We start from the raw sequence: 288,358 nt of genomic DNA on the forward strand, positions 1-288,358 counted from the left end.
CAAATAATTCTTATTTCCTCGTTTAATAAAATTATTTATTTTTCTTATAACATTTTGAGTTAAATTAACCACTGTAAGGCCTGCCACTTTCGGACCTGCTGCAGTCAAACAAAAAAGTTTCGCCATTGAAACAATAAAATTATGAAGTAAAAGTACGCAAATAATAAGGGCCATAAAAATATTGAAGCGTTTAGCAACTCACCGTATACACCCACACATGTGCGCACACTCAGGCGCGGACCAGAGTCGAAATTTGATTTCTTCCGAGCTGCAGCAAACACCTGCCGCCAGGCGAAGCATGAAAAGCAAACAGGCGAAGTTAAATTGCAAAGAAGCTAGCGAAAGCAAAGAAGCGCGAGTTGTGGGCAGCTGCGAGGCACTTCTATACACGTGCAAGTGTGGGTGTACCTAAGCATGTGTGGGCGCAAAAAATAAAGAAAAACAGCGAAATTTATGCTCTCACAAAAGTTTGGCGACTGCACCCAAGGGGCTTTTTAGCGTTTGCCAGTTTGGTAGGGGCGCCTAAGCAAAGCGTTGCAAATTAGGCGCCAGTTGGGTGATTAGTGCAAAAGCCGGTTGCTAGGGATCCGCGGTGGGTTATGTGCGGATACAAGGCGAAGGGAATTTCATGCGCAGACAGGCTGCAGCCAGTGTGTAAGCAGGCACTTGCAGCACTGATTGTTAGACTCAAGTTTGTTTGCGTTTTTATGCTTTGTTCCCCAGCGTCAGCGTGATTTTCACTTTTTACTTTACTCTCCTGTCAATAATCACACTTTTTATATTCGCGTAAAAGTTGTCATTGTATATACTTTGCCACTTTTTTATTTTTTAACTTCTTAAATGAAAATTTGAGGTCCACTGATTGACGATATGAAATGTTACATGTAGAAGATCGGAGCTGGCGCAATACTAGGACGCATTTCACCCATTTTCGCCACTAAACTACAGTATACCTAAGAAAATGTTGTTCAATTTACTGAGGTTTCACAATCATCATAAAATATATATTGGGACTTAGGAAGGTACAATCTTATTCATTTGTAGTACTAGACCTCACTAGACTTAGAATTTTAATAATTTGAGATATTTTCACAATAAAACCAGATATGAACTCGGAGCTCATGTTCGGTATCTATGGGCTTGGAAAGAGATAGTCTGATTTTAACCACATTTAGATGATATTCGCCGCCCCTTAAGAGCGTTATTCTTATTTATCTATTATACGGTGAAAGATTTAGATGGAATTTACAGTTTGTGTGCCTTTTATCTATTCTTGCTTCTTTTAAAAAATTATATGATATATAAAATGTTGCGTCTTATTAATTTTTTATTTTATTTTATTAAATGATTAACTATACTAAAAGAAAAATAAAAATTTTTGGTAGATAAAAATGTACTGCTTTTTTTCTAGGCAGCATATCGTACCAAGGAAATGGCGCGGAATATGTCTGCCGGTGGAAATTATCGTATTAATTATAATAAACCTTCAGAATATTTTTAGAGAATACAATTATACAATTTCTTAATATTGTACACTTCTGAGAAGGTTTTGTTGATCTTCCTATTACCGCAGTAACCTGCTTAACCACCACTGCGTATTAGTAACATAACAATCGAAATTGATTCGTTTCGATATTTAAATGTGTAAATGCCGATTTTAAACATTATTATATATTTGAAAAATAAATACAACTACTGGTGGCAACAACGCTCAGACAACAAGGATTATGTGGACCACTTTGGTGAACCAGTGTAGGAGTAGATTTTCCACAATTTGAGAAATGCCACGCGATTTCCATCCTGCACTCAACTTTGATATACTGCAAATGGATATGGCAAACCAAATCCAATTCCATTGTGGGCAGCCTCGGGCTAAAAAAGTATTCCACAAATACTGATGCTGTTTTTATTGCTTTGCCAAGCAGTAGTGGCGTAATAAATGGCACAATCGGAAGAAAATCACGCTTGTGTGTACACCAATACACCAATACACCAATACACCTAAACGCTTGAACTCGAATGAACAACACAAATCGTCTGTCACAAGCGCCATTTACTTTGCGAATGCAAACGCCACTGGTGCATACACACTGCGCACATCTTTGGATACATATTTATATTGTAAATGTATATTATATGTATTGGTGGTTGAAGAGTGATGTTATGCAAGTGTTCTCATGTTCTCTTTGCGTTGATATAATGTCATAAAATATTTAAAAGTTAAATATTCAGCTTTCATTCTATAAAATATAATATTTTAACTGATAGAAGAGGTCTAGCAGATGACATAACATATAATTAAATGAGATTCAAGTCTCTAGAAGCTAAACTCGCTATATTATTGATAAAATGTTATTAAAAATATAGAAGGTTAAGGTCAGTCAAGGCTTTGAAGTCAATCTATTTACCTATTTATTACGAGTTTAATGGTGATATAAAAATATCAACGAATATTTGAGAATGTAATCACATATAATGCCAACATCGTGCTAATAACAAGCTATGTATATATACCATTCAGCGTAAGATGGGAAACTGCGTAGATAAGTACGAATCCGTTCACCTTTTCATTGACATTTTTACAACCTAAATGAGTGTCCTTCCGTCATTGCCCTGTCTAGTCAAATGTTCTGTTATATCTTATTAATATTAAACGAATTGAATTTAGTATTGAATAAATAGCGAGGGAACATTTAAATCTCCCAGCATTATGGAAAAGCAATTGCATTTGTGAACCACGCATTGCAAAATAAAAATCGCCTAATTATCTGCAGTGAAACATTCAACAAGACAATAAAATCCTCAAATTGAAACTTGAGATTTCACTCTGACCTCCGAAGAGGTCCAAATATACAAGGTAGATACAAAGTTTCAGTGATAGCGCTTGGAATATTTTGGATTATTGGAGGGACCTACCTTCGTACCTCAGTTCTTTGTAGTGTTAGTGCGGATTGCTAACCAATACATTTATTTAGATTTACTAATATTTTTTATTTAATTTAAATTAGTAAATGCCTGATCTAGTTAAGCTAAATGCAACTTAAAAATAGTTCTGTTCTAATATTGAACTGACTTGTTAGACTTGTGGTTCATCGTATTTAAAAAGTAGTTTACAACTAGTTCACATTACAACAGTTTCCGTACAAGCATACATAAATTTGCAATTGCCAACATGTACTCATCTAAACAAACATACAGGAATCCAAAAATTTTCAGTTTGCTTTAGTTTGCGTTTCCAATCACCGGCCGTGTGATATATGCCAGCGATAGCTCTTTCGACTACCCACTCACTCACACACACATACCGACTCATTTGGGAGTATGTCGGTGGGATAGAGCGGCTGTTGCGTTGGCTCCAGGCGGTACGAAGTAATTCGAATGCATTTTCCATAGAGCAACATAGCTATATGATAAAATATTACGACCACCGAATCAAACAAATCTGTGTGCATTGCAGCAACAACAATAACCGACTCAGATAACAAAAGTTATCCCGTTACAGGCAAGTGAACAAAATGTATTTTAAAAGTAAAAGTGATGGAGTCAAGAGAATATTCAAAATTTGTTGGCGAATTTCAGCAGCAGCGCATCAAATACCATTTCCTTGTAAGCTGCCAGAGGCTGGACGTTTCTACGAACATAAGAAAGCCATTGCAGCAGTAGAAGGCGAAATAGAAAGGAAGAAGGATGAAGGTGTAGAATATGAGTGTAATAATGTTATGGTATATTATAGAATATTATGGTAATAAAATGAGAACTAATGTTGAATAGAGAATTTCAGTGACAAAAAATCGAGAAATTTTGTAATATTAATGCTATTATTGTAATAGATTATTTAGATATATTCAGTATTTATTGTATTATATTGTATTATAATTCATTATTTGCGATTTGAACTAAGTACATATGTATTAAGAGGTAAAATTGATTATTTCATATTCTGTAACTCAAATACATTGGACATTCCTACGTAAAATAGTCCTGAATAAAATTTTCAGTAAATCTGCCAAATAAATGTCTTAGTTTATTTGTTCTTGTACACTTGTTTGCAAGTTTCCTTTATTTATTCGCGTCACAATATTAATTTGAAGTCGTTTAGCTTTAAGCAACCTCGCTGAATACAGAAAAAGAAATCGTCGGTATATAAAAAGCTTTACATTTACTCCCAAATCAATTTCCACCCATACTCATAGATGTCAAGAAAATATTATATACCGAATTTCATTAAAATCGGTTGAGTAGTTCCTGAGATATGGTTTGTGACCCATAAATCTACGATGCCACGCCCATTTTCAACTTGGAAAAAAATCTGAGTGCAGCTTCCATCTGCCATTTCTTATGTAAAATTGGATGTTTCAGACGTTTACGAGATAATACAAAAAACCTATTGGGGGCGTGGCCATGCCCACTTTCTCCAAAAAATTACATCCAAATATGCCCCTTCCCAGTGCGATCCTTTGTTTCAAATTTTATAGCTTTATTTATGGCTTAGTTATGACACTTTATGTGTTTTCGGTTTCCATTTTGTGGGCGTGGCAGTGGTTCGATTTTGCGAGAGTATAAAAATTAATAATAAATTAAATTAAATTGAATAAAGAATGATCGAATTCGGACGGGTCGAATATGACTTTAGGCCATTCAACAGTGAGAGAATAACTTAAATATCTTAAGAGAACAGATAAATACATATATTAATAAAGTTAAATGCCCATTTATGATATGTTAATGTAACACCAACAAAAGAATCGATACATAACCAAGGACTTTACGGAATAAAATTTAAAGATACTTGACAACAAAACATGAAATTCGAACCACATTTTTTTATTTTTTCTCAAAATCTCAAGACCAAATGGACGGACTCGTTCTAACACTTGAATAAACATATTTAATATATATAATTTCGAGGGGCCACCATAAGGATTATATTTACAAAGCTAAATATTTTAAGCTAAACCCCACTCTGTTCATGAGTTCCGAATTAGATGTGGCAAAGGTTTCAGCACAAATTATATCAATAAATGTATGTGTGTATGAAAACATTTCGAGTATGTAAAATGTCTTCTACGCTGCAGTATTTTTGGGCCATAAACAGCTTAATGCTTGCCTGTTAAATTTTCTGGTCACCGAGATGACTCCAGTTTTATACAGTTGCCACACACAGCTACACCAAATATTCACAGCTTTGGCTTGAGTATAGCATATATGTATATGTACCTGTTTTTCCTTGAGTATGTGCATTTATAATTCCCTTGAGCTTCAGTACATACACATATGCACTCACATTTTATGTGTTGTCCATTTATTACATGCATGCCACCATTTTTAGTACCCTGTACAGTCTTATATGCTCGCAGGTTGGCATATATATGCACCATTATTTGGCGTGGCTGTTTTCTGCTTAAATACGCAAATGTCATTCCGGGCACTTAAGTGATTCCCAAATGCGCAACGCATCCACAAAGTATGAGAGAGTGTGTACGCTTGCCTTCCTTCACACCATATTCATCCAAATGTACTCGTATTTTGTTGCTTCTAATAATTTCTTAACCCGGCTTATGTGTGTCCATTTGTATGCATATAATTATGTACTTCCCAACAGCTGTCTAAGCTGGCAGCCCCAAGCAACGCTCCGAGGTCGTTCCTGTCGGCGCTAATACCGGCTGGCGATGCCGCAGCAAGACCAGCCATTAACAGCCGCAAGTAAGATTTGCTCCTGCCTAACAATACCCGTACAGTGGTCACTACGCTACATACATAGATATATTTGTACATACATTTATAGATTCGCCAACACTTACAAACATCCACACACATACGCCCTGACAATAACAACAATGCAGTAATCATGCTCCTTTACACTTGACTTTGTTGCGGCTGCTGCGTGCGTGTGGCATTGTTGTTTGTTGTTGTTGTTGTTGTTGCTATGGTGGTCCGTCAATCTGTATGTTGTTCGTAGCATGTATGCTCTCAATTTCTTAGTTCGTTAAGTCACAAACGTTTTGATAAATTACTAGGCATTATGCTGTCCATTGCCCCGTTGGCCACATTGGCCGCCGTCTGGCATATGTCTCGAGGCGTAAATTGTAGCTACTGCTGTACTGTGGGACAGCAATTGCGAAAATGTGCTGAATTTTTTATGAACACCGTTCAGTTTAAAGACGCTTGCAATAGCACAAATTACTTCTAATCTAAAATATTTAGACTTAATAGAAAGAGTAAAACTTTCTATCGGCGAACTTAAGGAATATTTATTAAGACGCTTATCATGCCAATTCAGATTAGTGGTTTATAATAGTCAAGAATAACGGTATCATAAGAGTTGGTTGTTCACGTGTTCAGCAATGAATGAAAATGGTAGGGCAGCTTTCTTGGCAGAGGACTCATTTTTCGTGTTTACGGGTCTTACATAAAAGCAAACAATTCCAGCAGAGTGCCCATTAGGACCAAAGAGAGCGGCACTGTGTTCCTTAGCATGGGTTTCTCATGTGTCGCTTTTGATTCGTACTTGAAGTGTTACGAATTAAATGCTGAAGGAGTCATAGTGCAAAAGTCGTGGGGGTTTGATGATAAAGCAGGAGAAACACTTTAAGGGGTTAGGGGTAGTCAGAGACACGAAGAAATGAGAATTTGCAGTAATTTTTTTGCTATTAAATCATGTTATTTTACAAATGTAATAATATGGCATTATTATACAATGTTTTGACTTAAAGTCACGAAAATTTGAAAAAAAAATTTATAATTTCCAAAGTTATAGCTGTCTGTGTTGATCCAGTTTCAAAAAAAACATAAGGCCTTGGGGATTCGTCTAAAATCAATCGGATAAAAAATTAGTTTTATAAATAGATAATCCTGGGCCTGAACTAATTTTTTTTGTTTTTTAAATTAACAAAATGACGGTCTCAGGAATATTTTTTCAAGATTTTCGGGATTGGTCTTAAAAATCGAAATTTTTGAAAAAAAAAATCTTTGGTACAGGCCTGAGTTTATTATGCATTCTAAAAGCTGTAGAAATTTCATTAAAATCTACCGAGCGGTTTTCGAGTTACGGTTGTCACCAGTTCAGAAAACATAGTTTTGAGAAAAAAGCATTTAAAGTTTCACACTAGCATGTTGGAGTGCCTTAACGCTCGTTATTACGAATATTTTTCGAATAACTCCAAACGCAATTATCAGATAAACTTAAAATTTTTAGAGTTTGTTTTTAAGATATTACACTTAACGAAAATAAAACGAAACGAAACAAGTAAAGAAGGGCTAAGTTCGGGTGTAACCGAACATTTTATACCCTCGCAATTTATTTATTTAACTTTATTTATATTATATAATACACAATTTGACCCACATATTCGTCATATATTAGGTTAGAAGCACCGAGGTCCTCGTGTTCGATTAATGGGGCCTTGAAAACCAATGGTCCGATTTCGGCGATTTTTAGAATGGGGCTGCCACACTATTAACATAGTATTTATGCAAAGCTCTGCACCGATATCTTCACTAGTGCTTACTTTATATATTGTAAAGTAAACGATTCAGATCGTCTTCAAAGTTCTGGTATATCGGAAGTAGGCGTGGTTGTGAAGCGATTTGGCCTATTTTCACAACATATCATTGGCATGTAAGGAAACTATTACAAACCAAATTTCATTGAAATCGGAATCGAGTAGTTCCTGAGATATGGTTTTTGACCCATAAGTGGGTGACGCCACGCCCATTTTTCATTATGTAAAAAAAATCTGAGTGTAGGTTTCATCAGCCATTTCCTATGTGAAATTTAGTGTTTCTGATGTTTTTGGTTATTGAGTTAACCCACTTTTAGGAATTTTCAACCTAACCTTTGTATGGGACGGGGTCGTGGTTATTATCCGATTTCTTTCATTTTTGGACTGTATAAGGAAATGGCTAAAAAAACGACTGCAGAAAGTTTGGTTTATATAGCTCTATTGGTTTGCGAGATATATACAAAAAACCTATTTGGGGGCGGGGCCACGCCCACTTCCCCAAAAAAATTACATCCAAATATGCCCCTTCATAGTGCAATTCTTCATACCATAGTTTATTTCCACAGCTTTATTTATGGCTTAGTTATGGCACTTTATGTATTTTCGATTTTCGCCATTTTGTGGGCGTGGCAGTGGTCCCAATTTGCTCATTTTCGAAAGCAACCTTCCTATGGTGCCAAGAAATAAGTGTGCCAAGTTTCATCAAGATATCTTAATTTTTACTCAAGTTACAACTTGCACAGACGGACGGACAGACAGACATTCGGATTTGAACTCCACTCTTCAACCTGATCACTTTGATATACATAACCCTATATCTAACGCGTTTAGTTTATGAAAATAGTTAAATTTATTCCTAAATCCAGTTCCCAATTAATACACTGTTGCTCACACTCACTAAAGTCTCATGAAGTGGTCGTAATTATATCTAAGCGCTTAACACATAAGCGCATAAGCGCTACATATACAAGCTGACACTCGCACACGCACACAAATACAGCGAAGCCACAATTGTTTGCATGAGCGCCAAATTGAGCTATAGAACTTAACGGTTGTTGGTGTGAATAAGCAGCTAACTGCGGCATAAGTGCGAGCAAATTAATCATCGCTTTGATTTAGTGCGGGGCATAAGTGCCACTTAGATGATAGATCTACATACATATATAAATATTTATACATACACAAGTGTACATATGTGGGCTGCAGGCTGTTTGTGGTGCAAAGCCTTAAAGTGAGTGCAACACCTCGTTTCGCGTAAAGCAACGTTAAGATTTGTTAATTGCCAACACTCACGACCAATCGCAGATAATCAAATGGCCGAACTGGGCAGATAGGCAGATAGTCAGACAGCGCGGCAGGCAAATTAAATAAATTAATGGAATTCATATGCTGGTCATTAGCATGCTAATATACACATATGCTTGCATACTTTTAGGCGCACATACAAAGGAACCAATTACTCACAATAATTGTGCGCAATGCGATTCATTAGGGGGCAATACACGCTCACACATATGGCATATGACACATATATGCAGACACACACACGTACAATTATATACACTCGAGTGAAATATTTGCTGCTTTTCGTACACTCTCCGCTCACTGCTTCATGTTCGCAGCCAACTTCAGGTCAATAAATAAAGCCAGCCAATACCACTTAACGGTGCTGCAACACAGGCACAATTGAGGAATTTTCTCAAAAGACTTCTTAACTCTTGCAACGCATTTAACCGCAGCCCCAACGGATGCCCGTTAGTCTTTGCTGCAACTTTTCATGCCATACCGCATGCCAAGCGTCGGTTCACCCCTGCTACTGCTGCTGCTGTTGCTTTCGCTAATATTGTTGTTGTTAGCTGTGCTTTTACAGAAAACTAACGAGTTATGCCATTGCCAATACCAAAAACTGCCAGACAAACAAAACGTTCGACCGCCACTGCTACTAGTGAGATTACAAATCACCAACAGATGAACTAACACCGACACAGTGAATATATGCCACATACACACATGCAGAGGAGGGAGAGGGAGAATGGAAGCACTGGCGCAGAATATTTATGTGTACTCGAGTGCTGTTGGTAAGAAAAATTGTGAATGAAAAACGGATATTTTGTGCAGCAAGAGAATTTGCCAAGATTGCCGTACACCGTTGCCTACACACCGGCGCACATGGCAGCGCAGCTTGTGAGCAGCTCTAGGTGGCACAAGCACTCGGCGCCTGGCAGTGCAATGGCAAGCCATTAGGACAAATGACCACACCGGGCGCTCACTTGCAACAACCGCAGTGCGAGCAATGCAATTTGTTCTTTGTACGACCATTGTCCGTGCGCCGAGCCACGCCAACTGCAGAGACGCCCACCTACTTGGGTATGTATTTAGTTAAAGGTACCGAACACACGCTCTCAGTACACATGTTATTACTACTTCGACTTGCGTAAATTTAATACTTTTTTCCCTGCCTTCCGCAAGCCATTGTAATCATGCTTAGTTATTGTAAAATTGAGAAAAATCCCAACGACAACAGCAGCAACAACATTGCAGTGACCAACTTAACATGCCAGCGAAATACATTTGCAACGTTATTGTGGCCGGAGTGCAAACAAAATGGACAGTTAGTGAAATTGAACCGCCAGCCAGCACAAAGGCAGAACGAACGCACGTTAAATGGGTCGAAATGGAATCCGCTTCGCAACCGCAGCAATAGAAAGAGAAAGAGTTGCAACCTCGGTCAGTTTACTACTAATGCAAGATTAAAGATAGTTGCACGAAGTGAAAAAACAAAACTAAGACTTGCCGGAATGCTGTGCCCGAACGAAAATGAGAGGAAAACCGGCAGACTTAACTCGGTGTGTACGTGACAAAAATACCGCATCGCTAAGCCCACAGCCAACGACTAACTAAGTGACTCAACTGTTGCAGAACGTAGCGAAAGTGAAACTGCATAAAGTGCGGTCAAATTGTTGGGGAAAGTGATTGGAAAATCACAAAAGTGTTTTCGAAGAAAATTGCGCTTTGAGCAGCAGTTGGAGCTGTTATTAAAGTGCTTCTCCTTATTAGTGCGCTTGTTAGTGGCCCTTTGGTCAAATTCTCCTTTTTAAAGCCGTAAATGGATGGATTAGGGAATGCGCATCATGTATTTATGTTCAATTACGTTCGTACCTTAGTTATAATTAGGTTTCAAGTAAGGACACTCAAGGTCATACATATGTGTTGGTTTTCTTATTTCGTAAGTAAAATATTTCCGTTCTTCAAATAGAGATAACGATGGTATTTAAGGTCGAAGAGCTTGCAAGGAAAGGCAATCTAGTTTCACTATTACTGGAATGAGAATATGTTGAAGGAGTCCTCTTGAGATTTACTATTGCATGGACGACCTTCCCGTAAACTTGGAAAGCCTTGATTAATCAATAGTACTTACGCAGTTACGAGTATTTTTGGCTTAAGCTAAAACGTAAAAGGTCTAGCAAACTCTTCGCCTTCAAGACATCCATGGTGGAAGTTTCCTCATTTGTTGGGGGGTTTAACTAGTCATTATCTAATCTATGGTTCGCTGTTTTAGTTGGTATAATCATCTCAAAACTTCCTTCTTAATCGTGAAGGTTGAAAAATATTGTATCTGACAGCTTCATACATCCAAATAAACTAACAGAAATACATAGCAAATAAAGCTCTTAAGCAGATTCGTAATGAGTTCAAGGCGCTTAGGACCTAAAGTCAACCTTATAGTAATACAAATATTTATATGGTACTTCACAAAAAACGAATTACACGATCGATTCTATCGACGAAATGATTCGGAACACATTCGGATACAGACACACTGTATAGATTAAAATAAATAGCCGAAAGGCATCGTCATCCTATTCAGTTTTTCATATCTGCTCCCATATTTAATTGCCTTAAGACCAACAAAAGGGATTGGTATATTTGCGTTATTGTCTATCCAATTAAAACAGTTGTAAGCTTTGAATAACCCAATTCAACTTTGAGTTACTATGCTTGTTTAGGATTGCACTAAACACTCAAATGAAACACGATTTAAATTATTCACAAATTTATTAGGTACGCTCTAAGTACCATGCGATCACCTGAATATGTAGCTGAATTATGAACAATCAAAAAGGATGATATTATGCTTAAGCTATGCTTATATAGAAAAATGAGGTGTAAGAAAATAAACATAAGTAATAAGGTTGTTCTTGTAAACGGCGTAATGGCATGACCCAAGCAACGGAAGAATGGTGTCAAAGAATGAATGCCAAGGCATAAGCAGATCACCTGATAATAGTGATGCCAGATTGCGCACAGTAAAACCCAGATTAATTAAACTTAGTTCTAATATTTAACACTGCTATTTCTCTATTTGCGCTCAGAGAGCATCTTCTCCTATTCTATGCATTTCTTTCTGTTCATATGCTATATGGTATACTCTTTATTATTAGTACCGATGAGTAATATTTCTTTCTTTGTCTCACAAGATAATTAATTTCCTAAATAATACATACAATAGAACAGAAAATAGTTTGGGATGCTCATTCCTTACAATAGTAATTCAATAGTGTACTATTTAAATAAACCAATAGTATGACTTGTGAACTCCCTAACTATATTTTTCGTATCATGAAGCTCTTCGCTTACACGGTTTTAGCCGAGTCCACAACAGCGCGCCACGCATCTCTTCTTTTGGCATTTTGGCGCCAATTGGTAATACCAAGTGAAGACAGGTCCTTCTCCACCTGGTCCTTCCATCGAAGTGGAGGGCTCCCTCTTCCTCGGCTTCCACCAGTGGGTACTGCATCGAACACTTTCAGAGCTGGAGCACTTTCGTCCATTCGAACAGCGTAGTCGCTGGACTATGTCAATGTCGTCGAATGACATATACAGCTCATCATTCCTCTTCTGCGGTATTCGCCATTGGCAATGTTTAAGAGAGCATAAATCTTCCGCAAAACCGTTCTCTCCAAAACTCCTAGTGCCGTCTCATCGGATGTTGACATCGTCCACGCTTCTGCACCATAAAGTAGGACGGGAATAATGAGAGACTTGTCGAGTTTGGTTTTTGTTCGTCGAGAGAGAACTTTTCTTTTCAATTGCCTACTCAGTCCAAACTAGCACCGTTGGCAAGAGTGATTCTGCGTTGGAAGTTCACATGGGAAGTTTGGGTGCTTGGCCACGGCGGAATTCCAGTAAAACGTAAGGCTGATGAACTGTCAAAGCTAGGAATGTCATTATTAACTACAGTATATTGGGAACAAGTAGAAGCACTACTTATGCTCTTGTGATTTTCTACTGAACATTTAGGCATCAACCCAGCTGGGCAAGCGCTGGTCAGTCGCAAGGTCTTTCTGACGCAAGGAAAATCGTAAGATGCCTGGGGAGCTTTTCGCACTCAGTAATGTTTTCTTAGTATTAGGGGTCATTGTCCCATTAAAAATTGTAGTGGGTGCTAGCTGCAGAAGTTGCCTGGAAGCAGACGAGGTGGAATCATATCAACACTTTCCTATGGATTGCCTCGCTTATGCGAGATCGATACTCAAATTCATTAGATCTACGGAATCTATGGTTATTCGGAAGGAGTAGTTAAGGAAGCGCATTTAGAGTAGGCTGTAACGGTGGAAAATTTAAAATTTTAATGACGAATTGAGTTGTTACAACGCAAACGAAACAAAAAAAGAAGACTTTACCTCAATATTATTGGTGAATGAAGATTGAACTGTATTGAAAACGAACAGCTTGACAACTGATTGCTAACTGCAAAAGAGCCATAGTCTATACGAAACGTCAATAATGCTCATAACAATTGCTAAGCCACTTGAAGGTGCTTAGATAGAAGTGATGAGAAATTTTTTGCTACCTTAACCGACACCTTCACCTACACAGAAACCCAATATAGGACGCAGTATTGTTACGATTATACAGGATGACCAAGACAATATGACGCAATCAATATGCTTTCGCCGCAACGCCGCGTACGTTTGTACTACGGAACAGTGGTGTCGGAGAATTTAAATATTCTTCTAAAGTTCACGCAAATTTAATTTTTCACTTGAACAGTTCAACTCAAATGTACGTTATTTGGAGCTTTAGGTCAATTTAAGGCAATACATTGCAACATAAATGAAAGCTAGTTTATTAGTTCATGGTTAAAGTTACAACCATCTTGGTCAGTCACAGCGCACTGTGCCGCACACGCTAACAACGGCGCTTTCCTGACTATCGTCAGCAGCGAATTTCCACATTTTTGTTTGCTTCCGTCGCGCTGCGCGCAACTTCGGTAATCATACTGAGCATTGCACACAATGACAACAGCAGCAACAACAACAAGAACTTGAATAGTACATCTTGCAATATGAAGCAGACGCCACAGCCGCACAAATGGCGACTTGCAACGTTGCTTTGTTGCAACTTGCAGCATAGCGAGCATATTGCCAACAATGTTTGCGGTTGGCGAAGGCCAGGGCGAGGAGCAAGGAGGTGGCAGCGAGGCGACAGCGTGGCGCGCAGTTGGGAAGCGACATTCACGCTGCATTCACTTAGCCAAAGTGGCGTTACCACCAGTGTGTCTCGTGTTAGATAGAAGCATGTGAGTGTGTGTGCCTTGCAATTGCGCAGCCACGCTTCGGAAACGGAAGTAATTTCCGTCCAACTAATGTAAGCGACCATTGTTGAAGTGTCGTCGCAACGACGTAGAAACGTGGCATGTCGAAGATTACGTATTCAAAAAGTGGCGTTTGGAGTGAAAGCGGATTCGCGATGAGTGAGTGACGCAGCGACGGCCCGTTAGCAGCAGTCCGCGCGCGCCCACTTTCTGGCACTTTCAGACAATGCGCGTGAAATCATCTTTCATTTACCGTCGTTACAACTTACTTGACCCGTCCGTTAGTTTATGGTAGTGTGCGTGGAGATTTGCTGCGTCACAGTGTGTGCTAAGCCGCAGCCGACGCTGTTTACCGTATTGTCAAGGCGAACGTTGCTGATTGTAAGTGTCTGTGCGGTCGGGAGCTGCAACGTTTTACGCTTATACTTTTCTAGTGAAAGTTGCGTGCGGAGCATTTGCGAATCTGCGGTTAGTTTGCTCATTTCGCTTAAATGAAATATTGAAACTTAGTATTTGTATTCGGTGGACGAAGTGGGCATAATGCTTTAAAGTCACTATACTTACAGTATGTTTAGCACTGAAGAAAGAGGGTATTTAAGTCTTACATAAGCTCCCTTTTATATCAACCAATATCATACCATATGCGTCTTATATCTTTTATCTATAAACAATTTGGTATGCAAATATCTTTGCTGCTATTTCAATAGTCAATTATTGGCATATCAAATCTAAGGAAAATCTTAAATATAAATCTTAAATCTTAATACAATATTTCATTGTCCGGAGAAGAACAATCTTGCCAACTCATCGGAAGTGTACAGTCAACAGTCAAGTCCTAAACACAACATTAAGTGTACTATAGATCCAGACTCCAACAAAAAAGAGACACAAAATTTAAATGGAAGCACTGCCTTCGCCAGGTTACCTGTTTTTGAGAGCATACCACCTATATAGTTAACCAAAAAATTAGCCACCTCATAGACAAATTGAGACTACTTGTGGTGTTGTATACTGGGTACTTCGGAATGAGGTGTGACGTATAACTTTCTCTGATGTTGAGAGAATTAGTAAAATCAAACCGAAAAGAAGCTGCTATCTAGAGTTATTAAAGTCAATATTTTTCATCTTCCATTTTCCGGCAATCATCGAGTTTAATTCATCAAGAATTCATTAAATATCTTAGAAATGGTCCATTAAATCGGTTCAATATCTAAAAAAGCGTTACTAAAAAGTTAATAGTAAAGAAAAATATATCTAGTAGTACGTACTAGCCTATTTGAACAGCTGGTAGAGTGTGCTCGATTCGCTACTCTCTAACTTTTTGTTGAGTAGAAAACAACTTTCGTGAGACTAAGTGTTCGAAATTTTCGTCGATGTCCACATTTTAGTTGAAATTGCTAAAGCTATTCTCTAACTTGTGATTATGAGGCAATGATTTCATTAAATTTTAATTAATATTAGTAAAATATGTAGTTTGAACACAAACTATTACTAAAATATTTAATTTTCTTTTATGAAACGTATAACAGAGAAAATCCTGAAAGTTGAAATGACTCTCCTTATAGGAACGATAGTGATATTTATTTTGATTCCATTTTAAATATATTTAATGAAAAGTTATTGCCTTAATTAAGTTATCTGTCAAACGTACGCTGCCCATTTATCTCATAAAGAATGCGGCACTAAAATTTAGTATATCTTTTTTTCAACTCGTTGAATCTTGGCCTGGCAACAACTTCTCCCATAACCAATAAAACCAAGTGAGTATCAATTAAGTATCGGTTTTTATTGTTGGTAAAATGTACAACTGTTTTATTTATATAAGAAATTCATAAATGTAAATATAGTAATTAACAGTTGAAACCGAGTGAATGCCAGATACTATAATATATTAAAAATCATTAATTTTATAATTTAAAATAATTCTCTTAGAAACCTAAACGTTTTAAATATATTTTATTTATTGAAAAAACTTAATGAATATAATAATATAAGACTTAATGCATGAAGCTTTACTTCCTAACTTAAACTATATTTTGAGCATTTGTTGTGTGAAATTTTAATTAAAGTACTGTAAATAGTATTTATTTAAATGTAAAACTAGATATGATTGTTGATGTCTAACTTAAATAATTACGGTTATATAATAATGGAAAATCAGCAATTAAAAAATTTAAAATGTAAATTATATAATTTCATCATAACACTTAATTACAATGTCTTTCGTGACGTTGTCAAGACTCTTTTCGCTTTGTGCTTAAATCTTAAAATCATTTTAAGCCTAACTAACCAACACTTAGGGTAATACTTGTTTAAATTTATTTTCAATTAGTGCTAAGATGATTACTTTGCTGATGCTTGGTGATAAAGTATTCGTGGCTCACGGCTACAAATTTCATTTGCCTGCCTTTGCTGATTTGAAATCACCACGAAATGCAAATGTAAGCGTGTATGGAAAGTAACATTACTTTTTTCTGGTCTCAATGTAAATCTTTGTGGAACATCTTGCTTATAAAGCAAAATAGACTTGTGTTGGATTGGGTTGCCAAGTTATATTCTACAAATATTTAGGCGCATTCTGAGACAAAGCGACACTTAAGATGCTTTTGCATGAAATCTGTGAAAATTAGTGGACTTCTTTTTGCTATTTTTTATTTCAAATAAGTAAATGTTTAGCAGAAGTTCTAAATAATAATATTTGTTTTGTATTTCAATGACTATAGAGGCACATATATTAAAACAAGAAATCGAAATATTTATGGACACCCCTAATGTGCTTACAAGCTACATACAAGTGGTACATATATATGTATGAATGTCGTTGAGTGCATTTTACATATTATATATACATATATATAAATTACATTACATATATACTTAAGTTACTAACCCTATATATATAAGTATTCGTTTCGTTAGTTTCGCAAATTTATTATATTACTTGCTTTAATTTGCTAAATACATTGTTTTTTGTTAGTATCACATTTTGAATGTGTCGCCGCTACTTACAGCCTAATAATTAGCATTAGCTTACACACTATCACTTAAACATAACAAATGCATGTATTACACACTAAATATTTAATCTTAATCTCTCTTATCAAGTAAATGAAACGTTTGCCGCACGCTTCCGCGCCTAATTCTATGCTTCATTAGGTTTTCACATAATTTTTTCTATTCGCATACATAAACCGTTACAGATTCGTAAACAAAATCTGTTATTGAAATTTATTTTTTTACTTCACGCGCTTCTTAGCAGAAACGATTATCATTGATGCATACATTTAGGAGCTACCAAAATGTTTAATATTTAATGACGGTAGTATACATTTAGGCGCAAAATAAATATGTAATGGTAAATTATCGAAATTATTGGATTGAAAATTATTTTGTATTTTTAAATTAGAAATGGAATTTCTGATTACTGACTTTACGATATTTAATTGGACACCGGAAATAAGAAATGCATATATGCAAAGCTGAGTGCAGGAGAAGAAGCAGAGCATTAAATGAAGCAAGCATAACGTGCCAATTTCTTTTTGACAACCACCATTGTATTGCAACTGCTGCTGTTGTTTGATTTTTTTTTTCCACCATTAAAACATTAAAATTCAGCGGAAAGCGAACCATATCGCATTGAGTGCGCTCAAGCACTGACTATGTTGCTGCGTATGTGTGCGCTCATGTAAGGCAGCAATCTTCTACCAGCGTCTATGTATGATTGTAATACTGTAAACTGTTTTTTCCGGTGTTTAGAGGTATCTTCGCATATGCGTATTCATATGATAGCGCGAGCGGAATTGATTCATCTCTTGTAATCGCGCAATATCCGCACTTAAATCAATGGAAATGGCTCAATTACATTCGAGCGCAGAAATGCTCTCTGCATATGAAGTTGCGCCATCTGTATATAATGCATCAGTGTAGGCAAACATATGTATGCTAAGTTCGGCATTGCAATTCCCCTCAAGGTATATACATATGTACTACATGTACACGTTCTAGCTCGCTGGAAGATGGGACGAGGAATAGTTTAAAGAAATTCTTTAAATCGGCGGTGAGATGGGCTGAGTCGTACGTTTCGATATTTACTAAACTTTGGAAGCCCAAGTTCAGTATAATTTGTACCATGGATCTGATTCGAAATTCTGGGAGGCTATGTTAAACTATCTGGCGGCGTCAGTTCGTAGAATTGCCATATCTAGATAACACAAAATTCTCTCTAGATCCACTCTAAAGTTAGTCAAACAAAACGAAATCCTCGCTGGATATTTACATATATCGATGGATGTTGACTTATTATTCCCGACAACAAATGCGTGAAAATGGTTTTTATGGTCGCTGTTAAACTGGGAATCAAATTATTCACTTTTTGCAGCATAAGATCCATGGACGCCTACCGTCCGAAAAAGAAGTTATGGAGTCACCATTCAGAGCTTCAGATATGATACCTACTGACTTTTTTTTGTGGAATTATTTTAAATACAAAGTAGTCATGATATATCCTCGGACCACGGACGATCACGTCGCTAAAAATAGGTTCTTGATATATTTCTAGAAATTTGACGAAAAAGGGGAACCCAGCTAGTCCTAGTTGAGGATTATAAAGTTCGATATGTTATGCTCTTGGTTGCGACCCGTAATGAATTAATAAAACGGCGGCTGGACAAATGCGAATATTAAGGGCTTTGTTAAAGAAAACAAAGACTAATACATAGATTATCTCTGGTATTCGATAAAAAATATGTATTTTTATGTATACGAAGATTATTATGAAATATTATGTCAGTGGATATAGAGGCTTAAATAAGTGACCGAATTCTCCCAGTCCGACAGTATGCAATATGATATCGGTATTGAGTTAACTTCGGCTAAAATAACTATGTAAATAATTATAGAGCGAGTTAGAATGCAATAATTTTATTGATAGTTGAAGTCGCCATTGTCCGTGTAGGTTTTAGGTACGAACCAAACATCCGAATGTTTATTTCGAATCTCGGTAAAGTGTTTAGCAGAGTCTGAAAACGAGACTAAGAGTAACGTGGTCTCTAGGTCCAAAGTTAGATATAGTCTAAGTTCAGTCTGGAGGTGCATACCAGTATATGAAGTATTTTAAAATATCCAAATCAAATCGTTTCTGCTTACCACACGCATGTTTCATTTTATACACTTTTATTTGTATGTTTCTTAAAATAGTTATCGCTTAAGGTTTTCGAATGATAAAAAAATTTAACTCCGTTCCGCTACACTTGGAGTTGTGTACATATTGGTAGAGAGCACTTATGTGTGCGTCGTAGTTGTAAACGCCACGTGCTTTCCTCTTTCTATCGTTCTCCCCGTTTTCGCAGTCAATGGCGAGTACGCTAATGCCGTCGCCATCGCCAACGGTGTGTTGACATTTTTATTTGTGGCTGTTGCGGTGGCTGAGGCGCTTACAACATCAATGCCCGTCGGTCAGTTCACACTGATCAGCGGTTCGATTGTGGTCAACTGCAGTTGCTGCGGTTGTTGCAGTTGTTGTTCGGTTTTATAATGCGTTGGCGGTGTGGGCAGCACCACAACGATTGCCTCCGATGGCAGATTATTATGCGCTGGCGACATGGTTGACGCAGCACCCGCGGCCGATGGTGCGCCGGGTGGTATGACGGTGGCGGCTGCGGCTACTGCAGCCATGGCGGTGGCAGTATTATTGCCGCTACAACTGCTGTAAGCCAGACTGTTCAGTACGCTATTTGCTGTGGTTGGTGGTGGCGGTGGTAGGTGTGATGGTGGCTCTTTGGTTGGCGGTGGTGGCGCCGGTGGCAATACCAGTTCATCAATGGTGCAGACGCGATCGTCAATGGGAAATTTGAAGTTGATCTCATTAGTGGGCGTGGTAGGGGTCTTAGCGTGTTCAGGAGGGCTGCCGCCATTCACGCCATTTCCGTTGCTCACTTCCAAACCTTTCTCGATGCATTTGCCGCTCTCACCTAAAGAGTGGTTAGAAAAGAAAACCATATCATTAATGCGTTGTAGGTAGATCCACTATAGTTACTGTAGGCAGTGTATACCAAAAGATCTCAATCTTCTTCAAGGTCTTCGTTAATAATACAAATTACGTGAGTTGCAAGACGGAGCTCCAGTATACCTATAATTAAATTCAGGAGCTCAGTTGGTATCTGGTATTATTCGTTCTCCAAACCTACTTCACAATCGCACTTAAAAGTGTCAGATAACTAGTGCCCTAAATACCTTTACCTAACTCTCGAAAGAATCCTGTGTTGGTTGGGGTCAAATTCAGCGATGCTCACAAAGAAAGCACAGTATTTTTGGGAAATGTTAGTCTGATATAGGAGAAGAAAAGGACATATTATAATTAATTTTTAACAATAAATTTGTGAAGATTCGCATAAGTATAAGTTAATTTAAAAAAAACCTTGTCGTTTAAAAACTGGCTTGGTTCATCGGAAAAAAATCACAGCTGACTTTATGGTAGAGTGTTAGATAAGCTATCAACAAAATTATCGAAATAAAAATCAAAACGAAAGACTACTTTTGAACTTTGACAGCTCTGATACAAGAAATAGTGAAAATCGCTTAATAGCCTTTTGGCACAGGAGTTAATCGTTCAATTAATCGGTCTTTGCTCGATTAAAGCGCTGATTTAGATCGATTTACAATTTGAAGTATATAAAAAAACGATTGGAAATATTTCTAGAAGACTTTCATTTGAGTAAGTAAAGGGGGTTTCAATAAGAGCGCTAAAAAATGTGCTACAAAAACGGTTTTGGGACATCAATGAAATTCTTTATTCCTGAAAACTATATTCGATGACATTATGTATGGAACTCGATTTCATTTGTATGGCCACCACGGGCACGCTTGACATGCGTGTGGACGCTGAACCCAAACATAAGTCGGAAGTTCGTCAATCGTCGCTGGCTTGTTGGCTTTGAACATAAACTTGACCTAGCCATTCACAGTAACGTGACGGTCTTGATCATCACGGAAGAAGTACGGCCCAATGACGCCGCCGGCTCATAAACCGCACCAAACCGTATTTTTTTCGGGATTCAATGGTGACGATGCATCACGAACATGCGACGATTCTGGTTGTCAAGCGGCTTCTGTTCTTGCGTCAATTCGATCCTGTAAGGATGTGGACAAAATCCTTCCGTAAAATTCGCCACAACGACGTCACAGAGATGCCCAACGCTTGAGAACGACGTGTGAGAGACTGATTTGGTTCTTCCTCAATTGATGCGCTACTGGCAGCAATATTCTCGACACTACGTGCACTTCTTTGTCTCACTGGAAACATTTTGAGAACATTTTATTCTGTGCCTGTGGATTAAAATTTTTCCACTGGACTCAATTGTTGATCTGATAGGACGACCATGAATTGACGACCATAAATTGGACGTAGCGCTCTTAAAATTGAGGCCACTGACTCCGAATTTCGGAAGTACATTTTAATAATTTCGACTCGTTGTTGGCTCGTATCTCTTTGCATGATGAAATGGCAAACCTTACTGAAGACAAATGTCAAAAGAGCGATTTATTTTAAACAGGTGGCAACTTGCTTTTAAATATTTAAAAATGTAATACAGTGGAACTTCTCTAACTCAAATCCCCATAATCCACAAAAAATTAAAATTGAAATTTGTATGAAATTTGACTTCTATTGTCAATTTAAAAGTTCCGAGTTATGGAGAACTTCGAGTGCTTCTATACTTCTAGTACTTCGAGTTAAGGAAGTTCCACTGTATTTCTTAAACCTTTTATTTCTATTGTATTTCTTTCTTACTAATGTTTTGCAACAAAAATCAAAATTAAGCCCTTTAAAATATGCAGCTTCATAATAAAGGTGTGTTCAAATATATACTAAGTTCAAATATTATTCAAATATTATTCAAATATCTTTTATGTGTTACGCATACACAATACACAATATACATAAATACATATGTATATGTTTGTACATATGTTTGCATCAAAAAGGCATTTCCTAGTTTGTAATATTTTTTATTTTTTTTTTTTTGCCACAACACAATACAGGCGCAAAGCAAACTTTCCAGCTGACTAAAACATCATACAAGCACGTTTGTTTTGTCGTTTACTTGTTTGCTTTTAATTTCTTCACAGATCGTATTTTATGTTTTTGTTTTGCACTTTTTGCTGTTACTGCTTTGCGCTGCCGAATACAGTAACTCTATTTATCGAATCGCACCCCCCACCAAAAGGGAAACAAATGGAAAGAAAGTCTGTTCAAAGTTTTTCAAAAGTTCGCTTCCGTTCTGCCGCTGGCGCTGCGTCTGCCGCAGTTTCCCCACTTTGCTTTGGTGTTGGTGTCGATAACGGTTTGTGTGTCCCAAGTATATGTCTGTATGTGACCTTTGGCTGTTTTTCGGCAATTCTACAACTATCATTACCGTTAATATTATTATTGGGGCAATGGTTTTCTGGTGTTGTTGTTTTTATTCATTTCTACTTTTTTATGGATGTGCTGTAAGTTAGTGCGCTCCACAGGATTGCTTTTACAGTTTGAAAAATGGCGATAGCTGCTTTCCGGCTCTCTGTACGCTGCAACACAGCAGGCCATAAAGGAAAACGATATCGTTAACGTGGCAAAGCGGAAACGCGAAACAACAAACCAACTTTCATACACTGTTGCATTGTGTGGAGTGATGCTTTCAAAGTTGAAGCAGCGGAAGAAATTTGATTTTGGCAATTACGAGTGCTTAAATGATGGCTTTGCTTAGGTATAAAAGTACGAGTACGCGTATGGTTAGTAAAATGTCGAAATTAATTTTCATTTTTACGGTTTTTTGTTTTTGTAATATATATTATTATTATATTATTTCGAAGCTTTATGTGCTCTGTAACCGATCATGTTTGGTACAGAGAGTCAAAAGAGAAAAACAAGTGAAATTATTGCACTTTACCACTTAATGAACGGTTAAATCGAGAAATATTAACGAAATTTTTTTTTAATTTATAAAAGCTTTAACTCTCTGAAATATAACTCTATGCGGAAGTTGCTTATAAGGACGACTTATATGTGAATCAGTTTAAAAACTTCAGCCCATTTAGTAGTGCCAGAAAAAATCGCGAGAACGATACGTATTGAATATATCGTAACGTTGAGATTGTAATGGTTAATAAGCTCAAAGAGGCAGATGTTCATAGCTGTTGGAACAGCAGTAAATCTCAAAAGGAGATCGCTGTGCATAAAAATATCAAATAATCACAAAATGATTTTGAATAATCTTTAAATGCAGCTGAGCAACAAAACTGACACTATAAAGATGTGTAACATGTTGGACATAGTTTCTTACGCATCCATATTCTCCGTATCTGTCGGTCATTTGCCTATCCCCAAAACCTCAAGGGAATTTTCACATATCGTGATATTAACTGAAATGCATAGTAAAATTGATTCTTAAAAAAAGGTCAACGATCTTTTTATTATGACCAGTCCTTCACAATCACTTTATATATATGTTATTAGAATATATTGGGAATCATATATCGTTACATATTGTGTTAAAACTGAGGAAATCTTTTAAGTTCTTAACCTAGATCACATATAACCACTGGTGATATGTCGGATAAAATAAGAGACAATTATTTCAGGATAGACCAAAATAGGTCTTAAAAATCACTCAATATGAAACCTGATTTGCGACGAATATTTCTGTATTTTATAAAATATTTTAAAAGAGATTATCAGTTCGTTATTAATTTTCGTAAACAACTGGTTATACTTAATACTATACAGTGGGGAGCAGAAATTACTTGGTGTTTCGGTTTTTCAGTACATCAGGCGTGTGGTAAAAAAATGTCGCTCTGTGTGATTTCTTTATCAAAGCATGCCATGTTATCCCCTTAAAGTAGAACACGATCTGCAAAATTTTCTTACATTTTCTTTTATTATTATTACACAAATTCGCTCCTTTCTTTAATATTGTTCCTTAAATTTCTCTTCAATTGTGACCAGCAATTTAGAGAACTCTGTCTATACTACTATTATAAAAAGGAAAGGTTTGTATGGATGTTTGTAATGAATAAACTCAAAAACTACTGCGCCGATTTCAAAAATTCTTTCACCATTGGAAAGCTACATTCTTCCCTGATTATGGATCCTTATTAAAACTTAACTAATGTAATTCTAGGTGTAAAAAAGTGCACTAAAAAGTATTTCGTCGCATGCGCTGTGGAAACTTTTGATGACAGAACGAAAGCATGTTCTACAATGTTAAATAACATATCAATATCGCGACAACATTTTAATAAAAAACAAGTAAGGAAAGGTTAAGTTCGGGTGCAACCGATTTATTGCTATATTTTTATTAAGAAAACACACAATTTGACCCATATATTCGGCATAAAGATATTTCACATATTAACCGATTTATAAGCTATTAAGACCATATAGTTAGGTATTCTCATATATTCATATATAAGGGAAGTTATGACCCGATTTTAACCTTTTCTGGTACAGAGACACACTATTAGAAGAAAAATATTACCTCTGAATTAAATTAAGATACCTGAGAGATTTACCGAAATTTTCGATAAAAAGTTACCATGGGGCACAGAGTTTTTCATATTCGATATCCGTGGCATTGAAAAGTTATAGTTCGATTTCGACAATTTTTTTCACAAGTGATGCCACAGATCATATATAGTATTTGTGTAAAGTTTTATTTCGCTATCTTCATTGGTTCCTTATGTATATATTTATTATACCTTTATTTATACTTTGGTATTAATCATTATCAAAATAATGACTTCATATATAAGACGGATTTAATACCAATATATTACTTTTTGAATTTTTCAGTTATTTGAAAAATGTCGCGTCACAGTAATAAGCGATGTAGCCATCACTGGGGTACGAGAGAGGAGTTAATGTCAAGAAATAATGTCCATTCGTGCGAAGCCGGTAGTAATACATAACGGCAATGCTGCTTATTGTAATTTTATCGTCGAGGTAACGGGTGATTTTTTTGAGGTTAGGATTTTCATGCATTAGTATTTGACAGATCACTTGGGATTTCAGACATGGTGTCAAAGAGAAAGATGCTCAGTATGCTTTGACATTTCATCATGAATAGACTTACTAACGAGCAACGCTTGCAAATCATTGAATTTTATTACCAAAATCAGTGTTCGGTTCGAAATGTGAAATCCGCTTTTTTATCGACAAATTTTGTTCAGCGATGAGGCTCATTTCTGGTTGAATGGCTACGTAAATAAGCAAAATTGCCGCATTTGGGGTGAAGAGCAACCAGAAGCCGTTCAAGAACTGCCCATGCATCCCGAAAAATGCACTGTTTGGTGTGGTTTGTACGCTGGTGGAATCATTGGACCGTATTTTTTCAAAGATGCTGTTGGACGCAACGTTACGGTGAATGGCGATCGCTATCGTTCGATGCTAACAAACTTTTTGTTGCCAAAAATGGAAGAACTGAACTTGGTTGACATGTGGTTTCAACAAGATGGCGCTACATGCCACACAGCTCGCGATTCTATGGCCATTTTGAGGGAAAACTTCGGAGAACAATTCATCTCAAGAAATGGACCCGTAAGTTGGCCACCAAGATCATGCGATTTAACGCCTTTAGACTATTTTTTGTGGGGCTACGTCAAGTCTAAAGTCTACAGAAATAAGCCAGCAACTATTCCAGCTTTGGAAGACAACATTTCCGAAGAAATTCGGGCTATTCCGGCCGAAATGCTCGAAAAAGTTGCCCAAAATTGGACTTTCCGAATGGACCACCTAAGACGCAGCCGCGGTCAACATTTAAATGAAATTATCTTCAAAAAGTAAATGTCATGAACCAATCTAACGTTTCAAATAAAGAACCGATGAGATTTTGCAAATTTTATGCGTTTTTTTTTTTAAAAAAGTTATCAAGCTCTTAAAAAATCACCCTTTATAAGCAATCGCTTCTAATTGGTTATAACCTATAACCAATAATAATTGGTCAATGGACTTGTATATAAATATAAGAGTCATATATGGCATTGAAACCATTTATTTGGGAGCGCTCTTCCTAATAGTATCACCATTTACCAACAAAATTGTGACCCTAAGATTTCAGAAGAAATTACTTAACGACATATAGCGCCCAAATTTAATCTAGAATTTTTAGTTATTCCTAATGGAAATTTTGTGACAAAACCTAAAAAACTTTGGTTGTGACAATTACATTTTTATAGCACGTTAATTGGTCAAAAGATTTAGAAAGTATTCAGCGTAACAAAGGACTATTAACTAAGTGTTAAAATAAGTGTATAAATAAATTAATATTAGATATAAGGAAGTGAAAATAAAAAGTCGACTAAATCTCATTTTTTTATATTTCTTTAAAATCTATTACAGAGAAACCTCTCCCAACGTAAACCACTATTAGGGGGACACCACCCTTGAGCGGACATTGTTTCATGCCCAAGTTAAGTTTTTTGAACAAATTACTCCCTTATAAGCGGATACCTCTCCCGGGTGGACAAAAATCGCTATAATTGGTTATGAAGTAAAACGAAGAATTTTTATATATTCCTAACTATATCTTTTATGATGTTACAAGCACTAAAAATTATGCTCCCCACCTTACTCTACAGTCTGGAGAGAGGCTCTAGTGGAACTTAACACTTGTCAATAATATTACTTACTATATTGACAGGAATTAAAGAAAGAGTTGGGTTATTGTTTTATATTTTCCTAGTAAAATTCTGGACAACTGCTGGTATTGCTAAAAATTCACTTTGCGTAATGAGCTCTGCTAAATCTGCAGAGCGCCATGCAAATCTTCAACAGCGCCAAGCACAAAATGAATTTCTATTTGCACTCATCCATCATAATTGCAGCAGCAGATCAAGTAAATATTTGCTAATTTAATAGCTGCATAATTTGGTGGCACTTCATTATTTGCGCTATCTTATACAAATATTTACCGAGTTGATTTTTAATGCAGCTATTACGATGAACTCCGTATGTATGTAGCCAACAGTGCTTTCATTAAAACTTCACTTTCGTGCGCTTGTGGAAGGGGATTTCACAGCATCCCGCCATGGCCGCTCATTAATTAAGTGCACATATTTTTCGCTTTTCTTCACTTCCGTTCTCCCAAGTGGCACTCGAGTTCATTTTCGTTTATGTTTTAACTGAACATTTTCACTTTCTCTTCAATGCGTCTTTTTAGCAATTTAAATTTTTTCTTCACACTTTTCGCGGTCTCCAGCCTTAAGCGCGAACTTACCCGTTTTCCCCGGCCACGCAACGTAGAAAGTTAATAAGCCATGCTGTTTGCAAATTACGATGAAGGCTTGACTTCTGCGTAGCCCCTGAGCCTGTGGTTCCATGCCCAAAGGGTTAGTGGAAGGCTGGGTTGAGTGGCAGCGAGATATGCTAAGAAGGGGCAGCGTTGCGTGTTCGTATTTCTTTTAGATTTTTCACATTTCCCACACACTTTTCGCTTCCGGCCGGCGCTACTGCTCAGACCTTAGGGCGTTGAATTCAACACCTACTTCGTTTGGCGGTTTGGAATGACTCAGTGAGGTTTGTGCTAAGTTTTTTTTCTTTCAACAAGTTGACTTGAACATACTTTTTAGGAGCGTTTTTTATTTGTGTTTTACGCGCACATTTTCTTAATTTGCACTTTTCGCCTTTCTTGCCTCTTTTCGTGCAACATTTAAATTAATTGGATCTAGTTTATTGCTTGCTCTTGGGGTTACTGTTTTTTTAACATCAGGTTTTGCACCTTCGCACATTTTATGCGCTTTTAATTTTTTTTTATTATTTTTAGTGCGCGCTCTTTAAATTAATTTAAAACTTTTTTATTTGATGGCAAAGTGTACAATTTAATTGGAAATAGTGCTTTTGGTGTTCTTTTCGTATATTTACTGTTATAATCGCTTGGCAATCGCATTAAATGGACAAGCCTTAAAAGCTTAGTAAACTTGTAAGCTTTAAATCTCTGCTCATTACCGCCATAATTCGGGAACAACATAATAGTTTACAATCTCTCTTCTTGTCATTCTTCTTTTTCGGTTTACATATTTTTAGGCAGCAACACATTTTGCTAGGTTGTCACCATGGAAAATTGTGAAGCAGCATGTTTACAGTAGCTGAAACTACCCATCATCCCCACTAAGCTTTTGTTATTTACTTTTTCTCCAAGCGCAAATATTGAAAGCTCATATTTTCACCTATTTTTTCCGAAACCAATCTCTTTGCTTCGTCTCGCTAGCAATGCTAGATAATGAAGTATTTACGGTATACGGTAGTTAGTTTACTTCAATTTCAAATTTAGTAAGTAAGTGGGGCTTTGGTATACATTTGTATGAAGCCACTCATTATTCTCTCTCTTCATGCCCTCTGAGTCAACAAAGTAGAATTATAGAAAAGCAGCTTTTCTCACACTAAAGAAATGATAAAGTATATTACATGATTAACTTATTATTTTCACCGTATAGTGGGGATATGCCCAAATATGCATTATTTTGATATTTTAACACGTAATGTAATTGATTCCAACTTATTTTCGACTTTCGAGCATCGGTATCAACGATCTTTATTTCTATAAGTTTCATAACATATTAAGATCCTTCGTGAATTATGCAATCTTCGCGGCTCAGAGCGACCCAGTGAAATCCTTAACGTTACGGATCGAGCTGTTACGAAAGTCATCCTTTGTGGCGGCAACTATTCTTTCTGATTTCTTCCTTTTAAGTATTTCGACATTTTTCTTTAAAAGTTGCAGGTCGTAACAAAGTCGTAAAGAACATTAATACTTTGAATACGTTTGGATGCTAGGTATAGTTTTAAACAAGATATGATCTAGAGCGGAAAATATAAGAATACTTCATACAGATTTCCAGAGTTTAACATCTCCTCTTTCCGGTTGAAAATATCTAATATCTGAACAGACCTGACATTGAAACTAAAATATTCGAACTTGTGCCTTTCCGCTGTAATCTCTACATAGAATAAAAAACATATCAAAAACATATTCCGTACTTGAAAACCAAATCCAAAAAATGCCTTCATTGAGTAACAATCAAGGTAAAGTATCTCTTGAAAAAAAAAACAACTTCTCGGTTAATGCGTGAATCCATCCATTATCTGTAGGGTTTAACACACTGTGTTTAATTCTAAAATTATACAGTTGTTTGATTCATTTATACTTCCTAAAACAGAAATTTATTTTGTTACTTGATTATTACAAGTACTCGACACTTATCATTCTCACTAAATCGTATAGCATTAATACAGAATTCGCTTTTCACTCCCATTCGCTACTCACCTCCGTTCAGTCGATCCTCACGTGTATAGTAACGTGCTCGTCGTTTGGAAAAACAAACAGCCATAGCCAGTATAATGACAACAATTAAAACCAATATGATGCCACCAAGTATGGCGAGAGTATTAAGGCCACCTAAAAGTAAAGAAGCGAAGGGTGGAAATGGTAAGTACATGAAGGAAAGGAGAACGAAAATAGTGTGTAATAAGAAAAGTACAAAAAGCAAGTGATTATACTCATTATGGTAAAAACAGTAAGGTAACAAAGACCAAAGTGAGCTCGTTGTAGGACAGCGTAAACCACAGATTGGGGTTGTCTGTTTGCATTTCACTCGAATACTGCATGATTTGTTAAATTATTAATTGTTGATGTGTAATCTACTTGATGGCAATACTTTAAGAAGGTTATTTTAATTCAAAGAGCATTTAAAAATTAAGGAGATCTGGCTGTTTCTTTTGTTTCAATTTTGGAAATTTTACAGAAAAGAATCTGGAATCTTTTAAAGATACTGAATTTCATACAAAAATTCTATATAAGAAAATACAATTGAAATTCTTGAAATAATTTAATGGAAAGTACTGGACCGTCTACAACCTCTCAGAAGAGAAGTCAATCTAGTTATAGTTCTAGTCCGGTAATTGGATAAAATATTGTAATCTTTACCAATTGTGTTGTAATCAGTATTTAATATATTGTAATCATTCTATAATGTGAAGTAATAATTACATGAATGCTTGTAATCATTCTCACTCTCTATATTTTAATAATTATATCGCTAACATCCGATCATTCTGACTTACCTCGCTCAAGAAAATTGTGCGAAGTACTGGCTGCATTCTGCTCCTCATCGGTTATGTAGTCCAAGCAATCATGGAGCTTTGATATGTCCAAATCGGTGATTTCAGAGCCACGCAAGGGTTTTGGTAAAAAGCAAATCGGATATGTCTCCCATTTCCACTGGAGCTGCAGCGAAATAATAGTAAATGCATAAATATATACAAACTCATCGATGTTCGATAAAAAAGAAGCACATAAATTCGAAATTAAAATAGAAATTTGCAACAAATCACAGTTGTGATTGCAACAAATGCAAAACCAAATGCCACTAAATTTTTTTCCAGCGCGCGTTTTGGCAGTGGCAACTATTTGCATACAAATGCAGCCGAAATTGCGGGTAAATTTAGCGAAAGCAAAACGCAAAAATAACAATAAATGCATTTCGGAAAGTCGCACCAGCACCGCGATCATGGTGACTGCATTGGCAACAAATTCTTTTGTTTTTGTTCTTGTAAGCTTGTTGAATGTGCAAAGCTCAGCATTTTTTGCATTTGCTTTTTGAGGTCAAACTGTCTGGGGTGCTACTCACATGCTGCACGACATTTATTAATTTTCCCATGTGACACTCGTCGCATATCAGCGGGTTGTTGTCCAGTCGAACGTTGCGTATGCGCTGAATGCGCATCACTGTGTCCTCGTTGATCCCATACAATTGGTTGCGCGACAAGTCCAGAAACTGTTGTTGATGTTCATTAATTGTTGCGTACGATTGGTGTAATTAGAAATAGAGAAAAAAGAAAAAAATTTTATAATATAAGTTTAGAGAAGAGTATATGCAAAAACATTTTAATAATCTATAGAATATAATTCACTAATTATGCAGTATTTATTCAGTATTTATTTAGTCATTTTAATTTATTACATAATAGTTTATAACATAGTATACAAGTTACTATTACAGCCAAGAAATGGTCTGTCAAATATCAGTAGCCTCTCAATCAATTTTCAGATCGCTCTCTTCACATCGTAGTGCACTTATAACATTATTAAGTTTTACCGAAGAGATTTTCACATAAAAAGAAAAGCAAAGCTATCCACCAAAAGAGAATCTACGGAAACTGCATTTATGGAATGGAAATGGTGGTATAAGAAAGAAATAGGCTAGAACAGAAATTATCCTATTTAAACTTGAAATAATTACCACTATTTTTGAAACAAAGCGGCACAATCTGTGCCAATTACCGTGGGATAAGCCTCCTTAACATTGCTTTTAAGGTTCTATCGAGCGTACTGTGTGAAATACTAAAGCCCACCGTCAACAAACTGATCCACAACTGATCAGATATTCACCATGCGCCAAATCTTGGAGAAGACCCGTGAAAAGAGGATCGACACACACCATCTCTTTGTCGACTTTAAAACTGCTTTCGACAGCACGAAAAGGAGCTGCCTTTATGCCGCGATGTCTCAGTTTGGTATCCCCGCAAAACTAATACGGCTATGTAAGCTGACGTTGAGCAACACCAAAAGCTCCATCAGGATCGGGAAGGACCTCTCCGAGCCGTTCGATACCAAACGAGGCTTCAGACTATCGTGTGACTTCTTTAACTTGATGCTGGAAAAAATTATACTAGCCGCAGAGCTAAATAGAGAAGGTACAATCTTCACATAGTGTACAGCTGCTGGCGTACGCCGATGATATTGATATCATTGGAAAACTACGCGCCGTTAGTTCTGCTTTTTCCTACCTGGATAAGGAAGGGAAGCGAATGGGTCAGGAGGTGAATGAGGACAAAACGAAATATCTCCTTCAGTCATAACTTCGAAGTCGTAGATAGACAGCATCACCAACACCAACAATGTCAGCTTCGAAATCCAGCGCAGAATCACTCTTGTCAACAGGTGCTACTATGGACTGAGTAGGCAATTGAAAAGTAAAGTCCTCTCTCGACGAACCAAAGTCAAACTCTACAAGTCGCTTATCATTCCCGTCCTGCTTTATGGTGCAAAAGCATGAACGATGTCAGCATCTGATGAAACGGCATGAGAAGTTTTCTAGAGAAAGGTTTTGCGCAAGATTTATGGTCCTTTGAACATTGGCAACAACGAATAACGCAGACGATGGAACGATGAGCTGTATGAGATATTCGACGCTATAAACATAGTTCAGCAATTAAAAGATAACACCTACGCTGGCTAGACTGGCTAGATCATGTGGTTTGAATGGATTAAAACACTTCAGCGTGGAAAGTGTTCTATGCAGTACCCGCCGGAGGAAGCCGAGGAAGGGGCAGGCCTCCACTCCGTTGGACGGACCAGATTGAGAGCGACCCGGTTAAACTTGCGATCACCAACTCGGCTATAACCAGCTAAACGGTTCCTACGCCAGTCACATACATACATACATTTTTGAAACAGAAAATATGTATAATGTTCGAAAGCATTCTTGGAGTCATACAAGGTTTGCTTATTAAGCTTATTACTGGAGTTGTGTGAGATTCTTCGTGAAGTTATTAAATGAGAGAAGTTATTGGGTTGGGAAGAACTTCACCTCTATTTATACACTTTTTAATAAACAAGTCAGCCTAAATATCATCTAAATGAGTTTACGAAATAATTAAGAAGGGATGAGGAGTGAAGCTTGAAAGTCAAATACTTCCTAGAAAAAATAAGTTTGGTTCAATCTCTGCCGAGAGTTATACAGGGTTATGAAATGGCAAACCAAAATTAAGTATAAATCATGTAACAGCTGTCAAAAAGACAAACTCCGAGAAAAATATTGCCTCATTAAAAACCGCAAACAAAAAGAATACAATAAATACAACCTTTATATTGCGTCACCTGTGGAGAACACCAATGGAGTAAATATACCGCTGATACTCACTCATTTGATGAGTACTCATAGACTAAACTTGTTCACGGGAACTTCATAACCAAATAACTATATTTGCTTTAAAATTGTTAATACCTTAACTCTTGCAATTTATGCGAAAACTTTTGAAACGACATAAAATTCCTGTGAAATCAATAGTAGTGAATATGAGTATTGCGTGGCTATGACATGACAGAAATTTCTGCAAATATGCCAAACAAAAATTCTACAAGTACATAAATATAGTTGGACTTGCGAGTTTAATTCTGATTTCATTCTACATTTCATTTCAGCCAGCAGCAACCGCAACCATTATTTCCCGGAAGGAGACGCCCGCCTGGAGCGCTGCGGCCGAATATTTGTGTGAAATGCGTGATTGCTGGATACCATATAAATAAATATATTGGTGAGTGAATGCAAATGTTGGGAAGAATTTTATATTTTTAATTTTGAATTTATATGCAACTTTATAGGATTTCATAATATTTCTTCACTAATACGGGTATGGATGGGAAATTAATTTATGGACATAAATATGTGTTTATAGTTAAACCATTTTTGGGAAATTGTGCGATTTTTTAATCCCTTATTTAACTTAAATTCGAAAAATTTGAAATCATAATTACTAGTTAAGTGTAATTTAATGGAGCACATTTTTATTTTAAAATATATTTTATACATGATTTTTTGGAATTCAGTTCATTGAGTGTATTTTGCGTAATATTTTCGAATTAAATTCTTAAATTAATTTTTTGATCAATTAAACTATTAATTCTCAGCGCGATCATTGTTGTACTTACTGGACATTGTCCAATGGGTACCCATTCGATGAGACTTGGGATCGTGGCAGATGCAAGTTGCCAAACCTGTATAGAGGAAGGCGAGGTGGAATCATTTAAGCATTTCCTTCTTCATTGTCCAGCTTTTGCCAGACTGAGGTTGAAACACCATGGAAGGCCCTTTTTCCGCGATCCTACCGAATTGGCTAGAATCGATATTAGCCGTCTTAAGAAATTTGTAACGGATTCCAAGCGTTTTGCTGAATCTTAAAGGTCCAGAGGGAGTTTTATTGGTACCACAATGGACAGCGCCGGGCTGACTAAGTGAGATCTTCTGTTTTCGCAGAGATCTGTCTACAAACCTAAACTAACCTAACTAAAGACAAATTTAATCAGGTGGCAACTTGAATTCTTATGTACAATTAGGGACATATAATCGGTTCACAACCACGCCTACTTCCTATATACCAGAACTTTGAAGTCGATTTGAATCGGTCTCTTTACAATATATAGTGTTAGCATTAATGAAGATATCGGAACAGAATAGCGTGGCATCGCCTTTCTAAATATCACCGAAATCGGACCATAATTCTTTAAGGCCCCATATATCGAACATGCGGACCTCAGAGCTTCTAATAAATTTTTTTTATAAGTAAGTCTCTCAGATATTTTGAAGAAATTCAGAGGGCATATTTTTCTTATAATAATATATCTCCATGCAAAAAATGTGTGAAATCGGGTCATAACTTCCCCTAGCTCCCATATAACTAATATTAGGGTTTTCAAACTTCCAATGGACTTTATGCCATATACATATGTATTGCCGAATATGTGGGTCCAACTGTATGTTATATTAATAAAATTAAATAAATAAATTGCGAGAGTATAAAATATTCCGTAACTTAGCCCTCCCTTACTTGTTGAAAACTGGTTTCTACAAATATTTCGTGAATATTTTTGTTAATATTTTATATAGATATTTTATGAAGAATCTCTCAGAAAACCTTAAAAAGAGAGTTAAGGAGGCATATTTTTTTATTTCAGACATCTTACTGTTCCGAGGAAAGTTTATACTCTCATATTTCTTAATGACCACTTGGCAGGTCGGGGCTTCTCAACTCGGTCGAGCCAAAGTATTCATAAAACATATAAGATATTATAAGTATCAATTCTTTGAACGTATTTATGAAATTAACCTCAGTTCACAGTGTACTTCCATGAAAAATTGAGGTTCACAATTCACAATTCACTGGAAAATATGAAGACACCCACTAAAATAGTGCGCCCTACCCACTGTTACCGCATTGTTAATGTTATCATAAAGAGACGAGTGATAATCGAAAATTCCCAAACAACAACAATAAATACATGCGAAAATGTGCACTTCCAAATGTTCGGACAGATGCCAACACGCAAGGTTGAATGTGTGACAACAATGTAGTTTACACTTGCATGTTGCAAAATTTTGTGGGTGGCATGTTGCATGTCTGTTATATTATTTTTATATCTCGCCACACTTGTTATTGCTTTTGCATGCATGCAACGACTGACGCACGCTGCTGCTGCTGCTCGTAATGTAGGTCTGTAGTTTGTTGGGTCGGTCGTCATCGTCGTTTGGGTTGCAGAGCAATTTGTAGCAGACGAGCGATGACGAATTTTTGTTCGTTTTTCTCCAAATTTTTTCTCGGTTTATATCTGTTTCATGTTTGTTGTTTTTCTATTTTACTTTTCATTTCTATTCATTTTAAGCGCTAACGCTTTGGACTTGCCAGCTTGCATGCCACATACAAATTTGTGTTCGGTTTTATCGCTGTGCTAACATTTGGACATTGTTGTTGGTTAGTGTTATATCACTTTTTACGGCCATGACAGACTTGACACACACACAATCGCACACTTGCAACACAATAGTTGCACAAATAAAGCACACACACAGACATTCAATTCAATTCTATTTCGGTTTAGGCACCTCCACGCTCAACTAGCCAGTGGCCGCAAAACTTTTGTTTCAACTTATTTCTATAAATTTGTTCGGATTTCGCTCTCGCACTCACCTCCAGCTCTCGGCACGGATCGATTACTTGCAGCGACATATTGTCCAAATGATTGCCGGATATGTTGAGATAGCGCAGCTGCTTGAACGGCACCAGCAGTCCCATCGGCAGCACTCCCATATCGGCTACGGAGAGATGTGTCAGCTGTGGTATGACCTGAAAATAGCAAGACAACAACAACAACAAGAATAAGAGCAACATAGATATAAATTAAATTCCGTAAGTGATAGCAATGAGCAGAGCATAGTGTGGTAATCGAATTTTGAGTAGTTGAGCAGGAAGTTGGGAATGTTTTATTGCAAGTTTTTATGTTGTTATTGTTGTGGCAAAGTTAAAGTTTTTATAGTTACGGTACTTAAACTGTGCAAACATAATATTTACGCATAGATAGTTGAAATAATTGCCAACCGAGATTAAATGTGATTACTTTAAAAGATTATGTGGTCTTGAATGTTTTGTACAATACAATGTGAGCAAATTGATATTTTTAAACGTAAGAGACAGCGTAATAAACCTGACAATTTTAATTATTTCGGGAAATAGGCGGTTGGGCATGATTACGAACTTTTCTGGATTTAATATGGGCAATATTTGGAGATAACAATTTCAATATCGATTTCTTTATTGAAATCATACTCTATATTCATCAGAGTGAGATGATTAAGATGATGACATTTTTAATACGTTTTATAGTTAAAATGAGAGGAAAGCAAATGCACAAGGCAATTTCTACATTTTGGGAAACACAATTTGGGTATTATTGAATAAAAGTTTATAAAATTGCAGTTACAGAGGGTCTTGTTTCTTGCTGTCAATAACAGTAGCCACATCTGCTTTCAGCAGTTCAGCGAACTGCACTAGTTCTCGACCTAGGTTGTTCTCCAAATCGTCTTCGTAACCACTGACCATACTTGAGACATTTTCCAACATCTGTTCTGTTTAAAGGGTTTAGCCAAAAACACCAGTAATTTTATGATATATGTAGTTCAATACGTTTCGTTTATAGCAGAACGTTGTCCAGGTGAGCGATTCTTAATGAGTTGGTCAGCCTCTGAGTTAGTCAGTCTAACGTTCCATGTCCAAGAACTTAACGAATCTTTCCACTGGTTCAGATGGTAGAATATAGCGCACTACCAGAGTCAGTTGGTCTACATGCGATATATCTGGAGTAGAATCCAATGAAACTGGGTAGTATTTGTATCTCTTAATTTCGCAAATAAATTGATATAGTACTTAATGTAATAAGATGAATGAATTTCTCACGTCAAAGCGTTAAATTGGACTATTAATTCTAACAAGCCTAAATAATTCCCATTGTGGGGGACCTAACGATTTCAGTACTACCCAGAAACACAAGACCTCGTTCAGCAAAAAGCTTTATCACTGTAATGATTCGTTTCAGGAGTAGCCTTAAATTTTTACGAAAAATTGATATTTTTATGGTCGGGCAGATGTTGTACCCGGTCACCAGTCGCGGGGCCTGCAGCGTTTGCTACTCTGGCTACATGGCGAATAATCCGGCACTGGTGTGTCCAATGATATCGATATTATATAGAAGATTATACCTTCTCTATTAAGTTCTGCCGCACGTATCATTTTTTCCAGCAATAGATTGAAAAAGTCGCATGATAGTGAGTTACCCGGTCTGAAACCTCTTTTGGTAGCGAACGGCAAGGAGATTTCCTTCCTGTTCCTGATGGAGCTTTTGTTTGCTTCAGTTTATACAGTTTTGCGGGGATACCAAATTCAGACATAGCGGCATAGATGCAGCTCCTTTTCGTGCGAACGGCCAGCTTTAAAATCAATGAAAAGGTATTGTGTATCGATTATTTTCTCTCAGTTTTTTCCAAGATTTGGCACATGGTGAATAGCTGGTCAATTGTAGATTTTCCAGGTCTAAAGCCACACTGATAAAGTTCAATGAGTTCGTTGACGGTGGGCTTTAGTCTTTCATACAGTACACTCGATAGAACCTTATTTGTGATATTGCTCATCCCACGGGAATTGGCGCATACTCTGAGGTGTCCATTTTTGTGGATTGGTCCATTTTTGTACCTTATTTGAATAGCTCGGTCGGCAATATATCGACCCCCACCGCTGAAAACATGTGTTGATCGATGACTGAAAAGTTAAAAGCTGTTTGAATTTATTACGAAAAACTAAGCAAGCCAAGCACCCCTTCCTTGTCCGTAAAAATGCGATGCGAGTGTAAATCCAAATGTTTCCTAGTTAGACCTAATAGTCAAAAGTGTAAAATTCCACAAACAGAGAGGCAGTAATTCCTAGGCAGGATTTGTACTTTTCAGAACATAAATACTAATCCATATACGCAAACATTAAAAGGGGGGGGGTTAACTTTTTTTTATTTATTTTTTTTCTGAACCATCAACATCTCCAGAATATTGTGTGAAAGTTTTAGGTCATTCGGCGGAAAACTAACGAAGTTACAGCAGGTTGATTAACGGTACCTCCAGCTACCTGCGCTGAGTGTACAAAACTTTGAATTGATTTTACCAAATATGCCATTTTTAAAGTCGGTGACCAGCCTACAGAAAAAACTACTGCATAGATGGTTTTGAAATTTTGAACAAATATTCTACATATATATAGCTCTCGAATGACGTCAACTTTTTCCAAAAATTTTAATTACTATCAATTTTACAATAACAAATAGGTCGATTTTTCGTACCATAAATTGAAAAATTTAAAAAAAACTCGACGTCAATTGAAAGATAAACTAATAAACTAAAGAAAGCATTTTGATTTTTTGGTTTCGGATGATCCAGTGATGCTGTAGGCTGATCACCGCGCAACAACTTTTTTCGAGGTTCCTGTTTCTTGATTATCATTTGAAGAACCTTATTAGAATAAATATATTAATAACCTGAGCATAAGTACGCATTTAGTTCTGAAATCCATCTTTCGACATAAGAATTATTTGTCTATTGGATCGCATATTGTTTCTAAAAAAGGTTAGGAATCCATGAATAAAAACTATCAAAGCTATAGCGTTGGACTTAAACTAATTTAAATATTTTTTTTTGTAATTTTTATTGCAAATATTTAAAGCTCCTCAAAATACATTCCGCTAATATTCAACTGTTAATTGTCTCTCTATGCTCCCCATCTATACACCTCTAAATTCTCATACGTCCGTCAATCAACTACAACCAGTTGGTTAATTCAAAATCGTTTCCACATTTCTGTGTTCATGAGATATTTGTTGGTATCCCACTCACCTCGAACGTTTCTCGCATGTCATGCAAATTCATCTGCACATTGCCGCTAATATTCAACGTTTGCAAATTGCTCAGTCGGCGCACTGATTGTGGCTCCAGTCGCACCAGCTTGTTGTATGACAAATCCAGGAACGTCAAATTACCCAAATGTTTAAACGAGTCATTGGGCACTTTCGCCAGCCGATTGTACGACAAGTCTGTAAATAGGAAATATGAAGTGCGACAGTAGTGTTGCAGGCTTTTAGGCGCACTAGCGCACAATTGCGCACAACGCATTGTTGTATTGTAAACAAACTTACCCAAATGTTGCAGAACCTTTTGATTGCGAAACAGCTCGTCAACAACGACTGACAGTTGATTGCCGTCAAGTAGGACTTTGGTGAGATTTTTGACGTCGCGAAACTCGTCCTTGTCGAGGAATTTGAACTGAAATGGGAGGAAAAATTGCCAAAGCATGGTTGGAAAATTCAAATGACGGTCAATAATTCACAATGAAATGATGTTTGCCAACATTAAAGGAATTCAGTGGAATTCAAGCAAAAACGAAAGAAAGTCAATAGTCATTGTCTGCAAGGGGAGTAATGACTCGCAACCAAAAGCGATGACTTGCGAAAGTCAACATAACAATGAGTTTAAGGTATGGCTTTGTGAGTTCATAAAAATCATACACAGACACAGACACACACTGATGCAAATGATTACGTTCTTAAATTTTCCACGCTTACCTCATTACGTCCCAGATCCAGTTCTTGCAACATCGGCAATAAGTTATACAACTGCGGATTGATTTTCTTCAATTGACAATTACGGCATTTGAAAATGCGCAGCTCCTGTGGATGGCAAAAAATAAAAACAATGGATGAACACACGGTGAGAGCAATAGAAAGTAAAATGAAACATTTGCTTGAATTGGTTTTTCATTTGCGTTTAACGTTAATGTGTCGCATGTGTGCTTTTTAGAAAGCAATTCGGCAAATTTCTTCGAACTCAAATGACAGTAGAAGAATTATAAAAACAGCTTACCGGCAAATCGAGAAATACATCCGGCGGCAGATCTTGTAACGGATTTCCGCTCAGATCCAGATATTTCAATTTGTTGAGCAGGAAAAATGTGCGCGGAACCAATTCCAGTATTGAATTATCAGCCAAATTGAGTCGCTTGAGTTCCTGGAAATGCAAGAAAAATAAATTGTATCAAAATATCCGGAGAGATCTTTGTTAAATTTAGAAAGTATTTCTCAAAAAGAAATAAATTAATAAAAATAATATTATTTATCAATATTTATAATTACGGCTTGGACTTCTGGAGACGTAGTAGATAACATACGCTTACAAAGAATCTTCAATAATATTTGATTATCGAAAGAGTTAGGTCTAGTATATCCAGGATATGAGTGAGTGTAATACTCAATTTTTTTAAGGTATCTATCTTAAGGCTGATATAAATATAATAAATATAATCGCCAAGCGCTGATACTGCTTAATGCAAAGTCTCTTGGTCCTCTCAATGAGTCCAATTGGGGGATAAACTATGTATTTCAAAGGATCGTTTTGAGGACCCCTCTACCAAACCAAAGGCGGCTGGCATGCAGCATCCGATTGCGACGCTTAAGGCAGAAGCGGATTGTCATGGCCAGCATTGGGGCAACTCGTTAATCGACATTTCCGCCTTCGGTCTGAACAAGTTGTTCGATGATGAGAGGGACGAAAGCAACCCCAGTGCAGAACTAGCGAAACTGTAGAAAAGTCAGGGAAATGAAGTTTCTCCAGATTAACGTGTAGCATACAAACGCCGCTTCAGTAGAGTTATTGCTCTGTATGGTACGCGACGGAGTTGATGTCGTCCTTCTAATTCTAATTTCTGATTTCAGACTGGAAGGCTCCAGGGGTCCATTCTTTTTCTCCTTTCAAAGGTACATCCGGTTTAGTCTGGACGAAACGCGTCTACCCAGCAAATTGTATAGAAATTTTAGGAACACAAACTGGAACCTTTACTCCAAAAGGCTCCGACTAGTGTGTAGGGCCCTGAAAACCGGCCGCTTCGACTTTGTTCGAGGCTATGGATTACCACCATGTCGCCGAGCCTAGCCCTGGCGGTCTTTTCTCCGCTCTTATATGTACATTCAAGAGAGATTTGGGAGGGTAGGAGGTAGGAGCCGCTGGAAGAGAGGCGCGTTGATATTTTTTACGAATGTGTCGAAATTAGTGGGGAAGGTTGGGAGCTGAATTTATTTTGGAATGTCCCGCCTTTGCTAGATCTAGGCAAACGTTTTTGGGGTAAGCAACCTCTTCAGATTTGTAATGTTCTTAATAGTCTAGGTGTGCTTCCTTTTGGGGAACAAATGTCGAACATAACCTAACCTAAATAATTTGAGCTCTAAAAATGAAATTTAAAGCTAAAAGCTTAAATCTAAGCAGAATTAACAAACTGGTGAAGTAATTTGTTATCCTTCTCTTACGATGCATATATGTATGTATATACTTAAGCCCTCGTTAGCCTTCGCTTAGAAAACTATTTTCTTGTCTACAGGAAAGATGAAATTTTCGCTTTTTGTTAAGCTATAATTTGTGACCGCAATTTATATTTCCCGAAAGCTTTCTTTATACTCAAGATTTCACACAAAATTTTCGAAATGGTAGGTGGCTCATAAATTTCAGTTTAGTTTCCTTTGCTTTGCGCTCATTCATCAAACACTCTATCCTTATTAATCCATAGTAATCGCTAATAAATATCTTTCGAACTATAAATGCGGGAACTCTGTAAAATATTGTAAGCGGAAGCTTTGCCATCGAAGACAAATTAAAAAAAGTAGAGATGAGGCAGACAATTTTCGACTCGCTATTCATTTTACGAGAACGGGGCACTAGAAAATCTTGGAGCAGTGCAAGTATGCACTTACTTACTAAGTGCGGGTCAGCGCAAACAATGCGATGGCGAATAAGAACTGTGCAGGAAATGGAAAGGTGGAAAGAAAGTAGATAACTGATTTTTTGGGGTATATGAACCACAGAGTATATTTGTAAAGAATGATTTTAAGTTACAGCAGATTTACTCATATCAGTAAGTCACTAAGTATATCAAGGAGAGTAATTGAAAATATTTTTTAAGAATAAAATTTCCTACAAGGATACAACTGACCGTACGACCAGTGCTGAGCGCACGGCTAAGAGCAGCTGCATGCTGAATGTTGAGTACCGTTAACTAGATGCAGAGCGAAGAAACATAATGTGTACATTGCAGCGTGCAATACAAGAACAACGCGAAACGGAGGGAAAAGCAAACACAGAATGCATGAGTAAGGAAATAAAACAAAATAACACGCGAAATTTATTACCGCCCACGTTCGGGTGATAAAAAACCGGTGAATAAGACAGCAGCGGGCGATGGGGTAAGGCGGCAAAGCAAGATGGGCATTATTGGCAGTTTAAACGAAACGAACGTAAATACAAGCTTAAAGCCAGCACAGTGCAGTGGAGGCGGACGCTGGCTTTCGGTTGCTAAGCGCTGATTGAATCCGCATAAAACATACATACATACATAGTATACCCGCAGTCAAGTCACCGGCCAATCGCCTTGGCTGTGCCATGCGATAATTACATTAAGTTGGAATTTACGCATTTTCCATCCGCATTCTGATGAATTTTTAAGTGAATGCTCAAGGCAAAACAAAAAGAAAATATATTCGAGAGGCAATCACAGCGCAGCGCAAATTAAACATTAAACGGTTGGTTTGCTTGGCCAGCTGATTGACTTTCTCTTTATGGCATATTCTACGCTCTCAAGGTTGTTAAGATGTTTACAATATTTGTTGTTGTTATTTGATACTTACAGTTAAATGATCAAACGTTGTGCTGGATATGTTTAGTATCTTATTCTTGGACAAGTCCAACTCGTGCAAATAATTCTGTCCTCGGAAGTTGTTGCGATTTACATTTGTGATGTTGTTTCTTGAAAAATCTGTGTGGAAAAATAAAATAATGTTTATTTGATTAATTTAAGTTTATTTTATTTATGGATTTCAATACTTAAATTATGCTGTAAATTTACATTTTAAAATTTATGATGAATTTTTACGCCCCATATTGTAACTTTTCCGCCTTAATTTTAGAAAATTTCATTCATTTACTTATTGTTGAATATATGCTTAAATTTATTGCCTCTAAGCGAATGAAAAGGTTTTTGTTAAATGCAAATTCCAATTCCAATGAAGTACAACATTTTAGACAAATTTGTTCCATGGAGGATGGTTTAAAAGTTCCGATGGTATTTTGTATTTGTCAAATTCTCATAAAATTTCTTAAGGGCTAAGAGGCAACTAAAGGGTGATTCATTTCGAGGTTCCCTTCTTTTTCAAGAATAAAACACATACAATTCCAATTTCGTTGGGAATGTTTATTATCATTCGAAAAAGCATTCTTTGGTATTTGTTTTTTAACCATTATCTCTATCAAATATTGACCGCGGTTACGTCTCAGATCCATTGAGTCTAATTTTCACTGACTCGTTTGAGCATTTCGACTGGTAACTGGTGAATGACGCGCGTATTTTTTTGCTTCAAGGCCGGAATCGAAGTGGGATTGTCCGCATAGACTTTACATTGTACATATCTCCACAGGAAAATGTCTAACCATGTGATATCACATGATCTTGGTGGCCAATCGATTAGCCCCAAAATGTGAAATTATCTGCTCACCGAAGTGTTCTCTCAATAAATCCATTGATTAATGCGATGTGTGGGAAGTGGCGCCATCTTGTTGAAACCAAATGTCGCCGAGATCACGAGCTTCAATTTCAGGCATCAAATAGTGGATTACTGTGGCGCGATAACGGTCGCCATTGACGTTAACGTTCTCACCGGCATCATGTTTGAAGAAATATGGTCAAATGATTCCCCCGGCCCACAAACCACACCAAACCGTTGTTTTTATACTCTCGCAACCTGTTGCACAGAGTATAATAGTTTTGTTCACATAACGGTTGTTTGTGTCACTAAGAAATATAAGAGTTAGATATGGGGTAATATATGGGGTTATATATATATAAATGTACAGGATGACGAGTGGATTTGAAATCCGGATGTCTGTCCGTCCGTATGTCCGTGCAAACGATAACTTGAGTAAAAATTAAGATATCTTAATGAAACTTGGAACACATGTTCCTTGGCAGCCTGAGGAGGTTGCTTTCGAAATCGGTCCACTGCCACGCCCACAAAATGGTGGAAACCAAAAACCTATACAGTGTCATAACTAAGCCATATATAATGTTATGAAAATGAAATTTGGAACATTGGATCCCATTAAGGAGGGGCACATGTAGATGTAATTTTTTTTGGAAAAGTGGGCGTGACCCGCCCCCAAATAGGTTTTTGTATATAACTCGCAAACCAATAAAGCTATATAAACCAAACTTTCTGCAGTCGTTTATTTCAGCCATTTCATACAGTCCAAAAATGAAAGAAATTGGATAATAACCACGCCCACCTCCCATACAAAGGTTAGATTGAAAGTACGTTAACTCACTAACGAAAAATGTCAGAAACACCAAATTTTACATAAGAAATGGCAGAAGGAAGCTGCACTGAGATTTTTTTACAAAATGGAAAATGGGTGTGGCATCGCCCACTTATGGGTCAAAAACCATATCTCAAAAACTACTCAACAGATTTCAATGAAATTCGGTATATAACACTTTCTTGACACCCTGATGACACTGGTGGAATATGGGCGAAATCGGTTCACAACTACGTCTACTTCCCATATAACCCAATTTTGAATTCTTTTGATTCGTTCACTTTATAATACATATATACATTAGGAACAAATGAAGATAGCGGAATAAAACATTACACAAGTACTGTATTTGAGCTGTGACATCACTTGTGAAAAAATTGTCAAAATCGAACCATGACTTTTCAAGGCCCCTGATATCGATCATGAAGAACTCAGTGCCTAAGGGTAATTTTTCACCGAAAATATGGTAAATCCCTCAGATATTTTTATGTAATTCATTCCCTCTGAATTTTTTTCTTATAACAGTTTCTCTCTGTACCTGAAATGGTAAAAATCGGGTCATAACTTCCCCCAGATCCCATATACCTAATATTCTATTTATGATGATTTTCGTTATTATATTGAACTTTTTACCGAATATATGGGTCGAATTGTGTTATCTTTATAAAATTACGTCAATAAATTGCGAGAGTATAAAATGTTCGGTTACACCCGAACTTAGCCCTTCTTTACTTGTTTCTGAATAAAATGATAGCTCTTGAATCTCTTCAGATTGCTCTTCGTCCTAAATGCGGGTATGTAATCCCATTGATTTGGAACTTTTCAAGATCCCATAGAGCGAAGCGATGTCGCTTGAAAAGGTCGAGCGGTTTCAGTTCTTGCACAAGCTGTTGTTTGGACACTGCCAATCTAAGATCTCGACATAATATGCGCAAAGTCGTTCCATACGTCAGTTCGAGTAGCTGCGGTCAATTCGATTGAATATTGTCCAATAATATCGTTCACTAATAATTTCAGCAAGCTTAATGCTATGCATTGTTAATACTTTAATTAAGCTTCGAATAGATTGAAGTAACAAATAATTAAATGAAAATATAAATTATTTGAATTTTAACAATGATTGCATATATACATATAAAGCGACAAACAGCGAAACAATTTCAATGCTTGTGAGCTAAGAAAAAACTGAATGAGATAAATACTAGAAAATAACTACTGCGTTTTCACTATTTTTAAGTTTCCAGTAAATTCGTTGATTTCACTCACTGCTATCGAGTCCGCATTCTCAATCTTATGCGCTTTCAAAGCGAAGTCAGGTACACAAACTGCCAAAGTGCACTTTACAAAACACAGAAATTCGCTTATTTCATTACCGAAATGACTTTTGACTTGATTTAACTGAACTCTTTTTCACGACATTGAATCGCTAACTTACTGTGCCATCTTCCGCCACATACTCACCAACATACTACAAACAAGCCGAGTATTGAATGTTGCTCATACGCCGCGTTGCCCCGTCGCCGTACTCGCTATTCTCGCCGTACAAATGGTGAATGACATAAACCCTTTATTTGTTTAAAACTTATACACATGTGACTGCAACGCCCACAGCGACAAATGTATTTACGGCGCATGCAGTCAGCAAAGCTGGCGGCGGTAGGGGTGCGGGTGTGATATACAATTCCATTTTTTTTCGCCGCTCAGCTGCTGAATTTTCACTTTTGCTGACACAGACAAAGGCAATCATTTTGAATTCCATTAAATGCGTACAATAACTGTAAAAACGATGCGCACTTTCGGCCATATAATCTTTTATTTATCTTCCTTTTCGGTATTTCCACGTTTTTTATGCCGAAAACAACGGTGTTTTCCTTGTCTATTTAGCGGTTTTATTTTTAAAATTTCATTGCTCTTTTTACTACGGCTTGTGCCTTTATCTGCTGTTGGAAGTTCGTCGTTTTATTTTTTTTTTGACAGGCAAACGTGGTGATATTAAATTTAAATTGCTGCAGTTTTAAAATGAATGCAACGACTGTGATTTTTAAAGCGAAATGCTCTAGCAGATGACAAAAAATGTCGTTAGCTGACCTTTGCAAATATTATGATGAGAAAGTCGGGTTCGTTGCATACTCTGGACTGAACAAAGGACTGAAATTGAGATATGCTGCAGTACTTTATACTTCACATAATAATCTTATATACGTATGTATATTAGAAAGTAGGATTAACATTGTTCCGGAAGCACCGCTTTGGACAGCGACATAAATATTTAAATCAAAATGTAATTTAAAATACCTACTAAGCCGATGAAGAACGCGTTAAAATTAATTATATTGTGTTGAAAACTTCGCCAATAGAATGTAGTAAAATATAATTATATTTCACTTTTACTTAGATAATTTATTTAGATTTTTTATTGACAATAATTGTACATATTATATAATAGTATTAATCGTGTTTTTTTAAAAAAGCTCTTTGTCTTTATTTTCTTATGATTGCTAAACTCAACCAAGTCCTATTTAACATAATTTCCAGACAATGAAAAAAACTAAATAATATTATTAACTTAGTAGAAGGAAACATATATATAGGTTTTATCCTAATGGATCTAATTTGGTAGAACATAACATTTCTTTCTCCATCCGTCTACCAAACTCGGCTAGCATCTTTCAAGAATAGAGAAGGTCTGTGAAGCTCTATTGGCTACAACAACGATTAATTCCAGCATAATACATAAGTTCAAAAAGGCACTGAAGTCACTAGAAGACAATTACCAACTTTACTTGATCTGGGTTCCCGGCCACAGAAACATTTTCGGTAACGAATAAACAGATGAATTGGCAGAAGCAGGAGCCTTTCTAGATGAACCCGAAGCAGAGTTAACACCATGCCCGGTAGGATCGATCAGGAGAAAGCTCAGCACACAATTTAAACAATTAGCTAAGTACAGGTGGAAAAATTCCACCAATTGTAAAATAACGAAACAGATATGGCCAAAATATGATAGAAGAACTCGGTTCTTATTAAATAAGTCCAGGAAAAGTATTTTCAGATTTACAGCTACTATATCGGCGCATTGGTCATTTGGAGAACATGCAATGAAAATGGGCATACCCCATAATAACATTTGTCGAGGCTGTGAACTAGAAGGGAATAAGGAAACAATTTTCAACATTATATGTGAATGCCCAGACTTAACGCAGATCCGACACAGGATATTTGGAATCCATCATGTATCAAACTTTGAATGGATGTCTACTAAAAAGATATCGGACATAAGTAGCATAATCTAAATCATAAAATGGTTTAACGGAACCATTCTCCAGATTTTTATGATGGTGTTCTAAAAAAAGCTAAATTTTAATCCATGATTTTTCCAATATGAGGTAAATCGACCACATAATTATGCTGTCAATAAGGTGTGTGAAATTGCTTAAGAAACACATCTTTTTGGCATTGTCATATCGAGATCTACAATGAGTCAAATTGGAGTCATATATAATTGCTGAGTAAAGAGCAATGTTTCATTCCAAAGCAATTATCAAGGATGTTAGACACAAGTCAGTAAAATCTGTAGAAACACAAAAAACCTTGTTCGAGGATACACAATTAACAGATAGGCACACAAGATAGTAGAAACGAGGAACAAATTGAAATAACCTCAGAACATTGTCTGTTTGGTTATCCAATTGAACTATAGGGATCATGATTGCTGAAGCGAATATTGCCATAAATAACTTATCTTATCCATACTATATAGCCAAGTTGTCATAAAACTTTGCTAAAGAACAGCATTGAACCTTCGAGGATTCCACCACACATTAAATTGAAAATTAATGTAACGTTTACAATGTATGTGTATGTGATTGGCGTTGCAACCGTTTAGCCGGTTATAGCCGAATCGACGATAGTGCGCCATCTCTCTCTCTCCTTCGCAGTTCGGCGCCTTCCCCTTCCTCGGCTTCCTCCGGCGGGTACTGCATCGAACACTTTCAGGGCTGGAGTGTTTTCGTAAATTCGGACAACATGACCTAGCCAGCGTAGCCGCTGTCTTTTTATTCGCTGAACTATGTCAATGTCGTCGTATAACTCGTACAGCTCAGCGTTCCATCGCCTGTGGTATTCGCCGTTGCCAATGTTCTTAGGACCATAAATCTTGCGCAAAATTTTCCTCTCGAAAACTCCTAGTGTCGTCTCATCTGATGTTGACATCGTCCAAGCTTCTGCACCGTAAAGCAGGACGGGAATGATAAGCGACTTGTAGAGCTTGATTTTGGTTCGTCGAGAGAGGACTTTACTGTTCAATTGCCTACTCAGTCCAAAGTAGCATCTGTTGGCAAGAGATATTCTGCGCTGGATTTCGAGGCTGACATTGTTCGTGTTGTTGATGCTGGTTCCCAGGTATACGAAATTATCTACGACCTCGAAGTTATGACTGTCAACCAAGGAGCCAAGACGCGAATGCGCCGACTGTTTGCTTGATGACAGGAGATATTTCGTCTTGTCCTCATTCACCTCCAGACCCATTCGCTTCGCCTCCTTATCCATGCGGGAAAAAGCAGAACAAACGGCGCGGTTGTTGCTTCCGATGATATCAATATCATCGGCGTACGCCAGGAGCTGTACACTCTTGTAGAAGATTGTACCTTCTCGGTTTAGCTCTGCAGCTCTTATAATTTTTTCCAGCATCAGGTTAAAGAAGTCGCACGATAGTGAGTCACCTTGTCTGAAACCTCGTTTGGTATCGAACGGCTCGGAGAGGTCCTTCCCAATCATGACGGAGCTTTTGGTGTTGCTCAACGTCAACTTACACAGCCGTATTAGTTTTGCGGGGATACCAAATTCAGACATCGCGGCGTAAAGGCAGCTCCTTTTCGTGCTGTCGAAAGCAGCTTTAAAGTCGACAAATAGATGGTGTGTGTCGATCCTTTTTTCACGGGTCTTCTCCAAGATTTGGCGCATGGTGAATATCTGGTCAGTTGTTGATTTTCCAGGTCTAAAGCCACACTGATAAGGTCCAATCAGTTTGTTGACGGTGGGCTTTAGTCTTTCACACAGTAGTTTACAATGAGCAAGCAATAATTTGGGCTTCATTCAATGGATCGGTGGTAGTATGAGCTTACTCTTCGGAACGGCTTCATTCCGTTGGAGATACTGGGGGTTTTAAATTCCAACTACGCTCTTTATGCGAATATAGGTCGAAATCTCTATCACTAAAACTCATCGTCCATTTTCGAAATTTCGTAACCTTCTACATCTAATGCTTTGTTCATGGTTGACGAACCAGATGATCTATTTAATTTGTACATATGTATATTATATTTACATATATTGACGACACAAAATTCAAACGATAAGGTATCTATTATTTCGTCACTTCTAGGTCCAACGAGTATGTGGCATAACAAAGTGAAGTTTGTAATGAATGTAACTATATATTGCTGTCGTTGAAGCGTAAAGTTAAGTCACTTCTAATAAATACTATAATTATTTTGTGACAAATGTTAATCAAATCGATACATATTTCATACATATACATATAGAGATTTTTATGTAAATATCTTAAACAATGATTTATGTCTCATATTAAAGTCACAAGTTTTTCTTTGGGAAGTGAAACATGTATTCACAAGCAATTTCTCATAACGAAAGCTTACATTTTAACTAATTTCGGAATGTTTAACATTCGTATCATGCCCTGCAGTAACCAGCAGTAGCTATGGCACTTCGTAAAACATTTCTTATTAACACCGTAATCTCTTCGCAATTATTGCCGCACAATGTAAAAAGACAAAATGGAATACAATTCACACAACCAAGCACTTCTTTTGATTTCCGTTATTTCGATTTCGCTCTTATTTCCCTTCTTAGGCTATTAAACTGGCATTGCCTTTGCGTTGAGAGGAAACTCGTTAATTTTACGATATTAAATGCGATTGTAAAACGCCTTTCGTGTGAATTCAATAAGCTACCTCAGCGCTGACCCAAAACCGTCTCACCAGCACTACATATGAACAGTGGACCTGCTGCAAGTTTCTTTTAAATTTCTCTCCTTTTTCGGCTACATTTTGCACAACGGTCGTCATTTATTTAATGATTATTTTATGCAATCTTCCAATTTCACTTATTCACAATTTTCGCGTCTCGTGTCTCTGTGTGCCCAGCGTTGCTTTATGTGTTTTTCTTTATTTGTCGGCTTGTAAAAATTGAATCCTTGTAATCGCTGTCACTACATAAAGTTCATACGGTGTGTCCTTTTCTGTGGTGGTCGATTTTATGCGAAAACTATGTGTCTGCCTGTATGTGTGTGCTTGGCCATTTGCGTTTTCACTTAACTGTTGTAAGCGTTTGTTGTTGTTTTCTGTGTAAATTGATTTTGTTTTCATTTTTGGTACTTTTGATTGATTGTTGGCATTGTGCGCGCGTAAAACCCGATTTCTTACTTACGGATTTTATTTAAATTTTTTACATTCACGGCGTTAGCATTTATTGATACGAGCATTTCGCACATTCACAGTTACTTCAGCTTAATCCGTCGTATGTGCGCTTTGTTTTATTTTATAGATACACCCGCAATTTTACACCCATTTTTATCGTTTTTATCCAGTACAGTACTCACCCAGTATGCGCAGTTTTACTAAACCCCAGAAGCATTCGGAACCCATTGATGGGATTTGTGAGTCGGTGATGCGCAGCACCTCGAGATCCATGTACTTCTTGAAGAACTGGCTGATGGTGAGCGTGTTGCCTGGGCCTTTGATGATAATGACACGCACATCCTTGTCGATCTGGCTCACTGGTATAGCGCTTAGGCCACCTGCAACGAAAAAGAGTTACAAAATATGAGTTTGTTGTTGTAAATTGAGTTTATTTTTTGTTATTGCAAATTGATTTATTATTATCCATTACATGTGTGTTGTTTATAAAGCGGATAAAAATCCTCTGCTAATGAATGTTGGTGTGCGGCAGGTCATTTGTATTTTTACGATTTGGCAATAAGCGCAAAATTGGTATTGGTTGAGTATTTACGAGTTCAAAAGGTAGCAGGTGATTGTGGGTTAAACCCTTTACTTTCAAAGGGCTTATTGAAATGCATGAGTGTTAAAAATTTATGCCACTTTGCCTCAACGGTATTAGTAGTTCACATGTTTGTGGATGATATTTGATAAAAACCTATGATAATTTGTAACCTTTTGCTATGAATAAGGAAAGGCTCTTTCTGAAGCCTTCCGTGCGGATAAATAAATAGCAAACAACCAATCAAAAAGCGCAGTCTCCTTTCTCTGGTTAGTGATTGAATGCTTTTAAGGATAGCGTATTAATGTCTAGTTGAATTTTATAATTTGTAGCATGTTTGGGAGCCACTGTTATGGGATATGTGCTTACATTGAAGTCGAGGCAAAATGGAAAGTTATAGAATTTTCTTTTATAATATTTGTTGCCACACGGTCTATCCCACGTCCAAAATTAAGTAGTTTCATAATACAGATAACTTTAAAATAATACCGGCTTTAATGTTTGAGTTATGTACACTTGCTTTACAATTCCCTTTTGTAATTTTTTTGAATGAAACAGAAATAATTTATTTTTAATACATTTTCAGAGCTTTCTGAGCATGTCAGGTGGTTGAGTGATTACTTGCGACCGAAAATGTGTCTCGAGCTCATGTATGTCCGGTCATTACTAGCTTACCTCGTCTCCCAAATAACACTACCAACAACGTTCAGGTCAGTTAATGTACATCTTTTTAATAAGATTAGACATTCAAGCAATTGAACAGTTAACCAGGCTAGATAGTTTGTTGGGATTTGAAATTTTATACGAGTACACATGTCCCTTGGGACCATGAAAGGGTTGCTTGCTTGATGGGCAAATTCGGACCATTGCCACGCCCACAAAATGGCGAAAACCGAAAACACATACGGTCATAACTAAGCCATAAATAAAGTTATAAAAGTAAAATTTGGTACAAAGGATCGTCCTAATAAGAGCCATATTTGGATGTAATTTTTTTGGGGAAGTGGGCGTCGTCCCGCCCTCAAATAGGGTTTTTGTATATATCTCGCAAACCCATAAAACTGTATAAACCAAACTATGGATGTGACCTCAAATAGAGCAGACATGTTAAGACAGCTCGAAGAGCATGGGGAAAATAAGTCCTCATATTTGGAAGCGAATGAGACGTGTATGTCCAGACCTTTGGAAGCGCATGGAGAGATTTTGTTAACACAATTGGAAATGAATGAGGTGTCCTCAAAGTTGAAAGAGGACGAGTCGATGGAGGGGACCTTAAAAATGTCATCGACAAAAGATTTTGATATGAAGGAACCAAAATCTTAAGATGAAGCTCCAGTTCTGAAACGGCCAAAGAAAGAAGAAACGGCTGCAGTGGAACAGTTTTATGTTGGCTGGTTGCTTATATCGGGTATGGAAAAATAAAGAAGAACAAATCTCTTTCTTGGTTGGTCGGAAAGAAAGATTACATAAAGTTCGCAATGAGATGAACAAAGGTCCCAACCGAGAATTCTTAAGAATCAGGAAACCTTTAGTACCTCTGATGATCGACAAAAAAGGCTTTAATTTCCCAGAAAATACATAATATGGAGTGACGCGTCAAAACACAATAATTTTTGTACGGTTTTTTTGCGATTTTTTAATATAAAAGAAATAATAGATTTAATTAAGTTTTTTCCAAAAAGCAACATGTACGTCAACTTTTTATACTCTCGCAACAAAAGTTGCTAAGAGAGTATTATAGTTTTGTCCACACAACGGTTGTTTGTAAGTCCCAAAACTAAAGGAGTTAGATATAGGGTTATATATACCAAAGTGATCAGGGTGACGAGTAAAGTTCAAATCCGGATGTATGTCTGTCCGTCCGTCTGTCCGTCGTGCAAGCTGTAACTTGAGTAGAAATTGAGATATCTTAATGAAACTTGGAAGGTTAAGTTCGAAGATGGGCGGAATCGGACCACTGCCACGCCCACAAAAGGGCGATAACCAAAAACACATAAAGACTATAACTAAGCCATAAATGAAGTTATGAAAATAAAATTTGGAACATAGGATCGCATTAGAGAGGGGCACATTTGAATGTAATTTTTTTGGAAAAGTGGGCGTGACCCCGCCTCCAAATAGGTTTTTTGTATATATCTTGCAAACCAATAAAGCTATATAAACCACACTTTCTGCAGTCGTTTCTTTTAGCCGTTTCCTTATACAGTCCAAAAATGAAAGAAATCGGATAATAACCACGCCCACCTCCAATACAAAGGTTAGGTTGAAAATTACTAAATTTGCGTTAATCCACTAACGAGAAACGTCAGAAACACCAAATTTTACATAAGAAATGGCAGAAGGAAGCTGCACTGAGATTTTTTTACAACTACGCCTACTTCCCATATAACTCAATTTTGAATCCCTCTGATTCGTTCACTTTATAATGTATACATAAGGAACCGATAAAGATAGCGAAATAAAACTTTACACAAATACTGTATTTGAGCTGTGACATCACTTGTGGAAAAATTGTCAAAATCGAACCTTGACTTTTCAAGGCCCCTGATATCAAACATGAAGAACTCAGTGCTTAAGGGTAATTTTTCATCGAAAACATGGGTAAATCTCTAAATAAATTGCAAGAATATAAAATGTTCGGTTGCACCCGAACTTAGCCTTTCCTTACTTGTTTTTTCTACTGTTTATATATATATATGTATAAGGAAATTAAAAGGCGTTGGCAGCCTTAGACCTTTTAGCTCCTTCAAACATTGCTTAAAACAATGGATACTAGAGGAAAACCTCAGGACTTGGAACATGTCCAACTTGTGGGGTAGTATTGACTGTGGGCAGATTAAATAGCTTCTACTTCTAGGAAATAAGCCGTATCATTAGCCACTTACCTCCAGATCCCACTTATACAAACATAGTATGGTAGAATCGGTCTAATGTAGGCCAAGTGCGGACGATAATGAGGCTAGAACGTTACCTTCGTATGGAGCCTGTTAACCCGTTCATGCCCAATGTTGGCAACATTATACTTACCGGCTTCTAACTCTCGCCATTTAAATTTTTTTAATCAGCGGTTTGTCAATTATGCAGACTTATGTGAGTTTTTGATTAATTGATTAATTTGAGTTAAGACTAATTTATATATTTCTCCGAAAAAAATGTTAGCTCCGTCCATTTTAATTCGGGCATGAGAGGGTTAAGAAAGGGAGAGTATCCTTTCTTGCTGGCTCTTGGAAAAACTTAAGAATCAAGTAGTTAAATGTCACATAACAGGGGACAGGGGATTCATTGTTGTATACCATTGTTGTTGCTCTGCATACGATAGAAATACAGTTTTCACATACAAACAAATGTATTACACACTGTACCAATTGTCTTCTGCACCGTATTTCAAACTTTTGGAGGGCTCCAAAGCATAATCAGTAAAACGACCGAACCCATAAATTCACCAAACCATCCCTTTTTGACACCTAACATAACAAGTCGATGAACTAAAAACACACTTTGCTAACGTTACAGCTCTGCTGCAACAATGCAGCAACTTCACTTCGAGCGGTTGTCGAGTACTCGTTATATGCGAGCTTTAGCATAAATCTAAACTTGTATGCAGATTAATTTAGAAGCCTGCGCCAGTCTCAGTACGAAGACAGCGCGCGGAGCATTATGCCGCTGCTAAGCGACCCTGGAAAAAATGATGAAACAAAAACAATTCCAGTTTTTTTAGTTTTTCCAAATCTTACATTTGTAGACAACCGTATAGAATCAGACGCTTTAGTTGCAACTGTGGCAAGTGTAGTTTTATTTAAGAGGTTTTTTGATTTTTGCTTTGTTTTCGGCGCGTTGGCATACATATGCGCGCATAACGGTTGATTTTACACACAACAAAGTGGTGCTGTTTTGGCACACCGACACGCCTATGCTGCTGCATGTTGCCACCGACGATGTTTGCATTTTTAAGTCCTTGCAAAATTCATTTTTTAACGCACACAGTGCTAAGCACTGGTTGTTAGGGTTGTTATGAACTGCATACACGCATATTTAAGCGTAACGGTATGCATATGAATGCCATGCGTAGAAGCTGAAATATACGAAATTCATGCTTGCAGTTTCATTTTACGTTTTACGTTTTGCATTCACGTTCTCGTTCTCGTTCTCAATTTTCATTTTTGCATTTTTAATTTCGACTTTTATTTTTTTCCAATTTTTTTCGATTTTTGCTTCGTTGCAATTTATCGCTGGCAACAATTTCCGCTCATGATTTTTATGCGAAATTCTCCGTAGTTGCTGCCACGCCCGCTTTTCAGCTGCCGCTGTATGCTGCCGTTACACGGATTCTCCGTTGGCTGCAAAGTATTAATGTAGATTGTAGAGTTTCTCTCGCCGCGCGCTTCGCCATTTGCATTGTCAGAACGCCTTTCAACGTGCCGTCACTTTCGTGCAGGGTGGAGAGGCGGAGCGGTGAGCGGCGTTTCATTGTGGCTGAAATTATGTACTGTTTACTTTTGTTGTGCAAAACAAAGCGAGTTTGCAATTTGTGCGTTTCATCAGTCGCACGTTGCCAGCATAATCTCTTGTAATACTCGCAACGTCTTCTGCTGTGCCATTGTATTATCGCATTTAAAAGTTTTCGTTTATTACAGCAAGGACAATGCTGATCTGAGCTGACTGAGGCCACTCGAGTGTGTGTAGCGGTGTGAATGCGAAATTACCCACCATCCACCATTGTAACGGTAAAAATCTACTTATAATATGAATTTAGTGTTGAACATGCACCTCATTTCTCTTAAAAAAAAAAAATAAATAAATATTGCAACTGCTACTCACCCTTGGTACAAATCACCTGCCGGCGATTGTGCTCATCTACGTTGCACGTGCACTCCGCCGGGCAGTTTTGGCCGGTGCCTGTCAGCACGGGCATGGCCAGCAGGCAAATCACGAACCACTGCAGCAGCATCTGGAATGAAAAGCAAGGAAAAAAGACTTTGGATCAGCATGAGTTGGAATTTCATAAAAACGAAGTTGCAGCAACAATTTGTATAGAATAATATTAAACTAAAATTATGTGTGAAATTCCTAATGAGCGGTGAAAAATGTTTTCATCAAATAGAAAATACAGTAGAACTTCCCTTACTCGAATCACCATACCAAAAACTTCGAGTTGGAAAGATTTCCGAATTACGAATGGTAATTTGTATGAAATTTTGACTTTTATTGCCAACTCAAGAGTTCAAGTTATGGATGTTCAACTGTATATGTATATCTTAAAAGAAAATGCATCCCATGAATTTGGTTGAATTCTGTCACAAAATTATATATATAAAAGGTTGACAGAGTATGTTAATCAAATGACATAAATTAAGTTTCGAAACCACAGAACTTTAACAGTTAAATTAAGCAATAATCCATAATAATATTGCTTATAATAAGAGAAAATAGCCACTAAATCCCCATATGACTTATGAGAGTGGCAAAATAATTGCATTTAAAATAACGAAAGTAGTCATTCATCATGACAATCACTATGTTTATGAAGGTTTTCTGCAAATTTATATGTAGATACTCCATCCAACCTTCTTCTATAAATAAGTCATTGGTTTTAAATTACAAAGCGTGCTTTCGGTGTGCGTGTCAACGGCAAATTAATTTCCCCAAAGCAATGCATCTAAATCAAAATGCGTTTCGTATAAATTTGTATGTATCAATTTAAGTTTCGGTTCATTATAAATACTGTGGGAAACTGAATGAATTATAAATGGTTTTCTACGCAGCACAAACAAATATTTAGTCTGACTTTGTGAATTTACACAGAAGATTGTCCATTGACAAATCTCATGAAATGTGACAATACGAGGTTTTTACAACTTTCATGCGTTTGTGTGAGCAAAGTGAGGCCTTTTCATTTTTAGAGATATATGGCGAACACAATCAGATAGGATATATCCGAACCGCCTTTTGGACGACGCTCTTCGTGAACACTTTTGTTGTTTGGTTGCATTTTCAAGATTTCACACAAATAATGAGATGTAAACAAACGACTATTTAGAAGACCTCAAAGCTTCACACCATCGAACCGATATCGAAATGTTCATGTCAATATAAATGTCTCACTTCTCAAATACTCTAGTATTTAAACGCAGTTCTCACGAATTAGTTTCAGACATTGAGCAAATCTGGTCTCGATCGATCGACCATTTTAATTTTTTTTTAACTATTGAAGTAGATATCTAAACTCAATTTCAAGTAAACCTTTTAAACACGTTTGCAGTTTTTATACTCTCGCACCAAAAGTTGCTAAGAGAGTATTATAGTTTTGTTCACATAACGGTTGTTTGTATGTAAGTCATAAAACGAAACTAGTTAAATATAGGGTTATATATATAAAAATTATCAGGATGACGAGACGAGTTGAAATCCGGATGTCGAGTCGTTAGCTGTTCGGATAGTTAAATAGTAATATATATTTTTTGCTGAAAAAATTAAAATAGTAAAAACTATAATGTTTATACTAATTGTAGATATTAATAAGTTATTTAATATATAAATAGAATATACATTTGTTCTATCATCGATAGTGTCTTTCTAATGTTTTCTAGCAAAACATATAGCCTATGTTACTCGGGGTGAATGTAGTTTTCCAATGGGGAAAGAATTTTTGAAATTCGTCACAGTAGTTTTCGAGTTTATTCTATACAAACATACATACAAATCTTTCCTCTTTATAATAGTCGTATAGATATGCTGATTTTCGTTATTCTATTAAACTTTATGCCGAATTTATGGGTAAAGTCGTATGTTATCTTAATAAAATTTCTTCAATAAATTGCGAGAGTATAAAATGTTCGGTTGCATCCGAACTGAGCCTTAACTTACTTGTTGATATTGTTTCGAACAGATGTGGCTTCAGTTTTCGAAACAAATTATCAGCAAAGGGATATCCATTTTTTTACATTTTACATTTCATCTCGTCTGTTTATTTTTGCACTTATGGCCAAGCACAATCAGTCGAGATCTGCTTTCATTTCTACACATCCTTTTGTACGTTCTGATTTCCAAATGGCTGCTGCGTAAATTAAGCTCAAATTAAGCCATTAGGCATTGGAAACTTTATCAAAAGCTCGGTTGAGCCTTTCCGGTGAGCAGCGTCGACAGCAGGACCTAAACACAAGCAACCGAATACGAACAAAACAGCTAACAACTAAAAGCCAGCAATCAACTGCCAAATGCCACTAACAAATACAACAGCAACAACAAGAACAAGTGTGCAACAAATCAGCAAACTCAATCGACTTGCAAACCCGCACTGACTGACTGTGTGACTGCCTGACTGAGAAAACGAACAAGCGCTTGCTGAACTATACTTTGCATAAAGAGCTTCTTCACTCCAACGGTGGTGCGGTGGAGGTGGTGCCAAAGTGCAGAGAACTGATATTAAGGAAGACATGGTGTGTTGGTGGTGAAAAAGAAATTTGCTTAAATGTTATCGGTATCAACTTTCAACACTGAGCAGCACTTAAGCAGCTACTGCGACGATGATGACGACGCTGGCGTCAAAGTCAAAGCAGAGCGACGGTGACAATGGCAGTGCGGAAGTAGACTCGGATTAGAAGACTGCCTGTCACTGAGTTGGCTAAGTGACTTTTTGTTGTTGGTGTTGCTGAAGGCACAAGTGAACATGTATGGACGTCGGTGTATTTGGGCGGGGTAAATGGTAATGATGAAATTGAACAGTTTAGCGGAAAAACACCAACTGCAGAGTGGCATGTGGCATGTGGCGAATTCGGCAGCAAAGTATTGAATGGTTTGTTGTGAATAGTGAATGGAGAATGGTGAATGGCAAGCAATGAATGCCGTTAACTGAACATACATAGTATGTAGCAAGAGCGTATGTTTTTTTTCTAAAAGCAACGAATAGGCGGGTAGAATGTGTATTGCATAAAAGCCGATGGGCTGTTTGCTGTTGGCAGTGTGGTAGGTCCATTTGAAATAGGATATGTTAGTCAATTACACGTGCCATTGCCTCCTTTGATGCGTGCACGCCACTCAAAGGTTAAGTTCATGTGCACTGCGCGTGTGTGTATGTGTATGTTTGGCAGGCAAGCTGCTGCTGCATGTAATCGAATATAATAAATCAAATAAAGCGGCTTGTCGTGTGGCAGTGAAGTGTACTTTGTGTTAAAGACCACGAAAAGTTGACCGCAAACCGACGTTGCACGTAAAAACAGCAAACTTAGTTGCAATCACACACTTACAAATGTACATAAGCACTTATTGTAAGAGAGCGATGAAGAGAGGTGTTACTTTAAAGCGAGTAGAGGTAATGGTTGATTGTTTCAGAATATTATTTGAAATGTGCACTGTTGATGGATTGTGAATATGGAAGTATTTCTGGAAATATAATATTACTGTATCCGCTGGAACACTGAACTGAGAGCATTTTTATGGCAAAGCTAATTGAAGGAATCGGGTCTCCAATGTTACGCTCTGGCCGAGAAGTGAATAATCAGCTCCTATACTAGAACCTAGAATATTATCAGATATCTCATTTGAAATAAGTATCGTAAGCCATAGTTGCGATAATTTACAGTTAGTTAACTCAACTAGTTTAATGATCTCTTTTGCGGACTTAATTATATACAAATACCAACGAAGATGTACCAAAATGAGTATTAATGCAATCCTTAGATCTCAAAGAAACAAAGCTAAAAACGAGGGATTAAAGATCCAATAACGTAATCGATTCATTATCTGATTTTAAGTATAGGTAATAATTCCAAAACATATTTTTTGAGTGAATGAAACCTTTACAATTCTATTACAGTGAAGCAGGGCTAAACTATAAGTTATTTATGATCATAATTATCCACTACTACTGCCACACCAATACCATTTTAAATTTCCAAAAATCTCAGTACACATGAGTTCAGTACACATCTCTATACTGTAGTCTTTCCAAATAAACTCAGACACACCTCTATGAGTTAATGAAAATAAGCGACTGCAACAATTGATGAATGACTAAATATGGATTTATGTATGCACTCAGTTTCTAAGTACCCCATACATACATAGGTTACTGAGAGATACAGAGTATATTTGTTGTGTTTGCAATTAGCAGTACGAAGAAGCTATAAAAGCTTAGCCTGTGCTCTGAACGAGTGCCAACCCCATTAAAAGCATAATACTAGAACATACGCAAATTTCACTCTTGAGTAGATGGAAACATATGAATGCCCGGAAATGTTAATGCATTTGAGCTAACCGCTGCTCGGTTTATGCAATTAGATCGTTCAATGCTCGGAATTTATAAACAACCAAATACTCAGGTGGATACTACCAAAGATGTATGGAAAGTATTGAATTTCGTCGAGACAATATTAAGCTGATAGAAAGGTGTATTTACTGGATAATGGGGATATCTTCATTAAACTTCGTCCAGTCAGTTTCCAAATGAAACTCCTTCGGGAAGAGATTACGGGAGAGGTAGAGCGAACGAAAGACCAAATTATGGTATTTTAGGTCAAAATAACTTAATATCAAATAGTCATCAAGCCGGTAAAGTGCAATAGAGGAATACGCATTTCTTCCACTAAGGAGACACACAAAATCTTCTCATCAAATAGAGAAGAGTTAGGCTAAGATTTTACCGGAGAGTTGATTTGAAATGATTTGAGATTTCAAGGATTACATCTAAAAAGTTGTCGTAAATTGGCTTTCATAAAATCCTTTGTCGTAAAACTATCCCGGACTCAAAAAGTCTCCAAATGTTCATTTTCTAAATAATATACATATGTAATTTGGAGAAACGTATATGAAAACGATAGTCAACTTCTTTTTACGGATTTACTGAATTTATTCAGACCATACTCTTGCTGCTAAAATGTTTGATCTATAAAGAAGTCAAATTAAGGACTAGGTAGAATCCGTCAAAAGTGGAGCAGGAGCAATTAAGTTCACGCAAAATATATAAAACTTTCATTTATACTCATTATTGAAAACTCTGGTCAACGAACAAGCAACCAGTTATCCATTCGTGGAGACACGATAACTGGAGGGTAATTCAAAGGTCATAATATTTCCAAAAAGGTCATTAAAATGAGAATTGTAACCATATTATTACATAATTGGCAAGTATTGTATAATATAAAATGTATTTTCTTTCGAACCAAAATATGGATTAAATGTACCTTTCTGTATGCCCCATAATATTGAAAGCCACGAAAGAAAATCAGCAGCGAAATATTTAAACATAATTTGTGTATTTTATTTATATAATTTGCGCTGCTATTCTGGTCTTTCTTTTTCCAATGCCGAGTACTGCAATAAATGCCCACACAGCATTTGCACTGAGCCGGGAAATTAGTTTTCGAGCACAATTTCTGTGCTTTGTTTTGTTTTTGTTTCTTTTCTTTTTTTTAGAAATTAGGCCAATTTAAATTTACCCCAACCCGCCTTTCATCCACTCAACAAGCTGGGTATATTTTACACAGAGCTTTATTGTTGTTGTTGTTGCAGTCATTGATGCGCATTTATGTAAATACCCGGCAACTTGTTCCTCATTTTGTTATTGTGAATTATATCCAATTTATTATTTGCAATAATATTTCGAGCGTAAATGTAATTTATCAATTTATAGTCCGCCAACCGACGCTATTCAAAAAGTGAAGCAGCGTAATATTCAATATACCGTTATTACGCCGACGGTCCAACATTTGCCGCACTTTACCATTACCCTTTCTGGTCGCCGGCTACGCTTGGGGCGTAGCACCATTATTGGTATGCCTGCACTGGCCGGCGCTTGTTGTTCGCTACTTGATCGCTGGGGTAGTTAAGTGGTTTGGGGCAGGTGCCGCCTGTTATTCCCATTCGTGCGGCTCGTGCTGCTCACTTCAGCGGAAAACTGTAATTGCCAATAAATGTGTTCATGAATTTTAATGTCGGCTATATTTCGGCAAAATGCTGAGAGCACCGTTAAAGGATAAGCATAATTCATTTGAAGGTTGCATTCTGTTTCGACTATACCGTTATTTATTTAGCCATATATTCTTCGCTATGAAAGTTTGATATCTTTTACACAATGAGCAAATAATCTAAGGTATTCTAACTTTAGTATTTGCACCAAGGGCCGGGGAAGTTAGCATTCCAGGGGATTTAAATAATTTTAATAGAATGCTCTTGAATTATACAAATTGTGAAAAAGCTGGAGAAATATTTCAGTTTGTATTGTTTATTTATTAGATGATTCTATATCATTTCTATTCTATTCAAATCTTAATTGATCAATTAGCTATTACAACAACAGTGTGATTGAGTTGAAAGTTGCTCTCTTATATGCTGTCTTTTTAAACATTATATTTTCGGCACAGATTTCGTTTTGGATCAGATTTGTCTCATATAGCCATATAATCTAAAGTAATAGCTTTTTCGCACAGGAGCTAATTGATCAATTAACCGGCTTCTGTTTTGATTTTAATCGAGTTGAAATTGAAATTGAAAAGCAAAACCGAAAATGTATGACTGCTGATCGTTTATCGTGTAGCCGGCAGTTCGAAGGGCAAAAACTGGTTTCTCAATTAATGTTTTAATTGATCAAATAATTTGACGAAAAGGCTATAAGGGAAACCGATGTCCGATTTTTTCCATTTCAAAGGTGTTTCTCCAATAATTGAATGATGATATTCACTTAAAATTTTTGAACAGACCCGTATTCCTCTGTTTAACCAAAATTGTGTTTCTGTTACTGTTTTTGAGACAATTTCGTTTTTTTAGTAGTTTTGAACATAACTGTATATGACAGGCCGATTTACCCTTATTTCCAATCTTTATTATACTTTTCCCACGGAAATTTTGGACCCAGTTTTAGCACCATTAATAAAGTTATTCATGTGCGTTGATGAATACAAATAATATTTGATACGACGCCTCTCTGCTCGATTCGTCATTATAACTTAAAATTAGACGAATCATAAACCGCTTTAAACCCAAGACCGCCTATGCGAACACAAATTTTGTAGATCTGCACTAACTTGGACAAGCCAATCAAACAACTCAATTGCACTTAATATTATTTATATGAGAGCATACATATGGCAATATTGCACATCTATTCGCCACTCATATGGAAACAATAAAAATGCTATCATCATAGATGAACGTCAGTAAAACATATTAAAGGTTTTAAAACAGCTTTCAGTCACGTGCGCGCCATATTCGATTTCATTGATGATTTGTGTTGTAATGCCGCCGGCAATATGTCAAATTAATCGCTATGAATTTGAATTTTAAGTAATTGGATTTGCACGGCTCTTCCACAATCAATTGGTGTACAAAATAGAAACGATAAATAAATAAATAAATTATGAGTGTTTGTTAATTGATTGGCTTTGCACGTTACACTGTGGGCTCAACGAACGTGTTGAAAATAAAATTTATTTATAATTCAAGCAATAAAATCGATTGAAAATATCTTTTAAGCTGCTTGTATTTTTAATGTAAAATTGTAATTAAATTTAAAGCAACTCAACGAGAGCCTCAAAACTAGAATGCCCGTAACTTATTTGTTTTTGTTGTAACGTCGTGGTGGGTCAGTGTCACAATTTCTCGCGTCACCCTCGCACTTTACTGCACTAAATCTTCCGCCGCATTTCTACGTTGGTCTGGGGAATCTAAAGTGTTGTAATCGTCGTGTCTTTCCCTTTGACCTTGTGCTGGGACAAGTGCTTGCAAATTGCCGCGCGATGGAGGAGATGTGCTCGTTTTTCTTGGCTGCTAAAACAATCGTGCTGCCATGTAGGGAAAATATAGAGCAACAAAGGAAGCTTTCGAAACCGTTTAAAAAAAAGCGAATAAAAGCGCTAAGTAAAATATTTTAGAATAAATCTTAAAGTAAGCAGATGAGTGAAAATATATTCGCTTTAAACCCTTGGTGTTTGATCGGGGATAGGGTTAGTAATCTTACTCTTATAATATGTTAATTTAACTTGGGTTAACTTAACTTAACTTAGTTTAATTTAACTTCAGTTGCTTCAACTTAACTTAACCTAGTTAAACATAACTTAACTTAAATTAGTTTAACATGACTTGTCTTAACTGAACATATCTCTACTTTACTTAATTTAACTTAATTGAATATGTCGTTACATAAGTAATGTTTTTTTTGACTTTTTTTTAATTTTTCCAATCTTCTTTACATATTTTAGGACATACTTTCAAATATTCCTGCAGACATCATTCACTTGATATGCTCCAACACTTTAGCCCTCTAAATAGATACAAACCCGCATAAATAGTGAAAGGTAGAAACCGTATTACAACAATTTTGCTAGTTATCTCTTTAGTTATATGCCAACACCAAACGACACATAGCAGCACACGGAAACGCGCATGGAAATAACCGCTTTAATGGCAATCTCTGCGGCTTAAAAGTAGAGCATAATAATGTGTGCGCTCGCGCTGAATTTTTCAATATCACAGCAGGTTGCAAGTTTGCACTTTCAAGCCGTGTGGCATGTGAGTGTATGTGTGCGTCTGACGCATACGATGCCACTTACATACAAAAGTGACATTACATGGCACATTACATACGCTTTCAATACAAATATTTAAGCAGGCATAGCAGACACATGCATATGGCTACGCTTGGAGCAGTTAAGTGTGCCTTCTTCCAACGCACGTATACTCGCAACAACGCGCCCGAATTCGAGCACGTACTATTTAAGTAATCGCTACAAACGCTTTCCACACCAGAAACAAAGTAAACACGCGTTCACTAGAAGCGGCGCGCAAACGATGCTGTCTGACCGACCAGACGCAATATATTGCCGAAAGGTTGTAAGGCAGCTGCGCAGCGAGTCAAGCAGCGAAATTACACGGCCATCTTCTCGCCTACTTTGACTTTAGCTGCTTATCTCACTTGTGTCTGCTCGCATGCAGTGGTGACTGGAATAGTTGTGCTCATCGCTGCCGCTCAGTCTACAGATGTGTCTACTTGTCGCGCGTTCTTCGCTGCGGAGCTATTGTATCATGTGTGTACTAAATAAGTATACATATGTATGTATGTAAATATGTACTATATATAAACAAATATGTATGTATGAGCTTGGCGTATTGATAAAACGAGAATTTGTTGTCGCACGTGTTGATGTTAGGGTTTGTGAAGAAGCTTCTTTTAAATTCCAGTAAAGACCGCACGTTTTCAATGGGTTGCCGTCAAAATAATTGACAGAGCATAATTTTGTAAAGCTACAATAGCGAGACTAATGAAACTATTTGTTAAATGGTATTAAATATTTCAGCGTTGTTGGGAATAATTCGAATAAAAATGTGATTGTTAACACCATCATTAGTGTTAAAATAAATTCTACTGGGGTTTAAACGAGTATGATATTGCAATTACATCGTTTTCGTTAAAGTCTCTTTTTTGTCTAATTTAATTCAAATTGATTCCAAAATGCTCATGCCATGCATGATTCCAAACTTAGTACTGCTCACTGAGCTGTTTGGAACACAAAACTAGTAACCCTACTCCAACAACAACCCTTTGTATAAGCTAGCTAATATGGAAAGTAAACTAAAAATCTATTTTTAATTACTTCAAGATCCAAGCACAAACCCTCCACAACCTCCACAGCATCAATTCCGTTATCAAACTACAATGGCCCGTCTAGTGCTTAAAACTATTTAGATTATAAATATTTGATTTCAGAAATTGTTTAAATGCGAATTTCTGTTGATAAACCACCGTCATTCCCATCCTCTGCAGCAAAACAAATTTAAATTTTATTGAAAATGTCAGCTTAATGACATAATTCTGTAGTACTCAACGGAAACTTTTTTGATGTGTTTTAACTTTTCCATAATCCATTCAATAAAAGTAAGTGCAAAATAAAATCGTATACCGAATAGAGTACAACAAAAGAGCACACGTGGAAAAAAGTGGAAGAGAAAAAAGCAAAAACATTGAACTACACTGAACTTTTCCTATTAATTAAGCAAAGCAGTAGCCTTGAGAAGAGTCAGCGATGGTACGGGCTCAACTGCGTGCACAATTTTATATCCGTTACCACATGGTTGCATAGTCCAATGCAAATGTATGTGTGTGAATCAAAAACGGTTACGGTAAGTACGAATAACTGAGCAAAAAATATGTAATGCTATGTCAAGGCCGTAATACATTCTAAGGTACTTTTAAGTATTTCATTAATAATTCATTAGCACGAATATAATTGCAAATAAAACCGTCTAAGTGGCGGAATTTAAGTGGAATTTTTGCGATTTTTTTATGTCAAAAATTTAATTATTAAAAAACTACTCCGAAGTGGTTGGTGCAAGAACTTAACCTGAAGAAATGGAATCACTGAAAAGTTAGCACACGAAGTCCGACCTCTACCACTTCTTTTAGGCAAGACGTCTAACACTCTTGTTATAGAGAAACTGTTCAAATCTGAATAACTGAAAACCGATCACTACTGTCGAAGATGTCTAGAATCTGACGAAATTAGTCCTCTCGGTTTACTTGTAATTTTGATTTGGCGGTCTTCAGATCAAGACATTAAGCAACTATCAGTTCTAAATATCTAGTCAGTAACACCAAAATCTGATTTTAGAGATAAGCAGCCACCTAATATGAAAGATTCAACGGTCTCCGCTACCTCTAAGACTGTTATTCTGTTTCTCACAATACAAAAGTTCAAATCATCGATTCTACCAAAAAAAAAAAAAAACAATCAGTAAGACATGTCTAAGTCGGGTGAAACCGAACATGTTATACTTTCACAACTAATTTATTTAATTTTATCAAGATACAATTTGACCCATAAATTCATTGGAATAAGAAAAATCGCTTATATATGGAAGTTGCCATAATTTGTGGATCGAGTTCTCTCATTTCCGACAACAAACTTCAGTATATTCAACATTATACATTCACACAATTTTGTTGAAAGAACTTACCATAGTGTATTCAACAAAGTGAACTAAGTATATGACATTTAATCCTTTTTTTCCCGAATTCGACATGTTTGTTGCCATTGATTTAACCCTTACATTTATTCAAAAATTCTAATTTTTAAATTCAAAAGTAAACGAATTTCAAACCAAAAAAAATATTTTTTAAATGAATATAAGAAAATGCCGAATACTTTCTGCTTATGCAAAACAACTCATGGAAGCAATTTACTAATGTTTTGTGCTCCAACTGGCAAATTGCAAACAATTTTATCAATATATATTATATTGTTCAAGATAAAAAAGACGGGTTAATGTAAACAAATACATGAATTGTTTACTATTTTATTGTCAAAACCGGGTATGTCAAATACTTAGTTCACTTTGTTGAATACACTTTGGAACTTACATATTGATCGATATGTATACTATACTAAAATTTTGAAAATTAAAAATTTTGAAATTATATAAGGTTTATGGTGACTTGCGGAACTATTGAACTGATTTAGTAAATTTGTAGCACCAGGGTACATTATCAACGGCATGAGACGATTATGTATTTGAATTGCATTGAGATATATCATAAATTTACTGATATTTACGGTAAAATGTACAGTTCAGTTCAAAATGGTTTTATATGGAGAGTAGGTAAGATTGTCAACCGATTGAAATATCATAATACAGCTTTACTGGTTTGTGATATATAGTATGTATGTGCATTACATACAACAGTTGGGGGAAGAATACTATTATACTCTGAGCAACATGTTGCGAGAGCATAAAAATGAATTAATTAACTTTGATAAGCGACAGACCCTTATCAGTGAAAATGGTCACAAAGTACAAAAGTTCAATTAATAAAATATCAATTAAAAAATTTAAAATCCTTGAATTTGATATTTAATTCGCTACTAAATAACTGGACGCGGAGACGTTTGAAAGACAAATCGGTTTTTTTTTATTTTTATTTTTTGGTATTAATCGCCAAGTGTCTCAAAGAGCATTAGGTGAGGTTAAAATTTTTATTTCATTATGTTATGAAATAATTCCAGGAATAATAATATGAACATATGTATATATGTTTTCATGATGCTGAGAGCCCGGTTGGTGGTGATGGTCCGATTTGGAATATGTGTACCAATCAAGTTTGTTAAAGAGGTAATTTCAATTGAATCCCGAATAAAAATTAAAATGCTATATTTTCAACAATTTGTAGCAAACCATACGCACTCCAATGTGAAGTGAAATCATGCTACAATAGCAGCAGTAGTGAAAGTTTCGGAAAACTTTGCACAAATTCCCTTTAAGCATTTTATTTAAACCGACGTCAATGCGGTCTTTCTGAATTTGCAACTAAATTATATTCTATGTTGCCAAATGTTCAGTGGTAAGCAAGCGATAACAGTTATTTACGTACATATATGTAAACAACATAAACATGAACACAGCCACCTTCACACAAAGCGGAAATTCAATCTGCACATCCGGTTGGCCGTTTCGAAATTTCGAACCTTATGCAAATATCTACCGGTGCGTGGCAACGCACCGCACTCTACATTTGCGCATCGTTCCCCCGAAATAACGCCGGAGTGGCCCTACTTACGAACGTTGCTTGGTTCTCTTGTGCGTTTGATTGTGGGAGCACTCACTCTGTTGTGAAATCCTTTTAATATTCTCAACACTTATTTTTGGGGATTTTCATTTGGCGTTCGTTGCGTAAAACTTTATAAAAGTTATGTTTTTTTCTTTTAGTTTGTTTCTTTTATGGTTTTGTTTTCTTTTCTTTTGTATCAGTTGGGCCAACTTGTGACGCTACCAAGCCAACGCACTACGAATTACCAAAATGTATGCAAGTATGTACGTCTATGGTGAATGAACGCCTTGATTTGACCCTTTATTAGCCAAGAGTAGGTGTAAAGTTTTAAAGAAATATTGAATTTTCCACTGAGGCTGCCAAATTGGCACCATACCAAGATTTTCCCGTTTTTTCCCTATTGCTTGTCCTTCTGTTAGTTAGCCTTTGTTAGCAAGACAAAGTATTCAGTTTCATTTCGTTGAGAATGCAAATTTGCTACTACTTTCAATTAAGTCTCCAACGTCGGGAGAATCAGTGTTGAGCAACAGAATTCGCTTCAAATCGTATAATGTTTTGTGCTTGATGTAGCAAATATGACATTGACTCATTGTCGCATTGTAACATTTCACAATTGCATTGAGCATATCAGCTACAGCTGAAGATAGTAGCAATCAAAAAGATCTTTCATAAGGTCAGAGTAAGTAATTATCGCGCTTTGTTATGGAAAATGACGCTACGCTGCCTTCGTTGTCATCAAAACAAATATATTTTGTGTATAATAATCCTATAGATTACATATAAAGTAACAATATATTGATAATATAATATAAAATAAAGGGTGCTTTTTTAAGCTTTGGTTCTGAAGAAGACATAAAACACGCAAACAATTGAAAGTTTATGGTCAATAATTTAGCTTCATTATAAATATAAGGGTTTGCCAATAATTTTTTTTCTGAGAATAATTTCGGGCAAGTAACCGCCGAGGCTGGGTCGAATAATTTCCCGCCGAGAGGTCAAATTTTTGACCTCTTTTTGCAGCAATTCGAGTCGTATGTCAGCAATAAACGTTGCTTCTGAGTAAGTGTGCTCATTATGGCAAATAGCAAACCAAATTGAGTAAAAATCAAGTAACAGCTGCCAAAAAGACCAACTCCTAAAAAAATGTATTGTTTAATTGAAAATCACATAAATACAAGTAAGGAAAGGCTAATTTCGTGTGCAGCCGAATATTTGATACTCTCGCAACTTATTGCTATATTTTTATTAAGATAACACACAATTTGACTCATATATTAGGCATAAAGTCCAATACAATAACGAAAATCATCATATATAGTACATAGGTTGAGGTAATTCCTGAACCGATTTCACTCATTTTTACCACCAACATACACTATTAGAAGAAAAAGATTTCCTCTGAATTAAATTAAGATATCTAAGAGATTTACCGATATTTTCGGTGAAAAATTAGCCTAAGGCACTGAGTTCTTCATATTTGATATCCGGAGGATTGAAAAGTTATAGTCCGATTTCAACAATTTTTTCGCAAGTGATGCCAAAGATCATATATCGTATTTGTGTAAAGTTTTATTCAGTTATCGTCATTGGTTCCTTATGTACATATTATAAAGCGAAGGAATGAGAGGAATTCAAAATTGAGTTAGATGAGAAGTAGTCGTGATTGTGAACCGATTTCTCCCATTATCCACACGTGTCTTCAGAAAATGCTATATACCGAATTTCATTGAAATCGGTTGAATAGTTACTGAGATATGGTTTTGGACCCATAAGTGGGGACGCGACTCCCATTTACCATTTTGTAAAAAAATCTTAGTGCAACTTGTTTCTGCCATTTCTCCTGTAAAAGTTCTTCATCGATATCTTCACTAGTGCTTAATTTATATATTGTAAAGTAAAATATTCAGATCGTCTTCAAAGTTCTGGTATGTAGGAAGTAGGCGTGGTTGTTAACCGATTTCATCCATTTTCCTCACGTGTCATCAGGGTGTCAAGAAAATATTATATACCGAATTTCATTAAAATCGGTTGAGTAGTTCCTGAGATATGGTTTTTGGCCCAGAAGTCTGCGATGACACGCCCGTTTTCCATTTTGTAAAAAAATCTGAATGCATCTTCCTTCTTCTATTTCTTCTGTACAACCTAAACTTTGAATGGAAAGTGGGCGTGGTTATTATTCGATTTCTACTATTTTCATGATATGTGGTGGGGTACGTAAACAACTGCAGAAAGTTTGGTGTATATAATAGGTCTACAACTTTGCTTCCGCCGTTTTTTTTGTAAATTTAAAGCTTTTCACTTTTCACTTAGGACAGCTTCACCATACGTATCCGAAAGCATTCGATGAGCCTCAGCCGCACTTTTCTTGGAATTAAAAAAAGAAAACCAAAATTTCCCGCAAATGTCGAGAATTCGGCTCAAAAAGTGACATTTTCAGTTGAGAATAAGTTTGTGATGTAAACAGATCTCTACAAAATTTTGTTGGGTTAATGTTGACACAAATGCCCAAGATCGATATAAAAAACAAAATCGATTTAATCGACCAATGCTTGACCCTAGAGACATCTATTGGAAAACGGCGGAAGCCAAGTTGTAGACCTAATAGCTTTATTGGTTTGCGAGATATATACAAAAAATATTTCGAGGCGTGGCCACGCCCTCTTCCTCAAAAGAATTATATCCAAATATGCCCCTTACTAGGGCGATCCTTTATTCCAAATTTTCTTTTATAACTTTATTTATGGCTTAATTATGACACTTTATGGGTTTTCAATTTAGCCATTTTGTGGGCCAATGGACCGATTTTGCCCATCTTCAAAAGCAACCCTTTCACAGTCCCAAGGAACATGTGTATTTCGTCAATATATCTCAATTTTTACTCAAGTTATCCGTTGCACGGACGGACGGACGGACGGACAGACAAGTATTCGGATTTTGACTCGTGACTTACAAACAGCCGTTATGTGAACAAAACTATACTACTCTCAGTCACATTTGTTGCGAGAGTAAAAACACCCTGTATATCGACAGCTAGGAAATATTTTAGATTACACATACAACCATACATTAACATATTTTAATGACGTTCACTAATTTATAATCAACAACCTTTTAACCTATGAATGACAATTTAGCGTTTCACAGTACTCACATACAGTTAGGGTCTTCACAAGTTGTCATAACGCCTTTTAAATTAATAAAATCATAAACTTCTACACTGATTTAAATAATTTGTTTATGGGTTGCTTATATGAGTTATATTGTTCATTTTTATTTAACTTGAAAGTTTTGTTTTAAATTTCTATATTTCGTATTGTTCAATGATAATTTCGGAAAAATAAGTATGTTCTTATTAGATAACATTGTCGCTATATCTGCTTACAATAAAAAAAACAGTTACTGGTCTCACCGTCATAGAAATTGTAGTAATTTATTTACGCCCTGCGATCAAAGGTGTTTTCCGTTAACAAGTATGCTCGACCAAGTGTCTTCAATGCACAATCCGTAGATATATTCTCACATGATCCTGTGGCATACGTTTCGCACCCTCTTCGCTTTTCACAAATGACATACAAAGGGTTATTGCATGGATAATCATACATATAAGATTCTTTAAAAACATCAAGCAACAGACAATTTTGTTCTTTGCTATTGTCTGGTTCTCCGGCAGCGTATTTCGTGTAAAGCAATGGTCGTCCAGTGCTGAGCGACACGTATGTGCCTTCTTCTGCCAAATCGTTGCCACTAATCCAGTAATCTGTGTTATTGAGATTATTTGCATGTAAATAGACATGTAAGCCCTTCAGTTCGGTTTCAGAATCGATTGTGACCAAGTCACCATTAAATGTTCGACAGTAGTTTGCGGCCGCGTACCAATTCATCTAAAACGTTCCAAATATTAAAGTAAAATGCAATAGGACACATGCCAAGTACTCAGTCATAGTTACCTTTACTGCACTAAATATTATGTAGTACTTTTCACCAATTTTCGTAAAGAGGTCAGTATCTAAAACCGCACAAATAAAAATTAGTGATCATATTTCAGCTGGAAGACGATAAAACTCACCACCATATTTTAGAGGGTTTGATAAGACACTCGTAAGGCACAATATCAAAATAAAAGTCTTTGTTTTCAGCATAATGAGTCTGCTTTCCTTCTGAAGAGAACTGTAAGTGTGAACTCAACGCGATGCACCGAAAAACTAAATTCTTTCTTGAGTTGCTAAATGCAAATATTGCATTACGAATATATTGTATTTATACCTAGACGACCGCTGTGACAAAGTGAGTTTGCATCCATGTTCGCAACGATAATCTGTCGACTCCGAAAAACGCTTTATCAGTGATATTGTCAAAAAACTGGCTTTTAACCTTTCGAAACAAACAAAAATAAATAAATCTATACTACCAAGCGTCTTATTCCTCATGGGTCCGAAATGTCAGTGCTCAATGCTTCTGTTACATTCCAAGCTTTGACGAAGATAGGGCTGTACCTGAACCCGAAGACAAGTCTTTGAAGATGACAGCAGTCAGAAATTGTTTTCTTAAAGCCCTTAGAGACGATCAAATAATCACGTCAAGCATTGCATATGTGTGGGTAATGTTCACTTGTGTTTTGCCCGAAAACGTTCAAATAAACTTGTCAAGCATGATTTTATATTTGCTCTGAGTGTGTTCGGTTTTCATGTAAACATCGGATGGTGATATGCTTTTATTGGCATTTGCTGGAATTATATGTATTTAAAAAATATAATTTTTTTTAAAACAAATTCTTATCGCGTCCTCTTCTCATCCCGATTACTATATGCTTAATTTTTATTGTCTCATAATGCTAGCATTGCTGCGTTCAATATACCGATATATGCATTTTATTTCGTCCGCGCATCTGTCCATGTTGAACGTCAGAAGGCAAATGTGCTTTTTTCGTCAAGCTTGAGTGGGGACGATCAAATGATATAATGTGAAAATAGTCCAAATCGGATCACAACCATGCCTACTTCCCACATACCAGAACTTTGAATTCCATCTGAATCGCTTACTTTACAATACATAAAGTAAACACTAGTGAAATACTGCATTTAAAGAGTGGCATCGCAATTCTAAAAATCGTCGAAATCGGTCCATAAGTTTTCAAGACCCTATATATCGACCTCAGTGGTGGACCCCAGTTCTGCTAACAATTTTTTTACCGAAAATATAGGTAAGTCTCTCAGATATTTTGAAGAAATTCAGAGGACATTTTTTGCTTATAATAATATGTCTCCGTGCGAAAAATGGGTGAAATCGGGTCATAACTTCCCCTATCTCCCATATACCTAATATAAGGGCTTTGAAACTTTCAATGGTCTTTCTACCATATATGTATATGCCGAATTGTGGATCAAATTGTTTATGATCTGTGCAATATTTCGAAAAGATTTCTGAAGAAAAAGAAAAAAACAACAAACACATGAAAACAAGAGAACATGAAAATTTTCATTAGCTCTGCTGTGCTACCGCTACGCCAGAGCATAGCGCAGAATTAAATTTTTTGCTCCCGCTCCAGCTATAGTTTTTTACATAACAAAACTCGGAGCAGAGTAGAGCACATACTTTTACATTGTTATGCTAAGACTATGCAGTGGCTCTCGACAAAGTGAGAGCGGTAGCAAGAGTAAAATGAAATGCTATGAGAGTAGCGAAGTTTTTCAAACGCTGCGCAGAACCTTTCTCTCGCAAACCCCAAGAGTCGTCTTATCGAATGTTGCCATCGTCTAAGTTTCAGCGCCACACATCAGGACGGGAATAATGAGCGACTTATAGAGTTTGATTTTGGTTCGTCGAGAGAGGACTTTACTTTTCAATTGCCTACTCAGTCCAAAGTAGCAGCTGTTGACAAGAGTGATTAGACGAAACTATCTACAACTTCAAAGTTAGTTAAGTTAAGTCAGTTTGCATAACACTTTTAAATATTCTTCGTTCGCGATCACACTATACGCTAAACAGATTTATGCAAGAAATACCGAAAACTTTGAATATACTTAAAAGTATTGCACTGCAGTTTTATATTTCGTATTGTTTTATGGTAATAACAGAAGAATAAGTAAAAAGCTTTGGTGGTACTAAATCTGCGTTCTACATGAAGATTTACAAAAACAAGTAATGTTCTCACCGTCATAGAAATTAATGTACTTTATTTACGCTCTGCAATCAAAGGTGTTTCCCATTCGCAAATATGCTCGACCAAGTGTCTTCAATGCACAATCCGTAGACATGTTCTCACATGATCCTGTGGTATACGTTGCGGACACTCTTTGTTTTTCACAAATGACATAATTCATTCCACTGCAATCATAATCACGCATATAAGAGTCTGTAGTAACTTCAAGATATAGACAATTCTGTTCTTTCTGATTGTCCGGCTGTCCGGCTGTCCGGCAGCGAACTTAGTGTAAATCATTGGTCGTCCAGTGCTGAGCGACATATATTTGCCTTCTTCTGCCAAATCGTTGCCACTAATCCAGTAATCTCTCTTTATGAGATTATTTGCATTTAAATAGGCATGTAAGTCCTTCAGTTCGGTTTCAGAATCGATTGTGACCAAGTCACCATTAAATGTTCGACAGAAGTTTGCGGCCGCGAACCAGTTCATCTAATACGTTTCAGATATTAACGCAAAATGCAATCAAACACATGCCAAGAACTCATTTATAGTTACCGTTACTGCACTAAATATTATGTAGTACTTTTCACCAATTTTCGTAAACGCGTGAGTATCTAAAATCGCACAAATAAAAATTAGCGATCATATTTCAGCTGAAAGACGAGAGAACTCACCATCAATTGGAAGGTTTGATAAGACACCCGTAAGGCACAATAACAAAATAAAATTCTTTGTTTTCAGCATAATGAGTCTGCTTTCCTTCGGCTGAGAACTGTAAGTGCGAACTCAACGTGATGCGTCGGAAAACTAAATTCTTTCTTGAGTTGCTAAATGCAAGTATTGCATATATAATACTAATATATGTATATATTGTATTTATACCTAGACGCCGCTTTGGCAAAGTGAGTTTGCATGCATGTTTACAGCGATAATCTGTCGTTTCCCGTAAAATGCTTTATCAATGAAGAGCTAAGTTCGAGTTTAATCGTATAATTTATATTTTTTATTGTGTATTTGACATAAAGCCCACTAGAATATTGAAAATCATTATTTATAGTATATTTTGTTTTATAGTGGGTTGTGGTCATTCCTGGAACGATTTCACTAATTTTCATCCCCAAGATTCACTTTATTTTGCATATTAACCGGTATATATGGTATAATATGTATGTTTGAATATCTTAGTATTAGGTATATTAGAACTAGGGTAATTAATTACGCGAGCCATTATCCATTTTTAGCACAGATACACAATATTATGTGGCAACGTTTTTCTTTGAATTTCAAGAAAATATCTGAGATATTTAATGATATTTTCGGTATCCGTAGGTACTGTGGTGCTGATGTTATTTGGGACCATCAGAAGGTCTTAGATAAGTAAATGCCATATAAAGTTGTATTCTGATATTCTCATTGGTGCCGGTTTTATGTATTGTAAAGTAAACGAATCAGAAGGAATTGAAAATTATGTTAATATTGTGCACAAAATTGGAATGAAATAGGTCGACTAGTTCCTGAGGTATGGCTTATGACCCTGAAGTGGGCGGCTCCCGTGTAAAAAACTATGTAGATGTATGGATAAAAATTACTCGCTTGTTATTCTTTAGTTGATTGCGCCAGTTCGCTTGCTTTATACCAGTTGTTTGTTCGATTCGGTAGTTTTCTAGTGAGAACTCGCATAATCGTTGTTGACGCTGAATATAGATTGAATTCAATTAGCGTTTCCTTAAATGTATCAGTTTGTAATGTTTCTAAATGTAAAGAAAGCTGAGCTTCATATAAATTTTCTTAAATCTGAGTATATAATGCAGAAATGATTTAATTTAAGAGGTCTACTTAGCAAATCCACAGCACAACTCCTGTATTATTGCATTAAAAACTCACGCTGGTAATATAATTAAAGGGCATAAAGACTAAAGCGAAAGTAGCAAAAGAAATGAAGTTGAGGAACTTGAGAAAAAATAATTAATGCGAAACATTTGTTAAACATTTTCAATGACAATTTTAATTAAGAGGAAGCCTTACACCCAGCTCCTGAACAAATATTTCGACACACACCCACCGTAGAATACACACATGTGTTTAACACTTGGCTGAGCAATAATACAGGCGTCACATATTTCCAAAAAGCCAGTAAATGAGTGTGGAGCACATGAACACGTGGACACACAACACTTGCACGCTCGTTAATAACGCATGTTCCTACTGCCTGTATGTATGTCGGAACATAGGCACTCTCTCCACGTGTGGCCTCTACGCCAATATGTCTGCAGTGTAGCGCTGCCATTAAGAATCTTCTTCTTATTTAAGCAACATCCACTCCGACGATGCCGACAAGAAACGAGCCTGCCACAAACAATATGCCACTTTCCCCCATCATCCGGCTCAGTACGCCGTAGACACTCATGAAATCTTGCACCACCTACGTTGCCGCCAACCGCTCACTCCGTGTAGGAGCATTGCCAGCAAGCGTTGTAACGCAGAAAATAACGACACGTCACTAATTGTTTCCGGTGTTCATTAAGCGTAGCAACAACACCACGGTTGGCAGCAGCAAGCGGCTTCATTCCGCGTGGCAAGTGGCTGCCTGGATTCCGTGCCATACACGCCACAGCGCCGAAGTGCCTCCTCATTTTGAGCAAACCGCAAAAATGAAAATTAAAACAGCTTCAATAGCAGCTTTGAGCTTAAGGATGTGCGGCAGCTGCTGCGGCGACGCCAGCTGTGGCAGTGTGGCACGAGTACCCATACGAATGTGGTGGGCAACTACATATGTACAGTAGTAGCTCTATGTTTTGTGTAGTTGTTGTTGTCTGTGTTAAAAACTCGTCGAACATAACCGCAAGAAGGGCGTTACAATTGCGCCAATGTGGCTAGCTGCGGTTGCGTCTTCATTTTGAAGAGTGCCGCGCTCTGGTCGGCTGCCACCGCCATGTTTTTGCCTTTGTTCGGCAAATGGCGCGCTTGTGATTGCTGTCGTTATTGCATTTATCTTGCGTCCACATTTATCACTCTTCATTATTTTACTTTAATTTAATGTTTTACGCTCAAGTAAAGAGCATAAGAAAGCACAGCGCAGTACGGTTGTAGTTGGGTCTGCAGGCAGCATGTTGCTACATTGTAGGCGACCGGCAATGCAGACAAAGTTCGCTTGCAGTGACCGAGCAGCAGTTGATAAGCGTTATTTCACATCTTATTTCTTTCTTAACTAAATCGCATCTCATTAGGTGGCCAAGTTATGTACTTGTGGACATGGAGCGCGGCTTCTTCGTGCTTCATAAACTGCTAAAAGCTTTTGTACAACTTTTATTGCACGAATGAAATCTGCGCAGGGACAATAATTTAAAAATTTTAACCGAAAGCAATAATTTCCGCAGTAGACCATTTCATTGGATTCTTTTATAAATGTGCATATTAATTAGATATTTAAAATTCTACAGGCTTCTAGTATTTTAAAGACCTTTTAAAATATAAAATTGGCATATCTGATACAGTTTTCTGAAGGTATTGAATACCTATGTTAGGTTAGTCTAGTATGTCTAAGCCAAGCAAAGCCCAGTTTTGGTTCTTATCGCAACCAGATGGAGAGACGACACATAGTTCATAAGAAGTAGCCTTTCTTTAGTACAGGTGTTTTTGATTAACGTTAGTACCTGCCATGACGGCCTAACCTCAACACAACATATCAATATGATGCGTTGATCAGCGCCTTAAGTTTGCTATGTACCTTCAGTACCAATTGCCTAACTCCATACAATATATCCCCAACACAGTCTTCCATTTTCGATCCATCCATAAAGATGCTTAATGTATTGTGTGTAGCTACAATACATTACGTCAACCACATCTTTCCAAGTTTACTTTGAATATTTTTATCAGTTGAAAAGTGGGAGCAAGTATGTTGGTTGTCTGTTTTTACCACTGTAAAAATATATTACCGATATTTTCAACATTATCGTATGGACATCAGTAAGACAAAGATCAGTTAGTACCCGGCTAGAACAACTCGGAAAGGGATTATATTGCTGAGAAGGCTCTTGCGACTACTAAAATACTCGTCGCGATAGAAGGACTGCGTCGATATTATTGTTCTTGAAAGCTTATCAGCTTTAAAACGTAGGCAGTCTGTTTGAATTTTTTCATATCTTTCTCCTAAGAGTATGCTTTGACGTTTAAAATTTAACTTTCGGCGAAAAATTTGCTTAAATTTAAAAACAGTACACAGAAGGTACTTCTTCCTAAGTAAGAGTTTGTAAAACTGTCAGTATTGTTATACTTCCCGCGCAAAAGCAGCGTCGTTAATCCAACGAATACAGCATACATTTATACTCTACTCTTGTATATGAGCCACGCATATGTTTGTGCGCGTCTAACCACCGCTGTTTTCGCCGTCCGCGCTTACTAACAAATGGAAAATTAAATTAAATTTCTGTCAAATGCAACAACTCGTCAATGAAAACAATTGCTTATGCTGCCACTTGCAGAAATCAAACATATTTACAGGTTTCCAGTCGTTTTGGACGACGCCATTTTACCTTTTTTTGGTTTCACTTATGCGAGTAAGTAAATAATATTTGAGTTTCAGTGAAATTAATTTATCATTCATTCATTGCCAAATGTATTTTTCTCTCACCACTCAACATCGACAACGCACGCACAGGCTACTCATATATACCCTCACTCCCACACTTATTTGTATATTTTTATTGACACTTGAAGTCCAAAGAAAGTCAAGAAATGTCGATTATTTCGCGTTTTTTATGTTTTTTCCTTTCATTTATTATTGCCATGGTCGTGCTCGAGTGGCTTGTGTGCTTGACTAGCGCGCAGTGATTGGTAGGTTCGAGTCAGTTAAAAGTGTGCAATTTCATTTAAACATGTTTCTTTACAATTGCCAGTTGTAGTTTGTAGCGTCGGCAAGGTACTCAGTACCCATCCGCAATCCCACTCGCCAAAAATCCCACAGTAAATTTAGCGGCGACATACGATTCACCGGCAAGTACGGCCTAAGCTTTCTTAAAGCTGAGCGGGCCACCCATTTCATTATTGCGATACGGCTCGTACGTGTAAGTCTGGCATTGCTACAGTTTCGCTTGTGGACTTTTGTTTTAGTTCGAATTTTTGACGCTTCTGTCAGCCGCGTATGGAAGGGTTCATGATAAATGAGTTAAAAGTGCCATTATTCGAATTTCTTTGAATCATGGTTGTTGTTGTTAACTCTTCGCTGCTTGTTTACTTTCGTTGCGCCAATACGCACGCTCTTGGATAAATTATTTCAGCTGATTGATTTTTTTTTCGAAGTTCGAACGAGCGCATCACTGATGAATGCCATAGCAAGGGAAAACAGCATGATTAAGAAAATGAAATGTACTTTATGGAATCAATGTTGACATTTCAGAATATTATATGTGCAGTTAATTATTGAAATGACATTGCTCCATCACTTTTCGTGGTTCATAAGAAGTTGTTGATATTGATAAGTTCAATGATTTCACTGTTCTTGAAGGCTTCGTATATGTAGATGTATATGTATCGATAATCGAGGTACTTTATAATTTTCCGTAAACAATTTCCAACAACTTCTGAAGTATTATTTCTTTATTCGCCAGTGAATAGTCAATATATTTAGTGTGCAATGGTGCTTAGTAAAGCATAAGTTTCACAATTTGAGTGGCTGAATTCGAACTTATGGATGTTTTTTATACTCTCGCAACAAATTTGCTAAGAGAGTATTATAGTTTTATTCACATAATGGTTGTTTGTAACACCCAAAACTAAACGAGTTAGATATAGGGTTATATATACCAAAGATATCAGGACGACGAGGCGGGCGAGTCAAAATCCGAATGTCTACCTGTCCGTCCGTCCATCCGTCTGTGCAAGCTGTAACTTGAGTAAAAATTAAGATATCTTGATAAAACTTGGCATACTTATTTCATGACACCATAGGAAGATTGCTTTCGAAGATGGGCAAAATCGGACCACTGCCACGCCCACAAAATGGCGAAAACCGAAAACACATTAAGTGCCATAACTAATAAAACTATGGAAATAAAATGTGGTACAAAGGATCGCACTATGAGTGCATATTTGCACCAATAGGTTTTTTGTATATATCTCGCAAACCAATAAAGCTAAACAAATCAAACAAATAAACAAACTTTCTGCAGTTGGTTTTATTACCACCACCATCACACACCATGCAAATAGTTGAAACCGGATAATAACCACGCCCACCTCCCATACTAAGGTTAGTTGCAAATTACATTGCGTTAACTCAATGGTTAAGATCGCTTCAAAACCTTTATATAACTTTTTGAATTATTCGATTCTGACATTCCATTCAAAAGATATCACGAGTTAAAAATTTTGAAAAGCCGCTCGGCGGCTAACTATGCGTTGTAGAGTTGTTGGCGTCACCCGGGCACGGGGGTACGGGAGCGGGGTTAAGATCACTCGCGCGGTCGGCTCCCTACTGAATGGTCGTGTGCGGAATTAAAAAAAATTGTCGCTTGATAATAATATAATATAAAAATGAATTGCTGTTCGTTTGTGCCGCAAAAAAACGAGAACGGCCAAACCGATCGGGCTAATTTTAGTCTTGAAATATTCGTGGAAAGCCAGAAAAATATTAGAAAGTCAGTAAATATGGAAAAATTGCGAGGAAGATAATAATAAGAGAATTTTATTCGAGTTGACAAGAAAAATATAAAAAGAGAAAACAAAAAAATAATATTTTGAAGGTTATCATTGCTGCTTTGTGAAAATATTTTTGTTATTGTTCAACTGTATAAGATTGTGTCGATAGCCCAAAACAATTTGTAACAAATAAGGAAAGGCTAAGTTCGGGTCCAACCGAACATTTTATACTCTCGTAATTTATTGATGTAATTTTATTAAGATAACAAATATTTTCACATACATATATATTCGCCATAAAGTCCAATAGAAAATCATCATATATAGTATATGAGGGCTGATGTAATTCCCGAACCAATTTCACTCATTTTCACCACCAAGGTTAACGGGAATAGGGGTACCTGTTAGTAGGCAAACATACGGCACGTTCGGCCTTGAAATTACTCCTAAATTGCAAATGAACGAAACACCAGTCAGCAAAATCGTCAAAAATAGCGTTTTAACGAAAATTTTCCAAATATTCAAGAAGTCGTTGGAGGTACTGCACAGGACTTTAAAAGATCTTGATTGTCGATGAACGTTTTTGGTGAAGCCAGGATTCTGTTAGCAGGTGATTTACGCCAGACTCTTAGAATTATTCCTGGATCAACTGTTACTGACGGGCTAATCGCATCGCTAAAATCATTTAATTTGTGACGACACATAAAGAATCGCTAATTAACAACTAACATATGAGTGTTTTTGCAACAATATCAAATTGCGATTGTAGAAGCAGTTGGCGGTTGACACCTCGATGGATTAATAGCATTTCCAACAGATTTCTGTCACTTCGTTGACTCGAAAGAGAAGTTTTCCTGACATGAAACCTCAATATGATAACCATAAATGACTGATTGAATGACCTATATTGGTGGTAAAAAAAAGATATCGATGATCTTAATGCGACAATTTAGAATTTCGGTTCAAGTTGACACAGCTACAAACCAGGATTACGTAGTCAATTATCCCAAACTATTTAAAATTGCCTGTACTATCACCACTCACTTTACAATTAAAAGTAGTGTGAGTTATCATCATGCTGCGTAACATAAATCAACCTCGAGTAATCAATATCGTCGCCGAAGCCAAGATTGGACCAACTTTATTTAATGTATACCTTAGCCACAACAACGTGTGGCCGGGTCTGCTAGTTTTATAATATATACATAAGGATCAATGAAGATAGCGAAATAAAAGTTTACATAAATACTGTATATGACCCGTGGCATCACTTGTGAAAAAATTGTCGAAATCGGACTATAACTTTTCAATGCCCCGGATATCGAATATGAATGTATGAATATGTCTTATGGCAATTTTTCACAGAAAATATTGGTAAATCTCTCAGATATCTTAATTTAATTCAGAGGAAATCTTTTTCTTCTAATAGTGTGTCTCTGTATCAGAAATGGTTAAAATCGGGTCATAACTTCCCCTAGCTCTCATATAGCCAATTATAGGATTTTGAAAAATACGATGGGATTAATAGCTAATAAATTTAGTAATACATGAAATATCTTAGCCAAATTACATGAGCATATAATCTTAGATGTTGATGATGAAACCAGGCCCACAAAACGGCGATAACCGAAAACTTATCAAAAGCTTTAACTAAGCCTAAGAGTGTAACCGAACATTTTATACTCTCGCAATTTATTTATTTAACTTTATTTATTTGGCCCACATATTCGTCATATATATGGTATAAAGTCCATTAAAAGTTGGAAACCCTAATATTAGGTTAGAAGCACCGAGGTCCTCGTGTTCGATTAATGGGGCCTTGAAAACCTGTGGTCCGATTTCGGCGATTTTTAGAATGGGGCACTATATAGTGTTTCACTATAAACGTAGTATTTGTGCAAAGTTCTCCATCGATATCTTCACTAGTGCTTACTCTATATATTGTAAAGTAAACGATTCAGATCGTCTTCAAAGTTCTGGTATATAGGAAGTAGGCGTGGTTGTGAAGCGATTTCGCCTATTTTCACAACATATCATTGGGATGTAAGGAAACTATTACAAACCAAGATTCATTGAAATCGGTCGAGTAGTTCCTGAGATATGGTTTTTGACCTATAAATGGACGATGCCACGCCAATTTTCCATTTTGTAAAAAAATCTGAGTGCAGCTTCTATCTGCCATTCCTCATGTGAAATTTAGTGTTTCTGGTGTTTTTCGTTACTGAGTTAACTCACTTTTAGTAATTTTCAACCTAACCTTTGTATGGGAGGTGGGCGTGGTTAATATCCGATTCCATTTTGTGGGCGTGGCAGTGGTCCGATTTTACTCATTTTCGAAAGCAACCTTCCTATGGTGCCAAGAAATAATGTGCCAAGTTTCATTAAGATATCTTAATTTTTACTCAAGTTACAGCTTGCACAGACGGACAGGCAGGCATTCGGATTTCAACTCCACTCTTCACCCTGATCACTTTGGTATATATAACCCTATATCTAACTCGTTTAGTTTTGGGTGTTACAAACAACCGTTATGTGAACAAAACTATAATACTCTCTAGCAATTTTGTTGCGAGAGTATAAAAGTAACAGAAACGAAAAACGATATCTCTAACTAAAAATTAAAGATATCGAAACAAAACTTTGCACATATGTATACTGAATTTCTAGTGTGGCATATAATGTCTAAAAATCGGACTAAAACTTTTTAAGGCCCCACAAATCGAACTTGAGGACCTTGGTGCTTGTGCCTAATTTTTTACCAGAATATCGGTAAATCTTTCAGATATTCGAAAGAAATTCATAATTTTTATATAAGAGTGTCAAACATTTTCAAAATCAGCTCAATATTTTCTCAAACTTTCGGTGTACTGTTTATGTCGATTAAAATGTGAGATATCTTGGCAAAATTAATTGGACGTAAAATCTTGGATATAATGTAGCTTGATGGTAAAGATAGTTGAAATCGATCCAGGAATCACCCTATATATACCGTTTTTCGTTATTCTAGCGACTTTATGCCGAATATTCGGTCGAATTCTTCATTAAGGAATCATTGGTAAATTAGTACAATTTCAGTTGCTTTTCCTTTTTTATTACGCATTTACCATTTATACCAAAATTGAGGTTAAATCAATCTTATCGGCTGTCTTGTTTAAAAATTGCGTCTTTAGTTTCATACTTTATAACTCTATCTTAATTAATATGAGGTGTTATCAAATGCTTATTTTTTTATAGAAATCACCGTGCTGATGTCATTCGGTATACGCATACATGCAAACACATTTAACACTTTTTCACCTTTCAACACATATTTAGGATGTCTTTTAATTGAGTTTGTTAACCCAAACAAGCAAACAACCCAGAATGAGTGTCATCAGCTGATTGCGAACCGCTGGTCAATGGAGCTACCACAAAAACCTGCTGTACACGTACACCAAGTGGAAAGCAGAGTGAGAAAGGGGGAGAGAAAACGAAAAAACCGCAAACCCATAAATTATCACCTTCATTGACATTTTGTCATAAATATTAAAACTTGCCACCGTTAGTAGGTGTGTGTTTGTGCGTGACGATATGCGTGCCATCCACATTTGCAGCCACATACATAAATCCCAGCACACCCAATGACCCAATGACAAACGTTTTGCTGAAATAAAAGCGAAATGACATTTTTCATTTTTATGGAATGTCAAAGTTGCACGCACACCCTCCACCACCACTGCGACACCCTTCGACTAGGCAATGATAAATTAGCATAGTGCCCACAGCCTTTCCATTTTGGGGTCAATTGATTGAAATAATAATCAAGGACACGACGCTGCGTTGGGCAGAGGGGGGACAATAAATGCGAACATTTTTCTGTGAAGTGAGTGAGAAGTTTTGTGAGAAATGATTTGTTTGTGCACAAGTAGATCACCGAAGTGCCGCAGGCGAAATGCTGCATTTGAAATCCGCGCACTTTAAAACGACGAAGGCGACGAAAAGCAGCGAAAAACGACGCTTTGCTGAGTTATTAATAACTGGCTTAAAAATTTAAGTGATAAATTAATAGCAAATCTGCGCTCCGGCGAAAGCGTGGAAATTGAAATTATTTCCGGTGACAGTTCAATTTGCAGTCAGCGCTGACAGTCGCGAAATGACATATTAATGCGCTGGCATAAAAGGATTAGACCGGATAATGGAGCGCGATTGCAGAAGTGTAATGCGACAGCGTGCGTCAATGCTGAGGTTATATGTAACTGAATGCCTAATGGACAGCAGTATTGAAGGTTTTTGTAATTTCTTGGCATACACTCATGAAAACTTCAAAAACAATTAATTTGAAAATATTATTTTAAATATTACGTATACGCATCGTAGACAATAGAACTGTCTAATGGAAAGCAGTCTAACATATTTGTAGCAATATATGAAAATGTTGCGTATATGCAGTGTGAAATTATATTGGGGGATAAATAACTTGAGTAAAAAGTGATATTTCCATATTTCGATGAAAAAAGGTCCACAATCGGTCTATGTGTGGCTTATTGGCCTACCAGATTAATCTAACCTAATTATAGTATGTGAATAACAAAACAAAAACTAAAATGTGTGCGTGCTCTACCTTTCCTGAATATTTCTGTGGTACACATAAATTTTTGCTCGTACTTATATTATTTTGTGTCGTTCACTAAGTAATTTCGTATGAAGGACTCTTGTAGCCAATGTGGATAAAATAAAGTCGTTGAGTTTGCTAAAACATTAAATTTCCCTAACGCGTCACAAGCACATGAAACGTCTAGGATTCATTTCGAAGCTTAAGATATGTATGCGTTCCACATGTTCTTACAGAAAGAAATTAGCTTCATCTCATTAACATCTGTGATTTGCTTATCAAATGTCAAAGAAGTGAGCCAATTTTGAAGCGCATTGTTACTGGCGAAGTGAAGCGAAGCGCAAGAGATCTTGGCCTAAAACGGATAAACCAGTTCAAACCACTTCGAAGGCCGATAGTCATTGAAAACAGATTATTTTGTCTGTTTGGTGTGATTTCAACGAGATCGTTTATTTTGATCTTTTGAACGACAATACCAGGATTCATTCTGAAGTGTATGGCTGGACAAAATTAGTGATTCACCCAGAATTAATCAACAGAGTAGGTGTAGTGTTCCATTAGCAGAATGCTGACAGATTTACTGACTTGCCAAAAGCTTTTGCAGCTTGACGGGGATTGCACTAAAACAACGAAATTATCGAAACGCTTTAAGCAAACAAATTCTGATTTTCGAAAAAAAAATTATTTTATTTAAGAAAACATTACCAATATGTGAAATACTGGTATCATTGTACGCAGCTTTCCTTTTGACCTAATCTGGCCTGTGTTAGAAATAGTTTTACGCTAGAAATTTTGTGCTGGCAAATTTTTAGATATTTGAAGGTATTATTTGTCTTATAAAGAAAAATCCAAACACAGCGCATTTCGTCAGCAATTCTCTGAAAATAAATTGTGTGTCCTTCATTATTTAGGTTCACTCTGAATGGACAATGGAGTTAATGAGAAATTTATTCATTGCTTAAATATGTTTCGATATTTCGGAGGTAGCTACTGAGTTGAATATATTCGTGGCACCTACTAGTACATTTCTTCCAATATTATGTCATAATCAAATGTTCTAACTCAGTAAATAATGCGAAAAATATTCAAATTTTGTACATTGTTTTGTAACAATTTCTTCCTTTTTATTGTGCTCCTTCAACGCGCGTATTATTGCAAATACAACAGCAAAGCTCTAAACACGCAACCAGTAGCGAGATATACATTTGTATATAATTGGTTGTATGACATTTGCACTCTTGATATTTCGCCTAGACGCCACACACAACATTAAGTTGAGAATCAATAGTGTTTTTAAAGAAATGTGACACTTTTCAGCGACGCAAAATAGAATCTAAATGTTTATAACTACTCAAATGCAGGCGCAAACTTTTACGCAACTACCAAGTCACAAAAGTTACGTATACGCCGTGGTGTTGCTGGAGCAAAACAACTTTTAGCTTGTGTGTGTGTGTGTGTGGAAAGCGAGCGTGACTTCATTGCTGAAAATTTGGCGACAACAAAATTTTATTAGCAACTTCGCGCATGATATACTCAACTTAGCAACCTTACGCCGGTGCAAGCACACGAACATATACCTACACATATAAAATTGTACTTTAGTGCATATGCACACACGCGTAGTTTTGTTATTTTTATATGCACATATAGCCGTGTATATGCCGTTGCAAAGTTATCGTCGAGTTAAGTTGCCGACTGTCACGCCAAGTTGTTGGCAATAAAAAGTGAATGCAAAAAGTTACAGTCGGTTAGTCAGTCATTCTTGATTGCAATGTCACCACACAAATAAAAGTAAAATCGTTGGTATGGTAAATGTGTGAGGAAGGGACGTCGCCAACGATAAAAACGAATGTAGAATTACTGTGACAGCGCACAGCGCAAAAAAGACACAAACATGACGTGCTAAGTGTGCACGCAGAGAATAAAACAAATTCCAAAGACAAACTGACAATGAAATGAGCAAACAAAAACGAACGCCGTAAACTATCTAGCAAACTAACTGGTTGAAAGCGAAATGCCTTCGCCTTAGAATGAGTATCACAAACTGTTTGTTGGTAACAGTGGCTGAGAAGGTTGTTGAAAGCCTTTTTAGCACAATAAAAAGGCGAATGTAAGAATTTCGTTTAGACTTTCTTTTAAGCGTCTTCATGTTTGAAGATTATATATATTTCCACATACGTATTTCATTATTTTTGTATCGATTAATTAAAATTTAAATATTGTTATTTAATTTAAAATATCATACTAATATCGTCAGCCTATTAGAATTCTTTAGCTTTGAGAACACTCTATGAAATCACAATATTAGTTTCTGAAGGTCTTTTCATGAATTTTATTTTACACTTAACATTAGAGATTTGAGTACATACGTAATATTTAGAGAGCTCTCACGCATAACATTCCACGCAATAATTTTAAAATTACAAATGAAAAATATTAAAATTTTAAACTACAGTATATGGAGATGTGATGCAATGCCTCCAAACAATCAAATCCATGTTAAAGGCTATTGAACTCAAGATCATAGCCAATACTTACACGGCGTTGTACCGGATATCGTCATAGAAGTCAGTTTAGATAAGGAGTTAGATCATTAAAATTGCGATTTCTCACACTTAAGTTGCTTGAGATATCTCTGATAATATGCAATTATAAGTCGAAATTTTTTTTTTTGTGTAAAATTCAGTATGAAATTTATACCATAATATCAATGACAATACTTCCTATAGAAACTTAGCTGTATTCAAACTAAGATGACCACAAATATACTCACAAGTGATTTTTTCCACTTATTTACTTTCCATAATATATTTTAACAGCAATTATTTTTTGTTGCTAAATAATGGCTACTACAAAGCTCTCATAAAATATAAAAATATTGAATATACATATCTAAGAAACACTCAAAAACTGCTTCAACATTGAATGAGTGGTCAATAAAAATACTGGCAAACACACTCAACTGCTGAGATAAATTCTATGCGTGCTTTTATATGTCAGTGTGAATGTTCATGCGTTACAACATTGCTATGGGCCCAACAACAACGGGTTATACACATTTTTAAAACCACTTCCCACAACGTTGCAAAGAAAGCTATTCACAACTACAGTTACAGTCTCTAGTCTAGAGCACACACTCCCAGCTGACTGGCCTGGCTGACTGACATGTGTAGTCAGTAACGCTGGCGCATGCAAGATGGAACGCTGGAATGGTGGTATGGCGTTGTTAGCTGAACAATGTATGCATATCGTCGCAAATAAACGCCACGCAGCCACACACATTTTATAGCGCAATTCAGCGCATTTGCATGTGTGTGCGTGAGTGCGTGGTTGAAGAATTTCTTTACTCGCTGGTTGCAGCGCATCTGCTTTCGCGTTTCATGACTTATTCGATGCTAAGAGCGGATCAGCGGCAAATGGCGACGGCAGCTGGTAACACAGACATACATCTTCGACATCCAACCGAACCATTCGCGCACTTCACTTTATGACTGTTTATTGTTGGTATTGCTCTTGTTGCCCTTTCGTTGCACAAAATGCTCTTTATACGAATATAAAAAACCGAAACAAGTGTGCGCGTGGAGCATATGACTTTGTAAGCACGAATTTGCTATAAACCTTTCATATGCACTTTTCCATACGCCACATACACTCACACACGAAAAAGGGTGTTAGTATGTAGTATAGTCTTTGGAACTTCTGCACTCATGCTGGCTCATATTCGTTGCGCCACCGGAAATTCCTTTTGATTTGTTGACAAACTATACATTCGAAGTATGTTAGATCCGAATATCAGAAACAGTAACGGTGCAACAGTGGTTGCAACAGCTTAGCGACGAGCTAAGCAATACCAACAACAACAAACAGTACGAAAAAGTTGAGAGCGAAAGATATTGAGGAATGGCGAAATATTTGCAGCGCTTGCATCGATGCGCACATTTTCACGTATACATCTATAATTGTTTCGAATCTATAGGGTAAACTTGTAAATTCGGTATATTCAAGGTAAATGTTTTGAAGTTCACATGGTAGTTGCATGCATTTTACCTGATGATTGCCGATTTCATGTAATAATTCATCATCAATGTACGTACACAATTTTAGATACAGCACTTTTTTTTAATTCCTGCTAATCTATAGAGTTTGGAATATTTTTTGGCAAAGAGGTAGATAAATTAATTCAATACTTCAAGTTATAAATGAGATTGCATAAGTAAGGAAGATGTTCGGGTGTAGTCGAATATTTTACATCCACGCACTTTATTTATTTAAATGCATCAGGTACACGGAACATGTATGCCACCATGTGTTTCATTAAGATATCATATTTTAACTCCTTTCGTCATTCTGAACATTTTGATATACATATGTATACCAAATAACCCTATATCTAACTAGTTTAGTATTAGTTTATGTGAACAAACCAAATTTATTCTGTGCAACATGTTGCGAATACAATGGCAACATGTGACAGAGTATATTAGACAACTGAAATTCACAATCATATTGTGTATCTATACTCAATATATTTGACTCAATATAGTTGCCGACAGCCAACCGTATACGACGATACTGTTAATAACCCTTTCGAACGCGATTTGTTTTGTGTGGTTGTAATTTTTTTCTATTGGCACCAAAGATTTTAGAAACAAAATTTCTTTTTGCCACGCCTTTTATTGGGGCGAAACAGAAAGTTGCTTGAGAGCAATATTGGGCCATAGTGGTATACAAAAATTATAAAACGAGGATTTTGATTCCTGAAAAAAATTTTATTTTAATTTTTTGTTGTTGCTAAGCATGGCAAGCACACATATTAAACGGTGATATATTTCACAATTGCTGTCATAAGAACCTCTTCCATCTTTTTCGATATTATTGATAAAGTGTTTGATATTGCAGTAAGACTTAGGTCTACGAACCAAGCCATTTTTAACTGAGGCAATTTTAGAACGCCGTGATAAAATGGAACTCCAATATAGAACATCTTATTTCCTCGTGGTTGCATTTGAGTTCAATACCAAACTTTTGAAGATGAAACAAATTGCTTTGATTCATGATAAGATCAATTGCTTTCTTATCAAAAAAAGGTTAAAATACTCTACTATAGATTTTAGTATTTTGTACAGTAAAATGGAATGATGTTTCCAAATTTTTCCAAAAGTCCAATTTCTATGCACTCAGCGCTTTCAACAATGTCCTTAATAACACCGAAACATAACGTTCATCATCTCCACTGCCTTCATCACTCCAATAATTCCAATCAAACCGAAAAAGTTGTTAACCATCGAGATAAATTTTTCTCTGTTGGACGCATAACTCAAAACAAAAATGTTTATTACTACTACTACTACGGACAAACGTTGCTCACAGACAACTTGTGGGATTGAAAAAATTTCCACTTAATACACAAATCACTAAAAACAAACTTACTTTGTAATAAAATTATTCAATATTTTTCGAACAAATAATTCAAATTGGATCGATTCTAACAAACTTTGCACATTTCCGTTCACAAATTATATATTACATTGCTGCACTACAAGAATAACGGTGAGAAATTTTTTTAACCATATATATTTTATTTCTTATGTAGCCACTTAAATCAAGTAAAAAATTGAACACAGCTATTGCTTAAAATCATCAAACTTGTGATGTTGATCTCAGGCAACATGTACGTATAATATTCGGCTTCAGCAGTAGATACGTGGAATGCACAGAAACCGAGTAATTTCATGAATAACAACGATTTTATATAATGTTATTTGTTTCCTTGTCTTTTTGACTTATTTCACGAATTCTTGCACATGTTTGAGCAGTGATATCAAATAAATATTTCAAATAGTGCTACTCAAAAACGTAAACTGAGTAATGTAAAATTATATGCAGTTATAATTACCGAGATTTCAAGTATACTGAAATAGCCAATCTGAAAATAAAATCTTGTTATAGTAGCGTGTGTAATACGTCAGTAGCTTTATGAAATTGAGGTGTTAGTCTCATAAAATCCATGAGTAGAACATATTATTTCTTAGAAGATAATTATTATCGATTTCTCTTGAAACAACTAAAATTTTGCTTCAGTTTGGTTTCTAGAATTTAATCAACTTTTTTTTATGTGAGAAAAATTAAGTTCTTTTAATTCTTTTTTTAACCTGAGAAATTTCTTTGATGTGAATTAACTCTTTTAATACGCAACTTCTTTTGGGAAACCTCATGACAATATTGAAAAAAATTCACTGTTTTTGCAATTTCACTGAAGTAAACAAGTAAGGAAGGGCTAAGTTCGGACCGAAACCGAACATTTTATACTCTCGCAATTTATTGATGTAATTTTATAAAGATAACACAATTCGACCCATATATTCGATATAAAGTTCAATAGAATAACGAAAATCATCATAAATGGTATATGGGGACTGAGGTAATTCCTAAACCGATTTCACTCGTTTTCACCACCAAGATACAATGTATCGAAGAATTACGCTCACTTAATTTAATATTACTTATAATTAGGTATATGGAATCTGGGGGGAGTTATGAAACTGTTATAAGAAAAAAATTCAGAGGGAATGAATTACATAAAAATATCTGAGGGATTTACCTATATTTTCGGTGAAAAATTACCCTTAGGCACTGAGTTCTTCATGTTCGATATCAGGGGTCTTGAAAAGTCATGGTTCGATTTTGACAATTTTTCCACAAGTGATGTCACAGCTCAAATACAGTATTGGTGTAATGTTTTATTCCGCTATCTTAATTTGTTCCTAATGTATATATGTATTATAAAGTGAACGAATCAAAAGAATTCAAAATTGAGTTATATGGGAAGTAGACATAGTTGTGAACCGATTTTACCCGTGTCATCAGGGTGTCAAGAAAGTGTTATATACCGAATTTCATTGACATCGGTCGAATAGTTCTAGAGATATGGTTTTTGACCCATAAGTGGGCGACGCCACGTCCATTTTCCAATTTATAAAAAATCTAAGTGCAGTTTCCAACTGCCATTTCTTATGTAAAATTTGATGTTTATTACGTTTTTCGTTAGTGAGTTAACACACTTTTAGTAATTTTCAACCTAACCTTTGTGTGGGAGGTGGGCGTGGTTATTATCAGATTTCTTTAATTTTTGGACTGTATAAGGATATGGCTAAAATAAACGACTGCAGAAAGTTTGGTTTATATAGCTCTATTGGTTTGCGAGTTATATACAAAAAACCTATTTGGGGGTGGGGCCACGCCCACTTTTCCAAAAAAATTACATCCAAATGTGCCCCTCCCTATGTTCCAAACTTTACTTATGGCTTAGTTATGACACTGTATAGGTTTTTGGTTTCCGCCATTTTGTGGGCGTGGCAGTGGTCCGATTCTGCTCATTTTCGAAAGCAACCTGCCTATGGTGCCAAGAAATGAGTGTGTCACGTTTCAACAAGATATCTTAATTTTTACTCAAGTTATCGCTTGTACGGACAGACGGATAGACGGACAGACGGACGGACAGACATCCGGATTTCAAATCCACTCGTCATCCTGATCATTGATGTATATATAACCCCATATCTAACTTTTCTATTTCTTGGTGACACAAACAACCGCTATGTGAACAAAACTATTATACTCTGTGCAACAGGTTGCGAGAGTATAAAAATAATTGATACATTTTTTATTTGAATAAATCCATTATACGGAAGTTATTGCACGATTATGAAATCTGTTTGAAACTTGATATAAATTGGTTATGAGAATGAATTCTTTATAAATGAGTTCGTTTTGAAGAATTTGGAATATTGGAAAAATGAAAATTCTGACTGTTATAAAACAACATTAAAGGACAACTTCAGTGGAATAAAGTGCACTATGGAAAATAAAATAAAATTGAAATACATTGTATTAATTTTAATTGTTTGTACCTAAGCATGTTTCCGAATTTATGTTAAGCCACTTAACAGTTAAATAATATAATTGCATACATTTATACAACCTCTGCAATAATCCGTAAACATTTCGATTACAAATGATATTTCATGAAAGTTATTAATGCACAAGAGAAATTCTGGGTGAAACGGGGAAAAACTATATAATTAACTTTGCTCATCTGCATTCATGTAAACACTGCGAACACTGCAGATACTAAAACATGATATTATATATGTTATATACATATATATTTGTGACTTTAATCCGTGTAACAACCAACTCCAGCAGTTGAAGTCATTTGTACAGATTTGCATTTTTAGTTGCTGTTCATTAGCAGTTACGAAAGTCATTAACAATAAATTTAAATTTCACACGATGTTTAATTTTCTGGCAAATTGATTTCTTGCGACAGCGATTTTAAAGCGCTTCTCCGACCTGCTGCCAGAGCCAAGAACACAAAAAAAAAAAACAGAAACACGCACACACAAACGCTTTGTTCTTGCCAAAATAAACACATAAATACATCGGATGAAGTCATGAAAGTGAGAAAATGAGCGTCGGAAAATATATTAAGATAAGCCAACTGGAGCAGCTTATCGCAAGCAAATACCACACAAATCCCTTGTCGGCAATTTGAAACATTTAAAGACTGCGCGTACAGATTTAGTAGCCAAAAAACACAAACGCAGATGAATAGACAAACTGCCACGCTTACAAAAACATATGCATAAGCATGTAAAACACACATAGAAGATAACAACAATAACGACGACGCTTTGTTGCATACATTACTTTTCTCATTCACACTTGAGTCGCCGTTGCTATTCGCAAGGCCCTTTTTTCCTTGCTCTACTGTGTGGCAATCTGGTTTTTTCATTGCGTCCGCTTGCCTTGCGCCTCAAGGGCAGTGCACAGTGTGGCATTTTTGGTTTAGTTTAATAAAAGTTATAAATTTTCTTTCTTATATTTGTATAAACAGTTTATAAAATCTAATTTTACGTTCTCATCGGAACATATAACAGCTCTTGCGATGAAAATTTTACGCATCAATCGCTGCTAGAGATTTGAACGGGTTATTCTCTCAGATGTCTCAATATTAGTGATTTCATGAAAGAGTGTATCCAAGCTATAGAACCGTGAACGGTTTTCAATGGGTCATTATGGCAAATATACTTCCGTTTATGTTCATCATGGTACAAACACAGAGTTTCGAAAGAACCCCTGTTGTACATGTCTTAAATGAAACTCTTCTGCCAAAACGCATTAGCAACAACTGGCTTCACTGAAATATGTATATCTCTCAATTGATAACCTTGCTCTCCTAATATCAAAGCTAAAATCTCTTCCAAATATAAAGTATGCGTTCTTCCAAAAACTTCTTCGAAATTTCATAGATTACGAATGGTTGAAATTTTTTTCCTGAAATCACACACTTTTACTTATTTTCCAAATTTCTTTGCTTTCTTTCTATAGAAATGCAGTGTTCGAAATCGCTTAGTTCGAAGATCACAAAGCATACCAGAAACAATTTGGAGTATAAAGAATATTCAAACAAAAAAAGAATGGAAATCTAGCAGAAATACTTCAGTGAAATACAACAAAAACTCCAAATACCCTAATGAGCGCTTATTATGTTTCAAATGACTATGGTCCCACTGTTAGTTCAAATATGCTTATGCTCAAATACACTTTGTTGACTGAGAAGATAAATATTCTGAAGATTTCTGCGCGTAATAGGTTTATACTAAAACAACTAGAGGTATTAAACGCCCGCATTCTGAGCTGCTGAGTGGAGACCAAAAACGTTATGATCGCTGGTTTCATTTGCTTGAATGCGGCAGTAGTCATAAAATGCGGATTTTGTTTGAGCCATGTCCAATGAAGTACATTCACTTTGCACTTATTTACAAGTATAAATGCCTAGCTATTTATAGATGAGAGCAAGAGAGCATTTCTTAAGAATTATTGCCAAAAAAATGTAGCGGATATAAATATGTATGGTAAATACTGAGAATATGCTTTATTATAAGCGAATATTAGAGTAAAGTTAGAATTTTTTTAACATAAACATTTTGAATGTATGTATATTCGTTCAACTCTTTCATATTGTAGGAGGTTTACTGACGTTGTCCGACTACTCCGTTAAGCTTTTTATAAGCAGAAAAAGCTGTTCATGTTAAAAATCGACTCGAATTTTGGATCCTACAATATTAAAATTAGGAAGGGTAACATATAACACACCCGAACAATGACCGAACGAGACATGTCACGCTCGAAAAATTTATTTTATATCAGCAAACTATATTCTTTATTTATTTTTCATCCAAAATCACTCCTGAATGTAAAAATGTGTATATTTAAATGTGAAATCCAACAAGTGACAAGATAGGTCTAAACGGAATATACTAGTAAGTGAAACTGATAATTGTTCATAGAGAAGAACAAAGAGTTAGGAATCACTCTATAAACAAACAGTACACCTATTGGGATCTGTCTATATCCAAATAGCTCATTTGAATACTTGCCGTCTGTTTTGCTAATTTTCAAACTTTTGCGTTTTGTATAAAGAGTTTAAAATTAAAAAAATATATTACTTTTAATAGATTAGATTAGGTTACGTTAATCTGGTCAATGCACAGTGATTGCGACCATAGGACAAAATTCAAAAATTTCATAACAACAAAAATTTGCGAAAAGTTACCAAATCGTCTCTAAAATGTCCAAGCTTTTTCATGCCAAACCGGTTTTTACTGCAAATCCAACGGGACATTCTAAAAATAGAATGCAAAGCGTGATCAACGGTTCAATTTTGCAGCGAAACTGCGCTAAGTTAGCTTTTTGTGAAAACAAAATTGAATTTCAAAGTGGTCAAACGTTTGCTAGAGAGGCCGATTTTAATTATTTAAAATGAATTTTATTGTTGCAGGTATTTACTTTAATAAATTCATCTTGTGAAATTAATTTTATTGATTTATTATTTGTTGTGTATATTTGATTGATTGTTCTTTTTTAATTTTCATGTTTAAATAGACATTTAGTTATGTTACCCCACGATCCCCCCTTTATGAGTGTTATCAGTGTATTTGTCAATGTTTTAAGGTAATACAAATGTTAGGTGTAGCTGCCGATATTTGCCCATATGTTTATATTCGTGAATAAACCTAAGATGTCGTCTTACTGCCGCTCAAATTTGGTTTGGTAGAACAAAGCATTAAAAACAAAGGCTACGCAGTAGAGGTGAGAAAACTTAACATTTGTATTGGTTACATTTGCAAAAAAATTATTACTTATTGAACTAAATACAATCGTTGTAAGATTTCAATTGTTCAGTGGTTCCGCCATAGGCCAAAAATCAAAAAATCGATCTCTCGATTTGTTGACAAAATGTAAACCGATGGCCTATAAATTGTCCAAACTTCTTATTTTCAAACCGGGTTTTCCCAAAAATCTAACGGTACTTTCTAAAAATAGAGTTAAACGCATGAACAACTGTATTTTTTTAAAGCACATCAGACATTTTTTTTAAATTCGCAGCAACAACGCACTTAAAAATGTTCTGGTAATTGTTCAGGTTAACGAATCAAGATTATTTTTAATGGCTTTTGAAGATAAAGGTATTTATTTTAACCTGTGAAATTAATTAAGACTAACGTGATTTGTATTTTTTGTGAAATTATTGTTTTATATCACCTATTTTTGTAACCTTTTTTCTGCGTCTTCAATATGTTTACATAAAGTTTTTGTTGTGTACCTCCGCGATCCCCCGTTAGATTTACTATAACAACAAATCATTTTCAGCTTGTTTATCGCTTTCTTAAATGTTTTTACAAAGCCTTACTGAAAGTTTTGACGCTCCGACCATGACCATGAGAAGTATTTTTGCGCATGATTGCCATATAATGGCAATTACAGTTCTATGGGAGCTATAGGTCCTAGTAGTCCGATGACCCAATTTTTTTACTATATATTTAAAATAATTTTCTAGATTTTTGGTGAAAATTTCAAAGCTATATCTCAACGGAAAGTATTTATGACCGCACCTTCATATAAGCCGAACCACAGTACAAGTGCAGTGTCGGTGAAGTCCTTGGTGCGAACCGCTCTTTGACGTTCTAACTTAGTGTAGGTGTTCCTAGCGCCCTTCAGGATGAATATGTTTTACCTTATTTACAGGTCCTAGCCGAGATGCTCCAAGTAAGGGTGTTGTGACGCCAGAGATTTTATGTTTTTCTTACATATGTATGAATAAACAAACGAGCGATATCATCATAATTATAAGGATTTCCATAAAAATAACCATTTATAATAACTTATTGTCGGACAAACAACATAAGCATTTCGCTCTCATATGGAATTATAAATAAATCTCCAAACTACTGTAGTATAAAAACTAAGAAATAATAAATCACAAAGCTGCTGCATGCTGTTTTATAATTGAGAAAATAATTAAGTGAAAAATCTCATGCCCCCTGAGCGCATAATCTCAACATGTCATAAAAATAAATAATCTCGAGCTTCACATGCAGTTCATACCATAAATCTATGCTCTCAGCTTTTATATGTGTATGTGTTTATGTCGAAAAAGTCTAACATGTGCAAGAGAGCAGTATCACAACTAAGCCAGACCACCTTGAGAAATGTAGCGTCTCCGGGGAGCCCTGCTGGCGCAAATGTTAAATGTGTTAATAATGTCAATTTATGAAAGCAGAGCCACACAGAGAATGTTTGCGCTGGACTTTGGTGTTGCGCTGCAGCTCCCCACGGGCATTGTCAACAGTTTAAACTCGATTCGAGAGTGGTGGGTCGATTACATACCACGGCTGTGACTGTAAACCACAGAATACTAGGGCAAAGCCGACAGCGCAGGAAACGCAATATTGGGTTTTAGGGCACTTAACAGTATATCTCCAAATGTATGTACATGAGTATATGCGGCAAGGGTCAGGCATGGCAAGTGATTTCGAGCAATAACAACTAAGACAATGAGGACCACAGCGATATAGACAACAATGTCATCAACAGCAGCATTAATAACAACACCAACACACAACAGCACTTGGCAGTCCGGCAAACTTGGTGGCCTTAGCAGAGAGAATATGAGCGTGTGTGTTGCTTTGGCGAGTGCTTAAGTGTTTTTAAAATGAAAAATAATGGAAAATTCGGATTAGCAAAGCTTTACGGCACACATACACACGCGCAAACGCACAGCATGCGAGTATAACGAATGTTGAAATTAATACCTTCGGCGGATTAAAGTCACAGGCGCGCACATGCAGCAGCATCACCTACTCATGAACAGCCATTATTACACACAATTCGACAAGTGTATAATGCGCACACACAAAAAATTACGAGCGTATTTATTAAAGCAGTGATTTTTGCCGCAGCAAGCGCTTGAGTGCTAGATAAATGACTGCTGTCCCATCTGTCTGTCTGTATGTACTATTAATCGTCGCTCCGAATACTCGCCGTCAGCCTTTCCGATTGTTGTTTTATTGACTGTCAGCAGACGCGTTATCTCTGGGTTTAGTTGATAAGCGCTTTCGCTTATGGCTAATATTAATGACAAATGCGTATACATTTATTTGAAGTGTCATAGCGAAGGGGATTTGGCAAAACTGATGCAAGTGGGTTTTGTAAATAAGTAGAATTAACTGAGTTTCTAAATAAACATTACATAAATATGAATTGCCGCAGAGAAGGGCATAGTCGAGTGGATAAAACTATTCTTAATGAGAGGGTGAGATAAAATAAAGTCCGTTGTTCCGTGGTAATCTTAAAACTTTAAGTGTATATTTGTCATGAAAAGCCTTCTTCTAAATATCCTTAGTTGTAGATAAACGGCTTAAAATTTATAGTATTCTACGCTAAGCTAACATGTTGCACAGAATATAATAGTTCTATTCACCAAATGCTTGTTCTTGTGGGTTGCAAATAGGCGAAGTCGGACCACTGCCACGCCCACGAAATGACCATAACCGAAAACCTATACAGTGTAATAACTAACACATAAATAAAGTTATGAAATTTTGTACAGATGGTTCACACTAAGATGGTTCATATTTGGATGAAATTTTTTGAGAAAGTTCATTCATCTCATAAACAACTAAATCTATATAAACCCAACTTACTGGGCTCTTTAGTACTCCATCGTAAGCTATGGAAGTGGCTGAAATCAGATAATAAACACACCCACCCCCATACAAACATTATCTTGAGAACAACTAAAAGTGCGTCAACACACTAACGGAAAACGTCAGAAGCGCTAAATATTGCAGATAATAGCCTTTTCCCACTAGGCTGCACTCAGAGTGCATATCTTAGGAACTATTCGATCAATTTCAATGCAATTTGGCTCATAATATTGCTGGGTTCCTGATGTAACATAATAACGAAATCGGTTTATAATCACTCCAACTTCCCATATAACAAAATATTTATTTCCATTTGATTCGTTCACTTTACAATATATAGATCTAGGATAAAAATTTTGTACAAATACTGCATAGGAGGTAAGACATCGTTTATTTAAACATTTCGAGATAGGACTAAAACTTTTCAAGGTCCTAGATATCAACCGTGAAGCTCCATTGGATAGTTTTTTTTACCGAAAATATCGGAATATATATTTTAGAAACTTTCAAAAAATTCAGATGGAATCTTATAATGGTCTCTGTGCTAAAAATGCGTTATAACTTTCTCTAGCTACTATATACCTATTATTAGGGTTTTGATGTAAAGGTGGGATTTATTCCGTACAAATGGGTTATCTAATATGTGAGATATGTTAGCAAAATTAAGCAAATGTATAAGCTTGGAAGAAATTTAGCTTGGTGGTGAAAATGCATGAAATCGGTTCAGGAATTAAATCAGGTTCCATATAATATATACATCTAATGATTTTCGTTATTATAGTGGACTTTGTGCCAATGATATATGACTCAAATTGTGGGTTATCTTAATAAAATCAAATAAGTAAAGTAAAGAGTATAAAATATAACCCTTCCCTATTTATTTATTTCATTTTAAATAGACCTATTTTACACATATTGCCTTATCAATTACAGTTCCATGAAAAAAATTTAATCTTTGTGTTGTCTAATTACAATCGAAATTATAATCGAAACAACGAAATATTTTTTTTTGTATTTTATTTCCACGGTTGAGTGAAAACGATACGTTGCATAAATAAGCAACAGCTTTGAAAGAATAATTGCTAAAAATAAACATAAATATCAATTGATAAAAGATTGCCGACCTTGCAGAATACAAGAAAATAAATGTTGCAAATATTTTAAAATGAAAAACAATAAAAAATACACACACACAATTCGTGTGCAATAAATTTAAGCTTTGTATACAAATAATAGAAGAATTTAATATAAATATGCCTGTAATTGTGACAAGTGTCCGAACTGGTGTAAATAAATGTCATATATCATTTGAAAGGATGCGCATTTACATTCGAAGAATTATCTATTTCATCGTTATTGTGAGCATTTGTAAATGTGTGCATTTTAGTTTCGCCATCTTCAAGGAAAGACAGCAATGTGTACATGTTTGCACATTGTCTCTTTCAAGTGTGAGTCACTTCCGTGCCAATGTCTTTCAAACTATTTTAATTTATTATGATTTAATTCCTATCAAAACTAGAAAGTAGAAGTGGAAGTAGAATACACAACCTAATACAAGACTATAATAAAGAATGGAACTGAAATATGCTTTCCTGAGCAGCAAGGCGAACATATCCCAATTGGCGAATTGGATAATGTTTTAGTTAATTAAAAAATAATATAATAATTTTCAAAATATGTTTGTAGAAAATATGCACTTTAGATATTCAATTTATGGCAATAAACTTTGGTGACCCAGAAATATAGAATGTCTTTAGTTCAAGACTTAGGCACCTTCTAAAATGAAATGTGAAAATAATTTACCAATAGACCATTAGTTTCTTAAATCACTTTAGTTTCCATATTTAAAAAGTATAGATATAGAGAAGACAGCCATCTAATATAGTCGAACCTTTTTGTTTTCATCATAATCAAACTCTGCTTGCTTAGTCTCAATTTAAAGGAATCTTTACTCTATCTTCTCTTATACAATAATATCTGTTGCTAATTTATTCAATTTCTCATCTACTCAGTAATTCAAAAAGAAAGTCCACTCCAACAGCTTCACTGGACTTTTCACACATGAAGGTTGCCATAACCTGAAACACAGTATGGGAAGAATTGCAATAATAAATTACGGAGAATACATATTTTTAATAGTCAAACACATATAGAGTAGACACCCAGGTATATAAGCACAAACTTTTCCTTTCCACTTACTCTCTTATTACTGTTTTTGTGTTGGTGTGCGGGCATGTATGTGGATTAAAAAGAAATATGAATAAGTTTACGAGCGGATATTCGAGAATATATAGCTGCAGGATGTGGTCAGTTGGGGGAAGCCTAAAAACTTTGGATTATACACTTTTATGCACTTTGCACACAGGCATGCAAATATACAGTTTTAAAGCACATGTGGGTAGTGCGTTGTTGCAGTTGCCCGTAGAGTTGACCTAAGCGAGCTGTTTCATAAATATAAATACTGGTTAAAGTGTACAAGTTGATTTAAGAAAATAGAAGATGGCAAGGATTTTAAACTTAAAAAAATGAAATATTACTTGAACTGCTTACGATTTTGCCAGGCTGTGCTTACACTTGCGCATGGCAAGCTCGCTTGTCTTGCCCGCAGGTGTATGATGCAAGATTTTACAATTTTATACATGCATGTACAATAGTGATGAGCGATATTTCACAACCGGTGATTTTTTCACTGTGATTGAAAAATCACATATAGCAACTGTGATCAATTTTTGTAAGTATCAGTGATTTACAATCGCAATTGCAGTTCAGTAATTTGAGTTTCATCACAGTAGCTATAGAGAAGTTGAGTGCTTTTGTTCGATCACAGTACATATATGAGTTCAGCAATTCTAATTCGATCACTGTAGCAATAGCAGTTCGAAAAGAAGCAATCACTGTTCAGTGATCACAGTAGCAATTTTAGTTGCGATTTCGATAATTTTGGGTACGGTGATTACAAAAACAGTTAAATGTACCCAAAATTTATTAATTAGTTAATTCAGATTACAAAAGCAGGTAAAATTTGGATATTGTTAAAATTAATAAAAATATAAATGTAAAAAAATTAAAAAAAAATGCGGGGTACAAATTCTTATAATTTCTTTTTTTTTTTGTTGTTATCGCAATAGCAATATAAAATCACAGTGATTTAAAAATAGCAATATCGCTCATCACTAATGTACAATGGATATGTGCTATATCTAGTATAGATATGTATGTATATTTTTAGTGTAAATACAAGTATGTCTGTGTTAGTATTAACCAAATACAGTTGCATAAGTCTATAGTCCTGCTAGACAGGTTTTTCTTGTAGCACAACGTCGGATTACCGCTCAACTGTGCATTCGATTGTTTATGCGAAGGCCTAGTAACAATTCGAAATTAGTATTACAAATTTAAATATATTCTATACAGGGTGTTCCTATATAATTATTCAAAATAATTAATTATTAAAAATAAAAAAAAAAAACTTTTTAATTATTCAATAAATTATATAGAAAGATTTTTACAGATGGAATATCTTGTAACTTATATATCAAATGCTTAGGTTGGAAAAACGTTGCTTGTACTTTTTCGTCAATATCAATGAGTTTTTCAAGTAGTATGTTCCAACATGCCACATAGCCCTTGAAATCATCACTCTATCGAGATATATGTGTGGTATTCGAATTATATTGCTGCTTTCCACAGCACGAAAAGGAGCTGCCTTTACGCCGCGATGTCTGAATTTGGTATCCCCGCAAAACTAATACGGCTGTGTAAGTTGACGTTGAGCAACACCAAAAGCTCCGTCATGATTGGGAAGGACCTATCCGAGCCGTTCGATACCAAATGAGGTTTCAGACAAGGTGACTCACTATCGTGCGACTTCTTTAACCTGATGCTGGAAAAAATTATAAGAGCTGCAGAGCTAAACCGAGAAGGTACAATCTTCTACAAGAGTGTACAGCTCCTGGCGTACGCCGATGATATTGATATCATCGGAAGCAACAACCGCGCCGTTTGTTCTGCTTTTTCCCGCATGGATAAGGAGGCGAAGCGAATGGGTCTGGAGGTGAATGAGGACAAGACGAAATATCTCCTGTCATCAAGCAAACAGTCGGCGCATTCGCGTCTTGGCTCCCACGTCACTGTTGACAGTCATAACTTCGAGGTCGTAGATAATTTCGTATACCTGGGAACCAGCATCAACAACACGAACAATGTCAGCCTCGAAATTCAGCGCAGAATAACTCTTGCCAACAGGTGCTACTTTGGACTGAGTAGGCAATTGAACAGTAAAGTCCTCTCTCGACGAACCAAAATCCAGCTCTACAAGTCGCTTATCATTCCCGTCCTGCTTTACGGTGCAGAAGCTTGGACGATGTCAACATCAGATGAGACGACACTAGGAGTTTTCGAGAGGAAAATTTTGCGCAAGATTTATGGTCCTAAGAACATTGGCAACGGCGAATACCGCAGGCGATGGAACGATGAGATGTACGAGTTATACGACGACATTGACATAGTTCAGCGAATAAAAAGACAGCGGCTACGCTGGCTAGGTCATGTTGTCCGAATGGACGAAAACACTCCAGCCCTGAAAGTGTTCGATGCAGTACCCGCCGGAGGAAGCCGAGGAAGGGGAAGACCTCCACTCTGTTGGAGGGACCAGGTGGAGAGCGACCTGGTTACACTTGGGATCTCCAACTGGCGCCGAACTGCGAAGGAGAGAGAGAGATGGCGCACTATCGTCGATTCGGCTATAACCGGCTAAACGGTTGCAACGCCAATCACATACATACATTCGAATTATATTTAAAAAATTGTACTCTTGGATGGCACTTCAAATGATTTTGTCCATTAAAGGAAGTACTTGAAGTCAATACTAGAACTGTTCCAGAGATAAAGAGATGTATTACACTCATCTCATTGGAAGTGAGAGGGCAATGGCAAACGTCAAAGCCTACCAATCTTTGACGGTTGACTGGAATCAGTATGTTCTGACGTTTCGCAATTGGAAACCTTGAACAGCCAGATTGAAATGTTGCTGAAAAATTTACAACATGCCGCCGTATTAATTAACCTTATTTAGTATTGAAAGTTAGAAAACCGTCTGTATTAACATACAATTGTATCGCAAAATCAAATTTAAATAGGTACTTTTTGAATTAAAATTTCAGTATGTAATAATTTTTAACCTGGACTTAAGTTGGACATCCCTTTATCCCTAACTGGTCATTAGGGAACCATCAGCGCTATATTGGCGATATAAGGTGGGATTTGCTCCAAAATTTATGCGAAATTAGAACGTAGAGTTGATCGAACTCGGTGAAAAAAGATCTGAAATTATGTTAAAAAACTAAACAACAGAGAATTTAAAACAAATTGAATAAAAAAATATTTTTGTATTTCGTATGAAAAAAGTGTGCATATTTCCAAAAAGGACCCTCCTAACTTACTACATACATATATATGTTTTTACATATACAGTTATATATACATACATATATTAATTGCAAAATTACACATATGTACATATGCATTCTCACACATATACATACATATGTAATAATTTAACCCGTTGCATTGGCATGCACTGCTGCTTTGTTACAGCATACTTTGTCCTTTAAGCCTTTTTTTCTAAATAAATACACACAAATTGCATAAATAAATGCATGAAATTCATTCGTAAATAAAATAATAGGTAAATAGCATTCAGCAATTTTCTTCTCCATTTTTATTATTTTGCAATATTGGAATGCTTTGCTTTACGGCACTTTTGTTATTTTTATTTTTAATTGCCGTTATTTGCCTTTTTGCTCATTCGCTTCGAAAATATGCCATTTGCATATACTTGTTATTACATAGCTTTACAATAAATAATTGAAGGAAAAACGCTTTATTGACAAATTCATGTTGTGGAATTTTTACAAAAGTAAGTGTCACAAAACTGTGTCTGCATATTTATTTTTAATTTAGAAATTCAATTTAAAATTTTTAACCGTGACATTTTCGCTCTTACATTTAGGCGCTCACGTAAAAATGTGATAATTAACGGATTTATTCGGCAATACACACATACATATGTATATCGAATTAGCTATTATTTGCTGCAAAAAAACTATAATAAAATGGGTATTTAATAACCGGCAGTACTGTCATAATTACATAATTGTTGAATTAATCGCTTAATATTCATTAAAAATTAAGAATTTGCGCAAAATAAAATATTGTCTGTCTGTATTGATCAATATTTTGTGCATATATAATTTTTTTTACTGACTTTAGGTACATTTGACAAAGTAAACCTCTCGATTCCTTTGCAAAAACTGTATATACAGTAATCCCCCCTTAAGTTCCCTTCTTAACATGCAAAACTTTTGCGACACTTAAGCGGAAAAGGCACTTAAATGAATCCCGCTTAAATGCCTCGAGGAACTTACCAAGTTTTTCCCCAAAAACTTCGATGTAATATTATTTCATTTAGAATTAAAAAATACTTATTAATAACAATCAATATGAAAAAACGTTACACATATGTTTTCCTTTTGACAATACTCAGCGCATTCAATGTCAAAAATTTTAAAAAGCACTTAAAAGAGGAAAATTGTAATTCGTATTTGTGGCTAAAATATTACAGGCTCTTAAGGGGGGAATTTTAAGCGGGGATCACAGTACATGCGTTTCAACTTAGATTTCTTCACAAGATTATCTCGTTATCTTAGCAATAGAACTCCATAAGTGATATTTCATGACATCTGTTCAGATTGAATTCAGTCTCATCAGGCGTTCCACAAGGTAGACAATCTGCTCCGATACTGCTCTTGTTATTCATTAATGATATGTACCAACGATGTAAATCTTTTTAAGTAATTCTCTTCAATTATTAAGTAAGGAAGGGATAAGTAACCTAACATTTTATACTCTCGTAATTTATTTAACATTTAATGTTATGAAGACTGCAAACAAATCGTTCCGTATATTCACCATAAATTCACTAGAAAAACGAAAATCATTATACCTAGGAAAAGGGGGAGCTGGGACAATTCCAGAACCGATTTCACTAATTTTCACCACCAGCTTAGAGTATATCCAAATTATACGCTCACTTAATTTTGCTAAGATATCTCAAATATTAACCGATTTATGCGATATAATGTCCACCGGAAGTTTGAAAATACGTATATGAAGTTTATGGGGTGTAGAGGAAATATTGATCCGAAGGTGCCCATTTTTGTCACAGAGGAAACATCTAGAAGAATTTTGAATTTGAATTTCTTGTGAATATCTGAGAGATTGACCGATATTTCCATAAAATATGAGAAAAGCCTTAAGGTCTTCATGCCCGATTACTAGGGTCCTAAAAGGTTATAATCCGATTTTGGTTAAGATTCGATAATATTCAATTTTTTGCGGGCTATCATACACAAGAAATACAGTATTTGTGCAAAGTTTTGTTCTGATATCTTCATTAACGCTTAATTTATGTATTGTAAAGTGAACGAATCAGATGGATTTTAACTCTAGAACATTCGATCTATCAGAAATACCCTTTAGCATCAAAAATAAAAAAAAAAAAACATATTTTAACTTCTTTCTGTAATATCCTAAAAATGTTAAATTTTCTTTTACGTAATTCTAAATCTTAGCTGTTGAAATTTTGTTTCTGATTAAGATCTCGACGCTTAAAAAACTCTAGCCTTACTGACTCGGCTAATTCCGTTGACAGCACCCATTGCGGGAGAGGGGTAATCGTTGGGTTTATTATAAGTCAGTAAGCAATTTGGAAAACGTAATGGATATTACTGATTAGCTTCTTTCTCTTTTCTGGAGTAACTCACTCTTCTCAGGGCCTTTAGTACCCAGAAGTTAATCTGAGAAGCACTGCCGAACTCAAAGTACACTAACGTTCCAAAGCTTCAATACTAATCTTGTTGAAATATAACATACAAACTGATATAAAGTGTTGCAAGTGTCGGCTTCCCTCGGCGGGTACTGCATCGAACACTTTCAGAGCTGGAATGCTTTCATCCATTCGAACAACATGACCTAGCTAGCGTAGCCGCAGTCTTTTTATTCGCTGAACCATGTCAATGTCATCGTATAAATCGTACAGCTCATCGTTCCATCGTCTGCGGTATTCGCCGTTGCCAATGTTTGAGGACCATAAATCTTGCTCAAAATTTTTCTCTCGAAAACTCCTAGTGTCGTCTCATCTGATGCTGACATCGTCCAAGCTTTTGCACCATAAAGCAGGACGGGAATGATAAGCGACTTGTGGAGTTTGATTTTGGTTCGTCGAGAGAGGACTTTACTGTTCAATTGCCTACTCAGTCCAAAGTAGCACCTGTTGGCAAGAGTGATTCTGCGCTGGATTTCGAGGCTGACAGTGTTGGTGTTGTTGATACTGGTTTCCAGGTATACGAAATTATCTACAACTTCAAACTTATGATTGTCAACAGTGACGTGGGAGCCAAGACGCGAGTGCGCCGACTGTTTGCTCGTTGACAGGAGATATTTCGTCTTGTCCTCATTCACCCCCAGACCCATTCGCTTTGCCTCCTTATCCATGCGGGAAAAAGCAGAACAAACGGCGCGATTGTTGCTTCCGATGACATCAATATCATCGGCGTACGCCAGCAGCTGTACACTCTTGTAGAAGATTGTACCTTCTTTATTTAGCTCAGCAGCTCGTATTATTTTTTCCAATAATTCATAATTATATTCACATAATTTAAGACACTAAGTTCTCCGTCATCTTCTTCTAGCTTTTTTTCTCGATGAAAATGCTGCCTCTTTATATTTCAACATTATACAAATGCTGCATTACTTCTTTCCTATTATGCTGTCTGCCTAGTCTTAAATAAATAAAAGCAGAAGTTCCACAAGGTAGTATGTTGGGCCCTCTTCTTTATATTTTATTCACGCATGACCTGCCAGTAATACAGCATGACACAAATAATAAGAAACGCATCCCACAATTCCAAAGCATAATATAAAGGCTAATTGTCAAAGCGCCTTGATATTGTAGATGTGCTGATATAATATTGTAATGAAGAAGTAGTCATGTTAACTTCTAGAGATGGACCACCAAGACGACTCAAACGCGTAAAACCCACCAACTTTTAAATTAGGCAATACTCTCCGAGTAGTTTTGTAATAAGTATACATTTATATCATAATCAAGTTGCATGTTAGTATTTCCTTTGTAACTATTTTTGAACTAGTTGTAAATGTAAAATAAATACAAAAAGTATATTTCCCATAAATTTTCTGTATAAACATATTCTACAAACAGAAATATAAATTTATGAATTGCAATCATTTAAATATGCCATCCTCAACTCGCTTATGAAGGTGTAGAATTTCAATCATTCGCATTTCGCTGTGGCGTGCACTTTTGGCATTTATGCCATTTCCTTTATGATTTTCCACTTTTTTTCGTTTATCAATATACGACCTTTGCAACCTTCATTTGCATATTTTTGTTGCGGGCCACATACATAACAGTATACACATATATAAATTTATGTATGTACATATTATGAAAATGGTGCATGTGTGTGTGTTTGTTGTATGCGCTTGTAATGCACTAAATCGTAGTAAAATGCATAATTACGCTCTCAACGCTCAAAAGCATACTCTCACACACATAGAACACACACACCCATTCACAGCAACACTATAACGCGCTGGCACTTGCAACTTTGGCCCCTCCAGCGCCTCGAGCATAGTTTGGCGCAACGCGCGAACACCTACCAACGCCGCAAAGTATGCAATATTTTTTGCACTTGTGTCGTGCTCTTGATGACACTGCTGCATTTCAGCGTGCCTTCGTTTCGGCATGCCTTCGAGTTGTTCGCGCGCTACTCGTCGTGCGCTTTGCCCGCTGCTGCTATTGGTGCGTTAAGTAGTTTTTGTTGCTGGCGTGTAAGAAAAAGGTCATAAAAGCGTAGCTGATTATGCGAATATGGGTGAGCAAAATAAGACTGCAGGAATCACAAAAAAGCACGCGAATTTGGGTCAAAAACATTTCTGTGCGCAAAGCAGCCTCCGGTCTTTCAAACGCGTCTCGGTATGTGTGCGCTTTTTGCGTATGTTTTAGTAGCTACTTTAAAATTGGCATTTAATACGGGTTTCATACAAAGTTGTTGTACGCTTCGCGTGTGCTGTGAACTCATGCCGATTTAAGTGGAAAAGATGTATATATGTATAATTTTCGAATTAAGTTGATGAGGAAATAATGTGTGCTGAGTTTATATTTTCTTGTGAAAGGTGGATTAATGAAAACATATATAAATTTATATTTTTCATATTTCCCACTATTCATCTAAAGATAATTTTATGGTAAGTTTACTGAATATTTGTCACTCAATCTTCAAATGTATGAATCTAGTTTCTATGCGAGAGTGCCACTGGAATTGTATATATATAAATAATATCTCTATACATTTTAAACCACTGTTTCTTGAGGTATGTCGGATTTTCAATTATGCATGTTTTGATATCAAAAAGTTACAGAAAAAAGTATTTAATACATTTAGTGTATCAAGGGGCACACCTAGTGTGAAATTTCAAAAAAAATAATTTTTTTTTTGTTTCATATTTCGGTTTGTTTCATTTCGGTAGTTTTTGAGTTATAGCAATTTAAAGAGCAGTCGCTCGGTAACAGTGAAAACGATCATTTTATCTTTAAACACGTTTTTCTCGAAACAGCATTTTCCGAATTTGCTGCAGTGATTACTCAAAAACAAATGATCCGATCACTATCGACTATTTTTTTTTGAAAACACCGCATATTGTCAATTTTTGATTTTTCTTTTTTATCGTAGGCCATTGTACAGACAATATTATCTAGTTTAAGCAGAATTTTATTTTTTTAGATTTCATCCACGGAGAAGGCCAGAATTACTACAGCGAAGAACCTTTTTTTCGCGCCGTTGGAGATCGACTATAAGTTAAAAAATATTTAATTTTTTTCTTCAAAAATTTCACTGTATATTCTTGAAACATGTATAAATATATTCTTAAAATTTTGAAATAATTGATAAAATATTTTTTTTTTAATAAAAATTCCCAAAAATCACCTTTTTTTAAACCATTACACTAGGTGTGCCCCTTAAGGGTTTAGTTGTGTTTCAAAAAATAATTCAAATTCAATTTTAATTTCAATATTTTCTTTTTGCCTTCGTTCATTAACTATATTTATCCATGTACTAGCGAAATATATTTGATTTATTGATTTTGGATAAAGCAACCACGGTAAGTCCTGTTTTTGGACACGTCATGGAAAATGAAGTGTCAACGGCTGTAAATAAAAATTTCCCAAAATACCGTTGAAATATGTGTCTTCGAAATGCTTAATTGATTAAATGTAATATATGTCTGTATATATTAAAACAAAATTATACAAATACCAATTTTTTTAGCCTCTGAAACCCACGTAACCCCTTAATAAAACACATAATTAAGTTAAACTCAGCGACGATGCTAAAACTGGGACCTATTTAGGATCATTTGTACTATTAAAACGGTATTAAAATTTTCAATCCATTAATGATACTCTCTAAAATTATTGGAACTTTTCAAACTGAATGTGTGCTACGTTCTCACTTCTTCTTACAAGAAATATAGTTAAAACATTATTAGATCGACTATGGCAATTAACCCTCAGCGAAAGTCACTCAAACTAGTTTTCTTTCAACCGAGAGTGCAAAGAATAATGATTTATAAGGATATATAGTATTGATTATAAGGCAACTAAAGTCTATAATGTTAAAACACTCCAGCATATAGCTTACTATCTGTATCTGACCTCTTGCTGTTAAATAGTCACTTAAGTGAACAATAAGATTGAAAAAACTTCTACTTTCGTTTCTAAGCATAAAAAGTAAAATTTTATCTCTAAACCACTCAGTGAACTGAAATTGTTACAGCATCACCTCATGTGCCTTTTATTGCGCTAAAGCAAACGCAATTTTCAATGAAGCGCCATTCAATAAGCCGCAACGGCGCAATCAACAAATAATCTAATAGCGAATGGTGCTTAAGAAGCAAATGCAAAATAAAATACTGAATAGCGAAAGGAGAATTTCTAATAAATTTCACTCAGCCTGACTGAGCATAAATTATAAAGTTATCCTGCGATTGCACTCATAATTTTACATTTCCTTTGGATGTACAGATCCACATTGTCCCCTTTGACGAACGCCCAAGAATCGCTTTGTGATTTTATGCACATTTGACCTTTTTGCGGATCAGTGAATTTCCGAGCGCACAAGCACATCCAAACAATTATATATGCATGTGTATAAATATTATTAGACATTACTCACTTATGAGCGTTTTAAATTTCATACCTATACATAAGTATATATCGTATGTAAATGAATGAATGTCCTTTACTTGCTTACTTGATATAAGTATTAGTATATATGTGTGTGTGTGTGTTTTAGTTGGGATATGCAACCATTCATTAAATTCAAAGTGAATGCTTTGACAGCCACTGAAGTGTTAAAAGCCAGTAAAAAATTTATATACATACGTTATGTATTACTCGTTACTACTGAAAAACTGCAAGAGCTGTGTGAGTACATGTTTGTATAAAACAGTGGTCCTAAAGGTGGTTTTTAAACATTTCGTAAATTTATGTTTGATGAAGGGACTTAATTTACAATAATTTCGAAAATATTAATATACACAGAATTGAATTAAATTTTGATTATGACAACATTTCACACCAAATTCATTGACAAAGTCATTAACAAAGTTGGTCTATTTCACACAATTTAATTTTTTACAAAGTGATTTTGGACCACCCTATAACGCTATGTACGCTTGTTTGCAGTCAAGTTCACATGATTTCTTGGTTGACAAGTAAATTTGCTAGATTAAAATCCATTATACTTGAGCAAAGCGAAATTCAAGAGAATCACAATTACGATACAAATAAGTGGAAGTGATTTGAAATTGTTAAATAAATAGTGAAAGTCTGTATAGTGAAAAGTAAGTATTGAGACCCTTATGGAAAACACGATGTATGAATGACAAAAATGAAATAATATACCGAATTAATTGCACGCTGAAGTAATAAAAATTACAACGCAGTAAATTTATGACACAATTGTGTAAACAGACAGTTATTAGTATCTTTTCTAAGCAGCATTTGTTTGATATGAAGTCAAATTAAGTTTTGGCACATATACAATTTCAGTTTACATAACCAATTATATTTTGTTATAATTAAAAAGGTAAGAATTTTCGATACAATTCACTTCCTAATCCCTTCAGAATTCTTGTGGTGTAATAGCCTTTTAGCACAGCAAGTTTCATTTAATGTATCGAGAATCCAGTTTTACCCTTCGCACTGCGAGGTACTCCATTAACGATCAGCTATTATACATTTTTGTTTTTGCTGTTCATTTAATATTGTTAAGATTCATCAGCTGTTTATTATTTTATCAATAACAAACAGCCAAATTTACAGCGTGTACCACAACCCGTAGAGTTGCATTCTAGTTTCAACTCGATTTGTATTCGATTAAAAATTAATGTAGTGAAATAAGACTTTTCTTTATATGGTAAATCGATCTAAATCAGCACTTTTATCGAGCAAAGGTCAGTTAATAGATCAATTAACTCCTACGCGAATACGCTATAATGTTCAAAGAGTTCAATTCGCTGAGGCAAATAAAATATGAATGCTCAAATGTACCAATTCGAACAATCAGATTTTTTTAACAGTCAAAAAGGAGAGTTTGTTGTGCAATATAGTTGCATATAGAAAAAAAATTACTTGCATTCGATACCGACGAATTATCTGCATCTCTACAATCAAGGAATATGACCTACTCTTACTAATATTCATTTAAATTTTCTCAGACAAAACCTTGGATGTTTGATTTACCGATTTCTTTATCATAATTTTCGACACTCCCAACTGTACAACTGAACCAAGGCTGCAGGTATGTGCATATGTCTGACCACCTGAATAGTAACGAGTTATATACAGAAATGAAGAAACATAAAACACCACACAACGGTCATCAAAACCACTACGAATGGGCAAAGAGACAAATCACTTTCTAAACTGAAATTGCCCGAATACACGGGTCAAATTGAAAATCAGCAAAACCAGCAGGCAGTCATAAGCCGGTCATGAGTGCCACAACGAAAGAACAACTAACACTTGTTACATATACATCTATGTGGGTATATGGCGCTGAAAGGTCGGACAATGTGCGAATGGTTGAAATCACAGTGTTGCCATCCGCTCCCTGGGGATGTTTAAAAAATTAATATAAGATGAGCAACATTATGTTTCGAATGCGCATACAAACACAAAGGCACATAAAAAGCTGCCATATTTTGGGTCGCCATGCATGTATTTGTTGCTCTCTTTGCTTTAGGAATACTCGTATATACATACATACAAACACTGGCACCCTCAACCGCAGCTGATTGAGCTAGGTCGTGGGTGCGCTTTCCTATGCTTGCTGTCCTTCATGTCCTCAAGCTAGTTTGACCTTTTTTCGTAGACATACATATGCATATGAATGGATATAGACATTAGTGTACTCGTATGTGCTTACCACGTGGTGAACTATTAGTCATTGAACTGGTTTGAGAATAGAATTTGTAAGCATTACTATCGGCCCAGTATTATTGCGATTAATTTGCGGTTAATGTCGAGAAGGGTTTATAGATTATTTTAAAAATTATTTATAATATTTAACGTTGAACTTTTTACTTGATTCATGTTAGTAACTAATCTGCAAGTAAAACACAAACATTGGATATAACTGGAATCTACAACTTGATGATAAATAAAAGAGCATCTATTGAACATACATAGGTATGCCGGTTCCTGAGTATTATTTAAATAAGTATACAGATCATATGATTCATTTACAGGGCCATGTAGAAATAGTTCTAAAGATTATGTATATTAAAGAATAGTATTTTCCACGCAAATCTTCAATCGAGGAAAGGCGGTAGATAATACTTCGAAAAGCTCAGAGGAAGTGACCGAGCTGCTTTAAATTTGTCCGTAGAATGGAATATATCAATTTGTATTAGTCTCTTTGGTAAGCTTCTGAGGCATGAGAACAATATTAATACATAGTAGAACGATATAACTAATGTTTTAGGTAAAAAGGTAAGAAGCTCAGAGCTTTTTCTATTTATATTTACAAGCTTTGTGTTGGTCCTCTTTGGAATATATTTGAAATACAAACCTATAATCATACTAATTTATGTTGTTGGCTGGGTGACCGAAATTGTCGCCTTTCACGAGTCTACAATAGATGTGTATTTATGTGTGCGGAGCAGTATATAACATTTGACAAGTTTCCTCTATACTGTGCTGGCTTGCCTTGGGCGCTTTACGCCTGAGTGGTAAGTACTGAGCATTGCAGAAAGTGTTGTGCATTAACCCACAAACACACACACGCAAGTAGTTTTCCGTTCGTTCATGCATGGGCAGTGTGTAAAGAAAACCATAAAAAGGAGTAGCTGAAAAGTCTAATAAATTCGTAACATTTTCTCGGGGCATTTCTCTGTCGCTCACTCTTTTGGTGCCTTTCTCTAGAATTTCTATTCTATCATAATTTTGCTTCTTCAATAATAAATACCGGTTATGTATATATGACAGTATATATAGTCTTATACATAAATCTTGGCTTGCTGTAATTTTCTCAAATATTTTGCTTGCAATTGTGTGTTGAGCTACAAACCGTCTTCACCTTGTGTACAGTGGCTGTTACCTCGCCTCGAGGTTTTCGTGCTGGCATATGTATGCAAGCTTTTCTTATAATTTTTTTTTTCTCAGCTCACGCTTCTAGCGGTCATAGCAAACACATTATTTGTAACTTGTCCTCCCATCAGTCGGTTGCTTTCTTCTTCAATGTCTTCTTGGTAAGCGTGTGTTTTTTGCTGATGCCAGTTTTCTTTCTCCTTTTGCAGTTAACCTCCGGTCAATTTGTCATGGCATAAATAATGTGCATAATTCCATATATTCAGCTATCTAACATCTGTTTTCTTTGCATTGAAGAGAAAGTATTAAAATATGTGATGAAGATGAAGAAGCGTAGATGTGATGTAAAGAGTTCTTCTTCTTGAAGACTTTAAATTTTAGATTATGCAATAAATTTCGAAATTTGCTTGCTTTAAATTCGTATAGGCTTCTTACATTATTTATGATATATTCAAAAGTCTGTCTAACCAGCACTCACACATAAATAAAATGTCTCACACTCCTTAAACACAAACGTTTGCTCAACACCTTCAATTCCATTTTACCCGAATCGTATGCCAAGTTTTCGGTTTGCTACACACTCTCTCTTTACCGCTGCGAGCATTATTATATACTCGTTCGCCATTTGCGAAGCAACTAGGGCGACCCCAATTCATCTTATATTTTAAAGCACTGATTGCTGCAAAGGTCCCGTCGCACGGCAGCCACAAATTGCCGAACATTTCCACCACAAAGTGCTTACACACATACGTACGCACATGGGTTAACATTTGCATCTCCTTTGCGTGGCAGTGCTGTGTGACAAATTGCCACATTTCAATTCATTATTGCTGCCACAAAACGTTTCTGATTTCCCGCGTTGAGTCGGTCGCTCGCCTCAAAAGCACTCATAATTAAATTCAATAATAACAAGCTGTTAACTCAAATGATAGTATGGTTTATCAGATGATGAGGTTCCTGGGCGGCTTGTCGCTACAGCTAACATATATGGGGTTCCCATTCAAGCTTCAACTGTAGGCAGGTAGCTAAAGCAATTTTTGCTGAATATAAATAATTGTACCAATGAATTTCAATTGCGATATCAACACATATGATACCTTGCTCTCATTATCCAATGCAATATTAAAAGTTTGAAATAATTTATGAATTATTTGGAGCAATATTTTCCGTGGAATCTCGTTTCAAAACTAATTTTTGCTTGTTATGAATAAATAACTTTCGTAAACTAGTCAATGTTTTAATTAGTAAATATTCATGCATAACTGTTTTTCACTTTTTCTGTTTTAATCGATAACGTGTTTCGCAGATTCCATTTCAAACAACTGTTTTCATTTGCAATTGATTTAAACCCGCAGTCAACATGAGAAATTTAATTTATATTAAAATGAGAAACGCTGTGCTTTAATATGTAGTCAATTTGCATTCGGTAGCAGAAAATTGCAAATAATTTTTCAAAATTAAATAATCCCAATACAATACATTTATATTATTCTCAATGTCATAACTTTATCAATTAAAATTTTTCTACTTCAGTACGTGAATATTTCATTATCACAACAAAATTGCTCTGCAGATGCTTAAAAGCGATCTTTGTTTCGTTACATAGTTTATATTGCGTAACACAATTATCAATTTTTATACTGACAAAACAAATGTTGCTAAAGAGAGTATTATAGTTTTGTTCACATAACGGTTGTTTGTAACACCCAAAACTAAACGAGTTAGATATAGGGTTATATATACCAAAGTGATCATGGTGAAGAGTGGAGTTCAAATCCGTTCAAATCCGTTCAAACCGTCCGTCCGTCCGTCCGTCTGTGCAAGCTGTAACTTGAGTAAAAATTAATATATCTTGATGAAACTTGGCACACATATTTCTTGGCACCATAGGAAGGTTGCTTTCGAAAATGAGCAAAATCGGACCACTTCCACGCCCACAAAATGGCGACAACCGAAAACACATAAAGAGCCATAACTAAGCCATAAATAAAGCTATGGAAATAAAATTTGGTATGGAGGATCGCACTATGAAGCGGCATATATGGATGTAATTTTTTTGGGGAAGTGGGCGTGGCCCCGCCCCCTACTAAGTTTTTTGTACATATCTCGCAAACCAATAGAGCTATATAAACCAAACTTTCTGCAGTCGTTTTTTTTACTTTATATATTGTAATGTAAACGATGCAGATCGTCTTCAAAGTTCTGGTATATAGGAAGTAAGTGTGGTTGTGAAGCGATTTGGCCACAACATTTCATTGGGATGTAAGGAAACTATTGCAAACCAAGTTTCATTGAAATCGGTTCAGTAGTTCCTGAGATATGGTTTTTGACCCAAAAGTGGGCAACGCCAAGCCCATTTTCCATTTTGTAAAAAAATCTGAGTGCAGCTTCCATCTGCCATTTGTTATGTGAAATTTAGTGTTTCTGACGTTTTTCGTTAGTGAGTTAACCCACTTTTAGTAATTTTCAACCTAACATTTGTATGGGAGGTGGGCGTGGTTATTATCCGATTTCTTTCAGTTTCGGACTATATTAAGAAGTGGCTAAAAAAACGACTGCGGAAAATTTAGTTTATATAGCTCTATTGGTATATGTATGTACAAAAAACCTATTTGGGGCGGGGCCACGCCCACCTCCCCAAAAAATATTACATCCAAATATGCCCCTTCATAGAGCGATCCTTCACACCAAATTTTATTTCCATAGCTTTATTTATGACTTAGTTATAACATTTTATGTGTTTTCGGTTTACGCCATTTTGTGGGCGTGGCAGTGGTCCGATTTTGCTCATTTTCGAAAGCAACAACCGTTATGTGAACAAAACTATAATAAACTTTGTTGCAAGAGTATAAAAAAAAATTTATTGAACATAGGATATTTTTATGAAATTTCATGGAATAGTTTAATATTGAATAAAAGTCTGATTTTAATTTAGAAATTTTGGTTTCAATTGGTGATTTTAGATTTATTAGAATAATTTCAAATAAATTGGAACATTGGCCTAGGAATAATAGGTCTATATTATGTACATTGATGCATTTTTCCCATATAAGCGACTATAATGAAATTTTCTTAATGTCTATAGGTAGGTAGGAAGAGTGGATGGCAGATGACTCACCTAGGCCTCTAGGAGGCCCATTATGAATCCACCGGGACATGAATCCGCTTACACTAGAATGTCTTCGCGGCTTTTATGAAGTTGAGCAACTCAGTAGACGGCAAGGCCTTTGTTCCAATCAGGCCACATTTGCCTGCTAGTTAAACAAGACATAGGCACCGGGATTCAGCCAATCTATGACCTGCTTATCAATTAAGTGTCTGCAAGTGGCCAACGGCATGTTTACCCCCTTACTGTGATCCAGTTATAATATCTTTATAATATCTTTATAATATCTATAACTCTGATGTTTCTTTCTAGTTGCATATCAGACAAGAAAAGCCATATTTTTATAATAAGCACTTGTTCAATTGGGATGGAATCATATGTAGAAGTTCACGTAATTGAGGAAAGTTTCTGAGGAGGATGGAGTCATATGTAGAAGTTCACGTAAGTGAGGAAAGTTTCTGACTGTCATTTACTTGGGAGTGGCCAGGATCGATTCTTTTGCATCTGGCTCAAGTAGCTCACGACTTTCGGTGTTAGACCAAGTATCCTCTGGGTAGCCAACAGACATCCGGTTGGAGGCAAACTAAAATGAGAAGGCGAATCCCGCTTATGCGGTTGTACGTAGGGCTTGGAACCCACCACATAAAAACGAATAACCAATGAACAGGAAGCAACAGTCTCGGATAAGAAACCCAATTTTGATGACGACCTCTGCAAACGTATGAAGGACTATGATTTAAGGGCATGCACCTGTAATGTCCGGACCCTTAATTGGGAAGGTGCCTCTGCCCAGCTGGTGGTGGGAGAGAGACTCCGTCGTCGAGTCCTGGCATTCACTCCGGTGGATGAACGTCTAGCCACAATCCGCATCAAAGCGAGGTTCTTCAACATATCGCTTATTTGCGCCCACGCCCCAACCAAAACTGATATGCCTTTTGTTATTAATATCCTAACCATGCCAATTTGTGCATTTGCTTGTAGAATTTTTATTTTGGATTTCGATGTTTACTTTGTACATGTTTTGTATATTGGTCGCCATAAATAAATATGTGTGTAGGTCGGTTATCACTTTCGTGTTTTTTCTTAAACGAATTTCAGGAGGCTTTAATTTTATTCCATTTGCGATTAAATTCATATTATTATTTTATTGGTCTCTTATTTGAAGTGAATAGACAACAAATTGTTTGCGTTTTGAGACATACATACATTCCATTGCTTTGGTGTATACTGATGAAAGAAAAATCCTATGTTTCGTAGGAATTCTTGGCAAACTAAAGGGATGTGGTTCAATACTATAATTATGCAAATTGTTTAAAATTAATGAAATATCCCATGGTGTAAATGATAAGACTGGCTCTTGACGTCTGTATCATATACCTTAGTTACGTGATTTAAGAAATCCATGAGTGTAAAATCATACTTTTTGTTCGCCTTCATACGATATAGGGACTCTTTTAAAATTTTTCTTCGATAGTAAAATTTAAAATTTTTTACATATAATGTCCTGGTCGAATAGTTAGATTTATGGAAGGAAATTCGTATGAAATTTTACTCCAAAACGCCATTATCAATTCAAGAGACCGAGTTATGAAGATCTTCGAGTTATAGGAGATCGAGTAATGGGAGTTCAACAGTATAATATTCTCCTCTACTGATAATTACAAAAACAAATGTTCAACACAGTGTTGCAATGAGCTCATAACTGTCAAATATTTATGACACACAATGCTATTTTCGTCACCACTACTCAGAAATGCGAAGCTCACTTCTATACATTTCGCTTTCTAACACCTCTGCTATGCTTTATAGAATGCATCTACAAAAAACAAAAGCAGCACTAAGCATAACGGATCCATGGCAACTCGCTATAAATTTTGATAATTTTGTGTGTTTTACTTTGCCGTAAAAGCGGCAGCTGCAGAACACCAAGCATTATAGTTGTCAAAAAGTAAAAATAAAGACACACAAATGCACTAAAATATGAAGCATTTAAACAAAGTGTCGCATCAAAACTAACAAATCGGTCGAATTACGGCAGCTGTAAACCGCTGTAAACCCTGGCACAATGTATCCACATGCCAACGTGTACTAAATTCACGTGGATATAAATTTCACTACACTTTTTGCGCACTCGCCTTTGTCTAATTCGCCATTTTGGCGCAAACAAAACTCGCAAAACACTCTCAACACTTGTTGTTGTTGTTGTATGGTTTGCGCGCCCTTTGCAACAACGTGCTTTGTTTACGATTCGCACTCAACCGTTAGCGTCGATGCTTTATTACGGCACCTGAGCGCATTGCCGCTTTGTCGTTGTCGTTGTCGTTGGGTCGCCGTTTTGTTGGCGCACATTCACCAAAATTTGCGCAAATTCGTTGAACAAATTTACGCAAGCACGACAACAATAAGAGCGTAATTACAGAAATGTTGCAATATTCAGCGAATTTGCTGCGACACAAATGTGTGTGAAATGTGAATGAGATGTTGTTGTTGTTGTTGTTGGTTATGTCGCCCACTTTCACCGACTAAGTGCAAGGCTTGGCAAGTTTTGTTGGGCAATTAAATGCCTGCTGCCGTTGCATGCCACACCACCATTTCGGTTGGTTGTTGCACACTTTTGGGCGCCGTAAAATAAAAATTCCATGAATTTGTGCAAATGCAATTAAAAAATCGTAAACTTCAGCAAGCGCCATAACCGTTCACTGTAGTCACTGTTCAAGCGCCTGTGGGTATGCAATGCATTCGTCGTTTACACTTTCGTTTGTGTGTGTGAGAGAGAGTTTATTATGAATGTGAGCGCTTATTTATATTTCGATGTGCAGTGCATTAGTGTGGTTTTATCGTAAAATATTAAATGCTCTTGTCATCATTCTGCAGCACTGCTCTCAGCTGTGGCGATATAACAGTTAAAAAATCCAATTAACTTTGTTGCCGAAAAATAGGCTATAAATCGTGTGAAAGGCTTGAAATAAGAAGGTTTAGAGTACTTTAGTCGGTGAGCAGTAAGTGGAAGGGTTACACTTTTTAATAACTTATAAACAGAAAAACGCCAATCTTGCCGTTATAAATTATTAAGCTTTATCAACATTATTTTGATTAGAAAAAAGGTCACTGGGAGAAACAATAAACATATGGAATTTCAAGTATCGAAAGTACTACTTGTGTTGTTGTTAGATATATGTACGTGTTTTATACAATAGCTGCGGTCAACACCAATAACTCAATTTGGTCCTATTGAACTAGAAACTCTTATAAAACCAAAGGTTCGCTCTTTTAGAAACTATCACAATATATTTATGCTCGTCTATAACTAGGAGGTCTGTACATTAAAGATATTAGAGAAAATCTAATACTCGGTTTCCTTAACACATTTACAGACCATTGAACAGCTGCCAGTTAAAATATTTTATGCAAAATAATTTCGGCCGTGTTTTCTATGGTTTGCAAGAATAACAGATCAGTCGGAAATGGTTTACCAGACTATAGATCAAGCTTTTGATCGTGCCGATACTGACTGCTTCGAAGTTAAACCCTGCAATTTTATACAGTACAAAACGCTTTGAAGATATATCGCTGCAAAGTGATATTATTCACGAAAAAATATACGGATTGCGCAAATGAGGAAGAAGAATTTTCGTTTAATGTTAAGTAAGAAATTGTTGATATTGATATGGATCACTAGAGCTTAACACCATTGAATTATCTGGACATCCTGGCAATTTTAAGGGGTCGACTAACTTAACCAGTAGTTAATGTAGTGAATCATATCATATTTATTTATTCAAAAATCGCTCTCGGTTCTGTTAAACAACAATTAACAAAAAGTAAAAAGCCTCAACTGTGCTGGTTTGGGTTGTGATTGAAAAAAAAAACATACAAATAATTGTTTCAATAATATAAACATAATAATATATAATAGATCTCAAGACAACTTAAGGAGCAACTTAAATCTCAAATAAATCGGTGAGTATATTGCATTAAGGAGCTATACCAGAGTGACATTTTCAAAAACTCATTTTTTTTGCTTATTCAATAGTTTTCACTTTCAAAAATTACCTGTGTAAGCCGTAAGGTCGTATCTTGAATAGTTTTTCAATGTCAGCGTTCTAAAATGCGACAAATCGCAGGTATAACCTGCTAAAGTCGAAACTTTAAACGCGTTTTTCTCGAAACGACTTTTATCAACAATGCTGACATCATAACTCAACGAGAAATTGACCGATCGAAATTAAAATTGAGTATTCTTGAATATATTTTCTATACAATGACTCTTCTTGATTTGTTAGAATTTGTGAATTTGGCATTAAAAAGCGACATTTTTTCACTTAAAAAACGATTTTTATTAGCACTACGTCATTTTGTTCATTACTTATATTTTTCAATAATCGTAGTTCATTGTATAGGAAATACCTTCAACTATAATAACATATTTGAAAATTTTTGTTTCAGCTACTCATTCGGCCAGAATCATGTCAGCATTTGGGGAACTTTTATTGACATCTCCGAAGATATACTCCGTTATTTTTCAATATTTTTGTAAAAACAAATCCTAAAATAAGGTAAGTACCAGTACTTACTTTAAAAAAATTCACGAAAATCGCCTAATTTTTCATGGGTTACACTTGTAGTAAAATAGCCCCTTGATATAACACCTGATTAAAGGATTCAGAATTGATTGGTGTCATCTAGATGTAAAATTTCTAGTAACATGTTCTAATAGTTTCGAGATTTGGTTACATTGTTAGTTCTGGAGATATTCTGACTTCAAAACGTTGACTTTACGAATAGAAATTTAAAAAATTATTACAAATATATTGGTAAAATCTAAAAGAAATGACACGGGTCATTCATAAGACAACGTTCTACCTTTTCATAGATAAGCTTTACAAATGATTGTAAATAAACATATCTAACTATTCGCCGCAAACCATCTGCAGACACAAAATTTCATTTTAATTCGGGTTACTTTTAGCACTTGTTTATTTGCAAGCTATAAGCTTCTTTTTATCAATAAAAAGCTAAAAAACATCTAAATATGTAAGTGAAATAAAAATCGGCAGCTGGCCACACATTCAAATCGAGCAAGTCAAGAGAGGCAGGTGCCTCAGAATATGCAGACTATAAAATTTTCAACTTAAAAGATTAAAGGCTGCCCAAAGCGCTTGAGGCGGCAAAGGCTAATAACGCAACGCCAAATATCAGCGAAAAACATAAAAAGCAGAGCGATACTTTTTTTTTATTATAATCAACTTGGTGCACTTTCTCATAAAAGTGTCTGCGACTCTCAGCTCAGCTTAATCAAATACAAATGCTGTTTATGCGCCGAAAAGTATGCTTTACGCTTTTCGGATAAAGTGCGTAATCATGCGCAACCAGCAGTAAGTGGTTCGGTGGCAATCCTTTTGATTAGTGGCATGTGTTTTTATTAACACACACGCACAAACAGACGTGGAGGAATATATTACCAAACACACACATACTATCAAACGTGTATATACGTGAGCTCATCGACGGCTGATAACGCGAATGAGGCGCGACTGTGTGCAGCTGCGTTCATGGAAGCTCGCGACCGCAGCTGTGCGCCGTGCCCTCACGTAAGTGATTGGCAGCCTATGCTCGTAAAATCTAAATTCAATTTAACAAATTTTTGCGGAAGCATTGCGGCGTGACGACTGCAAAATGGTGAAGCGCGGCGTGTGTGTGTGTATGGCACGATATTTAATGTATTGCATATTTTTCTAGGCCAACTGTGTGTTTTTTGTTTCTTTCTACTTCACTGCAGTGCAAAGCTCAACTTAATTGCAGTTTTTTTTAGCTTTTCTGTTGGCACGCCCGATGTGCGGTCCAGCCGCTGTGCGAATATCACTCTTTGAGTAGCACAAATACCAGTTAGTTGCTGCAGCAAATGCTCACAGATTTCCAAGTATTCGATGATAGTTGAATCAATTTCGAGCAATTAAAAGTTTTCAGCATACACTCCCATCTCTCTTTGCTATTCTCTGCTAGCTTTTGCACACAATTCCGTCAGCAAAGTGAAACAAGTGTAAAGCGGAGACAGCTGTAGAGCAAGTTTTTCTTGCCGGTCGTGCAGGAAAAGATGATTACAACTAAGATCTCATTAATTGCGGTTGCTGTACTTTACAGTTACTTTTCGTAAAGTTGATTTTGAAATTGGTATTAATGAAATCGATGCTGCAAAATTGTAATATCAAACTTACCTTATTTCCAATGCGAACTTTGTGTATCTGCAAGAGAGAAAGATATTCATTAGACAAATTTTAAAAGTGTTCCTTTAAAGCTAAGCTTTTTTTATTTAACACTTCTATAGTTGGAAAAAATGAGAGAGATCTTTTAGCTATAATTTATGTAATTATATTACACTTTACAAGACTCGGCTGTGTATTGGACTAAACTAAAAAATTGAGTCATAAGTAAAAAAAAAGTATTCTTCGATTTTCGAAGTTAACCTCCAAAATCGAAATATCAGGTTTCGAAGTGCCAAAAAGTAATTTACAAAATATGCAGATATTAATACAGGATATAGTTACTGAAAATCTAAAATATGGATTTAATCTATATTTTTTTCTTATTTCAATGATATATACAACTTTTCGGCCAAGCTTATATGACAGAAGCTATAAAGGATACAGTATTTTTCGATAATTTGTTTTCCGCAGATCTAACTTCGAAAATCGAAAAATACAGTCGTTTTACTACTTATGACTCAATCTCCGGAAAAATTTAGTTTGATCCCATACCAATTATATTTAATATATAAATAAATTTGGCTATGTTCGTCAATCCGAATAAAAATCCAATCTTGATTATTACATATGAGACATTTACTTCCACATCAGAGCGGCAATACTCGCGCATGTGCCTGGTTGCATCGAAAGATAAGCTAAGATAAGATAAGGACACTCTAGACACACTATTATCACATTGGGAGCTCGCCAAATGCTCGTCAACAACCAGCATTATGTGAAAGATTTAAAGCGCTTTGTCGAAACGTAAGGGTATTTTTGAAACAGTAGGAAACAAAGACCTGCGTACACAGTCTTATCTTAATTTTTTTATATCTCGACCTAGATACCAACGAGAGTTATTATTTCCATATTTTCCAAAGTTTTCGAAAACATTTCTGTAGTACGACCTGTTGATGCAAAATGGACCTCAGTATTGGTGATTTCTTTGACAAGAAATTCTCTTTAGGACTGGCAGAAGGAAATTTATTTAGGGACGAAATCTGAAATAAGGCGTACGATGGGAATGGTCACACCGTTTAAAAATTTTGTAACGGAGCTGGGCATTTTGCTTGTACTTTCCAACTATGCATCCCACTCCTTCAGCCATTCAGGAAAATAATATGATCCGATATTTACATGAAACCAGACTTGGACGCCCTACAAAGGATACTTTGTCCATATACGTCTTTCCGATCGGAGATTAGCCACAAAACTGAAACTCGACTAACTATAAAAACATATGTACACCTGTTTTAATACCTGAAAACTGAGGTCTTACACAAATTAAGAAGAAACACAATTCCTCTCCACAATCAAATTGAATTCTGTGGACGAGAAATTTCATATTTTTCCTCATATGAACGAAACCATATTTACCAATTTTAGAAATTGCAATATTTTGGGAAGCAAAATAAACGTTGCTTTAATATTAAATGAATTTGCATGCTTACAAGCATACCAAAATACATATTTCCAGCTTGCTGACATGTTCTTTCGCATGCAATAAAAACGGAGAACACGAAAAGAGCAATTCAAAAATAAAATACTAATTTCGTATTCCAATTGAATTTCACACACCCATGCCAAGTGTTTGACTGAGTGATTGTGGTAACCAGGAAGTGTGTGCTTCGTCATGATAACGAAAGGATGGCATAAATATGCAAAGGAAGGAGCACTCACGCACACCTCCAGCGGTGGGAGAATTGTTTCGACACACTTGTTTGTCAAACTATGAATTCTGCTGTCAGGCAAAGAATGTTTATGTCACTCATAAATGAGTGACAGTTACAAGACTGCTGTTTAGTCGCTACACTTCGATGTCTCCCTCGCCATTTATTTCCCCCCACTCAAACTACTCGCTATTTTTTGATGGCTTTGCTGATTATGTTCCTATTGGTCTGTTGGTCTGCTGGTCTGCTGGTTTACACCTACTACTATTTTACTCCGGCCAAACTGCGTGATAACTTTGTGTCAGTGGGCAACTTGCGAACAGAGCATATACTGCTTGTGGGAGTATACTAAAGTGAGAAGTTCTCACGCTAGCTACACTTGTCTTTTACAATTGATTTAGTAATAACCAGTCCTCAGTGTAGCGTGTGGAAAAAACGTTGATTATTTAGGTGCCAGTAAAGAAAAATTTGGACAGTGCTGTGATAAATGAGTACGCACGCTGTCGTTTAACAAATTGAAATCGAGCAAACAGGAATAGAAAGTTGTTAGCTTTGTGGCTAGTGAAATTACAATAATTCAAGTGAGAGCAACAAATCAGAGAGCTTCTTAAACAGAAAGCATGATATCGCGTCCATTTAATATGTACTCAAAATTTTAATAATTAATTGTTTTAAGAAAAATACTATTGCATGAAATAATGTTAAACTATTGTATATTGTGCTAGAAAAATACACTTCTAACTACGACTGACCACTGCTTTGCTTTTGTCACTATCTTAATATTCTCTAGAGCTATGTTCTCTCTTAAAAGTAATTATATTTAATTGAGAGCAAAAAGTTTCTTATAAAATTCAAAGCAAATTATCATGTGTACTTGATATGATGACATATTACATTAAAATGCCCTTTGCTTATACCAGTTTATTGTATTTATACCAGTTGTCTGTTCGATGCACCACTATCCCGTTTCCAGCGTAATAGAGATATTTGCTTCGCTATAGATTTTAGTAAATTGAAAATTTGAGTCACATATATCAACTGACTAAAGTTAGCTACCTTGTAATGTATTTACTAATGAAGCTTAAGTCTAAGCTTACTCATACCTACTAAAATCTATCCAGTAGAGATCTCCTATAAAAACACACATATTGAATGTGTTAGAAAAGCACACATTTGTAGCTTCGTATATGTATTATTTGTGTTGCATGCCATCATTGAAGCAAAAAATGAATAAACATTCAAGCATAATTGAACTCGGGCAACAGCTGTTTACACATAGTTATTGTGGTTATTTTCAAAACTGCTGTTGCTACGTTGATGTTGCTGTTGCTGTTGATGTTGATGTTACTGATGCTTGTGTTGATGTTATTGCTGTGGTTTGCACAAGTTTGCAGCCACATTCATGTGTATGATTTACACGCTGCCATATGCACGCTTGTTATGTGTGTTTGCGTGTTGTGTATTTCTGATTGCCCGCCACGTTGTCGATTTGTCTTGACCCTTTCGCCGAAAATGCCAAAAACAGTTGGTGCTGCGGTCGGGTATTATCATCATGTAAGCACTGTATTTCACACACATATTTACATTTGTTTTTATTGATATACATATATATATAGAGTTTCGCTTGACATACGACGTCATCAGAGTTTATGGCACTCATAAATATTTAATGCATCCCTTGTGACAGAACTTCTTTTGACTTCGCCTCATTTAATATTTGCTCGAATGCTATAAACTTCTTCACATGTCTTGAACTCTTTTAGAGCTGCTTTAAGAGGAAAATAAGATACATCTGTAACTTGCTTGAATTTTTATTTTGCTCAGAACTTATGTTTTCATTTATAGCAGGAAAATGAATTTTAGTTTTCAAATTATTAAATTTTTAAATAAATTATACGGATTTCATTTTTGGAAGTGAACAAATTTCAACACTCATAAAATTTCACTGAGCTTCCTCACAACAGTTCTAAATGATCAACATTTTCATATAAAATCCGTTAAAGAGAGGTGAATCGAACGCATTATACCAGCTGTTCAAACAGACTGGTATAAATGAAGTCGCTCACTGAGCTCGGAGGCTTAGCCGAATTTTTTGTTAGTTTAGCGAGTATTTTTTCACACGATACCAAAAGAACTGATCTGCATATGAATCTCTTTAGGGGACTTGTTAGATAATGAATTAGACTTAATCCTGAAAATACTTCGGCATATCAGTTAAAATATATAAGTGAATAAGAGAGGAGATGTAGTGGACTGAATTCACTTAATCATTTACACATTTAAAGGATAATATCTATAACAATGTTTGTTTAGACCAGTTTCTTCTTACTTGATTCCTTGAATTGTTTTAGGCATGTTGCATTTTTGCTTATTATCAATTACAGTAAAAAAGTCGGTCTTGTTATCTTCGTACTACGTAATCCGACATATATACAAAATACAACAAAAATAATTAATTTGCATAATTTAAGTAAATGTATTTCACCATAGTAAAAGAGAAACCTTGTACATTCCATAATGTTTTCACAAAGCATTTCCATATTAAATAACTAAATGCATAGTTAGAATTACTACCATTACATTTTGCTTGCTCACTTTGTTATTCAGAAGTATTCACTACGCTTGTTATTGTATTTTATTATGCATGAAAGCAATACGAAAGTTTGTCCGATAACGCCATCAAATTATTCGCTTTTATTTGCATTCTCTGGCGCTGAGTAACAAACATCGCACCCCACCACCTGCGACATGCTTTAAAAATCATCAACTATTTATCCGGTTCCTGCTTGCTAAGATTATCGCTTTCTACCCACCCACCATTCACTCTATAATTGGTCTCTTTTACTACGCCACTGTGTGAGTACATTCCTAAAAACTTTGTAGATACTTTGGTTTTGGCCACATTGTTGTATGCATGTTGCTCTTTGCGTTAGTAAATTCCTAAATGAGTGGATTTATTTCAGTGAGAACAGTTTTTATTATTAATTAAGATTATGTTTTATGTTATGATTTTCTGAAAAGTTAGTAAAAGGTATTAGGCAAGAGTTACTCACAAGATTAAGGAACTAGTTTAAAATGAATGCCTAAGTTCGGCAGGAAACAATTATTATTGAGATGTGAAGATAACTTTCATATTTTTCGAATTAGGGTCAACTGAAAACACACAGTACGGATATATGTTCCTCTACTTGATTGAGTATTGAAATCAGTAAAATTTTAATTGACTTGACTTCCAAAGCAATGAATGTAGTAACTTGGACTAAAGTGTGGTGTCCAAAACTTTTTTGACCGAAGATTCATGGACCTAATGGATTCATCACCTAACTTAACCGTTTTAAAAAATTATTTCTATTGAGGACTTGTTCCAGAAAACTTTGTAACCACTTAAAATTGTGTTTCACGAACTTGAGTTTCTATATAATTAAATGGTTTTATCTACTTTTCGAAGTTCAAAACAATATGGCTGTTGTTGTTTGAATGCCTTTTTAGCCTCCGCGGCCTTTCTCTCTTCTAGACTCTGGAGCAGCATCCTTTATAAGTTTGGTAGACAAAATTATCCGTAAGGACTTTCGCAAGTTATAATTTAGGGGGGTTGATAGCGGCTCTTAGTGGGGACCCATTTAACATGAACACTAAATCTAACAACAAAAGCAATACAACGAACGAGAACAAAAACGACAGCAGTACATTGGAAGGTGGACGGAAGTCGGAACCGACACCTGGATCCATCCCGGTTTCGGGTGGGAGCATGGCACCTGGGATGACGAAATCGTCCCCTCCCAGATTGCCCAACAGGAATAGCGCGGCCTCTGTCTCCGGGAAAACAAAGGAACATCTGCTAGACTCATGGAGCTTCCACAGGAGCGAAAGGGCCGAAGAGAAACCGGAAAACTCCGGCTAATAAGTTGAAATCGGAGCGACGTCTGGCCACTAAGATTGTGGAGCGTTACGCGGGCAAGCAGGAGGCCCCGTCGTCAGAACATCATGCCGGCACGCTCGAATGTGCCAAGAAAGTGCTAAACGAAGGAGGCGACCAGGTTATGTCAGGGTGGAAGGCAGCCCCAACAGTCAAGAGTTAAAGATCACAGAAGGGAGAATCCTCTCTCGGAACAAGACGAGAACGGGCCCAGCTCCATCGTTTAGTGAAATCACTAAGCTAGCGGGTACGATTGAACTCCGCGTATTCGACCGAAGCAGGGAAGATGGATACATCTCCCGGGACGAATGGAAAAGGGTGGCGGCGGCAATCCGTCGTTTTTATGAAGGTCGTCAGAGGGAACCCTGGACCACCACCAATGTGTGAAAGTGCCGGCTGTCACCACGGAATGCATAAACTGTTAAGGTGTGCCGATGAACGATCGGCAGCGCTTTATAAGGAGGCAGTCTCTCGAGTGGGGGAGGTATAGAAGGGAGCTAAGCTGGAGGCCGTGGATAAGGCAGATCTGCCGCTACGCCCTAAGGCTCGTGTATGGCTGCCTGCCGAACCCTCATCCCCTGGGGAAATCGAGGAGATTATTCAAATGACAAATTATCGATTTCGTTTGTCGATTCTAGTTTATTCTAGCATGTTTGTCACAATATTTAGTAATTGAGATTGAAATAGAAGCATTTCAAAAACTTTTAAATAAATTTGTATCTTATATTCCAAGATCCTTAACAAGCTTTTAAACAAAAAATATTTTGGTATTGAAAATCTATTTGGAAATCTCGTTATGTCGTAAACTTAAAATATTCCTTCTCACTGCACATATTCCATTAACAAATTTACGGCCAGTTATAGAATTACCAACACTTCCAGCATGAAAGTAAAAGAAAATCAAATTTTAAATCGGGTTTCTGCGAAAAGAACCCCGACGAACTAATTATTTATGTAAAAACCAATACTTACATCACATTACTTTACTTTTGAGACAAATACCCCACTGTCCTCAGTTAACAGCTACTCTGCTTCCCTTAGAGAAACCACAAAATTAAAATGTTCAGGCAAAAGTTTACCAAATTAATGCAAACTTACGCACAGCCGCCCAATTCGTGCTGGCCGCCTACAACAACACTGAAAGCCAAACTTTTCGCTGTCTTTGAATTTTGAAAGCAACTTTTTTCTTTAAATTTCTGAGTGACATCAACAGCAGCAGCGGCCTGGAATTTTTGTCACAGCGACTCTTCCCTTTCGCGTCGTTGGCGAGGCCGCGACTAAGCGAAGAATGCGTAACTTTTCGCTGCTGCGCTACTCTCGTGTGCCATAATTTTAACGGTGCGTTGTTTTTTAGTTTGCCAAAAAATCTTCTCATCTCATAATTTTCGCTAATTAACTACCATGCGCGGGTGCGTCCGTGCGCACGTGTGTTTGGGGGTAAATAAGTCAATTTCACGCTGTCTAACTTTAGCCGCGAAGTCGCTGTATCAGTGGCGGTTGGTGGGGTCGGTTGCAAATGCGGATGCCTCCCGGTGGACAACGCTACACATTAGTGCCGCTTTTAACTTTATTTACTGCCTCACCACACGCAAAACAAATCAGCTGCCACTTGCTGCCACGCCCATTGCTGTTTGCAAAGAAAAAATAATATATTTACAGGAAACTTTTATGGTCGGTGAACGCACACAATGCTCTTCGGTCGGAAATGATTTGCACACAGGTACCGCTGTCCCCCACCGACACTACGTTGGTTGGTGCGTACGCAAAGTGCCCATATCAGTTGGACGCATCTTCAGTGGCGGCGAAGTGGCTGCGCTGATGGCAAATGGCCTGCTGATGTATGCACTCATCCGTTACCGCAACTTTTGCACAAAAAAAACAGTTGTGTTGAAAAAAAATTAGTTGCAAATGACCATAAGTCCATAACTAACCGGTGCAACGCTAGTCACCGTTACAGCAATGCATTTATGCGGCACATTGTCAAAGCGGAAGTGACGCGACGGCGCAGAGGGTGCTGGCGAAAAGTTTTCACCGGTACCGGTATTTGTTTGCTATTTGCCAGCATGAGGCAAGGCGGAAATGCTGCGTGTTAAACGAAATATATTTTTATTTTTATATGTAGTGCAGCCGGTTGTTATCAAGTGCCGTTGGAGTTGCTATTGAAAGTGAAACCGCAATGCATCACAGCCCCTATTGCGCACGGCTTCATTCGAATGGAATGCAAGTGCTTTTCGGAGCACACTTTTATCAGATTTCCATTCCTTTGCTGTATGCCTTCCCGACTTCACACGCGCGCCTCGTTACTTTTGCGTTACCTGGTACAAGCTCGCACACCGCTCGCAGCAAAGAGTAGAGGAAAAGTTTGGTAACATTAAAAACGGACTGACCATGTGAACGATTGTCTTTCGTTACGCTTTGTTTTCATACCTTCCTCCCTTCTCTTTCATTTCATTTCCACTATCTTCTTGCCGCTTTGTGTCTGCACCAAACTTTGAGTGTACTAACAGTCGACCTCAGCTGACCTCCCATCCGCTCTGCTCGTGTTTCACTCTACCTTCTTACTCTTCGTTTGTAGCCCCTTTTAGTCTGCTCTAATTTATTGCAAGTGTATGCTGGCCACAAGCCTGCCCGAAGTTAACTTGACGCTAGCATTCTACTGTGTAACTTTTGTGAAAATAACAACAACTTAGTTGCCGGTTGTAGAAACAATGCGCTGCGGCGCGGCGTCATTCCCGGAACTGCCTCAAGGTGCCGCTTGTTGTCATAGCCGCAGTTCTATGCTTACGTAAATGTATATGTTGTGTATCTAATGCTATTGTTCGAATGACTCATTCGGTTGTTTGTAATCATTTGCCTGCTGTTTTTGTTGCTATTTCCTTGATATACATTACCGGATGCCCGACAGGAATTGTTGTTCTGGGTAAACTCATTGTCAGTTGCTTGGCGCTTCTAAACACACACAGTTCAGCTTAATTGGCTGGTAATTGAGCTGGGTGATTTTCACCGCCACTTATTGATGTTTTACTCTAAAATTAACAATATTGTTGGTCGAAATTTATACTTTGCACACATTTAGTTCGCATGAGATGAATGAGGAAGTAAAACAATGAAAGTAGCCCTGGTGATGTAGCCTGAAGCCTTTCATATTAAAATGTTGGGAGGAAATAAAGTAACACACTTTGGCAGCATAATGTGGTATTTAAAAGGAAGAATAAAGGCTTAAATTAAAGCTTTTTTTTAACAATAACCTGATTGATCTGTAAAGTGATGACAGTAGCGATAAAAGCTCATTCCGATTTTCGAATTCCTTTCATGCATATTAAGGACCTCTACAACTGTGTTCCGTCCTCCACAACTGGATCGAGCAGAAGCTTGAGTTTAAGCCTAACAGTTCCAACGGTAGATATTGGTCAAACTATATTTGAATGGTCTCGACTGCAGTCAATAAATTGCATCTTCTACCTTGATAACAGAAGTCAACAAACCTAATATTTCTGAGCTTCGAGCTATTTATAAGTAATGTCCGCTCGCACCTTCTCGCCGCTCATATGTCCACCAAAAATATGAGCATTGAGTAGAAACCATCGAGACGTATTGGTCAAACTTATTGGGACTGCAGTACGGAAGATTTCAGAGTGTTCATGCTAATAATACGAGGACTGCTATATATTTCTGGCCTAATAATGAAAATAGGAATATTTATCAACGAAAATGGTGTTATTATACTCTCGCAACAAATGTTGCTAAATGTTGCTTTGTTCACATAACGGTTGTTTGTAACACCCAAAAGTAAACGAGTTAGATATAGGGTTATATATACCAAAGTGATCAGGGTGAAGAGTGAATCCGAATGTCTGTCTGTCCGTCCGTCTGTGCAAGCTGTAACTTGAGTAAAAATTAAGATATCTTGATGAAACTTGGCACACTTATTTCTTGGCACCATAGGAAGGTTGCTTTGAGCAAAATCGGACCACTACCACGCCCACAAAATGGGGAAAACCGAAAACTCATAAAGTGCCATAACTAAGCAATAAATAAAGCTATGGAAATAAAATTTGGTATGAAGGATCGCACTATGAAGGGGCATATTTGGATGTAATTTTTTTGGGGAAGTGGACGTGGCCCCGCCCCCTACTAAGTTTTTTGTACATATCTCGGAAACCAATAGAGCTATATAAACCAAACTTTCTGCAGTCGTTTTTTTTAGCCACTTTCTAATGCAGTCCAAAAATTAAAGAAATCGGAAAATAACCACGCCCACCTCCCATACAAAAGTTAGGTCGAAAATTACTAAAAGTGGGCAAACTCATTAACGAGAAACGTCAGAAACACTAAATTTCACATAAGAAATGGCAGATGAAAGCTACACTCAGATTTTTTTACAAAATGGAAAATGGGCGTGGCGTCGCCCACTAATGGGTCAAAACCATATCACAGGAAGTACTCGACCGATTGTAATAGTTTGTAATAGTTTCCTTACATCCCAATGATATATTGTGAAAATAGGCCAAATCGCTTCACAACCACGCCTACTTCCTATATACCAGAACTTTGAAGACGATCTGAATCGTTTACTTTACAATATATAAAGTACTAGTGAAGATATCGGTGCAGAACTTTGCACAAATACTATGTTAATAGTGTGGCAGCCATTCTAAAAATCGGCGAAATCGGACCATAGGTTTTTAAAGCCCCATATATCGAACACGAGGACCTCGGTGCTTCTAACCTAATATTATGGTTTCCCACTTTCAATGGACTTTATACAATACAATATATGACGAATATGTGGGTAAAATTGTGTATTATATAATATAAATAAAGTTAAATATATAAATTGCGAGAGTATAAAATGTTCGGTTACTCCCGAACTTAGCCCTTCCTTACTTTTTGTTTTTCAAAATATTCTCCATCAAGATTTATACACTTTTGCATGCGCTCAAACCAATTTTCCAAGCACTTTTTTTTTGAGCGATTGTCAAATTGTGCGGGATCCAACGAGAACAAACCTTTTTTACGGCCAGGTGTTCATGCAATATCGAATGTATGCTGGTGGGAGAAATGCATAGGCATGTCTCTATCTGAAGGTATGTTACATGACGGTCTAGCATTATCAGTTCACGTACGGCATCGATGTTTTCTGGCACAATGGCTGTTTTTGGACGACCTTCACGGAATTCGTCTTTGAGTGAGCGTCGGCCACGATTGAATTCGTTGTACAAGTTTTTCACAGTGCTATAGGATGGTGCTTCATAGCCATACAAAGATTTTAGTTCATCGAGGCACTCTTGTCGCGATAATCCACGTCGAAAATTGTGAAAAATGATCGCACGAAAATGTTCACGAGTTAATGCCATTTTTTGTTCGAGATGAATTTTTAATTCCCTGTAAATAAAACAATTCACGATTAAATTACAAAACGTTCGGATTGATGTTATGCTAACCGTTTCGGGACGATGGGGATGTTTTTATCCCGAAGAAATTCAAAAAATCGTATCTGTCACAATATGGAAACGATTTGGTTCAAAACAGTCCCAAATCATTCACTATACTCTTCTCTACAAAAACAAAAATACCAGCTGTTGGTTGGAGTCATCCGTTTTTTATTAAATGTCATTTTCTTAGACACGTAGTTGCGTAGATGGTATTTGTTTGGAAAAAGCGTAGAAAATAAGTGATTTTTAATTGAATTATAGTTACATTTTGTGCAAATAGTGCTAATCTATTGAAATAAAAAGTTTAGAATAAAGAATAACTTATTTTCCTTATAAGAAGTCAAGGTAAGTTCCGTGGGAAGAAATCATCCCAAATCTGTTTATTTGTGGGATATTATTATACCATACGTACTCATGTACATTATTTTACTTAGAGAATGGAGAGACCACGCAGACTGGGTGTTTCACAAATTCAGAACTTTTTGAATGAATCGAGTGATGAAGATGATCTGTTTGCTGATAGTGGTTCCGCATACAGTCCCAGTGAAAAAATCAACGTTGATTCAGAAGATGACGTAGTGGCGTAGATTTGGCCGACAAAATGGTTACCCTGTATGAACTAGACCGAAAGTCTGCTAACTGGTTGCGAAAAGTTTTCTTTCGACTTATGATGACATGCGCTGTAAATGCTTGGATTATCCATGCGGAAACAAACCATCCACGTCAGAAGAGAGAACCGTTCTTGGGATTCTTGGTAGAGCTATCCGAATGCCTCATCAACGAAGGGAAAAAGAATGCGAAAATTCAGCGCAAAGTTCGAATAGGACCGGTCTCCGCACTGAAGAAAAAAATTAAACAAAATCTGGGAGATCATTTGCCACAAAGAACGAACAAGAGACAACGATGCGTAAATTGTGCTAAACAGGGCAAAGAGAGCCGTACGAATCAGATTTGCATTGCTTGACATTTTGTAAAAAATGTTTTACTCCTTGCCATCAGATATAAATAAAATGTCTTATAAGATAAAATTGAATATATAAACGACAAAATAAAATGAAATCGAGTGAATTTAAGTCTAGAATTTTTATACTCTCGCAACAAAAGTTGCTAAAGAGAGTATTATAGTTTTATTCACATAAAGGTTGTTTGTAACACCCAAAACTAAACGTGTTAGATATAGGGTTATATATACCAAAGTGATCAGGGTGAAGAGTGGAGTTCAAATCCGAATGTCTTTCCGTCCGTCCGTCCGTCCGTCCGTCCGTCTGTGCAAGCTGTAACTTGAGTAAAAATTAAGATATCTTGATGAAACTTGGCACACTTATTTCTTGGAAAGTTGCTTATCCATAGGAAGGTTGCTTTCGAAAATGAGCAAAATCGGACCACTGCCACGCCCACAAAATGGCGAAAACCGAAAACACATAAAGAGCCATAAAATTTGGTATGAAGGATCGCACTATGAAGGGGCATATTTGGATGTTATTTTTTTGGGGAAGTGGGCGTGGCCCCGCCCCCAAATCGGTTTTTTGTATATATTTCGCAAACCAATAGAGCCATATAAACCAAACTTTCTGCAGCCGTTTTTACCCGAACTTACCCTTCCTTACTTGTTATTAATATTTTTGCATACAGATGGATTTGGGATGTTTTTATCCCAGGACAATATCTCCTTTTAGGGATGCGCTAAAAATATATTATCAAATTACTTTTCTTAAAATAGCTATAGGAGACGAATAAACACTTTCCTTTGAGATTGTACGTCACAAAAGTTCCCGTCCCGAAACGGCTAAACAAGTAAGGAAGGGCTAAGTTCGGGTGTAACCGAACATTTTATACTCTCGTAATTTACCCCACATATTGTATTGTATAAAGTCCATTGAAAGTTGGAAACCATAATATTAGGTTAGAAGCACCGAGGTCTTCACTAGTGCTTACTTTATATATTGTAATGTAAACGATTCAGATCGTCTTCAAAGTTCTGGTATAGGCGTGGTTGTGAAGCGATTTGGCCTATTTTCACAACATATCATAAGGATATAAAGAAACTATTACAAACCAAGTTTCATTGAAATCGGTTCAGTAGTTCCTGAGATATGGTTTTTGACCCAAAAGTGGGCAACGCCACGCCCATTTTCCATTTTGTAAAAAAATCTGAGTGCAGCTTCCATCTGCCATTTCTCATCTGAAATTTAGTGTTGCTGACGTTTTTGGTTAGTGAGTTAACCCACTTTTAGTAATTTTCAACCTAACCTTTGTATGGGAGGTGGGCGTGATTATTATCCGATTTCTTTCATTTTTGGACTGTATTAAGAAGTGGCTAAACAACTCGACTGCAGAAAGTTTGGTATAATAGCTCTATTGGTTTGCGAGATATGTACAAAAAACCTATTTGAGGGCGGGGCCACGCCCACCTCCCCAAAAAAATTACATCCAAATATGCTCCTTCATAGTGCGATCCTTCATACCAAATTTTATTTCCATAGCTTTATTTATGGCTTAGTTATGGCACTTTATGTGTTTTCGGTTTTCCCCATTTTGTGGGCGTGGTAGTGGTCCGATTTTGCTCAAAGCAACCTTCCTATGGTGCCAATGCAAATGTCAGATAGCACCTGGCAACACTTGGTGTTGCCTAGGCCAGAAATATATATAGCAGCCCTCGTATAAAGAACCCGGTCCATACTCAATACCTCTTATTTTGTACCACTTATTTTCAAAATAGGTCTCAATGTCAACGGTTACCTCTTTATATTAATTTATCGTTTTGCTGCAATGTTATTAATTTAACGAATAATGTTAGACCTTCAGTTTAGGGATGATATATGTAATAACTTTTGCAAACAATAGAAACATTGTCCGTTTTTATATGACTTGCCAACATAACAAGTTATTGCAACAATACTTAACATAGCAATAGTTGTACCGCAGCCAACTTCAGTGCAGTCCTGCTCAGCGTAAGTCAAAAGTTATTCCTGCAACATGAATGGAGTAAGTTAAAGTTTATTGAGTGACTTAAGGTAATCGCTCATACTAAAAGCGAGTAGTAAGTATCATTTTCATATACCGCAGGCGCTTTATGAATTTGCTGCCAGCAAAATAGTTTGTCAGTTCGCCTGCGACAACGCAACAATGCCAAAGTGACTATAATGGGCAAGTTCGAAATGTAGAAGTTTACCGCGTTTAGTGGGCGATTACTAGCAGCACTGCCAACAAGTAGTGCATAAATACTTTCAGTTTGTTGTTCAACCTAAAGAGGGGGCTTATGTGGCGAGGATGTGAGCTTTGATTGAGTGCGGTCGAGGAATGCATCTAAGCGAAAACTCGGCGCACTCTGCGGCATGGTAATAAAATACTTCGGGCGCGAATGCGAACAATAGTTTGAAAAGTGAACAATAGTAGCGTAAATTCTGCCACAATACAAATAGTAGTTAAATGCACGAGTGCCTGCGTATGCGAAGCACATTACACCTGCAACAAAATAATAGTTGCACTTGTTAGCAACCATTGTGTTCAGAAGAAGGCATATTCAAGTAGTAACATCAAGTAAAAGTATGTTCTGGTAGCAATCTTGAATGTATAAAAAAAATTTGCGTAGAACTATTTGTAGATTTTATGCTTAAACTCCCTAAATTAGAGTACAATATATTATTGGGACTCAAGTGCATCCAGTCATCATTCCACTATTTTGCACTTGAGTGTAGTCACAGAATACCTCTGTGTAATGTATGCATTTGAGCTTCCGTGCTGGACATTTGAAAAACACAAACGCAGCCGTGCGCAACCAACGTTGAATCGTCGCATAAAAGCGGCTAACAAAGCTCTCAACGCGCTCGGTATAAATGACAATCGAAGTAAAGCCACGCAAGCGCCAACGAACAGTGAAAAGTAAATAGCATACGACAAACAATGGCAGCGGCAACAATATCGTTGAACATAATAGCAACAATGGCTACCACATATGTGACAGCAAGTGTAACTCATAGTGAGCATAAAAGCACACAGAATATTAGACTACTACACAACCCAGTAAACATTTGGCATTATGTTCAACTTTAAATGGAATTAATTGCGAGTAATACGATTCTCAAATTACTGGCTGTGAAAACATCTGGTATAACAGATGTAAGCATTATTCGTTGTATTCTACTAATCGAAAAAGCTTTAAAAGCGGACATTTAATGACAGCTGTTCGAATAGACTATCAGCAATTTAGGAGAAATCTTGCTATTCAAATCAAACTTAATATAATTCTATAGTTTTTATTTCATAAAAGTCTAGAAAGATCACAGTAGTTCAAATCTAAGACCTGGATATCTAACATTAGTAAACACAAAATATCTATGCTGTACCTCTTTTTCTGGTGCCCTTGTGTGTTTCAGAGTATCTCTGCCTCATTATCCTCAAGCTCTTGCGGTTCCTTGTTTCATTCGATATTTCTGTGTCCAGATACCAAAATATGTGAGACACCCATTGACTCTATTAAAGTATTTAGCTTCGGTGTAGGCAGATCTCAGAAAATATAATTACTTTAATTATGAGCAAATTGGTGATATTTTTTCCAAGCGTCCGAGCGTCTATTATATCTCGTATATTGACAAAGAAGATGGACGTTTCTATGCGCTGCTGTGAAAATAATATCGAGGAAGAGTTATATTCCTAATGAGAATATTATTACCAAGGTAACCCTTTTAATAGTTATAAAAAGTATGAAATGATGTTGGACTCTGTCTACCGCTGATGAGATATTCCCCTGGTGTATTTTGAGAATATTTGATAAGGTTTTTTAAAAGCTTGATGAAATCTATTTATATATTTTCAAGGTTACATGTTATATCTTCGATTTCCTGAGTCTTCTGTTTCAGTTTTGAAGATAAAATACATTTTTGTTGTTTGATATATTCTTAGTGGTTAAGCCTCGAGTTCCATCCTTAGATATATGTTATAACTAACTTTTATCCCACTACCTGGTCCCTTGGAAATTCGTCTATATTTTTAAAAGTTTTGAAAACACTTCTTTAATGTTCGTTGTGCAGCGACCACACGCTGCATAAGCTCATTGTGCCATACTCAGTAACACTGTCAGTAAATGAAAACAATATAATATGTAACAACAATTACAGAAAATACCGCAGTTAGCAAGCAGTCAACAATCATAATTGCCAATAAATGCCAACAGCAAAGTTTTAACTGCGAAAATTTACTTCCAACATTGTTGTTGTGCGTAACTACTTGTCAAAAGTGACATGCATGTGAGTTGCGAACTCGTGACTGTTGATTTTTTCGCATAAAAATCATGTATCCTTCTATGTAATGAGCGTGATAGTTTATTTAAGTTTATATAGTACCGTGTTTAAAGGGACGCAATATAATTTTGGTATGTAATTCGGCAGTAAGGGACTTAAAGTTTTCAGGTAAATATGATTTGCGATTCTGTTTAAATGGAAATATAGATTATAAATTAAAACCTTGCATCAGAATTCAGAATTTATCGGCTATACCACATCGAGGTCTATTATCCGTTATTGTCTTATATTATTAATACTAAATATTTAATACATTTCCCGTCCAGCCAAATTCAGTTAATCATGAATCTTTCATTTCAAGTCATCAACACAATTTTTGCACTTAGAAAATTATAGTCCACGGAAATGAAAATTTTAAGGTGTCAGTGGTTTGGGATGGTTGACATAACAAATCGGTATACCGATACTTACATTACTAGGAGCAGATGTTAGTATTCAGTTTTCAGCGTCAGTTATACCATTGCTATAGTGAAATTTTTGGAACATTATTTTGAAAGAAGCTTACTATTCTGTAGATTTGACTTTATACACCAATTATTAGTATCAAAGCTAAAAGACTACTTTATACACCATCAATGCCTAATACGAAATTGATTCGCTTCGTGATTTGAGGATATAAATTGGGTAAGAAACTAGAGAAGCTATTGCCAATGTTTCAAAACTCTACGAATCCGTATACACAAATATCTAGACATCGAGGCATCGATAGTTTAAAAAGCATGTAGTTCCCACCTTGCGTAAAGCATGAACTATAATCGTATAATCGTGTAATCATATAAAAGGAATATAGATTATAAAATATTTTTACTCCACTAAAGGAACATTCTCCCTTCAACTCTCTTTAAATCATATCTCCTTTTTCTTTTAACCTTATATCTATTTCGAATGGCTTCTCCTGAGTGGTAAGAGCATTGACAAATGCATATGCTTTAGTTCCTTTTCCGTCAATAATCCTTAGAGTACGCCTATCCATTTGGCCACAAAGGCACGCTCTAATAACACTGCTGCAAATAACGGGTGATTTTTTTGAGGTTAGGATTTTCATGCATTAGTATTTGACAGATCACGTGGGATTTCAGACATGGTGTCAAAGAGAAAGATGCTCAGTATGCTTTGACATTTCATCATGAATAGACTTACTAACGAGCAACGCTTGCAAATCATTGAATTTTATTACCAAAATCAGTGTTCGGTGTTCCGCTTTTTTATCGACAAATTTTGTTCAGCGATGAGGCTCATTTCTGGTTGAATGGCTACGTAAATAAGCAAAATTGCCGCATTTGGGGTGAAGAGCAACCAGAAGCCGTTCAAGAACTGCCCATGCATCCCGAAAAATGCACTGTTTGGTGTGGTTTGTACGCTGGTGGAATCATTGGACCGTATTTTTTCAAAGATGCTGTTGGACGCAACGTTACGGTGAATGGCGATCGCTATCGTTCGATGCTAACAAACTTTTTGTTGCCAAAAATGGAAGAACTGAACTTGGTTGACATGTGGTTTCAACAAGATGGCGCTACATGCCACACAGCTCGCGATTCTATGGCCATTTTGAGGGAAAACTTCGGAGAACAATTCATCTCAAGAAATGGACCCGTAAGTTGGCCACCAAGATCATGCGATTTAACGCCTTTAGACTATTTTTTGTGGGGCTACGTCAAGTCTAAAGTCTACAGAAATAAGCCAGCAACTATTCCAGCTTTGGAAGACAACATTTCCGAAGAAATTCGGGCTATTCCGGCCGAAATGCTCGAAAAAGTTGCCCAAAATTGGACTTTCCGAATGGACCACCTAAGACGCAGCCGCGGTCAACATTTAAATGAAATTATCTTCAAAAAGTAAATGTCATGAACCAATCTAACGTTTCAAATAAAGAACCGATGAGATTTTGCAAATTTTATGCGTTTTTTTTTTTTAAAAAGTTATCAAGCTCTTAAAAAATCACCCTTTATTAAACGAACAATGTATTCCTATGTAATCAAGACTTGGGCTTGTGCAACTTTATGACATTTATTTTATGACGGCGCATATTAGTGCGATTATATGTGGCTGGTGAAATGCTAACATATGCACAGGCCATTAGGTGTAGGTGTGCATTAAACGCAAATTCTTGCCATTTCGCAGCGTAGCTCGCAGACCTTGAACGCGTCGCGTTTCGCTGAGTCAAGCTAGTACAACAAGTGCAACAACTGAACGATACGTGGCTTTTGTGTGTTACTTCGCCTATTATGATATGTATATGAGCAAATTTTCCTATTTCATTTTTTATTTTGTGTGTGTAATTTTAGCATGCCATTGTTCTTGTGTTTGCAACGCTCACTAACTCGCTCGCACGCTCTGTACACTTTTGCCGGCGCAAAGCCGAAATGCAATTTGTGTGCGGTGCATTCACAATGCGATTCAGGTCAGTGCGCGCCGTCTCCGCTTTCCACTACTGACGGCAGCTCAAGCTCGAGCTTAATACAGCTTAGCATAACGATGTTGCCACATTTTAATATATGTATATGTGTAAAGGTATATATGCATGTATGTACTCTGCGCTTTTGTGAAAATTAAGCAATTCTTAATGCAATTCGTACTCGTGGCAAATTTATATGCAGATGTGCTCCTATGTGGATATGCGCGCCCTCAACTCTACCACCGACCGCCTTAATCATTTCCTTCACACGCTCATCCTTTGCCATGCCACTTGTCGTCTCGTGTGTCACTTGTTTGCCAACACAAATACACACACATAGGCGAACGCACGCCTTTCGCCATCTGCAATTTAATACAGTTGTAGGAATATTGCAGCACAGCCGCGGCGAGTGGTGACTGACACGCAAGCACTCATAATGCAATTACAGCGCGGAACAATGATTGTGTGTGAAACCCAAATGTGAACCCAAATATGACAGTTTCAACGACCGCAAGCATATTTGCAAGTAAACTCTGGTTTCATGTGGCAATAATTTGAATTTTTATTTAATTTACAGGTTCTCCTTTTATTTCCGCCCGTGCAATTGTTGGTGTAAAGTTTCAGTTCGCTTGCAGTGCGAGGCTGGCGGAAATGTGTGTGACATTGAGGTCAAGCCAGAGGAGGCTTATGGCTGAAGCGCAGGCAATGTGGCAATTAAAGACAGTCAGCTAGTTGTTGACAATTCGAACATAAAGTGGCACACAAATTTGCGGAATGCAGTGAAGTTGGCGAAGCGCTTTTTAAGTAACCCCGAGTGTACTTGCAATTCGACGAGGCTATAAAAACTGTTGAGAAAGTTTTGAGAGTACTTCAAAATAAACTTTTGCATAAATTTTAAACATTTGGCATAAATGCATAATAATTGGAGTAAGGAGGGATATCATTGTTCGCTTGTGTCAGCCTCTTCTCTTTTGCTGCGAAGTTGTTGAGACTTTCATACGTGTAGTATATCCGGAACATTGTTTAAGGGTTTACAGAAGGATTACAGAATTAAGGGTTTCATTTATTACTTTACAAGAGGTTTAATAATAACTCAACAATTGTAAGAATCTCATTTCAACTGATTTATTGCAAGAGCTCTAATACTAAATAAAGATCTTACTGTGCGATAAGAAAATAAATACTTTATTTATTGAGTATATTTATCCTACGAAAGTAAACTCTTTAATATTCCAGCCCTTATATACGATGAAATATCTGATATATGATTAAATATTGCGTGGAAATTAATAGAAAATCTATACAGTTTGAACTTGATGACTACAATATTTAAAAAGTCCCGAAAAGGAAACCTGAAACCACGGTCACTTGGACAGCTTGGATTACTGCGTCGCAGAGCCTAGTCTTCGTGTTTCCTTCTCTGTCCACATTTCTACGGAACGTAGCCGGTTGAGTTGAGGAGTGGTGACCTTTTTAATGGATGGATGTAAGTTCAGACTAAAACTTGGAAGAGTGGTATTCTGCAAGAAGCTCAGAGCACTACAGCGGTTTTCAAGCGGCTGCCAAGGCTGTCATTAAGGTATCAACTGATTGACTACTTCGAAGACCTACGCCTGTCTGAGGTGATCATTCACTCGATTAGCGGAACGACAATTCTGCCCATATGCTCGCTAACTGTTCGCGAACCAGATAAACTACTCCGAATATATATTAGTTGTCTCAACAAATTGTTGGAAGGTTCTAAGCGCCTTATCTGGTTTTGAGTGTCTATAGCGTTGTGCAAGTGCCTATAATCTAATCTCATGGTTGTGAGAAGGAAAGTATTTCACCTCCTTTTGTATTGCTGAGACTTTTCTCCTTTGAGATAAACTTAGTAAGGGCCTCTTTCTCAAACTCTATAATCATTTACGATACTCCCACATTAAATGGAACTCGTCTTAAAATGAAATCTATACGAAAATAATATTATAGAGTCAAATATTCTAACGGTCTGTGAAACATATAAAACAGTCGTAGTTTGCACGGCAACTCTCTTGATTAACAACTCGTAATGTCAATAATTTCATGCCGTCGGCGTCGATCTAAGAACAAATGACACATTATGTAACCGCGCGCATTTTTTAGACTCTCTTCCCACTTTTAATTTATTTATTTAATGGCAGAAAGTCTTTAAACTCGCTGCATCGTCTAACTTTTCCCGAAGTTAAATTGCTTTCAGTTACAATTTTACTCTCTGTCGCCAAAGCGCCTTTTCTTCCAGCATAATTTCATTCAGCTTTTTCTAATAAACTTGATGAACTCAAAGTGAATTATTCGCATAAAATAAGTAAAAAAAAGAACTTTGCTGCTGAGAAGACTGCAGCATTTTAACGGTAAACTAGCGCACCGCATTTAAAGAGAGACATCGCAACGTGTAATATGGGGTACAGTAGAGCCAATTTGTAGTGCCTTGCACCAAATTCCAAGTTCTACCATTTATTCTGATATCAAGAAAAATTAAATCGACAACGAGTATTAGACGTAAAAAGGAAATTAAAAATTTGATCTAAATACATCAATCAACCCGAGGTGTACACTAAGAGTGTTTAGGATCGAAAACTGATTCTACTTTAAACTGATATTACCTCAAATAACCTAGTAGTAATAAACAAGAGAGGTGTATCCATTCCTAGGAATTATCTTAGAGTTGTCTCATATGCTGTTAGTCGCGCATATTAAACTTACCTGTTATGAGAAAATAAAGGACCATTGAATATAACTCGTGTTACTACATATGATGTAAAACTCTACAATTTTGTTGGTAGAAATGATGATAACCAATTAGAGTCTCAATAACCAATTGGTTTTCCAATAAAAAAATCCTGAAATTTCGAAATTAGGCTCTTATTAACCACTTTATTCTCCAATTTCGTTAAATGCACTACTGTTGGTAGGACGATTCCCAGCATTTACTCATTTATATATACTCTTCCAACGCCAACGGTCCTTATGACTCAAAAACGAAAAAGGGAAATTATTTTCCCGCACTACCTCTACAAGAATCTACAGTTCGTCGTTCATTGTAAAAACATGTTATTCCTGCTAGTTTTTAGACATTTACTACTTTACAACCATATAGTATGCATATAAATTCCAACCAGGATTACTTCTCTGATATATTTTTTTTCAGCGATCATTCTTTTGAGGTATCATTATCTTTTTCGAAAGGTCAATTATCAAGCTTCGGTTATAAGTATAATAATCTCGTATTACTTCAAAATAGACAAAAACAAGTAAGGAAGGGCTAAGTTCGGGTGTAACCGAACATTTTATACTTTCGCAATTTATTTATTTAACTTTATTTATATTATATAATACACAATTTGACCCACATATTCGTCGTATATATTGTATAAAGTCCATTGAAAGTTGGAAACCATAATATTAGGTTAGAAGCACAGAGGTCCTCGTGTTCGATATATGGGGCCTTAAAAACCTATGGTCCGATTTCGGCGATTTTTAGAATGATTTTTATACACTATTAACAGAGTATTTGTGCAAAGTTCTGCACCGATATCTTCACTAGTACTTACTTTATATATTGTAAAGTAAACGATTCAGATTGTTTTCAAAGTTCTGGTATATAGGAAGTAGACGTGCTTGTGAAGCGATTTGGCCTATTTTCTCAATATATCATTGGGATGTAAGGAAATTATTACAAACCAAATTTCATTGAAATCGGTCGAGTAGTTCCTGAGATATGGTTTTTGACCCATAAGTGGGCGACGCCGCGCCCATTTTCCATTTTGAACAAAAAACTGAGTGCAGCTTTCATCTGCCATTTCTTATGTGAAATTTAGTGTTTCTGACGTTTTTCGTTAATGAGTTAACCCACTTTTAGTAATTTTCAACCTAACTTTTGTATGGGAGGTGGGCGTGGTTATGATCCGATTTCTTTCACTTTTGAACTGCATTATGAAGTGGCTAAAACAAAACGACTGCAGAAAGTTTGGTTTATATATCTTTATTGGTTTCCGAGATATGTACAAAAAACTTAGTAGGGGGCGGTGCCACGCCCACTTCCCCAAAAAATTTACATCCAAATATGCCCTTTCATAGTGCGATCCTTCATACCAAATTTTATTTCCATAGCTTTATTTATGGCTTAGTTATGGCACTTTATGTGTTTTCGGTTTTCGCCATTTTGTGGGCGTGGCAGTGGTCCGATTTTGCTCATTTTTGAAAGCAACCTTCCTATGGTGCCAAGAAATAAGTGTGCCAAGTTTCATCAAGATATCTTAATTTTTACTCAAGTTACAGCTTGCACAGACGGACGGACGGACAGACAGACATTCGGATTTGAACTCCACTCTTCACCCTGATCACTTTGGTATATATAACCCTATATCTAACTCGTTTAGTTTTGGGTGTTACAAACAACCGATATGTGAACAAAACTATAATACTCTCTTTAGCAACATTTGTTGCGAGAGTATAATTATTAGTTTGGTTTCAATAACAGTAGTATAATAACTTATAATAATACTTGGGTTAAACTCCCTTTTTTGAAGAAATGTGCGAACTAGCGAACATAGAAGTGTAATATATCTGCTATATAGTCTAATTGTGTTTCTCACGGAGGAACAGTTATAGAACCTAACCTAGGCATTCGGAAAATATAATTCTACTTTGATAAAAACTGTATCTTTTTTGGATTAGTTCATTTGCAATCGGAAGTTCTGTTGCGAACCAGCAATTTTTGGACTAATCCTTTTGTAGAACGAAATGGTTTCGGTTTTCCGAAAGTTAGTTTAGTTTTTCGACTTGTACGATTATAGTCTACTTCTCTGACTCCTTTGCAGTTTACTGCTAGGTAGTTTCAGCTACTGGTCTTACTAAAGCACGCATTTGAGCGAAATATTATGTAGATGAAGTATAACGGCATGCGCTAATAAAGTGGTGGTGTCAATGAGGACGATATGCTTCCGGTTTAAACGTAAAGCGAAAGAGAGCCGACGTTGATAACGATTTAAGTGATGATAATAATTATGCCATTGAAGTTGCTGCTTCTGCTGCCGTTCGCGAATTGATAAAATACTGAGAAGCAGACAGCGATGACAGCCGTGGTAATGCCTGTGTATAATATACGGCCATTTTACTTGACTGAGCAAACGGAATTTTTTACCAAACCTTTAAATAACGTGAGAGAGTGAGCACGTTTGCAAGTGTAAATGAAGCAACTTAAATTGATGGTTGTAAACGTTTTTCTTACATATATGTGTTTATTTGTTGGTGTGGATATATGTACATACATACAGTTAATTATAGTTGCGACACATTAACGAGGACACACATTTCATAATCGAAATTCAGTCCATACAAACATCACATTGATCGAAATTTTATGTGTGCTTACATATGTATATAGAGATAATGAAAAAATATCGTGGTCAAAGGTACGAGAAAATGAGGACCCCAAATGATGAGTTAGAGATTCATATGTCTGTAAATATGAATTTTATCGGGAATATTTAAAGTTTTAAACCGATATAATTTGAAAACCGAAGCATAATGAATAGTCCTGTAAAAGTAGTGGTGCATCTTAAAGGATCCCCAAAGACCACGTAGGCATTCTGGGATAAGGGATTATCCAAAACAGTTTTGTTAAAGTTTACAGCTAAAAATACGTATTTGAATTTCTCTGAAAGTTTTCTTGCTTGGATTAAAATACATTTTTCCAATTTTCTAGAGAATCAATGAAAAATATCTACATTTTACGATTCACCTCATAATGGTGTGCTTGTCAAATATTTGTTGCATACCAGACGGCTGGGAACGCATCAGTACGTGACGATGTCCGTGGCACATCTACTCGGTTGATAAAAGCCAGCTGCTGCTTGTTTTCCAACATTAAACAACTGTGTAGACTTCGTGCTGTCGACACATAAAAAATGGAAAAGAAAGTTTTTCTGCAGTGTTTCGTCTGCGAGTTGAAAAAAAGAACGCCTAAAAGCTCTCAATTAAAAGAACGTGTCGCGACATCAAGCGAATACGAAAATGGCACACACCGTTGTCGGCGACTGCCTTTGAATCACAGCCTCGCAGCCTTTTACCGTCGTTTATGCTTTGCTCTTTATGGTTCCCGGTCGCTCCGATCTCTTCTCTGTGCCGTGCTGTTTACCTATTGTTTTCGCGAAGCATAGGCTTTGTTAGCCGCCTCCGTGAAATGTCTTAATTAGCGTATTTGTTGTTGCTGCTTACTATGTGCAACATTCGGGAGCTACGTTCTCTTTGCACCTTCCTTTTCGCCGTGGCCAAATTTGCGTTTCTTCCGTGTGCGTCTGCATTGCTGACTTATGGAAAAGTTGTGTTTGAGTATTTGCAAGTCTGAAATGTGTGTGTCTCTGTGGTTATAATGAGGTGAGTATGCTAATGCGATTTGGATTTGAGGTTGGAAACAAATTAGCGCATCAAGTGCGTAACGGAAATTGCGGTTTCAGTCTCGAATCTTCTTAGTCGAAAGCAATTTTTCATTGGATTTTGAGAGCACACGACACCGACGAGCTTTATATCGAAAGTTTAATGCGTATATTAATGTAAAGACTTTATGTAGAATACGTGCATGAAAATAACAGTAATATGGCGCCACTATCGCATGTTATTACATATTATATATTTTTGCAGTCGGCTACTGTCAAAAGCCGAATCGGAATCGTTTTGTATTTGGAATGGATAGCTCCGTGGGATAATAAAAGAAGGCTTTAATACTCTTTCTCTGCGATATGGCGACCGTTTCAGGCGGTTCTGCGTGATTATACGTAGGTTTTTATGAAACCACGTGCAGTTGTCTAAAAATAGCTACTACAGAGGATAACGTGACAAAAGTCCACGATCTCGTACTGGCAGATCTGTCAAATATTATGCATAAGATGGGTCCCGTCTTAGCACACTACGAAAAACAAGGGTAACTGTGAGACCACTTCACGCCAATATTTAATACTGTTTAATTGCAGTCCGAATGAGTTTTTGAATCGTGAGAGAACAAGGAACCGCCGAAATGGTGAACTTCATCCGCGAACTGCCCAGAAAACCAAGTCATCCCCAGCGACTTAAAAGGCATAATATGTGATCTGCATATACTTCGAAAGTTCCCTCTTCTAACAACAACACACCGGTTCACACTTCCGTCATCGTCCAAATTGGTTGAATGATGATATAAACTGCTGACTCAACCATATCTTTAGAGTGTAAATCGATCCTTTTATACTTTTAACACATCACTTTTTTCGGTTGCTATTGTTAATTGGTAGCCTCACTATACCAAATAAGTTGCGAACTGTCCATTTTATTGATATTAAAATCACTGACAATTTTAAACAAATATTGAAAATCACTTAAAATAAGAAAGATTAAATATACATATGTATGTATATCTTTTTCGAATATGGTTGTTGAAGTTGATTTGCAGATTGCAGGTGAGCACTTGTCAAAATGTGGAAAAACTAAAATTTCGATTTTGATCAATTCTAACTAAATTCTGAAATTTCCAAAAACAATTACCTATTGATTTAACTGAAAATACATTTGGTTTAAATTGAAAATATAATGCATTTTGCTTTCATATTGCCGCAGTATAGCTACAAAGAATCCACCAAAACCGCGGCTCAGCATGTGGTCAGTCCGTTTTTGCTTATTTTCTTTTTGATTTTGGCACAATATGAAGTTTGTACGCTGCGTTGCCATCACTTTTGCTGCGCACTGATTTGTGGCGGTTGATAAACGAAAGCGGAAATAATAAAAATAGAGGATTTAGCATGCGCAGTGACAGCGTCAAAACCAGTTTTCCTATTATTTTGAATGGTTTTGCAAAAAAGTTAAAATATAGCCAAAATAAAACAGCGCAGTTTGTATTTTGGTTTTTGGTATATTTAACAGCTGCTACCATACAACGTTTGAATGTGAAAATATTGACCCAATTGGTTCGGACCTCGGCATTTGATGACTAGTTTGGAACTGATATTCACACACACACTTATTGATATGTTTGCTTCTATTATAAAGTATATATTCAATTATAGTGTATATATTTCATATATAAAAGCTAGAAAGGGCGATACCAACATCATTGTACTAATATTTCAGTGAGTTCCTCCTCAATTGCTACAAAGCAAACTAATATTTAATTATTTAGCCCTTAAAGCTCATTTACCGGCCGTCATATCCCGGAAAACATATCAGCTCACACACTCAAACCAGTTCACTTCCGCATGAGAGCAATGAGATTGGATCGAATTGATATTTCAACTCGAAATTTGCACCAGTTTCTTCAATACTGGAGATATGCGTGCCAGATCAATAAAATATGGTGTATAGGTAATTATTTTGAGCACGATTATGAAGTTGTGCTTCCGTTTTCATTAATTTTTGTCGCAGTGAATAAAATTTTTTGATCTAGACGTGCCCTGGTTTATTAATTGTTTTCAGACGTCAAAAATTTTATGTTTGATGGAACCAGCTTGTTTGTCATCGCTATCAAGCTTATGACAAGACATCCCCATCGATGATTTTCCACGGTCTTCGTGTACACTCTCAGCTAGGGCTGAGTCGAATACTATCCCACAATGAATGCTGGATCTCAAGATGGCATTCTTTACGGAACGTGAATTTTTGGAATAAAGTTGAACAATTTGTAAACGTCTTTCCATGATGAAATGCTAAACAATACTGAACAAAAATAACATGACAGCTTGACACGACTTACACGACGTAGTCTGTCGAAAAACGGTTATTGAAAAAATTACTTCTACTTGGATCACCCGATACATACATTTAGTCCGATCCTGGTACCAAGTGAATACTAGATGACTATGGCGAATAATTTATTTTTTTCCTCATGCGAAATTTGTGAAAATTGGTCCCCTGACCTTTAAAATCTCGAGAAGTTATGCAACAAAACTGTGTTTATTTGGCCTAAATCAGATCTTTAATCGGATCTTATTTCGCTAAATAAAACCTTCAGAAGTAATGAATTTCTCTGTACTACCCTGTATGTGATTAAAGCTTCAAACATTTGTGTTTACAATTTGCTTCGTGTACAACGCCTAATCCATATCGATAGTTATTGACGTCAACTAACATATGAGAACTAAATAGGGACAAGTATGTGTGCATTCGCACTAATCTATCTTCTCTCTCACTCATTACATTAAAATATATTAATAAGATGTTCACATGTGAGTGTTGCCCACACATCTAATATCAACGGGGGAAATCGACAAGCAACCTATCATCATCAATCAAACGACACCATGTCAGATCACAAAGTTAATAATTTGTTACATATTGTGTCTGCGCGCTTCCTTGATGTGCGAACGCAACGTTTTGTCCTTGTAACTCATTGTAATTAGCAGGATAATGGTAATGATTTAATTAGCGCAACATCCATTGTCACTTTGAGTGTGCCTGACATTTACTGGCTCAACAAACAACAGATAGCAACAACAACAATATGAATATGCACACTCTCATACACAAATGCCTGAATGGCACTGCTCTTTTGTTTATGAGTTGGTGTGCAAGAAAAGTCTTGAATAAATTGCAAATGTTAATTAACCACCTACAGGCAAGCCAACTCTGCGCTCCGTTACTCAACTAAAAGGCTGAAGAGCTCGGAAGCCACACACAGCGCAGGATATATCTGCCACACGAGTATGTTGCATGTGTGTTGCTCACATATGCAAAATATACATGCATACATATGTACAGTTAAGTTTTGCATACTCGCATGCGAGATTACAATTGAATGCACCACAAGCGGCTTTCTGAGAGCAACCGCAGCAGATGCTTCGCTTGAAAGTAATGAGCTTAAGATACACAAATGATAAGTTCACTAATAATGACATACATGACGTCACTATCGCTTGTGTGCTTTCAAGTTTCTCGGCTAACCAATACACTCACAGTTGGCTTAGCAACACACTTCAGCTTTAATTATGGCTTCTTGTAGTGGCGAAATATCGCAGGGCTTAAAATGAAGACTGCATACTGATAAAAACAGCAGGTAATAAGATTACTTATCGAAGGTATAGCATACCGAAGACGTTCACAATATCGAAAGGTTGATTTGATTTGCTGATAATGATGATCCATATATACTTTTGTAGGTTATATAATCTCCCAATGTAATCAACGTATTTTAGTAATACTCTCATGACAAAGCGTATTATTTCAAGTTGTTAGGAAGGCTATCAAATACATAAATCGAAAGAGAAAATGGTACAAACCGCAAATTAATCAAAGCAAAAGACATATCTCAATAATTAATATTTTCTAATGCTCAGCAAATGTGGATGCATGAGCTCAAGATTAAATGTCAAATAAGTTTTATTTGGGTCGCTTTTCATTAAGAATTAATTATTTATATTATTTGGAAAGTTTGTATCGTGTCTATAAAAGTTTTCTATAAAACTCAGATCTAATCAAAAATCCAAAATTTAATTAAATCGAGACAGATATGAAAAGGTCATATTATAAAAATCGTATGCGAAAGTTTTGTGTAAAACATGAGTACATAATCGCTAAAAGCAACAATGAGTTGATTACTCAATCGTAATACTTCGGAATATGATCCAGTGTATGGTTACAAAACAGGGTCCGGCCAATTTTCTTGATAGTTCACTCGACAGTCAACATACTAGGCATGAATATACTGGGATACGCATCTTTCGATTAATAATCTTCCTTGAAAAGGAAAGTCATTATTAGCACATACTTCCAGGATTGAGATGTAGCAACCATGAAGAGACAAAAGAAAATACCAGAGACAATTTCGATGCAAAAGACAATTATTTTACTAAAACCCTATAGAAAAATTGGGTTTCGCAGTCTTCATTGACCTCAATGAAATGGTAGTCCTAATAGATTTTATGCTCTTAATAGTTTCATAATTGTATTAGAGCAGGGAAATCTGATGATTAAGTGGTCTAAATTGTTTGGTTGTGGAGAACCTCACGTCATCATTATGTTGGCACCACAACCGGTTCAGCTGCGTCGATAAGCCTTCATCAATTTTATTGCGCAGAGGTAGAGAGTTCTACATTACAATGTCCCGTGATAGCGCCTGTTTGCATGATTATCGCTGAACTTCATGTCTGATTTGTGGAAATTGAATACCGTATTCAAGATAGGTGATGTCTTTCACCACCTCAAAATTGTAACTGAAATCTTTGTTGTGGCCTCCCAATCCTTGAGATTTTTGATTGATGACAAAATTTCGTCTTTTGGCTCGTTCACTACCTTCTGCTTCACTTCTTTTTCTAAGCTTTAGTATACTACATATTTGGACGATTGTCATTTTACATAGCCGTATAAGTTTTGTAGAGATTCCAAATTCAGCAATGTGGTATAGAGGCGCCTTTTAGTGTTATCGAAAGCAGCTTCGAAGAGGACAATAAGATGGTTCGTGTCGATATGTTTTTCATTTGGTTTTTCCAGGTGTTGGCGTATAGTGAATGGAACCAGCATAAATACCACTAACAATCTTAGCCTTAAGGTCAAGCGCAAATAACTCTTACAATAGGTGCTACATTGGAATCGGAAGGTAGTTAAGAAGCAGGTCCCTTTCTTGATGAACAAAAATTGCGCTTTATAAATCTCTGCTCATTCCCGTCCTATTATACAGCGACGATGACAAACCGAGAAGAAAAGCTGTTTGGAGGATTCGAGAGAATTGTTCTCCGCAAGATCTTTGGTGCGTGAGCGAGAAGTGCCGAAGAAGATGGAAGCATGAACTGTATGGCCTCTACGGCGACACCGACATATTTAAGTGTGTATAAATCCAACGTCAGCGCTGGTTGGATCATCTCGTACGTATGAAAGACGTATCACCAGTGGAAAGCTCCTTCGATACAACACCCTTGGGTGAACAATGGAAGCAAGGGCGCCCACGCCTGCTCTTAGAATGTACATGTTAAGCGATTTCACAAAGGATTGCTGTAATTTGCGAAGTTTTGTATTCTCGGTCCGGACCAACCCACGGTTGTATTGCAAAAAAAAGAGAAGAAGAAGATTAATATACCACCTCGGAAGCTACAGTGATAATGTACAATCAGTTTGTTAACGATGGGCTTCAGTAGTTTACAGAGTACGCTTGATAAGTCCTTATACGCGATTGTGGGAAACCTCTGGAAAATAATAAAATATATCGGAGTCATTTAATTGTTGAACGACTGTGATAAGGCTAGCTCTCAACTAACTCACGACCTAGACTAGTTTATCTCAAGAGCGTGCCCTAAATTCTCGCGCACTTGATAAACATTATTTCATTTCAGTTCCAATTAGCTTTATTTCTTTTGACTCAGTCACTTCTTACAGAATTTCATTTATTTTCCTGTTTACTTTCAGCTGTGCAATTGAGCAGTCGCACGCTTTGAATTACTCGCGAAGTGGCACGCCACATTTCGAATACATACACGTGTGAAGTGCAGCCTGAATGATGTCTGTTCGAAAACGTTTGAGGCAACGGAAATGCGCTGCCGTAAAGGAAATTGTAAGGAAGGAAAAGGAAATAAGCGGAAGCAGGCGTAAACCGGCTACAAGCGCAAATTTTTCAACCGAAATGCATAATGATAACAAGGCTAAAGGGCAAGCAGTGCAAAAACGCTAGCACGCTAGTTAAATAATGAACTGACATAATCACCAGGCAAGAGCACAAGTTTGAACAGGATAAACGGGAGAAAAAAGCATTCAGCGCTGAAGCCGAAAATATGCAGAGCGATATTTCGTAGCTTTAAATGTTTTTTACTTTCAATTTTACGCGTTAGCGCTTTTTGCTGGTTGGTTATTTGCTTAGCACCTTCAGCTTTGCTTTCGTACTGCTAAGCGTTCCGTTTTTGCTGCTTTGCTATTTTATGGCACAATTTGACTCATTATCCTTGCAGCGGCAGCACGATGACATCCACAATACGGCGTCCTTGAGCGGAAGAGCGAGCGACAAGCAAGTTGCTCCAAACGAAATGCTTAATTTTTTGCTACAAAAACATGACAACACATGTGTGTATGTAAGTATCTTTCTATTTACTCTATATATGTATTTATATATATATATATATATATTACTGAGCTTGCTGAAGTGAAAAAGCGCCAACGTCCGCCGGGAGGAAGTGCGCCGGCGACGCGGCAAAACGTGGCTTGTTTCAAGTAATAATAATAAATAAGAAATAGAATAAAAAGCGAAGAGCATGAAATAAATAGAATGCGTGTTGGCAAGCGGAGCAAAATAGAAGCATAAACAAGCGTAGCTTTCACAACGATACACGGTCCTTAAAGGATTTCACAGACGGCATTGCCACTGACTCGACTGTTATACATACTTATGTATGTGTGGGTGTTTATATACGACTGGTAGCGCCTGTGTGTGGGTGTGTCTTTAATTTTTTTTGCAGGTTATTGGCCTATTTGGCGTTTTTGACTGCCTGGCTGTGCCATTCGCGCCGCTCGCTGATGATCTTGATGATTCACAGAATGAAATGAACGCTTAGCACGCTCGCCTACACAATTATGTGCATGCACACACCGCGGATGTCAAGCGAACATATACAATGATAACATATATAGTACAAATCGTATTCTATCACATATAATATTGTGATACATATGTACATATATACTTATGAACAGCCCATAAATAGCAAATCTACAATGTCGTTAGGCGCATTTACGCACAAAATTACCATGAAAATGAAAATAAAAGCGAAATGAAAACGCTTCGCATAAAACGCGCAAAGCAAATAATAAAAATAAAATGCTACATAAGAATGAAAATAAAAATAAAAGTAAAAGTAAGCATCAGAATGGAAATAAACAATTGAAAATCATTGTCAAATAGTAAAATAATAATATAGCAGCAACAACAAGTAAATCATATGTGTGGATAATCACGTGCGAATGTCCTGTGATATAACTCCCATCTTCGTTTTAGGTAGAATAGGTACCTTGACTCAAAGCCTTTGTATATAAAAATTCGTTTGCATCATACTTCTAACTTATTTATGTACTCTTACAAAGCTTTCTCCTTTATATTTACGAAAAGGTTATGTAATAAATGTATTTAAAGTGTCTTTAATCAAAATTTGCTTCAGTATATATTTATATAATAAGTGGGGTTGATTGGACTATTTATAATAACTACAAGAACATTCAGACTGATTACTGAAAAACTGAAGAAAATGTTCCTGATCTGATTTGTCGAATGCATCTCCAAAGAGTAGAAAAACTACTAAAATGTCGAAAGGATTGACTTAAAAAAATTATATAAAACTAAGCACTCAGCAAATACAGGAATTGAAATCTGAATAAAAATGTAAAAGAAGAAGGCAGACGTTACTCTAGTCTATTGGTATCAATTATTTCTTTGTTAGACGATATATTTCGTTATGCACTTTATAACTGTTGACTGTAAAGCACTATGGTCTAACTTAGCTGCCGAAGAAATCTTTGAACATATGCATGAACTGGTACTATCTCCGATATTTTCTTCTTTATATTTTATTGAAAAATCCACCCGGAGAGGTTAAGGAAAATCAAATCTGGAACATATTCTTCATTTTTAGACAACTAGTCCAGCGATTTTTTTTTTTCAAATATTTACAAAGTTTACGGACTGATGTGATGTGAAGATTTGTTTAGTCCCGATAAAAGATAGGCATATAGCAGAGCGATCAACGCAGTCTAACGAAAGCTGGGATCGTGGCAGTCGTGAGCGAGCGAGTTATCATATCGAGTGACATTTCGTTACGTGTCGGGTGGCCGAATCGCCGCACCCAATACGAAACGAATAGAAATTGTATGAAATAAATTATCTAGTGTAGGTCTAAATGGCATTTAAGAATAACATGAAACGTGAAACAAAAAAATAAAAAAGTACTTGAATTGGAATTGATTATATAGAAATATATAGAAATTTATTAAATAAATTACTTTTTAATAGAGTAAGTAAGTCAACAGTGGGCTTCGTTTTAGTGCATTTTATAGCACTGCGATTGGTGGATCATCCTCTTCTTCCTCGCTGGCAATGAACATATCTACCAACTCAGTTAACCTTTCATCTGGAACTACATATACAAAGGTTGAACTGATGTCAACCCTTCTATTGTAACAATTATTACCCTAGCTTGGATGAGTTGTTCTTCTGCTACAGTTACGAGCTTTTCCTTATACGCCATTTCTTTGGTTCGAAGCTTTTCCATTTTTTATGTATTATGCTTTTGATCAGCAAATACCTATTTTTGTATTTAATTAATATTTTTAGGATGACAATTCCTAGTACCCGAGACACACATGTAGTAACAATACTATACAACGTACGAATACCTGATGTTTGTCACCAAAGACCAGCACTATACCATGTGAGCAATGTAGTATTTTGCGGGTAACGATATCAGCATTTTTTTTTGTGGTATTTCACTAAACACAGCTGAAAATAGGTTTGAAACCTAGGAGAGAACGCATATATCAAAGTGTATTCAACAAAGTGAACCAGGTATATGACATTTCATTTTTTTTACCCGAATTCGACATGTTTGTTGCCATTGATTTAACCCATACATTTATTCAAAAATTAAAATTTTGAAATTCAAAAGTAAACAAATTTCAAACCAAAAAAAATATTTTTTAAATGAATAAAGGAAAATGCCGAATACTTTCTGCTTAGGCAAAACAACTCATGGAAGCAATTTACTAAGGTTTGTGCTCCAACTGACAAATTGCAAACAATTTTATCAATATAAATTATATTGTTAAAGTTAAAAAAGACGGGTTAATGTAAACAAATACATGAATTGTTTACTATTTTATTGTCAAAAGCGGGTATGTCAAATACTTAGTTCACTTTGTTGAATACACTTTGGCATATATAAAAGCTTTTCAAAATACTTTGTCAAAATTACTTTTCAAAAAATAAATAAATAAAAAAGAAAATAAGATATTTTTCAAAATTTTTTTTTTCAAAAACGCCAAGCGTTTTGGTTTGTTACACGATATGGAGATATAATTTAACGACTTCTGTGTTTTGTAGAGAAAATACTTCTTTTTGTACTATTTTGCAATAATAAATCTTACTTTCTCCATTTCATAAATGTGTAAATGTTTAAAATTTTTTGAAATATCGAATGTCTATGAAACAAATACTAGTATTTGAGTTTACTACAAATCGATAGTGTGTCAATGTACGTAGTAAACACAATATCATAATACTTTTATTATGGTATTGTTACCACATGTGTGTCTTGGGTATAGTAGTGATCTTACCGTTCGCGTAGATTTTTTTTTACTATACCATTACTATACTAACGAATAGCTCACGTGACATTGTCATTCCTTTGTATAAACGATAACTCGCTATCGAAAGACAAAATTTTAAATTTCGGAAGTGTATCGAATATACACGAGTATCGCGATCTAAAAATAAACCACTGCGATTCGGGCCCAGATCTGTAGAACCGCTGATATGGTAAATATATGTATATAAAGGGATGTACTTCTCTATACAAGCTAATAAAACACAGACAAGGTATTTACCTAATCTAAGCGATTTATTGACAAAAATCATGAGGGGTTTTGCGTTAAGGTGGAATCATAAGTTTGCGATATCTAACTTCACTTTCGATATATTTCTTTAACTTTGTTATTAGCTACTGAAATGTCTAATTTACAAGAATATATATATAATACATATGATATATGTAGTTTAACTTAACTGTTATGTAGCCAGCATGCGTAGTTGTTGTGCGATTTTAATAAATTCCAGCTAACTGCTAACTAACATTGTTCAGAAAACATTACTATATGTTCTACAAAAATATGCGTTATTATAATTATTTCTAATAAACTAATCAAATCAATTCATTTATGCAGATTTTATGTGACTTGATATTATATTTTGCATATCTGTATTCAATTTCACTTCTACCTTTTTTATTTTAATTCATAAATTGCTTTTTGCAATTAAAATGTGAATTTATGCATAATTATATGAAACTAGTATATGTACACGGAAATTTTTTTGTTATAAAATATTCGTAATGCTTTTAATTATCGTCAAAAATGAATAAATAAAGGGTTATTATATAATTAAAGGATTACTGTGATAATACTACGAATAATGAATGCAAATGACGGAGCTATTATTTTTAATTGTCCTAGAGTTGACAAATTGTTAATTACTTACATACATGCATATAAAAAGTTAAACCTCTGTAAATCTGCACAACACAATTTAGAGAAACAGTTTTTAAAATCCTGTGAGTTAAAGTTCAGTATCACGAGTGTCACTAAATAATGTTACTTAAGTCTAGTTACTTACAATTATGCGTAGGTGAAAAATACTTGGTGCTTGGTCAAAATGTACCTGAAAATATAAAAGCATTAAATTAAAATTTCTTGATTATAGATATTAGCATTAGTTAATAAATCTAAATTCACTAACAATTTACCATATAAATAACTACATATATATGTATCTACATATGTCTGCAGATGTATCTCAATTAGTGCTTTATTAAATTCCACCAGATTTCTGCTGACCTTCATTTCATAAGCCACTGCTTTCATTTAGTAAGAAAATCGATAGAACTTTAACAAGCCTAAGTACATACACACGTACGCTGGTAGTCATGAGCACCCACACACATGCATATGCAGTGTGGAGTGTGCTTATATCAAGTGAGTAGCACAAATCAACTCTGAGCGCCTAAATGCATACTAGGCCCGTAGAGGCAATCAGAGCAATCTTTACGCTGATAAGCACTGCCAGCCAGTGCTAGCAGCACTAGATGGATGCTTGAAGTTGCTTCACACATACATATATACAGACTCGGTCCACTCGACTGCATTTGATTAAAAATTCCAATCTATCACATGGCCTGTCAGTGGTAGAAAATTAAATTTTCCAATATTATCAGTAAACCACTCTGGCTGGAATCTCAAGCGGCAGCCAAGGTGTAAATACTAGTTCAGAGGCGTATGTGTTGGTGTTGGTGCTGACATTGGATTAAATGAAGGGATCACCAGCATTTCAAGTGGAATTATGGATATGATTATAGTAATGCTGCTCAAGAGGGAAAAGCCGAAGGACAGAGTGCTCGCAGCTGATGGACTGCAAATATGTGCATATGTTATGCATATATGTATGTATGTATATATATGTATATGTATGTGTCTTGTCTGCACTTGTATTGTTCACTGCAATCACTGAAAGGCTCAGCGCATATCGAAATAGTTGATTCAAATGACATGAAAGTAACGAGATAATCTATGCCGGCTGCCCCACATACATACAAATATATTTATGTAACTAAGTATGTAGGTCAACAGTATTAGAAATATATAGTTGTACATTGGAGAAAATATCAATTTGCAGTAAAGCAGCTTCCGTTGAACTTTCTGCACATTTTAAGAACTATGTTTTTTCTCTGCAAAAAAACCGACACCAGCCACTCACGCATCGAGACACACATAGTTGCCTTGTACCACTAGAAGCTGAGATTAGTAGTGAGTAGAATACCGAGCGAAAGGAATTATGAAATGATACGTCATAACAGAAAAGTGGATTAAGGTCAATATCATAAGTTACCGTCTCCACAAATCTACAAAAGTGCTGCAAGGGGCAGCGGATATGTGTTCATGCGTTTGTTTCTGTGTGTGTGTGTGTGCGTGACCATCACTCGACGACATGAGCTTGAGTAAATTGTTTGTTTTTTTTTTTGCACTAGCCATCTTGTTTTAAAATCTTGCTAGAAATAGTTGTGTACGTCTAATTAATTATTGGATACTGGAAAAAGTTTGAAAAATTCTTAGTGCAACAAATTCATAAGTGAAAGCGGATTATACAAGTCTGAGAAAGTATGAGCACTTTTAAGGATTTTACGGCGTTAGTGCGAAGAAGAAGCATTCAAATAAAGTGAACTCTTGCAATTAAATTTTTTATTTATTTTTTTGTTAAAGAAAAATATAATAAGAAATTGGAACTAAGTAAAAAAGAATTGGAAACCCGAAATATTGCTGTGATGTGTTTCAAATTTGAATGGTGTTCAACCCTTTTAATAAGATACTTTAAATTTAACTCAAATTCCACGTCGGTCGTAGGGACGCACATCGGCTATTTTATTCGTTTCTTTATCCGAATTAAAGTACCATATGCGTAGTTTCAAGGTGTTATAAAAAACATCAGATGAAACATTTTATGGAAGTTTAAAAACTTTAAAGGGAATATGTAAAGGAAAAGAATCTTTTGTTGTAATTGGCAGAAATCACTGAGGTTTTTTCGAATAAAATTACTATTATTTTCACAAAATTGGTTGTACCTCAAGCAAAAGCTAGCTGTTTTGTCTATCTTACTCAAAAATCTCATAATTTTCGAAATTATACGAAACTAGAAATCAATAGAAGCACAGCTCTTTTGGATAGTTTATAAATAGAAGATCTAAATTTGAAGTCTAGAGTTCACGCTTCACGCTCTTCTGATAAAAAAGTGACGTTCCAATCGTCATGAGTTAATAATTATTCTGAGCTTAGAGTTCATCGTCTGCTGAATTTTACGGAAAAATAATCAGTATACAGAGTCTACTTTTAGAACCGATTCATTTGAAAAAAAAAAACTTATTTGGTTTCAATAAAATATTGTTCGTATACATTCCATGATTCTGTTCAAAAGTAAAGAGTTAATAAATTATCCTTTGCCACTCACATTTCTCGTATCAAAAAGCAGCTGCATATTAGTGCCATTATGAAATATCGAAAATAAGTTGCGAAAACTAAGAAAGCGTAAAAAGGTCGCACATTTCCGAAATATTCAAATATTAGCTTCCATTCGAAACTACACACAAGTGCAACCACAAAAGTTTCTGGCTTTTATGCCGCAACAATACGTTGCCAAATTGTGTCAAACGCAACAAAAAAAAAATAACAAGAACGCAAACAAACAGACAGACAAAGAAATAAGAGAAATGAGGAGCAGCAGAAAACAGATTGGCAAAGTCAACTTTGCTGACACCAGACACCGCAAGGAAGTCGGGGATTGTCTGCCTGACGCCCTTTGGTCGCTTTGCATGGATAGTAATTTAATAATTTACTTTTCTTTTGGCCATCGAAATGTGTGGCAACGCCGGGACGACTTTTGCAAACTCACTAACCAATTTTGAGCGCAACTGTTTGTAAAAAAAAGAGCGAAAAAAGGCAAAAAATACGCAACGAAAACATCGAAAAGTTTTTAAATGACAAAATGTTCTTAGCGCAGCAACTTATTCTTATTTCGCCTTCAAATCGAAATTCACGTAGTCTTTTGAGTTGTCGTTGTTGTTGCACAGAAGTGCAGCACAAACAATCGAATTGACACATATTGAGCGTATTTCCGTTTTCCATTCGATTTCCGACCAAAAGTTTCATCTGATATCGCTCTCGTGTCTTCCTTGGCCTTCTCATTCGTGCCACATTATTGCTTTGCATATAGCTTGTTGTTGTTTCGTTTTTGTTTTTGTTGTACTTTGAGAAATTTTCAACTATTTGCCGCTACTTGCTTTTGGGATTTTTTCTGTTTTCTGCATTAGCGTAAAAAGTTTTCTAAACAACGATACTAATGGTCGCAGTGAAATGGAATTTCTTCTGTGCGCCCATTTAAAAACAAAAAACAACAGCAAAAACTAACAAGCAGCGGAGCAGCGGAGCACATAACGTATTCACTCATTTATTTAATTGTACCCTGTAGGAAAATTAAGTAGTTCCAAAAAATCGATTGTACTACAGTTATCAGCATTTTGACTCGTAAAACTTTGACGAGTAGCGAATCGAACAATTAACAACATTTGTCAAACAGGTTTTCTTGTAACTATAGTAGATATGTGTATTGTTTTGTTTTTGGTGGACATATTCTACATTCAATCAAGTAATCTCATCATTCCCAAAAGAGTTTATCCCTTCCCCTTTCGATAGAAAATATATGTATCATTATGGTCATGAGTTATTGCAAGTAATAAATAAATACTTTTTCTTCAATAAAAAACTCGTGATGTCTTCGTGCTAATTTGCCCAGAGTCTGAATAAAACTATCTTAATATCATTGAAGAATATAGTTATACCACTTTAACAAGTTATTCTCAAATTCTCTCCTATCGGATACCACTCGCAACCAATATTATTGTTTAGTTGTAAGTTCTTTGGCAAGAGAGTAGATAAATTGATAATCCAAGAAGGCTTTTATGAACAAGAAGAAGTTCAAAAGTCATAATGCTTCCTGGAAGGATTAGACATTTTATATTAAATACTGAATATTTCAAAATATATATATTTTAATACTAATAAAAAATTAACACCAATTCCACTTATAATGTCCAGTATTCGTGCAGGGTAAAAACGTGTGTGTATATGGAGATACGATTACACCTGTTTGAAATGGAGGGGTGTGCTCTTGATTCTGCGAAACCGACATTTCCAACTGTAAACAGTGTTAGCTGTGTAGTCGAAATGTAGGCTGCATTTGTAATAAGTTTTTATAAATTTGCAGCAGATTAATTTGTTGAATAGAATGAATGAATCGAATTTTTAATTTTGCATTCATTAAGTTTTTTGTTTATTATAAAAAGATATCGGGGAGCTTTTTCATTTGAATTTGTACTTTCGTATGATGAAGATATTGTAACATAACGGCAGTTTACAAGTGCGAATTTAATAATAACGGTAGAAAATTATTCATTACTTTTGGAAAAATAACTTTAAGTAGATAATCTATGATGATTGAAATTTGCCCAAATTTTGTGAATAATTAAAAGAGGATAGAATGGGATGAGGAACGAACACTGAACCAAAGAATTCAACAAGATAGTGTTGGTAAAAATTCTATATGAATCGAACTACCAACAGGCCTATCTCAGAACTTGGGAACCATAGCCTTTTCGTACCGTCAAAATAATTAATCAATTAAAATTATATCGGAGGAACCACTTTTTGCGCTTGTCGCTGTCGGTTAGTCGATAATCGATCAGCTGTTATACATTTTTGTTTTTGCTTTTCATTAGAAGTTTGTAACTTTTATCAAATTTACAGCGTGAACAACAACTCGCAGGCAAAAACGTATATGTAATTACAAATATGTTATATTTAAATTACAAATACGTTCTTTGTCGCAGAGTAGCATTGCCTAGTCAACTCGATTATCATACGATTCATAATTAATGTAGAAAAATTTGATTTTAATTTTGTATGGTAAATCGATCTAAATCAACACTTTAATCGAGCAATTAATTGATCAATTATCTCCTGTGCGAAAAGGCTATTAACTCAATCAACAATGTAAGTATAGCTTCCGATAAACGATAAAGTACACCACGAGGCTTATAGCGTTTTTAGACAGTCAAATAAATTGATCAATTTAAATTTAAATCGAGAAACCCATTTTTGCCGTTTATACTGACGGTTACTCGATAACCGATCAGCTGTTATACATTTTTGTTTTTGCTTTTCATAAGAAGTTGGTAATTTCATCAGCTGATTATTATTTTTCAGCAGCGTCATCTACCGTCTAGTAGTATTAATGCTATTTTATCAAAAAAAAAATCAGCCGATCACAGACAAAGAACGTATATCGCACGTTCTTGTCGCAGAGTTGCTTTTGATTTTCAAGTCGATTTAAATTCAATTTAAAATAAATGGAGATTTTATTTTGTATGGTAAATCGATATCAATAAGCGTTTAAATCGAGCAGAGGCCGGTAAAATGATCAATTTGCTTCTGTCTAAAAACGCTATTATAGCCTTTTCATACAGCCAAATTAATTGATCAATTAAAATTTTGATTGAGAAACCAGTTTTTGCCCTTCACAATCGATTAGCTGTTATAAATTTTTGTTTTTGCTTTTCATAAGAGTTGGTAAGTTTCATCAGCTGATTGCTATTTTAGCTGCGACATCGACCGTCGTGTAGCGTGAACAACAACTCGCAGACAAAGAACGTATATATACAGCGCACGCTCGATAATCTGACCTAATTAAAACCAAGGCAGTTCACATTATCGAAAGTGTTCACATTATGGAATGCTCCAAAATAATAGGATAGTACGTATTTATATATTGGAATTCACATTTTATTCATGTTTTCATTACATATACATTTTTACGTAACACATATTATACAAAATCTAGGTTTTATTTGAAAAAACCTGTCATCCTTTTCTGTATCTTCTGTGTTTCTAAAAGTTGGAGCACAGCTTTCTCTCTTAGACGTCTTAGTACATTTACATCATTTCAATCGACGTCTTCATGACCAGCCCACCTTATCGCCTTGTTGAAAATTTCAACTGCTTCAGTCCGCTTAATTTTCTCCTCTACCTCCGATACGCTGCCTTCATCGGAATCGTCTTCTTCTTCATGCTCGTCATTTTCATTATCATCTTCAATATCTTCGTTCCATTCATGAACGCCTGGTAGCGTTAATTCAGCCTGAAATGGTTAATAAGAAAATCATTTTCAATAACCTGCATATCTTTGTGCGATTCTGCGAAAACGAACAAACTTCAGCATTCAAACTGTTAAGGAGATCGACGGTATTGCTCATCAAGGCTCGAAGTTCAGCTCCCCATTTTTCTTTTAAAACAGCGAGCGGAACACTATCTTCGGGATCGTCATCATCTGCCGTAAAATTTAAAATATTTTCGCAGCAATTAGCTAATGTTACTTCGCTAACACGAATTAGAATTCATTTTTAACAGAAAATCTAAAACGAAACACTCCACGCGAATACAACTGAAGTACTCTACACATTACATGCAATACAAATGAGAGTCTTATTCAACAATTAGGGGATTCCCCAAATTCAGAATTAGCTGAGATCTGTGTAAACTACATTCAAATACTTTAACGTCTTTTGTTCATATTATAGAGCCTTTTGGGTTTATTCACATTATGGAGTAGTCAATGCATAAAAAAGTCTGTTCACATTGTGGGGTGTTCGAACTATAGAGTGTTCACATTAGCCAGCGTGCGCTGTAATTACAAATACTCTCTAATCTTTATTTAATTTGTAATTTTTGAAAAACTTGTTTACAGAATGAATTGTGCTTATCATCAACTGTAAAAAAATTGTTACCAAAAAATTAAAAAAAATCAAATCACGTAAAAAGTATACGTTATCCACGGCAATACTTGTATTTATAAATAAGTGCTTCCACTGAGTAACCAAAAAATAATTGATGTAATAATATCTTTATATCGCAATAGTTGAAAAATAGTTGAAAATAATTGGAAAACTTATTTGGAGCCTTATTTCTTATATTAGAAAGAGGGCCAGTGTAGATCAAGTTAGAATACAATTTTCACAAAACCCAACAATCATGCAAAGTTTCCTAAACATATGGACTAGCTCACTCGACATAATACACATTATATAATATTATATATAAACACTAATTTGTATTTCCTAGAATTTTGTTTTTTTTTAATTTTGTCGCTAGTTAAATTGTTTTACAAATCAAATTGTATAATTATTCTAAGTAATTTCCAACTATGATATTTACAATGCTAAATTACATAATTACTTAATGCCATTAATGTGCTTTTCATGAAACTCCACACACTCACACACATCTTTGTATCTCTTCAACGCAAGTCACTATGTCAATAGTTGAGCTGAGCAGCTAAACAATCACAAACAAGAAAGGAGAAAATGTAAATAATAAATTCGCTTGTCAGTCAGCCAACCAGTTGAAATTCCATGAATAATACGCCGAGAGCATAATAAACTTCTTTTTGCGCCACTATTTCCAACTAGAGCCACCGCATATCATCAAATTTGACTCCCCCAGCAGCAACGAAGCATACATACAGGCGCACGTCTTTTGACGCCCAAACACATACACACTCACACCCCTAAACTAACGACGCTCACTACTCGTATTTCATAAAGTTATGAATTCCGAAAACGTCGTATTTATTAGTATAATTTGCTTTGTTTATTATTGCTGTTGTTTTTGTTGTACTGCGACATTATACTGCATATTAATTATGAACATTAAACAAATTACCGAACATTGAGCCGACATGCTCAGGCAAGGAGATTGGAATCACTATGAATTGAAGAGTAAGGCGGGAGTGTCAACAAAAATGACAACAACTTTTTGGCAAAAGCAAAACGAAAAAAAATCGAAGAAAATACTGAATAATCGAGGCTGCGCAGTGTAAGGGAGCGGCGAGGGTGTTCTGCATTTTGATGAAGCCATTCAGACGGCGAAAACTGGCTAAAAGATCAACATGAAATTACCCTAATGAAATTAATGTTTCACATATTTGCGTAGCGACTGTCTGCGACGCAGAAGTTTTGCTCGCAAAACTTTGACGAAAACATTCGCTCATAATTAGGCGTAAATGCTATTTTATTAACGGTAAATATTATGACGTTATAGGGACGAAATTTTTGCTTCGTATTATTTGCTTGACTAGCCTGAGTGGGTGGCTCAAGACAGCTTATAATTCATTGTGTATCGTAGAAATTATGTGTATTATTTTATTAATTAGAAATAGAAGAAATTTTAGCTGAAAAAATTATGTGTGTTCAAATTCTCACGGGATTTCGGGAGACAAATAATGAAAAATGCAGAAAAATTAGTGGAGATGCCAGTAGACATAATTTATTTCATAATTTAGCAGTGTTATCATAAATAATACCTAAATCCTATCAAATAAACAACTGGCAATAGACTATTGTCATAGCCTGGGCCACTGGGTACTCAAAAAATAATATGCAGTGTTTTCTGCCTGGTATAGAAATCGTAAAAAGTCAACAATGATGAACAAAGCCCCCTCTTAAATAAACTATTTTACAAGATTTACAATTCGATAGCTTTTCATTTAAATTTATCGATATACATATTTATATTCAAATTATCGTCCTTTGTTTTGTACACAGTCAGGAAAAGAGTGCAGCGTGCACATTTAATATGCAGGAGATACTCAGTATGTTTAGTTAAAGATATAAATATATTCTATTTCGGAGAATTGGCCAAAATATACTATGACAGCTATATAATATAACGGTTCAATCATAAAACAATCTCACTCATATTAAATTAAATGTTATTAATTAACACAATCAAATAGTCTTATGGCTTGTGTAGCTTTTACGATAAATATTTTATTTTATATTTTTGTCTATTTGGTAAGAATTCTAAAACGTTATCCTTACTGAAAAAATTTGCACTGAAAATGCATATATGTGTCTTTTTTAGCCAGCCATATAAATTGATCAATTTGAATTTTTATTGAGTAGCCCTTATTTTGCTTTTTATACGGCCGGCTACTTGATAACCGATCAGCTGATATACATATTTGTTTTTGCTTTGCATAAGAAGTTGGTAAGTTTCATCAGCATGCATTCATATTTTTAAGCAGCGACATCTACCGAAGCTTTTTTTATCAAAAAAATCAGCCAATCGCAGACAAAGAACGTATATCGTACGTCTTTGTCGCAGAATTGCATTTGAATTTTAAGTCGATTTAAATTCAATTCAAAATAAATGGAGATTTTATTTTGTATGGTAAATCGGTCTTAGTAAGCATTTAAATTGAGCAGAGGCCGGTAAATTGATGAATTAGCTCCTGTATAAAAACGCTACTATTAGTCAAGGACGTTTTTGACTAATCCGTTGTGGGTTGAGACTTATTTAACTTTCCATTTTTCTACCAATCACATGTCGGCCATGTTTTGACTCATTTTCTCTTGCAGCGCATATAAATACTCTACTTGCATGGCTCCCTATTATACATGGCAACTAAAGTATAGTAGCCTAATTAAGGTAACTAGTCACCATTATTTTGTTTTGCTACCATTCCGATTGGCAATTGTCTAGAGCATATAAGGAATTCTGAAGATGGATAATTAAAAAAATCGTAAATCGTTGTACTCCAAAGCAGTCGTCATATGCAATAAAAGTCCCTTTGAGACTACTATATGTAGGCGACTGACGACTGAATAAAGCAGTCGGCTTCCAGAAATGTAGATGTAGATCCAGAGTTATAAATGTTGAGTTAAGTTCTAGTAATTGAATAGTAAGTCATTCAGAAATTGAAGGAAAGGTTTAAAGTAAACTGGATGACTTGGCGCTTATATCATTTGTCTTCTAATATGAAAAATATAAACTAGTAATTTATTGTCCCACAATAATATGTACTCGTACAGTACGAATTGGGTCACTCGTTGGTAAAACATACATATGTATATCTCCTGATGTTTCGAATTGAATTATGTACATTTGCAGCTTAAGCCTTTCCATTTATACACTAAAGCGCAAAATGTGGCACCTGATTTAGTCCCCAGACCGGCTTTAGAAGCTAGGAAAAGCAGATTTAGAATTTATTTAGCAATTCAGGCTTATTATTTATTTTCTACCGCACATACTAGGTATGTATTTACTTCAATTTGTTTACACTTGCATTTATATTTACTTGCTATTAGAGTAATTCGAAAAATTCAATCTTTATGCCAGATTCAGTCCAGCTAGAGCAGCAAGAGACCCACATTTCTATTTACCGCTATTTCTATTATTTTCATTTTTCCTACAATCATTTTGTGTTCAATTTGTGGCGAAAGAACCTTTATTTGTTTGGCCATTCGTGTGTAAGGTTTTTGTGTAAATATTGTATTATCCAGTCGGCAAAAGCACACAATTGCACTCGAACGTACACTCACACACACACACACTGTGTCAAATGTTTGCATGTTTGTAATACAGTTGTTGGTGTGGAGTGGTGTACTCTATTTAAAGTGTAAAATCCTGGTGAGCAAACGATTTTTGGTCAAAGCCGGCAGCAAGGTAATGGTACTGACAGCATTGACAGTGAGCGCTGAGTATTTAACTTTCGTGTGTGTGTGTCTGCTGCGAGTGTGTGTTGGTGAAATGTCCTAATTCGCCACGAAAATATCGTGAACACTTAAGTAACCATAAAAATACCGAAACATCATGTGGCACCTGCACAAATGTTTGTTCGCATATAGATATGTGTGTGTGCACAAATCTGCTACAGATTTAACCAAAACACGTGTGAATGTACATATATACGAGTATGAGCATCACTACACTTATACGGATGTGTATGGAGTTGTGTGCATTTTTGGGGTAGCAGCATCCCCGTCAAGCGGCCGTCCAAAAATAAATTGTCCTTTACCTTTCACTATTTTCTTTACGATTTCAATGAAATACCAGCACTTTGGCGATTTTATAGTTGTTGCATTCGCTTTTACTGCTTCCACACGCTGCTGTTTACATTTCACTCGCTTGTATACAATTTCTATTGCATGTAAGGCTGTAGATTCGAGTGTATTCCACATATAAAAACACAGGTGTGTGTGTTCTTCAGTTGACTGCATATGCATTTCGCATGAGACACAAAAATCCTTTTAAAACTACAAAACGCTTTCAATTTCTCGCAAATATTTTGTGATTTCGGTGTGCACAAAAGCTCGGTATTTTTCTATAAACAAGGTATATGAAGGGTTTTAAGAATTTTTGATGACATCTGCTAAGCACTATGTTCCGCATTTTAATTATTAAACTCATTTTGAAAAAGCCTTAAGCGGTTCACTACATCCTTGGTGCATGTCGAGCGTAGCAAAATTAACATTTATGGAGAAATTGTGGGTCTCTGCATGGAACGTTAGGCCTCCAACTGCGTTTTCTAAAAGTTTTCGTAGGCAAAATATGATGAATTAATAATACTAATAATTTGTTGGGGAAACTGAATTTTTAATATTACTGGAGCGTGTGCTAAATTGTGATAATTGTGAAGTAAAACTCATATTACTCAAGATTGAATGTAGTAGTTGATAGTAGATGGAGCATAATTTTTTTTTGCATTTCTGTATTAAGTTATAAAATATTTTAGTAAAAACTATAATTTCAGCTACAGCTATGCTCAGATGTACTAAACTTTCATTATGACAGCTGACAGGTTTTCAACTGTTACTCCGTAGACAGAATTCACATTTTTAATGTCAAGCTTCAAAACAGAATCATCGGTCTTTTGTGAAAAATCGCTTAAGTCACACACCCTCGCAATTTTTGATATCTGACCTCTCAAGACGATATAAAAGCTTACTCTAAAACTATTTAGTTACCAGCTGTTTATCAGATATTCATTGGAAAGTGCAAAATATGAATAAAATTATTCGATAGCTATAAGGAGATTAGAAAAGTTCGAAAATCCGTATATTAGGTAAATGGAGGCTAGAAGAATTATTGACCTGATTTTGTCCATTTTTGGCACAGCCGCACACTATTAGAAGGAACACATCGCCTCTGAATATGTTTAGAATATCTGAGAACTTTATGTATATTTTCGCATTGAGGTCTTCATATTCGATATCTGGGGCCTTGAAATGTTATAGTCTGATTTTTGGTAAGGTGCATGATATCGCATTAGAACTAACTATTTGTGCAAAGTTTATTCCGATATCTTCATTGGTGCTTGAATAATGTATTGTAAAATAAAATAATCAGATTGATTATAACATTGTGTTATATGGTAAGAAGGATTGACTTTCAACCAATTTCGTTTATTTTTAAACTTTAACATTAGATGGATTAGGTGCAACATGTTGCTAGAGTATAATGAAGAGGTAACAGTCAGCTCTGAAAGTTATATATTAAGTTGTTAAATGAAAAATAACCCAATTTTCCTTTTTCTATTTAAATATTTGCAATCCATTAGGTCCTGTAGGACCCCCAGCGGTGATCTAGTGGTTGATGACCAGAGTATACTGTGTTTGTGGAGGGAACACTTCTCCAGCCTGCTGAATGGCAGTGAAAGTACAACACCAGGAGATGGCGAACCCGATTCCCCAATCGACGACGATGGAACAGATGTTCCATTGCCCGACCGTGAAGAAATTAGAATAGCAATTACCCGCTTGAAGAACAACAAGGCGGCGGGGGCCGATGGATTGCCGGCCGAGCTATTCAAATACGGCGGCGAAGAGCTGATAAGGTGCATGCATCAGCTTCTTTGCGAAATATGGTCGGAAGAAAGCATGCCCGACGATTGGAATCTCAGTGTACTCTGCCCAATCCACAAAAAGGGAGACCCCACAATCTGCGCCAACTATCGTGGGATAAGCCTCCTTAACATCGCTTATAAGGTTCTATCGAGCGTACTGTGTGAAAGACTAAAGCCCACCGTCAACAAACTGATTGGACCTTATCAGTGTGGCTTTAGACCTGGAAAATCAACAACTGACCAGATATTCACCATGCGCCAAATCTTGGAGAAGACCCGTGAAAAAAGGATCGACACACACCATCTATTTGTCGACTTTAAAGCTGCTTTCGACAGCACGAAAAGGAGCTGCCTTTATGCCGCGATGTCTGAATTTGGTATCCCCGCAAAACTAATACGGCTGTGTAAGTTGACGTTGAGCAACACCAAAAGCTCCGTCAGGATCGGGAAGGACCTCTCCGAGCCGTTCGATACCAAACGAGGTTTCAGACAAGGTGACTCGCTATCGTGCGACTTCTTTAACTTGATGCTGGAGAAAATTATAAGAGCTGCAGAGCTAAATAGAGATGGTACAATCTTCTACAAGAGTGTACAGCTCCTGGCGTTCGCCGATGATATTGATATCATCGGAAACAACACCCGCGCCGTTAGTTCTGCTTTTTCCCGCCTGGATAAGGAAGCGAAGCGAATGGGTCTGGTGGTGAACGAGGACAAGACGAAATATCTCCTGTCATCAAACAAACAGTCAGCGCATTCGCGTCTTGGCTCCCACGTCACTGTTGACAGTCATAACTTTGAAGTTGTAGATAATTTCGTATACCTAGGAACCAACATTAACACTGATAATAATGTCAGCCTTGAAATCCAACGCAGAATCACTCTTGCCAACAGGTGCTACTTTGGACTGAGTAGGCAATTGAACAGTAAAGTCCTCTCTCGACGAACCAAAATCAAGCTCTACAAGTCGCTTATCATTCCCGTCCTGCTTTACGGTGCAGAAGCTTGGACGATGTCAACATCAGATGAGACGACACTAGGAGTTTTCGAGAGGAAAATTTTGCGCAAGATTTATGGTCCTCAGAACATTGGCAACGGCGAATACCGCAGACGATGGAACGATGAGCTGTACGATTTATACGACGACATAGACATAGTCCAGCGAATAAAAAGAAAGCGGCTATGCTGGCTAGGTCATGTTGTTCAAATGGATGAAAGTGGTCCAGCTCTGAAAGTGTTCGATGCGGTACCCGCTGGTGGAAGCCGAGGAAGAGGGAGACCTACACTCCGATGGAAGGACCAGGTGGAGAGGGACCTGTCTTCGCTTGGTATAACCAATTGGCGCCAAACTGCCAGAAGGAGAGATGCGTGGCGCACTGTTGTGGACTCGGCTATAACCGCGTAAGCGGTTTCTACGCCAGTTAAGAAGAAGAAGAATCCATTAATATAGTCTTTCGTAGGTAAATTGTTCATGGAGCATATATAGAATTACCCTTTGGATTTTAGTAAATTTATGTGAGGGCTTAATTATTTGCATTCTCTGTTATAGCCTTTTCGCTCAGCCAAATTAATTTAATAAATTAAGAATATAATTGAGAAACCAATTTAAGCCTTTCGCACTGCCAGCTACTCGATTAACGATTCGATTTTATACATTTTTGTTTTTGCTGTTCATAAGAAGTTGGTAAGTTTCATCAGAGCATATATATTTTGTCCATAACCACAACCAAATTTACAGTGTGGGCAGCAAACAGAGTTGCATTCCATTTACAGCTCGATTTGTATTCGATTAAAAATTAAATTAGACAAGGAAGATTTTTATTTATGTCAAATCGTTTAATTAACTGCTATGCGAAGAGACCATTAATTTGATTATGAGCTAAATTTATCTATACTTGTAAAAATTATATTGATAAACATAGCTATAATTTCTCATTCGATTCCATTAATCCCTTAAATATGTCTGATGGCATAAGTATATCAACATTTCAATTATGCGGAAACGTAAACACTTCAAAGTATACAAGTGAAGTTCGAATTTCGGACAGCATCTGATTTGTTTACTGAAAACCGCACAGGGTGATGTATCAAAAAAACTACTTAAAACAAAAAATAATAATAAAATAAAATTAACTAGAACAAAGACTGCGACTTGACGCTAAATGTGTGCTGCTTCGCTGGAAATGATTTGTTTTGTTCTTATTTATTTATAAGTTTTTTGGCGCTTCGGCTTCCCTCCTTGTGGAAATATCGCATATCAATACTTTATGCGCGAAGCAAAACAAATAAATTTTAATTCTTATTGTAATCGTCGAAAGATTGCACAGCAATTTGACAATTTCAAAGTGCCTCATTCGCAAAGTGCTAAAAAAACCATTGTCTATGTCTGGTGGCGGCTGCAAAAAGTGAAAGCATCGCAATAGTTGCGCGATGGAGATGTTGCCACTGACGGCGGGCGGGATGGTCCTTTGTCGACAGACGCATAAATAAATTGGCCTTTTTCTGTGGCTATTTTTTTGTTTGCGCTCTCTCTTGTTTGTCAGCGGCAGACACATTTCAATATTGTACTTACAAATACATATATAAGCCGGTGTGTGTTTGGCCTTTTGTTTATTCGGCGTGCTTGAATCCTGAAGGGAAATCAACTAGTAACAAAGTACCTTACAAATGGTCAACTGGCTGTCTTTTTTCCGTAATGTACGCTTAGATGTCTGACGAAATGTACAGACACATTCAGACTAGTTCCGTGTAAATACTTACTTATCTACCAAAACTATTTATTCCTAGGAACTAACCAGAAAATTGCCTCTAATACAACACTAACTAATTTGGTTTTAGTCTTCATCCGATTAGTTTGATGTTTCCCTGAATGATTTCATCAATTCGAAACCGTTTAGGCTTTCAACAAAGTTCAACATCAGATGTTCCCAGGAAGAGGAATATGTTCGAATAAATAAATATCCTGGCTCAGATGCCAAACATTCTTACTTTATCGCCTCAATTCTGCATAAGAACCAGAATTATTCGATTATGTGAGAGCTAGTTTATAAAGCGAGATGTAGGTTTCTTACTCCTTTTCAACCAGATTGAGACTAGTTCGACGTTTTCCTACAGGGTACTTACACATGCGTTTGTGAATGTGAATTTATTTACATTTTCAACGATAGCCAGCAGCAAAATACTTTTCTCGCTACATATGTATGTATGTATTTCTTCCTTTGTATTTTTATAGTATTTCTCTGTTCTTCTGTCCTTTATCAATTTGCTTCTACGCAACCCACAATTGATAAGCCAACATTGTTGCCTGACGTCGGGTCGCGGTCACGACGCAACTGAGGCAGAAGCTGCCGCCATCAACAGCGCCCCTTTGTCATTGGCAACATTCGAAAACCGTTGATTTTTCACTACAATTTTCAATTGTTGTAGTTATTGTTGTGGGTGCTTGGCTTGGCAGCAATCAACCGCAATAACCACAGTTATTGTCGCCGCCAACAGTGACAGCTCCGCAACTTGGCAGCAGCAGCGATCGAGGAGCGACCAACAGCGTACCAATGACAGTCATCACTCTGTCAAAGTGACAAATAGGGTCGTTTGCTCCCTGCTCGCCTGCTTGACAATGTCGCAAGCAAACAGCTCGCACATACATATATAAGTACCTACAATAAACCTCACGAGACCACTGAGGCACGTGTATATAAACGGTAAATATGTACAAGTTTTTGTATGAATGAGTGCGTGTTTTTTATTTGAAAAATTATTTTACTGCTAATATTGGTCAGCATATATTTTTTAGCGTAGCATAACGCTCACTTCCCAGTTTTCTTTTTCTTTTCATTCCCCGGCAGCGTGTTTTTTATGGTCTTATATACATACATCGCTTCGTTCGTCAAGCGTGTTGACCCACATTTAATGGTAGATATATCATGTCAAATAATTTTACAACATAATTGGTTGCAGCTTCTCCTTGTAATCGCAGCAACAGGTAAAACATAAAGAAATATAATAAGATACCAACATAAGACCTTCAGAAGCCATATATGTAAGAATAAACAAAAAATTATAGACTTAACGGCAATTTAATTGTTCCTCTGTTTCGAATTTTATATTTGAAGTTTTTTCACATTTTTCGTTGATAAGCAAACTTTAAAGTCTTCCTCACAGTCCTTTAATTGAACCAATTAAAAAATTTCTACATTATAACCTTTTCTCACCGAAGTTAATTGATCAATTAACCGGCCTTTGCTGTGTAAAAAAATGTCTTCAACAGTAAATTGAAAATTAGAGAGTACCATACAAGTGCCAAAAGACTATTAAGATATTAGTTAAATGGAATAATGGGCAATATGACTTGTGAGGGATAATGTCTCCATTCGCTGCCCACTTTTGGTTTATTATTGAGTCTGGTTCAGGTGAGTAATTACAGCGAGAGCTTGAATCACAAGTGATCTCCAGTAGCCACTGATGAGCTTAAATGTGAGGAAATTATAAAGTTTTTTGTTTACTGGTAATATTTTCCATACAAAATATAATATTCAATAATATATGTACTATAATTAACTGTGCATATGTATATATGTAACAATTCGTAAATGTGAATTTCTCTGTCTCATTATTTGTTGTTGTTCCACATTTTGTCAACACAATCTTCAACTTTGTTGTCGACGTGTGTGGCAAGTGCAAGTATTGATTTACATGTTTATTTTGATTGGTGCTGTGATGCTGTCAAATAGGCTCTTGCATAGCCATACATACTTACGCATGTATATTCAAAGCAGAAAAACCAAATAAACATTGAATACATAACGACATGCATGGGTAGTAAACACACGCTTAAACCCTTTAATAGCAGGCATATCACATTTCCTTTAAATGACTTAAAAAAATCAAAAAAATATGAAATGCAAAAAGTAATAAAAGTCGGAAAAAACATTTATTTACAAACTCGAAACCTCTTAGACTGCTGTCGGCGTACGTGGCAATGTCCTCGTGTCGCTTGGAGTCAGCTGAAAAATGTGTGCGCCTGGAACAAATCATCCGTACTGATTTTACATTTCCACTTCATTTGTTTAATATTCGATTTACCCGGGAACGCATATGTCAATATATAATGTGAGTTTGGATTAATAAATATGAGTGGAAATACATATAAGTACAAGTATAAATATGCGTACATTATCTGCTGACAAATTTTTAATGTCAGCATTTAGATTGGATTGAATTTTGTAATTTTCCTATATGGAAAGCGTGCGAATTTATACTACAAGTCTTTTATGTATTCATTTTTATACATATAAAAAATACATATTATATATTATTAAAATGTTTATATATTAATTTAAATTTAGGTGATGGTAAATTAAAATTAGGAACTCTTTCAAGAAACTAAGTCAACAAACCAGTTCATATGGAACAGACAAATATTTCTTGGAACAAATTTGCAACATTAGCAACGAGTGCCAACTCTAGAAATAACCATTCTCAATAACAAGGCAGCTATCATCTTATATTCCAAATGGAATCAGGAATCTAATTAACTCAGACCAAATATAATTTATTGAATTTATGCTGGAATTCATATCATAATATTCCTCTATATATAAGAGAGGTTTATCAATCGTGCAAGTAGTACAGTACTATCAAAAAACCTTGCGTCTGATATCTTTTAATATAGATATTTATATAATAGGTATGTTTATACGCCAAACAATTTATTTTAATTTTCACAATCTATATACAGTGATCCCCGCTTAAGTGCTCCCCTTGCCTTTCCCGCTTAAGTGACAATATTTTGCGGCATCATTGTTTTTTCTCTAAATTTACATATAAAATTCTCCGCTTAATGAAAACATATACAAAGTTTTGTAATGAATTTTTCCATATTTATTGTTATTAATAGGTATTTTTGTTATTAATAGGAAATAAAAGTGACTTTCATTCTAAAAGAAAAAATATTAAATCGAGGCACTTAGCGAGATTCATTTAAGTGACTTTCCCGCTTAAGTGCCTCAAAAGTTTTGCATGTTAAGAAGGGCCACTTAAGCGGTGGTTACTGTATACATATATGCAGCGGTTATTCAGGAGGCCACACGTACCTCTTCAGATATACATTCTTTCATATTTATTTTATTTAATACTTATGCCCTCACATACTTAAAATGCTACATTTGAGTTGCAGATGCAGTCATAAAGCCGTTCAAATTTATTAAAGAAGTTTTTAGATTTCAAGTACACACTTCTGTAGTTTAATACTTGAAAATAACAATTATTTTACTAAACAAATATATTGATATTCATAACTTCTAATTTCACAGTTTAGAAGTAAACATTTGTAATGAAAATTTAAAGTATTAGGGTTGTTCTTAAAACTAGGAGAAAGTCCTTGTGAACAGTTTTCACCACCGGTTAAATATAACATCATTTCCACAGTTATTTTTATCAATATCAAATTGCGTTTAATATTTCCCAGCAACTCCTATATTGAGAGCGTGAGACAGTAAACACATGTATATTTTTACCTTTTAGAACCACCCTATTGTTAATACTCAAAATAATACATTTTATGCGAGAGTTGAAATATATGTAGGAAATACTTATGACTGCATATACATATTTTAAATATATGTACTATAAAAAGTGGCAATTGAGAAATTAAGATGTAACAGTTTGTTAGTTTGCTAACAATTACTCGAGAATATGAAATCAATAAAACTTTGTATGCAGAAAATTTACTTTTTCGTTTTTGATTAATAAATATTCAATATTCCAAAACTGTAAAGAAATACTTGAATAATTTTAATCTCAACAACACAGGGTGTGTCATCTTTTATGTCGATTTGTAAATATAGAAATACTTTTAATTTACTAATCATTTGAGTTACCAAACTATCCTTAAGAAATTCTGATGTAATACTAGCCTATGGTCCACTATAGACATTTTAGGTCGACGACTTTGTCAAAAAAAATTACAGCCAAATGTGCCCCTCCCCAAATGGCTTTGTACCAAATTTGACTTTCATAACTTTATTTATGGGTTAGTTATAACACTTTTTGTGTTTTCGGTTTTCGCCATTTTGTGGGCGTGGCAGTAGACCGATTTTGCCCAGGGTGCCAATGAATATGTGTTCTAAGTTTCATTAAGATATCTCAATTTTTACTCAAGTTATCGCTTACACGGACAGACATCCGGATTTCAACTTCACTCGTCATCCTGATTATTTATATATAAAGGGTGATTTTTTAAGAGCTTGATAACTTTTTAAAAAAAAAAAACGCATAAAATTTGCAAAATCTCATCGGTTCTTTATTTGAAACGTTAGATTGGTTGACATGACATTTACTTTTTGAAGATAATTTCATTTAAATGTTGACCGCGGCTGCGTCTTAGGTGGTCCATTCGGAAAGTCCAATTTTGGGCAACTTTTTCGAGCATTTCGGCCGGAATAGCCCGAATTTCTTCGGAAATGTTGTCTTCCAAAGCTGGAATAGTTGCTGGCTTATTTCTGTAGACTTTAGACTTGACGTAGCCCCACAAAAAATAGTCTAAAGGCGTTAAATCGCATGATCTTGGTGGCCAACTTACGGGTCCATTTCTTGAGATGAATTGTTCTCCGAAGTTTTCCCTCAAAATGGCCATAGAATCGCGAGCTGTGTGGCATGTAGCGCCATCTTGTTGAAACCACATGTCAACCAAGTTCAGTTCTTCCATTTTTGGCAACAAAAAGTTTGTTAGCATCGAACGATAGCGATCGCCATTCACCGTAACGTTGCGTCCAACAGCATCTTTGAAAAAATACGGTCCAATGATTCCACCAGCGTACAAACCACACCAAACAGTGCATTTTTCGGGATGCATGGGCAGTTCTTGAACGGCTTCTGGTTGCTCTTCACCCCAAATGCGGCAATTTTGCTTATTTACGTAGCCATTCAACCAGAAATGAGCCTCATCGCTGAACAAAATTTGTCGATAAAAAATCATTCGAACCGAACACTGATTTTGGTAATAAAATTCAATGATTTGCAAGCGTTGCTCGTTAGTAAGTCTATTCATGATGAAATGTCAAAGCATACTGAGCATCTTTCTCTTTGACACCATGTCTGAAATCCCACGTGATCTGTCAAATACTAATGCATGAAAATCCTAACCTCAAAAAAATCACCCGTTATATTACCCCATATCTAACTCTTTTATTTCTGGGTGATACAAACAAACGTTATGTGAACAAAACTATAATACTCTCTAGCAACTTTGTTGCGAGATTATAAAAATAGTATTCAAAAAACTATTTAAATAAATCATCAGTTTCAGTCAAAATACCTCAAACGTTTTTTATTTATTCCTACCAGCATGACAGATGGCTCATCCTATATTTTCACACTCATAACATTTATATTTTCTGCGAAATAATACTTAATACTCAAGTTGTGTACTTGTTTTGAATTTGCTTATCATATTGCATACGTTGAGATAATCGAATTATTCGAAACTATGCTTGGCATTGAGAAAGTTTTTACACAACAATTTTATATTATTTCAGTCACTTTGTGTATCTTTTTTATAGAAACAAAACTGTAAATTCATTTCAAATTTCAGCATGAAAATTTTCTAATTAGAAAAATAATATGCGGCAAAAGTATGTAGATGTATACAGTTGTAATTATTTTTGAATGGGCAATGCGCCTGTTGATAGGCAAAGGTGGCAGAAAAAGTTTCTTCAGAGTGTCTGCTGATATGACTTTTTCTGCTCATTTTTTAATCAAAGTTACGTGTCAGCTGGGATTCGGTGCCGACAGTCGCACTTTTCTGTAATAATGAAGAGCGTGGCCTTGACATTCAAGTAACATACTTTCTACACACACAGAGGTGAGCAAAATGTCTCATAACATATGCAAAGGCATAACGCCTAAAGTTATGTTTTACTCCTGCTGCCACCTGAATTTTAATATCTTGATTAATTATAACAAGTGTATGTATGTAAGTGAGAAGTTTATACAGAGAAAATCTGTTATAAAATATAGGCAGCTCGCCAACTAAATCAACGCATTTGAAGCGCAGGAAACAGCGCCAAGCGTTTAGGTGTAAATATTTACGCAATAAATTTCCCTACATTCAATTTGCAGACGTTTTTGATTAGAGGATTGCAAGCCAAAGCCTTGTCTACGTCCCGCCAACCACTTTGAAAAGTGTTTCTTATTAGAGTGATAAGGCACTTTCGCATCAGCAGCTTTCAAAAAGCGAAAGCCGAATTGGAAAAATGGCATACGAAGGGCAAGGGAATTCGCGGAAATGTAGTAAAAGAAATTTGCACAAAAAGAAAGTACAGAGTCTTCTGGCAAGCGCTAGACAGCAGGTGACTTGCGCTAACTGAAAGCGACAAGTAGAAAAACACGTACACATATTCACTTTTAAAACTGAATTGGAGAGCGCACTAGTTTAAAAAGCAGAGTCGCTTTACAAACAAACTAAATTGGAGGAATAAAGGTGGCATAAAGAGAGAATAACAAAAATAATGTTTTTTAAGTTTCGATGCTTTGCTCAGTCCCAGTCAACCAATCCGTTAAGAAAGTGATTTTAAATTTAAATTTACTCAAAAATCAATGCTAATTTAGAGCATATAATGAACTACGAGGATAACGAAAAAGAATTACGCAAGAGTAGGTCACGCGCATAAGAATGACCTCACAAAAAGGTTAACATAACAGACTGATACTCACACTCTACTTAAAGTGCATTTGAAATACAGTAACAACACTTTGAATTCCAATTAACAACTTTTGAATATTTCAAGGTCAACAGTTGGCAACAACAAAATGTTTATGAGCAGCAAATAATTAGCATCCAATTACCTTGAAGACAGAATTGTCTTGAGAAAAATAGAACAAGAAAATTAAGCGTACAGAAAACAAGTAAGGAGTGTTTAATTTCTGGCGCAATCGAATATTGTCCACCTTCACAAAAAAAGTAAGCATTGTACACTTTGGTGTAAAGTAATGTCACGAAAACTGAGTATTGTTTAAATTGCCTACAGAAAAAACTGAAAATGAAGAGAAATAAAAATAGTCAAGAGAATTCACTTAATTGTTAGTAAACAAAATTTGTAAATTTTCAGAGCTATCCTTAATAATGAATTTAATCCGATTTTAATGAAAAAAATAATATTCTTTCTTAAAAGCAGCAAAGGCTATAAGGTAATTTACAAATTATATTACAGATATACTATGTGCAAAATGTCACTTTTGAGAGGTAATTATTTATCAGTTGTTTCATCTGGAAGAAATTGTAATCATCCGTCCTCATTACAGAAATTCATTCAATCGTTAAATTAATGACCATTATTCCAGATAGAATTTCTGAACAGCAAAATAAAACCCAGTTTGATAGAAGTCAAGTACTAACTGTGGTGAATTGATTATGATATATTGCTATGCTATTTGTCCTGGATAAATACACGCATTTCATAACACTACCCAATTATAAAGAGTAATCATGAAACGCAAATATCGTGATAGTTTAATAATGTAATGATTATACGAAAGATTTAGTATTTTCTTTAGGGACTAGTGCTGAGCGATATTGCAATTTTTAAATCACTAAAATTTCAGTTACTATTCTAAAATGGCTACTGTGTTCAACCATTAAACTACTGTGATCGAATTAGAATCACTGAACTGCTGCGATCGAACTCAAAGTATTGAACTGGTGTGATCGAACAAGACTGCCATTGTGATTGTAATTCACTGCTGTTTACAAAAATTGATCGCAGTTGCTATTTGCGATTTTTCAATCACAGTGAAAAAATCACCGGTAGTGAAATATTGTTCCTCACTATTAGTGACGCGACGAATTTTCAAAGAGCATGGATCAGTTAAACGAAAAATTAAAGTACTAAATACTCGTATATTGAACGCGATAGCTAAATCCATTTACAAAATTAACAACATTGAAGAAAACACAGACTTACTGCCAATAGTTTAGCCATAAGATATATACTCTGAATTTGCCTAGCCAAAGTGGAAGGAATAATAAGCTCAGGCTAGTTTAAGGAGAATGATTATGATGATAATTTAAACAAGGACCCGAAATGCTTTTGGGCCGAATCTATCTGAGCATATAATTTACAGTTTTAAACTCGTTTGACCATTCCTTCACAAACATATTTTAGGATTTGGTAACTATCATTTACATGAAGAATAAAATTCAGTTTACGGCCCATTGTGATACCAATATATCAAATATTTGCTGCAGATAATTTCACCTATTATCAATATGTGTATTTCCTTTGCGAGATACTCGTTAATGTAAATTATTAAAACCAAAATCTCAATGAATCCTAGAAATAAATGCTGGCATACTCCTTTATTGTTTGGTAGCAAACAGATGCCAGATGTACAAAAATATACTTTTCATAGTTTCTTTTGTTGATTCTGATTTATTTGCAAACTCCACGCATAGTTAGTGTTAAAATATGATTTTCAAATTAAAATGTATCATGTTTCTTCGCTTAGTTGCACCCAAAACTTTGCACATGCCACTATTTATAATACAAAAATCTTCTATATATTTCCTTTTGCTTTCGTATTTTAAAAGACATCATTTATAGTTTACTCTGGGATTGGTATTCATATTTCATTATAACTTTGAAATACTAATTGGACGTTCTTTCGAATGAAATACATACCTAGATATACATACATCTTGTTAACGGAAATAAAGCAGATATTTGTATATACATGGTGTGTGTGTATATATATATCCGTAAACTGAAGTGACGCCATAAATTCATTTCAAATATATAATATTCTCTTTTTTCAACATATATAGAAATAATCTATTTAATAGTTTTTCTCTCCACCATACATATTTCCATCACTGACGACTGATCACTTGTTATTTCCGTTTCTTCGCACAAAACAGACAATGCAATTTGCTTTCAGAAATTCTGCAGATACTTTAACTGGCTTGCCTGCACAGCACAGAGCTTCGTGCATACGCAAACTAGAGACAGAGCACACAAAAGAGCAATTGAATAATAAATGTGTGTGCGCGCCCTAGAATATGCTTCATGTCGCTTTCATAAATCAAATTAACTTACACTTATTTGTAGCGTGCGCGCATTGTAGTATTTATAAAAGCGTTATAAGCGCAAATAGGATTATAAGTGAGGACGAACTTATGGGTTTGCGTGGGCGTTAACCGAAAGAGTGTTTTGCATACCGGTGAGTAGTGAACAGCAGGAGACATCTTAGCGTAGCATGAGAACACTTACAGGCACAGCTATCCATACATATACATATCATATCAGCATATGTAAATATTAACTTGTTTGTAGTAGTTGTGCGCATATTAATCATACAAGCTATTAATCACCAAACAACATTGTAAGTAATTGATGCGCGATGTGCAAACAAAAGGATTCTGTCACCACTGCAGACACGGACGCACCCACTCATTGTGTGCGAGTGTAACATAAACAAATGTCAGTTATAACAATGAATTTGAATGGTGGGCGTAAAAGCATTTTCTTAAATGCAAAGTTGTGTGTCTTCACACATGTGAAATGATATCTGAAAGGATATTGCTGTTCGTGTGTTTGCGCCGGCCTATTCAATACCGAAATAATTTATGTTGAGTGTATCCGCTTTTTGAGCGTCTAGATTCATCCTTAAAAAGACATTGTGACAGCGCACTTTAATGAGGTCACCGACATTCGGCTGAAGAGTTAAATAAGTAATGAGCTTTCAGGTGTGGTTGGGTTGATAAATATATATATTCCATATATGCCATCCATGTTTTAGGCATACATGCATTGTGTGATATTTATGAGAACACTTTATATCGGAAGCATTTGAGTTTATGTTACTCGTGTGAAGATTAATTAATTTTCAAGGCAAAAGACATATTCTTATTACTTTTAGTTGCTGATATTTAAAAGTGTTTTAGAGGAAGCAAATGAGGTATTAATCAAAGAGTTGAAGGAAATAAAATCAAAGAAGAGCGCACTATAAAGAAGTTGTTTTGAATACTGGTATCGAAAATATTATAATAAACGTCTGGTCCTTTGGAAATCATTCAAACTATATAGAAAGTGAAAAGTTTGTACCATATAATTGTGGAACTTTATTTACAGTTTACAATCTCAATCTAATTTTCAGACCTTCTATACTCAAAAAGGTTAAGGTTCACCAGAGCTGACCAAATAGGTGTATGCATGTCAAGTTCCCATGTTTAAAAATTTAATATTTTCCATTTTGAAATATATAATTTCGCCAACAAAATTGCGAAAACCGAAAACGCATATAGTGTCATAACTAAGCTATAAATAAAGTTATAAAATTAGGTACAAAGGATCGCACTACTAAGGGGGATATTTGAATGTAATTTTTTTGGGAAAGGGGGCAGGGCCACGCCCACAACTAGGTTTTTTATATATATCTCGCAAACCAATAAAGCTGTATATAAAGCTATATAAACCAAATTTCTGCAGTCGTTTCCCTTACGTACCCCACCACACACCATGAAAATAGTTGAAATCGGATAATAACCACGCCCACACCAAGGATAGGTTGAAAATTACTACAAGTGGGTTAAGTCACTAACGAAAAACGTCAGAAGCATTAAATTTTGCAGGAGAAATGGCAGAAAGAAGTTGCACTAAGATTTTTTTACAAAATGGTAAATGGGAGTGGCGTCTTCACTTATGGGTCAAAAACCATATCTCAGTAACTATTCAACCGATTTCAATGAAATTCGGTATATAGCATTTTCTTGACACCCTGATGACACGTGTGGAAAATGGGCGAAATCGGTTCACAACCATGATTAAAATCACTCATATATCTTAATTTAATTCAGAGGGAATATGTTTCTTCTAATAGCCTCTGTACCAAAAATGGTTAAAATCGGTTCATAACTTCCCCTAGCTCCCATATACCTTATTATAGGATTATAATATGTGAAATATCTTAGCCAAATGAAAATGAGTGAAATCGGTTCAGGAATTACCAAACCCCTCATTTACTATATATGAAGATTTTCGTTATTCTATTGGACTTTGTGCCGAATATGTGAGTCAAATTGTGTGTTACACAAAAACTATAGCAATAAATTACGAGAGTATAAAATGTTCAGTTGCACCCGAACTTAGCCTTTCTTTACATGTTATTGTATTCACTGTTTGTAATTTTTAGCCGATAATAAGAAGTATTTTAAATGCATTATTCGCATTCAGATTTAAATAAAGAATAATCTTTATATTTTCGGCACACATTCTCTATCACTGTTACTTTGACGTCCAAGCAATTAAGCGCAAATTTTCCGAAGTGTCATGTTGAAAGCAATATCAAGTGCCGGAATTTGGGCTTACAGTTGTCATAAAATCATGCGGCGACGCGCTTAAATATTCTCTTTATTGTCATTGGCTTCGAGTTAAGAAGGCAGTGATGATGACAAAGTGTAATGCAAAATTCATCAAATCAGCCTTCGCAAAAGTGAAAACTGGCAGCCGATGAGCACCCATCGGATGACCAGCAAACCAACAGTTAGGGTGTAAGTAAATTCTCGTGCCTTGTATACTTATTTATTACACCTTCTAACAAAGTACTCGGCATTATTCTATTGGACTTTTACTTATTGGCTTGTTTTTAACAACCTTGGAGCCCGGTGTTTGCTTATTTATGGACCCAAAGTCACTTTTATCTACATGTGGATGTCTTTCATTTGGAGCGTGGAGCAATCTTAACGGCTGACCTAAAATAATTTCAGCCGCTACGCCTTTCTCACTGCATGCTTATTTTAACAATGCATACTTGGCAGCTTTGCTGTTGCTGTATGCATGTTGTTGCTGTTGTTGTGGTTATGCTTTATTTTGTGTTTGTTTGGCTTCTGACAGGATGCTTAAAAATTCCGACAAAACCAGCGCAGGCAGCCGACCGTTCGCCGCACACACTGGAGGTGCCGACTAGGCGCACCTGAGTGAAATATTGCCGTTGTGATGACTTCTGAATTGGGCTAAGCAGGCGTATTTGCTTGCATGTGTACCGTAAAAAATCTCGTATATGCATTGTTTGTTTGTGTTGTTGTGTGCGTTTGTTTAACTACATGAAAGCCCTGCAAACAAATCTGCTTACAAATCTGCCTAATTTTATGCATAAATAATGGCCGGCTTGCTTGTATAAGAGTATGTGTCAGTGCGTTGTTGTATGTGCAACAGACGCAACCCTAAAGTAATCCTTTCTGATTTTATGGCTTGTTAAGAGTGTTGAATTTCAGAAATAGCTGATTTTCGAGTGCTGAAAGCAAAGTTTGCCCAATAGCTATTAAGCTTATAATGGGTTGAATCAATAAATTTAAGCTTGCATTAAGAGGTTAGAGCACTCGAGTGCGTCTTGAAATCAACTAAATTGAAGATCTCTTCTCGGCAAAACTACGAAAAATTTTAAAGCTATTCAGAGGATGCGTTTTTGATCTAAAATAAAATTAAAATTATTTTTAAAATCTAATTTGAAAAATAATATTTTAGATTAATACTGTCCTGTGGGATACTAGGTTTTTAAATGAGAGGAAGTACAAGTTAAGGAAAAAGTAAAATATTGAATATTAATAAAAATAATTAATTGTGCATAAAAAATTAATGAAAATATTAAAAATAAAATAATCGCATTATTATTAAAAAACAATAAAAAAATCTCAATTAATTTGAATTTGAAATATACATTTTTATTTTATTATCTTATGTTGAAAAAAGTATTAATAACTAAAATGTAAATTTATTTAAATTAATTTAATTAATTTGATTATTTGAATTTCATAATATTTTGGAATTTAAACAAATTAAAAATAATAAATAAATAATTGAAAAATTAAATTTTAAATATAAATGTATTATTATTTTGGATAAAATATTAGAATAAAATCAACATAAAAAGGCCCAGGCCTCAATGATAATTTTAATAAATTACAATATTTTTGTGCCCATATTTCTTTTTTGTTATAGATATTTTATTCATTTATTCTTTGTACAAATTTTAGTAAAGAAATTAAACTAATTATTTCACACACAACCTTTTTTATGTATGTATCTGCCCCAACAATTGATAAATAAAAAGTAAAATATTAACGATATAAACTATGTAATAATAATTAAAACATTAAATAAAAATTTATTTAAGAAATAAGATTACAGATTAAATATTAGAATTAAAATATTATATCTAATAATAATAAAATTATTTAAAATTTAAAAATATATATATTTATGAAATGAAAAATAGAAAAACCACTTTAAAATAAATATTAAGCAATTTCTTAAATATTTTCACTTTGAAAAATTTTGTTAAAGAATTAAATTAATTTTAAAAATCAACTAATAAATAAACAGCGGAAATTTCAAAACTTGTAATTAAATTTCTAAAGTTGATTAATAAATAAAGAAATACAATAAGTAGTGTTCATTTATTTTAGCAAACATTTGTTTAAAATTATGAAATGCATGTCTTCTCTGATTATATTAACCTTCACATTACAGGTAAAAGTGAGATTAAGTGATACGCAGCACAGCTCAACACTGTTTTTTTTTTTTAAGATGCAAAACAAGCACCAAATTTCCTTTTTAGAATTAAAAATATATTCCCTGTGTAAACTTCAGTAAAGAAAATTACCAATTATTTCGCACACGACCTTCTACTTTGTGAGCCAATTACGGAAATTGCACAACGGAATGTGAGAGTTGCTACACGAAAACATTACTCTACCGAGGCAGCTGTATTGAGTAGGGAAATCAATCATTAATGATTTTCCTTTGTATTCGCCTCAAAGTATAATGACACAGCAAATACGATGCCAATTTATATTTTTAGTTGAGTTAACTTCTTTGAATTCAATATAATGGCGAATTATTTCACATTTACGCATTTTTGTATAGCCCGTGTGGGTATGTGTATGTGTGTGTTGGAGCGCCATGTCCACTTTGTTAAGTGCGGTTTTATTAAATTTGATTGTACTTCGTCACCGAGCAACCGCTGCGATGAAACAGCAAATGATAATTTTCAATCAAATGCCTTGACACAAAAGAACTTAAGTAGGTCGCGTTTTCATTTGAACTTGTGGTTCGTCTGATGACCAAAAAAAACGGATTTTAAAATTAAAAAAAAAAAAAAAATGATTTCGTAATGCATATTTTAGACAGTTTAGAAATTCAAAATAAGGAAGAAATCATTAGAAATTAATTATTTTTTTATGAAAAAGAATGTTTAAAGGCTGCTTCAAAAAATTTTGGTAGTTGATTATAGTTTGAAGTGGCCCTTTTAAGGCTGACCCGTGGAATTTGTACCTACTAACTGAGAAAATAATTGACAATTGTTGGAATTTATTATACAGAATGGGAGAATTTGAGATTATAAGAGTGATGGTATATTGTGGTAAACTCCTTCCAAAAGCTCCAAAATCCAGTATTTTAATAAATTCTATTATTATCATATTTCGAATGTAGTAGTTAATTTAATAAACATTTATTTTGAATGTACAAATTCCGAAAACTGCACTGTGGATATCTAGGAAGCGAGAGAAAGCATGATTTCGAAGCTTTCGGATTTTTAATCGCAAATTGAAGTGCACTTCTTGGCCGAAGTCAAAAACTTTACAATAAAATCCAAATTTTTGGAAATTTGTCCGACCAAAACTAATAAACTTGTGAAAGCTGCTTACAGCGAATTATATGATTCTCTTGAAAAGACGATTTAAAATGTAAACAATAGTAATGGCGCCGACCACTAAACAGACAACTAAAATACATTTCGATGAGAAAAAAATGTCGGCGAAAACAAAAATAATCAGCAACTACGACAGCTGTACACTTTTCCATGCACAAATGCTTTATTGGCGTGCATATCACTTAACAAAGCCTAACAAAGGCGGTAATACGCTTTGATTATTATTTTATTTTATTCTTTGTTTGCTGTCCGCCTACTAGCTTCCTGCCGATGCGACAGGCTTATTGTAAACTTATTGTCTACTTCAGCTGGTACTCACTTTGCATACGTTTAGGCGCGTCACACGCGTCCAATGTAAGGACACTGATGCTGTGATGGCAGCAGCTAACAAAAAATACCGTTAAGTATGCTGCTTATACACAAATCCTTCTTTGTTTTATGTATAGTAGTTATATAAGTTGTTTTAGTATTTTCTTTTGTTGTTGTTTTTGTTGGTTATTGCTTACGAAGTTCACAAACACTAATAACTTATATGTGTGTGTTTAATGCTATGGAAAATCTATTTATGTGTTTTTTAAGTGAAACAAGTTTTAACACAAGTCACTCATAAGCACAAAGACACGCAGTCACATAGGCATAAGTAGAATGACACAAGCAATAAAATTTGAAAGTTTTCCAACTTGAAAATACGTTTCGAAAAATTTTTTTTTATATTATGTTTTTTTTTTATTTTTCGTTGTTAGTTATTACAGTCGTTCATATTTTTAATAAAAATAAAATATTAGTTTCTTTCACATATAACATTCTACCTTTCTTGGATATATAAATATCGTATATATCATTATTGCATTTATTGATATTTCGTTTTATTAAAAGAAAATCCGAAAACTTGTTATTAACACGTGCACACTTTCCTAAACATGCTTCACAGCTTTCGATCATTCATCAAGAGTGCAATTCGTAAAACTTTGGAAACACAAGAAAATAATAATAAGCAAACTTAAGGCGTAACTTTACTGCTGATTGAGGGCATTGTGCATAAAATTCGTTTATTTTGGTATTTTTTATATTTTGTTGAATAATATTTTGACTGAAAGCGTCTTTAACACTTCAATACATTACTCGAAGGTAAATAGTTTATTTTTATATACAAGTAAATATATATTCACATATCCAATGCAACACTTTTGCTAAATTGCATATGATGTACTTAAGCGGTTTTTATGGCCACATCAGCTTATTAAGCACTAACTTTGGAATATCGCTTAATTAGGCCCCAATATAAGTGCTAACAGCAGCTTTACACACTCGCTTTGGTCACAAGTTTACAAATAACAGTAAAGATGAGCCGCAGCAGCCATTTCTTAATAATGTTTATGCACTTCTAAATATACACTTAACCTTTAAAAGTACACTTAAATTTTAAATAGATTTCATGCACTCGCGCGCAAAATTTTATTTCCATTAACTTGTCGATTTTGTCGTTGCGAAAAAAGCGCACTCATTGAATATCCGACAGTAACAATGCGTTTGACAGTGACACTGACAACGACGACAGCAACGGCAAGCAGCACATACGCGTACGAATTCGTTTGTGACGAAAATGTTGACGAGTTTTTCCGTTTTGCTCGCGCACAATCGTTGACGTTTGCTACCGTTCACTTTGAATTGACGTTAACTACTGGAAATGCTGTTAGCCATGAAGTTGCTGATAAACGTAAGAACTGCGCGCAAAGCAGCAAGCAACAAAAACTCACTCACCAGCACGCAGTGTGCCCAAGCAAGGCGGCAACATGCGTCGCATGCGGCATTACAAATGTTCGATACGACGCGGCTACGACAACATAACAGCTAACCGACGACGAAATAGCCGACCGGCAGTCTGCAAAAGCAGTCTCTAACAGCCATACGAACGCTTTAACTTCAACACCCAGTTGCTAACGAACCAACAGTAAATACAGCAATACACTTTTCGGCTTCCTTTCCAACTTCTATTGTCACGAAGGCCATAATGAAACTTCATTTGTTTGAAGGCGATGTTCTTACTGTGCGTTACTTTGCTACAGAGTAGTTTAGTGCTGGATTGAAGGCTTAATGAGCACTTTACAGCCCTCAGTTAAATGGTGCTGTTAGTTAACATACAGTGAACTTAGTTCTAAATGGAGCTAAACAGTATCGAGTTAATTATTGTCGTATTGGGCTCGCATTATTACATTAATAAACTTATTATCTAAGAATAAGGTTTAAAAAATACATTTTCAAATACAAACTCTTATCAAGAACAAAATTTTACATTTATTCTCATTATTATTTCCATGAACCGGCTATATTGAGACAGCAAGGAATTCTAACAAAATTTTATTAAAATTCCTTGGGCACAACACACCACCTATCATGCTCATTTTGATGAATATTGTAATGTCACTTTGATGAGATATTGATAAATTCTTTTTCAACTCGTAATTTAATATGCTAAATAGTAGCGCTTAGATATATGACAATATAAATATAAAAGGAAAATAACAACGATTAACTATAAAAATATATGTACGTGTATATGTATTATTATTTTTTATATAATTATTTTAAGTCTACCATTACTTAATTAACTTACTGACTAGATAAAAAACTGTATGATACCAAACACGCTAAAATTTTATACCTTAAGAATAACAATGCAGATATTATTATCCCTTGTCCTGAATAAATCCAAGATCCACAAATCGTTGGAAAAGGATTTTAATAAAACTCTTTAAATGATCAACATAATAATTTTAGTCGAAATTTCAACAATAATTGCCAAACTACAACCTCGCCTCTTTCCCATTTAGAACACTTTTATATCAAACCCAATTTAAAATACATAAATCAAGTATCACAGAAGATATCAGAATGAAATTTTGCACCAACCGTGTCACCAACGGAGTGGTTTCGTCTGTTCGAACAACCAATGTTCAAAAGTCCATAAATCTCTCGCACAACCTTTTTCTCGAAAACTCCTGGAGTCATTTCATTGCCATAAAGCAGAACGGGAACGATGCGCGACTTTTAGAGTTTGATTTTTGTTCGTCGAGAGAGGACTTTACTTTTCAATTGCCTACTCAGTCCAAAGTAGCACCTGTTAGCAAGAGTGTTCCTGCGCTGGATTTCGAGTCTGACATTTTGGTGTTGTTATTGCTGGTTCCAAGATAGACGAAATACCAACAACTTTAAAGTTATGATTGTCAACTGTGACGTGGGAGCCAAGACGAGAATGCTCTGACTGTTTGATTGGCGACAGGATATTTTTCATCTTATTCTCATTCACCACCAGACCCATTCCATTCGCTTTTTTGACGAGTTTATAAAAAACAGAACTAACGGCGCGTTTGTTGCTTCCAAAGATATCAAAGCCAGCATATGAGCTCTGCGGCTTATAGTATTTTTTCCAGGATCATTTCAAAGAAGTCACACTATAATGAGTCGCTCCATTTGGAACCTCATTAGCTATCGAATGGCTCGGAGCGATCATTTCAGTTCCTATCGTATATATATAATATATGCATTGCGCAAATACTATGGTCAATGGGTTAATAACTTGGCGACGATTTTCAATTATTTCTTATTCATAAACTCGGGGCATTACAAAAAATTTTAGAGAAAATACGCAGCTTCAATATACGATACATTTCTAACAGCAGGAGCTTGTTCTAAAATATAAATAAACCTTTCAAGTGTACAGAAAAATGATAAGTTTAGACAGCTAATCACTTCAGCTGTATAAATGTAAGTATGTGCATCGGCATATCGTTCAATTTCTGCATAAAAAATCTCTGTTTCATCTGCTACCCCATTGAATAAATCTGCTTAACTTTACGCATCCACCTTATCTACACATTAAAGCATTCTGAAATTCCTGCTTGATGCAAAGCATGTGCCACTGAATTTGAATAAACGACCTTCTTTAACCTGAGCGTGAAATCTTAGCGTAAACCGCTCAACGGCGTAAGCATTAGCCTCTCAACGCGAACAGTGTGCCGCGGCTGCTATTCAGACAACGAAAAATTCCAACAAAGCTCCTCTGCACACATGCACACATGCACACACATCTACAACTACAGTCACACATAGTCATAGGCATAGCGCGCTGAAGAAAAGCGAAATTCCGACCTACCGCAACGGATGCGGTTTGTACAAGCACACGCAATCACCCACACGCACATGCACACCCTCACTGCAAACACACAAATACGATAGGCAAACAGACGAGGCAGGGTAGTCAAATATTAGCACTGAGAGTGCGGGTGTGTGTTCGCGGTTGAGTCGTTGAAATTCGACTGTGGAAACACAACAACCAATCATGCGAACTGTTGGTAACGGTAAAAACGAAGTGTTGACGTCGATTAACCCAATGAAAACAAGAGCGTGAGGAAATGTAGTGAAGGTGGCAAACCAGCGAAGCGTGACAAGGCTAATGATGGTGGGTGGCCTCACTAATAATGACGATGATGAAGTTGTTTACCAACTGCTTTATTTAATTTCAGTTTTTGTTGTTGCAAGCATCATTAATGATATATGGAGCAAATGAGCAAGGCAACAATAATTACGAAGAAGTTTTGACCTGACACAATGCTCTACATTCGATGTTTTGGCGATGTTTTGTTCTGCTCACTGCGCATGCGTGGGAGCAAGTGAGAAATATGCGAGTTAATCTTGCTTACAGTACTCTGTTAAATTGATGACGCGAAATCAGCTGTTCTGAATGATTTCTGCGATGCTGGAACGCTGTTTACTGCTAATGCCTGCAATAACAATCGAAGTGTAAAAAAATGAAATTTGGCTATTGTTTGTACAAAATATGGTAATTTTTCATTCCAAAAGAGTTAAAAATAAATCTATATATATAGATATAGTATATTTCGTATATATAGTTTATTACTAAAGTTTACGTCAGAACAAGGTTGTATAGTCGTACTCTTGTTTTGTGAAAAGAACTTACGGGTTACAAAGCTAATATTTTGTTTATGTTGAATGTGTAAGGATTTTTTGGTCTATAGTTTATCGAAAGTGAATGTAGAGCCAATATTACCATCAGTGCTGATCTCTACAGACATCCAATTTAATTCTTTTGGGATCCCCAAAACAACATTAATTAAATCTAAGTACAACATTAGCCCCTAAAGTGCCATGTTATAAGAAATCGGGGAGCTAGAACGGTAAATGGTTGTTTAGTTGAGTCTCATCTTGTATCACAATGGACTACAGCGGTCACTTGCATTCAGATGTTCTCGGATCACCCTTTTCACCAACCAAGAACCACCTAGTTCAAAATGGGTGAAATCGGATAATAGTAACTCCCACCCCCTAGGGATTAACTCACTAACAAACAACGCCAAAAGCTCTAAACTGTACAGAATATACGGTAGAGAAAAACTGGTGTTAACAATTGTCAAAGACAAAAAAATCTCAGGAAGTACTGCACTAGTTTGAGCAAAATACTGTACATACCATTTTTTAGACATCCCGATGTTACATATGGGGAAAGCGCGAAATCTGTAGGTGTCTACATCCCATATAACAAAATTTTGAATACTATCTGATTCGTTTTATTCGCTTTAAAATATATTAATTAGGTACCAGTGAAGGTAATTTTTTCAAACATTCGGTGTGCTTCATAGGATATATCGGTTAATATGTGAGATATGTGATGGTTGAACTAACTATGAATAAAAATTTTCATTATCCTGGATTTTTGACGAATTGTGCCAATTAAACTGTGTGTTAACTTATAAAATTAAAAAAATAGTAAAAATACGGCAACATGGGACCACTCCGTAGGAGAGAAAACCATAAAGAGTATGTGTATTAATATACTCCTGATCATCATATAAGATTAAAGGGAAATATTGTAACATTGATGCATTTTCAAATGTTGATCTCGAACGTACAGAATAGTATAGAGTTCCTATTCAGGCAACTAAAGCAGCCCTTTTAGTCAGTACTTAAATACTGTTATTAATTTTCATGAATACACAATGCTCTGATATATTGAAATTTATATACCTTCTGTGCGAGTGCTTAGTCATCCCAGAGCACACTCTCACATCGAGCCCTTCAGATATTCACACTCACACACGGCATCGAAGTTCTATTTATCACTGAGTTGCATTTGCCGGCACTAATTAGACGCGAGTACATATTACAAACACATACATATGTATGTACAAAGTTATAGGTGTATAATGAGATAGATCGGTGCGTCACAGAGTGGCAAACACTCGAAGCCATAATGCAGCCATCGAACGTGGTAAGGTTTCATTAACACACTCATCCGGAGCTTTGACAGTTGCAATTGGAATTGCCTTGGCAAATCGATCCCGAGCAGCGTTTAACTGGCCTTTGTGCAATAACATTCGCCTCTGTTGTTTACACTTTGGCACGCGTGCAACGCTCGAGCACTGATTTGATACCGTGCCACATAATCCACGCACACAAACACACACGTAGTGGCCTTGGGCGCCTTCGGACGCCGCACTTGTTATTGCAATGTCACACAACATTGGAGAGCGCTTATTGCGACTTCAAACGTGATGGCTGCGGTCATATTTCAAACGCGTCAACGAATTGCAAGCGCACACATACATACGTGCAACAAAAGCATTGACCAACTACACACAGACACATCTCTATAACAAAATGAAAGCAATATTTTCTGATTCAACTGCAGCTATAATTGTGCTCTTGTGTGTGTGTTTGAAGTGGCGCGCGCTGCGGATCCACCCACGTACTCAGCTTTATTGTACATATTTACTATTGACATTTCAACATATGAGTACACATAATCTACCATGTATCTGTGTATGTGTTTGTAAGTGTGTTTGGCTGTATTGATCCTTGGGGCACTTATAATTTAACTTTTTCGCTTGCTGCATCCGTTTATTTACATTGATTTGTTTGTATGAGTATTAGTATGAGTGTGTGTGTATTGTATTTTATTTTGGTTTTTATGTTGCAAATTGTTGTTGGCAGTTTTTACCACTAACAGCACCCTTGCTTTTCGCTCACATTCGCCATTCCCGCATTTCATTCAATCATTCTTGTTGACTTCCGGTGCGCAGTGATTTGTAAATCCAGTTAAAATGTTTCGGACTTTTCAAATTTGCTTTGCATGCATTTCGTTTCCCCCTCCCGCCTTCTGTTCACAGTTATTTTAATTTTTATTATTACAAATACCCTGCGGCCACTTTGGTGCTGGAGTGGAATTTCAACGAACCCCAAACAAAGCTGCTTGCTTTAATGCTGATGTGTCGCTGCTTTCTTATACCCTTACAACTTGTTGCACAATGTGTATTAATGTTGACCGCATTAAAACAGTTAAACATATCAAACTGAGCTTCACTATGCGTTTTCTGTCTGACTGTCCATAGAACATTTGACTACACAAGAAACAACTTGGTTATAGGATGGGAAATCCTGAAGAGATTTGACGAATTTAATTATTGACAATATTATTTAATAATATGACTCAAATAATGTATACAATTAAAGTAAAAAGTACTGTTAGACGTAGTCACAATGGAAAGAAACTTGACCTACTCTTTTTTGGCTTCAATGATATTATATTTTCTGCAAACTACACCACCAATTACAATAGAAACCTCGAATTTGTCTGACGCTCTCTTAAAATTTTAAAATGTAATTTATTTTGTTACACCTTGCAACATTAACAAGTATAACAAATATAATGAATTCTGATCATCCTCCAGAATATAGAATGAAATTTCCTGGCATAAAGTGGGATATTTGACATTTAGTATAGTATGATGGGGTACCCAAAATAAAGACTTCTGACCAAAATTTACCATGCACCCAATAAAAAAGTACTATTCACCAAGCCTTACTCTTAACCAAAAAACTATCTTATACATACATTCTTTTCACTTGCGAAGATTCCGTTACGCCCGAACTTGGAGCTTCCCTACATATTTCGCTTCCTCCCAACAAGGAGTGTGGAAGGCCCAAGAATGGAGACGCAAATAAAATACTGTGTGTTCACTTGACTGTTATTTACATTTCAAACACATGTGAAGCAGCGGATATATTTCTAAGGATATCTTTTTGACTGCCATTTCGTTTGTCTAAACATTATCAAATATTTAAATATAATAAATGGTTTATCAATATTATGCTAGCCACTTTCAGAGGAAAGTATTTACACACATATATATATATATGTACATTTATTTATGAGTATCTCGGTTTTGTTTTTGGCAAGTGGCGCAATTGAGATCTTCTGTTCTCGTATGAAATCCTTGTTTCAACGGGGCATTTACCTCTCTGTAATTACAATAACACGTTTGTCATCGGATATAGCGTTTTGTTCTTAGGTCTTTTCGTTTCAAATAATCATATACAATACATCTAATTACATTCAATTATTTCACTGCATAATAATTTTTGAACACACACTTATGCGGATTCTTTTCACATACTTTTAAAAATAAATTGATTTAGTTTTGCATATAAAGATTTTCGATGGAAAACGTCTAAGATATCATTGGACCTAATCATTGAATCCGCAGCTAATTCGATTTCGATACGATAAGGATTTTCGATCGAAAATTTTTTTTGTTTATATCGACCTTAAACTATTGTGAAATTTCTTCTGAAAAAATTTTAATTCTCTTGAGGCTCTTTGAGAAAATTCTTTCGCTATTTCGAGATTGCAACTTTTTATCGCTTTTAAACATCTTTAATTTATTTTTGTTAGTCTTTTTATCTCTTGTTTCTAAAATACCCATTTAAAACATAATTTAGTCCGTCATCAGTAATTATTTACATAAAAACTTCCAAATGGTTTATTTCTTTAACATCTCATTCACCAACAGATAGATACCGACCAAAATTTTCGATTTTGCGATTCAATGATTTCGTAATTGGCGACATCTATTAGCCGCGGAATGTATTTTTTCGAGTCGGTAAATGAGTTCAATGTGATCGTAAATTTTATTTTCGATACGGTTTCAATGATTCCGACGCAAAATTTTTCGATCGAATCGAATCATTTTTCGATCGAAAGGGATTCAATGATTAGGCCCAATAACAAACAGGGGTGGGCAAAAGCAGATGCGACCTGAAGCATGATGAATTAAAGACAAGGAACTAAACTATTGTGAATGAGCCGTACAAAATATTCACAGCCAGACTGCAGCAAATTTTAAGTCGGTATATAAACCGTGAGGAACTATGAGATATTTTAATTTTGCCATTTCCAATTAAATAGGCTATAGCTATCTTGGATTAGTACATACTCCACTCGCTATCTGTAGGCGCTCAAAAACTGTACATGTGTATGCAAAAACCAAGTTATCCAGTTGAATTCGTACAAGATAGTATTCGGATACCTCATTAATAATTCTATCGCCGCTTGCGTTAATGCTATAACGTATACCATTTACGCTGGTAAAAACGACTCAAAGGCCAAATGATTGACAAAAACGACAATACAAACATATTTTATGCCTGTGCTGCTGTATGTATTGTGTATAATTGTTTCCTCTCCAACGTTTTGCCAATCGAAGACAACTTATATTGAATATAATATAAAATAGTGGTGTCCAACTCACTTCCGTCAAGATTTTTCCCCGCATTTGAGGAAACATAAAACTGACCTCCATCGATATGGATACTACCCTACCTGTTGGTTAAAAGAAGCGGCCCAATGGTGGTTCTGGCACAAATGCAATGACTTGAATTTCTTGTACTTGCGTAGCAATTTTGCATATATAGGTCTGGAAACATACAAATTATATTCAGTCCTTTGAACGAATTACTGATCATATTTTAAAGAAAACATATGGTCAGTCAGTAATATAAATTAAAATTTATACTGAAACAAATTCAAATCAAAGTATAATATTCTCGCAACCACAGTATTTGATCTTTTCATTCGATCTGCACACTTTTATTTACGAATTTGGATAGAGGTCATTGTACACTTATCGTTTTATTTCAAGTCTAATATAATCTTCAAACTAGTTGGCCAAAGAAATTTGGCTTACAATACAGTTTCATGGTTCGAATTCGATTATTACATTACATCAACAAATATTACCATCGCTTACTACCGTTACATTTCTAGCCAAATAAATGTCGAGAAAGCAAAGAAAATTCTATTGGCCAACAAATACTTACTGCTTTCAGTTAAAACTTCAGGTCACATCTAAATCAATTTCAGACCCTTAGCGTCACAAAGGGAAATGTGTCGTTAATTAACATGTAATTAATAAGTTGTAAAAATGATGTTATTGTTTTACAATAAACCAGGAAAATCTAAACCGTTATGTTGGTTGACACAATTTCACAGAAAATAACAACTACAACACAATTCATTACGGCGGTTGAGCGTATTTCCTACGCCGCTTTATAATATTGTTTCGCTTTTCCGAAGTTATCGAAATACCTTTGGACAGTGATATAATCGCCACCATTTATATATAATACTATATATAGCAAAGGTGTGTGTGTGTGTGTGCCTGAGCGCTTGTCCGCAACAGCGCAGCAACTACCATAAATCATTTGTACGAAAATAGTGTCCAAAGCTTGCGTTTCAGTCCGAAAATTCTCTGAAGGTCCGTGAAGTACTCGTACGTAATAAATTCATAAGTGGAAGCGGAGAAGTGATGAATGCTATTGTGTTCCTACCATAGTTTTGTTTTCTTTCTTCATACCTCAGTCGATACCACCGCCTTTGCACAGCAAGAGAAGCAACAACAAAGCCACAACATTCTGAGTTAATAAAATACACTTGCCACACCGCAAAGGCAGCAACAACAACAGCACGATAAAAGCAGAAGCATGTCAATAGACCAAAGCCAGTGGCTTGCACACTCAGCCTACGGCTAGGCATACAAGCCGCTGCGTGCGTATTTATGTATATATGTACGTGCGTTTATGTGCATTTACATGTAAATTCTGGAGTGCGCACACACACATTGACATCGAATGTCAGTGGCTAATAATAAATAGTGGCATCTTCCGGTCACTTTGTTTTCACAACATAACTCAGCGCCAACGCCGGCCAATCGACAACACACGCACACACACGGGCGCGGATATTCAAGTGTTCGGCCCAGAATGGGTGGTGCGGGCGGTGTTATTTACATATACTCACAGGGGCACTTATGCCGTGTATTGGCAGTACGTTTTGGCTTGTCATGCGAAAGTAAAAAAGCGCAACTTAAATTGAAACTGCCCGTACGTCGCCGGCCGGAAGCCACATAGACACGGACCACATATATGTATGAAAGTAATAATAAAGTGGCATGCAGCACGCGCGCTGCCCACACCTACTCTCTGCATGCCATGCAGACGAACATATGTTATGGTGTGTATGTACAAATGTAGTTATGTACTCATATGTACGCACGTTTAAGCGCAAACATTCACTCAAACTCGACTTATCGCCTTTCTCCATCGAACGCACACACACACACATACAGAGTTCATTTCATGCGGGCGTCCAGCGCTGTGCGTCTGTTGTACCAGTGGCCATGTATGACTTCGGCCTCCATATAGCGGAGTGATCGTAATGCCATAACTGTGCTGATAACGTTTGTAGGCTCACTAGTTAACGTGTTAAACAATAAGGCAGAAGAACGGTGAAGAACTCTACTTGGCAGCGTCGCGCTTTTGGTTAGTATTTTTAAAGTGTCCATTCTACTTTAAAATAGTCGTGTACGCTTCATGAATACTTAATTGTTTGCTGAGTGAGGCGAAATATTGCAGGAAATAATACTTAGAATTTGATGAACGTAGCGCTTAATTACCTATTATTGGCCACTCAGCAAAAAGAGGAAATTGTAAAACCCACCTAATGTTATCTAATATTGAGTTGTAATATTTGTTTATTATTTCAATGGTCTCTATAGAGCTAGGAGCATTTAATAAACTAAGAAAGGTAGAGATCTTCATTACCACCATGTAAGACCAACATTTGAAGCCATGTCCCAGTTCCTGATTAACATAAAAACAGTTTTTTATTATCCTCTTTCAATGCTCTTACCTAAACAGTTTTTTATAATACAATATAATTTAATAAAAGTAAGACAGGTCTCGTCGTTTCGAACAAGATTAAACTAAATATGCGACTCTGTACAGAATGGAGCGATAGTTTAGCAAGAAATCAACAAAATACTGAGATGAAATTACGAAAGCGAGTAACAAGTTCGCTACTCAACTCTAACTCTGATAACTCTATTCAGCAATCGAACATTATAAAGTGTTTAAAATTTAAGATAAACTTATTTTTAAAATTAAAAAGATATCCAAAAAAGCTTTAGAAGCAGTCAGTCCTAATGTCTGAGTGAAAGGACAAAATATCATTTGTTAATAATCAACAATCGTATCAACCAGATACTATATTGATACTTATCTGTATGTATGTGATTGGCGTTGTAACCGTTTAGCCAGTTATAGCCGAATCGACGATAGTGCGCCACCTGTCTCTCTCCTTCGCAGTTCGGCGCCAGTTGGAGATCCCAAGTGTAACCAGGTCGCTCTCCACCTGGTCCCTCCAACGGAGTGGAGGCCTTCCCCTTCCTCGGCTTCCTCCGGCGGGTACTGCATCGAACACTTTCAGGGCTGGAGTGTTTTCGTCCATTCGGACAACATGACCTAGCCAGCGTAGCCGCTGTCTTTTTATTCGCTGAACTATGTCAATGTCGTCGTATAACTCGTACAGCTCATCGTTCCATCGTCTGCGGTATTCGCCGTTGCCAATGTTCTGAGGACCATAAATCTTGCGCAAAATTTTCCTCTCGAAAACTCCTAGTGTCGTCTCATCTGATGTTGACATCGTCCAAGCTTCTGCACCGTAAAGCAGGACGGGAATGATAAGCGACTTGTAGAGCTTGATTTTGGTTCGTCGAGAGAGGACTTTACTGTTCAATTGCCTACTCAGTCCAAAGTAGCACCTGTTGGCAAGAGTTATTCTGCGCTGGATTTCGAGGTTACATTGTTCGTGTTGTTGATGCTGGTTCCCAGGTATACGAAATTATCTACGACCTCGAAGTTATGACTGTCAACAGTGACGTGGGAGCCAAGACGCGAATGCGCCGACTGTTTGTTTGATGACAGGAGATATTTCGTCTTGTCCTCATTCACCACCAGACCCATTCGCTTCGCCTCCTTATCCATGCGGGAAAAAGCAGAACAAACGGCGCGGTTGTTGCTTCCGATGATATCAATATCATCGGCGTACGCCAGGAGCTGTACACTCTTGTAGAAGATTGTACCTTCTCGGTTTAGCTCTGCAGCTCTTATAATTTTTTCCAGCATCAGGTTAAAGAAGTCGCACGATAGTGAGTCACCTTGTCTGAAACCTCGTTTGGTATCGAACGGCTCGGAGAGGTCCTTCCCAATCATGACGGAGCTTTTGGTGTTGCTCAACGTCAATTTACACAGCCGTATTAGTTTTGCGGGGATACCAAATTCAGACATCGCGGCGTAAAGGCAACTCCTTTTCGTGCTGTCGAAAGCAGCTTTAAAATCGACAAAAAGGTGGTGTGTGTCGATCCTCTTTTCTCGGGTCTTTTCCAAGATTTGGCGCATGGTGAATATCTGGTCAGTTGTCGATTTTCCAGGTCTAAAGCCACACTGATAAGGTCCAATCAGTTTGTTGACGGTGGGCTTTAGTCTTTCACACAATACGCTCGATAGAACCTTGTATGCGATATTTAGGAGGCTGATCCCACGGTAATTGGCGCAGATTGTGGGATCTCCCTTTTTATGGATTGGGCAGAGCACACTGAGATTCCAATCGTCAGGCATGCTTTCTTCCGACCATATTCTGCAAAGAAGCTGATGCATGCACCTTATCAGTTCTTCGCCGCCGTATTTGAATAGTTCTGCCGGTAATCTATCGGCCCCCGCTGCTTTGTTGTTCTTCAAGCGGGTAATTGCTATTCGAATTTCTTCCTGGTCGGGTAATGGAACATCTGTTCCATCGTCATCGATTGGGGGATCGGGTTCGCCATCTCCTGGTGTTGTACTCTCACTGCCATTCAGCAGGTCGGAGAAGTGTTCCCTCCATAATCCCAGTATGCCCTGGACATCGGTTACCAGATTACCACCTTGGTCTCTACATGAGGATGCTCCGGTCTTGAAACCTTCGTTAAGTGCGATTGATACTTATCTACGGATAATTAATTGTCAATGATCAGCTTAAGGTAATCAATTTTCAATAAAACGAAAACAGACAATGCTCTTGCACAACGCTTTTTCACAGATTCGCGATCTTCAAAAATGATCTGAACGCTTCAGCGCCATTCATCAGAACGGGAGTAATGAGCGGCTTGTAGAGTTTGATTTTGATTCGTCGAGAGAAGACTTTTCTTCTCAATTGCCTACTCAGTCTAAAGTAGCAACTGTTGGCAAGAGTGATCCTGCGCTGGATTTTGAGGCTGACATTAATGCTGGTTCCCAAGTGGACGAAATTATATACGACTTAAAAGTTATGACTGTCAACAGTGACGTAGGAGTCAACAAAGTTGCTAAGAGAGTATTATAGTTTTGTTCACATAACGGTTGTTTGTAACACCCAAAACTAAACGAGTTAGATATGGGGTATATCTAGCTAAGTGATCAGGGTGAAGAGTGGAGTTCAAATACGGATGTTTGTCTGTCCGTCCGTCCGTCCATCTGTCCGTCTGTGCAAGCTGTAACTTGAGTAAAAAATAAAATATCTTGATGAAACTTGGCACACTTGTTTCTTGGCACCATAGGAAGGTTGCTTTCGAAGATAAGCAAAATCGGACCACTGCCACGCCCACAAAATAGCGAAAACCGAAAACACATAAAGCGCCATAACTAAGCCATAAATAAAGCTATGGAAATAAAATTTGGTATGAAAGATCGCACTATGAAGGAGCATATTTGGATGTAATTTTTTTGGGGAAGTGGGCGTGGCCCCGCCCCCCTTTTTGTACATATCTCGTAAACTACTTGAGCTATATCAACCAAACTTTCTAGAATCGTTTCTTTTAGGTACTACCTTATACAATCAAAAAATGGAGAAAATCGGATTATAACCACTCCCTCTTCCATTCAAAGGTTATGTTGAAAACTACTAAAAATAATTAAATTCGGTAAGGAAAACAACCAGAAGTTTTAAATTTCATTATAAAGATGAAATGGGCGTGGCTCCGTCAACTTATGGGTCAAAATATCAAAATACTCGACCAATATCAATGAAATTTGGTTTGTAATATTTTCCTTGCATCCCAATGATATGTAGTGAAAATAGGATAAATCGGTTCACAACCACGCCTACTTCCTATATACCAGAACTTTGAAGTCGGTCTGAATAGTTTACTTTACAATATGTAAAGTAAGCACTAGTGAAGACATCGGAACAGAACTATTTTATTTATAGTGTAGCAGCCCCTTTCTAAAAGTCGCCGAAATCAGACCAAAGGGTTTCAAGCCCCTATATATCGTACATGAGTACATGAGGACCTCGGTGCTTCTAACCTAATATTAGAGTTTCCAACTTTCAATGGACTTTATACCATATATTTGACGAACATATGGGTAAAATTGTTTATTATATAATATTAATAAAAGTAAATAAATAAATTGCGAGAGTATAAAATGTTCGGTCAAAACCGAACTTAACCCTTCCTTACTTGTTGTAATTAATTTCGATACATTGTTGCAATGAATTTTGATATGTTGAAATAAATATTGTTTGTGTTAACTTATACGAAGGTGTGAGACCCTTGAAACCACAGTGAAATGTTAAAAAAGCTAATGAAGTCGTACCCTCAATAAAAGACTAAAGGGAATGAATACTGAATAATGTTGACCACACAAATTGTGAACCATAGTGAACAATACTTAGGATTTGGGAAGTATATTACAGATAATTTTTTCAAAAAGTAGCAAAAATTGGAAGATATTTTTAGAGAAGGTAATTCGAACATCACATTTTGGTTATAACGGCTGCGGAGTGAAAAGAGAGCTTAGTTCTGCTTTCTCAAAACTCGATTAAGAAACAAGTAATGAAAGGCTAAGTTCGAGTGCAACCAAACATTTTACACTCTCGCAATTTATTGCCATATTTTTTTTAAGATAACACACAATTTTACTCATATATTCGGTATAAAGTCCAATAGAAAAACGAAAATCATCATATATGGCATATAGGCTGAGGTAATTCTTGACCCGATTAAACTCATTTTCATCACCAACATGCATTATATCTAAGATTATATGCTCATTTAATTTGGCTAAGATATTTCATATAGTACCGATTTATAAGCTATTAAGCCCATCGTATTTTTGAAAACCCTATAATTAGCTATATGAGAGCTAGGGGAAGTTATGGCCTGATTTCAACCATTTCTGATACAGAGAAGAAAAAGATGTCCTCTGAATTAAATTGAGATATCTCAGAGATTTACCGATATTTTCGGTGAAAAATTACCATAAAGCACTGAGTTCTTCATATTCGATATCTGGGGCATTGAAGAGTTATAGTCCGATTTCGATAAGTTTTTCACAAGTGATGCCACAGATCATATCCAGTATTTGTGTCAAGTTTGATTTCGGTATCTTCATTGGTTCCTTATGTATCTATACTAATATTATAAAGAGGAAATGTTAGTTTTTTTGTTTGTTTGTCTTGTTTGGCTCCGAAACTACTAAACCGATTTGAAAAATTCTTTCACCGTTGGAAAGCTATACTATCCGTGAGTGACATAGGCTATATTTAGTTTTAAAAAAAATAGGGTTCCTTACCAAAACTCCGATAATGTAAAAAAACAAGTAAGGAAGGGCTAAGTTCGGGTGTAACCGAACATTTTATACTCTCGCAATTTATTGATGTAATTTTATAAAGACAACACAATTCGACCCATATATTCGGCATAAAGTTCAATAGAATAACGAAAATCATCATAAATAGTATATGGGGACTGAGGTAATTCCTAAACCGATTTCACTCGTTTTCACCACCAAGATACAACGTATCGAAGACTATACGCTCACTTAATTTAATATTACTTATAATTAGGTATATGGGATCTGGGGGAAGTTATGACCCAATTTTTACCATTTCAGGTACAGAGAGAAACTGTTATAGAATTCAGAGGGAATGAATTACATTAAAATATCTGAGGGATTTACCTATATTTTCGGTGAAAAATTAACCTTAGGCACTGAGTTCTTCATGTTTGATATCAGGGGCCTTGAAAAGTCATGGTTCGATTTTGACAATTTTTCCACAAGTGATGTCACAGCTCAAATACAGTATTTGTGTAAAGTTTTATTCCGCTAGCTTCATTGGTTCCTTATGAATACATTATAAAGTGAACGAATCAGATGGAATTCAAAATTGGGTTATATGGGAAGTAGACGTAGTTGTGAACCGATTTCGCCCATATTCCACCCGTGTCATCAGGGTGTCAAGAAAGTGTTATGTACCGAATTTCATTGAAATCGGTCGAATAGTTCTTGAGATATGGTTTTTGACCCATAAGTGGGCGACGCCACGCCCATTCTCCATTTTGTAAATCTCAGTGCAGCTTTCTTCTGCCTTTTTTTATGTAAAATTTGGTGTTTATGACGTTTTTCGTTAGGGAGTTAACCCACTTTTAGTAATTTTCAACCTAACCTTTGTATGGGAGGTGGGCGTGGTTATTATCCGATTTCTTTCATTTTTAGACTGTATAAGGAAATGGCTGAAAGAAACGACTGCAGGCTTATATAGCTTTATTGGTTTGCGAGTTATATACAAAAAACCTATTTGGGGGCGGGGTCACGCCCACTTTTCCAAAAAAATTACATCCAAATGTGCCCCTCCCTAATGGGATCCTATGTTCCAAATTTCATTTTCATAACTTTATTTATGGCTTAGTTATGACACTGTATAGGTTTTCGGTTTCCTCCATTTTGTGGGCGTGGCAGTGGACCGATTTTGCCCATTTTCGAAAGCAACTTCCTCAGGGTGCCAAGGAACATGTGTTCCAAGTTTCATTAAGATATCTTAATTTTTACTCAAGTTATCGCTTACACGGACAGACGGACAGACGGACAGACGGACGGACAGACATCCGGATTTCAAATCTACTCGTCATCCTGATCATTTATGTATATATAACCCCATATCTAACTCTTATATTTCTTGGTGACACAAACAACCGTTATGTGAACAAAACTATGATACTCTGTGCAACAGGTTGCGAGAGTATAAAAATACCAAAAAACTTTCTTTAATCGCGAATGCTGCGAAAACGATTGAAGATATAACAAAGTGATGTACTACAATTTTGTAGAACTTATCATTATCTACAAAAAACGTCGCGACATCATATCTCTAACTATTATAGTTTTGTCACTATAAACGATTTTATATAAAAAAAATTAATTAAAATACCACTACTTGAAAAGGCTGTTATTTGTACCTTAGTATTAATCCTTATCGAAATAAATGATTTATTATTTAAGATCGCTTCAAAACCTTTATATAACTTTTTGAATTATTAGATTCTGGCATTCCATTCAAAAGATATCACGAGTTAACAATTTTGAAAAGCCGCTCGGCGGCTAACTATGCGGTGTATGTAGAGTTGTAGGCGTCACTCGGGCACGGTGGTACGGGAGGGGGTTAAGATCACTCGCGCGGTCGATTCCCTACTGAATGGTCCTGTGCGGAATTAAAAAAATTGTCGCTTGATAATAATATAATATAAAAATTAATTGCTGTTCGTTTGTGCCGCAAAAAAACGAGAACGGCCAAACCGATCTGGCTAATTTTAGTCTTGAAATATTCGTAGAAAAAGATTAGAAAGTGAGTAAATATGGAAAAATTGCGAGGAAGATAATAATAAGAGAATTTTATTCGAGTTGACAAGAAAAATATAAAAAGAGAAAACAAAAAAATAATATTTTGAAGGTTATCATTGTTGCTTTGTTAAAATATTTTTGTTATTGTTCAATTGTATAAGGTTGTGTCGATAGCCCAAAACAATTTGTAACAAATAAGGAAAGGCTAAGTTCGGGTCCAACCGAACATTTTATACTCTCGCAATTTATTGATGTAATTTTATAAAGATAACACACAATTTGAACTATATATTCGGCATAAAGTCCAACAGAAAATCATCATATATAGTATATAAGGGCTGATGTAATTCCAGAACCAATTTCACTCATTTTCACCACCAAGGCTAACGGGAATAAGGGCAACTTGACACCTGTTAGTAGGCAAACAAACGGCACATTCGGCCTTGAAATTACTCCTAAATTGCAAATGAACGAAACACCAGTCGGCAAAATCGCCAAAAATAGCGCTATAACGAAGATTTTCTAAATATTCAAGAAGTCGCTGCACAGGACTTTAAAAGATCTTGATTGTCGATGAACGTTTTTGGTGAAGCCAGGATTCTGTTAGCAGGTGATTTACGCCAGACTCTTAGAATTATTCCTGGATCAACTGTTACTGACGGGCTAATCGCATCGCTAAAATCATTTAATTTGTGACGACACATAAAATATCGCCAATTAACAACTAACATATGAGTGTTTTTGCCACAATATCAAATTGCGATTGTAGAAGCAGTTGGCGGTTGACACCTCGATGGATTAATAGCATTTCCAACAGATTTCTGTCACTTCATTAACTCGAAAGAGAAGTTTTCCTGACACGAAACCTCAATATGATAACCATAAATGACTGATTGAATGACCTATATTGGTGGTAAAAAAAAGATATCGATGATTTTAATGCGACAATTTAGAATTTCGGTCCAAGAGAGTTGACACAGCTACCAACCAGGATGACGTAGTCAATTATCCCAAACTATATAAAATTGCCTGTACTATCACCATTCACTTTGCAATTAAAAGTAGTGTGAGTTGTAATCATCCTGCGTAACATAAATCAACTTCCAATAATCAATATCGTCGCCGAAGCCAAGATTGGACCAACTTAATTTAATGTATACTTTAGCCACAAAAACGTGTGGCCGGGTCTGCTAGTATATTATAAAGTGAAGAAATGAGATGGAATTCAAAATTGAGTTATATGGGTAGTTGTCGTGGTTGTGAACCGATTTCGCCCACTTTTCATCCGTGAAAAGAAAATATTATTTACAAAGTATGGTTTATATAGCTTTATTGGTTTGCGAGATACAAAAAACCGATTTAGGGTCGGGCCCAAGCCCACAGCAAGAGCAAATATTAACAATATTATTATAAAGCGGTCGGATATTGAATTCTTCCTTAAAATTACACTACCAGCTTTCGTATATCGGTTGGTTTGGACATCTGATTGTAGATAATATGTAGAATTTAGTTTTTCATATGCAATTGTAGAAGTAATAAATATTAAAACACATTATCAAATGACTTTTAGAATCATAGCTCTATAAAATAATTGTTTATTCTTTTTGCAAACATACCCAAGTACAACTATAGCTCAAACACTATTGGGATACAAAGTGGCGATAATGCCTAACTCAGTTCAAACATTTTTAATATGTGAATGTGCCCTATCAAGCAATTGTCGGCGTTTTGCTGTTGATTGCGTTTGTCGTCAATGTTGCGTGTGGAAATGCGATGACAGTTTATGTCTCTGCGGTCACCAATATGTAGGTGTGTACGCCTGTGCGATTGTGACCAGGGCTGTGGTAGTCCGAATGACATGCTATTTCCGCAAGTTGTAGATCACTCTTTTGTTATTCGCGCGCAGTGAGTTTATGCATTATTGATTGATTAATTGACAAAGGAGTTGATTGGACGCGTGAGATGACCGTTAGCTACCTTGTATGCACAGCAACAAGTAAGCAATTGAATGCTGGCAAATTATGAGGGCAGTCGATTTGCATAAAACAAAAAGAGTGCAGACAAACTGGCGGATATATGTGTGAGTGTGAGAGATATGTGTAGGAAATATTACTGCAAGGTCTGTTTGCTACGCTGATGGGCATAACTATTGTAATTTGTGTCATATGTGCGTATATGCGTATAAGCGCTATTTGTATGCATTATGAAGTATGAGTTGTTGTCAACCACACACACATCACACACATTCATAACGTGCATTATTGCTGCACTTGCACTCAAAATGCGGCGAATTTGTGTGTTTCGAATATGCAAATGCGTTAGGCGCTTCCGCATTGTTGCCTCTATTTAATTATAACTGTTGCTTGCATTGTTGCTGTTGTTGCCTGTCTACAGCTCATTAATATATTCACTGCACGCTGGTCATTTTAGTGCATGTAATGTCTTTTTGTCTCGCCACTAAATATGACACTAAAACCGAACTCCGTTAGTAGTGGGACCATAGAAGTCTTACTCGAATGTTCATATAAATGTTTGACTTGGGTTTGTGTAACCCAATTTTAGTGCTTAGGATAACTGTTTAATATTATACAGTGGGTCAAGTATATACTGAAAAAGAATGTTCATAGTTCTACCTACCTGATTTTTTAATACAATTAAAGCAATACATTACATGGCTGTATATATTCACTATACTATTAATATATTCCAAGAACATATAGATTCTACATATATTTCCAGATTTCCTTATTTCGCGAAGATTTCATCAATTTAATTAAAATGTATTTATTTTTATATTGAGATTAGTTTTTTCGGACTAGAAATTTATTTATCAAATTTATTAATCATTTATTAATTAATTTAAAAAATTTGTGAGAGAAGGTAATTGGAACTTAATGAGTTAGGTGAATTTCAAATCGGTCGGGGTAATTTTTTTTTGTTCAAAGTCTGTCAAAAATTCAGATTTTAATATTTTTCTTTCATGGAAGATTGCTTTCTTACAAATAATATTACTAATTTTTACATGTCAGCTTTAAGTTTTGGTTTGAGATACACTTCCTGGTTTTTAGCAGATATCTCAGAAATAAATGCTTCAATGTTCTCATCCAGAGCGTCAGTCGAAGCATTATTATAGCCCCACGACAAATAGTCCAAAAGCGTTAAATCGCACGATCTAGGCGCACAATTGACCCCAAACCTGAAATAAAAGATTCACGGAAGTTGCCTTCCAATAGATCCATTGTTTCGCACCGTCTTGTTGAACCCACATATCGTGCATGTCAATAACGTTTGGAGTGCATGGCAGTTTAGCTGGATTACGTATCCATTCAATCAGAAATTAGATTCGTCGCTAAACACAATTTTCGGTAAAAAATTGGATCTGCGGCCAACTTTTCAAGAGCCCGTTCACCAAAATATTGACGTTGTGGTAGATCGTTTGGCTTAAATCCTTGCACCAGCTGTATTTTCAAAGGCTTCACATCAAAACTTTCCCGAGGCCGAATTCAATAATTTGAAGAATTGGAAGAATAGAAGAATCCGCTTGTTTTATCAAATATCTAGCATATATTGTCTTCCTGGCAACTCTTACCTAAATATAGTCTTGCCTAGTGTTGTACAATAGGCAAGTCTAGCTAAAAATTGTTATAGTCCAAAAATATTTGAATGCTTTATAATTCGTTGGTACAAGTTTATTTAGACTTTCAGTAAAGCAGAACTTCACGATGGCATTATTAGAACAGCGCCAGAAATCCTGAAGGGATTCGCGTGAGACATGGAGGTTTGAAGTCAAAGCATAAATACAAAAAATCTGTTATTTTTGGCAAAAAATTAAATTCGTATCGTTAAATAAGTCAAATTATAATACAATTTGTATATTGAATTATAATATATGGAGGAAATTTCTATATATGTAAAGCTGAATTAGAATTTCTGGTAAAATATTGTATAAATGATCTTGTTTATGTATATAAAGCTAAAATAAGGCCAATATAATATGTTCATGTTAAACAAAATACTATTGCTATTCTCTATTTCAGGACATTACTTATACTTTACTTGAACTTCCATAATTCAAATCACCATAATCCACAAAAAAAACTTAGAGTTAGAGAAACACCCAGTTATAGAAGTTTTAATTAAAATATGAACTTTTTCAAAAAGCTGGAAAATATAGATTTATACACAGTATTATTAAGTTAATTCGCGCACAGTTTTATGTACTTACGTTAAAATATGTATTCTCTAATTTTGTTTGTGGCAGCTTGCTATTTTGCAATGAAGGGTTCGAGTTATGGAGAACTTCGAGTTAAGGAAGTTTGAGTTATGGAAGTTCAACTGCATTATAATACTTATATGGATCCACATATTTTGCATTTTGCATTTCCGAATAGAAATCACCCACTGTGCATGCGCTGTAATCAACTCGCTAATAAGCACAAGTGTGTCGTCATGTGCGCTCATGTATTTGACTATTTGTAAACACAGCTTTGCTAATTGTATTTGTAATGTATTACAATGGGATAGAAGACATTATTATTGTTACATGTAACAGCGCTGTTGATTTTCTAGAATTATTACAATAACTTGCAGCAATTATAAATACGCTGTTGCTTCATGTCCATGGCTATGTGGATATATAGATATATGTATGTGTATGAATGAGTGTATGTTTGAATGTGTGCGAGTTGGCTTGTTGCATTATTTTTGGTATCTTGTTTATTGCTGTTGTCATTACCACTTCGTAAACGGCATTCATTGTATTTGTATTTGTATTTCTGTACACATCTACAAGCAGTTCGAGCGCAAACCGTTAGCCAACTAAATTTGGTATTTTAACAGCCTTATACCATATAATATATTGTTATTGTTATTGTTTCCTTCATAGTGATTGCATTGCAATAACATTAACGAGCTGCAAATGCAACTGTAATCAGTTTGGTATAACCGTTGAACGGTCACTTTGTGTTGCCCTTTGGAGGTAGGCATTCGGTATTTACTTGCCCCAATTGCATAATTGTTTCGCCATTAATACACGCACACATTCATAAATACATAAAATATGTGAGCCATAATGCATATATCTCAACATAGATACGAGTCCTAACTTCGAATTTCATATACATATAAATAAGTATGTAAGTGTGTATAGCCATATGAATGTTGCCTAAGTGCTGCTCTTACAAAGGTGTGCTGTAAGCAATTTTGTATGCGATTATAATAATTTTCACATATCCAATCGAGTTATCAAAATTTAATCAATTCGTTTATGATTAATGTTTCACACTTCCTCGCTTTCGTTTGCAGCTATCTGTGCACGAATAATTTCACATATCTCTCATTAAGTTCGAATGTTTATGTGACTGTGTGCTCTCGCATTTATATTAAATTTACAGCATACCTGTACAACAACAACATTACTTATAAACAGTTATTTGCAGAAATTAGGGATAAATTGCAGAAATTATCAACAAATATGTTGTAGGTTTGGTCTGGGTTCGGCAGATTAGTCGCATTTGCTTATTATGGCTTGGAACGAAAACAGCAAAGACATCTGAGAGGAGTACATACTTTAAACTTTAAATTGTAACGGAAAATGTTTAATTTTATTATATAGTATTTTAGTAAATATATCCTATCATTAAAACATAGGTAATAGTTATGGATGGATAGACGGACTAAGCATTCTTCCAAATCTTGTGAATGTTAGTATATTATAGAAAATATTTTAAGAAATATGTAGAAACTATTTACTATGCTGTGGGCAAAATGCATATGTAGATACATTATATATCTATAGACAATATATATTTTACCTTTTTATGAATTGAAATAATATGGAGGCAGAGATATGATGGTATATACATGGACCATTTGTATACCAAATCATATTATAATACGAGGTTGATAACACAACGACCTACAAAATAAGAAAATTTTATCTGCACCCAAGAACCATGACCATCACATTTGCAGCGAAAAGGAGAGTGTTCTTTGATCTTTGACTTACGAGGTCTGTTCAAGAAATAAGATGAATTTTCATTTTTCTCAAAGAACAATATATATTTAGTCATCAATTTCACGCCCTCATTTATAATACACTTGTACTTTTTGGTATGACCTTGAGCTCTCTCAGCGATTTTTCAGTGCTTTTTTGGTCTTTGCTCTTCCATTAAGACGATTGGATTTTGGTTTTGATGTCATAACCATATACCCCTGATTCGTCACCTTTAAGCAAATCTTTATCGCCGTTGACCTCATTCAACAATTCCTGAGCGATGATCCTGCGAATGTTTTTTTGATTGGTTTTTTTTGGTGTTTTTTTCCATACGGAACATGCTAGTGCAATCCTTTGTATAAAATTTTACTTTTATAACTTTATTTATGGCTTTGTTATGGCACTTCATCAAATCACTTTCAAAAATGAAGAGAACATTTATGGTAAACGAAGAAAAGAATAAAGAACCACGGATCAAGGGTCAAGAATACTGAGCTCTCATCCATATAGCCAATTAAGGACATTTATTCCATCTAAGGAACTACAACTTTTACTCTTTGGTCGAGGTCAATGCCATTTGGCCGGGGTTCCCTCCTTCCTTGACTGGCGTAGACACCGCTTACGCGGTTATAGCCGAGTCCACAACAGCGCGCCACGCATCTCTCCTTTTGGCAGTTTGGCGCCAATTGATAATACCAAGTGAAGACAGGTCCTTCTCCTCCTGGTCCTTCCATCGGAGCGGAGGCCTTTTCTCTTCCTCGGCTTTCAGCAGCGGGTACTGCATCGAACACTTTCAGAGCTGAGGCACTTTCGTCCATTCGAACAACATGACCCAGCCAGCGTAGCTGACTGGCACTATTTAGAAATGTGTGAGAGAAAGCAAGTAATGAAATTTTGAAATTTCTAAACAAAGATAATCAGACTCAATCATTACCTCAAAACATTTTTGGAGAATTTAATTGTGAACTGCTTACCACGACCAAAAATGTTTATGAATAAAAAGAAATGCTGTATTTAGAACTTGAACAGATTCTACCAGCTCTCTTCCAACAACACTTTCAGAGCTGAGGCACTTTCGTCCATTCGAAAAAAATGCCTATCCAGCGTAGCCGCTGTCTTTTTATTGGCTGGACTATGTCTATGCCGGGGTTGGCATACATAAATTATTACACAAAAATTCTACTGGGAGGATATGGAAAGTTAATCATGGGTCACGATAGTGGACAGGGGCGATCAAGCAGGGGTCAAGCGAGGTCATACTTAGATATGAATTTAATAATTATTGTTTAATTCATTAATATTTGCTTGTTGTAGATTTAGTATTTTGAAAGATATATACAAGAAACTTATTAGAGGGCTTATCCACGGCTTTTTTTCGGATAAACCCGAAAGTTCTAAATGCACATTGAAAATCATTTTCCACGGGTTATCTTATGATGGTGTCTCGTTGTTTGATTGAATAGAACATTTAGCTGCTGCTAAAACAAGTTGAGTTCATTTTAGTAATTAAAAGCTAAATAACTCCATTTATTACTGCTGTAAGGCACTTGTGTTAGTCTTCATTCTCAAAGTACTATTAAGTTTTTCTGCAGCTAAAATGGCATAATTAATGGGCGTGCCTACGGTTGATATTAATTTGTGATTCAACTTAAGCGCTAAATAATTGCCGCGACTACTGACAAACTACTAATTAAGGAAACAGTATGACAGCATTGGAGGCCTCTAAATCGTACAGACAAGTTCATCGGACAAAATCTTTGCTGGCGAGCTCTGCACTTGTTTTAGTAGCATTTCAAATTTTTGCTTAGCAGAAGACACACAAAAACCTGCTTTGCTTTCCCATTTATTTTTAGCGTACGAAGGAGTCTTCCAATACGCTTTGCAGCGCTCACAAATGTCCAACGGTGCCTGTGGAGTATAGGAAGTGTATACTTGTATAGCTGTAGTAAATATACTTATAGACATTGCAATTATTGTATAATACATATTTTTATAAGTTCTCGTTAAATTCTATGCACTCGTATGTATGTGGAGTCCACTTTTTAAGTGAGTTCGTCGCAAGATATTTGTTGGTAAAAACCAGTTTGAGTGTCCCCTATGCTGTTATTTTTTGCTCGTAGCAATCCCTCTTAACTGCGAACGGTTATTGCGATGTAACTGATATGACATGTCGTATTTTCAAGTGGCCAATGTTTGCTGCGCGTATTTTTCGAACTAGTGCTTGTGCGAATATACGTGGCGAGGCAGCTACTACTGTTTCTGTTAGCGCCGCTCGCTGCACTTGTTCTGCTTTGTTAATCGGTGACTCGTACAAATTCACTTCGCCTGCAGAAATGTCAAGTGGTTAGACGCTTGTGCGCAGTCAAGTGGGAAGTGGGGACTTAAATACTCGTACTTGTCTTTCACATAAAGGTTTTTTTCTGTTTAGTTGATATTTCAATGTCAGGGACGAGTTATATATATACTCGAAAGCACACAGAACTTGATTTGCTTCATAATAAATTAATTATACAATAATCTAAGCTTTTATTGGCAGTATTAAGGGCTTAGGTGCGCCTCAAAATTAAAAAAAAAAAACAAGTAAGGAAAGGCTAAGTTCGGGTGTAACCGAACATTTTATACTCTCGCAATTTATGGAAAAAATTTTATTAAGATAACGCACAAATTTACCCATAAATTCGGCATAAAGTTTAATAGAATAACGAAAATCGTCCTAAATAGTGTATGAGGGCTGAGGTAATTCCTGAACCGATTTCATTCAATTTCACCAGCAAGGTACACTATATCCAATACTATACGCTCACTTAATTTTGCTAAGATATATCACATATTAACCAATACATATATGCGTAATAAAGCCCAACGAATTTTTTAAAAACCTTTAATTAGGTATATGGGAGCTAGCGGATGATATTTTTGCGAAACCTATAATTATGTATATGGGAGCTAAGAGATGTTGTGACCCGATTTTAATAATTTTTGGAACAGAGACACACTATTGGAAGAAAACAATTTCCTCTTAATTACATTAAATTAGTTGAGAGATTTACCCATATTTTCGGTTAAAATTTAACCTTAGGCGCTGAGTTCAACATGTTCGATATCTGGGGCCTTGAAAAGTTATAGTCCGTTTTCGACAATTTTTTCACAAGTGATGCCACAGATCATATACTGTATTTGTGTAAAGTTTTATTTCGCTATCATCATTGGTTCCTAATGTATATGTTATAAATTTAAGGATTCAGATGGAATTCAAAAGTGAGTTATAAAGAAAGTAGTCGTGGTTGTGAACCGATTTCATCCATTTTCCACACATGTCATCAGGGTGTCAATAAAATATTATATACCGAATTTCATTGAAATCTGTCGAGTAGTTCCTGAGATATGGTTTTTGACCCATAAGTGGGCGATGCCACGCCCATTTCCCATTTCGTAAAAAGATCTGAGTGCAGCTTCCTTCTGCTATCATTTCTGTGAAATTTTGTGTTTCTGACGATTCTCGTTAGTGAGTTAACGCACTTTTAGTCATTTTCAACCTAACCTTTGTATGGGAGGTGAGCGTGGTTATTATCCGATTTCTTTCATTTTTGGACTGTATAAGGAAACTGCGAAAAGAAATGACTGCAGAAAGTTTGATTTATATACCTTTATTGGTTTGCAAGATATATATAAAAAACCTATTTGGTGGCGGGGTCACGCCCACTTTTCCAAAAAAATTACATTCAAATATGCCCCTCCCTAATGCGATCTTATGTTCCAAATTTTATTTTCATAACTTTATTTATGGCTTAGTTATAGCTCTTTATGTGTTTTTGGTTATCGCCATTTTGTGGGCGTGGCAATGGTCCGATTCCGCCCATTTTCGAACTTAACCTTCTTATGGTGCCAAGGAACACGTGTTCCAAGTTTCATTAAGATATCTCAATTTTTACTCAAGTTACAGCTTGCACGGACGGACAGACGGACGGACGGACAGACAGACATCCGGATTTGAACTCCACACTTCACCCTGATCACTCTGTTATATATAACCCCATATCTAACTCGTTTAGTTTTGGGTGTTACAAACAGCCGTTATGTGAACAAAACTATAATACTCTCTTAGCAACTTTGTTGCGAGAGTATAAAAATAACCTTGTTTTCAACCTCTGAAACCCATCTAACTCCTTAAGTTTATTCAGCACAGTGCCAAAATGTTTAGAAAAATAGAATGAATTCGAACTTTCCTGCGTTTTAAGAATCATCTAGCCCAAGTCAAGGCAAACCTTTCTCTGTATTATTTCAACCTTTCCAATACCCATGAACCAAGCGTGAGAACAGTAAGAAAGTACTCTCTTGTCTTATAATTATGTTGATGCAAAAGAGATTTACATAAAAATATCCTGTAATATAATACATAAGGTCCACTTTCTCTTTACTATCAGCAAGTACTGCAAAATAAATTTTCAGAGTTATAATTGTTACATTCGAACCTAGCGACCTTATATACATATTTCGCAATGAAATCCAGGTCCATCCTTACTGAATTGCCATACTCTTCTTGAAATCACTTAGATGGATCGATAAATATAAGTAAATCGATGGCAAGAGACATTAATTAAAGACCAGATTAATTTTCTATACAAATCAGATAAATCCTGATAATTGCCGTTGAAAGCGGAGTGTTTTAGATAGGGTTGAGTGAAATTCGTCATAAAAAGATATTTTTTTTTGAAGTAGTACGATCGTTTATATGTCACATGTATGGTTTCACTATTGGCAAAAAGACATTACGGGTTCAAGTCTTTCAGCTTAAATTGAATACACCGATGCAATATAATAAGGATGGTTAACAACGTGAACTGATAAATATCTGGTCTAACGGAGAAATCACGTTATATGTAATAAAAAAAAGCTCTATCATTGTCTTAGAATAGTAACTTTAACTTGAGTACTGTAAATTTTTCCAATCGTTCCCAATTCCCAATGTTGGTCTCAAAGTGATGCTTCTTAATAGCCGCTTTTGGTTTTTAATGAGCATTTTCATACCTTAATGCCTTCCTTAATTATGTAATTATTCATATTGCAATTTGTAAAGTGTAAGTTCTTCCATTTTTATCGAGAAAATACCAATTTTCGCATGCAACAATTAAATGTGAGACAATGTGCCAAACAAATATCCGGACTGTATTTTCTTTTGCATTGCATCGCATTTATGCAGATCAGTGAGTTGAGTTACAGGAAAATGAAAGAAGCTTTCGTGCTGCGAAAGTTAATCGCACCATCTTAACCACCTGCTATGCCACACTTCCGACCGCCGACCTCCGATAATATCGACAAGTGTTGCCAATGCGTTTACAACACAGCAAAACCAATAACGGCGAACTCAACGTAGAGCTCTTTTATAACGAGAAGTGCAAGGATGCCGTGACGAATCTTATCCGGTGCTCATCATCTTCGAAATGAAATTAATGCACTTGTGGAAAGAAGTTCTACTTGTTCGACATGGTTTTCTTCTTCTATGTTCTATTTTATACGCAGGGATACGATTTTGAGGTATGGTATTATAACTTCGTCTACGAACGGTTACGATGATGAATGCATTTCATAATCTACTGTAAGGCGACGATTTTAAAGTATACTAATGTGATGGTATCGAAAACTGAGATCGAACCTAGGTTCTGCGAACTCTGACCCCTATAACCACGCTTTGTTTAAAAGAGTCCACCAGAAAGACTACTGGTGTACAGATTTAGCAGTTGACTTTTATAAATGAGCTACATAGATGGGTGTTTTGAGTTATAAATATGACTTTAGTACACCTTTCTGTTAATGCCCCCAACCAACGTTTCGTCAGTACTATAAATTTTGAGTTCGCACGACCTCAGCTCTTCCTTACTAGACTTTTCGCATGATATGCAAAACTCGCTACAAACAAGTAAACAAAATGACCGGAAAGGCGAATACAACGTTAAGATCATACAAATATGCGTTGCATTTGCTGACCAAGAGTGACGCAGCATCGAGGTGCTGCCACAACTGCACGCCATCAGGCGGTTGCAAGGCGCGCGAACTGGTTTTTGTGGTACTTCATTCATTAAAAATTACAAATTGTTGTTGGTTGCTGCAAAGAGTGCCTAGTGACTGCTGTTCTATCTGTTCTTCTTTCACTTCGTCACTCTTTTATTTTTCGATTTTTTTCCATAAAAGTTTTTATTTCTTCTTCCTGTTTATTCCACATCGACACGCAGCCAACACGCACCCATCCATTTCATATCAACATCATCTGCATCTCTCTCATCATTCCTTGCTGCTTTTACCGCATGCCTGCCGCTCATGTGCCACACTTGTCGTGCCGCCGACATCACTCGAAATCAACCGCATCCCGGAGAACCGGTTGAATGTGCGAACGTACCATAGTTATGATTCTGTACGAATACAGCGTGATCGAAAGACGACTTTTATCCGAAGTCTTAGAATGAGTAAAGCCAGAAATAACAAGATATTTTTCAAAGATTCTTCGTGACTGATAAGTTTCTGCATCAATGCTAACGGTATTTGTAACTCAGTCTCCTGTTTAAAAAATTAGTAAAATGTTTAATGTTCGAAAGTATATTGTTCTATATCCTAATTTTAAACTATACAAAATCGACTTTTTTTGGTTTAGTCAATTTTTCCGTGAGATTAAAACATGCGTAAAAATGCACTTTCCGATTTTCGAAACTAGCCTCTAAAATCGGAATACTTGGTTTCGAAGTTTTTTTTAATAGTAATTAATAATAATAATTACTGTAATTAAGAATTATTATTTAAAAAAATGGAACTTCGAAACCAAATATTTTGGTTTTGGAGACTAACTTCGAAAATTGGAAAATTCACTTTCTTTTACTTATGTCTCAATGTCTCGGAAAAAAATTGTATTGTCCAATACCCAGCCGACTGTTGTACGTGTTAATAATAATAGAACTAGCTGAGATAATTTTATAAATAAATCTAGATCCAAATCAAAATCTCGATGACAGAAGAAAATAGTAGAAAATAGTAAGAAACTATTTAAAAACTTTTATTTATATATTTAAATGTGGGGAGAAATATGCTGTCCCTGTAAAGTCTACACTTGTAATTATTTCACATTCGCGAGGCGCTAAAGTACAAACATACATTATACATATATAAATAAATGCATAGATATAAACTTGTTCTTCCGATATTCTCTCCTCCTTTTAAATACATACACATATATGTGATATACCTATATTCTTTATATAGAGAGTTTCAACGTAATTTCAGTTGCACCTGCTGGGCCCTTTTTTGCTGTCTCTCAGCAGCTGCATCATTCATGGCACTGCAGATGCTTTCATACCTTCAGAGTTAAAAGTGTACATTGAAAAATAAAAAAAGGGGGTACGTTTATTGTTTTCATCCTATAATTTCATTACAGCAAGAAAATACCTTTCGTTCCTTTGCTCGCCCCGGTGGATTTATCTCGTCCCTTCTTTACAATTTCTGATTGACATGCTTATATTTAATGCTGTAAATTGGACAGCGAAAACGCGAAGACCAAAAATATATGTTTGTTTTTACGTTTTACTTTCGGGAAAATAATTTCTCTACAACATATACTGTTTCGATATTTCGATAACCTTGTGACGCGATGCTGAGACGCCTTATTTTCCTTCCACTGTACCACTTCCTAGCAGTCACTCTCTTTCAGTGAGTTTCTGTAGTTCGATAATTGATTACTCTACAAGTGAAAAGTTTTCGAAACTGGTCATGTAAACACAGAAGACAACAAAAGCGAGCAAAGATGAACCGATCAGCTGGAGAAATTCTCGCTTCCATCTTTTTTCATCAGCAGGAGCTTTATTGGAACGAGAAAACTTATGATATTTTTGTTGTTGAAGCGACAGAAAACATTCGCTAAACATCCTAATCTGAAAGTAGCAAAAAAGTGCCGCTGTTAAAAAACAAAAAGACAATTAATCTTCTTACAACTCCCAGAAAATGCCAAATTCCGATCCTTCGTATATAACTGTCAACGACTATTTTCTGTTCTCAGACCCAAAGAAAGAATTTGAGTACCAATGAAGAGGTAATCCCAGAAACTTAAATTTCTGTTGGAGCAATTTTTCTCATAGTACTGACAACTTTGACCTAAAAACCTAAACCGAAAGACCTAAACTCATCTTCTTGACTGGCGTAGACACCGCTTACGCGGTTATAGCCGAGTCCACAACAACGCGCCACGTATCTCTCCTGGAGGTCTCCCTCTTCCTCGGCTTCCACCAGCGGGTATTGCATCGAAAACTTTCAGAGCTGGGGCACATTCGTCCATTCGAACAACATGACCCAGCCAGCGTAGCCGCTGTCTTTTAATTCGCCGGACTATGTCTATGTCTTCGAACAACACATACAGCTCATCATTCCATCTTCTGCGGTATTCGCCGTTGCCAATATTTAAGGAACCATAAATCTTCCGCAAAACCTTCCTCTCGAAAACTCCTAGTGCTGTCCCATCGGATGTTGACACCGTCCACGCTTCTGCACCATAAAGTAGGACGGGAATGATGAGGAACTTGTAGGGTTTAGTTTTATTCGTCGTCGTTGTTTACTTTTCAATTGCCTACTCAGTCCATATTAGCACCTGTTGGCAAGAGTGATTCTGCGTTGGATTTCAAGGCTGACATCATTATCAGTGTTGATGCTGGTTCCTAGGTATACGAAATTAGACCTAACTACCTCATATATTTTCAGCGTCCGATTGTCTACTCTAAATTTAACGACATAATCTTATATTCACATACACACAAGTCTATGGTTTAAAAATTCCATATAAGATAAAAAATACTAGAAACGGTAGGAATCAGCTTTCTTTATCTTATTACAAATCTGGATAAAATCGGATCAAATTCAGATATTCTACTTTAACAAAGAGTGGGATGGGCTCATATGTAGAAGTCCACGCAAGTGAGGAAAGTTTTGGATTGCCATTCACTTGGGAGTGGCCAGGAACGATTATCTGGGTAGTCAACAGACATCCGTTTGAAGGCGAGATAAGTGAGAAAGCGAAGCCCATAAATTTGGTACACACCACATAAAAAACATCCCCAATGAAAGACCAAACAGAGCCTCGGTTGTGAAAACCCACTTTTGATGACGACCACTGCAAACGTTTAACGTTACGATTTAAGGCATGCACCTGGAATGTACGGACCCTTATTTGGAAAGGTGCCTCAGTCCAGCTGGTTGATGTCCTCATACAACTATAGGCTGACATCAGCGCTATCCAAAAAATGCGATGGACAGGACATGCACGGAATATAAAGGAGCGTATTTGATGTTGGATTTGTGGTGGGAGAGAGACTCCGTCGCCGTGTCCTGGCATTCCCCCTGGTGGCCCCAATGAAAGAGAAGGACGATGTGACCAAAGATACTTTCTATGAGCGTCTAGAACGCACAATGTCAAAATCGTGCTTGGCGAGCTAGGGTGGGTAAAAAACCTGTCTTTGGCACAACCGTCGGAAAATTCAGTCTCGTGGCTGCCCCCTGATCATTATCTGGTAGCAGCGAAGATACGCACTCGTGTCTGTGTAGCAAAGAACGCCCGCCAACATACACAAGGAAGGTTCTACGTCGAAAAGCTGCAATCGCAACACACAGCCAAGAAATTTTCTACTTGATTTGCACTCCTGCTATCTGAGAGCACTCATCAGCATCTCGATATAAGGGAGCTGTGGAACGGCATCTCAAACTTATTGCATACCGCTGCAGCCGAAACAATTGGTCTCGCAAAAAAACCAGTTTATAAGATGAGAATTGGCGTACCGCAGTGGAGAGAAAACAGACTGCATACCTCGCAACGTTGCGATCGACCGCAACACGTTCGGGATGGGATAGATATCGAGAGCTGTAGAGGAAAGCGCGACGCATTTGCAGACGTAAAAAGAAAGAGGCCGAAACATAAGAAATATCTCCTCTCATCAAACAAACAGTCAGCGCAGTCACACTTGGCTCCTACGTCACTGTTGACAGTCATAACTTTGAAACTGTAGATAGTTGCGTATACTTGGGAACAACATTAACAACACCAACAATATCACCCTGGAAATCCAGCGCAGAATCACTCTTGCCAACAGGCGCTACCTTGGACTGAGTAGGCAATTGAAAAGTAAAGTCCTCTTTCGAAGAACCAAAATCAAACTCTATAAATCGTTTATTATTCACGTCTTGATGTATGGCGCTGAAGCGCGGACGCTGACAACATCCGATGAGACGACTCTTGGGGTTTTCGAGAGAAAGGTTTTGCGGAAGATTTATGGTCCTCAGAACATGGGCAACGGCGAATACCACAGACGATGGAACGATGAACTGTACGATTTATACGACGACATAGACATAGTTCAGCGAATAAAAAGACAGCGGCTACGCTGGCTAGGTCATGTTGTACAAATGGATGAAAACACTCCAGCTCAGAAAGTGTTCGCTGGAGGAAGCCGCGGAAGAGGACTACCTCCACTCCGATGGAAAGACCAAGTGGAAAGTGACCTGGCTAACTTGGAGCCAAAACGCAAAAAGGAGACATGAGTGGCGCGCTCTGGTGGATTCGGCTATAATCGCTTAAAGCGGTTCCTGCTAAAAATATATATATATTTTAGAATAAATAGAAATTCTAAATATGCATCCTCAGAGAAAACCATATGTCTTTAAATCACCATTATCCGAAAACGTTCCTTCATCGTCTTACATACCTTCAAGTAGTAGTGAGTATTTAAGTAATTATGTGCAAATTGTGCTAACCAGCACACAACTTGGATGCATTCGTTTTGCTTGTTTGTTGTTGTTGTTGTTGAGAAATTTCGAAGCATAATTTTGCACTTACTCAAGTGGTTTAGATGCTTCTTCATTATCTGCTTGCGGTATAATAATCTGTTGCAGTACTTGCACAACAACACATCCATGTATGTCTATAAATATAATAGATGAGAAAGAGGTAAAGTGTGTGTGTTATGTAGCAGCAACCCCAGCGGAGTTGAAAATCAAAAGCTACAGGAATGAATTGGTGGCTGTTAATGGAATCGACATTGAAGTATGGTATGTAAATGAATTGATGCAGATGAATGAGCTGAATATTAAATAAGAACTTGCCCTTATGGACTTGATGGTGCTTTGAGCTAAATACTATATTTATGTGTAAAGTTGTATGAGTAACTAACATTAAAATAATATAAGTTTCTAAAAGCTTAGCAAATACTCAAGTTTAATATTTATATCGAAAATATCGTAATGAAGTATCAGTTCAAATGTTTATGTTAAAAAATAAACTTCAGCATTTTCCATCTTGTTTCGAATACTCGACATCATAATCAAGGGTTTTTAGATGTGTTGTTTTCAATGCTTATGTGGGGGTTGGTTTTTTGACAGCTGCGATTTGCAATTTCATAATGAACGGACTTACTTCAGAACAACGATTATTGCTGACATAACACCCCAATGGCTGCAAAAAGTGGACGAAACTTAGTTCTCTCGGCAGGATTTTTTTCAAACAAATACATTTATAATAAATCTCTTGGCCATAGCGTAGGTAGGTTAAGTAGTTGTCAAACGACGCACCTAACCCTTTGGGAGGCCCATTATGACACCACTGTGACTGTGATCCCTCACACTATTGAGTCATTTTTGAACCACCCTGTGGTCTTGATAAAGTGAAATAGTTTACTCAATATGATATGAGCAACTTCGCCCACATCATCGAGAAAACCGCGTCCAATAGTTGCAATTTTTTTCCTATACAGAGTCTTACATCCACATAGAAGGTGTGAAATCGTTTCGTCTTCATCTACTTCTTGGCAGCTTCTGCAGCAATCATTAAAATGTAAAACCCCTACAAGGGTTCTTGTGGGACAGTCGTAGATTGTTTCCATTGCGATTCAGCCGTATCTACAGCATGTTTATCGATTAAATACTGCACTTTGCCAGAGGTATAAAAATTCCCTCTTTATTAGCATCCAACTGCAGTGTGGTGCCCAATCTGGCTACTTCATCTGCTACACAGTTTCCAAGAATGGCACTATATCCCGGGACCCATTGCTGGTGTGTCGTGAAATATGATGTCATTGTCAAAAATAAATCCAAGCATTATTTCATATCTTCGCTTGACTATCCGAGAATATGAGTATGTGTCTACTCGTTAACACACTTTTTGACAGAACGAGAAGGCTTTCTTTAATTGCAATGATCTCGGCTGGTGGAAAGCACTGCAATGATCCGGTAGCCGGAAAGCGATTCGGGTATCCAGTTTTTCTGAAAATATCCCGCCTCCTACTCGTTTGTCTAGTTTTGAACCGTGCCCAGCGATTTATCCCATTTAACCTTGTTTGCATAAGGTCCGTGAGGATATTTGGAAATTTACCCCTAATTGAAAACGCCACATCATCAGCGTATGCCACAACATGTACTCCCCCTTTCTCTAGATCTAACAACATACACTTCATTGTTAAGATCCATAGAAGTGGGCATAGCACGCCTTGAGGTGTACCCCTATGGACAGATCTGCACCTGCCTAGAAGCATCTGTTCTAGTACACATTGAATATACAGATGATCGGAAAAGGAGTGCTCTTCTAAAACCCCCCATCGTGTTACTCTATCAATCAGTTCTTCCGACACATGTGTTATATCTAATACTTCTTGTCGGTTTCTAGTAATAAAAGTTGGCGTGTTACCTCTGTTGCACAACAAGAGCTTAGTGCCTAATAAATAATTAAAGAGCAACTCACCTCTTACGATGGTATCTGAGACGGCATATAACAATAGACTAGCCGGTATCTACCCGTCTTCCATCCTACTGCCGTGGTGTCTTATTTGCACAATATAAAAACATTAAGAACCTTTCTGGCCAATAAACATATCCTGTTCTTACCTTCTCACGTTGACTTGTATAATTTATAATTCACCGTCTTCAGACTGCAAATCCGCCCTCCATTAAACCATGGCTGCTGAATGAGGACAAAGTCAGGCTGATCTGTTGCCTTGCGGTTAATTACGGCTACTGACGCTAGTTTGCTATGGTAAATATTTATTTATATACAAGTGATGCATTAGTTAAAGTTACATTTACATCGTCTTGAGAATCGCTTAAAAGTTCTTTCTCTGTATATAAATTAGAGAGCCTGTGCGCTAGTTCAGACTGTGACTGCACTCCATTGGATCTTCCTCCACTTCACTCATCTCGTTATCCTAGGTAAGATGGTCGATAGCGCTGGTATCTGCTTTGTATGTCTTCACTTTGACTTTAGTGGAGCCATAATTTATTTCACCTGCCACTTTTGTTCTGCGGTTCAATCGAGTCATTCGTTACCAACAACATAATCTGCATCGTGTTCCTTTTGGTCTCCACATCCGATTTGGTTGTCGCTTCGTCGAATCATTGCATAATTTGTTCCGGCTGAGATGGTGTAGCCGGTATCCAAACCCTTGCCGTTGTTTTGTGAGCTCCTCATTTGTGGGTAGGTACGGGTGCGCCCTTCGTAGAATGTATGCAGCGCGTTTCTTCTCTCCAAACTTCGCCTTCGATGGCTGTTCCACCTTTAAGACAGGCTATTCTCTGGTCAATTCACCATCAACTACACTCTTGGCCTTTTCCTTTGGAAGAACTTGGCTTAGCTGTAGTTCCAGCACTGGTGCAAGCCTTAGCATTCAGACCAGGCTTAGCCACTGTCTTCGTGCTGACTGTCTTATAGCCCGTTGCAAACGCTGTTCTTTTTTCGGAACAATGCTTTCCTTACGGCTTTATTAAGGGATTACCGGACTCCCCTGGTGCTCATACTTGGACCCACGAGTGTAGGGTTTGATGCGTTTGATTTCTTCTTGAAAATCACATGTCTAAAAGAAACACCTTTTCCCCGGATACAACAATTTATGCAACGCTAACATTTAGATACAATACTTCTTATTTCATCATATCATCTAATTCGGGCCAAAAATACTCGGTTATCATTGAGCGGTAGCGAATCTCATTCACAGTAACGTGCCGGTCTTGATCATCACGGAAGAAGTACGGCCCAATAACGCCACCGGCCCATAAACCATACCAAACCGTACTTTTTTCGGGAAGCAATGGTGATTCATGGAGTACATGTGGATTCCTGCCTGACCAATAACACATATTTTTTCTTATTGACAAAGCCATTCAGCCAGATATGAGAACGTGGGACGTAGCACTCTTAAAATTAAGGCCATTGATTCCGAATTCGGTTATTTTAAAAATTTCGACTCGTTGTTGGATCATATATCTCTCCACGTTGAAATGCCAAACCTTACTGAAGAGAAATGTAAAAAGAGCGCAATGGGTACAGTGTTCTAATAATAAATAATTATTCCTTTTTTCTGGTATTCGATTAGGGCAATGGCAAGTTAAACCTTTTCCTTATCTTAATATTTATTAATTTATTGGCTCTACACCATTTCAATTATAAAGAACCGTATAAGAAATATTTCACCTAAGTCTCCAATTATTATCCTTTCGCATATTTGCGTAATTGGTCCTAAATACTCTGATTATATTATCTCCAACCATAATCTATTGGTTTATATATATACATATATACATACTATAAACTATTATTTATGTATGTAATTAAGCATTTTTCTTCTTGAGATGCAACTCTCCACACTTCAACAAGTCGAGATGAAAGCAAACTGCAGCCCGATGATGAGGCTGAATTGTTGAGAAATTCAGGCAGAACTTAATTGCCAGGCACTTCGCTAAGCGGCGCCACATTTCGGCACCAACAACGACCGCATCATAGCATCGGCTAACAATAGCTGGCACTCAAGAGAACGAAGCGAAAAGTGTTAAGTACAATGGCAACACTGGCACTGTGGGCGAACCGCAAGTAAAAGCTGATGCTTGGCATTCGCTTTAATACCGCGAAATTAGCAGGAAGACACTCAACTAAGCGTTATGGCTGCAAAGCGAGGAAAACGCAATAAAACTGGAATTTTAATAGTCGAATTCTCGAATAATCGGTTATAAGACAGCAAATAAAAAACTACGTGGGAAGCAAAAGCACAGTAGCTTTCTCTACTGCGTTGTTGTGCTTGCGCATCTGCGGGCTTTTCTCCGCATTTGTGGCGTCTGAAATGTTTGCGGTGTTTACCTCCTTAGAGTGGAATCACAAATATTTGTTGCACCTCTCCGGCAAATTACTCTGCGGCTTTTTATTTTAGGTTAAACCTCAAGTGGTGAGCACTCGAGAAGTACAGGCTGCCTTTGGAGGGGCCATGTGGGGGTAATTGAGAAAAACCACTTAACGAAAACTTCCCAAACTTTTCTCAAAATTTTTCTCCTCTCTCCTCCCTCTCTCTCGCACGCTAACCTGTCCCTCTCCACCTAGCACAGCTTTAACATTTAAGTGATAATTCTTGATTAGTGTTCCTCAGTAGGCATAATTTTATGCGAGCAGATAGAACAACTGTAATTTATTGTCGCTTCAGAAATGGCAGTTTTGAATGCTAATTGTATAATTTAGCCAAACAACATTTAAATGCCAAAACACGTACTCATATATTGTGTGTGTGTGTGTAGAAAGAGTTCTCGTTGTCGTTGAACCCTCTCCGTTTTCTGCCAAACCAAAACTGCCATCGACAACGAGTAATTTCCGTTTTTCATTTCACTTGTAAGGTGTCGCCAGCTATTGATGTTCGAAACTTATTTATAGTCATGCCGCATAATTAATTATATACAATTTTATACACTTATATATGTATAAATAAGGGCAAGCAAGTGTAGTTAGATACCAAATTACGGACGCACAGCGCTACCAATGTTATGCTTTCATAATGGATCTCTTAAGTTTCAAATGAATAATATTTGACATATCTGAATGCAGATATGCAAAGTTCCTTGAATATTCAAATTACGGAGAATTTATATACTTTGTTGGTTGGTTGAAACAATGACCCGTTCGCAACATGTAGAGTAAGACTTAATTGCCATTTTCTCACTCTTAGTTTTCAATTTCCTTCCCCCCTTGGTCCAATTTCCGTGGATAAAGAGAATAGAGCAGCTGGAAATCGATTATTCTTTAAATGTCTAAAGAGTTTGGCTAGTGGATGAATAGGTTCAAGATTATTTCGGCTTATAATCTCAATACATATTTTATTACAATTTTCATTTAAAGTAACTTTGTAATCAATTCAGTATTACTTCGAATAGAAGATCTATGTTAGGTTCGCTCGAAAAATTCTGAGAAACATAACAATTATATTCTAAACAAAGAGTTGGGAAACCTAGCTATATCTGGTTCTCTAATATGGACCATCCTCAATTATATGTATAGTTAATATGCATAGAATAAGCCATGTTCGTACAAATACTCAAAAGAACACGATAAGAGTTTTGATAGAAATGATAGAAACACAAAATTAGTTATACCCCTAACAGACAGCGGCGTTAATTCGGATTAACTGCTTTAATCGAGATTAATTCGGGAGTTAACTCAGTTTTAACCCTGTTAGACTTACCGAACCAGCCAGCAGAGTCTAGAGATACGCTGATAAACATCGTGGACGATGTCTCATCGATGTCTCGAATCTAAAAACATCGATGCATCGATGTCACTTTCAACGATGTTTTATGTCGATGTTTTATATAAAAATTTGACTTCACACCTTCACACTTTTTCGGGTATTAACTCGAAACCCTCTATTGGATACGCCTTATTACATTGGAATTCGATTTTTGTAAAATACGGAGAATACGTTAAGGGAATGTGCGTTTGGACAATACTGCGGTTACTTTTATGATTTATTTATACAATTTAATTCTGGCGTAGGCTACTGCGTTAGATCAGAGATTCAAATTACTGCATTTTAAAGATGCTGTATACGTATGACACTGGTATACTTACGTGCGGAAAGTATGAATCGAAAGTGAAAGCGCAAACACTCAAGATTCGTTAAACGTTATAATAATTGATTATTAAAATTTCAACTTAATTTGTTCTTATATGAACATATGTTGGGATATTGACTTTTGTCGAAAACAATTAAACTGAGTTGAGATACGATGAGACACCGCACACACACACAGCGGACTAGAACTGATGTCCGTATCCTGACTGGAATGGACAGACGGAATGAGATTCCTTGCTGGGAATAAACGATATTAAGCGAGCGTTCTGGTTTACGATTAGAATCGAAAGAGGAAGATCCCGTTGGGATCTATCCCTTTTAATAATTTTGGTGGTGAATATCGGACTCAATTCGTAGATGATCGTGTGGTTGTTGTGTTTTACGATGAGCGATGTTAGACGCTGTGTATGATGCGTGCGCGTGTAGTGGTGTGGGTTGTAAAGAAATACTTTTTTTCATAAAAAAATCAAAGAATCGCGCTGATACAACGGAATCTTCGGATGAGTGTGAAACAGAATACTCGTTTGACATTTGGAACCAGAATAAACATTCGGTCCACAAAAAGATGAAATGTAAGCCGTCAAATTAATCTACACTTACAGGGACGGAAGGTTGAAGAGAAAGTGTATCTCGGCTGTTACCTCCACCAATCAGAAGCCAATAGAGTTTGGGTTGACATGAATACTGTGTTTCCGGAGTTGTATAGATAGGCTTATTAATATTTACACATTGTGGCCACTTGCCGAGTAAACGACAGCAACTATCACGCAGAAGTAAAATCGAAAAGAAACGACAGTGAAAAAACTTTCCATGTTGTTGTTTTGAAATTCTGTTATTTATTGAGAAAAAACTTAAACAGACATATAGTGCTAAGTGAAATAAAATGTATCAACTTAAGACGTACTACATCGATACATCGAACCATCGATGTTTCATTTCACGATGTTTGCATCCCTAGTGGTTACCCTTACAGAGTGGGGAATGAGCCTACAAACCAATGACATCCCGAAGATGGAAGACGTAATAATGTTAGTGGAACGGCGTGCAGACAACCTGGCAGTTACTGCAAATACTCACAGCAAAAAAAAAAAAAACAGTCGGAACCAACTTTATTTTCATCTCTTGCTGACTTACACCACGATGATCCTGCTACAGATCATCTCTTACGGAAATTTTGGGAAATCGAGGAACCTGTCGACAGAAGTGGACGCATGTGAAGACATTTTTCTAAATACGGTTTCGGGACATTCAGATGGTCGTTACAGTGTACAGATTCCATTTCGAGGTGACGCACCTCAACTTGGAAACTCACATCCTGCAGCACTTCGACAAATTTTGAAACTTGAACGGACATTGGCAAATGATTATACATTGAGGAATAAATATATTCAATTCATTAAGGAATATGTTAACTTGGGACACATGGATGCGATAGCTGGTAATCAGGTTGAATTGGATAATTGTTATTACATCCCTCACCATGCTGTTACGACCAAATTCATAGTAGTGTTGAACGCTTAGTTTTAGAACGGTGTATCTCTTAACGATACACAAATGTTTGAGCTACTAAGTGGAACTCCAACCTTATTTTTCAAGATTAAAGTATGTAACTTTAACACAGTTCCTACTAAACGGCAAAAACTGGAGTATCCCCACTGAAAGAAATGACGTCTGAAGCTTTCTGCAGCCCAGCTATTAGTTACAACCATGAATACGATACGTCGTACTTTACAGTTAGAAGACATTGCTTACACATTATCGAGCGACTCCACGATTGTCCTCCATTGCATTCGACGACAACCATCTTCATTGAAACAGTATGTGGCGAATCGAATAGCTTTCAAACAAGCGAAATCGGATGTAAGCGCGGGGTGCCACATTCGATCAGAATACAACCCAGCCGACACCGGTCGCCAACTGAGAGAACGAGCTTTCACCCTTACCAAGTCTTACGGCTGAACAACAATAAATTTTAACTGGATAGAGCCGGCCGTTAAATGTACATCTTGGCGCTGGCATTTGAACAGGTTTACTACTGACATCTTTTAGAGGAAAGAACACGTAGCAAGATATAGCCGATCGAGTGCTTTGTTCAACACAAATGCACGAATTCGTCGTTTTATTCCAACACTCAGGAATCAACGCTCAAATCAGTTGATTACTGCTAAAGGAAAAGTGTGGGCAATGATCGTCCATATTCTTCCAAGTCAAGGTAATATGTATCCATCTGAAATTAGAGCAAGTCTCACTGTAGCATCGACTCATCAAACAAAGCTATTGAATCCAATCTTGGATGAAGAAGGCATACTCCGAGTAGGAGGTCGGTTGATAAACTCCGAACTACCGTATGAACAAAACCATTCAATGATTCTTGCCAAAAACTTGTCCTTTGGCAGACGCTCATAAGTGCTGCCTTCATGGTGGGATACATGAGATGTTGCAGTACTTACTCATCATCACTGCACGTCAGATGGCCAAGTCATACCTTCATCAGTGTGTCGTATGTCGTCGACACGTACGAGTAACACAGCAGCAACAGATGTCATCACAACCTAGATCACGTGTTACAGTAACTCCACCATTTACCCATACCGGGTTGGACTATTGTGGTCCTTTCAAAGTTCGTCACGGAGGAAGGCGATCCACCACAATTTCTAAAACATACGGTGCGATTTTTATTTGTATGGCTACGAAGGTCATACATACTGAACATCGATGTGTTTCACCGCTATAGTTCCTCTTCAAGATGATCGAAGTGGTAGCGACGACGTGAGAATCTACAGCAGGCAGATATAGATCAAGCGATGACGGATTGTTACGAATAGTATCTGTCGAATACAACAGTGACAAGCGTACACCTGAAGGAGTTTATAAAAAACCACTGCCACATCCAATGCAGAAGATTGGTCGCCTTATCGATCCAAACTCACAAGTCCTGAACCCAGACGGTTCAGCCGGGGACGAATGTTAAATATTAGTACCAAGTTTTATTAATCTGGGTTTTACTGCGCCCAATCTGGCATGACTATTATCAGTTGCTCTGTTTACGCTTTGGCATGTCATACCATTCTATCGTAGTTTGGGTGAGGCCATTGCGCCAATTGCCATTGCCTCTTGCCCACAGGTGCTACTTTGGACTGAGTAGGCAATTGAAAAGTAAAGTCCTCTCTCGACGAACCAAAATCAAACTATAAAAGTCGCTTATCATTCCCGTCCTGCTTTATGATGTAGAAGCTTGGACGATGTCAACATCGGATGAGACGACACTAGGAATTTTCGAGAGGAAAATTTGTAAAACAACTCGGTCTGCTACATAAAAGATGAAAATTATATATGCAATGTTATTAACAACAAGTAAGAAAGGGCTAAGTTCGGGTGTAACCGAACATTTTATACTCTCGCAGTTTATTTATTTAACTTTATTTATATTATATAATACACAATTTGACCCACATATTCGTCATATATATTGTATAGAGTCCATTGAAAGTTAGAAACCCTAATATTATCATGTTCGCTATATGGGGCCTTGACAACCTATGGTCCGATTTCGGTGATTTTTTGAATGGGGCTGCCACACTATAAACGTAGTATTTGTGCAAAGTTCTGCATCGATATCTTCACTAGTGCTTAATTTATACATTGTAAAGTTAACGATTCAGATCGTTTTCAAAGTTCTGGTATATAGGAAGTAGGCGTGATTGTGAAGCGATTTGGCTATTTTCATAACATATCATTGGGATGTAAGGAAACTATTACAAACCAAGTTTCATTGAAATCGGTCGAGTAGTTCCTGAGATATGGTTTTTGACCCATAAGTGGGCGACGACACGCCCATTTTCCATTTTGTACAAAAATCTGAGTGTAGCTTCTATCTGCCATTTCCTATGTGAAATTTAGTGTTTCTGACGTTTTTCGTTAAAAAGTTAACCCACTTTTAGTAATTTTCAACCTAACTTTTGTATGGGAGGTGGGCGTGGTTATGATCCGATTTCTTTCATTTTTGGACTGTATAAGGAAATGGCTAAAAAAACGACTGCAGAAAGTTTGGTTTATATAGCTCTATTGGTTTGCGAGATATATACAAAAAACCTATTTGGGGGCGGGGCCACGCCCACTTCCCCAAAAAAATTACATCAAAATATGCCTCTTCATAGTGAGATCCTTCATACCAAATTTTATTTCCATAGCTTTATTTATGGCTTAGTTATGGCACTTTATGTGTTTTCGATTTTCGCCATTTTGTGGGCGTGGCAGTGGTCCGATTTTGCTGATTTTCGAACTTAACCTTCTTATGGTGCCAAGGAACACGTGTTCTAAGTTTCATTAAGATATCTCAATTTGTATGCAAGTTACAGCTTGCACGGATGGACGGACAGACGGACGGACAGACAGACATCCGGATTTGAACTTTTCTCGTCACCCTGATCATTTTGATATATATAACCCTATATCTAACTCGTTTAGTTTTAGGACTTACAACCAACCGTTATGTGGACAAAACTATAATACTCTCGTAGCAACTTTGTTGCGAGAGTATAACAAGATAAAAAATAACAATATTTAATTTATTAAAATATCAATCCTGATAAGCTTCATATATGTAATTTCTATCGAAATTATAAAAGTAACGAACTACTTTATAGCCAAGATATGTGTATACAAGAGCACACAATACATATAGGGAGTATGGTAGGTACTCGAGTAGCATATAATATAAATCGACCACAAACCCACCCGACTATTGCATCAGCGTTACCCATACTTATGAGCATTTTCGATGCATTTTCAATGCATATTGTATGCTCATTACGCACGAAGTGAATTCGTAAGATTGAACGGTAAGGTAATTAGTCGATTTCGAGCGGACTTAAGTATGCTTATGGGTATTACTGCAATTCCAACAAGCTGAGAGGACTATGCGCTCTTGATGTTGCGATTTACTGGCAACTCAATTATATTCAATTCCATGAGCTTTCACGTACAGGCCGGCTTATATGCCTACTTATGGGGCTTATACGTATGTATGTACAAGGTTGGGTGTTCAAATGGGATATCTGTAAATGCAACATGAATTTGTACTGGCTTGTAGGTGGCTGTAAAGAGTACCCATATTGAATAGCAAAGATTTCACATAAACCAATATTAATAGTAAAAAAATATTAAATACAATAATAATAAATTAAAATATTGAATAAGATGGTAACTCTACTCAGGCTTTCAGCTCTTTATTTTGATTTCCATACTTTAATTTTTTAATCTTCTTAATTTTGTGATAATTTTTCTGGTGATGACGACAACATATCTAGCCGTGACAAAGTCCGCACATTATACAGCGACTTAAGAACAACAAATCGGCAGGCGCAAACGGTCTTCTTGCGGAACTGTTTAAGGACGATGGAGATAAGTTGTTAGGTCATGCGTTAGCTCATCTACAGAATATAAATAGCTAGATGTCCAACGATCCAACTCTCTTGAAGAAAAATGTCACTATGATAAAATAACGAAAATCGTCATATATAGACATGAGGGCTGAGGTAATTCCTGAACCGATTTCATTCAATTTCACCAGCAAGGTACACTATATCCAATACTATAAGCTCATATATTAACCAATACATATATGCGGAATAAAGCCCAATGAATTTTTGATAAACCTATAATTATGTATATGGGAGCTAGGAGATGTTGTGACCCGATTTTAATAATTTTTGGAACAGAGACACACTATTGGAAGAAAACAATTTCCTCTGAATTACATTAAATTATCTGAAAGATTTACCCATATTTTCGGTTAAAATTTAACCTTAGGCCCTGAGTTCAACATGTCCGATATCTGGGGCCTTGAAAAATTATATTCCGTTTTCCACAATTTTTTCACAAGTGATGCCATAGATCATATACAGTATTTGTGTAAAGTTTTATTTCGCTATCTTCATTGGTTCCTAATGTATATATTAAAAGTGAAGTATTCAGATGGAATTCAAAATTGAGTTATAGGGAAAGTAGTCGTGTTTGTGAACCGATTTCGCTCATTTTTTAACCGTGTCAAGAAAATATTATATACCGATTTTCATTGAAATCTGTCGAGTAGTTCCTGAGTTTTGAGTGGTTTTTTACCCATAAGTAGGCGATGCCACTGCTATTTCTTCTGTAAAATTTAATGTATCTGACGGTGTTCGTTAGTGAGTTATATACAAAAAAGCTATTTGGAGGCGGGGTCACGCCCACTTTTCAAAAACAGTTTCATCCAAATGTGCCCCTTCCTAATGTGATCCTATGTTCCAAATTTATTTTTATACTCTCGCAACAAATGTTGCTAAAGAGAGTATTATAGTTTTGTTCACATAACGGTTGTTTGTAACACCCAAAACTAAACGAGTTAGATATAGGGTTATATATATATAAATGATCAGGATGAAGAGTGGAGTTCAAATCCGAATGTCTGTCTGTGTTCCAAGTTTCATTAAGATATCTTAATTTTTACTCAAGTTATCGCTTGCACGGATAGACGGACAAACATACGGATTTCAAATCCATTCGTCATCCTGATCATTTATATATATTACCCCATATCTAGCTCTTTTATTTCTTGGTGACACAAACAACCGTTATGGTTATATTGTATTTATTAACATTTCAATTGAAAAGACAGAAAACCTCCTTACGAGTTAATAAATAGTATTTTCTGTCGAAATTTCAATTCAATTTGCCAACGAGTTTCGCGGCACTGGCCACACCAGAAACCACACCAAACATTTGAGATTCGCTGCCTCCCGAATTGACTCAATCTTACACACACACATGCATACATATCGATGTCCAATGTACATAAAATCATATATGCATTTGCAACATTTTATACTTAATTAAAATTCAGGAAATATGAGGGCAAATTAAATATGTTGAGAGCATATTTTTTATGATGGTCGCGAGAGGCGACTGATTTAAATCAACATTAATGCATGCAATGACCACAATTAATTGCAATCAGTTACTCATTTGTTTCTCTTTAGTAATGCAGATGTACTCAACGTTACGCTTTATATTTGTATTAATTATGAGGACGTTACTGGCCGTTTGCACATATTGCATTATATTAAATTGCGCAATTATGTATATAAGTATGCGCAAATACAATATGCATATATCTATAATTGTTATAAAGCAACTGACCTCAGCGTGGTCGCTTTCACAGTAGCGCTCGCATTAAAGCTTCACAAACAGATGCATACAAAAATATTGCGCGTATTTATACTTCAATCTACACCTTACTTAAAGCATAATTAAAGCAGCTCGTTAAGTATATGTAACCCATTTAGCAGTGTGCTCAAGTAAGTGTGTAGGTGTGTTTATAGAAGACGTATACCGTTATATACTATATAAAATATATTTACACTTCATAAAAATTTATTCACATCATAAACAGAAAGTGCGCTAGCTTTATGATTGTTTGGAAGTCAAGCATCTGCAACGCGTAAAATGTGTGTGTGAGAGAGAGAGAGAGTAGGATTAAGCAACCGTAAAGCAGACACAGCTTGGCACACTTTTAGGCGTACGGTACACAAGTTCATACTAGCATTACATCATAATGTACAGTGGGTAAGTATTACAACTGAAGGCATATAAGAACGTGAAACAAAATATAGAAAATTTCTTAAAATTATTTTTTATCAGTTTAGCGCAAAATGAAAATTTTAACAAATTTCTTGTTTTCGAAAGCAAATTAATAGCTGTAATATATTAAGAAACAAAAATTACAAAATAAAAATTTGAACATTTTCTTCAAGGTCTATTCGGATTTTTCATCAGCCGAAGATCTAATCTTTGGCCCGTTATAGCTTAGTGTATACATAAGTAGGTGAAAACCTATTTGGTAAGAAAGGCTATATATAATAGTAATTGCATATTTTCAAAATTCGAAATACTATTTCGACGACAACTTCGAAAAACTGATCTTTTTTTACTTAATCTCTCGACTATAATTGGTTTGGGGAAATACTTGCCCGGATTTTTTTTTTCTCAAATATATTTACCCAACAAAAACTCTCTCTACCTCTTTCACTAGTTTCCAAAAAACTTTGTCATCTTTAAAAATACTAAATCTGTTATACATTGGGTACATGAATCTTTAAACCGCTGACATTTATTAGCTTTATGAAAATTTACTAAAGGGGGATAGATTTCAAGATTCCCTAATCCTCATCGCTCATGGCTCGAAAACGTTGGACATTCTTAATCGGAGTCGAGCGGCTTTTGTTCTTGCACAAACTGTACGCTTTCAATTTTAGATCTCGACTTAAAAAGCACCAAGTCGTTCCATACGTCAGTCCGATTTGCTGTGGATAGCGGCGAATCGACTCTCCACGGTCTTCGTGTACACTCTCGGCTACAGCTGCTATATTTTCCTAACTGCGTGCTGGGCGTGGTCTATTCGGTCGAATATTATCCAATCATGAATGCTGGGTCTCAAATTGGAGATGATGTTACCAGAAGTACAAGACCACAAGTTGAAGCGCGTAAAACAAATTTTTTACATAACGTAATAAAGTTGAACTATTTATAAACGTTGTTTAGGCTTCAGTCTTTCCATGATGAAAATGACAAACAATACGGAACAAACATAACAAGAAAGCTTGACACGACTCACGTGTGATCTGTCAAAAAAAGAGTATTGAAAAAAAGGACCACCACTTGGATCACCCTTTGTAATGCCTTTATAATGCGGTTATATGTAGCATACATATTATAAACACATATTTCTTACTTTATCTTAGATACTCTATTATACCAATATCTAATAGAATACACTTTGCATAGGGTAATATAGGTCTCAACTTTTTCATCAGAGGCTTAGAAGAATATACAATTATTTACGGCAAATTCCTTTAGAATATACAATTATGGTTTATCTTTCTTTAAAGCAATTTAATAACCTTGTGGCCCTAATAATTGTTTACTAAATTTTAGTCCGCACGATTACTTTTCATAAATTAGCTGAATAGATCATTTGAAAATTTAAATTAATTCATTTAAATTTTGAATCGAATCAATTTCACTTAATATAATTAATTTGTGTATGAGTTACCCTCACGTGTGACCCACAGTCTTTCTTGCACACCTACATTGTTTGAGAACACAGTTATTAACTTTTGTTTTAGTTCTACTTGTTGTAGTGGTAGTAGTCGTAATTTCTAACTTAAAGCTTTTCAACACATTAAATATGCATTTATTTTTTTAAAACTTGCAACATTTAACGTTCAGTTTATATAAAAGTCGCATTTATATACCTAAAGCCTTCCCTATATACTGCCGTTGCCATGTATTGTGATAGTGTGAAATATAATTATACATTGTATGTATGGACCTAGACCCAAAGGCACACTTGCTCACTCTGTTTACAAGATTTAGCCATCTCCACAGCATCTTTCAACGCGAAGAATGAACTAAATAATTGTAGAATAATACATGTTAACAAACATAGACAAAAGACTATATGGTTGTTGTTGTTGTACATGAGTGACTGAAAGTGTGGCAAATATAATTAGACGAGCACATGAGGACGTCAGGGGCACATTGCATATAATACACACTAGAATACATATGAGTGCTGCACGACACACGACTCGCCCACTTTCACTATATTTTGTTGAGACTACAACATTAACATAAATTAAGGTAGACAGATGTCGTCATTGAGGCACTCGACGGAGTACACTTGCAGTGTGCAGTGAAACCTAACTATTATGCAATTGGGGCATATTCTATGCGCTTATATGAGCGCCTAAAATCATGCAATACAATTTTGATTAGCATGTGTAATTTGTAAATACACTCGGGCGATTCGGCAGCACCTGTGCCCCAGCAAGGAATACATGAGCTGAAGGGATCAATTTTGAAAAACTATGATTCAATATCCCGAAGAAAGTTTGTTTGGTTCAATACCCAGCCGAGTGTTGTATAGTGTTACTGATCGATCGGCTGATGTTTCATAATAAGAGTCACCACATGTCAGAGGGACAGTTTGTTATAGATCTTTTCCATACCTTCATATTCATGGAAGCTTTATTACAAAATAAAATAATCTAATGAGATTGAAAGTGATGTTCTATGAATATTAAGGTTTGTTGTAGTAAGATTTTATCTATTTTCATACAAATAACTCAAAACTCAAAATAAGATAGTCACACCCAAAAATTGGTCCGAATTGGTGTTCTAGTTATCGATAATTGCAATCCGTGTCACACATTTTCTAGATTTTTTTAACTATTCCACTTTACAGCTTGCGCTGCCATCCAAATAGTTCTTTTTAAAATTTCTAAATATAACTGTTATAAAATAGTAGCTGAGTTATAGCATTTCTTTTGTATTACATTGATATCAATTTGGGAGTATGACATTGGTCCAATAGCGCCCATAGTTATACAAGGCTCTCCTTCTCAGTACCTTGTTGGAACTTGCCCCATGTTGCGAGAGTTTAATACGTAAGGAAATGTGATCTTTAAAGTTATTATAAAATTTCCCTTCTTTTCAATTTGACAAGATGTGATGAATAAAACTTATTAGTAGTTCGTAAGATCTGCGCCTGGTTTCGTTGGTATTACTTACGGAGGCCAACCCCAGATTTAAATTTTGATTAAAGGATTTTATTATAAATACGTACTTTTCCAGGAATTTTGTCTACCACTTTTCTACTCTGCAGAGAGTGTTTACCAGATCCTATATATGAACTAAAAACCTATACATATTTATCCATGATTCGTGCAGGTAGGAGTTATGCCAATTAACTAATGTTACTCTCCTAATTCCAAGAGAATGAATTTTGTTTGTCAACAATTTTGAATATATACGATTATGTCCGACTCTCAAATTGGTTTACTTAGATACATATTATCAAACTCAAGCAAAACGCTCGCATTCTAAAACCCTTGCTCGTACCACAGTATGCGATTTATAGTGGCACAATTAACCTGCAATAATTTTTAACAAGATTCCATTAATAGCCTGCTAGGGAAAAGCAATAGCCATTCATGCAGCTAAGTTGCTAAATTGTATTAAGATTTCGTGCGCACCTAGATAAAGCCTTCATGTGCTCATAAAATCATTAAAGCATTTCTGGCCATTAATAGGTGCTGCGAACAATGGCCAGCAATGGGGCAGCTGCAGCTCGCCATTATGTCCTTAATCCTTTCAGGCGGTAAACAAAAGCTTGCTTAACAGCTTCGAACAAGTGTACAGGGGAGTCATATATAGGGATGGCAAAAAAGTTTTTTTAATCGATTAAATAATCAAATGATTAATTGAAAGATATAAAAAAATAATTGCAATTAATTGCAATTAATGTAAAAAAATCGATTAATCGATTAATTCCAATGTTTTTAAATAATACTAAATTGCATAAAGACCACCACCAGTTTCAGCGCCGAATCTTGTATTATAATGCTCTATCACAGAGTCCCAGACATATACAAAAAGAGAAAATGGCCTACATTTGAAGTTAAGTAGCACAATGACATTAAATTTTTCAAATTATGCACAGCAATCTAAAGTAAAAGAATTGCCTCTTGCTTGAAAAACTATGTTTTGTAACTCTGCGTAAAAATAAAACCAATAAAATATGTATGTATGTATGTGATTGGCGTTCAACCGTTTAGCCGGTTATAGCCGAATCGATGAGAGCGCACCACTCCTCTCTTTCCTTCGCAGTTCGGCGCCAGTTGGAGATTCCAAGTGTAACCAGGTCGCTCTCCACCTGGTCCCTCCAACGGAGTGGAGGCCTTCCCTTTCCTCGGCTTCCTCCGGCGGGTACTGCATCGAACACTTTCAGGGCTGGAGTGTTTTCGTCCATTCGGACAACATGACCTAGCCAGCGTAGCCGCTGTCTTTTTATTCGCTGAACTATGTCAATGTCGTCGTATAAATCGTACAGCTCATCGTTCCATCGTCTGCGGTATTCGCCGTTGCAAATGATCTGAGGTCCGTAAATCTTGCGCAAAATTTTCCTCTCGAAAACTCCTGGTGTCGTCTCATCTGATGTTGACATCGTCCAAGTTTCTGCACCTTAAATTCAGGACGGGAATGATAAGCGACTTGTAGAGTTTGATTTTGGCTCGTCGGGAGAGGACTTTACTGTTCAATCAAACTCAAACTCAGTCCAAAGTAGCAGTAAATAGGAGACTATATTCTTATTTCAGACATTCAAATTGTGTTGGTATATACACAAAAACAAAAACGGAAATAAAATTAAAATATCGTATTAAAAATTCATTTGTCTTAGCATAAAGGAAAATATATTCATTGAAGTCAAGAAAATTTAGAAGTCCGTTCATCCAAGTTTGAATCGTTTTGTTGTCAAACGATTGCGTTTTTCGGTCGCAGTTGCACCCGCTTTTGATATTTGAGTTGATATTTAACGTAGTTATTGCTTATTTTATTAAAAAATTTCCATACTTCGCTTTTAACTGGCGCCATTTCACTTCAAACAACTGAACGTAAAATGCGTTTGACTTAACTGTAAATGCAGTGTTACCAGACATTCATTTTTTGATATTAAACTACGTTGACATATTAGAATTTAACTATATTTACAACGTTTGCAGTCATTAATGACTGATGTGACCAATTTCGACCCTTGTAACCTATCTTCGATGAACATAAAATATATTAAATTTGAAAATGCTGTTTGCGATTATTTTGCAATTACTCGAGTAATAGTCGAGTAATTGGAAAAGGTGTTTCGATGCAATTAAATCGTAAATTAAATGAAAATAATCGATTAATTTAATCAAATGATTAATCGTTGCCATCCCTAGTCATATATATATGTACCTATGTCTGTATGTTTGCTATGTGTTCACAGCTTGTTTTTCGAGCCACTTATGCGATTAGTTACTTGTATGCGCATGCTGGCTGCTAAGCAACAACGACGACTGCAAACCCTTACATCTATTTATAAATATATGCGACGCTTTGGTAAATTGGCCTTAAAACTTTATAAGCGAGAATTATAAAATCACATATTAATATTTACACGCGGATCTAATTTGAGTACCACCGCCATGGCGATACCGCATGTTGTCGCATAGTGTTAGTGGAAGTAATGAAAGTAATGGTGGTGGTAGTAGAAAGTAGTGGTAACTGTGCTCACACTCATGCTTCCGTTCCGGTTTCCTGGTGTAGCTCTGTGTGAGCGTTATCCATCGTATAAAGAGAGGTGGGAAAGCTAATCGGTTGTTTAAATACTCTTGTAAATATACACACACATTTTAATTTGTTATTCTTTTTGTAGTAATCTGGTAAAATAAAAAATAAAACTTTTCCTAAAATACAATAATATACCGGATGGACGAAAATCAGTAGCAGGTACCCCTCGACTACTTAACATAGTCTCTTACATTTCGACCTATGTCTACTTGTTCATGGTAAATTTTAGTGAAGGAATGGTAATTAATTAACGTGAAATATATCGGCGAAGATACTTGTATAATCAATTTAATTTGGAGGATGACGAAAACATAAAATATTGATACCCGGTTAAGGTCTCTTCGTTTACACATTTTACTGAATTACATTTTTTAATCAGAGGTATCATTGTAACTATTCAACACAAAGAGATCACTTAATATTCAACTATAATGGTGCCTTTGTTGCGTCACACAATTTCGTTTCTGTTCAAAAATGTCGCTACTTTATAGGTAAGTATTATAATTTCAATCGATCTCAATTAACCTTTTTTCAGATTTTTGTTTTAACTCACGTATATAATGTTTACATACAATAATTAAACTTCTCATTCTAACAAACACTTTTACTCTCAGAAAATGTCTCTATTATGCACCCAAAATTTTTTCAAAATCTTTATTATAAACTTATTTTTGGAAAATTCAATGTGGCCTTCTTCGTGTTCTCCTACAAAAATTCATTATTTCGAATTGGTTTGTGTTGTATAAAATATAAACTGGAAGCGCTCAGCTCTACGAATTCATTAAAACTTTCTTTTTCTATAAATTGAAGTATACAATCACTCACAAATAGTGTTTATTGAACCCTTTAATGATTTCTGTATAATAATAAAATATCAAATATTTGCACACAAATTAAAACAGGTATTTTAATACATTTAAATTGGATATGTGATAAGAAATTATTCCCTTTCCTACATGACTTATGTATTTTTGAATGAGTTATTCTCTCATGTCTGCTAGCATTTGCATTTCTATTATTATTTATACACCTACTCAGAAAAAAGTTACATGCACTATATACTCGTAAATATATTTATTTGTACCCTGAACTGAACGAAATGTACATAGTTGTTAAAAATTGTTGCGTGCGTATATTGGTAAACGATCGGTGAAATATTAAGCTTACAAAAAAAACCGAAAAATGAAAAAAAATTACATTTGATTTCTTTTTATTTTGAAATAATTAGTCCTGCGATGATCCAAATACTTTAAATATGTGCTCCGAAGGTGGCATGTTATGATATAAAACGTCTAAGTGACTTTTTCATGTTTGGAACAGAAAACAACCTGTACGATGCCAAAACTCGGTTTCATGCGACCTTTTGAAATGTCTACTGTCCTAGCTATTTCGCGAACCTTTCATCCGTGATTTGCCAAAACAACCTCTAATGCCTTATTGGACTATTGTAGGGGCTTTTGACATCCGGTGTGCTTGATACCGCATATATTCGGTTAAAATGTGAGATATCTTAGCGTAAAACCTTTGACAAAATGTTGCTGATGGCAAAAATTATTGATGTCGGTGTAGGAATCAACTCAGTATCATATTTTATGTATGTATGTATATACAATAATTTCGTTATTTTCGTGGACTTTATGTCGAATATACATATATGTATATATATTTGGGGAGAATTTATTGATTTATGTGAATATGGGATATTTTGAGTGAGGAAAATTGTAGCCGCAAAATAAAAAACAAGTGCTATAAGATAATGATTGAAAAATTAAAAGAAGTAGATCGATCGGGTGACGAGTAAAGTTCAAATCCGGATGTCTGTCTGTCCGTCCGTCCGTCTGTGCAAGCTGTAACCTGTGTAAAATTTGAGATATCTTAATGAAACTTGGAACACGTGTTCCTTGGCACCATAAGAAGGTTAAGTTCGAAGATGGGCGGAATCGGACCACTGCCACGCCACAAAATGGCAATAACCAAAAACACATAAAGAGCTATAACTAAGCCATAAATAAAGTTATGAAAATAAAATTTGGAACATAGGATCGCATTAGGAAGGGGCACATTTGAATGCAATTTTTTTGGAAAAATGGGCGTGACCCCGCCTCCAAATAGGTTTTTTGTACATATCTCGCCAACCCATAGAGCTATATAAACCAAACTTTCTGCAGGCGTTTTTTTAGCCACTCTTAATACAGTCCAAAAATGAAAGAAATTGGATTATAACCACGCCCACCTCCCATACAAAGGTAAGGTTGAAAATTACTAAAAGTGGGTTAACTCACTAACGAGAAACGTCAGAAACACCAATTTTACATAAGAAATGGCAGAAGGAAGCTGGACTCAGATTTTTTTACACAATGGAAAATGGGCGTGGCGTCGCCCACTTATGGGCCATATCTCCACCATATCTGAAGAACTACTCGACAGATTTCAATGAAATTCGGTATATAATATTTTCTTGACACCCTGATGACACTGGTGGAATATGGGCGAATTGGTTCGGATAATAACCACGCCCACCTCCCATACAAATGATAGGTTGAAAATTACTAAATGTGGGTTAAGTCACTAACGATATAAGTCAGAAATACTAAATTTTACAGGTGAAATGGTAGAAAGAAGTTGCACTAGGATTTTTTTACAAAATGGTAAATGGGCGTGGCGTCCCCACTTATGGGTCAAAAACCATATCTCAGGAACTACTCGACAGATTTCAATGAAATTCGACTAATTCCCATATAACTCAATTTTGAATTCCATCTCATTCCTTCACTTTATAATATATACATAAGGAAGCAATGAAGACAGCGCACAGTGGGGCCAATGGAGATCATTTTTCGGATTAATTAAAAAAAATATATATGAAGATCCTTCAAAACTAAGTATACTTGCTTAAAGTACACAAAATTCTACATCAGTAAGCAAAAAAATAAATGTCAAATACGTAATAGTGCTTACGTAGTGAAGCTACAAACTTGATATTTGTGAAACAAAAATTTATTTTTTTGTTTTTTAAAGCCGCAGATCTTTTGTACGTAAATTGTGTTTTTGTAAAGTAATTCTAAAAATTTGTAAAACTTAACCATGGAACCATCAAACTCAGGTAATAATTGAACTAGTTTGCTAAATTGTGTGTAAAGTTATAATTGCAAAAGTATGTTTTTTCGAGATTATATATATGGAGTCCAAAAAAAAAATTAATTTTCTTAGTTTAAGTAGACAAAAAGTTGGTAGTTCAATTGAGTTCAGATAAGATTTAAACACCATTGGAAAGCCTGAACAATTAAATGTTATTTTAGAGAAATTTAGGTTGCGCATCAGTGCGCCTCAGAAGATATCCTCGCATTTGTAATAATATTCCGTATGCAATTTATAAATTAAATTTGCTTCTGGACTGTAGCTTGTGCGCCTAACGGTTTTGTTGTTGTTTTTGTTGTTACATTTACTGTTGTTGTTTATATTGTTGGAGTTTCGTTGCTTTTGTTGTTGTTATTTTATATTTTTATTTTTTGTTTTGTTTTAATATACCATATTTTAAGAGTCATGTGATTAAATTTTGCAGGAACATGCTCAAACGTCGTTTTTTTTTACTCGCCTCAGCTTGTACAATATTTTCAATTGTGTCAGCTGTAGGACAATGGATGATAAAATCATGCATTTAAAAGAAGAGCTAAAAAAACGTACTGGTTATTATGAAGACAACTCTCAAGTTTTCAATGAACGAATACAAAAATTTGTATTTGAGTTTAAGAAAAAATGGAATAAGGCCCATAGAAGGGAAGATAGATTTCTATCTGATATTAATAAGAATTGGCTACAATCGTCAATTGGGTTTCCACTAGGTCAAGCATGTAAAAGAGGTCGAAAAGAAATTTCATTTAGTGACTCTAGTGATTCGTCTAAATTAAAAAAAACTAAATTTTTAAGAGATACCACAGAGTTACCAGTTTTACTTCATGCAGCAGAAACTAAATTAAGAACAACCGGCTCCGTAGAAAAATCAAAAGCGATACGTAGTATCGTACATTTTTCACCATCAACAGCCAAAAGGTTTAACGAAAGTTTAAAGAAACCTGTAGTCAGTACAAAAATGTCAAATCTTAAAGCTCTAGCTGTCTTCGTAGAAGCTAAGCTATCTCGCTACCAATACAATGTTGTTAGACAATCTGCTCCAGATAAGTTTCCGTCATATAAAATTATACAAAACGAGAAAAAAAGTGCTATCCAGAATATCGGTGAATTACAATAAGCGAAACTTCCGCTGAAGTAAGTTTACAAGCACTATTAAGCCACACAGCAGAACGATTAATACAAATTCATGAAAACCGTATTGACTCGTTAATTAACCAAAAACTCCAACTGTATACTAAATGGGGATTTGATGGAAGCTCTGGTCACAGTTCGTACAAGCAAGCTTTTCATGGATGTGATGGTATCGATTCCTCCGTATTTTTAACTACAATTGTGCCTCTAAAACTTATGTTGGCTGAACAAGTAATTTGGAAAAATCCTCGACCATCATCAACTAGATTTTGTAGGCCCCTAAAAATTGGATTTGTGAAGGAAACCAAATCTGTGGCGATTACGGAAAAGGAAAGGGTAGAACAAGAAATTAAAAATTTAATTTGTACAATTATACTAGTTAATGACAAAGTTGTATATGTGGATCACAAATTAATTTTGACAATGATTGATGGGAAGGTGTGCAATGCTTTAACTGGAACTCCATCAACACAAAAGTGCTATTTATGTGGGGCAACTACTAAGGATTTTAACAATATAGAAGACATGATCGAAAGACCTGTAAATGTAGAAAACTTGAAATTTGGCTTATCTATTCTTCACGGCTGGATTAGATTTTTTGAAAGCCTCCTACATATTTCATACAAATTGCCGATACAGAAATGGCAAGCTAGAACCGATTCAGAAAAACAAATCGTTTCTGAGACGAAGCGAAAAATTCAGAAGCAATTTAAAGAAACTTTAGGATTAATAGTGGACCAACCAAAACCTGGCTTTGGAAACACAAATGATGGTAATACCGCCAGACGTTTTTTTCAAAATGCAGAAAAGTCTGCTGAAATAACCTCTATAAATTTAAATTTGATAAAGCAAATGCACATTCTTTTAATTGTGGTATCTAGTGGGTATGAAATAAACAACAAAAAATTTCGTTTTTTTTCACGTAAAACAACAAAACTTTTTGTTAAGTTGTATCCGTGGTACAACATGCCCCCGACTTTGCACAAATACTTTATACACGGACCTGAAATTATTGACAACGCACTTTTGCCTATTGGCCAATTATCAGAAGAAGCACAAGAAGCTCGCAATAAAGATTTTAAAAAATATCGGGAATTCCATTCAAGAAAATGCAGCCGCGAAAAGTCTAATCAAGATATTCTCAATTCTTTTTTTTTAACCTCAGATCCAATAATTTCAAGCATGCGAAGATTGCCAAAAAAGAACTTGCAAAATTTACCAGAAGAGGCTGTCGATTTAATTATAAGTGATGAGTATGGAAATAGCGATGATGATAGTGAAGATGTTGATGATGATGATAATGATGATGATGATGATGACGTCGACGATGACGATGATGATGTTAGTGAAGGTGACAATTATTACAATGAGAGTTTAGATACAGATGACATCGATATTAAATAAGAACTTTTTGGAATTGCTTCAATTCTATAGTCATATATAGTAAACCATTATTTTAATATTACAGCTGCATCCAAATCTTCTTAAAAACTATTTGTTGTGACTAACTGGATTTGAATAAAATATAAAATAATCAAAAATTATAAAAATAAAGCTCCAGTTAATTAATCCGAGAAATGATCTCCATTGGCCCCACTGTGCAGCGGAATAAAACTTTACACAAATACTGTATATGATCTGTGGCTTCACTTATTATCGAAATCGGACTATAACTTTTCAATGCCCCGGATATCGAATATAAAGAACTCAGTGCCTTAGGGTAATTTTTCACCGAAAATATCGGTAAATCTCTCAGATATCTTAATTTAATTCAGGAACTCTTTTTCTTCTAATAGTGCGTTTCTGTACCAAAAATGGTTAAAACGGTTCATAACTTCCCATAGCTTTCATATTGATAATTATAGAATTATCAAAAATACGATGGGCTTAAAGCTTATAAATCGGTTAATATGTGAAATATCTTAGCCAAATTAAGTGAGCATTTAATCTTAAATATAACGTATGTTGGTGGTGAAAATGAGTGAAATCGGTTCAGGAATTACCACACCCCTCATTTTCTATATATGATGATTTTCGTTATTCTATTGGTCTAAAATTGTGTGTTATCTTAAAAAAACTATAGCAATAAATTGCGAGAGTATAAAATGTTCGGTTGCACCCAAACTTAGCCTTTCTTTACTTGTTTTGATATATATTTAGCCACCAGTTTTATGTAGCTAAGCTTTATTAAAGGTTTGGTTAACAATTACAAAAATACTTATACTAGTTGTTTATTTCTCCGATGGCACGTCCGATCGCTTCGATGGTTTCAGGAAGAAGGATAGAATGGAAGGATTAAGAAAAGCGGGTTGCTTACAACTAAGGTGAAAATAGTAGCACAGAGTTGCTTAAGCATTATATAATAAATGTAGTAAAGGGTTGCTTATATGTAGCGAATATAGCGTTGCCACATATGTAACCCTATATCTTACTCGTTTAGTTAAAGGAGTTACAACCAACCGTTATGTGGTCAAAACTATAATACTCTTGTAGCAACTTTGCTGCGAGAGTATAAAAAAAATGATAGCAAAACGGAAAAATGTCCAGTCAAAATATTTTCATTTCATTTGATAAAAATGGAAAAACAAAATTATACTGACAAAAAAAAAATAATGTTGTCTATGGTTGAAGATTTGAAATTTTGAATTTAAACTTTTACCTGGTCGTGTGTTAGTTATGTTACAAATCGTTTTATTGAGTGTTTTTGGATCACGGCTATACATTTGATATTTTAACATATCTAAGAGAAACTGTGGTTTAGTAGTTCAAAAGAATGTACCCCTGTTGAACCTCTAATAAAAAGAAGTTCATGATACAAAATGCACAATAGCGCATAAAACGTGCATTGGGGACACTTAACTCAACACATAATCCCAATTACAAAAATTATGAATGGTTGAGTGGGTGAACAATTTTGTCGCCTAAAAATAAAAATGTAGATGACTTAAACTACATAATTAAGTAAGATCATTGGTGCACTTCATTCATTCAAATCTATTGACTGTGTAATAATCGAAGATGAAGCCACTAACTATTCAATTGAATTTTTTAACTCTTGGATGTGCCTGGCTTACCACCATACAATTTACGACTAAAGATTGGCTAATTAGTAATCATGCTTCGAAATTTACACCAACTAAAACTGTCCAACTGAACGCGTTTGGTGGTAAAAAAAGTTATGATCAATATAACGTTTGAGTTTAAACGATTTCTGATCCGTCTTGCATTCGCTATAAATATTAACAAACGACAATGTCAATCCTTGAAAATATCCTCAACCACAAGGTGCTTGACTGGAAAGTGCAACCCAAGCTCCATGCAAATATATAAAACAATTAAAGTACTTTTTATATTATTCTAATAAAAAAATGAACTCAATGAAATCAAAAATCTCCTCATTTATTGCCTCTAAGGCGGACGAAACTTCTCCTCTGGATCAGCTAGTACATAGATAAATGAAGAAGCCTAAACATTTCGTTTGGATCGGTGAGTCCGTTCTTAAGTTATAAAATTACAACGAAAAATGGCATTGCTTTTTATATATTATATATATTAGATAATTATATGTTAATATTATTAGATAGATAGATAGATTAGATATATTACCCACAATCTGACCTTTATATTCGGCACAATCTAGAAAAATCATTATATATAAATAATATATACATATATGTATTGTTTTTACACTCTCGCATCATCTTGCTCAATGAGTATAATAGTTTTGTCCACATAACGCTTGTGTCAATAATCATCAATTTACGGAAGCAGGCGGGTATTAGCCATGTACGTTATGAAAGTTTATGGAAGAATGTAGTTTACAATAAAATCTAATTCCTCCTTTATCCATTTACGGAGCTAAACAATTAACCTCAGTCGTTATTTGAATTCCAAGCAAGTATTATCTGTACCTATATTCAACTTCGATACCAAAGATTACACTGACATTATTATGTGGCGAGACTGTAATATAACTGAGCCACCTCTAACTGATGAAACCTTGAAAGACATTGTCAAAATCGGTCTTGGTACATGCCCCACCCAAGCCGTGGAACGTTGCATCAAGTTGGTACAGAAGCATCGAGTGCAGTTTGTAGGGAAAATGAACGAAATGGTTTTATTAGGGCAAGGCTGCTATCACGTTAGCGAATACCTTATTTCAATACAAAATAAACAGTTTGATGTTTAAGTAATGTTAAAGAATATTTTTCTTAATAAATGTTTGAAATGTCAATTTTTATTTAAGGCAACTTTTCATAGCTAAGCCGTAAAAAAAAAGAAAAAAAAATTTCTCCATACATTATCGCTCCACCTTAATATACATACATATGTATTTACGTATGTTACATACATTGAAAGATCTGAAACACCAAATCATCGCTCATAAATCACAACGTTGTTGATTATAATAAAAGAGACATTAAAATACTTTAATTTATGCATGTGTACACATAATCATATATGAACTGTTAAAATTATTTAATAATATATTGTAAAATTTTTAGACAACAAACTACATACATATATTGGATTAGATAGCATCGAATGCAGCGTTATTTGCTATTACTATGCGCGATAATAATTAAAACAAGTACGGAAAGGCTAAGTTCGGGTGCAACCGAACATTTTATACTCTCGCAATTTATTTAGAGATTTACCTACATTTTCGGGGAAAATTACACTGAGTTCTTCATGTTTGAAATCAGGGGCCTTGAAAAGTCATGGTCCGATTTTGACAATAACCTATCGGTTCCTTATGTATACATTATAAAGTGAACGAATCAGAAGGATTCAAAATTGAGTTATATAGGAAGCAGGCGTAGTTGTGAACCGATTTCGCCCATATTCCACCAGTGTCATCAAGGTGTCAAGAAAGTGTTATATACCGAATTTCATTGAAATCGGTAGAGTAGTTCTTCAGATCATCTTTTGACCCATAAGTGGGCGACGCCACGCCCATTTTCCATTTTGTAAAACAATCTCAGTGCAGCTTCCTTCTGCCATTTTTTATGTGAAATTTGGTGTTTCTGACGTTTCTTCTAACGTTATTTAACGTACTTTTAGTCATTTTCAACCTTTGTATGGGAGGTGGGCGTAGTTATTATCCGATTTCTTTCATTTTTGGATTATATAAGGAAACGTCTAAAAGAAACGACTGCAGAAAGTTTGGTTTATATAGCTTTATTGGTTTGCAAGATATATATAGAAAAAACCTATTTGGGGGCGCGGTCAAGCCCACTTTTCCAAAAAAATTACATTCAGATGTGCCCCTCCCTAATGCGATCCTATGTTTCAAATTTTATTTTCATAACTTTATTTATGGCTTAGTTATAGCTCTTTATGTATTTTTGGTTATCGCCATTTTGTGGTCGTGGCAGTGAACCCATTCCGCCCATTTTCGAACTTAACCTTCTTATGGTGCCAAGGAATACGTGTTCCAAGTTTCATTAAGATATCTCAAGTTTTACTCAAGTTACAGCTTGCACGGACGGACAGACAGACTTCCGGATTTGAACGTTGCTCGTCACCCTGATCACTTTGGTATATATAACCCTATATCTAACTCGTTTAGTTTTAGGACTTACAAACAACCGTTATGTGAACAAAACTATAATACTCTCTTAGCAACTTTTGTTGCGAGAATATAAATATATTAATCGTAATCAGATTGGCTGCCTAAACATACAAACCATCTTCCCTGACATATTTTTTCTATCACCTTAATATTTTTGTGAAATTGTCCACCGTGCTGATTACTAATATCTCTTAGATTTTCCGGTAGACGTGGGAATGAAGAAAATGTAGTCGAAAGATGTTGTGAATATATAGAATAATAGTATAGTCATAGCTTGAAAAACATTCCATTTCTGTTAGGGTTTCGCCTAAAAATTTCTCAATGACTTCTGTAAAGGCAATTCACCTTTCTCTTTGAAGAACTATTTAGGTTATAATGAACTATGTATCAGCGATAAACCAGACTTCGCATTCGAGAGACCTTATACCTTTGATACACAGTGGTCTAGATAAACCCAAATTTAATGTTTCAATATATCAAATCGTCCTCTTGGGCAAGGTAAAAATAGGACTGCTTCTCACTATAAATAAACAGGAGGAAGACACTCCCGGCACTCAGCTGCGTTTTTGGGAATATTCATGTCTCTCACCAAAACTCGCGTTAGGGAAATAATTTCTGACTGCTCGGGTGCACTACTGTGTCAGAACTTGCAATACAGGGCCTTGGGTTCTGCTATTTCCGTTCCATTTCAAATAAATTTCCATTTTATTTTCTACGTATTTTCTCTCGTTCCTGGTTACAACGACCACTACGATTTCTATTAGAAAGCTCCTGGTATAATCTGGCATTTTTTGACGAGTTGTTTTCACAGCAGGATGTGTACATAGATATGTAGGTATGGGAAGCACTGAAATCCGAGTAAGCTTGCTCTTCATAAAATGTCGAAAACCTGTTTTCAATTACACCAAACCAACAGGTAAAGAAAGGCGGATTAAACAAAATTTTCAGCTTCAAAATTGCCTGAGTGAGAGAAGCAAATCTTCGCCTTGTTCCTTGCATTCATAAACATTATAAATCAACTTTGAACAGGTTAATATGTGTATATATGGAGCTAACTGTAATTCTGAGCTGCATGCGGTGTTATTCTGTATGTTTTATATGACCAAACGCACGCCACCCAGTGTTTTCACTGCTGGAATTTTTCACCAAACAGTGAGCGACATACGAACACGTAAACAAATTCATGAAAATCTTCGCTGCAGAGAAGCACTTCTGTTATTTTTCATAGTCATACCTATATACATACATAAGTATTATATATGTGCATCTGGTATGTACACAAACACTAATAAATAATAAACGAATGTTAAACGAATGTGTGCGCACTGAGCCACTCCAAGACCAGAACACACCAAACCTCAAAACCACACTCAAATCGTTGAGAAATTAACATGGACATGGATCAAGTGGGCAGCAACCGCACCGAAAGCGTCGTCACAGCAAACGCTCCCTATTTGTCTGTTGTTGTTTCATTGTCAGCACTCTTAAGCTTGTATTATTGTAGTTGTTCTGTCCTTATTGTTATTGCTTTGCTTGCTGTGGCATTGTTATTGCCCACCACCTACTGCTCTGTGCTCTGTTAACTTCTGAACAAAAATTTATAAAGCGTCTACCGAAATGCTTCGACAACCACTAGTTGTAGCCTCGTTAGAAGTGGCCTAGCGCGCAGATTGAACACCTCAATGTATGTATGTATATATTGGTATAAGGTTATGTGTGTCGATAAATGTTAGCTTTTACTTCATACTGCACCTTTCTCCATTTCGAAAAACATTGATTGGCGTTTCGGTCACAACTTCGACAACTCCGACCAATGTCGCATAGCCCATTCGTGCACACTTTGAACTTGCCATACTACCCCACCAAATGGGGTTGCTGCGATCATCATAACAACGGTCGGACACTCGGTCAGCGGTTAATCGACGAGAGTTTAGCCAATACCGCAACAAATGTGTCTGTTGTGCCAATTGGAAAGTTGACAACAGAGGCGTTCAAATTATGCCCAATTTTCCGCTGTTGTAATCGTTGAGGCTGCAACCTGAATGCCTTCGTGGTTGTGCCTTTTGCAAAAGCTCATTTTTTACACATTTTGCTCACATTCCTTGTACGACAATTCGTCTTGGTTCTTTTGTAAGGCTGTTAAGCATTTGTATCCATTAAAATTTATTGCTTTCAATTTGGTCAAAGATTCATGGCATTTATTGCCTGTTAATCTTCAGCTCTTACAGAGACCTATGGTCATAGCGCGTTGTTATTGCTTTTTTAACAACACTCCACTACGCTGTGCACATACAGAAGTAGAGCATTCTGGCTTAGTTTCAAGGCGCTTTCGAGTTTTGCTGTCGTCTTTGAAAGAAAAAATTAATATGAATGTGGGTAATAATGGGCGTGGGTGCATGCAGTCCAATCAATTGGACAGGACAAATTCGTTTAGTGGAATGATTTAAATACTTTCAGAACTACAGTTAATCCATTATGGAGTGGTGACAAAAACAAATTTATGCTTTTGTCCAGCTAATAGTTTTTTGTCAAGCCATAACCTCAAACTCACAGAATGAAGCGATTTCACCATTTCACTTCGTTTGTCCACAAGATAAATTTATTATAAATGGAGAAATATTGACTTTATGTGAATTGAAAATTCGTAAAATGTTCAATGTTTAATTCATATCGTCAGTCGTCGATTCACTAAATAAGAGGACAAGCAACAAGGAGATCTCATAGCGACAAAAGAAACTGCACACGGCTATTAAATATGCGACAACATTGAAAGTAAAAGTGTTAATACCCCAAGGTTAAATAAATTAAATGCCGTCGTAATGTGAGTAAAATTTTTATTATTTTTAAAAGTTGAAGTAACTGAAACATGAACTCATAAAACTCCACATTATTTCTTTACTTTGTGAGCATTTGTATGCATGTAATCACATTACAGGTGTGTGTTGCATATGCAATCCAAGCTCAGCATAAGAAGCGGATGGCAAATATGAATATACTCAAGTTTATTTGTTGAGTTTCTTTCTGCAGCATATTAATATGTATATTTTATTTGCCTCCGGATTAAATATTATAACTGGAGTTAACACTTATGAATTTCTGCTAGCGTGTGAAATTCCTAGGCACTTAATAAAGTTTTTTATTTTTATTTTAATGTGACTATTTATGATTGGATTGGCAGTTGCAGTAACTTCAAACTTTATATAAAGTGAATTCTTTTTCAGATATACTCATACATTATACGTTTGTTTTAATTATAGTTCTGACTTTTAACTCGTATCTTAACCTACAAATTACGCAATAAGGGGGTTATAGAAAAATTTCCTCTGTCAATAATTGATTTTAAAAATTTTCTGATATATATATACTAGCAGACCCGGCGAACTTCGTACCGCCTTAGCGTAAATTTGGTGCACTACTTTATTTTGTATAGCTGACCTATCTTATGTATGCGTACCTATTCAATTTGAACTGGAATCTATAATATCCTCCATATAAAAATGAATACTTATTACAAATTGTTTGTATGGGAGATTAGAAAGGTGTGAATTTTAGGCATTTTTTTCTCTCCGTAAGAAACATCCTCAAACCCCCTGGAATACACACAAAAAAGAATCAGCCAAATCGGTCAAGCCGGTTTCATGCTATGTCGTGACAACGGAAAACGGGTTTAATTTTTCGTTTTTGTGGCTAAGGTATACATACATCAATGCAGAGAAAAAATGCTTACGCATAAAGACGAAAACGTTATACCTTCTTCAAAGTCGAGGTTGATTTATGTTAAGCAGCATGATAACAACTCACACTACTTTTAATTGTAAGTGAGTGGGGATAATCCAGCAATTTTAAATAGTCTGTGAGATAATTGAATACGTCATCCTGGTTTGTAGCTGTGTCAACTCTCCTGAAATTCTAAATTGTCGCATTAAGATCGAAGAGATTCTTGTTTTTTTACCACCAATATAGGTCATTCAAGCAGTCATTTATGGTTATCATATTGTGGTTTCATGTCAGGAAAAACACGATGAATAAGCTTCTTCTTTGAGTCAATGAAGTGACAGAAATATGTTGGAAATGTTATTAATCCATTGAGGTGTCAACTGGGACCCTACCATTTCCAACTGCTTCTACAATCGCAATTTGATATTGTTGCAAAATTAGTGGTATGTTAGTTGTTTATTGGCGAATCTTTATGTGTCGCCATAAAGTAGATGATTTTAATCATGCCATTATCCAGGAAAAATTTGGAAGAGTCTGGCGTAAATTACCTGCCAACAGAATCATGGCTCCACCAAAAAAGTTTTGGTTGTCGCGTAAATCTTTTGAAGTCCTTCGCAGTAGTGATGAGCGATATTTCACTACCGGTGATTTTTTTACTGTGATTGAAAAATCACATATAACAACTGTGATCAATTTTTGTAAATATCAGTGATTTACAATCGCAATTTCAGTTCAGTAATTTGAGATCTATCATCGTAGCTATAGAGAAGTTCAGTGCTTTTGTTCAATCACATTACATATAAAAGTTCAGTAATTCTAATTAGATTACTGTAGCAATAACAGCTCAGTAATTCTAATTCGATCATTGTAGGAATAGCGTTCAGTGATTCTAATTCGAGCACTGTAACAATAGCAGTTCGAAAAGTAACAATCACAGTTCAGTAGCAATACCAGTTCGAAAGTATCAATCACTGTTCAGTAGCAATACCAGTTCGAAAGTATCAATCACTGTTTGGTAACAATATCAGTTCGAAAGTAGCAATCACAAAGTAGCAAAGCAAAATTAATTTAATAAGTGAATAAATGTAATAATAAAATAAGAATATGAACGCAAGACAAGAAGAAGGGAAAAACAACCACGGATGGAGGCGCCAACACCGGATCATCACAAACAACAACAAAATCACCGCAGATCACCCAAACTCTGCAAGCCATAGAACCATCGCGGGATTATCCACCCATAGATCAGGTTATATACTTAATATAATTGAAAACTTATTATTACAACAAACTAATAATATTTTTTATTTTGTACACTCATGTATGTGTATTAAATAATAAATAAAAATTAATTAACATAGCTAATAATAAAAAAGTAATATTAATAAAGAAAATAAATAATTAATAAATAAGAATAAGATAATTTTTAAGGACAAAAAAGGGAGTAGATAGAATATAAGAATAGTAGAAAATAAGAAAATAAATTGAAAATAAATATTTGTACATGAACGAAATAAATATATATTTCTTTGTATTTCGTAAACATTTGTTTTATTTTTTGTAAAAGTGTTGTTTTCAAAAGTTTTTCTCAGGCGTAGAACCACAAGCGTTATTGGACGAGTAGAATCGTTAGCGATTTTGAATTAATGAAACCTCTAGCGTGTTCGAATTAGTCAAATCACTAGCCATTTTGAATTAACGAAAACGGTAGTGATTCTGTACTAGCGATTCACTAACGATTTTGGAACTAGTCCTTTCACCAATGACTGGTAATGCATAGTCGCACCGCTCGATTACTCTCGTAGGACATTGCAATGTAAAAATCGTTAGTCAAATAACATTGCATGTAATCGGGCTGGGACCGGTGTTAATGATTCGGGATTAGTTTTATCGTTAGCTCTTCTCCGATGGTACCGAACTACAGGGCTGCGTTTAGTGAACGAAAAACCTTATGCTTGCAATATTTTTGATTTTTCAAAAACTTCAACCCGAAAGAAAAAGGATTTGATTTCGGAAAATTAAAAAAATAAGTATGCCACTCGCGAGCCTAGAGCAAATGCTTTAATTAAAAAAAAAATTATAAAAATCGCTTCAGAACTTTAGGAGATTAGCTGTTACAAAAATTTTTCATATAAGCGATTTTATATAATTAGTATAGATATCTAATATTTTAATGAAAAATTTTATATTCCAAATATTAATACGAATACCTTAACTGAATAAAAATCTTCCAATATTAGACCTCTGGCAGTATAAAAAATTAAGTAGCTAATTGATCAAAGATCCTTTATATAAAATGATAATGATTTGCTTTAAAAATTAGGAAATTTTTTTTAAGTTTTTATTTGGCTATAATGAGTTTTGTTAGTGAAACACTTTAGATGAAATGAAGTGATTCTCACTTAAAATTGGCTACTTTTACAAATCTTTGTAGAGGGTACATGAATTCATTTCATCCACTTTAGACTTATTTTCACACTATAATTGTTGCATACTCAACCAAGTCAAATAAGTTAAAGGAAAATATGACCCGATTATTCTGCAAAGAAGATCTCCGAGACGACCATAACTTCCTCGTTCGACTTATATTTCTATCCTGCGGGCGACAATTTGAGGTGTGGAACACAACAAAAAGTCGGGACAAAGTCTGGAAAATACGGTATATGTAACGGAAATAGAGTGCAAATTTAGCCATGGTGATGCATTGTCGTGGTAGAATATCACTTTTTTCGCCAGCAGAGTCTGTCTTTTAGTCGAATCGTGGAATCATGTGACCATTTTGCCCTTGTCGATATATACCACCTCTTGTTAATCCCAGTAAATAGAGGATATCACCTTGACAACATAGAACAGTCATCGGATTCTTCGGAGCAAGGTTTACCAAGTGTAGTACAATTGTTCTTTGCTTCCAATATGTACTAATGAATCCATGATTCATCAACGTTCACAAAACATATAAATTGTATCGGATTGCGCTTCACACGTTGGCAGTCATGGCACTTTAATAAAATCAAATAATTGTGTAATATAAAAACAAACATAAAATAAAACAGATAACTATATAAAACCGCGAGGCACATTTTCGTACCATTTAAACAGTCTCACGTCGCACAAAAGCACTAAAACCAAAAATCCTTTAGAAACCGAAATAAGCCGCAAAACCTTTCGGAAAGAGTAAAAAATTAAATACATTCCCGATTTTCATCAGTTTATAACAAAAAACGTGCTAGGCACCCGGGGAAGGTTTTCGTCAAAACCACTTGACAGCCAATGTGTTAAACATCATCAAATACTGTGGATTGGCCTCACAGTTGCGCTTGTTGCCGAGTTTTTGTTGAGTGATTTAACTATACCCCCATCGTGCCGGCAGCTTCAAATTTCAAATATTTCATGGTAGGATAGGTCTTACACGGCCACCTTAACGCACTTTTAATCGGCTATTTGCCAATACAAGATCCTCCGTGCTAGCAGTTTTATAGTCGCCTGGGCGTAGCTTATCAAAAACTTGCCAGATGTACTTTACTACAGGTCACTTTACTACGCGACAGTAAATTTCTCTTTCCATAGTGGCGCCATCGAGCGTTGGGGCGATGTACTTATCGAACTGCCCTCATTTGTTTTCTCCGGTATCTGTATTGAAGCTTAATCCATCTATTTTGTAATTAAAAAAGTCCAACAACCATTAAATGCACAAATCATTATGCCATATGCCAAATCTAGGCAATACAAATCACTTGCAAATGGAATTCAGTTGAAATCAATCGCTTTCGTTTAGCGCTTAATTAGCAGGTGTCACAAATTGTTCAAACTTTTACCAGTTTTAATTACCGTTAAAAGTCAATGCTATAAAAAATTTAGAAATTTAATTGAGAGCAGCTGGCAAGTACAACACTACCGCATTATTTTCCGCCATTTTTACCATGAAAAATGCCGATCCTTTCAATTAGCTCAGTTCTTATTACAGTTAATGCGGTTGTTTGCATGTGTGTGTGCGTATGTTTAGATGTGGTTTGGCTTGACTTTGGTTTCGCTGCACTCATTTGCGTTATTCAATTAGTTAACTGTATTAACAAGTTGATGAGCAGCGTTTCGCGTTCACTCTGGCATTAGCGAGCAAATAAACAAATCAACCAGTTAGTAAACGAACTCTTGCACACAAAGGCACCAACGCACATACACACACTCACTTTCACATGCATGCCATAATACACTCGTGTGCATGCAAATAAACTCGACACGGTGAAAATCATGCTTGCAACCGCATGTTGACGACAACAAAGTTAATTTGCAGCATATGCACCCCACAATTACCTGCCAACGGGGCGGGGCGTGTGTGTTTATTGAAAGAGACACAAGGCGTCGGCAAACAAAATATTCTCGCACACGCTCACACATCTATTTGCATATAAATTTGTAAGCGGAAAACTCTATTAAATGCAAATAGAGATGTTTGTGTGTGTGTTTTGCATTTAAATGTTAACTGATACGGTCACCTTAATTTAGCCACATCGCTGCCTACGGTCATTGGTTTAACTATTTTTATGAGGTGAATGTTGATGCAGTTCACATTTTCAGTTGGTCAACCAAATGCAAATACCCTATTTAGCAGCTTTAATCAGAAGTGCGAGTTAGTTATGTAATAGTACATAATAATAATCCAATTATTGGAAAATATACCAGCATTTTGAAGTCGGCTTTGAAATTGTAGATCCCTAAATTTTTCTCGTTCCAAAGCAAAATTGGACATTTCGAATAAAGCAAAATTTCTTTGGAATAGCATGACACACGAATTCGGAAGGTTTACAATTTAGATATTTTATCGAACTTACTGACCAGCAACTTAAAATTTTATTTTTTTGTACAAATATAGCAAATACCAAATCTAAATAAACCAAACTAACTGGTCATATTTCCCTTTAGCATTCTATCATATTTCATGGAAATGAATGAAATCGGATAATAACCCTCCTTACAAAGGTGATGATGAAGGAAAAGCGCCAAAACCTCTAGACTTCAGAAAAAAAGGTAAAGAAAGGCTGCACTCAAATTCGCAAAAAAATGGAAAATTGATATGGCGTCGCCAACTTTTAAATCAAAAATCATTATCAGGAACTACTCGACCGATTTTAATGAAATTTCATGTTACCGATGGAAAATTAGCGAAATCGGTTAACAACCACTTCTCTTTCCCATATAACACAATTGTGAATTCCATCTAATTCTTATTCTTATCAATATACCAGGATCGGGAAGGACCTCTCCGAGCCGTTCGATACCAAACGAGGCTTCAGACAGGGTGACTCACTATCGTGCGACTTCTTCAATCTATTGCTGGAAAAAATAATACGAGCTGCAGAACTAAATAGAGAGGGTACAATCTTCTATAAGAGTGTACATCTCCTGGCGTATGCCGATGATATTGATATCATCGGAAGCAACAACCGCGCCGTTTGTTCTGCGTTTTCCAGACTAGATAAAGAAGCGAAGCGTATGGGTCTGGTGGTGAATGAGGACAAGACGAAATATCTCCTGTCATCAAACAAACAGTCAGCGCACTCGCGTCTTGGCTCCCACGTCACTGTGGACAGTCATAACTTTGAAGTTGTAGATAATTTCGTTTATCTGGGAACCAGCATTAACAACACCAACAATGTCAGCCTTGAAATCCAACGCAGAATCACTCTTGCCACCAGGTGCTACTTTGGACTGAGTAGGCAATTGAAAAGTAAAGTCCTCTCTCGACGAACCAAAATCAAACTCTATAAGTCGCTCATTATTCCCGTCCTGATGTATGGCGCTGAAGCATGGACGATGACAACATCCGATGAGACGACTCTTGGGGTTTTCGAGAGAAAGGTTTTGCGCAAGATTTATGGTCCTCAGAACATTGGCAACGGCGAATACCGCAGACGATGGAACGATGAGCTGTACGATTTATACGACGACATTGACATAGTTCAGCGAATAAAAAGACAACGGCTACGCTGGCTAGGTCATGTTGTACGGATGGAAGAAAACACTCCAGCTCTGAAAGTATTCGATGCAGTACCCGCTGGAGGAAGCAGCGGAAGAGGACGACCTCCACTCCGGTGGAAAGACCAAGTGCAAAGTGACCTGGCTTCACTTGGTGTTTCCAGTTGGCGCCAAAAAGCAAAAAGGAGGAATGAGTGGCGCGCTCTGGTGGATTCGGCTATAATCGCTTAAAGCGGTTCCTACGCCAAATATATATATATATATATATCAATATACCGAAATAAAGCTGTACACAAACACTGCAATTGAGGAGTGGCATCACTCATTTAAAAATTTGTTGGCGAAGATCTCGTTGTATCTCAGAGATATTTAAAAAAACAGGTAAGGAAGTGCTAAGTTCGGGTGTAAACGAACATTTTATACTCTCACAATTTAATTATTTAATTTTATTAATATAACACACAATTTGATCCACATATTCGTCATATATATGGTATAAAGTCCATTGAATGTTGGAAACCCTAATATTAGGTATATGGGAGTTAGGTGAAGTTGTGACCCGATTTCCCGTATTTTAGGCACGGAGACATATTATTAAAAGAAAGATATTCCCTCCAAATTTCTTCAAAATATCTGAGAGACTTACCTATATTTTCGGTAAAAATTAGAAGCACTGAGGTCCTCATGTTCGATATATGGGGCCTTGAAAATGTATGGTCCGTTTTCGACGATTTTTAGAAGGGCAATGCCACACTATAAATGTAGTATTTGTCCAAAGTTCTGTTCCAATATCTTCACTAGTGCTTACTTTACATATTATAAAGTAAACGATTCAGATCGTCTTTAAAGTTCTGGTATATAGGAAGTAGGCGTGGTTGTGAACCGATTTGGCATATTTTTACAATATATAATTGGGATGCAAGGAAAATATTACTAACCGAATTTCGGAGATATGGTTTTTGACCCATAAGTGGGCGGAACCACGCCCATTTTGAGTGCAGCTCTTCTGTACCTTCTTCATAATGAAATTTAAGATTTCTGTTGGTTTTCCTTACTGAATTAAACGATTTTTAGTAGTTTTCAACGTAACCTTTGTATGGGAGGTGGGCGTGGTTATAATCCTATTTCCTCCATTTTTGGACTATTTAAGTAAATGACCGATAAAAAGGACTACTGGGAGTTTCGTTGATATAGCTTTAGTAGTTTACGAGATATGTACAAAAGCTTAATAGGGGCGGGGCCACGCCCACTTTCCCAAAAATTACATTCACATATGTCCCTTCCTAGAACAATTCTTTGTGCCAAATTTCACTTTCATAGCCTAGTTTATGGCTTAGTTATAGCTCTTTACATGTTTTCGGTTATTGCCATTTTGTGGGCGTGGCAGTGGTCCGATTACGCCCATTTTTGAAGTTAACTTCTTATAATGCAAAGGAACACGTGTTCAAAGTTTCATTAAGATATCTCAATTTTTACTCAAGTTACAGCTTGTGACAGACAGACATCCGAATTTGAACCTTACTCGTCACCCCGATCACTTTGGTATATATAACCTTATATCTAACTCGTTTATTTTAGGACTTACAAACAAACGTATTGTGAATAAAGCTTTTATACTCTCTTAGCAACTTTTGTTGCGAGAGTATAAAAATCAGAGGTAAATTTTTTCTTCTAATAATGTGTCTCTGTGCCAAAAGTTGGTGGAATAGGGTTATAACTTCATCTAGCTCCCACATATCTAATATTAGGGGTTTCAAACATCAGGGTTCATCACATCACCATCATTACAATTGAAATTGAAACTACCAAAGGTGCCGAATCGTTATGTATTTTAAGAAAGCAGTATTGAATTTATTCGAACGTATTTAGATTTAGAAGTCTTATAGAATAGGGTTGTTGGTCTTAGATTAAGGGGTTAGGTGGGTTTCAGAGGTTGAAAACAAGGGTATCCTTACAATTTTTATTTTTAATATTACATATACAAAGATTGGGATGATATATTATAATGACGTCTTTGTTTCTAGTTTCTGTTACGTGACGAAAACCAAATTTGGAAATATTTTATATTTATTATTATTTTGATAATTTTAAAAGTTATTGCTTATTCAGATTAGTATACAAAGCCTGCTTTGAACATAGTTAAAAAACAGCCGCATTTACTATATACTTCCTATAAAGCGACAAATAATGAAGCGACAAATAAAATCAGCGGATACTTTTATAGACCAGAAATGTAAGGTTAAGACCCAGTTAATGCAACAGAAGAATTAGAGAATTAAATATAGTAAAGGACCATAATGATATGGAATCGTATGTGGAAATAGTTAAAATGTCCATAAAAGTACGGTTAAACTATGTTCAATATGTTTTTTCCTATGCAGTACAACGGTTTAAGGCCAAATAGATTGCTAGCAAATTAATCGCCGCACAAAGCAGAGTTGGCGCGATGACCTGGTCAAGGACATGCTTACAATCAACGAGCCAAAAACAATACCTCAAATGTGTGTGTGTGTACTTTCACTAATGAGTACAGCAAACGCGCCAAAAATTCAGTTGGCGCTGATATTACAAAAGTTGCAACTTTTGCAGTCGCAGCATGTTATCTAATGTTGCATGCGCTCACATGCATAGAAATGGACTACAAAGTACGAGTAGATGAACAATGCCTGCATGCGAGCCTATAAAATGTGAACTTTGCAAATAAGAATTCGAAAAATATGAAAATAAGGAATAAAGTATTATAAATTGCCAACACAAGCAAAAGCATTTCACGCTTGGCAGCAGCTCATCTGTATTTCAGTAATGTGCGGTAATTTATACGGTAATGAGTTGAGCCAAAACCAAAAGCATAACTTTCTGTGCGCAAAGTGCGTAACTTATGCGACTCCATTTGTCATTTCGCTTCATAGACAAGAGTATGTGTGTGTATATGTGTATGTGTGGAACCGCAAGGTGCTCTTTATTACTTGCTCATATATCAAGCATTTACATGTGTATGTTCTTTATGTAAATGGCATAGCTAAAAACTGATTTTCCGCCGTTTTGTGAGAAATGGTGCAGCATAGTTATGTGACCCGTTAAATATATAGGAAGCGGATGCCGAAAAAGTGAGCATGCATTAAGATACAGAATAACAAAACGAATCATCGAGATTTCATGCATATATTAAATGTATGCATAGTATACCTGTCGCAAGTCGAAAAAATAATTTATTGAAGCATTTTCTAGTTTATATTATATATTAAGATGTACTAAATTTAACAAAAATACACAAAGCTGTATCTATTATGGATTTAAAAAAATAAATGCCGTTGGCCTTCCTTTTCTAAACCGTATTGCTACACTCAATCTTTAAAAAAATTATATATAAAAGGTGTCTTTAAAAAGAAATAAACCGCATATAATTTAAAGTTATATCCAAAATATTCGCTTTATTTATATAAAGGGGTTTTCAATGGGGACGCTACAAAAGTGTACGGATAGGGATAGCAAATGAAGCCATATTTTTCCCGCTCTTTTTCTCTTCTGTAAGGTTTTACATATCATCATGGAAAGATATACTATCCAATAACCCGTCGAAAATATTAAAATTGACTACCGAAATTCGGAGTCAGTGGCCTCAACTTTAAGAGCGCTTCGTCCTACGTAGCGATGAGGGTCATTTCTGGCTAATTGTCTTCGTCAATAAGGAAAATATGAGTTATTGGTCAGGCAGCAAGCCACGCGTACTCCATGCTCACCACTGCATCCCGAAAAAATACGGTATGGTACGGTTTATGGGCCGATTGGGCCGTACTTCTTCCGTGATGATCAAGACCGGTACGTTACTGTGAATGGGAATAGCTACCGCTCAATGATAACCAAATATTTTTCGCCCGAATTGGATGATATGGACTTGGACAAATGTGGTTCCAACAGGACGGCGCCACAAGCCACACTGCCAAAGTCACAATCGATTTATTGAAAACCAAGTTTGGTGAACGTGTTATCGCACGAAATGGCCCAATTGGTGCTGAATGTCAGCAATAAACGTTGTTTTAGAGGAAGTCTGTTCATTAAGAAATGACAAACTAAGTATGTGTAAATCAAGTGTCTACAAGTTGCCTTCAATACCAACTCGATCATCTATCTCGATTAACTTCATTTTATGGTCGTTTAATTTCATTTGGAGGTATTGTTTGATACTTTCTTCCAATACTTTTACACTACCGCTGAGTTCATGATTTTTAGTGCTCTTTGATCTGAACGGAACTTAGAAAACCAATTTATGTATAGTTCTGGTGAAACAATACATTATGCCGTCTAGCACAGAGACCAAATAATGTTTGGTATCAGCAGCATTCATTCAAAAGCGTTTATCTCACAAGCACCACCAACTAATTGTCCAACAGTTGTGAAAATATACATGTGTTTGCCTTTTGAAGGTTTTGTATAGCGTCAGCAATGAAAACCAGGAGTGATCTCCCATGAAACAGATAAGATATTCAACCCACCTGGTATTTCAGCACGGAGTTGTATAAAAAGCGGACAATTGAAGGGACAAACAGATGATCAAATAACTTAAAGTTGAACCAAATTATTTTTATCTATATCCCACATGAGCGCGAACACTATACTTGATTTCATTACATTGCCGTGCTTGTGATAGGAGATAGGACAGGACAATCAGAAGGTTGAAATTATATTATACATATAGCACTTTCATTTTTCTTACTTACACCAGCTACTACTTCGTTAACCTAAACGACTATTTATTAAGAACCAAAGTGTCAGTTAAAATAATGCAAAGATTTCTCTATTTAGATTTAGATTTAGAGGACAAATACAGTTTGAAGAAGTAAGGAAGGGCTAAGTTCGGGTGTAAGCGAACATTTTAGACTCTCGCAATTTATTTATTTAACTTTATTTATATTATATAATGCACAATTTGACCCACATATTTGTCATATATATTGTATAAAGTCCATTGAAAGTTGGAAACCATAATATTAGGTTAGAAGCACCGAGGTCCTCATGTTCGATACATGGGGCCTTGAAAACCTATGGTTCGATTTCGGCGATTTTTAGAAATGGGCTGCCAAACTATAAATACAATATTTGTGCAAAGTTTTGCACCGTTATCTTCACTAGTGCTTACTATATATATTGTAAAGTAAACGATCCAGATTGTCTTCAAAGTTCTGGTATATAGGAAGTAGGCGTGGTTGTGAAGCGATTTGGCAAATTTTCACAACATATCATATGGAAACTATTACAAACCAAGTTTCATTGAAATCGGTCGAGTAGTTCCTGAGATATGGTTTTGGCCCAGAAGTGGGCGACGCCACGCCCATTTTCCATTTTGTAAAAAAATCTGAGTGTAGCTTCTATCTGCCATTTCCTATGTGAAATTTAGTGTTTCTGACGTTTTTGGTTAGTGAACTAACCCACTTTAAGTAATTTTCAGCCTAACCTTTGTATGGGAGGTGGGCGTGGTTATTATCCGATTTCTTTCATTTTTGGACTGTATTAGGAAGTGGCTATAAAAACGACTGCAGAAAGTTTGGTTTATATAGCTCTATTGGTTTGAGAGATATGTACAAAAAACTTAGTAGGGGGCGGGGCCACGCCTACTTCCCCAAAAAAATTACACCCAATATGCCTTCATAGTGCGATCCTTCATACCAAATTTCATTTCCATAGCTTTATTTATGGCTTAGTTATGGCACTTTATGTGTTTTTGGTTTTCGCCATTTTGTGGGCGTGGTAGTGGTCCGATTTAGCTCATTTTCGAGAGCAACCCTCTCATGGTCCCACGGAACATGTGTTCCAAGTTTCATCAAGATATCTTAATTTTTACTCAAGTTACAGCTTGCACAGACGGACGGACGGACGGACGGACGGACAGACAGACATTCGGATTTGAACTCCACTCTTCACCCTGATCACTTTGGTATATTTAACCCTATATCTAACTCGTTTAGTTTTGGGTGTTACAAACAACCGTTATGTGAACAAAACTATAATACTCTCTTTAGCAACATTTGTTGCGAGAGTATAAAAATGTTAAAGCACTATCTATGTACATACTTTTTCCATATATTCAATTAGCAGCCATACCGAAGTTCGAACACAATCCCTTTAACCGTCATCAAATGTCAATATTAATCTAACTAATTTATCTGATTTACACAACAAACCAATATATCACACGCTAAATATGTATTAATGTAGGTATCGGAAATCGCATTTCGCTTTTAACCAAATAAAATGTGACGCTGAAGTTATTTAACCACTTCCATTGTGCGCCAGCAGCCACAATATTTGCGATTATACCAATGTTTCGTTCAAATATTTAATCTAATACATTCAAACCACATTGGCAATTAATATTACAAAGGGGCACAGCATATGACACAGCTGGAAAATTTATAAAATTTTAACCAAACAATTTAAACCACAAGTGAATTTGCGCTTACACTGACTGATTTGAAATGATTACGAGATATTTATCGCATTTGTTTGCAGACAGACTGGCTGAAATACAACTCTGCGAAAGTTTTGTGGCATTAGACATTCATTTTGAACGAAATTTCTTTTAGCAAATTATGAAAATACGCCAAGCGATAATACGATATGATTTGCCAATAATATTGATAATCTGATATAAATAAATATTTATTGAGTATTTATAAGCTGCGTGAAAGCCCTGATAATTCTATTTTGAACGACAAACTTCCCACCGCCAAAACAAAGTCGCATAAATCATTTATAAGCAAAACAAATCACTTAGAAATCGACTCGTAAACAGAATAACAGAAATTAGACTTTTATAAAAGCCACAACGACAATGTTACCCCAACTTAAAGTCTGCTTGCAGAGAATTCGATTGACGCAACCCCCAATAACTTTGGTCACGTGCCATTCATAATAATAATATACATCGAATATTCATTACAAAAGCATGTATTATTTGATCAACAAAACAGAACTGTATTATTTGTTTTAAGAGAATAATGTTTGGAAATATAAGAGAGCAATGAAAATTCATCATACATTCTGTGTGGTCTTAAAATGCTAATATGTCTCGTACATTAAAATCGTTAAATTTTCAATTTAACCGAATTCATACATTTGTTTTGACCGGAATCTTTTCCAGTTACGTAGATCCAAATGTCTTTCTAAAAGGTTCGTTGGGTACATAATTATGTCGAAATAAAGTTGTTCGACTTTTTGCAAGATCTCCTAACATTACGTGATAATTTGAATAAGCTGTATTTGAATAAAAGTAGAAATTAGATAATAACAACGCCCTTCGTCTATACAAAGATAATTTTTAAAATTACTTAAACTACGACATCTGGCGAAACACGTCAGAAGCATTGACCCCAAGGAGAGTGAGGTAGGATTACTTGAAAATCGATGTAAAATTAGACAAATGACATAGAAAATGGACGGGAATTTTTAGATGAAATATCATACCCCAACAATGAAATTACTACTGGTAGATGGGAAAATTCAAACTATAAGCACCTTCTTTCTTTATGGCAAAATTTTAGGTTCGGTTAAGTTAGTCTGGTGGACAATAATACACGCATAGACCATCCATAGGTGGCAACGTTCGACTTGAATTTATAAGAGTGGCCCCACTACCAATACCTTCTTCAATTTCTCATATTTTGGGGCTCCCAAATGCTTCAAGCGATGCCTAGCTAATGCAGGGCAAGCGCAGAACAGATGATCCATTGTTTTTCTGCTGCCCTGTTCTTGACATTTCCTGCAGTATTCTCGATCTGTTCCTATCCCTATCTTCTAACGAGTGCGAGTAGGAATTTCGTGTATTTCTGATATACTGCTTTACACATGCCTTTTCCGTTTATGCACAACGATTGATCGTTCCAACGAACTTTGTGGAAAAATCTTAACTTCCATCTAATTCTTTCATTGTCGAAAAGATTAATTCAGTATCAATGAAATTATTGGATATGCAAATAGTGCTATACTATAATATAATAGTGGTAAAGAATATTAATTCCTTCCTTAATTTATTAGTTTTATTGTGCGAAGCTTGTTGTTATTGAACCATAAAGAACTTCAACTTCAAATATACATCCCCTATAAATAAAATTATTCACATATAGAGGTGCCAAAAATTACTTATCTATATGTATATACGAATATAGTTTAGTATATACCCATGTGTAAATACATATGTATAAGAACAATATGTACATAACTAAACCAATAAAATGGATTAACTACACTTTAAATTTTATGACTTCGCTGTTCCTTTACACTTTTTTATTTCTTCATTCCCTCTATTGTTTTGAGAATTTATTTGATGCAACAACAAATTTATTGTCTACATCAATGATAAAATGCAAGCAATATGGATAAAACAAACGAGAACGTCAAAAAGCAATAAACGCTACAAGAGTGAGTTAGAGAGCTAGAGAGTGCAGTGCGGAGGCATGCGAAAGATGAGCTTAAACGAGTTTAAAACAAATTTAGAGGTTAAATCTGAAAAAATGGTCAAAACGTTAGCCACAGAGGCCAACAAAGGATAAAAGAAACAAGTTGAATTAGATTAAAAAATCATTGCTGTCGGAGAGTGAAAATATGTGCTCACAGCTAACGGCTTTTAAGCATTTTTCAAGTTAAAAAATGTTTTATTTTTGTTTTTGGCGGCATCCTTTTCAGTTTAGTGTTTTTGTCATTTAACGTGTTTCGTTGGACGGCTCTCCCGCGAGGCTTGCCACTGCTAACCCTTCCCGACTACAAACGGACTGGCTGGCTGGCTGTCGCTTACTGCTGTTGCATTTTATTTATGTTGCTTGCAGCTCAACTACTCGCCCGCGATTGTTGCAACTACAATAGCAATTGCCGCAAGTGTTGCTATCTCCTCTGCCTGCTGTCTGCCCAAATTCCCATGTCTCTTTAGTTCTCGACTGTCCAGTGGTTAGCAATGCACTGCTATATTCCTTTTTGTTAGCCTTTTTGACCTCCTTATACTTATACCTACTGGTATAATTTTTTTTCGGCGCATTCAAATGTCAACTGTGGCCAGTTCATAGATCATTGTATATTGTTGTTATTGTTGTTACTGTACTGTCACTATAACGACTCTTTGTAACTATTGTTGCCTTTACTGCTCTGCTCTGAACTACCATTTCTGCACTCGCAGTCGCAGTTGTGCGATGTCTCCTACAGTTCCAAGTTCCACACACAGAGTTGCATGCTCATATTTACTTCGACTTTTGTTTATTTATTTTCTACTTTGTTTCATTCTCCACATTTTTAAATGCATGCTAACCATTTTGTTGGCTACCCCTTTTCTTTTTATAACGCTATTGTATATTGTATTCTTTGCAGATAAAGAACGTACAGTGGACTAATTGAATTCCTTAACAGATGGAAATTAGTAAAATTCTTTTTAACATCACCTGACTTATAACATATTTTCAAATTTCTGAGAACTGAAGATATACGAAATTCTTAAGAATTAGAAATATCAGAGCAACAGAGCAAACAATTAGAAAATCATGGCTTCAAATTATACCAGGATTGCTAAAAGTAATGTAGATCTATGTTCAAAAATAGTCGGGTACATAAGAGAAGTTTCTTATTCGGTCAAAGGCTATAATCTCGACATCATTCTTGAAAGATTACACAACCATTCAAAAAGAATTGTTGTTTTTGACCAGGGGGACTTACTATGTGTACCTTTATTCCTGAATCCGAATCCGATGTCCATTAAACCCCATCAAATCAGGATGTTGATTTAACCCCAAAAACCAATATGGGAAACAGGTTTTTTGAAAAATGCATCGGGTTCGTTTGAAACTCGTTACTCGGTGGTTTTCTGGGTCGCTGATATCGAGTTTAACATTACTTTTCAAAAATTCAAAATGGCGGATAACAACATAAATAAAATAAATACTGCACAACTTTCCATGCCTTATGCAACATGAATCGATGTCAGTCCGCAGGAATTTATAAATCTTTTGCAGAAACTTTCACTCGAAATGTCTAAAATTCAAACTATCCCATTAGCATTTGTTATCTTCCATCTATCTACTCCATCTGAATCTTTAAATAGGTGAGTCACGGTTAGACTCTTTTAGATAGTTAGATCTTTTCTAGTACATTATGCTGCACTCTATTTTATGTCTCGATTTTTTACAAGGTGACAAAGAGATGCTGCTGATTAATTTATTTCAGTCTTTTTCGAAGTTTGGGGTATGGTTAACATCTGTTTAGATTTTTCGATATAAGTCTACTCAAGTGAATTCGTCTCGATAAATATAATTCTTAATTTAAAACACCAGTTCTACTGTACACCAGGGGACATAAAGTGCCAAAAAGAATAACATGTAATATAATAAAGTAGTTAAAAAGCGAAAAAAACAACAAAAAATGTAAGAATTTATGTGATTGTCAGCAACTGTTTACCATAACATACAGCCACCTCTCTCAAAAAACGCTTCCCATTGTACTTGCACTCTCATATAAACTAAGTATGAGCACTGCATACTGCTGCTGTAATGAAAACATTAAATGTCATATGAAGACCTTCACTCGTCGCTCAGCTCATAATATTTCACTGTGACTTTATTAGCGCTCTTTAATATTTTAAAACTTGCATGTTTAAGGATATAAAGCCAACATAAAATTGTACATAAAATTACAAAAAAACAAGTTTTTCAACTATTTACTTTTTGTCGTTTAAACAACAACTTCTGCTTAGTCTCGATTACTTTATTTTGTTTATTTGACGGTATTTTTTCTAACGGCACATCCATGGTGTTGGCGGCAACATCTGTTTTCGGCTTTACTGCTATCAATTTCCCATTATACACTGTTTCGTTTAATCCAATTTGATTTTAATCCAATTTCAAGTCGGCTTAAGTATTTATTTTTGTAATAGTTAAACGATTGCGAAAATTCAATTGGCTGCACTTTTTTACGGAAACTCAAATATTTGAACCTAAATGTTTACATTTACAACTTCATATGGTACGAGTATGTGTGTATGTGCAGGCGTATAAAATATGCCTGACACATGTGAAAATATATTTGTTTTATTTTCCACCTTTTTATGCACAAATATCTTTTTAAACGATATATGAAACTGTAATTCAAACATTTTGAATTGGAAGGAAACATTTACTAAGCTTTCTGACAAAAAATTACAACTGCGGTCGTGTTTAAGGCCTAACAAAAAATATGCTAACATAACAATGGAATTTTAAATTTTATGTAAGTCACTTTTATACACCATAATAATATTCATTTAGAAGTTTAGTTAATGAACATACTAAGAAATTTAATGTATAATCTGTCAATAAACCTTAACTTTTTTGAAATTTTCTCAATAATATTTATCAAGATATAAATATATTTTTTCAAAATATTTTCCACATACGCCACAATCTCATTCCTAGTTTCATAAAATGATTCCATAAATAACATATTTTTACTTTACTTGTACATTACGATTGCTTCTACCAACACTTTTCGTAATACTTTAGTTGAACAGATAAGTCTACTTGCAACATCTAATCTAAGCTAATTTAAGTCTAGTCTAATTCATATTTTTAAATTATTTTCATTAATTGTAAGTAAACAGTTTGAAGTGTTATATTTCAGTACATGTTGAGGTCATACTTAGTAAACTGAACCAAGGACTTTAACTATGATATAACATCTCACAAAGTATGTTGTGGAAAGAATTTTATATTTTGCTCCATTACTTTATTACATTGTTTCACCTCTTTTATAATACATAGATTCTTAAAAAGGTTGGATTTTGTATGAAATGAAAAGATCTCTCTCCAAATACCGCATTTTCAATAATTATTAATTCATTATATAAACAATTTCATAATTAAAGGTTTTTAGTAAGCTTTAATTGAATTATTCAATTAATTTTTTTGAATTGAAAACTTCTTATGGCGCGTTAGGCACTTTTGTGGGTGAGCATTTTCAACCGTTTTCGCGACAGATGAGATTTTACTCAGATATACACCAGATTGAGTACTAAAGAAATTAGTGCACTAACTCATGAGCCAAATAAATTAGTGCAAATGAGTACTAATACTAATATTAAAATAAAATAAAATGACTAAGAATGACAAATAATAATAAAATGACTAAGACTCATTTTCACGAAACCAAAAAAAGAACTCATAGTATTTCTACACTTATATGTGCCGTCAATTTATGACTCAAACGAGTGTATAGTAACAATTTGATTTTACTCACTTATTCATTGGTCACGATGAAAATAAACTTGAATGAGTTCGGTACACTGATTGGAACGAGTGGAATAGTGACTTCGTAGCTGAACACGAAAGTTAAGATACCCAGAGAGAATTTTGTCAAATTTTTCATTATTTCAATGAATATGCATTTTCGTGCGTCTTTATTAATATTAAAATAAATATATATGAACCTAAAAATATTAACTTTACTGTCATTAAATAACTTAAAACATTAAATGTAATACACAATATCAACGAACAAAACACATCGTTAGTCAATTCCCACAGGACACATTTGCCTAGCGACGGCACAGACTTCGTCAGTTTTACTTTGATCATATTCGTATCACTTTATTCATTCAGCTATACTCTTGGTGTTTTTTGGTGGTATGGCTCATTTTGGTTTAGCTTGACTGAATTATTGTCTCATGAGACAATTGAGCACTTCAACGAAACGTATCAAGAGAAACTTACTCATTATTCACACTCTCGCTTTGCGTGCTGTGCGTAAATGTGTTTTAGTGGATATTAATGTTTGATGAGTTTTGACTTATATGCACTAATACTATTTTTTCAAGATTGAGAGTCTTTTATATTTATTTTATAAATGAATATTAAATGGAAAATTTATTTATTTAAATATTTCATTTGACATTTATTGATTTAATTTCTACAAAAAAGGGTTATCTATTTTTTCATTAAATTGTCAATTCTTACGACGACATGTACATGACCTATCAGTTGATGCTCTTGTTGAGAAAATGAGTGTGTTAATATTATCAGAGACTCATGTGAGTAACGAAGAAACCATTGCCATTCCAAATTTCAACTTTATAGCAAGTTTCAAAAGAAACAATCGTCCAGCAGGTAGGGTGGTTATTTATCATCGGTCCGATGATACTATGGCCACATTTGGCCATAAGTGCATGGAAGTGCATGCGAGATATACCAGTATGTTTAGCACTAATGTTTCGAATATTGGTGATATATGTATTTCCCAATGCCATTCTAATGGACAAACAATAATAATGGCTGGCGTTTATATTTCATCAAAACAGTCTTTACAAGCAATACGAGAGTTCTTGTATTCAAATTTATTCATTTATTCTAAAGCTGCTTCCGCACTATTTATGATGAAAATTAATAGAAGATTTGATCATTATCCTATGATTTTGAGTGGAGATTTCAACTTAAACTTTGCAGATTTCAAAAATCAATCATTAATTGAATTTTTATATGAAGAATTTGATTTAACGATGTCCAATGATCACAATCTTAGCACAACAAAATACAAAACTACTATGCAGTGATGCAGTATGGCGTGATATCAGTATTCACAAGATATATAAATAGATTTAAATCAAAATTGTTCATTTCATACTTTAGTTACCATAGACCTATTGTTTCAATTTTAGAATTTGATGAAAATCGTGATAATAATGATGAAAATGCTGATAATGATGATGTAAGAGTTGTTGAAATTATGGATAAGAATTGATAAATTTTGTATTTACTATTTACTAATATTTAATTATTTAAATAAAACCACTTCCTTCGAATATAGTGTCTATATTATTATACTGCATGTCCATTCAAAAAGTGCCCACATTGCTTTGCTAAACTTGATTTTTTATGTACAATTTCTCATGTCGCGAGCGCACCTAAAAATGCTCACCCAAAAAAGTGCCCAACGCGCCATTAGTTCAAGTTTTCACTTCTGCCTGCACTCCCGGAGTGCAACCCCACTCGTTTTTCTCCCTTTTTTAAACGCTCTCCAGGTTTTAAGTTTCAAATTAATCTAGTACCGACATGGCGTATGAGTAATATTAAGAAGTAATACTGTATACATAATTATGAATACTTATATGTATATGCAATAGAAACTTCGGATGCTAAGTGCGAAAGCCATAAATTTTCCCCCCATTTTTTCTTAACTAAAAACTGTTGCCTCACTGTCCTACAACATTTATTTGTGGAAACTGCTGCATTGCGACTCAGAGTCAGCATTAATATTAGCTTAACTTTTTTTCGAAACCTTTAGAGACATGATTTTAATTCACCAATATTACAAAAACACATACACAAATCAAAAGCAGTACAGCAAATTGATAGTAAATCTGAGAGTGCAATTGTGACATAATAAAATGGAATAATCCAATGTCAGTTGTTGTTATAAAAAACGTGCAACTGTGCACAAATAAACTTGGTGTGGGCAAAAAAATTTATTGATTAATTTTGAGTAAAAAATATTTCATCGGAAGGAAAATTCATTGCTAATTCATCGGCGTATAAAAAGCGACGACTGAATGTACATGCAACAGTGTTGTGAATTCACACAATTCGCAGCCAAGTGAATATAATGGGTGTTATTTTTAGAGAATTATAATTTTTACTAAACATTTTGTACCTTTTAATACATACATTATTTATAATATAATGAAACAGGCGAGGATTTCTTAAACATTGAGACGTTCTATGATAAATTGTGAAGTATACTGAATATGCAGTGACTCAACTAACTGATCACATTTATGCATGTTGGTTAGTTTAGATGACAAATATTTTAGATAAGAGTATCCTATCTATTTCCATTTTGATCAACAATATGCAACCATAAATACTAAGTGGATCGTAAAAATTAAGATAAGTTCCGTTATGAGCGTTTTTTCTTACAAAATAAACACTGGAATATAATTAAAATATAATTATTGTATTTAGTAAATAAATGTTGTTATATTAAAAACCTAGTGCTAGTTGATAGTAATAGATAGATATACCCGATATCCCTGTACCCAGTTAAATTATTTTTGAAGAAACAAAGCAATGTTTACGACTTAGGGATCCTCATTGGAAAATTGTACAAAACCGTTTTATTTCATTACACCAATATATACCACAACATATCGACGAAAAAGAGGAACAAATAAAGCGCGAAGAAAGAAAATTTTAAATAAAACAAATAAGGAAAGACTAAATTCGGGTGCAACTGAACATTTTATACTCTTGCAATTTATTGATATAGTTTTATTAAGATAACACAAATTTACCCATAAATTCGGCATAAAGTTTAACAGAATAACGAAAATTGTCATATGTAGTATATGAGGGCTGAGGTAATTTCTGAACTGATAATATAAGTACCGAATTTCATTGAAATCGGTTCAGTAGTTCCTGAGATATGGTTTTTGACACGCCCATTTTCCATTTGTAAAAAATGGATGGAAAATTAGTGCAGCTTCCTTCTGCCATTTCTTCTGTAAAATTTAGTGTTTCTGTCGTATTTTGAAAATTAAAATACAATCTGAGTTAATGTTGCACGGACAGACGGACGGACAAGCGGACGGACAGATGGAAAGACAGACATCCGGATTTCAACTCTACTCGTCATCCTGATCATTTTGATATGCATAACCCTATATCTAACTCGATTACTTTTATGACTTACAAACAACCGTTATGTGAACAAAACTATAATACTCTCTTAGCAACTTTGTTGCGAGAATATAAAAATATCGAGCGGTATGTATTACGGAAAATTAAAAGAAGAGAGTAAAGATTTGAAAACTACAATGAAAATTAATGGGACGATATATATTTCGCAAAATTCATTTTAAGGGTGGTGCAAAATTCAAAAACCACTAATAACGGACTGTCATAAACTACGTTTGAAATTTGGGAAAATTTCACAATAGAACCATCAATCTGAAATAGGAACGAGGAAGTAGAATGATAAAAAGTTTATAGATTGATACAGAAAAATCATCTACACATTATCATGGTTGACTTTAAATAAATTATTTTCCCATCTATTCTTGATTGTCAAAATTTTTACGAATCTAAGTATTTGTTGTTCTATCTAATATTGTCAAAAATACAATTCTAAGAACTTAATATTATAATTATTGTCGAAGTCATTAGCAGATACTTTGTTAATTCACTGAAACAGCTTGTGTTTGCAAGAGGGAAATTCAATCCAAACGAAAATGCAACTAACTTTTATTAAACGTCTCTTTAGTGAACAAAAGCAGTTTCATTATAATTTGATGTCACAAACGACGATGAAGGGGAAAGTGAATTTGAGTATTTGCTTTATGTAAATAATTCCTCGATTCGTAGCTAAAAGCAATTTCCTTTGTATTTTCTCCCATTGAACGGTGTCTCTTTATAAATTTCAAATGTTATTATGCAGCAGAAATGACCTTCACGTTGTTAAGGTGCGTTGTGCAAACAGCAAACAACAAAGCGGCAATGTCGCTCATGTTATGTTTCTCCACCCGCTGGCAGCATTAGCTGACAGATGCCAAAGTGGCAATTTTCGGTTTTATTGGCCATTGACTATTGGCTGCGTTCACTTAGAAATCAACGTCAGCACTTTGAAAGCATTTCAGCTATGCAATTCGATCGTCGAAGCTTTGTCACTCCCCTGTGCAACTTAGCTCAGGGACGCCCTGATGTCATTGTGGCGCAGCAAAATTTTCTCAACACCAAAGATTTTCTCACTCCGAATGGTTGCAATATACACTGAAAATGCTTGTTTTGGGATATTTTTACTGGTTGCTGCTGGACATTGGACAGAAGCGCTTAAAGCTTATGCGAGCATGTCCATTGAACATTTGAAAGCTGAATGACAGCATGTGAATGAGATTTGCTCAAGCAGCCATAGCAGCAACAATGGCCATACCATAATGCCAGCTCTGTCCTTCAAAATGCATATTACCTCAGTTGGCATCTAACAAAAATGAAATATAAGTGAGTGGCTGCCCCCAGTCATAATCCATTACCACATAAGCCTCATCATGTGCGTGCGTACGGCATCTACTCTTCCTATTTAAGGATTTTCACAGGTTATTTAAGTGAAATGATTTTGATTGCTGGACATTCGACATAATTTGAATAACGACCTGTGTGGAAGCCAGCAATGTTAAGTGTGAAATATATGGAATTGTTGGAAATTCTAGAGTATACGTATGTAAGTATGCTGATTGACAATAAAATGAATACAACAGGACCAATAACAGCTGTAGACATGTACTCTATCACATATTTGTGAACAATGAAATCCAAGTATAGTTATATATAGTTGATGATGCGAATGTGAACGAATAGTTTCAGAACTGAGAAGAGATGAAACTCCACTGTGCGCTTGCCGTTAATGTAACCGAGTATCTAAGTGAGTCATGCGTTTGGATACTCCGGAATCTTCGATTACTTCTAATAGTTATTTTACTTCATCTTTACCACCTACGAGGAAGTTATGGGTGTTCGTGTAGCGATGGAGGAGAAGGCCAATAATTTTTTGACTTTGACAGAGGTTTTTTACAGCTCCGGAGGGCAGCTCACATAGAAGTGATTGCGGCGCTCGGAATTAGATCCACCTTTCCCAAATTGTACGAATTTCTCAGTCAGTATATCATTCAGTATACTCTATAATAGAACCGGTTGTAAATAGAAGAAGACGAGGTAAAATTGTGCTACCTTTACGAGATCAAAGCTAAAACACCTTTGAGTCAAAACTTTTTTTGTCGATACATGAGTTTCAATTGTAGCACTTTTCTTCTATTCCCAAATATGGGCATAATTGGGTCAATACTTCCTCTAGCCCCATATATTTGATATATGTATGTATGTGATTGGCGTTGCAACCGTTTAGCCGGTTATAGCCGAATCGACGATAGTGCGCCACTTCTCTCTCTCCTTCGCAGTTCGGCGCCAGTTGGAGATCCCAAATGTAACCAGGTCGCTCTCCACCTGGTCCCTCCAACGGAGTGGAGGCCTTCCCATTCCTTGGCTTCCTCCGGCGGGTACTGCATCGAACACTTTCAGAGCTGGAGTGTTTTCGTCCATTCGGACAACAAGACCTAGCCAGCGTAGCCGCTGTCTTTTTATTCGCTGAACTATGTCAATGTCGTCGTATAACTCGTACAGCTCATCGTTCCATCGTCTGCGGTATTCGCCGTTGCCAATGTTCTGAGGACCAAAAATCTTGCGCAAAATTTTCCTCTCGAAAACTCCTAGTGTCGTCTCATCTGATGTTGACTTGTAGAGTTTGATTTTGGTTCGTCGAGAGAGGACTTTACTGTTCAATTGCCTACTCAGTCCAAAGTAACACCTGTTGGCAAGAGTGATTCTGCGTTGGATTTCGAGGCTTACATTGTTGGTGTTGTTGATGCTGGTTCCCAGGTATACGAAATTATCTACGACTTCGAAGTAATGACTGTCAACAGTGATGTGGGAGCAAAGACGCGAGTGCGCTGACTGTTTGTTCGATGACAATAGATATTTCGTCTTGTCCTCATTCATCTCCAGACCCATTCGCTTCGCCTCCTTATCCATGCAGGAAAAAGCAGAACAAACGGCGCGGTTGTTGCTTCCGATGAAATCAATATCATCGGCATACGTCAGCAGCTGTAGATGAGTTGAAGATTGTACCTTCTCTATTTAGCTCTGCAGCTCGTATTATTTTTTCCAGCAATATATTGAAGAAGTCGCACGATAGTGAGCCACCCTGTCTAAAACCTCGTTTGGTATCGAACGGCTCGGAGAGGTGCTTCCCAATCCTGACGGAGCTTTTGGTGTTGCTAAACGTCAACTTACACGTATTAGTTTTGCGGGGATACCTAATTCAGACATCGCGGCATAAAGGCAACTCCTTTTCGTGCTGTCGAAAGCAGCTTTAAAGTCGATAAAGAGATGGTGTGAGTCGATCCTATTTTCACGGGTCTTCTCCAAAATTTGGCGCATGGTGAATATCTGGTCTGTTGTTGATTTTCCAGGTCTAAAGCCACACTGATAAGGTCCAATCAGTTTGTTGACGGTGGGCTTTAGTCTTTCACACAATACTCTCGAAAGAACCTTATACGCGATGTTGAGGAGGCTTATCCCACGGTAATTGGCGCAAATTGTGGGGTCTCCCTTTTTGTGCATTGGGCAGAGTACACTGATATTCCAATCGTCAAGCATGCCTTCTTCCGACTATATTCTGCAAAGAAGCTGATGCATGCACCTTATCAGTTCTTCGCCGACGTATTTGAATAGCTCGGCCGGTAGTCCATCAGCCCCTGCCGCCTTATTGTTCTTCAAGCGGGTAATTGCTATTCGAATTTCTTCATGGTCGGGTAATGGAACATCTGTTCCATCGTCATCGATTGGGGGATCGAGTTCGCCATCTCCTGTTGTTGTACTTTCACTGCCATTTAGCAGGTCGGAGAAGTGTTCCCTCCATAATCCCAGTATGCCCTGGACATCGGTTACCAGATTACCACTTTGGTCTCTACATGAGGATGCTCCGGTCTTGAAACCTTCGTTAAGGCGCTTCATTTTTTCGTAAAATTTTCGAGCATTACCTCTGCCAGCTCCTCAAGCTCTTCGTACTCACGCATTTCGGACTCTTTCTTTTTTTGTCTGTAGATGCGTATCGCTTCCCTCTTCAGCTCTCGGTATCTATCCCATCCCGCACGTGTTGTGGTCGTTGCATCGTTGCTACGTAGGCAGTCTGTTCTCTCCGCTGCGAGACCGCAATCCTCATCGTACCAGCTTGTTTTTTGTCGTTGCCGAAATCCAATTGTTTCGGCTGCAGCGGTACGCCGAGAATTTGAGATGCCGTTCCACAGTTCCCTTATACCGAGATGCTGATGAGTGCTCTCAGAGAGCAGGAGTGCAAGTCGAGTAGAAAATCGTTCGGCTGTCGGTTGTGATTGCAGCTTTTCGACGTCAAAACGTCCTTGTGTTTGTTGACGGGCGTTCTTTGCTGCACAGAGGCGGGTGCGTATCTTCGCTGCAACCAGATAATGGTCCGAGTCTATATTTGGTCCTCGGAGCGTACGCACGTCTAAAACACAGGAGACATGTCTTCCGTCTGTCACAACGTGATCGATTTGGTTACGCGTGTTTCGATCAGGAGAGAGCCAAGAAACTTGATGTATTTTCTTATGCTGGAATCTGGTACCTCAGACGACCACTATAATTCGGGCTCCAGCGAAGTCGATCAGCCTTAGGCCGTTTGGCGATGTTTCGTCATGGAGGCTGAATTTTCCGACTGTTGTGCCAAAGACACCTTCTTCACCCACCCTGGCGTTAAAATCGCCAAGCACGATTTTGACATCGTGGCGGGGGCAGAGCTAATATGTGCTTTCCAGACGCTCATAGAAATCATCTTTGGTCACATCGTCCTTCTCTTCTGTTGGGACGTGGGCTCAAATAAGCGATATGTTGAAGAACCTCGCTTTGATGCGGATTGTGGCAAGATGTTCATCCACCAGGGTGAATGCCAGGAATCGGCGAGGTAGTCTCTCTCCTACCACAAATCCAACACCAAATTTGCGCTCCTTTATATGGCCGCTGTAGTAGATGTCACAAGGACCCACCATCTTCCGTCCTTGTCCCGTCCATCGCACTTCTTGGAAGGCGGTGATGTCAGCCTTTAGTCAGCTGGGCAGTGGCACCTTCCCAATTAAGGCTCCGGACATTCCAAGTGCATGCCCTTAAATCATTATCCTTAAAACGTTTGTAGGGGTCGTCATCAAAAGGGGGTGTCTCATCCGAGGCTTTCGTCGATTTTTCATTGGTACTTCTTTTTTATGTGGTGGGTCCCAAACGTTTTTGGCCACTCCCAAGTGAATGACAATCAAAAACTTTCCTTACTTGCGTGAACGTCTACACATGAAATTCCCGTGGACTTTATACCATACATATCGGTTAATATGTGATTTATCTTAGCAAAATGAAATGAGCCCATAATATTGGATATAATGTAGGTTGGTAGCAAAATTCAGCCCAGGAATTATAAATTCCTCTTATACTATGTTGAATAATTTTCCTTACTTGTTTATTTGCCTTTGGTTTTTTGGTGATTTAAACTTCGAGAACTTAACAAATTTTCAGAAATGTATGACCCTGGACCGTCTAAATTAAAACGATTAATTTTCAACCCGTATGACAAAATAACCTGGAGATTTAGATAGAAATACCACTCCCAGTCAAAATCTTATTTTTTATGTTAAACATTTCCAGACATCAAATATTAAGTTGCAATACCATAGCCAGGAGTCACGGCGAGAAAGAGTTCATTTTTTTTTGTTTGAACAAATAATAGTAGCCTCATATGTAGAGAAGATGAATTTAGTAATAGTGGATGGGGATATATATAAATGTCACTGTGATTTTCTTAAACAAACTGATTTATTTCATAAAGTCCATAAAAACTGTTATCCAAAGAAAAAGAAGAACTAAAACCATCGTCTCTTCCCCTCCCCACAACAAAAAAACGCTTAAATGAAAACAACTTAAAAAGTTCATACCATAAAGTTAACCATTAGCCTGCTGAGCAGGGCGCTTCAACAACTCCCTAACCAACCAAAAAAAGTAAGTAATAAAAATTACTTTTCAAACTGAATCAAAGAAAGCTAAATGGGAATAAAAGGAATAACTTGTGAAGAGATAAAAACTACGATTAAAATGTGCGAGAATAGATGGGCATTCAAACAAATTGTTACAACAAATTATTCAACAAAAAGTTGCACTTTCCTCCCTTTTGTGGAACTGCATCAAAAGAATATCGCACACATTTGTTTGTTTTCAT

At 36.0% G+C, this 288,358-nt stretch overlaps 3 protein-coding genes across 5 annotated transcripts; all 3 read right to left on the minus strand.

Annotated features, from left to right (window-relative positions):
• Positions 1–16,892: 16,892 nt before the first annotated feature.
• LOC105212868 (toll-like receptor 6) lies at positions 16,893–193,467 on the minus strand. 2 transcript variants are annotated; one of them, XM_011185192.3, is made up of 15 exons: positions 192,416–193,467; positions 161,731–161,775; positions 125,650–125,676; positions 56,458–56,587; positions 51,242–51,439; positions 42,942–43,069; positions 40,135–40,278; positions 39,837–39,941; positions 39,411–39,537; positions 39,112–39,308; positions 35,873–36,028; positions 30,757–30,903; positions 30,191–30,353; positions 29,394–29,525; positions 16,893–20,069 (listed from the first exon to the last, which is right to left on the minus strand). In XM_011185192.3, the coding sequence occupies exons 4-15, from the start codon at positions 56,585–56,587 to the stop codon at positions 19,555–19,557; spliced, it is 2,142 nt and encodes a 713-aa protein (XP_011183494.1). In that variant the 5' UTR covers positions 125,650–125,676; positions 161,731–161,775; positions 192,416–193,467; the 3' UTR covers positions 16,893–19,554. The 2 variants fall into 2 exon arrangements, with proteins under 2 accessions (XP_011183494.1, XP_054082610.1); XM_054226635.1 differs by lacking the exons at positions 125,650–125,676; positions 161,731–161,775; positions 192,416–193,467 and adding an exon at positions 69,546–69,949.
• LOC105212867 (C-type lectin 37Db) lies at positions 72,416–73,855 on the minus strand. Of its 2 annotated transcripts, none has more exons than XM_011185191.3 (3): positions 73,239–73,855; positions 73,117–73,175; positions 72,416–73,050 (listed from the first exon to the last, which is right to left on the minus strand). In XM_011185191.3, the coding sequence occupies exons 1-3, from the start codon at positions 73,306–73,308 to the stop codon at positions 72,604–72,606; spliced, it is 576 nt and encodes a 191-aa protein (XP_011183493.1). In that variant the 5' UTR covers positions 73,309–73,855; the 3' UTR covers positions 72,416–72,603. The 2 variants fall into 2 exon arrangements, with proteins under 2 accessions (XP_011183493.1, XP_011183492.1); XM_011185190.3 differs by having other exon boundaries at positions 73,236–73,580.
• Positions 75,185–76,146, minus strand: LOC128919762 (C-type lectin 37Db-like). The gene is made up of 3 exons (XM_054226636.1): positions 75,986–76,146; positions 75,867–75,925; positions 75,185–75,800 (listed from the first exon to the last, which is right to left on the minus strand). The coding sequence occupies exons 1-3, from the start codon at positions 76,053–76,055 to the stop codon at positions 75,486–75,488; spliced, it is 444 nt and encodes a 147-aa protein (XP_054082611.1). The 5' UTR covers positions 76,056–76,146; the 3' UTR covers positions 75,185–75,485.
• Positions 193,468–288,358: the final 94,891 nt, after the last annotated feature.

The sequence above is a fragment of the Zeugodacus cucurbitae genome, chromosome 3 (genome assembly GCF_028554725.1).
Source record: "Zeugodacus cucurbitae isolate PBARC_wt_2022May chromosome 3, idZeuCucr1.2, whole genome shotgun sequence".
NCBI lineage: Eukaryota > Metazoa > Arthropoda > Insecta > Diptera > Tephritidae > Zeugodacus > Zeugodacus cucurbitae.

What these genes read in the sequence shown, in the direction of transcription:
- LOC105212868 (XM_011185192.3), bottom strand. Translation starts at nt 56,587, where the DNA reads ATGCTGCTGCAGTGGTTCGTGATTTGCCTGCTGGCCATGCCCGTGCTG. An exon ending in TGGATCTGGGACGTAATGAG is followed by an intron (nt 39,538 to 39,836) that starts GTAAGCGTGGAA and finishes CTCCCATTTCAG; the next exon opens with TTCAAATTCCTCGACAAGGA. An exon ending in TGAGGATCGACTGAACGGAG is followed by an intron (nt 20,070 to 29,393) that starts GTGAGTAGCGAA and finishes ACCACTCTTTAG; the next exon opens with GTGAGAGCGGCAAATGCATC.
- LOC105212867 (XM_011185190.3), bottom strand. Translation starts at nt 73,308, where the DNA reads ATGCTGAAAACAAAGACTTTTATTTTGATATTGTGCCTTACGAGTGTC. An exon ending in AAACCCTCTAAAATATGGTG is followed by an intron (nt 73,176 to 73,235) that starts GTGAGTTTTATC and finishes GTGCGGTTTTAG; the next exon opens with ATACTGACCTCTTTACGAAA. An exon ending in TAATATTTAGTGCAGTAAAG is followed by an intron (nt 73,051 to 73,116) that starts GTAACTATGACT and finishes GGAACGTTTTAG; the next exon opens with ATGAATTGGTACGCGGCCGC.
- LOC128919762 (XM_054226636.1), bottom strand. Translation starts at nt 76,055, where the DNA reads ATGCTGAAAACAAAGAATTTTATTTTGTTATTGTGCCTTACGGGTGTC. An exon ending in ATCAAACCTTCCAATTGATG is followed by an intron (nt 75,926 to 75,985) that starts GTGAGTTCTCTC and finishes GTGCGATTTTAG; the next exon opens with ATACTCACGCGTTTACGAAA. An exon ending in TAATATTTAGTGCAGTAACG is followed by an intron (nt 75,801 to 75,866) that starts GTAACTATAAAT and finishes GAAACGTATTAG; the next exon opens with ATGAACTGGTTCGCGGCCGC.